The sequence below is a fragment of the Vanellus vanellus genome (assembly GCF_965231255.1).
Source record: "Vanellus vanellus genome assembly, chromosome: 5".
Lineage (NCBI taxonomy): Eukaryota > Metazoa > Chordata > Aves > Charadriiformes > Charadriidae > Vanellus > Vanellus vanellus.
Window position 1 is genome coordinate 62,013,685 of NC_138910.1, and position 288,358 is coordinate 62,302,042.

The 288,358-nt window shown below is 41.9% G+C and overlaps 2 protein-coding genes across 2 annotated transcripts in view; both read right to left on the reverse strand.

Moving 5' to 3' along the window:
• Positions 1-267,354: 267,354 nt before the first annotated feature.
• Positions 267,355-275,500, reverse strand: RWDD3 (RWD domain containing 3; the record flags this gene model as incomplete). The annotated part of the gene is made up of 4 exons (XM_082483518.1): positions 267,355-268,196; positions 268,295-268,410; positions 269,120-269,604; positions 275,416-275,500. The coding sequence occupies 4 exons, from the start codon at positions 275,498-275,500 to the stop codon at positions 268,082-268,084; spliced, it is 801 nt and encodes a 266-aa protein (XP_082339644.1). The 3' UTR covers positions 267,355-268,081.
• A 5,904-nt stretch (positions 275,501-281,404) lies between these two features.
• HCCS (holocytochrome c synthase) overlaps positions 281,405-288,358 on the reverse strand; it is a 7,104-nt gene continuing 150 nt past the window's right edge. The window contains exons 2-7 of the mRNA XM_082483533.1: positions 287,771-287,921; positions 286,899-287,047; positions 286,183-286,331; positions 284,917-285,036; positions 284,021-284,107; positions 281,405-283,764 (exon numbers count right to left, since the gene is read on the reverse strand). Coding sequence (XP_082339659.1) covers positions 283,566-283,764; positions 284,021-284,107; positions 284,917-285,036; positions 286,183-286,331; positions 286,899-287,047; positions 287,771-287,885 — 819 coding nt within the window. The 5' untranslated portion in view covers positions 287,886-287,921 and the 3' untranslated portion in view covers positions 281,405-283,565. The remainder of the gene's footprint in view (positions 283,765-284,020; positions 284,108-284,916; positions 285,037-286,182; positions 286,332-286,898; positions 287,048-287,770; positions 287,922-288,358) is intronic.

Consider the following 288,358-nt stretch of genomic DNA (forward strand, 5'->3'; position numbering starts at 1 on the left):
TGAAAATTGGCTTACTTACGTCACACATGTTCAGAATGGAAACTGAGAAAATGCTGGTACAGAAGTCTGGAACACATGGTAAGGAAATGTCAGCAGGTTGCAGAAGTTCTGTTCAAAAGTGCCTTTAGAAGTGTCTGAAGCACCTGCAAGGAACATCACTGTACTGGTCTTTTCTAGTTGTACATGCAATACAATATTAGTTGTGTCAAACACAGCAGACAACAGATGGAGCAATGACCCTAACCTTGAATATTATTATTTTGTTATCTTGTCTTAAAGTCTTCATTTCAGAACATCACAAATGGCAATCAGGGTATTTGTACTTCCAGCGATGGAAGGGTGGAAGGGTGGAAGGATGGAAGGAAAATAACGACCAGGAAAAGCGTATATTCAAAATGCACACATAAAATCAATTTTTAATTTCTTCTTTTTAGGCTAGCCAGTGCAATTCATATAGCACTATTTAAGGCTTGTTAAATATTGCACGTTCCCACCACTGTCCCGTGATATCTGCGCTATCTGAGGCAACACGAAGCTACGCAGTTTGCTGTAACTGCTTTCTTGTGTTTGTCGGTTAAATCCCAGAGTCTGAAAAACTTCCCCAAAGTGAAAATTTAGATGTGGTTTATGCACAGGAGATCCCATCCTCAACTTATCGACATCAAGTTTGCATATACCATAGGGAATAAAAGTAGTGTGTTACATGAGAATCATGCCTGGACTTACCCAAGAAATGCATTTGACTAACAAGGTGAGCCAATTCAGAATTAAATAGTTTTTCAGGCTGAACAAAATCAATATTACTTATAGGATGTAATAGTAGGCCTAAAAAAAACATTTCTAGCTTTTTAAAAATAGATAAAGTTATATCGATTTACAAAATGCAAGGCATTAGGCTGCTCAGATACACAGAACTGTCATGTAAAAGATCTAGCTTGAGAAACACCAATAAAACTCCCATTCATCTAATTAGTCGAAGAGCACAGTGAAAGGTCAAGCAAGGTTAAAGTGCTCTGTCTAGCGTCTGGTATTCCTGCAGGATGACAAGTTATTCTTTATGCCCAGCTTTAACGATAGTCTCCGACAGCCCAGAGAAGGCTCTGCGCTTTCTGGGCAGAGGGGCTGCAGCAGGGAGGCACCCAGAGCCTCCCGCCTCCATCACGCCCCGTCCCCAACCACAGCTCACCCTCTGCTGAGCCTGGACTAATGGCAGTGCCATCGTTTACACCCTCATAGCAAGAGAACTGGATCTGTAGGATGTTTTGATCCAAAACACGCATGGATACGTAACTAGGAGGGAAGGTAAGCCCGGCTTCCTCAGCCCGTCCCTTCTGCTGAGGATCTCCATGAGGAGGAGGAGTGCAAGTGTGCTGCTGAAGGGCAGATGTGGTGGGATGCAGCCAGGAGTTATAAATGGGAATGTACGTGACCCAGAGGTGCTGCAGGGAAGCTTTCCATGCATACCAAGAGATACAGCAAAGATCCATCTAATATGGAGAAAATGCCAAAATTAAACTACAGTAGCTTCAACAGAAAAGAAGAATACAGGATTTGGATTCTATTCTGGCAAATTATGAGGATTATATTTATTGAACCTGACTGTGATGCATTTCCTTCACAAGAACTGATAATAGCAAAACCATCTTCAAATTAAAACATTAGTGCATTTTTATGTGATACTGATTAAAGTGGGTGGACTTTGGATAGTGCACTATGAAGGATGACAGTAATCAACATGGATGAAGTATGGCAGAAACACAGCAGAAATTCAACAAAGATCAAGTGCCAGAGTAAGAGAAAGTGAAGGAAAGAGGAAGAGACTAGAAAACATTTCTTGAGGGCAAAAATAAGGTTAAAGGATGATCATTAACGTGCTACTGACACTCCACAGTTATAATGAGGACTGTGCAAATGAATACATAGTAAAGAATAATAATAGTTGGGTAGCGCCAGCTAGATGGGAAGAGGCAGAGGACAATAGGAAGATCAGTCTAATAACAGAGACATTCTGCCCTGACTGTAGCAAAGGCCTTGGAAGATGCTCAGAGAGAGAAAGTCTCCATGGAGATTGGTGAAAGCTGTTCCTTATTATTATTTTGCAGAGATATTTCTACTCCTGCTCAAGCCCTGAGGCCCATTCAGATTTCCTGAAGGTCCTAGAAGATGAAACCTAACTTTGAATGGGAAGAGCTTAAGTGTAAGCGGTGCCTCACAACCTTCTGAAGGAGGTGGTGAGCTATCTACAGGTCTATCTGCGGAGAGGCTCCGCAGGGCTGCTACCACACCGTGGCCTCAGCTCTGACAGCCCACCTTTCCCAAGAATCCCCTCTGCATCTAAAAATAGCACTTATGTTTCAACACATCGTGTTTCAGGTTTTGGTTTCAAAGTAGCTTCATGTTAAATTATTGACCAAACATAGGTTTCTGGATCAGTATCTTTATAGAGCACAAAGGAACAGAGTGACGAGGGGAGGCGAAAATACGGAAATGTTGTGTTTTACTCCATGCTAACATATGCACCTCTTATTTTCTGAAGCAGAGTTCAGTTAGTCAGGATATAAACCTTTGCCACTACTTGCAAAACCTGAGCTGCCTCATTCACTAATTTCTATAGCTGCAGAATTAATAGGATTGATTACGGCTAGCATTTAACTGGATTATATTTTAATTGAAAATGTTCGGACGTATTAAAGATTTTCTGCTATCAGCCTTTCAGATGACAAGAGATGATGAGGCTGATGGAGCTACCAATGCAGCCAGCTTTTCCGTGGGGTTTTGACTGTGAGGGTTATCGTACCAGGAACCTCTCAGGTTCCAGCACATATTTCACAGTCAGGAAGTAAAAAGTACTATTGTGTTATATATTCCGTTCAAGTTTCTCACTTGGAAATAGTTCTGATTGTCATCCCTGGCCAGGTTTAAATTGACATTTTTATCACAACATTCCTGGCATGGTACTGCAAGTTACTTGCTTGTGAGTAGTTATCAGCTGGCAAAAAATTTAAAAGGAGGTTGGCTGATTAAAATTATACGCCAAGAGCTATACAGAGACAACAAAATAACCAAAAGCAGCCAAAGGCAGCAAAGATTCTTAACAAAAAAAAAAAAAAGTATCTTTTCAGAGAAAGGAAACTCATACATGCAAAAAAGTCATAAATCACACATCTTCATTTAATATTTGATCATCAAAAAGCTAATAATTAAAACTGGGAAGGTTAGGTTGGTCAAGTTTTACAGCTGAGCGCACGCCCTGAGCATGCTCAAATCAGCACTTATGAGATTAATTTATAAACTCTTCAAATTCCGAATCTCCAAGGTTTATGCTGTCTGTGCATTGTTTGCATAATGCAGCGCTAAAGCACTACCTATAAAGGGATTATTTTCATATTCAGCACATTAAAGATACAGCACAATTCATAGATATCGTACTGTGTTTATGCCTGAGATAGCAGGTAAAGTGTCTCTCGTTCTGATTATCCGTGAAGCAAACGTAGGAACGTGGATGTTTTGGGAGAGAGCGTACCCTTAGTGAAATTAATTCCCCAATGGTTTTATTAAAGTCTGCAAATTGCATTATTTTCCCATCATATTTGAAATATTGCACTTCCTTAATGCTCGCTCTAACCCATGGCGTGCCATCTTCCCTGGGGTGTCTAGACATGGTGTCTTAGATTTATGTGTATGATCTCAGTGTGTTACAACATCATTCCTGACTAATGCATTATTACAATACTTACATATATTCCCAAGTGTCACTGTATTGATTAGAAAATCACCAATCTGCATATGCACACCATCTGTGCTTCAGAGAAGCAAAACACGCAGGATAACATTTGCCTTACTCAAAGGGAAATTCAGATACTACTAAAAGAACAAATGGCAACCCTTTTTTACGTTTTGTTTTGTAAAATAACAAAGAAAACGAGTACCGTTTCTGCGAAACAACAGTCTGTGCCTCCGACGGTTTAAAACAGAAGCCTTTTCCTCTCTACGCAGCGAGGAGGTTTACCTTTACTTACAACATGCAAACAATCTGCCCTTTTAGAGATAGCAAATAACATGGAAGGGAAGCATACTGCTGCGATGAATTTTAAAAACCTCAGCTCAGATGCAAGACTAGGGGGCTTTTCAGCAGAAGGGGCCACAGTCAGCAGCGAGTCCTTTCTCAGCTGAAAGCTGCAAGAGTGGTTGTAAAAGATGAATGAGGCCCTTGCTTACTGGGGTGAAATGCTTTTAAAGGACAAGAATCTGCTTATCTTTGATTGATTGCTCAGTCTGATACTTTCCTTTATAAAGTTTATTGACTACAAGCCCATAAATCAAAGAAAAACAAATCACGGGTTCAATTTTGGGGGCATTGACGTCCTGCCATCTTGCAGCAATAGCTTAGAAGTCACAGGGCAGGGAAGAGGAGGGATATGGGGGACGCACGGAGACAAAAGCATCTATTTCAGGTAAACCGTTACTTCAGTTTTTTGCAAATGATTGTTCGTTCGTGCCCTATAACGTTTTTACGTCAAGAGAAAAATGCAGACAACCAAGCTACCCAGACGATTCTTTTGAAGTCCTTAAACGCAGCATTTACAATGAGCAGACATACTTTTCATTGTGTTGCCGCGTGCCTCTCCGGTTCTGCGAGATTACAGTCACATTCCCACGCATCCCTCCCCCTGCAAGGACGTTGCATTTGCGATTTAAACTATCAAAGCAAGAATCAGATTTCTTTCAGGGCGATTTGAGGGTTTGGGAAGCTCAAAATCTCTATACTGAAACACCCCTTACAGTTGCACGTAAGGAAAGCACCAGCCATAGATCTTGCTCATATGGGGCATACGGTATAATATGACAGCACGATAATACAGATTAATTTGTGCTGTTGACCTTGACACACTGTTCTATTGTGTCTTCTTTTAAAGTCAGCACTCGGGTCACTAGAACATCTGGTGTTTAACAAAAAAATCCCATTCTGAAGCGCTAAATGTGTTGAAACAAATGGCACTGTACTATCATTACCCAGTGCAACCTCTCTGCTAGGGGTCTAATTTCAAGACTACCCTGACTGAACTACATTATTATTAGTGGCTTTATAATTCACATCTTGCCACAGTACACAAACCGCCTAATTATCAAAAGTAGCTTTTTAAAAGCTGGATTGTGTTCCATGCAACCGGCTCTGACTGTCGCTTCCTTTTCATTTCCTCTTGGGAGACATCTGGAAGGGCTCAGCCCGCGCACCGCTGAACGTCCTGGCCTCCACCCAGCACGGCACTTTAGCACGCACCTGTAGTTAAACACATAAGTAGACCCCTATATTTTAGCAGGACATTCTTTTAGGTTATGTCCACACCAGACTACCTGGCTGAATGTATGAACTGGGTTCGCCACGTGGGCTAGAAATTGCCCAGCGCTCAGTATTGCGTCCTCCACGTCTCACACCCTGTCATTTCCAGCTTGTGCTCAAATCTCACCCAGTGCTCAGCGCTGGGGAAAAGCTGATGTAGACTTTTAGGAGGAGACCGAAGATCGGGGAGATGATTAGTAGCAAAGAGTAAGCAGCTTTGCTTCACAGGAGTATATCCGTGCTGTTTAATATGAAAAAGAAAAAGCAAAGGGTGATGGCTCTGCCCTAGAAGGTATCCCAGCACCTTACCACCCCTCTGACACCACTGCGTCCCCACGTCTCTCTCCCACCACTCTGCCAGCTCCGTTTCCCGGCAGAGGTTCTCCGTGTAACCAAACACACGGGGGGCCTCTGCAGGATCCTATGGAATCTCGCAAAGATTCCGCGGGAAGGACTAACAGTTTCCAGCGGTCTGATGACCTTAACCTGTCCAGATCGCAAAGCCTATTAGCATTCCAGCTTTCCCAATCAGCTTGGAGGCGCACCACACCAGGGCTTTTCCAACTGCGTTGTGCTTGTGCGGTGAGTCACGGTGGGCTGATTCTCCCCCGCTTCACAAATCTGTCAGTCATTTATGCCCCAGCAAAGCAAGTATGAAATGTTACTGTGCTGCTTCTTTACCTGATTTGCCCTCACTCGGCAAGCGCAGGCAGAAAGGAATTAGCCTTGAGAAATACACCAGCAGCTAAGTACTACTTATCTGGCGTATCAACGTTTTCTTTTATTAGTTGGAAAAAATCCCTACAGTCAAGAGCATGGAAAATTGCTATAGGCATCTACGAACAAAAACGTGCGAGTCCCAATGCCCGAGAAGGGACCAGTGCCTCCGGCCCTTGAGAAAAGGGAACACAGCTGAGGTGAGCGTGCAGGTGTATTCACGAAGAGCAAAGGATGCGCGTGAGGAGCCATGCAAAGAAGGGGCCACGGGAAGAGGCTCGAGGTCGTTCGGCACCAGAAAGTAACGGCCCAGAAAATGCCTTTGACTCACAGCAGGGCTGGAGGAGGAGGAGGCAGCTGTTACGCTGTGACTTGGGCCAAGGCGAAGGTATGTCCAGTTGTTTTAAACGCGATTTCTGCCACGAGGTCCCAGCTGATCTCCATGAGAAGTTTATATCCGGCTACTGAAAGGAAGAAAAAAGAAAAAAAGGCTGACACCACTGAACGAGAAGACAGCATCGAGCAATCAGCCACCAAAGACCTAATCTCATTAACTCCTCCTAAGATTTCGGTCGTCAGTCTGCAGTTGGCAGCTAGTGCAGAACTGAGTACAATGAGACATCTTTTAAACATTATTTTTTCAGGCCATCTTCCTGATCTTTTATACTTGTTTGTTCTGCAGTTTCTTAGAAGTTACAACTGCTGAAGGAAGTAGAGAAAATCCAGAAAAAAAATAAAATAACCTGCTCTCCTATGCAGCTTCATGCCGCTGGGTCAGTGATTAACAAAGACAAGGTCCTACTGCAGGGAAGCTAAATGGAGTTCATTATGGACATGAAAGTTAGCAGGGCCAAAAAGGTGAGACTATAGGAAAGAGGATGAAATAAGAGCCTAACAAGTGTGGATTTTACTTTCTGAGTGCAATAAGGACAGCTTTTAACTACCAACTACTCTAAAAAATATATATCTAGATAATAGCGCCTTTAAGATAGGGACCGTCCTATATACTATACTATACTGTTTTGTATGCAGTCAGGAAAATTAAAATTATAATGTATAGTAAAATTCTGTGTTGTGCTGCAATGCATAATCTTTGTCTGAAAATTTGGTTTTGCACTTTTTCCTGGAAAAATTAGGAAAAAGGAAAAAAGATGAATAGCATTTAAGTGGATTCGAATGACGTCTTTAAACCTGGATGGAGACATCTACCTCAAAACCCCACAAAACTATGAGTTTGTCACCGGTGCTCATTGCTCGTTGCTTGAGTGCCTTGGGAATGCCAGTGCTTCCTGGGGGCGCTTCCCAGCAGCAAACCTCTCGGAGAAGGAGACTAGAGACAGCTTGCTCCTAAACACACTGGCAGAGCCTGGAGCTACAGCCAGCAGACACTGAGATACGAGAGGATTTTCTTGGCCCTGAAGCCTGCAAGCGATAGCCTGTGCCTCACTCGCAGATAATTTGGGCCACACGCCGCAGTACCAGATACCTGGGCAACACAAAGAGGGTAAAATCTTACAGTGTGTCGTATTTTCTCGCCAAAATTGACGGTGAGTAATCGCTCTTTTAGGAATCCTCCTGGTTTAGGCCATTTCCACTTTGATTTTACACTGGCACTACTACAAGCTGTTCCTGTCGTTTGTCAGAGAAGCTGAAGTTTTTCTGTTACAGCTGCCAACGTCCTGTATTACCAAAGAGCCTGGGTGGCTTCATCACAACCCTCCCAGGGTGATGTTTGGGTAGATACAAGACAATCAGTGACCATGAGATGCCGGCCACTGTAGAAGTTGCTTAGAAGTGGAGTTCACCTGAAAAAAGAGTATGTGATGGCAAGGCTAGAAAATCAAGTACTTTTCAGAACAACTTATTTGCTTAGCCTGGAAAAAACAGGCCCAAAGGAGTTATGAAAAATAGCAAACCAAAGTCTCAATGAAGCTTCAGTTTACAAGAGATCAAAGGCTCCTAAGAAGTGTGTAGGCAAATGCCTTTGTCAGAACATACATCAACCAGTAATGTAAACATGTAAATAAATGTGTTCAGGGAAAACTAGAGGATGAAACGTGACCTGAGGTTCCCGATTCCAGGGTTGCTTGACACCTAGAAAGCTGGGAAGAAAAGGGAGAGTGGATAAGTAGCTGACGAATAGTAATATTATACTTGGTCCTTTTCAGTAACAACTTCAAGGATCTCTGTACAGATTAGCGTTCTCGATAATTTTAACGATATATAGTATACCAACAATGTCTTTTACTTTATTTCTTTTGTTTCCAATATTTTAGTGTTACACAACTTTTTCTTCTGAATTAATAATCATAGTTACACTTTTCTGGGGAAGGGGACTTCAGACCTTTTATGAGATACCATTTAGGAGAGCATCTGTTGTCTAAGCAACCCTTAGAATAGGCAGGAAGAATCAGATGTTAGAGTATATTAAAGTGGCATTAACTTGCTTGTTAATGGAAGTGAATTCAACAAGATGCACATCCTAAAAGGAAGAAACTGTCCTCGTTTGCACTGTTGTGCAAAGCAAACCTCAAAATGAAGCAAGAGGATGGACACAAAGAGCTACTCGCCATGAGCATCCCTGAACAACTGCAGTCTCAGCAGAGAAGACAGGGATGGAACAATGCAAGTCCGAGTAAACTAAGCAAGGAGATAAAGGAACCAATGGACAAAAATGTAAACTTTCGGTAATGGTTAACATCAGAATTTTGACGAAACTTCCGAGGACCCTACAGCCCCATTGTTCTTCACAAGGTGAAGGGCACTTTGAAACAGGGCTCCGTGATTTAAAATTCCAAAGTATTTGGGTGAAAATCTGGCTTGTAATAGCAAAAACCACCCCAAAAATAATATTGAAACAATAGCAAAAAAACTACTATACAGGCAGATGATGATAATTATTATAAGTATACTGCTAAACCATGTAAGATCTTGAAAATATCATTCTTTTAACATTGCTCCCACTGTTACATGTTCTTAGACTTGAAGAGAAAATGAAGAACCTAGTTTGTTATTTCGCTCAGATAATAACAGTTATAAAAATAGATTAACTGTCAGTATCATGAATTAATATCACAGAAGCGCAGAGGCTCAAACAACGGGCTTAGGCCGTAAGGAAAGAAGCAAGAACACGAAGCTTATGCTTTGACCTGGGAAAGGATAGCCGCATGGCTACTGCGGAAAAATGTTTACATAAAATGAGATTTGTCTTTAATAATTCCGTGTGCTTTTAAAATCTACGTTTTGTTTTGTTCTACATACAGAGACAGACTTTGACGGTAAAGGATTACTCACTAGCTACAAAAGCTGATGCTCAAGTTAAAAATCAGCAGCTTTTAGTTCATGCTTTCAATCTTTTTTCTGCCTCCCCCCCCCCCCCTTTTTTTTTTAAAGAATCTCTGAATGTCTAAATGATAACATGTTTCAAGTAGCTGTTCCTTCCCTGGAGTTGAACAAAATTGAAAAGATCAAAGTTAGTGCAATCTTGTTCAAAGGTGAAGAGGTGAAATCTTATGTGTGCTGGAGGATCAGAGCAAATAGAAATGTACAATGCTTAGTGTGCGACACCTGAAGCCCACTTTCATCAAGGTACCTCATTTTCATCTGAATTCAGAACGTATCTCATTTTATGGTAACGTAAGGAACAGCACAGGATTAGCTTGGTTGCAAAGAAAAGAAGCCCTTGCCCAACACTGAAAAGTAAACATCAGTAAAAGGTGAAAATGGTCAATTTTTTTTTTAGAATGACTAAATTCACCACATTAAATTGTATATTCCTTCTTTAAGCAGCATTTATATAATTGAGTAAGATGAAGCCATTACACCCACGATGTTTCAAGTATCATAATGCTGTTGATAGTTGAAGAGTTTCTTGAAAAAAACAGTGTTTTGAAGGGGGCTGCAGAGAGGGACATCTAAAAAGAGGATGGTTTTTTCCATAAAATCTTCATGTGACTGATGTGCCCTGACATAATGTATCACGATGAAATACAGCTGCCAAAAAAGAACTTCAAATGATGCCCTTTTTCTGGAGAGAAAAAAAAAAAAAGTGATAAGAAAATAGGTACCTTTTCAGCAAAAGCTTTTAAAGCTTTAAAAGCACGGCAACCAGTAAAAAGGTTCTCAGGTAAAGGCTTCTTTACTCAATTTTGTCTAAGTACCTAGAAGCTAAATGGGGGGGAAAGGGTATGGAAAATAATGCTCTCTTCTGTGAGAACTGGAGACATCCTGAACACAAGACACCGTGGCACAGGAAGACAAGAGGATTTTAATGTCCTCGTCCTGCCATGGCATTTTCAAACACATGGGAAGATCCCTTTCCAAATTATTGGGAATTGTGCTACATTACGCTAATAATGCTGATCTTGGAATGTTTTAGCATAAACCTGAACTTAAAAAGGGCAAAGTGGTCACAAACATGCGAACGTTCAGAAGCTGCATAGAGATCCACCTTTTAATTTTCCCTTTTTGAATATGTAGAGTTTCTTTTGCATGTTGCCCTGTCCTAGGGCTATTGCTATAGCGCTCTCAAGTTCCAACCTGTGCTTCGCTGCCTGAAAGCTGTAAGTATTATTATACACATTGTCTATTATGGGTCAAACCTTGACCTGAAAATCAGGTCTGCTCGGGAGTACTATAGAAGTCTCTTATATACAGCCTTCCTAGGAGCAATCCCACGCTGCTACCTGCCAAAGCCTGTTTCTCAAGGACTCACCCAGCACATCCGCACCCAAAATTCCCACTTTTGTTCTCTTTCAAACCTCAAACCTTGACAGAAAATCTGCTAGGAAAAAGAAGCGTTTAGTCTTCCAGTGGTAGGTCCAGAAAATGAACCGCTGGAAGCAGAGCATGCGGAGATGCTGGGGTCTGCAAGCTGGGCATGAACTGGGATTCAGGGACAGGGCAGAGACAAAGGTGACAAGACACCCAAAGAAGAGAGATCCAAAGATTAAGAAAGCACATGCAGAAAGTGGCTATGTCCAGCTGAATACATGTGCATGATTAGGCTGGATGCAACTGAATCTTTCGCCAAACTACTACCAGAAATTATGTTGTTCAAACTTCAACACCTTCTGGATTGTCAATTGGCACACATTTCTACTAGTTTTCCTCTTGGCTACATAAACATCCACCTCCATCAATCACAAAGTATGGTCCAAAATGCACATAAGCAGTTCCCAAAGGGGTGACACACTCTGCTGGTGCACACACGTTAGCACAGGGCTTACAGTAGAGAAATCAAGCTCTCATCATTTCCTCTTTATCTGCATTTCAGGTCAACATCTCTTATTTAACCTTTGGGGTAGAGAAAGAACTGATGTATTGTCCTCCATCCATGGCCAGCCTCCTGTGATTAATCTGAGCAGAAAGTGAAAGTGCTGCAGGTAGACCAAATCTCTCGATGACGGGAAATCTCTATGTGTTTCGTAAGAAACGTTAAATTGACATTAAAATATCTAAGGATCAGTTATATTGTGCAGCACAGAGCGGCTGACTTGCAAACAGAGGTTGTGCCGCCTGTGTGTCGTTACGCTCGAGTTCGCTCTTGCATTTTGGTGGCGCGTAGGCAGCCGCATTTGCTGCTTTGAAAGGAGTGACCTGCTGAGATTTCAGGCTTCTTCTGAAGTGCTCTGCGGAACTGACTTCAGGTATTTCTTTAACCAAAAAATTTCTGCAGTGTTCAGACACTCCCAGCGAACCCCCTAAGCTCCCCTACACGCCGGTGTTTTACATAAATCATGAACGACGTGTTGTAAGCATACAGATGGTTTTAGTCACTGAAGACCACACCAACGGCAGCGTTTTGCGGCACGGCTTCTCTTTCCCGCGTGACCGTCCCATTCGTCTGCACAACAGGAAACATGCAGCCGGTCACTGTACTGGTACTCGTGACGCAGTCTCACAAGGTGGGATAATAGGTCAGATGTATCATACTGTTATTGTTCCTTTCTGCATTTGTATTTGTTATGGACTATAAACCCTGATGAACCCATGAAGGGCTGTGACCATGAATCCCAATTGGCTGAGCAGCGCTATTTCATGGTGGGGCGAGTCCGGCGGTAACGAATTCCGTCAACATAATGATTTCGGTTTCACTGCGCTGCTCTGCTTCCTGGGAACCTGCAGAAGATGAGTGATTGTGTCACGATCATCAATTCAGACACATACAATGATGAAATTTCTTACAGAGCTCTAAGTCCCTGTGAAACGTCAGGCTAATAAATATGGTGATCGTATTTGCTATTTGGCAAAAATATTAATTAACCAGGAAAAGTTAATAAAAATATATTCCCCAAAATTATGCAACAGAAAAAAAAATATCTCTTATTCATGGTTATACGAATGCAAAATGCCATGGATTCTTCATCTTTAATACCTAAGGGATTTATAAGCATATTGCATCCATAAAACTTGGTTCATCAGTACAGTACGCAGCCCAGATATGCATATTTAATTACTCTGAAAGTAATTTACTTGTACAGATGGTGGTATTAGAAGGTCTTACTTCAATTTAAATTACTTCTATCTGAAAAATAATGTTATTTTGCTATGAATCCTGAGTGAAGGATTTACTCTTATTACAGATGAATAATACTTGACAATTGTAATTAATCTGTGACTAATCTAATACTTCCTCAATAAACATATTGTTTCAAATTTTACAAACCGGAGTGTCCTCTTTCCAGGAGGTTGATCTAATAGCATTTCACACCCAAACCTGCTCACTGCGAGGGACCCCAACGTGCTCTTGGGGTGAGCGAATAAAAAGCCACAGAGGATTTTGTTGAACATCCCCGAGACTTCCCAAGGCACAGAGGCATTGCGAAATTGTTTGCACCTTTCTGTAGATTAAGCGGGGATTAAAGCGAAAGGGTGCGTTTCAGGAAAACACCTGCCAGGCAGAAGATTTCAGTGACTTGACGTGCACGTGGGGAGTTTGGGAACAAGCTTTAATGGGAAAGAATTCAAAATACCCTGTCCTGGCCGCGGGCTGCGAGCTCTCCCAGCAGCGCGGGCAGCGGGGCTGTTGCTGCATGTCCCCCCCGCCGCTGTCCCCCCGCTCGCACCACTCCAATAACAGCAATTTCCAGGAGCGAGCGCGCAGCAGAGGCGGGGAAAGCTGGCAGCGTATTGCGTTAGCTCTTGCACCTTTCCTGGGAAAACACGACCGCTTCTTCAAGTGAGATTGTTTTCTTGTACAGCACCGTAAAAGGTCTACATGTGTTTGTTAGACTTTCTTCAGTGAACATCCGTCTTTATTAAAGCACCGGCTATCTCCGAGGTGGCTGCCGTGGTTGCTATGGTAAGCATTCATGTTTTATTGAAGACTTAATGGCCACAACCCACATAAAGGGCTCCCGAGTGGCCCTAAAATGTGCTCTGCCTTCCCCTTCCTCCACCCCTCTCCCCAGGACAAAAACAATTTTGTGACAGTTGATCTGATTTTGAGGGCCCACCTGGAATAAGGGGCTTTGTCCCTTCTATCTATGTAATTTTAACCTTGTGGCCTGGATTTACTACAAAAAACAAACCTCTGTGGACCTGATTCAGAGAGCCAGAAAGTGCCTGAAACTCCCAGAGAGTTCTGGCGGAGCTGGAGATGTTGGGGGAGCTGCACCTCTGGGCGACCGTAGGAGATGTTGGGGGAGCTGCACCTCTGGTGCCACACGCCTTTGTCAAATTAAAATTGGGGGGCGAGAATATCTTATCACACTGGCTGGACCAGCAACGCCATGTATGAAGGTCTGTACAGCCCAAGCCGGGTTGTGCAGCCTGGAGCGCAGACATTTCACCCAGGCAGGACAACCTGGGTGCCAGAGTAGAGAAAAGGGACGGGACACATCACCCCATTAGCATACGCGCTCCTGCTATAGCAAAGGAGCCGTGATGCTCTGGCTGTGTCTGGCATTCGAGTTCCAGGCTGCTTTTCTTTTTAATCATCCTAATTAAGAGAAAACTTTACCTCCTTTGGCTTTCATGCATTTACACTTACACAGAATTTCCAATAACATCTTTCCCAGGAAATTTAAGCACATTCGCTTCCACTGAATTTAAAAAGGATCAAGGTCACTCCTTTTCAATTTTCAACTTTTTTTTTTTTTTTTTTTTTTTTTTTTGCAAACTGTCTGTGGTTGCCGCATCTCCAAGTAGCCGCCTGGTGTTCACAATATCATACCTCCAACTTCAGTCTTCTGGCTGTCTGAGTTGCAGAGCCGTGCCCATGGCCACCCCTCGCATGGCTGCGCAAGGGTCGATTGGAGCACATCAGTGCTTCTGAGCTCCTCACACCTAACCCTTCAGCAATGGTTTTCCCCAGGGCATTTCTCACCAAGACTCCCCTCTCCAAGAGAATGGGATCCCTGCTTGTTCTCATCCCCACGGAACCAGGGTGACGCCACAAACTCCCCAACAGTGCTCCCATTCCCACTGCTCCAACCATGCCAGCGCACTGGCTTTAATCCTTGGAAGACCTGTGATGGCCATAGGCAAGAGAGAGGCTGAGCACAGGATGAAAACGTGTGTGTCCCGGCGCGGGGTGCCTGGTTAGGAGGCTGCCGTCCGGGGTGCATCGCGGTTGGTGGGGAGGGCGAGTGTTGCACGTGTCTGCAGCAGCGGGGCGGGTGGGTGGGTGGGGAGGCAGAGGGATGCAAGTAAGGGTCCTGTAGAATCGTAGGGATGAGAGGAGGTCAGTCAGGAATCTGGAGGAGAGAGGGAGTAAATAGATGCAGACTGTGGGAGGCTGTAGCTGAGCTGCTCTCAGTTACAAAACTTCCCTTTTTAAGTATGCCATTTTAAAGCACGGAAATTCAAGGCTACAGTTCGTATTTTCCAATGCAGAGTAAAAAGCCCAAAACAGAAGCGTCTTAACAGTTCTGTCCCTTATTTTCATACAAATTCACACACACATGCTCATACGCGTATAAAGTCAGCCTTAAACACAAGATCCATAGTAAGTTTTAAAACAAAATAATCCTTTAGACACTGATAAATCAAGCACCAGTGACACGGAGATATCCTAGCATCACTAAAAATGTCACCACAGTTAACAAGTCCGCTTGCCTCAGCAAAAAATATTGGTGAATAATCATCCATCAGTTAGCATGTTAAAAAAACCTCATGCCTGGTATTCCTTGTCTAAAAAACGATGGGAGTGGAAACAGTGTTTTCTTGCCAGGTTATTTTCATTTCAGGAAGAGAAATAACCGAGGGAAACATGGAGAGAGGAATAAATAACAAGAAGCAGTAAGAGGGGAAATAATCCTTCATAATTATGCCGTTGCCTCTGCCTTTCTCACTATCAGATTCCTCTCCTGTGCCATACTGTGCCAAACCACTCACACGCAGGGCATCCTCCAGATGAATCAGCACAGTGGCACGCGGACTCGAACATACATCAGAGGCACAGAGGAGGTGTTTGATATTGTATTTATGAACAAATCAGAGACAAGAGCTTGGTGGGTTGTTGGTTTTTTGGTGTGGGTTTTTTTTTTTTTGGAGGAGGAGGAGTAAGGGAAATAAAATTGTATGTCAGCTTAGGAGAAAAAAACACTTCATCATCTTTTTAAAGTTTATATTAACCACAGACTCTGTTCAGCCTCATCCTCTAAGTGATAAATTAAAATGGCACATACACAATCTGTAGATTTTTTTTTCTTTGTCCATCACTTAGAAAATACAATATGTAAAGCTGTGTGTACAAATCAGGGCTGTCGCATCCATCCTAACGCTAGACACCGGTAGAGAGGGGCCACGCTGGGGCACGGCACGCTGGCTGCAACGCAGGGAGGTAGCCCCAGGTGCCACCAGCCACGCACAGCCAAGCACCACAGTACTAGCCAAGCACACACACGACTTCTCCATAACATGAGAAAAATTCCTTTTTGGGCAATTTCGCCATAGCAATTCCTTATTTCACTTCACTGAAGCAAACCAGACTGATTATGTCGACAGGTCATGAGAGACACAAGCCCCCACAGCCTCCCAGTTGCTAGGTGACTTCTCTGAAACGGGCCAGTAAAGACTTTACTTTTTTCAAAACTAGTGCTGATGAAACACAAAAACTTTTTTCGAAACTAAGCTGATGAAACCCTTAAGATAAGTTTTTCCACCAATAAATATCTGCTCCACGGGCAGTGACGGTGACAGGACCTCTAGAAAGCCTAGCAAAAGAGAGAGAAGTCAAAGAGCTGAAAGGGTCCACTCCTAGTGCTAAGAAGGTATTTCATCTACTGCATGTTCAGCCCCTTCTCACAAAAGTTATCAGCATATAAGTATGCTACCTGTGAGAAGAGGATGTCATGCCAGAAACTTGACCATGTCCCATATCCTTTAAAACGCGGAAGTAATACCCATTCATAGGGAGGGCCTCACACTTGGCTTACTCCTGTCTGCAAAGTGTCTCCTGTAAACCTTTTTTTTTTCCTCTTTTGTTTTTTTTCCTCTCCAAAATAGGAAAACCAGATATGGCAACCATTAATCAAGCAAGTAATAAACTTAATGTCAGCCGAGGGGGAAGACAGAAGCTGAGGAGAGGCAGACAAGACACTCCAGCACATCTCCTGAGGAACAAATGAAACTACTTCTGCGACTGAACTGTAGATCATACAAGATCATCACAAAGAACGAAAATTGTTATGTTTCAAATATTTCATTGGTAAACCAGTTTAGCCAATAGGTCGTCAGGCACATAAAATATTAATATTTGCATATATGCTGTTGCGTACATCAGTGACAGAAGTTTTTATGCTAAGGTGGGTGTGGGGGGGGAGCTCCAGAGGTGGAATGAATATCTCCAGCCTGCCCTTCGTAACTCTTGTTTCCCAGCCTACAACCTTGAAGCAACTGAGCTGAAATCAAAACTAGAGCCTCCTGCATAGGTAAAGAGTATCTGAAATGCAAACCACTTTCTTATCCTAGACTCTGAAGAACGTGACTAATGTTCTAACATGACGCTTACATGAAAAAGTCTTCCAGTCCGCCAAATGCACCTTTTTCCTGCTAAAGGCTGGTCAAAGGCTTCAGAGGTTGGCTGTGTGGTTTCAGAGGGTTTAAGGCCTAGATGGACATAAACATGGAGAATGAAACAGAACTGATTGACCTCCAGCATCAGACACTGAGTTGAGCGGGTCACCTCCTTTGGAAAGCCATGGAGTTTTGTCAGGTAACCCACCAATCTCAACAGGAATCCCAGTGTCTAATTAGTTCTACTCTCAAAAATGTGCGACTTACTCAAATTTTAATTTTCTTGGCTTTAATCGCAATTATTTGGTCTTTTTATACATATTTTTGTCACATCCTTGGCTGTGTTACAAGTCTGCAAGTAGCAGGCATCTTCACTATGCCCAGGTACTTAAGTATCCAAGTATTTGATGAGTTAATAGACTGACCCGGCTCTCATTGTAAAAAACACATTTCCCAGACCTCGGATCATTCCTTCAATTCTTTTGAACCTACTTGAATTTTTCACCATCCATTCACTGTCTATTCACTAGACAGGGTCCTCTAGCAGAAGGCTCACCAAGAAAATACAGGGAGGTCATTCCAATTCCTTGCTGTTAGTTTGTCACACTTTTTATTAAAGATTCAAGCGTGTTCTGTCGAGCCTCCTCAGAGGAACAAAATGCTTTTTTGTTTTATTTTGGTTTTAATTAAACAAAACGCTCAAACTCCAACGCTGTTGGTGATATGAAAATGAATCATTAGATAAAAGATATTTTTTTCCCCCTTGTGCTGCTCAAGTGAGTAAAAATGCTTACAGCAAGAGAGGGATGTACACTTCAGGGGGAGTGAATGAATGCATGATTCAGAGAATGGATGTGGGGGGGGTATGCGTGCACAGGGGGAGGCACCCGGGGGTGTATTTGCCTTGTCTGTGCATGTATGGACTTATTGAATATCAGAGTACTATGGACAAACTATACAAGCCCTTGAGCATTCCCCCAAACAAACTTTGCAAACTTAAACTGCATTAAAATGTGGGGTTTGTAAAAACAGAAAATAATCAGTAATGGTAACTGAGATTGATTTTATATTTGGATTCAGCACTCTATCCAAACCCAAATTTTTACTAAAACTAATCACCTGTTGTTTTATTAGATTATTTATTGTGCCTCTATTTATATTACAGATGCCAGGATGAGAAATCAGCTATTGCTTTTAGGTGTTATAAATATATAAATTAAATAGGGTATTATATATAGCTCTGTACACAACACATCTCTGTGATGCTCACTATTTTTCTTGCACAAGATGTCTGTAAAATGCCTAGCCTGAAACTACTTTCGCTGGCTAAAAACTAAACAGTTGCAGAAAGCTGAAACTTCTGTCAGCTCTATGAAATGAGAAGGCAGAAGGCTGTGCCCCTCAGTATTACGATTACGTAGATCAGGGGGAAAAAAAAAAATCAAGAATTAACAGTGCAAATTTTTAAATATGCCAGATGCATGGTAATTGTAAGTGCTGTTACAAGTTATTGCAAGGGAAAGGTGTTGCTTTCAGATTTGGAAATGCCTACTGCAGCCTAACCTTTTTGTCAACGCGTTTGCAGCTTTGCAACATCCATTTCTAAATGAATTACCTTATGGAGGAAACCAAAAGGCAGAAAACTAAAGAAATAGGGGTCAAATTCCTCCTGTGAGATCTACCTTGTAAAATTATCCAGAATGTAATAATACCATGTTATTGACTTAAGCACAGTTCCCCGTGACATGCTGCAGCTGACCTGTAATTTTTATCCTACATGTTGCCAGCACTATTAAAATGACACTTGTGAATGTAAATTAAGCTCACAAAGGGGACAGATTGTATGATTCTGGTTTCTCTCAGATGCCTGTAGGCTATCACAGGTTCCATATGTGAAGTAATTATGTTCACTGAAGGAAAGAATAAATGCTGTCAAATTGTGTACTGAGAGAGAAAGCAGCTATTATATTGCAGTAGTCACTGGAGCATTGCCTTAGAAAGTGGAAAGATGTATAAGAAAATAATAATAAAAAAGAAAAACTGGAGCAGAGCTATATTAAATATAACCTTTAAATGAGTATCTGCTTTTGAATATATATTACACAAAGTTAATATTTCACAAATAAAAGCATTTCAACTCCTTAATCGTATTTTCTTCCTCGCATCTGGAGGGGACAGGGCAGAATATTTATCAGAGGGGTAAAGGGCAGATGGAGCATCTTTCAGCTTTGTGTGTTTCCCCAGTGAGAGGAGCCCTCCGCAGCCCCACAGATGATGTCCCCACCTTCTTCCCCACCGCAAACCTCCTCCTGAAGGAGCTGTACAGCAGCCAGCCTCCCTCCCTGGCGGCTGGAGGTGTCCCAGCCCTCAGCCCTGCCTTCCCCACCGTACCCATCCCTTACAGCCAGCTCCAACCCGACACCTCCTGCAGACCCTGGGTGAGGGCAATAAGGCCGGGCAAGGGCACTACGGAAGACTTAAAGAAGGTAAGCGGCCCCCACGCAGCTGTCGGTGAGCAGCAGCCCTGCGCTGCCCAATGGCTGCAGCGACATGGCGGAAGACGCGGCTTCAATCGTGGAAGTCGACACAGCTGCTAAGAGGAAAGGCAACACTCCCATCACCTCCGCAGCTGCAGCGCGGTCCTGCTCTCCTGCGCCTGGAGGAGGTGAACCTATATTTAGACCAGCGGGGTCATCAGAGAGCCAGCGTGAGAGGGGAGAGAACGCTGAGCTGGGAAAGTGGCGCTTTTAAAACCTTTCGCTTAGAGGGAGCCAAGGACACCAGAAGCAGAGAAATATACCTATGCTGAGCCTCAGCTCTTGCATGGTTTTGCATTTTCATCCAGAAATGAAACAAAGAAAGAAAGTTAGGACGCTGTGGAAACTACCCTAAAAAACACAGACAAGAAGGCACGTTTTCCGACATGGTGTAACCATAGATATAGAGCGCGTGAAGAAGCCAACAGCACCGAAAAAGAGAAGGCTGAACACTTCTGTGTGTTTTTACTGTTTACTACAGTAGCATCACCGGGCTGGGCGCTCGGGAGCTTCCCATCTCGATGGAAAGGGGAAGTTTCTGCAGCGTCCCCATTAGTTCTGCATCTCTCCAACCTCAGCCTTAATAGGTTGCAAAAATAACCGAGGGCGAGCAACTTTCCAACACATCTCCCCTCCCTTCCAGCCGCCTGCACTGCCGTTACTTGAAGAGCTGTTGTTAACCTGACCTCCTTAACAGCAGCACGCGCTTGGGCCAGGAGAACCGACCGTTGGGAAGCGCAGAGAGAGCAGGTGGGGCGGGCTGGAGAGACGGCACAACGCGTTTAGTACCTACCTGGGCACTGAACTCCTCGTGTGGCCTACATCCTCGTCTGCGTCTCTGAGCTCTGCCTGTGCTCACCTAATACTCAAAAGGTAACATCTACAGGAGACCAAGTCCTTCAGACTGCTCTAAGACGAAGTGAAGGCAGCTCTCCGGGAACTGAAGCAACTGCTAAAGCAGAGGCTATGACTGGAAGATCCCGGTCCTCCTCCCTCTCCCAAAACCATGACCAGCTGCCAGGCGACGCTGTGTGGAAGCAGCCACGTTAGGTCTGCAGGGTCTTCTCCAAGCGGGTGATTTTCCTGACTGGCACCAGCGGGTAATTTGGATAATTAACTCGCATCCAAGGGTCTGGCCTGATTCTGGGCAAACACGGTGTACAGGAAAAGTGTTGTTCTGCTTCAGCCAACAGCTCTCCCTGGAGTCCATGCTCATGGGAGCGCTACCCACCAAATCCTCGTGTCCATGTTAGCAGTAACAAGAGATTAAGCACTGGCACTGGTATGTTCCATCAAAGCCAAAGCTTGTAGAAAACCATTCCATTTGCATAACATTACATTTCTGGTTTTGTGAAAATAGAAACAATGACTTTTTTTTTTTTTTGGTAAGGTTTCTCAGGATAAAAAAACCTGCCAGTCAGCTTTTACAGTCTTTCCGTGGAAGCCATTTTACCAGCTGCACATTGCGTTTGGTGGACTCATTCAGCACAGAGAAGCACTTATTGCACTGAACACCAGGAAATTTTCCTTCATTTCTGGGCACGCTGACTGTATTTCCACTACTAAAGAAAAGAGCCCCCAGGCTGCACCTGGCACCAGTGCCATCAGACACAGCACAGCTCACATCTGTTTACCTAAACTCTCTCTATATGTTAAAATAAGGTGATTACATCTGAATTGTCCATCAGGAACAGGGCCTGGCACACGCCATCCCTGCTCGTCCTCTGGGTGTCCGGGAGCAGGGTACCAGCCTGCTCCAGCCCTGCTGTATACCCACCTTGACTGAAAGGGCTCCCCAATCACTTTGGTTTCTCCACACTCAGCACTGCGGAGAAAGTGAAGCATCACCCCATCTCCTTATTTCGGTCATTGCTTTTCCACCTCCACTCTCAAGGTAGAAGCAAACAGCACCTGGATCCCAGCAGGGATGCACGGGGTATGTGGTCCCCATTCCCCTCCCACCGCAGCCCCGCTCGCTCCCCAGCCACCCACCCCGCTCCTGCCAACACCTTCCTCCTGCGCCAAACCCTGGCAGCAAATTCCCGTCAGGGACCCTCAGCAAAAACAACTAATCACCTCTTTGTTCGAGGCTGGCCTGATAACAAGAGGACTGTGAGCACAGCGCAGAGCAGACACGAAGGCAGAGCAAACCCTTCCACCCCATGCACCAGACCTCCCATACCGCTCCCACCGGCTCCTGCAGGCTTCAGCGGTAGATTGTGGCTAGCTGCTCTTTAATTGCCACTCCTTTCCATCTGGGAGTAGGTGGCTAAGAGACAAGGGACAAACCTACCCCAGCAGAGCACCACTCAAGCACTGGGCCAGGCACAAGTTAGCTGCAGAGGGCTACGGGGAGGAATCCTTCTCTGAACCCCACAGCCGTGCCCCCCCTCCCGGCATCACCGTGCGGTGCAGAGGAGCACGGCGTGGGGCGCAGCCCCCTCACCTCGCCTGCCTGCAACACGCCACCCCAAATTCCCCCCCGGGGACGCACGCACCCTGCTAGAGAGAGAGCCCTTCCCGGGTGGAGGTTTTGGGGGGTGGGAGGGGTGCCCGTGCGTAAACGGATCATTACGTTGCGCAGACTATTAATACCAATTGGCCACGGATGGGCGGGCAGTCGGACGGGCAGACAGCCTGCCCCTTTGCAATTAAACGCAGTAGCGGTTGTACACCACACTGCTGCAACTGCTTCTTTAAATAAAAAATTGAAATCAACTACCACTTCCTAAGCTGCTCAAAACTATTAAACAACTGTTTGCAGGGTAGCTCATGTCATACGTGGGAGGCTGAAATGTGGTGTAGAAATGAGAGGGTTTTTTTCTAGTTGGCAGCATTGACAGCAACTATAATGTATGACTCTCTTGGATGCAGCGTGGCAGAAGCAGGGTGAGGATCATCCAGTGCTATTCACTAGAGAAATTGTTATACATAAAAAAGAGAAGGCAGAACCACAGATCTCAGGATTGTGGCAGGAAGAAGGGAGGGAGGAAGAGAGGGAAAAACATGGTTTGCTCTTGCAGTTTTAATAAGGATTTGTGGGGTAATGTTGTGTAAAGGTAATACAGCTGGATCTTTAATAATAATGACTAGAACCAACTCTCCATGTTAACTGACCTTTAAATATTATTGTCCCTTTCAGTTTACCAAAAAGACATTTACTTCATGAAAGATGTTATTCAACTCTGTTTAAAGATCCAATAGGCTAAAATATGCTAAACTGACATTTAGAATTATCTCGTAACACTTTTTTTATGATCACACATATTATTTCCACGTGATTTGAATATGAGATTTTTATTTTTTTTTTAAATATATTTTGAAACCATTTCAAATAAAAGGCAGATATTGCCTGGACATTCAGGTTATCTGTAATGATATTAGGGCCTTTCTCAACAGCTGAGTAATTACTTCCTTATTACGCTCAAGGCAAGTTGAAATCACATGCCCTGCTCAAGATTTAAACCTACATCGCACAGGCAAAGGAAGCATTCAGACTGACATTTTACATACCTAACTGCATTTTTTATAATAAGGAAAGCATCTGTGGTATATTGCCTTGATAATCTGTGAAATTAAGACAACTGGGAGCACCAGAAAAAAAGAAAATAATCCATTGTGTTAGGGGGGGGAAAGGCAGCGGGACTCGAGTGAAGGTAGACGTATCGATTCTGCATCTATTCAATCATTTCCCAGGGCCCATTTTAGGCACAGCCAGGCACAAGCAGGCCACGGCTTCGGGCAGTGGATGGAGGCGGGCAGCCACGTGCGATAGCGTGCCGGAGCCCCGGCTGCTGCCCCACGGGCTGGGTGTGCGGCATCGCACCTTGACGTCCCACTTCCCGCCCCAGCGCCTGCAGCAGATACATCAGCCCAGCGCTCCTCCCCTCCACGGCCACATCACCTGTCCTCCCCTCCGATCCCGATTTTCCAAAACCACTGAGACAGCTCCAGCCTCCAGGTCCTCCCTCACCTGCTAAATACTGTAAGCCCACCTCCAGATGTGTTGGGCATCACAAACCATACTTAAGAAAACAAGAAAAAAACATTTCTCACTCCTTCTCGCTCCTGTCCTCCATAAGAAAGAGAAGAGAGGTTCAAGTTCTTATGCCTTTAAACTGGACAGAAAGCAGGAGCGAAGGAAACGGCGAACAGCAACAGCGAAGGCAAAGCCATCCTTCATTTTTTAATTTCTACATTTTCTTACTCTGCAGCATCACTTTCCACCCTGGGGACCTGCCTGCCCACGGCTAATGCACGTTATAGCCCAGCTACCCTCAGCCTCTGGTGAGAGAAAGGTCCCTTTCCCTGGGCATCCTTCAGCTCCAAGAGGAGGGAAAAATCAGCACAGATTGCTGACGTGCCAAGAACGTGGATAAGTGAAGACACGGTAAAGTAACGCACAATAATAAACGCCATCCAGCAGTCCGCTTCAGCACTTCTGGTTATAGTCTTTCATAATGAAAGAGAAAGGAATGGAATGGTCATCTACGTGACAAAACGCCGCCAAATGATTAAAAGCAGCACACACAATCAGCAAAGACCTGAAGGGGAAGCTACAAAGAAAACCAACCTCTTGTGAGAATTTTAGTATTCTGTGATTTCAGCAAAAAACTAAAGCAGCAAAGATAGAAGGGACGAATTAAGTAATAAGAGGAAGAAGGATCATTTCTTAAATAAAATCTGTAATATTTTCTAAAAACAAATGCTAGTTAAAATGCGGTCATAGGGTATGTTTTTATTCAGGTCAGCTCTTATTTCATCCACAATATTTTTAACATTAGTAATCTAAAGCAGACAAACCTAATTTTTAATTGGATATTACGGTTCTTTTCAATTGAGCTAGCAGCAAAGTATATGCAAAATCTAAACAGAAGACTTCAATAAAATGCTCAAGATAATCATAGCATATCTAAAACTGATGTATAGCCCCACTGTGGAAACACACGCTATTTATCTGTTTTGCATCTTCCAATGAATTAAAAAAAAAAAAGTATTATCGCTTTTCGGATTTCAACATTTGTGTAGTGAGTTCTGGTAAATTCTAGGTCAGATATTATACACTTGACAACAGAAACAACTAATTACGTTAGAAAATCACAGCGATAAGAAAACTGCACAGTAAATATGTTATATCCAGGCAACAGCAGAAGGTACTTTTGTATTTCATTTGCTGTGGATTGCATAAGTTGGTAAATGTTTTCTGGCAAGTGTCCTTCAGATTCCAAAAATAATGCATCTATTTTATGGCATTATCTCATTTTCTATTATATTTGTTTATATCTCTTCAGTGAAACCATATTGTTATTAAGGGTATCGTTATAATAGAAAATTGCATTAGCTTTTAAAACCCTGTTCTTCTTTATGTGTATATAAATAGGAGCATTATGATCATGCGAGATTCCCATTTGTCCTTGTTATACTCTTGACACTGCTGTAAACGCAAGGAGAGCATCAAGCCCTTACCGGGCCTTAAAATATTGCCCCTTTGATTAGCTGCACAGGCATCTTTTTTTTGCTTTTAGCATACAAAATCTCACCCTGCTGGTCGTGCACTTGAAGAAGTGCAAACACTGTGTTTCTCTCTACCTTTGACCACCAAGATGGGTCTCCATGCATCTGTATTTGTGTAGTATGGGGATAGCAAATAATCCAACAACTACCAGAGGAGTGTTTTTTGAAGTATTTAGGCGGCCAACGGCAGCGAGGTGGCTAATCCCAGGTGCCTACTGGGGAAAGGTGAGGAGTGCTGTAACTCTAGGGCAGGTTTCTGAAGGGATGCGGGACACCCAGTGCTCCCCCAGGGCACAGGTTGTGCAATTATTTCTGAAAGCACAATGCAGAAACCCGCTGCGGGCACCGAAGTGCCTGCTCAGAGAAAGGACAAGCCTGGATTTCCACCTCTAAATTCAGCCCGGCCCGCAGCCCTCTAACCCAGAGGTCAGGCGCAGCCAGCTGGGTTGAGGACGGGCGCGTGGATCAAGCCAGGGCTGGGCGAGGGGACCAGACGCGGTGCAGTAAGGGGCACCGCTGCGGCAGTGTCTGCGTGCCCAAAAGGAGACGGGGGTGCCCTGTGTCCTGGCAGTAGAGTGCCACGTCCCGTGGCCACATGCATGCGACACCGTGATGCTCTGACTACACCCTGAAACTGAAACAGGACATTTATTTGTCAGGCGTAACAAAAAATGCTTCAAAAATTATAAGCAAGGCTTTGCATTAATGACAGTAATTAACGTTGTGGCTGCCGAGAAATCAAACAAGTTTGAGTGATTCCATGTCACCTGCTGACCAATTGAAAGCTGTGACTTTTGAGAACAACCCTTTTTTTTTTTTTTTTTTTTTTTCCTGGATAAGATGGAATTTAATTTCAGTGTCTTGAAATGTATTACAGAGTGCCGTTGCGTCTCTTTCTCACTGCCGTAACACCCAGTAGTTCAAGGAACGCAAGGGCGCGTGACTACAGAGCAGTTCCCAATCGGATACACCATGTAATCAGGGCTGATGTATAGTGCTACACTCTGAGAACACCCAGAAGAGCTTGGTCTAAAAAGTTCTCTGAATCAGGGTAATTACAATATTAATCACAATCCATTGAACTAAAGTGGAATTAAATACAAATTTTCTGTTTATCTAGTAAGCGCTGAATGACAGTAAGTTAGCAACAGCCATTTTGGTCTGGTTTAACTGCCTAACATCTGGAGAACATTATTACAGAGTCATCAGCCATTTGGCCGGTGCCCAATATGGAAGCAGTTTTACCCTCTTTTCTCTAAACATCGGCACAGCCTCGCCGAAACACACGTCTTTCTCTTTTCTCTTCTTGAAACATTCTCTTAAGTAGTTTCAATATTGTAGAATTTAGACGGGATAAGCCACTTGTTTCTGTTTAGAAAGCAAACGAAATTGGATCAAAATAAGAGGCCAATTTTAAACATTTAATTTTAAGCAAAGATAGCGCTACTTATGAGAGTGTGTGGTAAAGGCGGTTGGTTCCAGCTATTTAAACAATATAATTACACGGCATTTCACAGTATAGAAGAGACAGATTACTAGCAAGTTGAAAACTGTATGCCCTTATTCCCATATAAATATGTACACATAACCTATCACTGGTTACTACCAAATTTATATGAAGTGTAATTTGGTATTTATTACAGTTGCTGTGCTTGAAAAGAACCTCTTTACTTATGAAGAATCCTTTTTTTTTTTCTTTTTTTTTCTTTTTCTTTTTTTTTTTTCCTATAGTAATGAAAAAACACAGTTGTCAGCATAATATCCTGACATTCGGGATGCCAGCCTGTCTCTACTGGAGTCAGATGTGAAAATAAATAGATATTAAACTGTCAGTCAATGAAATTACAAAGTCAAGAGCAGCTCTAGCTGCGATCCTGTGTGTTCTGTTTGATGGACACAGGTGTTTAAGTGTTATGAAATCCGGCAGAGCCTCAGAGTGAATAATGCACCTTCCAGCGGTCCTGCCTTAGCCAAAAGAGCTGCAGTGAGCTCCCCTCTCACCCCGAGGCCCCCAAGCAATCGATGTGCCCTAAGAAAGGGGCAAGAAAGGCCTTCCAGGTTTAACGGAGCTAAAACCTGAGAAGTCTTAAAGCCTGAGTTATGGCATACGTTGAGGAATCGAAGCTACGCTCCTCTGAAACTGTGAAGGTTAGTCCCACTGGCTTTGCATACAAATCTAAGGCAGATGCCCAAAATCCACATCATTTATTTATTATTCATAAGGCACTTAAAGTCAATCATCTGTCACTAATAAACATTAACACTATTAAAAATTAATGATCATCCTACAGCATGCTGAGACAGATTCTTCTTTCTGTTTGATGAGTATTGGAGCAAAGTACATCGCTTTCATTTACTGACTCTTAAAGTGTTTATGCTTTGTAAAATGCCGCTACTTCAGCTCCTCCTCCAAACCCCAGTGACCCCCTTCTCTTGGGATGCCAAGAAATGATCAGTCTCGTGAGAAGAGCTCGAAAGGATGGATTTAGATACAAATACGTATCCGCAGAGAAGAAAAATAAATCACAGACTCAAGGTTATCGCACAGCGCAAGCCTTTGTGACTGCAGGGCTTTTTGTCTCCCTTTCCACTCTCTGCTAAAAAGTACGGTGTCTATGATGGGGGACAAGTGTCCCTGTGCTCGCCGCTGTACAGGAGGGTCCCGGCAGAGGTACAGTACCACAAGTGGACAATGAGGCTGGAAATAACAGCTCTGACAAGACTACCCGAGAGTCTCACAAGCTGGAACAAGAAAAGGCTTCCTGAAGAGCAACTCAAAAAGGGAACTTCACCAAAGGTCCGCACAGTGTCGCAGGGCACTTTCTTCTCTTAGCGGGTGGGAGGCAAAGCCCACTGATAGAGATGAAGAGACAGCTTGCACCTTAACCCTCAAAAGGACGTTCCCTCTAAAAGTAAAAATCATCCTAGACCCTTCATCTTTTGTGTTCACGTTTTCAAATACAAATCTCGGGGAATACATTTTCCCCTTACCTTTATGACATTTCTGTCTTGCGAAGGCAGAACTCGTAATTCAGAGCTGTCTCCTAACGCACACGCATCATGTTTTGCCCTGCTCCTCATTTTAGCAACTACTTAATTGTGGGAGTGCTGTAAGTGTATTAGAAATAATCGCTTGATACACAATTGAGTCTGCTAAAACACAGATAAATAAATCTAACGAAACCTGCATTAAAGACCAGTTTAGTAGTAGAAGAAAAGAGCCACTACGATTGTGTGTATCAAATCAAATTAACCTCAAATTTCTTTGAGTTATATCAACCCTCTAAAACCAAGCTAAACTTAATGTCTCGGTACTAATGATATAGTGGGAAAACTTGCCAAGATGGGAGACATATTAATCTTCCTCTTGCAATTTACATTCTAATACTTCAGTGCCAAACCATTTTTCATAGAAAAACAGTGACTTAAGAAATAGGAAGATCTGTAAGTGACCGCTGTTTTCTTTCCTTACTCATGTTTCACATGAAATAACTGATGAGGATTTGCAAAGAGCAGCTATCAGAGCTAGAAATGTACAGACCAACTGGAAAAACATGATGCCACAGGACCACACTCGCTCTAGTGAGGACGGGGGAGGGTTTGTGTTACATACGTACTATCAGCTACTACTATCAGCTGTTGCCATTACGAATGAAACTTGGGACCATTAGAAAAAACACTGTCATCCAACACTAATTCTGCCTTCTAGGGTACAGCAAGTCAAGAATTAGTGAGAACTCCCTGCAATGTCGTCAGCAAGACCTGAAGAAAACTTCTTTCAGATACTGCAGAGCATCAGGGACCAGTTCAGTGCCTGGTACACCATTTTTACATTTGCGCATCTCCCTGATTTCTGTAGAGCCACACAATGTTTGGCAGCTCCATGAGTCATGAGTAGGGAATGGACACTTGATCCTGCAGTCACACACACACCAATAAGCCCCACAGAAACTGTAATGAAACTGGTTTGAACAGAATTAAGGGACACAAACTTCTAAATCTCAGGCTGAACACTGTTCTGAACCATACTTTTTAGTCATAGCACCTTGTCCTGCTGCCTGTTCTCCACTGCCAATAGACTTTTTCCTAATTTGTCTCATTTTTAGCTTAGAATTCACGCACTGTCAAGCCATGTTACTCTTATAAGGAGAGTGGGAATTACAGTCAAGAAAAAGATATATTAAAGCATCATTATTCAAACATAAAAATGCAATGAAAATGTTAACCAGCTTTCCCTAAGGTGAAGGTGTTTATTGCTAAATTTTTGCAGCACAATTACATTCAAACAGACAAATGCTAGCTTAAAATAGGGCATTTATTTTTCTGAATCTACCTAGGAGAAATGGAAAAACACCTTGAAAGTAAGCTGCCTCATATCAAATACTTACCCTAAAAGCTTTTCTATTAAAAACATTAGATTTTTAAGAAAAAATCTGAGAAAATCAGGCAGCTAAAATACAGTGGCTTATTTTCCCTTCTTACCTATGAATAACTTGCACTGACTTTCTGCACTGGCTGCGTTTGGAATTTATATCCACTTTTAAAACAAAATCTGATGCTTTTTTACATTATGCTGTGCAAGCCACATTTCCAGAGATTTATTGCAGTTAGCAGAGCACTGACACAGCACAGGCAGCACAGAGGCGTTCACACTCCCGACTGCCACCCCGGAGCAGCTCCCAGGACCACAGGGGCTGGGAACCGACAAGCGCTTCACGTGAAGCCGAACGGTGTTTCAGATAGGGCAATGGTAGGCACGGCACAGGCTTTTGTGATACTGTCAGCAGAGGTGCTGGATGAGGTGAGGTGTCCATGGGACACCAAGCCTGAAACGTTGCCCATAGGCACAACCCTTCCGTTTCCCAGCCTGGCCCCACTGCAGGGCTTCAGCCCCCCAGACGGGGTCTCTCGGCTGTCCTGGCTCTTCCCCACCTCTCCATTCTTAGGTGAGTCACTCAGGTATCACCTTCCTCCCACCCGAAAAGACACAGACCCCCTTTGCCTCCCCAGACAAAGGCGAGGTGGTGCTGCTCCCAAGGCCCATCTGGAGGCTCATCAGAGGCCATACAGATTATATACAGCTAAGGACCTTGTGCAGGCTTCTGGCACAAATGACTCAGTGAAAAACCTAGATCACAACAGCAGGAGGTGATGTGGCCCATACTGGGCCACAAGAAACAGCAACTCTGAGGCACCAGTATTTATAAACACAACCGAGGGCTGCTATCTGTCTCTTTCATACGATTGCTGGACCACAGACGATGGACCATCTGCCCGCAGTCTATTATCACAATCTGTGAACAATTATAGGCAGGATATTTCATCTTAGAAAATGACAAAGTTAACAAAAAAAAGGCACTGAAAAAAGCCAGAAAACAATCAAAAAGCAAGCAACAAAACTGCAGTCAACCATTGCACAGAGCCCCATTTGCCAGCCCTTGAACCCAGCACCACTTCACTCCCGGACCTACCACCACGACATCAGCTGCTGCAGAATAGAGATGATTTCTGCTGCTGCTGAGGCCACAGCAAGTGCCAGCCTCAGCCCTTCTCCTGCAAATGCAAGCAGCTGACTGCATTCTCCGAGACCTGAGACCACCATTACCTGGCCTGTGTGACCAGCTCACTGGGTGCAGGAGGCGCGAGGGCAGTTATAGTCAACATAGAATCATAGAATTCTGCTGGTTGGAAGAGACCTTTAAGATCATCAAGTCCAAGCATTAACCTAACACTGCCAACTCCACCACTAAACCAAGTTCCTCAGCACTACATCTACACGTGTTTTAAATACCTCCAGGGATGGTGACTCAACCATTTCCCTGGGCAGCCTGTTCCAATGCTTGATAACCCTTTCAGTGAAGAAATTTTTCCTAATACCCAATCTAAACCTCCCCTGGTGCAACTTGAGGCCATTTCCTCTTGCCCTAGCGCCTGTTACTTGGGAGAAGAGACCAACCCAACCCTCACCTCACTACAGCCTCCTTTCGGGTAGCTGTGGAGAGTGATAAGGTCTCCTCTCAGCCTCCTTTTCTCCAGGCTAAACCACCCCAGTTCCCTCAACCGCTCCTTTTAAGACTTGTTCTTCTTCAGACCCTTCACCAGCTTTGTTGCTCTCCTCCGGACACACTCCAGCACCTCTATGTCTCTTGTAGTGAGGGGCCCAAAACTGAACACAGTACTTGAGGTGGGGCCTCACCAGTGCCCAGTACAGAGGTACAAGCACTTCCTTCCAGAGCTGCCAGCCCTTCCTCAGGCTGCCCTGTCTCTTCCCACTCCATCACCATCGTCCACTCCCTTGTGTCATGCTGGAGCTGCTGCTGGCCAAGGGCCTCCTGCACCCCTGGCCAGCTGCACCCCACAGGGGTCACACAGGGCTGCAGCAGGAGACAGAGTGCTCCAGAGGCATGGCACAGACGATGCACTGGGCCTCATCTAGAAAGGCAGGGGGAGAGGACAAAAACTTACCACTTTAGGCCTTTGGTCTATGATGCTGCACAGACAACGCTGGGGAGATGGTTGCTGCTTCTGGCATGGTTGGCTTGCTGTTGCTGAGTGGACAGTGATAATGCGTGGTCAGCAGGAGACATGGTTTGTCAGGGCTGCCTGTTCCCCACCTGCAGACCATGGATGCAGTGAGGGAGAATCCCTCTCAGAGGAGCCTGCTGAATCCCTAAGAAAAACTCCCTTCTGAGATGAGGCTGTTACCAAGGGGCCAGGGAAACGCTAGGTCTTGGGATTTTACCCTCTCCTCATCCTTGCCTCCATTACATGACAATCGTCTTGGAGCTGAGCCTCTCTACCCACAGCCCACCCTTTGAACTCGGGACAGCTCAGACCCAGACCAAGCAGTGTCTGCTCCTCAGCACCCCTGGGATGTCCCCTTTGGTCAGCCAATGGCCGCCTCCAGGAGAAGGCTACCTGGAAATGCCATGCTCCTTTCCACTCACTGATGGCTAGGGTGGGAACGGGCAGGAGTCCTGCGTACTGAACGGCCCAAGGAGAGCAAAAGGCAACTGACAGCTGCCCAGCACTGAGTACTGCAAGGGTGAGATGTGAAGCTGCCACTTCCACCAGGGGATAATCCCAGTCCAACTGCTGCTGTGGTCCTGGCTGGGACTGGGGACCTGCGTGCTCTGGCTGGGAGGTGAGCCTGTAAAGCCCTGACACCATTGAAGTCCTGCTTTCCCCAGGTTTCTGTGTAACGGTCCGGGTGGGAGTCTCCAAGGATGCCCCAGCAGACACTGCTGGATGGGACGGGGTAGCAGTACAGCTGCCGGGGAGGCATCGTGGGACGGCATCGCCGGGCTGAGCCAGCACAATCCAGCTGAAAACGCTTAAAGAGGGACAAAAACTATGCACATGCAAAAACCCTGCATCAGTCTTCAGTGTAGCCTGAGTAATTAGTGGTTTCTTACAACAGGGAAACAGTACAGAAAATAAAAATCCAACTGCCTTAAAACAACAGATCCTCTCAATTCATTTCTAATTTATGCATTCTTGTCATATGAAAGCCACTTGCTTAAGCTGCTTTTCTATCTATTTGCAGTCTGTTCAGACACACAATGCTCAGTGGGGGTCTGTCTCCATGATTCATTGGCTCAGATTTCCTATAGAGTTTACATGATGTCTACTAAGCCCCATACAGTTTTGTATCCATTATAACCAGGGACAAGCAAGCAGGGCTCAGGAGGCTGAGCATCCATCTAAGAATAGCTTCCTGTCTTCCAGCTCTCTTCACAACAAATGAACAATGGTTACATTTTACCGGCTAGCACCGCACGGTGAGGGGAAATTATAGGAACTTGTCTGAGTTAAATAAGGGAAGAAGCATTTAGAGTGAAGCTCCTTAAATGAGCAGGTCAATAACTAGTTTACTGAGACCAAGGCACATAGCTAATGAGAGAATAAAGAATTATTCTTGTCAAGAGAAAAAAAGATGCTGCCCTGGTTTTGTGCTAAATAATTACATTCATTATGTTTAGGACAGCCCTGCAAGTGGTCTTTTGCACTAGTAAATTCATTAGCAAAGCTAATACGCAAACTACTATTGGGGCAAATTTAAACGATCGCAATAGGATGGATGGCGAAGATGGGGAAAGGTAGTATGAGAGCTAAGAGCCAAAGTCAGCTTTAAGTATAATTGAATTTATCTTCTCATCAACTTTAAGGCCTCCTTCTGGGCTTGAAACAAGGAGAGGAAAAGCCATTGAAACGAAAGGATATTCACTTGATTGGATTTGTTGCTAGCTTTTCCAGCTTACCAAGCTGTCTAAACTGACCTCTTGACACATGACAACAATTATAAACCCAACAAAAATTAAAACGTTAACTAAATTGGCTCAAAGTTTCCAAATGACAAGGGGTCTCAAATGTGTCAGGAAGCCATCTCCCCGGCAGAAATACTGAAAAAGTAACCAGACTTTGAATTTACCCAGAAGTTCATGAAACTCGCCTGGGCCACAGGAAAGTAGGATGCAAGGCGTCTAAGCAAGAGTCACAGTCGCACGGGGGCTGTGAAAGAAGGCCAGCAGCATCACCACCCGTGGCTTAGGAGAGCAGTAGCGTGTGGCCAAGTGCTAGGCACTGCAGCGTGGTGGTGGTCCTGCCCGGAGGGCAGCGGTGGTGGTGGTAGTCCTTCCTGCACGCTCCGGTTGCAGTCCTCCGGTCAGCGCAGCCTTAAGTTCAACACGCCACAAACACACATGGGGCCACCAGCCCTCTCTGGTACTCTGATTCAGGCTAGCTATGTATTTATGCAGACACCACCGTGTCAGGCATGCTTAACTAAGTTTTTCTTTACGGATACATTTTTAAATAAAGAGGCTAGAGCCTGATAAAATCACTGGAGGAGCTGTGGGCATAAGTACCTCTTCTTTAATCACGCCCTGCCTAGACCGTAATCACAGACGCTTTGTAGATACAAATGCAGCACATTGAGGCGAGCCTAGAAAATGATTGAAATCAATTTAGCGAGTCTGTGGAGCACAGCAGTAACATGTGTAGGACAGAGCAGACCGCCGATGGCGCTTACGGCAGTGTCTGGCACTGACCACCGTCTCCAGGCAGGGCTACGCAGCCCCCCCACCCCGCGGCGCTGCCTTCGCTGACAAACTGTGTTACAGGGGAATGGAAATAATTCCTGTTATTGGGCCGAGTATAGGACATAGAAGCAGAAGGGATTTTTTTTTTTTTATGTGAAACATTTTTTAGCTTTTTAAAAGAAAGAAAGTGAGGTTTCTTTTCTAAAAATAACTTTACCACTATGACATGAAAATGTATTATGATTGTAAAAAAATAATTACTAAAAAAAAAAAAGATTAAAAAAATCGTCAAATATTTAAGCTTTTTGCTTTGGTTGTGGAATAAAAACACCTTTTTTCCTTTTTTTTGTTAACTTTTTAAAAACTTATTAAACTGTGTGATTCGGGTTCAGCTGGGTTGGGTTCAATTTTGCCTCTGAACCAAAAAGCTGTTACACATAATGTCGGTGTCTAGCTGTTTTAAATGGACACTTGGTATTAGCTAAAGGCATCCAAAAAGTAGCTTTTCAGTAACTGAATTTGGGAAAGACAGAAAAAAAGTTACTGCGATGAAGCCCATATCTGAAAGAAAAAGAGAAAAAGAAAGAAAAAGAAAATTCTTTGCCAAGTGGAAATGGGAATAAATGTTCTGGGTTACTGCTGCAGCCTGAAAAGCGAGAAGGAGCCTGAGGGTCCCCAGTGAAACTAGTTTAGAAACCTCCTCAGCTGATCTCTCATCTCTTCTGGCTAGTTGCCTTAGCCAGTCAAGCTGGAAATTCAGGATCTAACTCTTGGTGATAAATTGGAAAGACAGATATATTGTACATCTGAAGGAAGATATCCAGAGAATTAAGTGTTTTTACCCAAACTAAACCCTGGGGAAACGCTTGCCACCTTTGTCCTTTCAGCGAGAGCTGATCCCTTCCCTCCGGCCATCGCTGACCACCTCCTCTGGCAGCAGGTTCAGACTGCATGGGCTGTGACACGAAAGGCTGCTGGAGATCCCAGAGAGTCTCAACACCTCTGTCCGTTGCAGAAAGAAAACGAGCGATCATCATCCTCCTCCCTCCCACCTTCTTTCATGCGTCTACAGCCTTCAAAAACAGACTGAAAAGGCGCAAAAGATTGTGAGGTCTCTAGATAGTGACAAAGCTTCCTGCTTAATGAATTTTTAACTAATCATTTCCACAGGGAAGATGAAAACTGGAAGATAACTGTTAAGAGCGTGGGAAGGGTGTCAAGAGGTGTTTTACTGAGGACAGGCCTAACAAGCGCGGAAGTGGGGAGAAGTTGGCACCTCGTTCTCTCAAAAGTCAAGAGCAGACCTGTTCTTCCTCGCTAGGTTTTTGCCAGCTATTAAGTAATAAAAACACATTATGCAATCTTTATATTTAGAGAGCTGAAAAGTTCAATGATATGGCCGTTCAAGACTTGGTACAGCCAGAAAAGTGACTATAATAACGTCACCTTGTTCCTGCATTTACTTGCTTCACCAAGTATCTGCTCTCTTGTCAATGTATGTCCATTTTGCTCATTAATGGCTGATGGGAACCAGGTATGCCAATCAGAGAAGACTGACCCCTCGAGCTATACCTATTTTGCCTGCTAACAAAGCAAATTTTCATCACAATAAGCAAGAGAAAGCCAGCACAGGTGTGCCACAGTACATGCATTGTACTTTGCCTCATGCTGTGTTTCCACCGGTGATGCTTTATTCTCATTCCAAAACCTGTACACTTGTTGAAGGTTAGTGATGAAGTACAGTGCAGGTCATAAACAAGTGAGCTTCATTTTCCACAACTAGACACAGCAGCAGGCACTTAGAAAAAGAATTATACTGGCTTGTAAATGGAACAATTTAATATGGAAGTAACTGATGGCAAATAAACATAGAAAGCCAAGGCAACCTCTCTGTCACTAGCTGTACTGTACTCTGTTCCTTCCATTTCTTTAAAAATCAAAGCTAGTGAACTAGAATTTATTCAATCTTACCAAAGAAATCGATTTAGAATGTGAAATATACCCTTAAGAAGGGAGAACACTGTGCTCCTTCCTGACAAAAAGCTTTTCTGCAGACGGTGCATTGGGACGGTCTAAATACATGCAGCTATGGCTAAAATTTTCCAGCCACATTGCTGGAAACACTCTACACTGCCATCCTTTGACAAAGTCATTTGTGGAGTAAAACCTCCTCAAAACAGCAGAGCCTAAATAATACAAATGGCAAAACACCCCTTTGTCTCATTTCTTCAGCTACCTTCCAAGTTCACAGGTTGTTTCTCCAAAGATGTGAAGCTTTCACACATGCTCTGACCAACCATCAGATCACAACATGATCATTCTTGTTATCTGCTGCAGCTAGCGGTGCTTGATCCTGGCCCCTTCTAGGAACTAAGACTTTATTTTCTGACTTCCTACAGCAAAAAAGATTCATTGCTTATGGACTCCCATTGACAGGTGAATGCAGTCTCAGCGCTGCGTCAGCAGCAGATTTGAGTCTTTTATCGATAGGTTTAGCCATAGCAATCTCTGTGTAGCTCTGAGAAGCACTGCCTCCAGACACAATCATGTTGGAACTGAAGAAACTGGTGAAAAGACACATTTATGCTTTAAGCGTGATTTCTGGGCAGGAGAACAGCAGTGGAGCAGGGTCCAGGGAGGATGTGCCATGTCCATCCTTGGAGGTTTGCAAGAGCAGACAGGATGGAACTCTGAGCAACCTGGTCTGGCCTCGCAGCTGACCCTGCTTTCAGCAGGAGGTCGGACCTAAGCCTTCCTGCAGTCCCTTCCCAACCAAGCTGGGATTGTGTGACGTGAGGTCTCACTCAAAATCATATCACCATCTTCACCCAGCCACAATTCAGAGAAGGCATTCTTACCCTGCCCCTTCCCCGAGCGCATGGCGTTTCGTTACACCCACAGACCTCTTGCTAATGCCTTCCTGCACATTGATCTGCCCTACCAGACAAACCCTACCTTACTTTTCATAGTCCTCCTTTCCTTGGAACCTGCAGGCTTTTTGGCGGTACGAACCTACAGGCCTTAGAGAGCCTCGTTGGTCTTTCTCAGCAATTTGTCAAAACGGAGCGATCTGAAGAGAACAGCAACAGACACCTCTGATCTTCGTTTCCAACCATTCAGATTAGTGTTCTGCGTTCACTGCTATTCATACCCTCTAACTTCTTGATACCTACAGCTGAGCGAACTTGTCCAAAGTCTCTCCCTGGTTTATGAGCATGGATTTAGTTGTTACGTTCACTGGCTGTTAATGAGGCATCTTCTTGCATTAATCCTGCATAAAATTAGGTGCCTACTTTAAAACACTCCTCCCTACTGCTTTGCTTTGATTGCACAAGGAATTCGGATCTGGCAACCATCAATAACAAGCATGAAGAGATGCTCGCTGCTCTCTTGGTCTTATAAACTTAATGTAGTTACAGCAAGTAGTCAAAACATGGCTCAGCATAAGGAAGAAACCCTTCTCAGTGAAATTGTACCAGTAAGGATCCTTGAGATCAGCATGGAGCTGGACTGCATCTTCAGATAGATCTGAGCAAATTTCCAGGTCACACCAGTACCCAGATACACCGTGACACTGCTACCACTCACTGTCCCCTACCCACTGTTTCCAGTTTCTGAAAGCAACTTGTGAAAGGACAGCGAGCATAGGAACTCATGCTGGTTTATGGCATACACTGGGGAACTGTTTTATTTTAGCCTGGAGAAAAGGAGGCTCAATGAAGACCTTATCGCTCTCCACAACTACCTGAAAGGAGGTTGCACTGAGGTGGGGGTTGATCTCTTCTCCCAAGTAACAGGCGCTAGGGCAAGAGGAAATGGCCTCAAGTTGCACCAGGGGAGGTTTAGATTGGATATTAGGAAAAATTTCTTCACTGAAAGGGTTATCAAGCATTGGAACAGGCTGCCCAGGGAAGTGGTTGAGTCACCATCCCTGGAGGTATTTAAAAGATGTGTAGATGTAGTGCTGAGGAACTTGGTTCAGTGGTGGAGTTGGCAGTGTTAGGTTAACGGTTGGACTTGATGATCTTAAAGGTCTCTTCCGACCAAAACAATTCTGTACTTCCATACATGTTACAGTGCCTCCAGCTTAAGCTTTGCCATGTAGCCAATGCAAAATAGACTGAGCAGCTCCCCCAGACATGTCTCAGTTGACTCGATCCATCTGCTTTGGAACGGGAGGAGGCAGAACTACAGCACCCACACATTTTCCAATGTGCAAAGCCTGGCGATGGGCTCAGAGGAGGTACAGGACCTAGGGAAGGAGCTTTTGCACCTTCTTACTCTGTCCTGCATGCGAAAAGACCAAACTATAGTTCAGCTTTCCACTCTTGCAGGTCTATGGGAAGAGCAAAACACAGCAAATGAAATTTGACATAACCATCCTAAATTGGTGATGGAAAAGCCGGCTGGCACATCCGTGGCTGTATTTAGTTATTTTGTTTAATCTAACAAATTATATTACAATTGTATATGATCTATATTCTTGGCCTTTAAAACCAAGGATAATCTATGGCTTCTAAGGTTTTGGTTTACCCTCAAACAATATTAATGGTAGTCCATAGCAGACACAGCTTTATCAGAGGGGACAATATTGGAAATTTGAGGAAGAACACCTCCATCTAACTGCCTACCTGAGAAATTAGCATTCAACCCAAGAGAAAAAAGGCTGAGGTTAATTAGGTGATCATTGAACAATGCATGCAAAGTTTCTATTGTGAAACTTGTTTTTATAAAGAAATAAACGTACATCCTCACCTTGCCACAGTCTGATAAAAATGAAGGAGAGTAGGGTACATACCACCAAATGGATGACGACTTCATATAACTTGTTCTGAAAGAAAGCAGCCTGTTGTTTACTGCATTTATCGACAATCTGTGAAAGTAGACCAGAAATCAGTCTAATTACCAGAGTGCCAGTTGTGCTTGTTAACACCAGCTTTGTGACCAAATGTTATTCCACAGTTGTCACATCACAAGAAGGTTTCATTACTAACATAATAGTGAACAAGATCACATGCCTGGCTATTGATTGATCTGCCACACAAAGGAAGGACATTGTTGTCTCTATTATAACCAGTTACATCTTTGTCTGCCTGTATAATATGCACAGGAATGTACCATGAGCGGTGGCCGCAGTGTTTCCTAATTTCTGCCTGTTAGCCCATTAACAGCCCATTAGGATTTGCAGACTTTACCGCTGGAGAAGAAATGACCTTGCCATAATTCTGCCTCGTACAATCTTCAAAAAATTGTTTTCATCAGCCTTCCTGCAATGCAAAGGATCCTGCAATGGATCCTACAAGGACTGAGACTTACTCAACTTTTGCTTTATAAATATATCACTTCTGCCAAATCAAAAGATATTTTAATTCTTTCCAGACACAATTAGGAAACACTGCAGGAACAGTAGAAATATCCATCATTACTGCAGTTGAATGGCCCTGAAAGAACTATGTCTTAGACCAGAGAAATATTCTGCTAACAAGCACCTCAGACAAAATGACCTAACGTTGACCCTCAGATCATCAAGATATTGCTTTCCATTCACTGACCAGTCATAAACGCAAACAACAGCTTTCAGGCCTGTTGTTAATATTAAAAGTGAACAGTCTTGTTTATTTTTCTATGAACTCAATAAATATTATAATATAAAAGTGGATTTGTTTATCATTGTGAGCCTACAGAAAAACAAGCATGCCTCATCATCTTATCTGATGATGAATGATTTATCAGGCAGAACGTGAATCTGCTTCTGAGCCTATTTTCCTGTTTATGCTTGTTGAACAGATACAATTTAATGAAGAATATAAAGTACTTAAAAATCCGTCTACCATTAATAGTTTAATTAAACTGACGTGTACTTCAAAAACGGAGAGACAGAAAACATTAATTTTGGTTATAAAGGGCATGGCATTATTAAAGTGCAATTAAAAACATTCACTTACAATTAATAGCTAAAACAATTTAATTATTTAAAATTTGATCGTCAGTTCTGGCTACCTGAGCCACCCCTAGCTAGGTATGTTCTTTGGTCCTCTTGCAGAGTATATCGCATAGCTGCCGTCACGCTGCAAAGGCCCCACCACGAGCTAACAAGTTGCTCCTGAGCAATACCTCCCTGTAAATCCCCTGATAAACACCGAGCTGTGCTATTGTCCCCTGGTCCCTCCCATGTCCTTGAGGTGCCAGTTCCCCAAAGGATCTCTCCCTGACCTCTCTGCCGGGGCAGGTAACAGCCTCTGGGGGCTGATCCTGGCTTTTGGATCACAGTTCCCCAGTAATGCGATCATTTGGGTCCCTCGGACATACTCAAGCACCATTTTTCTTCCTAAACTTCATGTCTCTTACAGGTCCTTCTCTTTCCGTCAAACTTGATTGAAATTGGTCAACTGGCTCAGCAGTTACTTGAGAGAAGTCACTGGAAAAGAGAAACAAAGAAAAGCAGCTCACCCGCACTGGTCTCATTTCACTTGGAAATGGGACAAAAACACCCTCTTCTGCCAGAAGTTAAAACCCGAAGATGAAAAGGTGAGACACTGCCAAAGAATTGTTGCAGGAGCGCTTCCCAGAAGCACAGGTCCTTCCTGAACAAAGTAGCAATGGAAATTTCCTTGAAATTCAGCCTACATTTTTTTAAGAACATAGCAACAAACACATTGAGAAATTTCATCAGAATTTCAGGGTCTGAAGAAAATCCAGTCTGGACTAGTGTGAAAACAGGAGTTCTGTTCCATAGGATATTTCAACACTTTCAGAGCTATACTGAGAAGAAAAGTCACTTTTGGTGCAAAATTTCAATAAGCTGAGACCCCTGTTCCTCAGTAGCCAGGAATCCTGCTGCAAAGCCATCCATTTGTGATTGAAGTAACCACGTCTGGATTACACCATTAGCCAATACACTGGCCACCAGGCAGCTGGCCGTCCTGGGATACACATAAGAGGAACTTTGGTTTCAACGATTTTCTTTTGAAAAACTATTTTGTTGGACAATTCTGAAGTAACATTGCTGTAATCGTAATTAAAGAAAACCGCATGCTACAGTTTTCCCTACATGGGCAGAATGTCATGGCAGGTTCCACGGCTCTTGACAGGACTTCAGAGATCTCAGAAGTTTGCTTTTAAAAGGAAATTGCCAGATTAATATTCTACTAACCGAGCACGCTTACTCCTGAACACAGCCTGGAGCAAAAGTTGTTTCAGGACTATTTAATTAGCTCCTATAAATTTGGGTTCCTTCTTAGGTGAGGTGTGTGGAGTGGTTGCAACTGCTCTCATAGATCATAAGCTACAGTCCTCTATCTCCAGGAGGAAAGGAGAGAAAAATCAAATGATAAAATCAGGGCGAAAAACCGCAGTGGCACAGCAAAATGTTCACAAAAGCTTTCTTTTGTGCCTTTTTACCCATCTGGAGAATGCCATAACCCTGGCCATACCGCCCGAAGGGTGCCCACTGACTTCTTAAGTCCAGGAGGAGAAGTCCTTCTGTCCATACTGCAGGTGGTAGACAAATTTACCAGAAAACTGCATGGGGAAAAACCAGCTTTATTCATATTTTCATAGAGAGCGTTTTAATGACAACATATTTTCTACACTGCACCTGTGAATAATATAGAAAAAATTAGAATAAAAGTAATCAGTACAAAGCAATGTATTTCTGCACTTAAATTTCTCCATGGAGAAAATTTAAATTTCCCTTAATTTTAATCTCTGTTGAATTTAACACTTAAGTTTCTCTGTGGAGGAATTTAAAGGAAAAGGGAAATGGTAAAGGGTGGGAGTTAGTAGGATTCACAAAAAAAAAAAAAAAAAAACAAACCATAAACTATGTCTATCTTGAGCTTTTTTCCTCTAAAGAGTATTATAATAATAGATTTGTTTTCAATACAGTCATTGAGCCTGCCACCTTCACATAAAAACACCTGCACTGACACAGCTTAGGCTTTGAATTCAGATAAGTTATCCCCCAAAGAGTAAATATATTCAAAACCAGTCAGGACTTAAGCACTTCAGCCCACCAGAAGAAATTGTGAAGAGAACGGATGCTCATTTGAAGATCTTGTAGGAAATTCAGCCACTGAGCCTGTTGAGGAGAACCGGATATCTCTGGAGAGATGCCAGACACCCTCACCTTAAAGTTAAGAGGTGGTTTTGCACCCGGCCAAGCAGGGAGTGGTGGCTCTTAAGGGTTTTAAGGCTTTTAAGGGTTTTGGCTCTGCAGTCTCTAACCACATTAAAACTTTGTTCGCACTCTTTTCAAGATCTGTAACTGCAGCCCAGTATAGACCACCGCAGTAGGTAGGATAAAGAATGAAGTCCGGAAAGACATTTGAAAGTAAACCAAGAGGTATGGACTGCCTATACGCTGTTGGATTTAAGCTAGAATAAAATCACTTGTGCCTGAACCACGCTTCTTTGTTTGCAGGAGAATTTCTACCCGATTGCCAGCCACACCAGTAATCAGATGTTTGCACATATAGAACAAAACACCAGGCAATTACTGAGCTTCCTTTTCTTCATGGTTTATTCACTGTTATGTGACCAATGCAGCCTAGAAAGTCAAACATCTTATGAAACACTGTGTTAATTGACCACGAGTTTCAATCTTTAAAGACAGAATATTGCGTATCACTTAATATCTTGTGTACATATATATATCTTTCTCAAACCTTATCCATTAAGAATTTTTTTTTCAGATTTTTTAAAATCTTTTCTTACAAGTTTACAGATCTTCAGCAATATATTTTAAACTGCCATTTATGAAATTATAGTTCGATCTCTTTGTTTTTTTGTTTTTTTTTTTCAAAATCACATTAAAATACTATGACCTTATTCAAAGGCTTTGCCCCATATAAGACTCTGGCAAAGCAAGTCTGAAGCATTTCCTGACATAGAACCTTTAAGAAAAAACCTCCCAAAGTGTGTGGTAGTCTAGGTGGCTTTACAAATGAAATCAAGGCATTAGATGTAGATTTTGTTATTATTGTGTTTAAATTAAGCTTGAAATGCCATGCAACTGAAGTAAAAAACAGAAGCAGGGCAGGGTACTGTTTGGTTTCTGAATATTAAATGCAATCAAAAGGTAATAGTACTTATAGATTTTTCATATACAAACAGATTTATGGAACTGATAAAAACCATTTGCTCACTGAGCTTCAAAAATCTGGATGGTTTCCTCCGTGAATAATCAAATAAGTTAACTCAGGCAGTTTCTTTGGTTCAGTGCTACAGATATACAGGATTTAGATTTAAAGGGCTACTATTAGTTAGAAGTTCTACTTTTTACAAACCAAGTAACTTTACCGTGAGTGTCATTTAAGATAGTGAGACAAAATATAGTGTAAAAAATAAGCCAAGTTCACAGAGTTCACAGCTGATAAAAGTGAAAAGTCAGCAAGTTTCATTTCTGTTGCTAATCAATTTTACTTTCAGGTTTGCATACATGAGAATAAAGTTCCAACACCTGAAGGCAATTGTCGTTTACTTTTACAAATTTGTTTCTTTATATATTTCATTTCTACAATTTTATGAAAATGCTTCTGTTAAGTTGAAGGTCCTGGAGAGCTTTTTTCCGTTCAGAAAAATGTCTTAGTCATTTTTCAGCATCTCTGATTAATTACTGTTAGTAACCTGCTTTCTCGGTAAGAGAGGGCAGTTTATTGATCCAGAATTTTCTTGTGACGGCTTTTCAAAAATTAGCGTCTGTGGGGTTCTATATATTAAGAAAATAGGCAAAATTGCACTGCAAACTTGAAGGACCCTAGTGCCTTCTCGAGATGCGTGATGTGTCTTCCCTGCTTCAGTGTCACAAGAATGCTAAATAAGGAGAGAGAAATCCCTTCCTTCGGGAAAAAAACAACCACCACCCTTGAAACACTAGATCATGCCAAAACTGTGGAAAGAGGTTTCAGGTACTATCAGTTGTGGTTTCATATTCATGTTCTGCTTGCCAGTGTTTTGGGTAGTATTCTGAAGCTGAGTTTTGATCCTTTAAGGACCCCCTATGCCCCGGGCTCGGGTTTGACTCAGTATTGGAAACGCCAGGACAGCAGCTGCTCTGAGAGAAATCTGGATGAAATTTCACTGGAGCAGCTTTTCCTGCAATAGTTTAAACTAATCTGAATTGAGAAAAGCGGGGAGAAAATAAAGAAGATAAACACAGAAGTCAGACAGAGTAAAACCTAGAAGGGGAACGTGGAAAGCAGAGCAGGAGCGAGGAAATACACGTGTGTGGAAGGACTAAGGAGCCAAGTGGGGAAACTGAGAGAAACATTTGGAAAAAAATCTGAGGAGCAGAAGGCTGACAGAGGAGGCAAAATCTGTGAGAGGGAAAAGCGGAGGGGGACAACGCACAAACACAGAAAGGAAGCTAAAAAATAGTGGTGAAAGGAGGCAGTGCAAGGACAAAGGGCAGAGAGACAGGAACTGGCAGCGTGAAACAAAAATAGCAGGGGGGAGACGTGGTGAAGAAGGTAAATTGAAAACAGGGATCCAAAACAAAGGCAAAAATTTTACAGAGCGAAAGCCCAACTTATAAAGCTTCGCAAAATTTACAGGAAATTAGTTTGGGGGAAAGCCCGGGCAGCACAAGGGTGGAAGCGCACACATTTCTTTACCTTCTCAATCGGGGTTCAGGTTAACGGAGCCTCTCCTTAGAGCAACCCCAAAAAATGAACACCCGGCCTATCGGAACTGGAACGGGGGACTTGGTGCAGCTCCTGCCTTGTCTCCACGAGCAATGCGATCTCCTCCTTTTGTGCCCTGCCTTTTGGAACAGGAGGAACAAACAGGCAAAACATAATTTACAGTCTCGGTTTATCTGTATCCGCAGCCCATCTGCTAACTCGAACCGCAGCAGAATGTGTATGTGTGCATTCAGAGAGATGGCTGTCATTAGACCAATGAAGTTAACCAACGTATAAAAGCCAGGATCAGATCAGTAATAAAGTTTACACTTCATTACGGATGTCAAAATCCTTGCTGATTTTTTTTTTTTTTTCCACGAGTATTTAGCTTATTGAATTTCACAAGCAAAACCATCTCCAGTGAGCATCCAGGAATCAGTTACTTGGAAGCTCGAGCGTTCGGGATTGAAACCTGAAAACAGATATTTCCTTAATAAATTTACAGAATTAGAAAAACTGGACATATTAACATACGTTTCTGTATTCACGGCTGTAAACTGATTACATTCTTGTCTCATCAAATTTACATTGTGGAATCTGAATATAGTATGATTAGGCATTATTTTAACAACTACATTACAATACAATTTAAAATAAAATGGCCCTTCATATCGCACTAATATCAGTGTTTTAAATAACAAAGGGGATTTTTTTTTTTTAAATAAAGGAAAGGATTAGCATTTAGTTTCAATCAGTATAAGCAATGCTGTACCAGTTGGTGTCTCAAAGATTCAGGATTTTATTAATATTCCAGAGATGCATTTGTGTTGCCTCTGGGTACACTGAAAAGCCACTTAAACTGCACTTAAAGCAGCACTACAGGATCAAATTGATGTGCATCAACCATTTACAATAAAACTTGATTATTATAAAGGCATACATATTTGCATAATTACATGTTTGATTTTTTGATAATGCAGCATACACTACAAAATGTTGCTTCATGTAGAAAGGCATCGTCAAAAAGCACCATCTGCTGTAGTGTTTAATGCACTGCAATGTTTGAAAAATTCTGACGGTAGATTTGTGTGAATCAGAGGGGAAAGCAAAGGAGTTTTGCTAGAACAAGAGACTCAGGGCTGGAGGAGGGGACATGGTAGAGTGTGGACATTTTTTTTAGGCGGTTGTCTGTTTCTCTCTGGCTATTTTTAAATAAAATTGTCAGGGGGAGAAAGGTAAAAGACACCAGAGCAGCACATCCTATGGTCTGCAGAACGTAGGATTCAGAACTTGAGAGCATTTGGCATAAACACAGTTTTGATGTTTTCACTCCAAAAAAAAATTTCAGTATCTAATATATGCAACGAAGGAATCATATTGGGAAAGAAGGCAAACAGCACAGATAATGGATTCTTACACTTATTACTTTGACAAGAATGAATTTTTTTAAATGAGTCGCTATTAAGCATCACAATAGCTTAAAAGACATAGAACTTGAAAGTAAAAATATCTCCATATTTTCTCAGTTCAAAAGGAGAAGCCGTCTGTTCTTCAGCAGTATCTGACCATAAACCTTAATGAGAGCTCGATGTGTTCAGGAAGTCCAATGATAAGATTGCAGAAGTAAAAGTGTATTTTGGAGCACAAGAAAAAGCAAGAGCAGTTAGCCCAGAGTTCTTGTATCCCAAAAATATGCATCATTTTGATTAGCACTACGTGTCTATCATTTTAATACCTGAGGCTGTTTTTCAAAGTGGATTTTCAGAAAGACATTAATCAAATTTAGTTGTAGCTGTTTCTGCCGTCCCAAGGAGTTTGTGTGCAGGCATCCAGAACACACACACACACACGCGCGCGCGCGCACACACACACACACACACGTCTTCTGTGGCTTTTTCCGAGTCTGTCGCTACCCCTGAGATACGCCGTGAACACTTTTGGACATTGTGCTGAGTGACAAAGCGCAGCACAGAGCCAAGACAGGGAAGATCTGGCAGGGAAGTCAGTAGGCATGTACTAGCCTGTTGCTTCCCAGTAGGAGCTCATTCCTTCACAAATTGGCCTTTGGTAAGCAGTGTGATTCATTGCTCAGGGACTGGATTACAAGCTGGAAACCAGCTGCCAGAATTTGGGAAACTCATTTCACTTCCCCGTGCTTTCCATTTTCCTTCCTCCTGTTTTTCACATCACATTAGTTGAAAATATAAAACACTTCGGGGCAAGGACTTTTTCATAATACAAGTTTCCAGCGTAATGGGCATTGAACAAGCTTTTATCTCCACGGGCACCTCAAGGTACACCAGGATACAACCAACAGTTGGATTATATGCTGTATGTGGGACAAATACCAAGTCAATTAAAAAGCATCTTTAACAACACAGTCTGACTATGAAGTCCAGCAGTTAAGAATAACGTCTGGCTCCGAGACATATTCTACAGTCCAGTGATATTCAAGAGCTCCAGAAACAGCCAAAATTTTGTCCAGACACCTGAAGGAAGAACATGGCGGTGTACGTGCGAGCGCAAATATCTCAAACCTTCTGTGCCCAAACCGCAACAGCTTGTACGTATATTCATTGAAACCAAAGTGATGGCTACAGAGCTTCGAGCCCTAACGCGGCGCTGCCGGCCTGTTAGCTCATGCTGCATCTGGACCATAATACATTTACATTCCCACCAAGAAAACAGCCACCGTTGTATAGTTATGAGATAAATTTTGTTTTGCGTTATGAGGCAGGGTGTGCTTGAGTCCTCCATTATGCACAAGATTTTTCAACATCTATGTTCCTCACCCTGGCTTATCAAGTACAATTATAGCTTGGCATCAGAGATGCCGAACACCCACACTGTCATTGACTTAGATTAGCACTGTGAAATCCAGTGCTTCTGAAAAATCAAATCTTTTATGTCTCATGCAGAAGAGTAGGAAACATTTGTTAAATAACCAGCATATTGCTGCGTGTACATAGTTCACAAAACCTCAGAAATATTTATCTCTTGGTATTTTCCCACACCCACCATTTACTGAGTTGAACTGTATTTCAGTACGACGCAGTGCCGTTCCCTCTGCCTTTGCCTGCACCCGAAACAGAACCCGGATGGTTTCTTGCTCTTCAGGTACTCGTGCAGAAAAGACAATGGTGTATTTATAACACAATATTGAAAATAACCCCAAACAATAACACAGCCTCAAAGACATCTGCATTTCTTTCTCACGGAAGGCTCTCAGTGCATTTGGTCATAGCGCTGAAAGAGGAAACAAAACCAGCCAGGCAGACGTAAATCTTTAGAAACAATGAGTTTCCCTTTTGTGCCTTAATATTCTGCTCTTGGTGAGCTTCCCTAACAAAGTCTGCGCTAATCGGTGCTAGAATCAGCACAGCAGCGACTGCTAAGCACGGTCTTTTTCTCCACCCTCTCTGCACTAGGCAGACAGGGTTTTTCATTACATATATCATTTTCAACTTGCTGCAGTGAGTCTACAAAGACAGGAGGATTTAGAAAGCTAATGAATGGGGGTGGGGAGCGGGCTAGGATTGGAGTTTCAGTGCTAATGTCTAAGGCTAGATACCATGAGTGGCTTCACACACGGGGCACTGCCACCGATTTTATTTTCATTGCATGGCACAGACAGACTTTGACAGCCAAATCATTCATCTCAAGTTAATAAATCAAAATAAGGAGAGGGGGTGGGGGGATTTGTTTGTTTGAACATTTAGTGCTATAGGATTTAGGGCAAGGCTCACTGGGCATTGCCTTGCCCTGATTGTTATTGTGCTGCAATGACAGCAAAATTATTTCTCTTTTAGTTGCTAATTAAGAACAGAAGTGAAGAATACGTTTTGTCTGAATATACTATAGTATCTAGGGACCATTTGCTACATCATAATGAGATGCCATAGATGCTGTAACTCAGTACGTCTACAAGTCTCTTGCCGCTTTATTATTAGGAAAAAATTTCATCTTGCCAGTTAGCTGACATAAAGTTAATAGTTTATAAATAAGATTAACCTGAAAGAGGAAAACAACATTCCCCCCGCCAAGTGAAAAGATTGCATCCCTTCCCAAGCTCCCTCCTAGCACAGAATGCTCCGTTTCACTGACATCAGAACCCTTGCTACTATACAGCAGTTTGGTACATCTACCCCTGCTTTTGCAGGCATGTCATCAATATTGCCTGCCACTTGGGAGAGCAGGCTATACTGATTACAAAACACTGGTTCTATAAATCTGTTAATTTTAATGATAAACCAGGATATTTTAGGCTTCCTTCTCCCTGAAGAACCAAGAACAATTGCAGATTGATTGTGAACCAATTAAGGACCTTAGAGCTATAAGTTGTGAATATAATTTCTTTCTCTTAGGGGAAAAAAGAAGAAAAAAAAAAAAAAGAAAAGAATTTTCTGTTTTCTGGTTCCCACCTCTCTACATAATAACTTAAGATGTGGGTGAAGCTGATAATTCGAATCTGAGTGATGAATTATGACTTTAACTTTCTCAAGCCGTAGTTATCACCAGATCCTACTCAGCTTCCTCTTTGGTGGCCCCTGCCATCAGCATGTCAGGCAGGAGGCGGAGAAAGTGCTACCTCAGTGGACATCAGCTTACAGCCAAGCACAAGCAGCTTTGGTCCTTGGCGGGCGTTCTCTGCAGTACCTTAACACAAGTTAATAAACGCGAGTTACAGTCAGTGGCTCCACTTCAGTCCTAATTGTAGTAATTCCCCCCTTAAATGCAAAATTTGGGCAGTGGAGAGAAGCCCCAAGGTCTGGTAGAGACTCGGAGAAAGAGTTCTCCAGACTGAGCACAGCAATCTACTCCCGTCGTGGCAGGTGGACACTGTCCCAAGAGCTGAATGGAAACTACACGGGTTAGTCCATGCCTTTTGCTTCACGGTTGAGGACAGGCTATTCCCTGCAACTGTTATCCTGCTGCCAACGCTCCGTTAATAGGCTCCTGTAGCGAATAACATCATGTGCTCTGTCAATTATTAATAATGAGACAAGCGTTTTCACATCAGAATGCCGCCTTGTAATGTGATGAGCCTGTATCATATTAGTGTATCAAAGCTGAGGCTCATAACATTACTAGTTTACTAAGCGAACTTTGAACAAGATTTATTCCCCAAACAGTCTGCTGAGTCCTAATTTTCATGAATTTTGTAAATAGAAAATGTCTCTTTATTGGCAAGATTTTTAGAATATGGTTTGTATTTTAGGTGGTTGATTTACTGCTACATTGCGTTTATTCTAACACATCATTGATCCCCTGTCTCATACATCAGATTTAGTTACTTTTTTATTGTATAATTTCTAGGCGACAGTGGCTATCCAGGACAGAAACAGCTGATGGATCTAATTTGATTTTGCCCTTATACCAGCAGAAGTTCACTTACTAGTTCACTTACTCAGAATTCATTGATCACTCGAAGGTCTTCTGGGATTGTGAAATCTCATTCTCGGTGTCTTTTCCAATTGTCAAAGCACAGACTCAATACCGCATCTGACATCCTTGCAGCCTGCCTCGTTCTGCATAACACAGCAGTCAACCATGGGGTTACAGTCAATGATGGGGCTCTCATAAAGGATGACAAGGCTAACTCTTCCTGACTTCAGACATGGCAAAAAGGTAGATCTTTCCGAAAGGTGGGTTCGCTGATGATAAGCGAGAGGCAGCTCAGTGACAGCCGTGTCTTTACACAAGGGAAAGGAAGAACTGGGAAAGGAGGATGGGAGACGAAAGAAAGAGGCGGTAGTAAAGGAGGAAGAAATCGCAGGAGGAGTTTTACACAAAGATCCATAGGTCTAAAATCAAAGAAATTGTACTACTTAGCATAGCGAGATGATTGAATTCCTTTATCTGTGGCTTACTGTTCCTAGCTAAAACACAAGATAACGTCCTGTGCACAGCCCATTCAGTTCAATGGCAAGACAGCAAGCCTCGCGGAGGATGCTGTCAGAACAATAATCACTTTTAAAGTGGTTGTAAAGATCTTCTAGTCACTAAGCGCACACAAAGAGGCAAGAGGAGGTTAATGAAACTTCAAGAACTGTTTGTGTTCAGTAAGGTTACTTCGTCTTGAGTTTTTGAGAGCAGATAAGGTGGAAAAGAAAGATATTGGGAAGGCGGATGACATTTAAAAGAAGCAGTATTAAAGTTCTCCATTACAAGAATGAAGACGACTATTTTGTCAACAGTAAACACATTCATCTTCATCTGGGAGAAACAACTGATAGTTCCCATTACCCGAGGGAATTCTAAACCTTGAGCTAATCCACGCGCCTACAGCACAATTTTGCAAACATGCATCAATACTTAGGTTACCGGTTTTGGAAAAAACACATTACCAAATACGAGTTTCTTTCACAGAAACAAACATTAGAATCGGAACAGACCCGCTTTAATCACAAATTGTTTTCTGAACACATTCACCAGTCTAATTTCAAAAGGGTTTGAGCACCTGGGCTTCTATTTCCCCCCTCTGGAAAGTATTCACCAACCTAAATGCAGCCAGCTATGCTGGGTAACTTTTCTCTGATATGCATTGTTCGTTTTCTCCTTTTTTTGCTCATCCTTTGGATGACATGAAAATATTTTTCGTTCTACGTGCTTGAAACCCATCCACAATCATCAGCTGCTACATCTCCTTTTCATAAACTTGTTTATATTCAAATAGGCACTAATGTTGCTGTGCTCCATCAAGAGACTTGGTCAATAGTTCTAAAAAAGCAAAAGTACCAGGGGAAAATGATGGGGAATTACATACCCAGTAACATGGTATTTAAAATCCCTCGGTTGGCTTGCAGACTACAACACTTGCATTTATAACTACTGGTTTGTTTCAACTGGAATTTTATGTAACCAAAGTGAAAGCGCAGCTTCTGAGGCAAGAGCTGAAGCCTTGGAACAGAGGGTGAGTGATCCCATACTTAACATCACTACTCAGAGCTGTGATCATTCAACATTTTGCTACAAACACTCTGTGCAGCCCTAGTCAAGTTGCTTAGGGTTTTTTGTTGCTTAATCCCCCATCTTTGAGATAAGTATGACTTAGCCTCCCTATCTCACAGGCACACAGTAAGGATAAATACATTAAAAAAGAATTAATATATCACAATACAGTGATAGGAGTTCAATACCTCGCGTACAGACTAATTTATCTTTTTGTCTCCTGGATCAAGTACAGTTTCTAGGTGCGTGCAACAGTAAAAGCCTAATCTATTCATATATAAAGAAAGCAAACAATCTCCAGCCCTACATTCCTGTATATGAAACCATGAACAGAAACACAAACCTGTAGGTGCAGACTGGAAACACTGAAGGAGAAGAGAACAGAATTTTTTCCTTTGTTACAACGGACTTAAGACAAGGGTAGGAACCACAGGCTAGACAAAGAAATCTATTAATTCCAACAAAATAAACCAGAAAACACAACAAAACCAGACAAATGTACATCAAATTCATATATAAACTAGATATATAAGTATTTAGACACACACATTTTTAAAAACCCCCTTAAAGTTATCTTGTGTAAGGAATACACTATAATTTACTAGCATGAGTTATATACTGTTCCCAGGCTGAAACCTCCATATTTCTTGCTCCAGACTACCCTCCCCATAAAATAGCTTTATTAGAGTTTAGTAATGTTAGGAAAAAAAGTGAAAGTAATGTCTATAGCTCCCATTAAAAAGCCGATCATATGTTTCATAGTGATTATAGAGTAATGTACTATAAAAAATGAGTTTTCACTAAATATTCAAAAATATAGATTTATCCAGACTCCCAGAGAAAAATCAAACTTGTAAATTGTGAAGATTATATATACAATAAAATATTTATAGTTGCACAATGTATATTGTTAACTGTGTTGACTACTTTTCACCAAGGTGCCAGAGAAATGAAAAATTAACCGGTGTAGAATATAAAATAGGGTTTGTTTTTTTTTCAAGTCCTAGAGCTAGTTCACGAGCATACAAAACAGATTGTATTCTGGGCTGTAATATAGAAATTCTTCAGTGAAGAAGACACTAGACCTGAATACCTGACAGCAGAACAAAACAGAGAACAGCATTAAAGCCATGTAGCTGAGGTGCTGCATGCAAATGCAGGAAGACCTGAATTAGTAATGTTGAAGGTCTGGCTAAAGTAGACAGCGGCTGTGTCAACGAATGTTTTAATGACGTCTTACTAGTTTAAGGACTAACAAGTGCACGCATGCAGCCTGATGGAATTCTGGAAGTTCAGAGAATATGTGGTCTAAAATCTCTTTTTTCCAAAACGAGTAAATACCTCTTTTTTTCCAAAAACGAGTAAATATTTCATTATCCTCCTTCTCTGCAACTTCATAAACCGGCCTGTGAAAATCACTCGTGTGGTTTGAGGTGCACGTTCGTGTTCTCTGCGTTAATCGTAATCCCAACCAACCAACCCCCCATTGTCTATCATTTATTCTTTTTCAAAATTTACATGAATATTCATTTAAACTGCAACTACAGAGCACCAAACGGTGGTCATGCTGTAAAAGGGAAAATGTTGTGAAAAATAAAAATTAAAAAACCCTCTAGTTACTTTGCACCTTAATATTGTAACTTCAGGCGCACCTCTTTGTCGCTATACTTCTCGTCCTCTTCATTTTGAGATGACCTTTAAAACTTTCTAACACAGGACAAGGACAGCAGGCGGGCTGGCAGCGCCAAGCCAGGGTGGGACTCCGGCTGTCGCTCCGGCTGCGCACGGCTCCGCACAGAAGGGCTTTTCTGCCCTGTCCATTCACAAAATACAATGGTTAAAAAAAAAAAAAAAAAAAAAAAAACACAAACAAAAAAACCCCACCAACCAATCATCTGGAGTGAAAGGTTTCATCCTTGCCCTCGCTTTCTCTGTTTGAAGCTTTTTCGCTTCCAGCCCTGAACACAGACCACACCAGGCGTGGGAGTGCAATGACACGCTCCGAGTGTGTGCCAGCCTGACAAAAGCACTGGAAAACCCACATTTGAGCTCAACCCCACTCTGTAGCCGTGGCCCAGCTGGACCCGCACTCCCTCCCATCCTCTTCCACAGGAGCAGGTTACTCGAGCTGGGGGCAGGGAAGCCCCCTCCTTTGCGGGAGGAACGCCCAAGCTGCCGAAAGAGCCAACATATGGTCTGCCTCACTCTCCATAGCCGCCCTCCTCTAAGCACCACAGTGCTGAAGACTGGGCAGGAAAAGCAGCCACTTCATGGGGTTTGGGATTGAACAGATAGCCACCTTCGCAGAATCATAGAATGGTTTAGGTTGGAAAGGACCTTGAAGATCATTGAGTTCCAACGACCCCCCTGCCGTAGGCAGGGACACCTCCCACTAGACCAGGTTGCCCAAGGCAAATCTTTCTCCTCTTGCTCTAACTGATCGCACTACTTCCTATAAAATGCAACGTATTTGACAGTGAAAAACATGCTGAATATTTCAGAATCAGCCATCCTAAAGAAACGGGTCCCTAGCTTACACTACTTCATGTTAAAAGAATAATTACACCAGGTAATGATTTCGGAAAGCCCTCAGAGAAACGGGAGTGCTTTCTTACCCCAGCCAGGCGGCAGCCGCAGCTTGCGCATCCCTCGGCCACGGGTCCCACTTTTTGAAGGAGACGACAAAACTGGCTGGACTAACTGAAAAATTCAGGTTAGATGTTCTCGCAGGATCTTACAGTTGCTGTATTTTTAAATGCTTGTTCTGTCAGCACTTGATACCTGCACATTTTCAAAATCTTTTTTGATTTACACTGAAACAGCTGGATTGTGCCATCAGCCAGCATGAACTCGATGCAAAACACTGCTATTGCCTGCGCCTTCCTGGTGTGTGAGGCAGAAGAGCCTCACACACACACACACACACGCAAAAAGCCCTATTCCAACATCTTTCTGCTTAGAGACACCACTGTTTAGAGTCCCACTGTGTACCTATAGGACCGCAGGGCCAAAAGACTGGATCTCTAAAACTAGGTTCATAAATCAATGCTTGAGAGGCCTAAAAAATAACCATCTTGCAAAATTTACACCGTAAGGGAGGGTTTTCGTGGCCAGTCAAGACTTCAATGCATTCAGTAATTTTGGATGCACTTTGGTACCTAAACTCCAGGTTCCCGTTTTTAGAAATCCTGGACTAGAACCAAATCCATCTTGATATTTGAGTGCACTACGGAGCAGAAGGTGGTGAACAGGCCTGGACTGCTGCACAAACGGGCAGGCTGCAGCCAGGCAGAAGGGGCCATCCCACCGCGCTGACTTACTGCTGTGGAAGGAGCTTCACCGCTGAGGATAAGGGTGGGCAAAGCACGGGAAATATGCAGCTTTTTATACACACAAAGCAAAAGGATTAAAAATACCACACAGAACAAAGGTTTACAATGGATCAGCCACGCATCTCTATGAAAAGAACAAAGGTTTTATAAAAGACTAAATGGAAAACTATATATATTTCCTGAGACTACAGGCAGCCCTGGAGACTTCTAAGTATTATTAGTCAGACCAAAGGCTGCCAGATGCTGCCGGAGCCCTGGCTGCTCACCGGGGAGATCAAGCCTTTCCAACGGGGCAAGGTAGGACAGCTGGAGCCTAAAGGGTACAGAGCTCCCCAGAGAAAGACTTTTTGTTGTTGTCTTTGGTTTTGAACATGTTTCCTTCATAAGACTTGGTCTGAGGCTCCATTATGTTTTCCACTTACAGAGCTTATTACAGGGAAATTTGTGATATTTTTCTTTCTTTTGATTACTTCCCTGACTTGAAGAGTTTTGCAAAAACCTGATGTTCAGTTAACTGTGGCTAGCCCTGTGTTGGCAAACAACACTCCACAAATTTTGTTTTTAACAAATTGACTCAAGCCATCAGCTGGAAGGGCTTTCATTCCCATCCTCTAAAAAGTCTTTCTTTCACCCCGCTCATTTCCCAAAAGAAAGGAAAAAGCTGAATTATTCTTTTTTCACCTTGCTTCTAAATTCTTTCTAGCTTAGATTTTACAAACTGAAGATCAATGCTTACTCCCCACTTCCATACGAAAGTACGGTGAGGTGGAACTTTTGTAGAATAGATTCCTATTGACAAGAAACAATTCACCATCAATAAATGCCTTTACCAAGACGTTTCCATCCTCACCTCTAGCACAGTCCCCCTTCTCAGCCCCAAACAGTACCTAAGGTGTGGCATCTGCTCTTCTCATCCACACGACACTGATGCAGCCATGTGAGCTGAGCTGGTCTTGGTAAGAAGTGTTTTAGGCACATTATATGATTTTACTTGTCTACTTTCTTCACTCTCTCATTAAGTGATAACAGACAAAAGTTCCCTGAGTAATAAATAATCTAAACAACATTTGGAGTCAAATTCTTGTACTTACTCATTTTGGGCTGCTTGTTTGAAGCTACAGGAATGGTTGCATGGGCAGTGAATGGACTCAAGTGTCAGATGCTATATGCAACCCAGAAACAAAGTTCACTTTTGTGACCATCTGTTCTCCAGGGAGCACTAGCAGTAGATGACAGAGGTCTGTGGAAAAGAGAAGCTCGTTATTTTAAAGCCTAAGAAAAGAACTCATACAGGAACGTGTAAGGAAATGCAAAATGAGAAGGTAAGGATGCCTTTCATTAGGAAAAGAGACAACCCACCACTGTAAAAACATCCTTTCTCTTCATGGGAATGCAGCCATGAAGCGCTCTGCTACGACTCCCAGTGAGGTTCAGGGCTCAGTGTTGGAGGCAGCGCTACCAGAAGCAACAGTTCGTTCCTCTTGGTTTATTTAGTCAATTCAGCAAAAACGTGTGGGTTTGGTTTTTTTTTTTCATTACTCCTTTTGCTCTTTAAAGTGATATAAATGTGCATAGATTAGCATGAAATTTAGTTAAAATATTGTATAAAATACTCGTCTTTTGAAAAAAAAGTATCGGGCCTCATGAAAGGCCTGAGTGAGAAACGATGAAAACACATGCCTACCAGACTTGCACACAGCTTTCTTTAAAGATCTATCTAAATAACTCTAAGAATCTACTTTAAATTACTACTGAATACTGCAGAATTGCTTGTATTCTAAAATAACTACTTTTCATTATATTAACAGTAACAGTACAATAACCTGAATAATTCTTGCCCTTCTATGTTTAATTGATAAGATGATGGTATATAATTTACTCTTAAGAACATAAACTGTTGGTTTTACAAGCTCCAGTTTTCCAGTTAAGCCCAGCACGTCAGCTCAGGATACCATAGTCTTCATTCATTTCATTTCATTTCATGTGAAGACAACACAGCCAATAGGACAGATTTTACATGGTGAACAGCAACATGTTTGTTATATTTAAGAACTTGTTGATATTGAGAAGGTTTTCATAGTGCTATGTATTAACGTACATATTTTGCTCTTTTTTTCCAGACAGGGATGGAGATACACACATATATACATATATATATATAAACATAATTGTATATTTCTATATAAAAAATATGCCCTCCATTTAGGGCAGTGATTCCTTCACACCTCAAGGGTCTAACAAACATCCCACTACAACTCAGGACAGGGCAGAGAATGAAAATGAAGAATGAATGATTTACCAGAACTGAAAAATGCGTTAGTGAGAGGTAGATGATTCTCACTTTTTATGAAAGATATGGTGCTTCTCTTTTCATATCACTGACTCAGAAAAGGTGACTTCAGGTATCTGGTTAAACGCAGAAGAGAAAAAGAAAATTGTACGTTCTTGACAGATGCAGCTAAGGTTCAGATACAAAATACTGAATCTAATTCAAGCAGGTGGTGATACTCTAAGAGGGTAAATTACCACAAGGATTTATTTTCCTATAATTTAAAGAAACTCTGTGGTTTCTTGCTAAATTTTTCATTAAATATATACAAATGTGAATGCATATGCCAACACTGTCTGAAGCGATCAGTTCCATCCCCTTTCCCTACAGCCTCCTCCACACTGGCCGGCCTGAGTCCCCTCTCACCACGACGTGTCCTCGCACCTTCCCTTTCCCCGAGGGCACCTGTCACTTCCCAGCCGTGCTGTGAAAGCAGAGGCTCAGCGTACGGGTCCAAGGACAGCTTCCCAACGTAAGGGCAGCCCAGGTTGGAATGGGTGCTGCCGGCCACTCCATGGTGCCGCGCTCCCCTGCCACGTTACACCCATCCACAGCCAGCAGTGCTCATGCAGATATTTGGGGTTTTTTCTGCCACGCTACAAGAGCGTACAGCAAGTTTCAAACTGGATGACCTGATATTTGCAGCTGTTGTTTAATATTCTAATAATAATTTACAGCATGTGAATAAATAAAACCATATGTTATCACTCCTCTGTGCAGATCCTGATCACGCATGTGCAAACTCCGCAGTACCAAATGAAAAGGACCCGGGGTTTACCTTCAATTCTAAGACCAAGTTCTGACTTTGCCAAGTACAGTTTCATGCAATTGCTCTGAGACACAAGACAGATGGGGTAGAGAGATCTGAAGTGCTACAAATAAAATCTAAACCCGAACTTTTAAATATTCATTCTGAACTATAAAGAGAGCTGTGGCTTTTGTGTGCTACAGATGGCTTGGAAATTCAGTGCAAACAAAGGACCAATTTTTGAATACTCATAGCTGCTCTACCATAATAGCTGGAGGCCCAAAACTCCAGGGGTTTGAGATGATTCAACTAGATCCTCTTACCTGCCAAATTTCATCAAAGCAACATTGCTTTTACCATCTTATAGGGATGAAAGAAGTATGAATAGTGTGGGGTTTTTTTAATGAAATGTGGACTGCTTAAGCTTGAACAAAAAATTACAATATGAATGGAAAGTGCAAGGTAAAGGGAAAACCATCTTTTTATCATACATACTAAAGCATCATATAAGATGAAATCTGTACTTTTTATAGATTGAAAGATTAAACAGAAATATTTGGCAGATTTAGATAAATGAAGGAAATAAAACAAAAAACTAAGCATAATAAAAATCCCTGCCAGTCATAATCAATGAGGGACCGTTGACTGATTGCGAGTATGGCCTTAGGTTGAAATCTAGGAGACACACATGTGTTTCTTTGTAAGGTAGCGGGGCACGACCTCATCAGTCAGAGATTATCCTCTGCATAATAGTTTATGGAAAGAAACCAACGTGAACTCCTCATCTGCCTCCCAGGCAGAGGCAGGCTGATACAAATACAGCTGGAAAGGGACTGAGCCCAAGTAACGCTGCTGCTAAGGCCGTACGCTGCCGCATTTACACAGCAGTACAATGAGCGTTTTCTGATGCTATTAGCCACTAGCAGTCTAACCTAGACTTTAAAGTCTTCGGCTTTGGAGAGGATACTTTCCCACCTCTTATATGTATTTGAGCTTCTACAAGAACCAAACAGGGCAGCAAAATCCAGAAGAGAGGTGGAGTGTCCACGGGGGAGCAGGGACCACCCGAGAGGCAGAGAGGACCCCTGAACTGCCAATAGTCCTCCAAACATACAAGCCGCGGCATCAAACATGCAGTGCTGAATCACAGCTAGAAGCCAGGCTTATGGATATTTATGAGGCACCGCTGCCAACCAAAGGGAGAGAAAGCGCAGGAACAGGAGGAGAAGGCATGAAGGGCTTGATAGAAAATCAACCATCCTGTAATGATAGCGAGTGCCAAGAGACGGTTGCAGGCTGATACCGAGCGATGGGTGGAAGAGGCCCGATGACAAGCAGGTTACGCTATCTGCGAAATCAAGGAAATTAGCAGGGAGGGATGCATACAGAGAGGCAGCCTGGCCAGAGCGAGCCATTAGGGAAAGGGTGGTTGCCACGACGTTCCGGATGGGTAGTGGTAACTAGTGCTGCCTTTGTCAAGATTAGAGAAAAGGATGTTGTGAAAAATCAAGATAAGAAGATGGGAGCTGGGGCAAGCATTTTAATGGCTTCCAGCCAGTACAGGAAAAGTGGCAGCTTACGGCAGGCAACCAGCCTGCTGGTTTGGGGAACGGCCCAGGTAAGAGGTGCGAACTGAGGAGCAGACCTGCAGCCTTGCTGGAGAGAGGCAGGATGCTGCCCCCCTGGCGGGGAGCGAGGATGGAGGTCTTGGCAAGGCTTGTTGAAGCCAGCAGGAGGACCAGGGCCTCCCTTTCAGCTGTGTGCGGCTGCCGAACCCAGACCTGTCAGAGGGCAAGCAGGGATTGCCCTCTGAAAGTGCGCATCGGCCTCTGTTTGCAGCTAAAGCAAAAGAGCAGGAGAAGAGCAGAGGGGAAAGGGCAGGATCCTGCGGCAGTCCGGCAGAAAGGAGAGTCTTTCCAATGACCTCACTCTCCTTTTGAGAGTAACTGCTTTCCAGGACAGAGCGTCCCAACAGGATACTTAAACGCCTTCAGCGTAGTACAATATTCAGAGATAAAACTGAACAACTTTTCATGAAATTTGCCTCCAATAACAACATCTTTATTGCCCTGGGCTAATGTGTAAGTTAGTGAGAGATTATGGTTCAGCTTCTATAGTCATTTTATGTAATATGAAAAAAAATCCACAGGGACCTCCTCTGTTAGCCCTCTAAACCATAAAATGTAGTTTTAAGCCACACTTCATCATGGTAATAGGCTATCAGCTATTTTCCTAAACCCTCAGACTCACTGCTGTCACCCTAGGCAGAGCCAGACAACCTGACTTAATCACCTCCTTGCGACTTGCTGCACTGTGCCCCCTCCTTTTGAACATATATAAATCCTAATTATTTTTTAATCCTTTACTAGAACACTGGCAAAGCGACTGTTACCCTCGTGGCATACAGATGTGGACGTTTGTAGGCACAGGAGCTGCAGTGCCACGGGGGCTCTTGCCTCAGGGGCTGCGTGTCACCGGCAGGGCTCGGCAGAAGGTACCACCACCTCTCCAGGACAGGTTCTTTCCTGCCTTCTCCTTCTCCTCTTCTGGAGGGGCAGCAAACGTTATAGCGAGGTTATATTGTCATGATACAAGGCTACAGTGGCTGGTGTTATAACAGCTTAATCCTAGCCCTGAGGTGAGTTTGGTTTGTACAAACGTGCATTAGAACGCTTACCCAAACTGCCAGCCCCCCTCCAGGACACGGTTTCCTCCGGGACACTCTGATCTGTTCACCTACCACCCATGCTCTCTTCTGGGCTGCTTCTGCCCAGATCTGATGGAAATAGGGTTTCCCCGTGTCTCCCTTCCCTCCAGGGTACTGCCACCCCCAGCCTAAACGTGCATCCCCAGGCTTGCCCATGCTGTGCATTACTAAGAGAAAAGTCCCCAAAATCAGAAGACTAGCTTTAAAATGATAAGCTGATTTCAGTGACCTCAAATACTGTTCAGCCTGCAGTTTCGGCTCTGTTCTCTCTGCTGCGGAGAGGGGAAGCCTAGCTCATCATAAAGCGCAAAGCATTCAGCGTGAACCAGGGTGAAGGAGGAGTTATTTTTGTTGGTCTGTTGCCTTCTCTGAAATCTGTAATATAACGATTCATGCATTCAAATGACAAGAGGCGGCGGGACTGTCACCAGTCTGCTGCCTAATGCCTCATGTTCACAGTAACAAAGACCTGTCTCCCGCCAGCTCCTGCAGAGAGACAGGCTGGGACCGGGGATCCCACAGAGACAGGTGCTGTCCCGTGTCTCCATATCTTCATCTGGAGACAGACGTGGAACACGCACCGTGCGCTGTTATGGCTTCAGGAGCACTGCCTCTGCCCCAGTCTTTCACCTTCTGTTGATAAACTGTGAACTGTCACAGTGTGCCACAAGCGGCAGATACACACACACGGAGGTTGTGTTCATACTGCATTCATGGAGCATCCTATATGCCCTGAAGAAAAGGACAGTCCAATTCCTAGAGTTCTCCTGCGGAGGGTGACTGAGCAGGAGCCGAGATTATAAAGAGCTTTGGGGGTGTCTGGAAGCCAAATCACTATATAAAGTGTAAACTCAGGCGTTATCATTCCTTTATTTTCCCATCCAGAAGCTGGGACCACCAGCATCTCACCGCTCTTCCTTCCCAGCTCTGCTCCACATGCAGTTTTCATTCCTGTCATGAAAATAAACAAACCAGAGGCAACTTGTGCTGCCTGCTTTAATGTCCCAATTCCCAGGCCTATGAAAGACTATCTACATTGCAGTATATTTCTGTCCAAGCCTTAACAGTTAACTCTCCCCCAGGAATCGCACGTTATTGGGGAAAGAAGCAGTACAAAAGCAGGCGCCTCGCTGTGGTCGTCTATAGACCGGATCACCGATTGAGGGAGACCAATGGGATAAACATAGCCCAAGCTGTTTCCTGTATCATCATAGTAAACTTAAAAAAATGCTTTTATAAAACGTACTTTAATCGGAGGAACTTACTTTTTAATTTGCAATTTTAAATGTGAGCATGTTATAACTTGTAGCTGAACATTTCTATAAAGATAATTACATATGGCAAGACAGAAAAACTTTTTAAAACATTTTCTCTTGAATGTGTGCCTGAATTCATTTACAACTGTTGCTGCTTTAAACACTTCAGGCAGAATAAGTGGATGGCACTAAACAGCTTAGCTGCAATTATTATGGAATGTCTGAGGTATAATTTCCCCTGCGGTTTTGTTAGGCGTACAAAATTCATAATTCTGATTTGTGGCAGGTACTTATTACCCATCGCAGGTGGAGATATGCAAATATTATTCTAGCAGGGGTGAACAGTCTTTATTTCAGTATTCAGCTATTAACGAGATTTGTGAGTCTGGTACTCTGGGGCCATTTAATTAATTAGATGGTACAGATAAAATATAAATTGTTTTGTAGGCTACACAATTCCAGTTCTCGAAGATGTAAAATATGGCTAAATGAACTTAGTATGGACTGATTTGTTGTTTCACGTATGGCACAGGGTACGGGCAAATCCTGCTTGTTATTTTTGCCTATAATAATCCTGCACAGAATCCTTGCATTGTCAAGCATTGTGGGAAAGAGATGTTATTTATTTGTCGTTATTATTAAGAATGTCTACCAGTTATCCTCTTTATAAAAATTGCTGGCATGCATCAAATGAAAAAAAGAGGCATGTTCTTTTATGAAAGCCAATATGTGCATGTTTCAGAATAAGCACATATTTTGAAGACATGCAGATTTGGTAGGATATTATTGTCTCAAGGTCTGACGCTTCTATTTTAAATAAATCATTTCCATGGGATAGATAAGCTGAACTTGCTAGGGGGAAATGGAGGGGGAATCTACGGCAGCATGTCAGAATCTAGATTTTCAAATAATTCTATCAATTCTATTAATTGGTTAATTCATACAATTCTTCTCCTAAGTATGATCTCTCTACTCCTCCAGAAGGTTTCTAGCAAACCTTGAATATAGGAATACAGAAATTGGGGTGAAAAAAATCCAACACGCCTTTGTTCCCCAACGTGATGGCTATAACGGTCACAATAAAAGAATCAGCGTTTATCAGGAGTTACAGCAAACTACATAGTGAGACATTCACCCTACCCTTATATGGAGGAAATAAAATGCATGAGGCACAAGATTGGAAATTGTTAGCAAACTGTCAGCATTTAAAGGCAGGCATTGACCATTATATTAGATTTAAATTGTGGGTAAAATACTACACTACACAATTACAGTACTCTAAACATTGAATGAAAACCAGTTACTTTTACTAAAGTAGGAGTATAATCAGCAGTCACTCTTATTGGTTTATTGAACATATTTTAGGGTCCATTCCAGCTGTCTTTATTAGCTCTAATGTAAATGATTTTTACACTGCTATTTTGCCAAGCCCTGGTTGCTGTAGCGCTGCAAACACACCCCACTGCTTTGTGTCTGCTGGGGATTTACTGAAAAATATGATAAAGGGTACATAAAACGAATAACAATACAGAACTAGCGCCATACTAGAAAATGAAAACTAACAGGGGGAAATTATACTGTAAGCGCTGGGAGCTGTTGTATGGTTTCGTACAGTGTAACTCAAAAGCACACAAGTTCAAAATGAGATACAAACCAGGAGTCGCGCAGGTCACTTCCCCGCAGGGTGGGCAGAGCCGGGCAGGGAGGCGCTTCGCAGTCGGAACCAGCCCTGCGCCTGGATCCCCCTGGGACCTGCCCACCTGCCTGAGAAGGCTGGAAGGAGATTCAGGATGACAGAGCCCACCAAGGGCTGGGGCTTGGCAAGAGCGGAAAGAATCTGATGGAGATGGGAACAGGCTGGACCAAGCCAAGAGTGCCTGAGTGGGGTGAGCTTCTGGCACGGGAAAGGGCCTGCAAAGACATAAGGACTGAATTTTATCCAAAGAAAATGCTTCTGACTTTGGAGACATCCTGAGCAGTAGAGATGCAAACCTGATGTCTTTGAATAGGGCGAGGAATGACCTGGGAATCTGGCTACATAAATAAATAAGTGTAAGGTAGAAAGTGGAAGCGAGTCAGAGGGACAAGGCATTGATCGGGGTCCGAGGAAAAGAGCCGGTCATATCTTGTGGGTGAACAGAATTGATCATGTAAGAAATTTGCTGTGGCTCAATTTGCAATAAGAAAAGTCAGTTGTGTTTGTGATGAGAGATTCCCTGAAGCAGAGGAGACTGCAAAACCGTGATGATGTATAGGGTAAAAGAGCTGTGGGTAACCAAGTCTGACAAGGGGATTTCCAGTGCAGGAGAGCGGTGGGTGGTTTTGTCACAGCACTGGCACAGGTAACTTCATGGGTTGACTGAATTGTCAGCTGTGGTTTGCGCACTGATAAACTTGGGGAATCTGAGGGCTGGTGCAATGGCAATGCGAGAGATGTGCCCTCATATTACACTCGTGGCAACACCTGGGAACGTTACAATATTCAATTTCTAAGCAAGCCCCGCAAGCAAGTAAGCAATAGACATTGAGTGAATAGCTTGTGTGGACAAACTAAGTAAAAGTACAGTGACAAAAACTGGAGAAAGTTCAAGGAGAAGAATGTATTTGGTTAAATACAGAATAAGATAAATGACAGTGATGTATATGGAAGTGGTTTAATAGAACTGTAAGAAACACTTACGACGTTCAGACCCAGCAAGGCCAAGTTACCTGCAGGCTTTTGAAAAAATGCAGAAGACAACCAAACTCACTTCAATCTTGTCTCTCGTAGCAGTTGCGGGATGTGTACTGCATCTGTTCCACATAATGGCAAACTGCTTGTGAAAAAAATTAAGTCTAGATTGCCACAGAATAAATACACCAGAATAACACTCTGCATTTAAATACCTTAAATTGGATAAACAATACCCCATGGGTAGAATCTATAAAAGGCTGTTCCTACAGAAGATGAAATCCAGAAAAGTTTTAATTAAATCTTTCCAAGGATTTCATAAAAATCTAGGCACAGCAGCGGTGCTACATGCAGTACCTCCATGACAGCCCTGAGCTATACAATCCGAAACGGAGGAGCGACTCTAGCACATACTTTTTTTTTTTTTTTTTCCCTAGGAATGCACACACAAACACATCATTAGTTCAAAATCAATGCACAAATGAGAGATGCGATCAGAGAATTACATTTATTCACGGTAGCACAGAGAGCACCGCCATGGACCTAAGGCAGTTCCTGAGCCGTCGACGATAGCGGTGCTGCAGCGGGCAATTGATGCCTCTGAACACAGAGGGAACCGCTGCCTGCTGCTAGGTGATTATTACTAGCATTTTTTCAGAATAATGTAAGTAAGCAACATTTTAGGTGGCACTATAATATCCACCAGGCATAATAGTTGCAAAGAGATAAAGGAGCAAAACGCATATCTGAGGAACCTCTGCACCACTCGAGGACGACGCCGGACCCGCATCACTCCCCTCTCACAGCGAGTGCTCCTCGGTGCCAGGCACCTGCTGGGTGAGCCCAAACCCACATGCAGAGAGCCAGGCAGCCAGCTGGAAGGAGTCACAGGCACTAGAGACCTTGTCCCCACGTTGGGCAGCCTGGCAGGAGCAGGAAGAGACCAGGACCCACCGGCTGCTGGGAGAGTCAGAGCCACAAAGTGCCTCAGGCACTTCAGGGCTGCTGCAGCAAGGCGCCCAGGACAAGCAGGAACACTTGCTCCAGGTTCATCTGAAAACGTACCCCACCAGAACATTAAGCATGGCATTTCTGCACCGCTCTTATTTACAGGAAGCATTGGCAATCACACAAAGCTGGGTAGGGGCTGACCGGCCTTTTAGAGAGCACTGGAAATCACCCTAACGCTCTGTGCTGTATGTATAGGTGATGAATTAAATCAAGAGCAGAGGGTGCATTTGAGAAGAAAAACAACAACAACAAAAGCCCTCATTAACTTGGGTGAAAATTCCGATCCAATGAGCAGCCTAAACCAAAACAGCGCCCAGCCCCATTGAACTACTAGTTTGTTGATGATTCTGCCTCTTCCCTGCCTCCTGTTAGAACAGCAAAGTTTATTCACGTATAGTGCTTTATAAGCCATACATTCAGCAGCTCAGCGTAGCTCCCCTGCCAACAACACATGGCAGGGCTGCACACAGGACTTCAGCAAGGTAAGATCAACTTACACACACTATGCAAGCATTCAAAAATTAATGCAACTAATCCTCCGGTTTTACCTGACAGGAGGAAAATTATTGATCTTTGCAATATGAAAGCGCCAAAAAGAACAAAATCAGAACTGTGCACTTTCATGTGCACCCTCGCCTCCCCTTGTCAAACTTAGAACACAGTCATATCCAAAAGGCTGCAGGGAGATTTGAGAAACACATGTTTTCCCTGTATGATTTAATCATGGTGCGAGCAAAAGGCGGATGCTCCAAGAAGCTGAGGGTAGTGTTGAACAAGAAACAGCAACACCCAAACCTGTAGCATAAGCTGATGCTCACAAGAATACACGCAGGGAGACTGGCAGTTTAGGCTATCAGTGCCTTTCCTTAATCTTTAACATGCGATTGAGGATGTACAGCCCTCCAGCCAAATCTTGTGTACCTGAAAGCCTGGTACAGTCACCGATACATCACCGATGCTCCTCGTTCAAGGGGGGAGCCTGCTTTATAAACCAAACCTTGTTTTCCCCCATTTACCCCCCTGTCCTGGCAACTGCCTCCACTGCGACATAAAGCAGAGCTCCTGTAAAGCCGCTGCAGAGGCCGACACTCTACGGGGTAAGAGCCATGCTGTACAGTGGCTGCTCCCCCCACCCCCCAAATCCTGCCTGCTCCCCTCCACATACCACCACAGAAGTGCAGTGTGGGGACTTCCATCCCCAATAGGCAATCTATGAGAGGAACAGAAAATAAAGCTTCCAATAGCGACCAATATTTTTCCTAATTTCTTCGCTGTGTTCATTGTGGAAAAAGCAATTCCTCCAGGACAGGTCCTTGTTCTATGACCCTAAACACAGAGCATCACACCAGGTTACAGAAAGTCACGTGATGAGGGTGAGCATCTGCTGATATTAGCTAAAAAAAAATATTTTTTTATTCTTAGATGTCTCTTCCACTCTGCACACCATGTGCATCACCACTAATTTGTTGTATGAAAGAAAGAGCTTGAATGATTTTAGCCCAGGAAAGGATTTCTCTGAAGACACTGAAACAGGTTAGAAGGAAAAGAAAGATTATAGTTCACCGTCTACTCATTTTGCCTATCTTTTAAGCCTATGAATTCCAGGTTACACTTAACCTTTTTATCTAACACAACACCGTGTCTTTCCAGTGCATTTCAGTAGAAGTCTCGCAGCCTCCACCAGGTGCATCACACCCTCCACAAAGCCCATCACCGCAGGAGGAGTGTTCCCCAAACTCTGCATAAAAACCACCTTATTCCAAACTTGAGCCGTGTATTCAATATGCCATACTCAATCGCATCTCCCAAAAATGATCCTGCTCTTCAACTGGAAAGGCATAAGCTTTCTGCCCTACCCTGTAAGGAGAAATGTTATCCTACAGAGTTATCCTGCAGAAACGTCTCTGAGAAGAGTTTGGGCAAAGGATGACAGAGAACCTCAGTGTATTGCTGTGACGTGATCTTTTTTCCAAATGCATTCAAGACTGACTCTTGCATTTTATCAAAACATCGCACATTACAGAGCACAGCCACAATTTCAGGAGCAAACCATAATATTGAGAACTTTGCTTAATATTTATCCTAAACTTTTTCTGCTTTTGCCTCAGGCCCTCTTTCTTGTCTCCATCTCAGATGGTGAATAACTCCTTTGTCTTTTGCACTGTTTGTATCTTGAAGATGTTATTGATTAGGCATAGGCAGTTTAGGTCTTTCCAGGTTCCATACATCTCTTGGTATCACTTTCATCAAGTTATTTCTTCTGTTGTTTTCTGTAGTACTGCTTTCTCCTCCTGCCATTCTGCCTTCCTTCCAAAAGCTGGAAACAGGGGAGGTGAAACTGTTAATGCTCCTCTACTTACCCTGGTATTTCTGCTAGCACTAAGCTTGAATATTGGTAGTAATTCACATCTAACTGCTACACCATGATTGTTAATTCTGCCTTCAACATGCTCACGTTAACCTCCAGTGATTGTTCTAAAACAACAGTTCTGCTCAAAACTTCCTTAGTAATGTCATGCTAGTAAAATTCCCCTTAAAAACAAAACAAAAAAAAATCCTCTTTGTTTTAGAAGAATTTATAGCCACGGTCTTCATTATTATTCTAGCAGCTCATCCCTTAGCAACAGTCTTACTGCAGTCCCACTGGAAAGACTAACACATTTTATTTATTTTATATTCATATTATATGTATATAATTCCAGGAGGAATACTATTGACTAACAATTATTTATTCTTCTCTTGTTTTGCAACGTACCAAGTTCTTCCCCTTTAAGCTTTCTATAAAGTATTCTTTCTTCTTTAATCTTGATTATTATCTTACTTGATCATATCCCCTATTCTCAGTATAATCACAATCCTTCCCACCTCAATCCCCCTTTACCCTCTGCTGCGTGCTCCTGCACCGCATTCACTTCTTTGAACTAAAGAGATGGAAGCAGATGAAAGATAGGCTTGTGTTTTCTTCTGGTTTTCTTATTATTTTATCAGAAGTTTATCAGTTTCTCCAAGAATTGAAGTGGCACAGAGTATTGTCAAAGGCTAAGAGTAGTTTATCGCATTTTCACCTCAACACATCACAACTCACTTGCATGCCGTCTACTTTTAGCACATTTTAAATAATATTTTCTATGCCCTGAACAACATCCTGGAATGACAGCAGCATCTTCAGCAGACAAGTCTACCTCAGCACCCAGTGGTTTGCACTCTGTACAACTCTCTGTCCATAATATCCTGTGTTGTACATCCCATCGCAACACAAACACGCCTCACTGACAGCCTCAACGTAGCATTTCTCCCGGAGCAACTCTCACGAAAGGCACTTGAATTGCATTAAGTCCTGGAGAAGGGTATTTCTTTCTGGACAACCTCAGCCTTGTTTCCCTGCAGTCAGCAAGTACAGCACCTCGAGGGTGCAGCTTTTCGGCCACTGGGCACCCCTGTCACAGAAGTCACAGAGGTTGTATCTTGCTTCTCCCGGGAATAAAAAAAAAAAAAAGGGCGTCTTTTTTGCCTTTGATATTATGTAGGATTTGCCAACAAGTTACTTGGAGGGGAAGTAAAAGAAAAAAAATCCTGAGGCTTAATAGCTGGAGTTTCCTCCACTTGCTCTGGCCAATACGTCCTCATATGCACAGCTCCATCAACACACACTTGTTTTGAGACTTCGGCGTGTCTATGCTCATAAGTAAAACAAAGACTGCCTTTCCCCTTATTCTTGGAACAGCAAAGACTGGTACAAAAGATTTGACTTCTGTACAAATCACTATCCTGCACATTAATGCATAACATTTTGTTACCTTTAGCATCCCAAATAGTTACAATAATATTGTCATGCACCATAAGGTGTCTTTTTGACTATCATACTATAAAATACTTTTGTCCTTTTTCATGCATGTTTTAAGTGGCTTGTGTTGGCAGGAGCTAATACTTGTATGTGGACTAACTGTGCTACCTTTGGCAGTTATCACATTATACCTAGAATATTCTACCAGAGATGCTAAGAGTACAACCGTGGTTTTGCATTGTTTAAATTAAAACTGGAGCCTTTCATTGTTTTCCCCTAGGTTCTCACTGGGATCGTCACTAACATGTGTTATTAATAATTATTAATTGCACCAAGATATCACAAAGAACATCACACAAAGTTGTTATAAAAAAAGTCACCGTGGAGTCACTCTTCTTGCTGACCACTGGCTCTCCAGAAATAAAGGACAGTAAAAAAAGTTTGAAAGTAAAAATTTTACATATGAGTTGGAGAAAAACCTATAACATCTTGCCTATGCTAAAAACACATTTGATCAATAATTCAAGTATTTGTTTGTCTATAGAGATATAAAGATAGATACAATTGTTTTTACAACGACAGTATTAAATGCTGAGGACATAACTCTCTGTAATTATTCAATGTATGCTTACCTGCAGCTGAATTAAATCTGTCAAAAATTCCCAGCCAGTACTTACAGCAAGTCTGTAACTGCGTGTGGAGTCAGATGTGTCAGTCCAGCATTTGTAAAGTGTCATTTTGAGTTCAAACATGCTATTCCCTATAGGAGTGGTATACTGGAAAGAAGTTTCCGTTTGTAATCTTAAGGAACAGGAGGACCCTCATGCTTTCAGTTACATACTTGCTGTCCCATCAGAAGGCACTGTTTTAAACCAAAGTATAAGGCAAATGGAGAATAAAGTGGTTATTTAAAAGAAATATATTTTTCACAATCAGACTCACAAATCAAACCGCATGAGGGAATGGTGCAAAAGCAACAGAGAAACCCAATCTCGCGGCTGCCTGCAGGGTGATGGCCCTGTGCCCCACGGGGCAGGTGGCCCTCCAGGACTGCCCAGCCCCACACAGTGCCAGGGCAGCCGCCTCTGCCCACCCACCATGATGCCATCCTACCCAGCACCGGTCTGCCAAAGTGTTTAACATGACCTTGTTATAATCTTCAGATGAATTATTTACTCTTTCCTCATCTTAAAACTGTACCAACAAGCTTGTAGCATAATACTCCAGTTTGTGAGTTACTGGAGGTCAGTAAGAGACGCTGCAGAAGCTGTAAAGCCTGTCTTACCCTACTACAGCCTGTAAATGTGTCTACTTTGGTGTGTTCATCCCAGCAAGGTGGACAGGCACACAGAGAGTCTGGTTACCAAACAGATTCCATCTCTCTCTGCCCAGATTCATCAGGTCATTCAAACCCCACACAACTGCTTTTAAGTGCGAACTCGGTGCGATGTGCTGTACTGCGAGCACAGGGTGGGAAAATCCACCTCGACCAAGGGCCCAGCAGGGATTTGTTCAATTGGTGTTTTTAGCAGAAAGTAGTGATTTCCTTCAGCACCCAGCCACAAAATAACATGGTCTCATCATACGCAAACAATTGCTTACCCAGAGGTGCTGTATCCATGTTAAAGCTTTCAGAAAGGGAAATGGATACACCCATGGCATTTTTCCTGCTGCCTCCTGAACAGCCTTTAGACTACATTTCATTTTAGCAGAAGTGTCATCTTCTGTTGGCAAGAACCACTATGGAAAGAATTAACAACAAGATCCTATAACTTTGTCTAATGATTTAGGGTTGATATTAAAAAACCTCTGCAGCATTAAAATCCCTGTAGTTTTCACTGTAGCTTCTGCAGTACATGTATGTATGTGGTTTAGAACAAGCCAGTTTGTAAACAGTACCTCTACCTAATGCATGAGTTTGATATAAAATTTTCTGTTAGTCTTAATTTAGGTTAAACCTTAAAAAGTTCAGAACTTGCTCTACAGGAATTTTATGAAAACTCAGGTAACCCAATCACACATCTGTAAAATAATTCAGTGCTAAATGGAAGATTTCACAACTGTTTTCTATTATCCATAAGAGATCCCAGCAGAAGACAGAACTATGGGGAAGGCTCTCTGTGTGCTTCCGTTAGAGACCTCAGAAAAATTCATTTTGATGTCAGTGGTGGAAGGTTTGGCTTTAGAGGCCTTCTATGAAGAAATGTACATTTTGCTTGCCGCACCACTAGAGAGAAGTAGAAAATTAATAAAGTAAATACATATGTGCAATTATACAAAGCAGTTTCCATTGGTGTCTTCCGCATGGTAAAAGGAAACACTTCCAATATACTAATTGCTTGCAGATCAAATACTAAAAGGAAACCTTTGGTGGTTGACTAGGGGCAGCAGGGAAGAACAGACCTGCCAAGGCAGCTGCATGCAGGGAGATGCCGTGTCCTGCAGAGGGGCTGGAAGAATGCACTGTGGGGCTCCTTCTGATGGAAACCCTAATGGGATGCGTTTAAAATCTTCGTACAGAAAGGCAAGTAGGTAATAGGTGTAGCTTAGTTTATGCACAACTCAAGGGTTTGCACCACTGATTTGTAGGACAGAGGTTTTACTGCATGCAAAGATTACTGTTTGGTGGCAGGAATATCCATATGAAAGCAGGTCAACCAGCACTTAGAGCACAGCTTGATGAATTACAGAAGATTTTATGACATCTTTTAAATTTGACTTTTACTTCTAAGGAAGAACTTGCTGGTGTGTCAAGTACAAGCAAAATATTATCTATTAAACAAAAGGGGGAATATTTTGGCTAACAGTCTTTTACTCTCTTTTTGAATGTCAGCACATGTCCCCCTGGCAAATTCCATAAATTCAAGAGCTACCAGATGGTTGTGTAACAGCAATGCCCAAAATACACTCTAGAAGTTAAAGAATCACAGCAGAAGACGAGTGGGTAGCTAAGAATCATAGAATAGGTTGGGTTGAAGGTACCTTTAAAGGTCATCTAGTCCAACCCCCCTGCAATGAGCAGGGTTATCTTCAACCAGATCAGGTTGCTCAGAGCCCTGCCCAACCTGATCTTGAATGTTTCCGGGAACGGTGCATCAACCACGTCTCTGGAGCATCCTGTCCCAGAATTTTTTAACCACCCTCAATTGTAAAAAATTTCTTCCTCGTATGTAGTTTAAATCCACCTTCTTCTAGTTTGAAGCCATTACCCCTTGTCCTATTGCAACAGACCCTGCTAAGAAGTTTGTCCCCATCTTTCCTGCAGGCCCCCTTTAAGTACTGAAAGGCTACAATAAGGTCTTGTATGGGAGCACCCGCCCAAACCGGTTTCAGAGCGCAATGGGTGAGATGCAGGGAGTTGTCATCCGACTCAGCTTCATCTCTGCCTTGTCTTGTCTGTGCAGAGATAACTTGGGGGCAGCTGCAAAACAGCTCAGCCCAGGGTTATCTCAAGATTGAGTATAAGAACCGAAACCAAATGGCCCTTAACAAACAAAATGCCCTGAGTCCCATCCCACCACTATTCCTGTGACTTTGAGCACCAGACATCACAAATTGGCAACAGAGACTTAGCTGTCACACCACCAGAGGTAAATATCCCAGATAGTGTAATCCACTCAGGCATAATCCTGCACCCTCATAGAATCAGGAAATATAAACTGCAGGGTTTGAGGATAAAAATGGGGAAACCTCCAACAATACAGCTGGTCTGTAGGAGATCCGTGCCCCCCCGTCCAGGACGCTGTACAGGGTAACTTCCCAGGGATTGAGCGACCTTACCTGAGAGAGGGTAAGTGACTAAGAAACGTATGTATGGTATATGGCATGCTATTAAGTTTGTGAATGGTGCACTCTTTTAAGGTATTAATATCTAGCACGCTTGTGGTTTGTGTTGTTACTTGTCGGGATCATTTGTAGCTTGCAATAGTGTATCCCGCTAATTTCTTTTAAACTGCAATACTGTAATCACCATTGTACACCTAGAACTTACAATAGTGACGTATTGGACCTGTGAGTGAAGTCCAAATAAACTGTTAATTTGAACCTCTCAGTGAAGTCCTTTTTCCCCGTTTTGTCACAGGTCTCCCCAGAGCCTTTTCTTCTCCAAGTTGAACAACCCCAACTCTCTCAGCCTGTCCTCATAGGAGAGGTGCTCCAGCCCTCTGATCATTTTTATGGCCCTGCTCTGACCCGCTCCAACAGGTCTATGTCCTTCTTACCTTGAGGGCTCCAGAGCTGGATGCAATATTCCACATGTGGTCTCATGAGAGTGGAGTACAGGGGCAGAATCGTCTCCCTCGACCTGCTGGCCATGTTGCTTTTGATGCAGCCCAGGCTACCATTGACTTTCTGGGCTGCAAGTACATATTGTTGGCTCATGTCCAGCTTTTCATCCATCAGTACCCCCAAGTCCTTCTTGGCAGGGCAGCTCTCAATCCCTTCATCCCCCAGCCCGTATTGATACCAGGGGTTGCCCTGACCCAGTCGCAGGACCCTGCACTCGGCCTTGTTGAACCTCATGAGGTTCACATGGACCCACTTTTTGAGCTAGTCCAGATCCCTCTGGATGGCATCCTGTCCCTCAGGTGTGTCAACTGCACCACTCAGCTTGGTGTCATCCGCAAACTTTCTGAGGGTGCACTCAATCCCACTGTCTATGTCATTGATGAAGATATTGAACAGTACTAGTCCCAATACGGACCCCTGAGGGACACCACTTGTCACCAATCTCCACCTGGACATTGAGGTGTTGACCACTACCCTCTGGACGTGACCATCCAACCAATTCCTCATCTGCCAAACAGTCCACCCATCAAATCCATACCTCTCCAATTTGGAGAGCAAGATGTTGGGGGGGACTATGTCAATGGTCTTACAGAAGTCCAGATAGATGACATTCGTAGCTCTTCCCTTGTCCACTGATATAGTCACTCCATCATAACAGGAAACTGTTGGTCAGGCAGGACTTGCCCTTGGTGAAGCCATGCTGGCTATTTCAAATCACCTCCCTGACCTACATGTGTCAGGGAGAGCTATGAACAACATCTACTCTGAGTCATCACTTCTATTAGGTGGACAGAACAATGTAAAATGGCACCAAGAATGTCACCTGGAAGAGAATACAGTATGGCCTGCCCTGTTTTGATTGTGACACTACACATAGAGGCATACTGCAGATACTGCTTGAAATGTATGTATTTTAGAAGACCTGTTTTTAAAATCAAGGTAATGGAAATGAATAGAAAATGACAAGAATAATTTTCTTGCAGCATTTGCCTTTGGGAATGCTTTATCTCCACACATAATGCTCATTCGGGTTTTGAAACTTCAACACAGGGTTTTTCTTTATTCTTAATTAGGCATTTTACATATCCCTCTTCCAAATCTATACTCAAATTCTTTTATGGTTGGGGTTTTTTGGGTTTGTTTTTTTTTTTTTTATTATTTTTGCTATATTCAGTAAGTTTCCCACTTAGAAGCAGTGTTACAAGAAGTGTTCTCAGTTACAGGTACGCAATTCAGTCATCAGGGATATGTAGATAACAAATTATCCACAGTTTCAAATTTTTCCCCATCTAGTTCATAGCTGCTTTACAAAACCTTGCCTGACAATGGTATTTTTATGAAAGTTTAACTCCCATCGACAGTACGTCATTGATTTAGGAGATGTGCTACGAGTGAATATTTATATTCTGAATTTGTGATGGAAGAAAACATTATCCAGGAAAACCATATACAACAACATAAAGCATTCTTTGGGAGATGGCAGCAGTACATGTGTTACAGTCAGACACCACAACTTTAACATAAAAATATGGAATTTACTTTAAGAGGTGCGAACAGCAGGGCACTGAGTGCTGAGAGAGGCAAGGATATAATACTGGTGGTTTTGAATAGGACAGTGCTAATACTGCTGAAGCCGTTCAAGGGCACGGTGCAGAAGCACGTGTTTACAAGAGGATCTCAGGCTCGTAAACAGCAAGGCTTTATGCAAGCAGAGAAGAGTTCAAGTTCCTGAGAAGGGAATGCAGCACAGAATGTCCTGCTTCTTCACATAAAGTCACCCCGCTTGCAGCTGCGTAAAATAAGAGACACAGCCATTGTTCCAATGGATAACCAGGGCTAAGAGCATTTTTTAGGACATCTCTCGACTGCACGAGGGCTGGAGTACAATTTGGTATGTCAGTTTACCCACACTGAAAATCTGAAAGGGCCAAATTACAGTTTTATTTTTCTTTATGTTTCATTACAAAGATACTAACAGTATCAACGGGATTAATTTGATGATAGGACTAAAGAGGTGTTAACAACTTTTAATGACATCAATCACATTCTGAAAAAAATATGGAACTTTATCAGGAGGGAGTCAGGAGAGTAATTTGAGAACAATTTTAATGTGAGTGCAAAATTTGGTGTCTGTAAAAGCTTTCTTGCAGAATTTTTTAATTCACTTTAATCTCCACATAGTAGAGTCTGGAAGTCCATGAAGGAGAAAACTATAGTATTCCAATTTTGAAATTAGAAGGCACTACAGTAATTAATGTCCCTGCATCAGCGTCTGAGAGGAGAGCATTTAGTCATCCCGCATTTCTGAGGAAACAGGATGATGATAGAGCAACAGCAGAAATGAGCTCGCTGAAGTAGAGCCCTGATAACAGCAGATACCTGCTGAAGGCCTCGAAATATGGGCCCAGCGCTGCTACACAGCAGAGTTTCCGCTTGCTTGAATTCACGAGAAATGACTCTGCTTCCACTTTGCTATCCAAGACACTGTCTCCAGCAAGTCAAACGGATGATCGAGTAGGAGACACCCCTGTAAAGTGGCTGCAAACTGATATGTAATCCGTATCATACAGGATATGGCAACGATAAACATCATATGAAGATTAACACAGAAATCCCAAAACTGTGCAACCCAGGATCAACAAATAACAAAGATGGAAAATACTAGTTGGCAAGTATGCCTGATAAACCATAAATTAATTATTAAACGTTACAAATTATTCAACAACTTTCTATATTTAAGTACATAAGGTATTCCTACAAAAATCCATGCCTTTGCAGTCATTTGAATATGATGTGAATAAAGCATTCTGTTAATGCAGCAACTAACAAAAAAATTACACTAGTGCAAAAAAAAGTAATTATAGATGAGAGCCATTTTTGTGCTCTAGAGCAGTAATTTCTACTTTCTAAGCACTGCATGGGTTTGCCGTCCATGTTATCATGAACACACTGATTCAAAGTTTCACAAATGTTGACTCAAACGTCAAGCAAGCATCCAGTTCCCTACAATTTCAGAAGATTATAACATTCAGAGTTTATTTTTCCCCAAATTCACTGACTGCCCCCTCCACTTTGAGGAAGCTCAGAGGACTCTCCAGTCGAGATAACAGGTCGCCCAGCACACCTCTCTCTCCCTCTGCAAACAGATGAGTATGATTTATGCAGACTGCTCTTTTTTACTGCTATGACAAGTTTATTTTTTGAACGTTGACTTCTAAATTTGCCGTTCGACTGAGAATTGCCATTTTCAGTAGGAGCCTACACCATTCTTGATTGCGTATCCCACTCACCAAGCGTCTGCTCACGTGTCCTACAGACAACAGAGCCTGGTGCACCATGTCCCGGATACGCTGTCTGAATATACTGACTCAACTGCACTGCAGCCGTCCTACTCTTACTTGCAGACACCATCTCTAAAAGTCTGATTGCTATAAACAAATGCCATGGGAGATACTGCAGCAACTTCTCTCTCTACTTACAACAATAGGAATAAACCCAAGGAAGCTACATAGTTAAATGGGAATGCGCCCTGTAGCAAATATATTTTTCTGAACAGCACCACCGGAGCCAGCGTAGCTCCTCACTCCTCCAGTCCCTGCTTGCTGCACCCTCCCCATCCGCCCACCACTTTCTACTAGTTATCACAGTACCCAGAAGTATACATGGCACACAATGAGCAATCATGCCAAAAGCACAGTCAGTCACGTTGCTTCCTTTCTGCACCAACACAAAATGCCTGTGCGCATGCAGAGGAATAGACATTTACCCCCTTAAGTCCCAGGGCAGGGAGGGGACATTATTCTGTGGCCACAGCTCTCCATCTTGCAGCTGCTTCAAATTATGCTCTTTTAGGTGGTCTTCTCCATTTCTACCAAAGAAAACCCGCTCAACTTTTTTCAAGCCGTGCTCCTTTTTTCTCCAGTCCCATAGCATTCGCCAACCTAGCTGCAACTGGACCTCTCTGTTTCTTTGCATCGTTTTGATGCCCTATTCCTTTCTAACTTTCTTGGGTGACACCTTCTTACTGATTAGGCCTGCTCGAGCCTCATCAAGGCAAACAGGATTATTCAAGATAATTAACATTTCTATAGGGCACTGACAATTACACACAGATTTGAAACCCAGAATACAAAAGAGCGACACCAATTACAATTCTAGGAGGATTCTCATTCATTATCATGTTTACTTCCAAACACAAAATTAGTGATGCCTGGATTAAGATTAGAAACAACATGAATTGCTATCACAAATAAAAGCCTTTCAAGTGTATTTCACACACAGTACACGCAGCATCTCTTAAAATATGAAAAATGATAGTATCGAAGATACTGTAATGGAGGGCATTTTTTTCTTAAGAGTAGAAAAACAGCTATATAGAACAGAGAAAATGGCTTATGATAATTTATTTGGATTTCTTGCTAACAATATGATTTTTTTAAAAAAGGCAAAACAAGCTGCAAAACAAGGTATAATACTCCAATTAAACTTCAAAGTTCAACTATATAATTTAGAATCTTTTTTTTTTGACAAGATATGACAAAAGGGCCACAAAGAGACTTCATCTTGTTTCATAAAACTATATTTGAATGACAAAATTGATCTTAATTGTTAGAAGTCAATTTAAAACATAATTTTGCTGTATGCCAGAAGTTACAGGAAGAATCCAGTGTACCAAAGACACCAAAGTTGTATTTCACCCCTACAAAGACAGTACTTTTTCCCTGGTCAAAACCAGAAGGTGATTATAAGAGGAAAAAAAACTAGCAATAATTAGCATCATTTAGTAAGTCAGAAACAACAAACAGGAGCCAAGTCAAGCGGGGGTTTCCAGAAGGCGCATATGGCGCACTTTCCTCTAACAAAAGACCCCACAAGCAGAAGAGAGTAACTGTGAGCAGTTAAAAACCCTCCACCCTCAGCCTTACAACCTAACAGTGGAACAGATCACAGGGACCTAATTAACGCACATGGTAGGAAATACATTTGAAAATAGGAGGTTTAATTGAAATCTGTTCATTCAACTCGTATTTTTCTTTAAACACAGTTCAACAACCTCCCAAGTCATGACCACCCAACTCATAGTCCCCAGGAGGACCCACTCACACGCTCTGAAATGGGGCTCACACCCCTGGATAAACTCCCGGACTGCTGCAGCCTCCTGTCCTGCCTGGCTTGGCTTCACCTGCGGCCAAGCCCGAAAACAAATACACCCATTTTTACCTTTTGTAAGTCTTTCTTCATTTGATAAAGTTGATCCAAGGTACAGCTCTTTTGATGACTGGGACTGGGACATCCTTGGGTTTCCAGTACTGGGGGTGGGTGGGAGGGCATTATTTCCTTTTTCCCAGGCGTGTTTTTTTGTCTCTGCAGATGGAAAGCTGCTTGCCTCCTGCTCCGAGTCCCTGCAAAACCAACAACGCTGGGTCTCAAGCCTTTGCTAAGGGTCTTGGATTTTCCTACCGTCATCATGTTAGCAATCATACCTACCTTGCTGTATTACACCAAACATCATAGCAGTGTGACAGACACAGTAAAGGCAATAAATACAAGAAACACAGTAAAGGGCCTCTGCCTGTAAACTGCACTTTGGTTTGTCAGGCTCACGGGGACCTTCCCAGAACCCAGGGAGAGTGGCTGCCCCAGGGCTGCAGCCCCCCAAATGCTGGTGAGGAGGCTGCAGAAGATTTTGAGAGGTGTGGTGTTTAGAATTTTTTATTGTAAATTAATTCTTGTCCCAAATTTAGGACAGCCATGGAAGAGTAACAGAAGCCATACGCCAGACTCATTTTTGAAGAGGAAGTGAAAAAAACGACTTAATATTTTGATTCCAGACCTAAATTTAGATCGTAACAATTTTTAAGTGAATTCTCAAAGTAACGAACTGAGTTCTTTCTCACCTCTTCTTGTTTACAGTCTCATAAACTGGGATCCCACACTACCAGTGTCACACAGGATGTCATTTTTTCTCTTGGCAAGTAAACACATGTGAAAGAAAAGGCATTGCATCTATAATGATAGCAACAGAACTTGCTAACATAGTTTTTACCAGGTTTCAAAGGGACAGCTTCAGCTTTCCGATGTACAGTGCAATGTCTCTTAGATTCACATGTATTTTTTTTTCTACCCTGCTGAGCACAGTTTAAAATGCAGAAGCAGCATAATTCAATATTAGACTGTTTCACAGTACCACATGAGTTCAAAACAGAAGAAATAACATTAAAAGCAGTGAAATCAATCAAACGAATTATCTGAAAATAAAATTAGAGCATAAATAAAACAAAAGTAGGCCCAGGAATAGACAGACTGTCTCCTCTTTTCCTCTTGGGACAGATTTCTTTTAGTATGGCTTCAGTCGCTCGCCCTGACATTTCCTCGGACTCCCCAGAGCCCCTCGTGAGCCTGGGTCAGGAGTGAGCACTGAAGTTGGAAGATGCTTCTTAGCATTTACTTAGCAGGAAACAAGGGAAAACAGCCACAGTCTTAAAGCACAGGGTACCTGTGCATTTTGTGAGGATTTTATTAATCTTTGCTTTAATACGTAATTAATTTTCAAGCACTTTTTTGATTTTTTTAATCTCAAAAAACACATTCCATCAGGACTTTCACATATTAGCTCCCACCCTTGATTCTCCCAGACTTCAGTCTTTCTCCTCTCCAGCACGCTGCCAGCACCAGACTGCTGTTCGCCTCCTGCCCCTAACTCCCTTGATTTGAAATAATTTCTCCCTTTCTCCTCAGATATTATCTATAATGATTGATGGTCAGTAGCCGCTCTGCTCCTGCGGCAGCAGCGAGGGAGAGGCAGGGCTGCTGCGGAGCGCCTGAGCTGTGGTTCCACTCGAAACCCAGCACCAGGAACAGCTAAAGCCAGACCTTGAAGACAAGCAGCGAGGGCTCTCTGTTGGCAGATCGCCGTGCTTTAAAAGCGAGAGCCTACAGCATGTGTTTGGCAAGTTCCTCCCGGCACAAAAGGGAAGTTTAGGGCTTTCTGCCCTTTGTCGGGGTGCGCACCCTGGTTTGAGGGGGAATGAATCAGCAATGCATTAGCACCGCGCAGTAGTAAAAGATGGAGTTTGTCAAAAGAGGAAAGAAAAATGAGAAAAGGAGTTACGCTTAAAGACAGCCCTACAGGGAGCAAATTTCTGTTTCTTCTAAGAGGAATGAAAGGTTGTTGCTCTTACATGAAAACAATAGCATTTTTGACATTCCCCTTTTCAATAATAGCAGCTAAATTCTCACAGGATTCAATGTTTACGCTCAAAAAATCAATTTTTCCCTTTTATTAAAAAATTATGTACAGTAAATTGCCGCTACAACACAATCTACATTGTTTAACATACCCTGCTTTGATTTACTGTTCCATTCATAATCTGCTGATGATTAAGCTTCTCAAAAACAATCCACCAGCCTTTCTAAGTGATATCAAGTTGTTTGTTTTTAATCTGCTGAAAATCATCCTGTAGACAGATGCATTATTGAAGAATTACATTTTAATTTATTTTCATGCAGTGCCCGTGATGGGCATTTGGATTAACAGAGTACGATAATGCTTCTTTATGCCTGTATCTATTCAAATCAGAAATTACCTGCATACACTGTCTCTGATGGTGGTCAAAAATTGTACAAAGAACTGAGAATAGTGCTTCTTAATATCACACAGCCCTGCTGCTCATCAATGAGTCTTTTTCTGTTCTAATGCTTTTGTCATGTATATGAAAGTCATTATGTAGTTTAGAAAACAGGAGATGAAGTGAAAGAGGAAGATCAGGGACCTGGGATGCATTAATATTCTACCAGCGTCAAAGATATTTCCCTCGAGGGGCTCCTACAGGCCACACTGTTATTACAGTGCCTATCCATTATCTTGTGCTGTACTTGGTATTAAGACAATAATGGAGAGAATAGGATTATGTGCAGATGATAGGAAATGCGAAGGCAATTCAGCAAGATAGGAAATGAATGGAGACATGATTCTTTCATCGAAGCTGGGGATGGTTTAGCATAGGGTAAGGGAGAAGATAAATGAAGCAAAATGAAATCTTTACAGGTTAGCTGGGGTAAAATGAGTGTTTACATAGAATCCGATGAGTTTAACCTTTTTGATACAGAATATCGCAGCATCTTTTTTTAATGCACCACTGTATATCTCTTCAGAGGTCTGGTTTGATCTGAAAACTTACTCAACACACACGGGGAAATGACCAGTGTTAATTTGATAGAGACGGCCTTATGTAGCGGATAACCCTTTCATTCACTCCAAGAAAGGGAAAATTCTGATCGCCGCTCCAGATTTCTGCATTTCAACTGCAGGCCAGAAAAATTGTGTCCTGCCCTCTAAACAGACAGACAGAAAATGAATCAAAAAAAAGCAATAAAGAAGGATCGAGCATAACTAAGTGAAATGCTGATCCCACATTGAAAAGCTCTCATTCTGTTTTGCTATTGCACACCCTGTAATTCCACAGAACAACCCTGTGGCTTATAGCAAGTAGCAAAGGCTAAGAATTTTAGGAGGCCAGCAATGCATTATGACAGTGATAAACAAAGACAGGACCAGATTGTGTCATTTACAGACATTTCTCTGGCTTATGTCTGTCATATTTTTGTAATTAGGATAAATCACACACGCGCATTTGCTATAACAGCACAATGCCAAAAGAGATCATTTTTGTTCCCTAAAGTACAACTATAATTTTATTCTTTCTAAGCGGCGCTTGAAGGCTTTCCTTCAGTTAGGTTAAAACCCAAGAAGGTAGACCAGCAGCACCATGCATCCAAACAAAAGCAGACATCAAAGAGGTAGGAGGCAGCTCTATCATAAACGTTGTGACACACACGCTGCCCTTGTCCTGGATGGTGGGAACAACAAGTTCACAGTGCAGCAATTAACAAACTTCACAGAAATGAAACGCCACCCTGCACGCCCCAAATCAAAACGAGGATCCTCACTAACGGGCTGCCAAGTGATGAAACGTGCCCCTGTGCCTAGCAGAGCTCCCAGCACAGAAAAAACATACTGCTATGGCTATTGCCTGCCGCAGGTGCTTCCTCGCAGGCCTGACCCTGCCTCGGGCACCCGCCGGCCGCGCCAGCGCAGCTCCATGCTGCTCTCTGCTGCTGTCTCCCTCTCACCGCCTCCCCATCGCCGAGCCTTCCTACTCCTCCCTTTGTCTCGGGCCCTGCTGTTTGTCCATCATGGCTTAAATATTGGCTTGCCTTGGCCGATGCTGCTGGCTAAGCCACGTGACGTATTGATCCCGGCTGCTATTTCTGCTCCATACCTGATCTCCCTTCCAGCTCTGCGGCTGTCCCTACCAGCAACCGCTGCCTGCCAGCCACCGGCTTTTACACCCAGCCTGATCACGTAGCAAGGTTTTCCTCAGCTCCACACACACACACCCCCTTCTGGGGACTGTGTCACGATGAGGTCTTTCTTCATCTGAAAGGTTTCCTATATTTCAGGTTTGCAGGCCAGACCCCGAGCAGATGAAAATTAGCATTACGTCCCAGAAAGCACATGTGCTACGTTAGCCACAGCCTAGGCAACGGCAGAATGCTTAGCTTTAAAAAAGCTGATTTCTGACCTTTTGGTCACATTCTGCACTACTTGGTAGCACATCCTCCCAGGGGTCCAAGCCATGCGTACAGTGATGGTTGGACCAGGTGTTGTGACAGCCCCTGTGGAGGCAGCGGTAGGGCTCGGGGAGAAGAGCAAAGTGCATCTCAGAGCAGAAACTCCAGCAGCCCAGTAAAATTGGAGCACACTTGATGCAAGACCCTTCTCCCCAGTTCAGCCAGACTGGGGCAGGGGCCTGGCTGTGTCCCCCTGCCCCTGCCAGCTGCACCCAGACCTGGCACAGAACCCGCTTGGCCCTTGCGACCCAAAGCAAGCACAGAAAGCTGGGCAGGGGGCTCTTGTGCTGGGAGGAGGAAGGCTGGAAAGTGCTAAGTTTCAATACTGATACGCAGAGGACTGGTAACCCAGATGCATCCCAGAAACACCAAATAGCTCAGGACCCCCCATACCAAGGGGCTGAGACAGAAAAACTGCCCAGCTCCGAGCTAGGGGGTCATCTTGCACCAATGACAACTTCCTGTACATTTTTTTTCTCATTCCCTGTGATCAATAGGTGTGAAATTCAGCCCCTCCATACCTGTGTTTCGCCCCACCATTCAACGGGGCCAACGTGAGCAAAGGCACACAGCAGCAGCTGAATGCAGAGCATCCTCACTGCAGCTGGGGAAAAGGACAGGATTTCCCCTGTGCCCTAAATCAGCTTTTCTCATCAGCTTCAGGTGACAAGAAGCATTTCTGTGAGAAGTGCAGATCAGCAAACTTGGGGAATTAGGAACATACTCATGAATTTTACATGACAGACATAAATATGGAGAGACGTTAAATAACAACAGCAGAGCTAGGTGTCAGGATTGCCTCTTGCACAAGGAGGTGGGGACTGTGCTGCACTGCTGGGGGCTGGCTGCTTGTCCCCTCGCATCAGGCAACACCACTTACTCCAAAGATATTGCTAGAAAACCTAGAAAGAAAACTATCCGCAGAAGACTAACTGTCCAAACTACATTGTGCAGCTGGGTGGTGACTTGGAGAAGAATGTTTGTGAATGTGTGTTAACGTTTCTTAACATAATGGACACTTATTTATATAAATGTCTAATCATGTTTTGAATTACCTGTGTACCAGTCTAGAGTGTCCCATAACAATACATGGGGGCAATGAGAGATAATGATGCATTATATCCTTTTATCTTGTTGCCTTTTAAACTTACGCAATGTTACTAGTTTTTATATTACCAGAAAGAGTTAAGAAGAACGTCCAGTTTAATTAATCTGCTCTGCTTACTTTGTACACTGCCATTTCTTCCTCAGCTGAGTGCAGGCTGAATTACTCATTTGCACTAGAAATTACAAGTGAGTGAAACAAGTACCTCCATGAGTCATAAACTTTTCCAATCTCTTACATCAATCTCTTGTCAGAAGTTAAAAGCACCCAGTTGATGAAGCCACTTCCAAAAAATACGGACGGATTAAGCACTTTCCAAACCACCAGTTTCAGTATGATAAGGTCTGACTGCTTTGAATGACCCGGAAGGTTGCCCTAGCATGTGGTCAGACCCACTGTTTTGGTTTGCTGTATCATATTTTATTGTCTGGTTTAAGAAACACCTTCGGGATTTTTCACCTGGCAGGGCTGACTAGTTGGAAATAGTGAATGCAACTTATGCAAGGGGAAAACCCCCACAAGTATTTGCACCCAAAGACCACGAGCTGCGCAAATGATACCACAGCCAACTTCCCATGAGCAAACGGTGCCCACAAACGCAGGTATGACGGGTCCCTCATGCCTCGCAATAAACTCAGGTGACACACTGGGGCAAGAACTGGGCACCAGTAGTGCACAAACTGTACCTGTCCCACCATATGCCTCCAGCCTCTCTGCGGCATAGCTGGCACCGCCACAATGGGACTCCTACCCCAGCGGGTGTTGGGGTTCCTGCCTCTGGACAGGACTCCTATGCCCCTCATAGCCTCCCACTAAAATATGGCACAAGCTCTCAAGTCCTTCCCTGTTGGGACTTCTGGATGTACAGGCAGGACGGAGTCCTGAACAAGCAACAGACTGGAAAATTTGGGGAATTCTTCTGCTTCCATTCTCAAGTCCAATGCATATTCAAAATGGGTGGAAAAGGGTCAGAGAAGTAGTTTAATGATTAAATCTATAATTCAATGGCTACCATTTGCTCCTATAAGGAAGCTCCAGGCTTGAGGAGGTTGTTTTCCTGCTTGCTGCCCCCAAGGAACACATATGCAGGCTAGAGAGCCAAGGTTTATGGAGAGAGGTAATATCTTTTATGACACCAACTATTAGAGTTGGAGAAAAAAATACACAAGCAAATAAGACAGACCCAAAGAATGGTCTGAAGACTGCCATAAAAGCACGTTGGGAAGATATGCTCTGGGATGAAGTTATTCTATTATCAATTAGACAACACGACAAGATAGGACAACTAGCACCCGTGGAGCAGCAAGTGGCCCCAGCATGGGGAGCCATGCAGAGGTCACTTGATCCCATGGGACAGCAATCAGAGAAACAAAGATAGTTGGACAGGAGTGAAGAGTTAGCAAGAGGAGAATGAAAATTGCAAAACGTCATAAACCAGGCCCTCTCTTTTGGGTCACTGTTCTTTATCTCCTAGAATGAGGAATTTTCATTTGCAGGTTTTCTCTTCAGTTTTTTTCTGTAAATCTGCTTTGAAAATCAGAATGTCAGACAGACAGTTTTTCAGAAATAAAAATATTCATCCTGTGATAATGGTGTTTCTGTACCTCTTCGATTGCCTGAAGAAATAATTTTGGTGTATAGAGCTCATTGAGTCTCACTCATACTATTTCCACAGACTCCTCTGGTGCAGTGAGTAAAGCCTACCACAGTTCTAGTACCTGTGTGCAGGATGCCCATGATGTGGAAAAGTAAACTGGACTACCACTACATAAATTAAAATTGTCCGCTTATCACAAAAATATCTTTTTTTTTTTTGCGCTTAGCATTCACGGATTGAATCAGTGAAAAATAATTCATTTGTGATCTGTAGATTAGTTTTTTTATCTTTTCTGCTTCGCCTAATACATTCCAAATCATTGTGGACACCATCATTAAGAAGTCCAAAATATCTTTCAGCCTGTAATCCTATTTATGGAATATGAATGTCCCATTTTACTCTCTTGTATTCCAAAGCAGAAATACATTAAGTACACTCCTTGCCATTTCTAAACAGAAATGGCCCAGAACACCCTTGTGAACATGAAATAATTGCCAAAATACTAACCACCACGTATCTCAGCAGACTGCACCTACCCTGGCTATCAGTTTTCTGCATCTCGACCTGTGGAGGAAGAATAAAACTGTTTGGAAACACATAGAGCAGGCAAGAAAATTATTACCTTGGATTACAGGAACTTTACCAAGTCTAACCTAAGGTAAGGATTCAACCTTGTTTTGTTTGTTCCAGTAGATATTAAATGCCACCTTTCCGCTGACCCCAGCAACTTCCAGCTCAGATCCATCACCTCATTAAGACAATTCCAGCATTTCTGTGCATCCAGCTGCTATGGGTAGAGCTGTCCAGAATGAATGACTACTACCTGCACAAACTCCCTTAGCTATAAGATAGATTCAAAGAAAATTACAGACTGCATTTATTAAAACATCTAACAAGAACAACAAAGAAAGCATAACTTGAAGACGAAACACACTTTACCAAAAATATTTTGCCTCTGCTAACATGCATCTGGTGCACACATAGCAAACTATTAGTCTGATACACCTGAACTGACACTCCCACTAATTTTAATTTGTCCTCTAAATGTAAGGAGTTGCTGGGTGCAACGTGCTCCATCCAGCTGCACCCTGAGAGCCTCTTTCAATGAGAGCCATCTCCTTTCACAGCAAGCGCCAAGGATGCTGGTGGCTTTCAGACCTGCCCCAGGCTTTGGGCTGAAGATAGTCGGGGCACTAGTACCTGTTCTCCACTCTCTTAGTTGCTTAAGGCCCATTCACCTCTGCCCATCAAAAAAACTTTAAAGGGAATGTTACTGAAGATCTAAAATCAGGCTGTATTTTGGTTGACATCGCTTACCCTCTTTTGAAAGACAACATTTTCCTTGGCAGGTGACAAGCACCACCTCCCACATTCTACAGTAGATGCTGCTAATTAAACCACAATGAAATGCAGATAATTAGCAGCCTTTTCTAACACGGCAGGTTACTTATTCTAAACCTTTTTCCAGATGAAATGGTATTTAAGACTTTTTAAAAAATCGACTATTTCCATGCTCTCAAAATTACTTTCTATTCTAATAGGAAGAAAAAAAAAAAAAAAAAACAAACAATGAAACAGAACAAATCATATAGGATCCTGAAAGCAGGAGAAGCATTCATCACCAGCATTTGTTTGCATTTGCACCGTTTGACCATGTGAATACTGCAAAGAATAAGTTCAGTCTCTCTAACAAAGACAGTCTCTCAGATTATAACAATATAGCATTTTTATTCCATTTTAAAAACAAAAGTAAATTTGTAAAACCAATTCAGTGCCTGTATACCTTTGGTGGATGCTCTTTTTAACTTTCAGCAATGTATTACATTACCAACATTTGGTACGTGATGAATTATCTAATACTTAAGCACACGTTGCGATGTTTGTGTAAAAGGAGATTTGTTTATATTTAGGGTTAATATAGTCATGGCATAATTACTGGGATGGAGAGATGCCTATGCCATAGGAAACACTGCACATCCACCAAATCCTTCCCTTGTTCTGCTGGCTGAAACCTCTGCCCACACACACATGTAAGCAGCCTGTCCCACCTGCCCACTCACTCCAAAATATTTATTGCTATTGTTCAAAACAGAGGCCACAGAGAATATAAAACCCGCATTCCCTTTTTCTCCTGACTTGCAGCCAAAACTGTCACCTCCAGCCCCTTCCCGTCACTCTCTGCCACGATCAGCAGGGTTGCTGAAAAGCATGCAAGCGGGGCTGGGTTGGCAAAGCTGCTCTGCTGAGGGACCAGAGCTGACCCTCACTCATTACACTGCAATCCATCTGGCAACTGGGGAGCACAGTTGCAACTTTTGCCCTCTGCTGCCTGCAGCCTTTGAGCACCCCTCATTACTATTAGTCAGCTGTTCTCCCCTTTCTACCCACCTCTAATCACACTTCTCCCTCATCAAGCTGGGAGCTCTGCAGGGGTTAACCCTGAAAAATTTTACAGTAAAGGCAGCTTTTATTGTAGTGGCAATTACAGAAAGAGAAAAAGCAATTTAGTCTTTTATGTGGCTCACAGTTTCATTAATGCCATACACTTTTAGCCGACTTGAGTTGTTATGCATTACCTCAAAGAGGCACGGTACACAAACATTGGTAAAATAAAAAATAACCTAAGACAGGGCAAACTTTAACTCCTCAAATACAGGTCTAATTCTTCAAATACCAACAATGCTTTTATATAACAGCTTTATTAGCGTCCTCAGCTTCAGGCCAAAGTCACTACGAAGTAAGCCGCTCAAACAAGGCTGCAGAAACAAGAAAGGTTTAAACAATCTGCAAAGAATTCCCTACTCTTCTTGTGGTGTACTGGGGAAATCTGCTCCTAGCGCTTGCCGCACCTCCTGTTGCGTGACGACAAGAGGAACTTAGATAAAAGGCAATGTGCTGCAGCAGTAGCAGTTACATAGCAGTGTAAATCTGTCAATGCTACCTACACAGCCCATGCTTCCTCTCTGCTGGGAACAGTGACCAGGAAAAGAGCAGCCACTTCGGCATTTCTCACGCACCCGTTATGCTTCTGAATATCGTCACCCTCCTTCCCAGCTTCCTAGTAAGAGATTTCTTTAGCCACAGAGAGGGAAAAAAACACAGTACTCAGCCTTTCTGGAGCACCCCAGACTAACAGCCCGTGGACACTCACCAACCTAACTAACATCATCTAAGCGTAACGCTGCTTTCTTATGCAGAACATTAAGACCTGTTATGGAAGGCAAATAAGTGGCTGCTGGGCTTGCTGATCACAGCAGCTTCACAAAGCTATCGATGGTGTCCTGAGACAGCTGGTACTTACCATTCAGGAGGTGATGGTCAGGGTGATGACATCTTCCATTCCATTTGCCTTCGTGGCCAGCTGAATCAACTGAGCAGCAGCAAGGATTCTTATTGCCGTGAAACACCCCTGGTGGTCAGTGGTATTCTAATCTGTTCAGGAGTAGAATTCCATAATGTTGCTTTCTGCTGACATTGTGCAGCATTTCACGCCTCCTGTTAATCATTACCATTTGTCTGGCATTAAAAACATCATTCCCTCAAAGAAAACTGTTTCGAAGACAGGCTGGAAGAAGGTTTAGTCAGTGTTTCTTCTGCCCTTCCATCCCATCGGGTATGGATCGAAGCTCTCCACACACATTGAGAGATGTTTCCGGCATTCTGCTGATGATATAACCATGTTGGCAAAGTTCCTACAAAGAGATTAGTATCATTTTATCTTTGGCCTGCAAAAAAGCACAGAGGATAGACTGAAATAAGACTCACCACAGGAATTATTTTTATTGAGCCTCAACCCCAAAAGTCCAGAATTTGGAACTGTGTGTGAAGAGTCGCTGGTGTTTGTCCTGGTTCCAGCAGGGATGAGGTTAATTTTCACAAGAACCTGGGATGGGACACAGCCAGAAAAGCTGACCCAAACTAACCAAAGGGGTATTCAATACCCTGTTCGCTATACAGCTGGGAGAGCTGGCTGGGGGGACAGGAATAGCTGCTCAGGAATGGGCTGGACATTTGGGATTCCAGTCAGCGAGCGGTTGTGAATTAATCATTTCTGTATATTCATTTATCGGTATTACTGTTGTTGTTTTTCTCTTCCTTTGCTGTTCTGTTAAACTGTCTTTACCCCAACCCATGAGTTTTACCTTTTTCTTCTGATTCTCCTCCTCGTCCCACGGGGAGGGGGAGGAGTGAGAGAGCTGCCACATGGGTCTTTTTTGCCAGCTGGGGCTAAACCAGGACAGCGTGCCAGTGCCCAGCATGCAAGCAGATGCCAGGCACTTATACTGAGACTTTCCAAATATCTCTGGTCTATGCAGGCACAAAGAAAGCATTAACTTTGTTACCCTGCGGCATCAGGATGTATATGGACAACTTACAAAGCAGGTCTCACCTATCACTTAACGTGATTACATAAAACCTATATCGGATTAAGGGCATGACTACATGACTATGTTTTAAATAAAGCTTGTACCATATATCTATGTCTATGGGTTTTTCTACAAAAGATCATTCAGGAAAGTTAAGATAAATCAACTAAACCCACGATGATAATGTACATAAGTTAAAATGCATTAAATTCCTGCATGGATATTCTCACTGAGAGTTAAAGTGGTCTGACTTTACTGTAAAAGAGGATTAAACTACCATGAACTAAGGCCATTTTCCTTTTGAATGAGATCATCCACAGAGGAGCTTAAAGCAGTCTAGGTTTGGTGCACTTACTTCACACCTTTCCTTCATTTGTCTGAATTTTCCCGCAATTGGAACAAGCCTTGGTTAAATAAAAATCTCCCTTACTGTAATTTTGGCTGATATGAACCACATTACCAGTTTACCTGATTTAGAAATGTCTCATAAACAACAGCTAAAGCTGTTTTGCAAATAGCAGAAACAGAGCCATCCCTCTGTATTGCGGAGGAAAATGACAGCAGCAGGGCAGAACCTGGGACAGCCGATGGGATCACAGACTTCAGTGCTCATACTAAGCTGTTGCTAATCTTGAAAAGCAAACAAACAAAGAAACAAAACTTGAATTCAGCATTACATCCCATCTCGAGACATCTCCTTGCACATGAAAAGACAGAAAAACAAGGCAATCTGATAGGACAAGACGGTGATGGAAAGCATCTGGAAATTTTGTTCTCTAGAAGCCAAAGCTGGGCAGGCACAGCCCTGGGGTACCCCTTGTCACTGAACAGAGGATACGTTTTTAGAGGTTAAATAAGATGCACTCTGAAATTTACCCATCCTAAGCTCACAGATGAAATGCTAACTAATAAGCAAGGAAGAGCAAACACTTTCTTGGTCTGATACTGTCTCAGGTGTTAGTTTAACCAAATGATAAATTTTACACTTGACTAAAAGGAAACTAATACAATTCACATGCCTGAGTATTGACAGATAATTGCGATGTGGCAACAGAAATGTAAAGAAAATAAAGCAAAAACATATTAAACAAACATTCCCCTTGATTGCTAAAAAGAAGTTTGACTTCAAATGTGTCAGGGAACAGAGAGCACTAACTACGACACAAAAAAAAAAAAACCAACAACAAAAAAAAGAAATACAGCTTTTAAATATTGCCTTTATCCAGTTTTCTCCCCAGCAGATATAAGCATATATCTGTAATGCATATTTTGTGCTAATCTGTCTATTGCTATTCCCTACAGATCTGAGCTACTAACATTGACAGCACTGACAGTGGGAAAGTTTAAGAGAAATCTAACATAAACAGATGTTGAGCTTCTGTACTTCATTTTTTATTATTTCTTTGTTATTCCTCGACCTTCCCAAAACAAACAAGAAAAGCTGCCTACCCAAACAGGGCGGTAGCTGCCAGGCCCACTGCTGGCCTCACACCTGCAATCCAGATGTCAGCTACTGCAGCAGCTCTGAGCCCCTGGTGCAGAGGTGGCAGCTCTGCTGCCAGTGGTCCCGCAGGAGAGCACTAAAAACTGTTGTTGCTTTGACTCCAGGGGGGTTATGATTTCCTCCTTCATGCATCTCCAAATAACCAGTGTCAAGACTAGATTCAAGTAGACTAGACTTTTACACCACTTCACCAATGAAAACTTGGGATAGTTTCTCTGATCTCTGTGACGTGACTGTACGCTGATCTACATTCAGGTTAAATGAGTCTGGCACGTATTCAGCAAAAAGAATTAAACTGGAACCAAAAGAGTGTGTATTGTTCGTGAACTAGGGAATATGTTACACTCACATATGCAAGTAGAATGTTTTAAAATTGCTCAATCATCCCCTACAAGAAAACAGAAGATGCAAATCATTTTCTTACAGGCCTGTCCTTCATCAATGCACAAGCCACCCCTGAAAGATCACTCCTACAGCTCCCAGAAAGGTAGGATGTTTCATACTAGCCTATAACACAGATTTTTACTTGCTTTCTACGCCCAACATGCTGGAATTGCAGTTTGCACTGCATTGTGTTAAAGCATTACTTTATTATTTATAACTTAAAGATTTATTTAATCCCTAGCTGAAAAATTCCCTGCGCAAGGACTTTGGAGAGCAAACTGTCACCCTGAAACTCCCAGCTCTGTCACCGTGCACCTCTATCTGACCTGGCTTGAACCTTCTTCCATGCCCACCGAACCCCTCTGTCTCACCACCCCACAGCCAGTGATCTCAAGGGACAGTGCAAGAGTTCTGCCTGTAAGGGGGTGGCTCCTTCTCTAGGCTGTCCCTGCTGCTGAGGACACTGCAAGCCACAAGAGCTCCTGTCCCCTCAATCCATCTGTCTCACTGCTTGCTGGGATATGCTATCGACAGGGCTTGAAATGGGGCCAAGCTAAGATGTCCAGCCTGAACCGCCAAATGTACACATGCCAGGTACTTCTGTCTGGCACAGTGTGAATCTTCTGCATCACAGAGAAATGTTACTTGAGGGCATGTTGTAGCTGCAAGGGACCAGTCATTCAATGCATATTTCTCCCGCAAAACTTTCTTCAGCATCTACGCTTCTCTATGATCATCTGAATGCCATTCAATCTACCTCTAACTTGAGTTGCCCAAGTATATTTGCATGTATATTGTAAGCATTATACTAAATGAGATGGGACTGCCTGTGTAATCATGCCATGACTTTCCCTTAGGGAAACCTGGTAAAATTATGTTCCATTACATTTGTAAAACACTACCCATTAAAAGCAGGAATAAAACTTTTATGTTCAGGTGAAACAAAGCAGAAAAGATTCTCCACCCTTTAACTTGTATCAGTTTTGATATGAAAGAAGCATTTTCCACGCAAGCAGGGATTCTGAATTTGACTTCAGTATTAGGTGCTTTTGGCTTTGATTGTTTGAAAGTTAATCCTCTTTCCAAAGTTTTCTTTTTTCTTAATTTAATATTATGAAACAACACAGAACAAAGCCAGTTCATCTGCCTTGAAGAGGATAGACAGCAGCTTTGGAAAAATCCTTCTTGGTGAATTTTTCCGATTTGTTTTTGTCCATGTCATGAAAGAGAAATACTGTTTCTACTGTACTATTCAGTGTCCTTTACTCTTGCTGCTGGTCAATTCGTTGTTTTAGTTCCTTGATACTCTGGCAAACTTTCAAGTACGTCATGGGAAAATTTAAAAAATGAAGCATTCATTTAGAAGTCACACAGTGGTGATATATATACAGAGCTTCAATTTAAACCATTATTGCATACCATCCTTTTCCTTTTATAATAATCCATTAAATGCTTTCAAGTATGGAGAAGGAATAGCAACCTGTAGATCTGAATGGAGCCCAGATGACCTATAAAATACACCCTGCCTCACTGCCTGACTAGTTCCAGCTCTCATCTCTAATGGTTGCTATTGTTATTCTACCATCCAGACAACCACACGCATCAATTATACATTCTTCTGGGTCACGAATCCATTTTCTTAGGCAACATTTTTGTCTTAATGCATGATGCTTTTTCTTCAACCTGTGAACAAAGTTGAAGGTCTCAATATTAAAAAAATAGTACTTTTTCTTAAACTGTGTTGATAATTGGAAAACAGCTTCATGAAAATCAGAAGACATAGCTTTTTGAACTGTTTAGAAGCGTGTGTTTAGACCATATATTGTCTCTTTATTACACCAAATGTATTAGGCAGTACTTTGTGTTGTAGGTGAACATTTTCTCTTTTGTTATATTGGTGCCTGGCAGCACAGCTATAATTAAATGTCCTTTGCCTTCTCTATTTTATGACACTTACAATTCAGTCATCTTAATTGGACTTTCCTCAGCATATAAGTGGCTGGTTCAAGAAGCAAAACTTTTTTCCTGTGAAACAAACTCAAAACATACACTATGGACTATCTCAGTGACTTTTTTTACTCTTTGACTTATGTTTGCCTTTTTTAAAATTATCATGATGACAAAAGCTTCAGATAACTCTATTTGAACTAAGTCTAAGACAGCTCACCAAATTAAATTCTTTGCAGGTACTATTCTCACAAACAAAGCGTTTATAATAACATTTCCAAAGGGCTAAAGTCATTTCACTTTCCTGGTTGACAAAATAAGTTAAATAGTTTGGGGAACATAACACATCACTGCCAATGGATTCTCACACATCACACATATCCTTAAAATATTTCTGTGGTTGAAAAGTTGAAGTGCAGGTTTTAAAACTGAAGAAAGTGAGAAAACTCAGGACAACGCTCCTGAAGCCTCCTCAGCAGGACATGATGCCCAGGCCTCAGCTTTGCCCACCTTCAGGAATTCATGGCACCCCAGCAGCAGCCAGCATCGTTGGCACGGCCTCACCAGTACTTCCCGGGGCTGGAGGAACATACCCAACACAGGATCACTCACTGGAGTGCAGACAACCTGCCTCAAGGAGATTTCTTCCAGTCACAGGAAGCTCACACCAGAGATGCCATCTGAACAACCCAACACAAGGTTCAAGACCAAGTCAGTGGAGCAACCCCTGGCAACAAAACTTGTGTTTTCATTGTTAGCAAGCTCTAGTCTCAGCAACCTTCCCAACACAGAGGAAGTTTTGCTGGCTACAAGACTGGGCTACTCTCCTACAGGCATGTACAGCACCACAACAAAATCATGGTATATTTAAGTGATGCAAACTGACCTACTGAAAATGGATATTTGAGATTGCCAGTGAGTCTTGTAGCTGTCTAAGTAAATCCACAACCAAAAGCACTGTGAAAACATCCATTCATTGGCAAACACAGGCACCTGCCAAACCAGAAGAAATCCACAGATGACTACAGACAACCAGAAATGGCTCTGTGTGTGTATATGGACATACATGAATGCTCACATTCAAATACACACACACACACAAGTGGGCAGAAACCTGAACGAAGACCTGCTGGCTTTTCTTCTTCTGTTTCCTCCATCCATAGGCAGCTTTCTCAGAATGGTGGTGTGGTCAGAGGCTTGCCCACGCTCGTCGGGGTAGGCTCTGCTCTGTCCCACTGTGGTCCAGTCACATCATCCTCCTATGCCCAGTCCCTGCTGCCATCCTCATCAGTCAGGTCCAGCTGAATTGCCATGCACAAACCAGTTTTCCCTTTGGAGACCTATGACCAGGGATGTAGCATCAGCAGCAAATGTTTTAAAAAATATTTTTGTGTTCTCTTCTTTCCTTTCAGAGGGGAGGGAGGGGAGGAAACACTTCTGAAGTTGGCTTGAAAAAGACAGGGTTTTCTAAGCCAAGACAGGCATGGGATGCATTATCTTGACTCACTTGTCTTCTTGTCCTGGTTACTCCTTCCCCTGATAGGATCAGCCAAAGCAGTCACATCTCTCTAAGGACACCAACATACAGAGCTTGCAAAGGGTTTTACACCATGTTCCAACATGTACAGTTTCCAGGACAAGCCAATATTCAACATTCAGCACCTGCACTTTCCATGCTGCAAACTTCAAGCAAGGGTCTTCACATGTTGGGGGGAGACAAGAGAGGATGGTATCAGAGAAGATTCAGGTACTTCGTCACCATGCCATGAGTACCACATTAATTCCCAGTCTCCCACCCCTTCTACCCAATCCGTGCCTTCACTCAACACTCATCAACCACATTTTTAAAGAAAACTCTGGTTTTATCCACGTGAGGACAGAGGTAGCCTTACAGGAGAGCTGGAGTTGGAGGGGTGGCCATAGCTCTGCTCTCCTGCATTTCACCTGGTCACCAGTTTCTGGCCTTTAAAGATGCCAGTGGGAACCATTTAGCTGAATCCTATTCAGATCTACAAAAACTGAGGGATAAATATGATTTTAACATTGAGGTTTCTGGTTGGCTGGTTGGTGTGTTTGTTTGCAGAGGCAAGGGGGTGTGTTAGGTTTAAGTTTATTATAACTGAGCCTATATAAATGCAAATACTGTTTCTGTAGATATAATTTCATAAAGCAAAACTACCCACAATCTTTAGCAGTGAAATTCAAGTGGCAACTGTGACAAGCAAAGAAAAATGAATGCAGTTAACTTCAGCCATCCCTGCTCATCTGAAAGCTTGTGTCAGTTCCTAAATAAGCTTTTCATTTTCCTATTCAGTCTGCTGATCTTTGTTGATTTACAGCATGAATGAGCATGGCACATTGCAACTTGTAGAGTATATTTTTCCTAAATAATAAAACATTTATTGCAGACCCATCAAGCCTGCTAGTAGCTTTGAATTATTATTGCAATGAAGTGCCATGTTAACAACTCATTTACATTGTTGCAGAAGACTTTGCATTAACACTATGTGTAATTTAATCCCATTCAGGAGAGAGGACTCCTCAAAATATATCTAGAGCTGATAAACTGCAACTCGATGTTACTTTTCTAATCAATTGTTTCCCAAGACAGGGCTGCCTTCATCAAGTCCATCCCACCCCTCACCTTCCACAGCATGCTGATGGCAACTGAGCAAACCATTTCCACACGGTCTTCTCCTCAGCAAACCCCAGCCTCAGGTCATTCCTCTGGCGAAACAAGAAGGAGAAAGCATACTTAGTGGAGAACTCCAAAGATTTTGCTGCTTTGGCTAGGAAATAATTTGCTGGGCAGAGACAGAGGTCAGTATTTTGGTGGCTGTTTGAGGGATCTGACCTATGGCTTCAGCGCTGGCCTGGGATGGATAGCAGCTGCTCAGCTGAGGCAGCACAAGCTGCACGAGCTCCCTGCAGAAGCATCAGTGTTGGGGCTCAGGGTTTTTGGCAGCTGCCGTACTTGGAAAGAGCCCCCCAACAGCAAGGCAGCGCCTAACATTGCCACTCACCACTGCCGCAAGGTCCCAGAGAGAAGGGAAATACCACAGGAAGAGGCTTCTGCTGGAGCATTCACATGTTTTGGGTGGTAAAATAATAATAAATAATTATTAACAAATGAGGAAAAAAAAATATCACCCAGGAAGCACATAATTCTCCAAGTACCTGGCAGAAATGATCTTGTCCTTGCATACGTTCCTAAAATTCGTTGGATAGTACTGCAAAGCCTGTATTAGGTGGCCATAAATAAAAATAAATCAGCAAAACTCTCCTGCTCATAAAGTGAGATTAACTATGTGGATTTGAAAATGATATATAATGCTTGAGTGATCCAAAATACCAGTGGTTTAATGGTGAGGATAATTCTGACTTCGTATACAGAGAAGCCTACCTGGAGCAGAGGGACTTGATTTTTAATTGGGTAAAACAAACTTGTATGGAAACAAAAAGCACTGTTTATAAACGCACTGTAAGAGAGTACCAAAGTGATCTCCTGCTTTCTTTCTCTCAAAATATGGGTTCGGGTTTACAATCCAAACCTATGGCATTAACGTACAGAGGCAAGAGGTTTCTTCTCAATCATGCTCTTCCTTTATAGGTCTGGCAACCCACACAGGTTTGGTGTCAACTTTAACACCAGAGGTCCTCAGCTCCTTCAAAATCTTAAGGGTGAATGTTTTTAAGCACTCACTACCAGATTTGCGTCTCGTTGGTCAGAGACCATAGTCAGTGTAACTGTTCTTTCTAACAGGATCCCCTTGGCATGGACAATAATCTGCAAAACCCATCTTTGCATGAGCATCCTGCCCTTTGCAGTGATTGCCTCAAAGCTGCAGTGAGGTCAGAGCTGATGCAGCAGAGGGAAGGAGAGGCTGTCCAGCCCAGAGGGGACACACTGTAATTGCCTTCAGAGATGATGGTATGTTGTCAGAGGAGGCACAAGACACACCACCTCCACGACAAGCAGTGGGGTTGCTGCCACGCTACCCTGCTGCTCTTCCATAGCTAGCTGTGTACAAGTGCTGCTGCACAGCCGCAGCGCCATGCCAAGACTACCACAGTGCCCTCAAACCAGGCTTAGCCACCCCAAATATTATGTGGATGGACCCCTGGGGACATGCTCATGTACATAGGATACCCAAGTTATGACCTTTTTTGCATTGTGATACCCAGGTATTGCTAGACACCCAATGAGCCAAAGCACAAGTTATTGCTCCTGGAGCCTTGTGGGCTTGTGATTTATTTATATAAGACCAAGAATTCAATGTTTCAACAGTATTGGTTTTAGTTCTTAACATTTAGTTCTGCTATTTATGAGAAATACGTCCTTTCCTGAATGTCATTTAATTTAAATTGCATCTGATGAGTCCAAATTCTTCCCGAATAATCTTCCATTTCTATCTAATAAGTTGTGAGAGGCAACATGTTGCTAACTTCTTAAGCTCTCTTAGGTACTGTCAATTCTCCAAATTTCAACCAAGTCTTGCCGAACAAATGCTTTGTACCACATCATCAAACACCCAGTCCTTCGCTGAGATTATTCATTAATAATTTGATCTCATCAGTCTTGTTTTACAACATTTCAGGGTAGGTGAATTTCTTAGCATGCTAAAGTGTTACTGTCATTTTCTGAGCCCCTGAGACTGCTTATAGTAGAGGGCAGAATTTTACTTCTTATCCACTAGTTTCACTTGCAAAAACATTGGGGTTCGTTTGGGTTGTTTTCCTCCGTGAAGAGAAAACATTTGTTTCCTCTGTAGTGCTCCAGGATGAATACTGACTTTATTCACTTGAAAAAGCTTCCTACTTCAGCTCCATTTCAATCTGCTTCCAGGGGCTGACTCTAAACCAGCAACATGGCCATTTTCACCTTCAACTAAACAAGCCAGAGCCTCTAACCTACCACCAGTTGCCTCATTCAGTCCAGTAACAGGAGCATCACAGGCACTTCCAACACGCACTTACCTGCTCTCGTAACAAGCATCCACGAGAGAGAACAGAGGGGCCATGAGAAAGCAGTAGCCATGCGGTAAGAACTGCTAAATCTGTCTCATTAATTAGAGAAATAATCCTGCATGCAAAATCACATCACTGTTATTCAGCTAAAGTTGTACGGCTGAAAAATACAACCATAAAACCCCTATCCTACCAACAAATGGCACTTAATAAGTTAATCTAACATGATTTCAATGTTCCTTCCACATGAATACGCTTATTCTGTTTTATTTCAAATAAATTACCCAGTTAGAAAAATTATTTGAACAGTAAGGCACAAATAAGTGAGTATTATTGTTTGCTGGTTGACTAGATAAGGAGTTAAACATCTAGAGGTGAAGTGGAGGACAATTAATGTACTAGCCTGTTCAATTATCATACAATGCCCACTTCTCAGGGAATTAGAGCTATTATGATCTACTCCTATGAATAAATGAGAATTTCAGCTCTCAGAGGGTAATGCAATAGTTTTGGAAATAATCTTTTTATGAGATTGTGGCTTTATCAGTTATGTTTTAGAGTCAGTATAAACACTTGTGTGTCACAGGATAAGAACTTCAGACAGGCTTGTCATTTTAATTTTTGCTCTCATATTGTTTTAGTTCACTTTTCCTATGTTCTTATTCTAGAAACCAAAGGAAAAATCATTTTGCTTTTTCAGGTCTTCTCCTTTCATAAAATGTTACCAGAAAAGTAATACCCAAATATAAATACAAATAATGATTTGAGCAATACAACTTTCTGCATAAATTGTTTTCCAATGCAGCTGAACAGCCACTGAAAGTAGTTCTGATGACACTCAATGGTGCTGAAACACCGGAGGGTAACTCAATCAGAGCTTCAAAGACAAGGAAAGATGAAAGGACATTTCTTTTAAAATTTCACGTGATCTACTAGGCATTTGTTTGTATTCAATTTTATATAAAAATATTCTTTCTTGGACATTTTGACCCAAATTCTTTGACTCTATCAACAGAATTGCTGATTTTCTCTACAGCTGCCAAGTTTCAGAGTTTCATATTCATCTTCCCAGCAGACAGAAAAAAACCTAAAAATATGAGAGTTTTAAAGCAGCCTGACCACAAAAGAAAGCTTTAGGAGACCCAAATAGTGGACCATATGTGATATCAAATGGGCAAGCCATTAGCATCAGCTGTGAACATATTGTACCAACTGGGAATGAAAATAAAACATTCAACTACCAACTGTTATATTCTGTAAATAGTCAAACCAATTCCTCTGGGTTCCAAAAATATATGAATAGGGTGACTCATTGGGGCCCCATTGTCCTGTTGATAGGTAATGCAGCAGATTTGCTTGTAGGAGAATAAAACCCACGAAACTGTGGTTAGTGAGATCTGATATCAGAGACAGTCCTTGTATGTTAAAAGACTCCTGGGCTTTTTGAAACTGTATCTAAAGATTGCACATTAAGGATAACAAAAGAGAGAATTCTTTTGAAGCAACTTTTCTCTGTATGATATGCAGCACCAAAAAAAAAAAAATCCAAAAAAAAAACCCCATTGCAAATTATGTTGAGAAACTGGCAGAATACTAGAAAATTTATAGAGGGCACCAAACTGCTGAGAATTCATTGTACAGCTGGCAAGTGCACTCCTACCTACTAGTTGCTTCACATTTAATAATGCATGTTATGAACAGATGGATAGAATGTCAATAAGGCTCTCCGTATCATCAGTGGTAATGAAATACTGGACTTTGAATGCTTAATAGCACAGAAAACAAAAAGCCTGGAGGAAATTTGTCAATGTCATGCATGCAATACTTTAGCAGTGCTTTAACACTGTTAGTGTGAGGCCATATGTTTCTTCTAACAGGATCTACTGTAGCTGGGTGCCAAAAAAAGTTTGACACTTTTTTTTTTTTTTTTTTTAACTCTTACAACATGTTAAGAGCAAATACCCTGTGAATCAGTCAGGCAGAGTAGTCAGCAGAAGTGCAATATCATTACTCTTTTTATTCCGTTTCCCAATGAAAAGAAGCTAAGGGAATCTTGCTAGTAAACACTGTTCTTTATACCTGTTTTAGAAATAGAGTTGAAAGTAATCTCTTTAAGATTAAATATAGAAATAAAGGCACTGTATTGTCTGTATTAGGCAGTAAATCTCATTGTCAAGAACTGTGGAAGATGTGAATCTGGAAAATATTGCAAACATAAGTAAAGCTTACTTACATAACAGTGTCTAGAAAGTAGACACAATAAAAGGACTAAAATAAAAATTCTTTTAGGCAAATGTCAGCTAAGAGACATAGGGAAAATGCTTTGGGATAGTCAAAAGGAAGGGGATAGAAGAAAGCTGCCATTCTGAGACACGCAGACCTGGGAATAAGCACACCAGGCACAGGCTTTCGCTGTGAAACAGATGGAGAAACAGCAGCCTGGTGGGTAACAGCACCTACAAGGGCTACAAGGGTACCTGGAATGGCGTTTCCACCCTGCACACTTCTTGTGGAAACTCTGTGCTCAAAACTTCACAAGGTGGCGGACAGCTGGGGCAGGTAAGCCTCTGTGAAACATGAAGATCTCAAGTGCAGTTATACAATCAGAATCCTAAGCATTGCATGTCAGCAGAAATCAGTGCAAGTTTAACTATTAATTCTGGAATACCAATTAGACAAGTGCTGGGTGTCTAACAGTCTGAAAAATCCTTGGGAAAGGTTCAAGTTCTTTGAGCATAAAAGCACTACTTTTGGCCTTGTGACTTACCCACAAGTGCCTGAACTCCCTACCTTGCCCTCCTTCTCCACACTGTCTCTCCAAAACCTTCCTGGGCTGCTCCAGTGCTACCCAGCCACGATTCCCTCAGGTCCACACCACACTTGCCAGCCAGGACACCTGAAAGCGCCCTGGTTGATTCCAAAGCCACCACACAGGGTCATTGTGGGATGATGGTATCTTTAGGACCTCTACCACCACTAGACTCAGCTGTGAAAACGTGCATTGTATTCAAAAGTAATTAGAGAATCTGACAAACAGGCAGCATTTCCTTAGAAAACCAAGCTAACAATGACAACTGAAAACCTTGTAAGCCATTTCAGTTTCTTTCCCTTTTCTGCAAGCCAGAACTAATACTCATCAGTAATAACAATCTAAATTGCATTAAAAAGAAAACTTTTTTTTTTTCCAGCTGCCTGCAGTAGATGGTCTATATATCACCAGTATCCACCAGCATGCAGCAGGAGACAGCTACTGCTTCCCTTCTGTGGCAGGGGAAGGATGCGGAGAGCAGCAGAGCCTGTCTCTCAGTGCCAGTAATGCACTGGCTTGCCAGCGCTTGGAGCTGGCACAGGCTGGCCCCCCTTCCGCAACCCTGAGCTACGCAAACACGGGACTGGTCCGTGCTAATAAGTCCACCTGAGAACAAGCTACAGGTTTCTGCATTTGCCTGCATGGACATGTTTTATTTTCTCCTAAACAAGAAGCTAAAATCCAACCCAGGACTTCCAAACCAGACCTCGAACTACAGTAGAGCATCAGCCTCCTTCTCCTGCCTTCTGTTTCCCTGAAAATATCCTGAGCCTTGACCACAGCAGCTGCACTTAACAAGAATGAAGTGAATTTTGTGTGAGCTGCAGGACTACAAAGGCTAAGAAGGACATAGGCTTTCTGTGGAGCAGAGCACCAAGAGGTGGGAGATTAAAAACAAATTAGCAGCCAAAGGTCCTTATTCACAATGGCCATAAGAGCTGTGCACTGAGAAGAAGAAAGAAAGGAAAAGGACCTTTCTCAAATCACTGATGAAATTATTCTACTTATCAGATTTCTCTTAGCTAGAATCTCCTATGTTTGTTGGACCCTGAAAAAAAGGACCTGAAGAAAATGCTGTGGTTGAGCATCTGACTGTAGCACGGTTTGATAGTAAGTGTAGTTTGCAGCCTACAATGTCTTAGGTGGGTTTTTCAAAACCAAAAAGATATTGATAAACTGAAGAAAGTTTCAAGAACAACTTCTTAAGGGGAAAATATAATAATCTATAAGTATTTGAAGTGTGAAAAGCCATCAAGGGAAAAGGATATAACTAGAAATAATGGAAAGAAAAAGCTTAAGTTCAATAGAGTATCGGGAAAATCTTCCTGACAGCGAGATGTATTAGCCTGTGAAATAGTCTCCCAAGGAGAGATACGGAAGCTTTCACTTGGGATTTTAAAAACTAAAGTTGACATAACACTAAAAAATGTTCTCTATGAAATAATCCTACATTGGCAGAAAAATGGACTGAATGATCTATTATGTCTTTTCTCTTTCTAAGATTCTTCAGCCTTTGATGCTTTGGGAACATCCTGAACAGCCAAAGGTTATCAGAAAGGAGCTTCTTCAATTAATATGATGAACAACAAGATTACAGAGGTGATCATTGCGAAAGCCTATTACGAAGCATCTCTTTAAATGCTCAAAAGCTGATGCTTTTCAGACAACGGAAATTTTTCCCAAGACCTGCCAAATATGACCTCAATCCACCATTTTTCAAGCACATGCTTAATTTTATGTCCTTATTTCCCATTAATTTAAAGACAACTCAAACCTATGGTCTGAAATAAACTGATAAGAACAGGGCTTCCCAAGAGTCTCTGAAAATTTCCACACTCAACACAAACCTGGCAAATGTCACGTATAATAAAATTTAAACAAACAATAGCATTTGTTACGCATGTATTAGCACCTTTCAAGCCTCCATTGACAAGCACAGGCTACATTAGTTCAGAGCTACTATCTTGATTGCTGGTCAAAACCACACACCTTCCTGCACTAACTCCTGTTTAGTTTAACCCACCTGACACTGTGAACAGTGTTAATGAATATTATAGTCTGTCATATTGACTTGTATACAATAAAAAAAGATGCTGAACTTACTTTGTGAAGTATACTCTGAATTATGTTCTGCATGTCCTTCTTGAAATCGTCCTGTCTTATCATACATTAATACCACTTCCAACATTAATGTTTAGTGCGTAGAGTATTTCATTCACTGCTCCAGATCACTGGTGGATAGTTAAATATTAGGGCCATGGAAATAATTGATTTTCTGGGTCAGTGGCTGAAAGTGAATATAAAAGTAATCAGTAAATATAACCCAAAATAATTTTCTTTCAACTTTTCTTGCTAAAACAAAACTTCAGGACTATTCCATTTGGGATGAAAAGGGCTGTTTCTCTTTTTTTTTTTTTTTTTTTTTTTGGGTGTGTACTGCTGAAGGGCTGCTACAACAGCAACAGATATAAAAAGATATGGTAAAGAGCCTCTCTCAATCCAGCAGCTTGAGACCCTCAGTAGGGTTTTCATTTTGTGCAGCAGCAAGGCATTAAGGAGGGCTGGATGAGCTTCTGTCCTGCACAGGAGGGGAGATTCCCACTGCAGTGACGCTGTCAGTGTGCAGCCCGATGTCACCCAGCAGCACCGGTGGAGGGCACAGACCTCGTGCTGTGCAGGTGTGCTACATCAGCGCACCACCGTGGCCATGCTGGCATCTCTCATGACATGGTCTCTGCCACACAACACATGAGTGAATTAAAATACCTGAGGAACTTAGCAAGAATAAATCAATAGAGATGAACGGACATTACTCCAAGCACTGGGAGACTGCATTAGAAAATGATAGCCCATCAGAAGCTTTAACGGATCCTATCAGTTTTACGGCAGAAATACAACTTATTATTAAATACTTTGACACCAATAAGTTGTAAGCTATTTCCTCTAGGAATATTACTGAGGGTAAATCAGGGCTGGTTTAGAAGGAACTCTCCACTGATGTGCTTTAAATAACAACACACGATTTGTATATTTCTAAAAAATTCAGCCTGTACACCCATGGACCATACAATACATAACTTAAAAATGAAAATATCAAATATCTTGTTGTCCAAAAGTTGCATTTGCAAATATTAAGTAACTCCAGAGCACAGGTGCCCCTCACTCCCTTAGTCATGTTTTAAATCCTCCACCCCCTGCCACCAGGATTTTATCCCAAAACAACTCCAGTTTGGTAGAAACACAAAACCTCAGCGTGGTGAGGCAGTACTACTCTGCCCTGTCAGTCACAGGAATTTCTCGTAAGCAGCAAGAGTGGGGAGGAGGAGAAGCATTTGCTCATGGGCCACTCCACCACCCGTCCCACTGCCCCTTGGGCAGCCGGGTATCCCACTGCCCCGCAGGGACCTCTGCTCCCCTTCCTCCCCCTGCCTGGTTCCTTCCTACCCTTCCTCTCCTTCCCACCTTTTCTCCCCACCCCCCTTTATTTTTCCCGCTTATTAAAAGACTTTTCATAGGGTGGTTTTATTATTATTATTTTTTCCTGAGTTTTACAGCTGGTACATCATCCCCTGCTGCACTAAATCAACACTTGTGAAAGCAGCAGCCTTCGAGTGACTGACTAGAGCCGCTGCTCGCAGAAGTGTCAATTTGGTACAGCAGGGGATGGGTCGCAGCTGCAGAAGGAGAAGAGAGGCCCTATTTTATGCTTTAAAATGGTAAAAATGTCAGAGGGGAGGGAAATCTATACAAAATATAAAAAGGGTGTAGAACAAAGAAAAGAAAGAGGACGAAGAGGGGAAAAGGGGGTCGGAAAGGAGGAAGAAAGAGGAAAATGACACTGCATAATGGAACAAAATCACTAGTGAATAAGATACAGGATTTTTGTCAGTGGGCACTTTCAAGTTAAAAACAAATCATGCGAATATCAAAATATAAACCTGCTAGTGGTATTCTTCCTTCTTTGGGGGGGAAAGTCTGGCTCATTAAACTTAAATTGTCTCAACTATGTCTGCGATAGGTTGCAATATGCTTCTGAGCACCAATAATGGGCATAAAAAGGAGATTATTTCACGGAGGACTTGATTTTAGAGGAGATTTCAAGTAGAAAACTGAGAATCCCACATTCAGAAATTCAAATCAGCAAAAGTGAGCAGAAATTCCATATTCTGGAGTAAGCTTCAACACTCCCAAATCTGGCACTGGTTAGAGCCCCCCATTTGAAAGTAGGTACCTGTTATTTTGAAAGTTAAAAGGAAAATAAACCAAAGGAAAGCATAGACCAAAAAGAAGAATTCACAAAGAAAAACCCTTTGTTTTCCACATTACATAAATATGCAAATTCATCTAATGCATATTTCAAATACTATTAGCATTAATGTTTTGCTTTAAAGGATGCCCTTTTTCTCTTCTAATCTTTTTCTGGGAGCTGCTGCTTTACTTGCTCTCTATTAATTTTCCAAAGCGTACTTGCAGTAAGGGAAAATGAATGGGCTATATAGCTCTAACACATATTCACACAGCCAATGTACTGCTCAAAAAGAAAATAATCAAATAAGTACATCATTTATTTATCTATTTCCACAGAAAGTGAAATAACCTCCCCTGCACTGCCATTAAGCTTTGGCAGCCCACGGCATCCCAGGCAGAGTAGAAACAGGTTTCCTGAAAAAGCAGCGCTCTCCTGCAGAATTGCCTCCCTCACGTTTCTCCACAGTCCTGTCAGCTGCACGTGTGCCATGTGCAGAATTTTTTCCACCCATTACTTTTAGTGAAAATATAGCAAGCTGCTGCTGGGTCAGCTCTGGGTACAGAGAAGGCCTGGGAGAGCAGAGATCCCACCTTTTCCTCAGCAGTTTATCAAGAACAACGAACAGCTCAGCTTAGTCAAAACCCTGCGTTCAGGAATCCATCCCGTTCCCTTTTAAGCCAAGAGCAATGCTCTCACTGTGCGATATGAGATATTTAGGTAATATTTCAGGAATAGAAGTCCAATATAAGTGCCTCTCTAGGTCACCTTATAAATGCCTAAGCAATCTCATTTTCTGTCTCCGCTGCTTTTCCTTACCAATGTCACCAATTCAAATATTAGATGAAAAGAATAACAAAAGTCAATAAACAAGTAGACAGACCTAAAACTCAGAAGCCAAACAAAGAGCCTCTGAAAGGAAAACATTCAAACTAGATATTCCCTAACAAGACAATTCAGCTGTGCATCACTGTTGAAGAGACAAGGCAAGCCGGCCTCACGTGCTTTACTGAAAAGTTTCAACAATTTCTCTTTAAAACATTTACTGAGAATTAATCAATTCATCTGACCCAATATTTAACCCACTTTGACAATGGCGGGGCTTAGTTTATAAGTCTCACTGTAGCTGTTTGAGATGCAGATTGTACATACCCATGGAGCTGCAATCCCTCCTTGCATTTCAGTTTTTGGTAAGGTGGGTCTCAGCTGTCCTGCTGTCCATTGCTTGCTCTGCTAGGGTGGACAGGTAACCACCATGTGCCTTTCTCCATCTTCTGAGCTCCTGGTCCCTAACAGGTAGAAAACAATGAATTTGTGCCTGGCCAGAGCCAGGGGAGCCCAGCCAGCAGGTGACTCCCAGTACAGCCATCTCCCACCAAACCGCCTCCTGCAAGCGGCTTCTGGCAAGACTGGCCTGGGCGCACCCTGCAGGGTGCACTTGCATCCTACAAGGTACACTTGGCTATACCAGCAGATGGACAGCGAGTCCCTGTGCTCCCCAAGAGAAGTTAAACACAGCTATGCGGCCTTGAGAGACGCCGGTGCAGCTCAACGCCTGGCCCCTGTTCAGATTCCCGGTATTTACCATACCTGTGGCTCCAGTGGTTCCCCTGAGTGATCCTCCAGTCCTTCTTCAACTAGGTGGCCTTTAACCAGCTGAAGTTCTTCAGATTTGCTGTGAGGATTTTAAGGCACCTCTGCATCACCAGCAATACACATGGCAGGGCCCAGGTGTGCTGCAGGTGTGCATTTTAGGGCTCATGGGAGAGTGGGGTAGAGGGTTCCCCAGCTCTCCCAGCCCAAGATGCTGTGTGACCCAGGTGCATGTGGATGACAAACCCAAAGGGACCCTTCCTCAAAACTATGCTCCTACATTTTAGGGCTTATTTTCTTTCTCCATGCATTGTGTGGCTCGATTCAGTATGCACCTTACTGTAATAGATTTCTCCTCCTGTTCTGACCTTATCCAGCCCCTACACTATTCCTAATGTGAACTTTCAACACACTCCATCAAAAGGCAGATAAAGAGAAAGACACAGATTCTGCCCCAGGGAAAAATCCAGCATGGATACATGTTAAGAACGGTGAGTGTGATGTCTGCGACTGGTCTAGGAATATAACATTAATCATTTTTCAAAGACTTTTTGGAAGGAGCATATTCGCAGGACAGATTTTAAATATGGTGTCAAAACTCAGACGCTTTACCACAAGAATTCATTACTTCTTTTACGTCCACTTCATTTTGCAAAGTAAATTGTACTGCCCTTCAGCTGCCATCACTATTCTGGGTGCCCATCCAGCAGTCATCGCTCTTTATTTATACTCCAATTTGATTCCATACTTCATGTTCATAATAAGTCCTGAAAGGATGTAAACAGTCTTTTCCTCCTAATTTGTTAAATTAAAACACAAATATAAAAAATGGCCACAAAAAACCCTCGAACCTTGAACTACATCAATATTGAAGTCAATATTCAACAACATCCACTAGCTTAGGGTATGTGGCCTTGTTTCTCTCTAGCGGTTAGACTAGCAATCCAAATCGGCTAACTATTAAATAAAGAACTTTGGTTGATAGAGCCACTGGGTGCTAAAGAAGCCATGTTTAGGTTCCAACAAGATTAACGTTACATTATCTCACTATATAATATCAACATATTGATTCACCAGTCTGATTGTATAGCAATCTTCAGGCTTGTCCTAACTGTATAAGACAAGACCACCTGGATCAAGCACAGTTTAAGTTTTTTACAGTCTGAGCCTATAAAAAACATACAATATGCAGAAACAAGAGCAAAAGATGGCCCCACTCATGTTAGGCAGTTCATCAATTCGAATAAATCTTCTCTAATCCTGCTTCTTGCAGCAATCCTAATGCAATTGAAAAATTCTCTATGAACAAATTTAAAAGCACAAGATTGACATTAAGCAAATTAATCATTATCAGATTGATCTGTGCCCTTTTCATTCACCTTCCTCAGTTGGTCAGTATTCACTTAGCTCACTGTGTATATCAAATTACAAGAATGTCTCAGACCATCTTCAGAAAGTATTTGCACAGTATGAACAATGAGACTCCCAAAGACAAAGGTCCATTTTCCTTCAGCCAAATTCCTCCAACTTTTGCAAGATCTACAGAGTTTCAATTAAAAGTCCAGCAGTAAAAACAGACACTCCTGAGCATTAAATGTGCTTCCAGGATGGAGGGAGGAAAGAGAAAGAAAATCTTTTCCTTTCATCTTTACATAAATGTCCTATTCAATGTAAACACACATAGGCTATAAAATCTAAAATGGTTTAAAATGGGCCTATTTTTCTTTTGTCCCTAATCCTTTCTCCAGTTTACACATTTTTCTTCCCTTAAACCCATGGCGAAATACTACTGCCTGTTTAGCAGCAAGGGTCAGCTCAACTATTGCTGGTCCCCTGGGGCTGACGTTTTGCTCTAGAGCTGCTCTTATACTGTGTCACTCTGGATTAACAGTTGACAGATAAGAGACTTTTCATAATGCTGAAAGATGAACCACAGTTAAACAAGGACTCAAACACTTCAGTAATCCCTGCTTTGAATGGGATGCAATAAACAACTGCAACAGCACTCAGCTCTGTCAAAAAGTCTTCTGTTGGCAATTGTGTCGTGTTCGGTCCCTCATTTACATCGGTGACAAACATCGGTTTCGCTTATCGTGACAAATGACAGATGCTAGTCATGGTGTTTATGGCACACAGTTGCCATACTGGTGGGCACAATATAAAAGAATCCAAAGAGAGCAGGAAAACACATTTTGGCTTTGCGTGATATCAGTGTGTCACGCTAGCAGAATAGATCAAGACAAGAAAATACGGCTGAGCTAATAATATGCTGAGTGACAGTAGTTATGGCAGTTGTTAATGCTGCCATGGCTGAACTTCTGGCCTGCTTTCTACAAGTCTTTATTCACACAGGTTTACACCTCAGATAGAAAACCAGTAGCAAGTAGCGAAAAATTTTCTACCACAAGAAAACTTTCCTCTGTTAAAAAACTAATTACATATACTCCAAAAAAAAATTACAAATCTGAATGATCACTGGTTGAATTCCAGGAATTTTGAAGAAACCAATTTCTAAGAAATTGGAATTCACTTTTTTTTAAACACTGAAATGAGCAGGTACTACAAGAAATATTAAGAAATAACCATCCTTTACACATTTATCCATGATTAGCCTTTCCAAAATAGTCCAAAATTACAAAAATAAACACAAGCATACACTCACTTGTACAGGACTACCACAGTACATTTCCCACTCTTGGGGCTTAACTTGTGAGGATTGATATGTATCACTGTGCTATTTGGGATGGCAGTAAGAGTTTGGAGGACACTTGAGAGCCAGGTTTGGTGGCAGATGAAGCCAGCAAAGGGCCACCTGAAGCTGTGCTCATCCCACAGCCCCTTCCCACCCCACTCTCCATACGGCTCACTGCTCCCAGACCCATCAACACAGCTGTTCACCAGACTGCTCTACAGAGCAGATCAGGATCCGGTCCACTTTTAATAAAAACCAGAGCGCTTTTTATCATCAGCTCCTGCTCTTCACCAGCCCGAAGCCGTGGTAGGGCACAGAGAGCTGCAATGGTCTCAGATGCTGCATTGCCCCATAAACACTTCCAGGTTATTTCTAAAAGGCTGTCAAACACAAAGAGGGGAAAAACACTAATATCAATTAATTCTTAGCAAAATGACAATTGTAAAAGTGGAGCAAATATTTATTTTCCAACAAGCATGTTGTTATGGAAACAGCTGCAAGACACTGTTCTGATGCGCTGTGCCAAGGTCTAGGCACCGCGAGGCACCCCGCACTTTGGCAGCACGGCCCCGCAACGGTGGGCTCAAGCTGGGAAGCCCTCGGCACCCGGTGAGAGCAGCACCCAACAGGAGGTTTGCACGCACTGAAACAGGCTCTCAGTGAAGAGAATGGGGAAAGGAGTGCTAATTCCCAGAAAGCTGCTGCAATTTACGCTAGAGCAGTTCTGACCTACTTTACTTGTAAGTAGCAAGTTCTCTTGTTAATTTGCTGAAAATAGCAGATCATTCTGTAGAAAGAGATGAAAAACAAAATCCATCATTTCCGCTGAGGAGAGAAACACCCCAAACAAAAGAATTCAGTGGTTGTCACTGCAGCTGTATGTTCTTCTCCTGGGCAATAAACAGATGACCAGTAGCTATTCAGTTACATGTGCATGCGATGATAATACCTGAAGCCAGCGTCCCTCCACAAGCTGCACGTGGGAGAGGCTGGTGCCTGCAAAGACCCCCATCCCGCATTAGAGCTGTCAAAGCCGAGCTGAGCGGTCTTCATCCATGTACGGCCACAGGATCCTCCCTCTTTGGAGGGCTGAACAGCAACATTTGGTGACTTCTAAAAGGACCGTTATCCAGGTTTCGGTAACTAGCTGGTCTAAAAGCATTTTCCCCTCAAAGCTGATTTGTCCTTAGAAAACAGCCCTGGTAAAAAGCAAACAAGGAGACCCAATAAACTCTAACCCTGTAACTTTCTCATTTTCCTCATAGCAAATCATTCCTTGATCTTTTCTGTATTATAAAAAAATTGTTTTGTCTCTGTAATTACAATTAATTTTGGTTTCTGGTTTTATATTATTATTGTATCCATATATTAAACACACAGTGCATACATACATGCATGTTCAGCCAATATTCAGATGGAGGAGTGGGAATATTCCTTTAAAAAATAAAAAATTTTTAAAATCAATATTTCATTCCAATTATAAAAGAAACCAAATCTTCAAACATTGGAGTACAATGTAGCTACCCTAGAGAATAGATATTTGGGTTTCTGACCAGCAGTAACTGTTCGTAATTGAACAGCTGCAGAAAGAGAGGAAACAAACATACCAACAAATTAGTTTTCAAGCCTATGTTCACAGAAAATTTTCTACTCTATTGTGCTTTTGATCACGACGTGATAAAGAGTTCCTCACTTCTGTGATCTTCTACAAAACAGATTAGAATGGTCCATAGAAGTTTAGTCTATTATATTGCGTAATCCCTCATTCATAGGGGCAAATTAAGCACATAGTCCAAGTATTTGAAGAATTGAAGTCTATTCACAACTGTTAGGAGTGTTAGAGTCCATGTATTAATTCATTTATTAAGCAGATACAATCCTTTCTACTGTGTTCTGATTAAAGAATGGTACCTTTTCTCTTGTTTTTTTAAGTCCCTTGCTCCTTATTATTATTATAAACAAGGTATCAGTCAAAAGGAAAAGGCAAAATCTTAATCATACCTATTTTAAAAGTAGAAACACTATTTGTATATTTTCAGAGAGAGTGAAGGAATACATTATAAAATATGAATTTAATTTATACACATGTATGTGCATCTATGTATATTGGTATAGTCTTATACTGCTGAAGTCATAAATGTTTTAATGCGTCGCCTGTGTTTGTTCATTTCACATTTTCAGGGAAGGAAGAAAAAGAAGGTTCTTTACTGCAGTACAAAGAAAGATGTTCTAATACCAAAAGATCCAATTAAAATAATAGGGCCATTTATTTTAGTAGGATTTCACATGTACAAGAGAAATGCTAACCCTTGGGAGAATGTTCTCAGCTCATTTAACAATATATGTTTCCTCCAATATGAAAACTTTAGCTTTTGCATTATAACATCATTGCTAACAAGGCACACGTATATATCTCATAAGTAGATGGAAACACGAATGTGGGAAGAATAATAATAGTTCTTTATCCATAATGCACTCATCTCAGGATATACATGCATCTGTTTTGTACTCATGCTGGGTAGCTTTTTCCTTTCCACACATTTAATAGACACACTCAAGAAAGGCTCTGTACTCTGAAAGACAATAAAAAGATTAGTAAAGAACTAAGAGACACCAGTCAGGAAAAAAGCTATGAAGGGAAACAAAAAGGAAGAATTTGTATTCCACATCCATGACTGCCAAAACGTTTTAAAGGGTAGCTGGCATGCAGCTTTTTTCCACCAGCCAAAAAAACCCAATCTGCTCCCAGAGTGAAGCGTAGCCTGGGCCATCCTTGGGAGCCCGGGACAGTGAGCAGCAGCAGCAGGGAGGTGGGTCAGGGCTGCGCAGCCGCCAGTAGGCTCCCTGGCCTCTGTCACCAGCCCAAGGCACACTACCACACCCGAAATCTGCAACTCAGGAGATGCTGTCTTCGTGGTGGGAGTCCGGGCAGAGGCGTCTGGATGGCTGTGAAATAGAAAGGCTAAAATTATTGAGTCATTCGAGGTATACTTTACACTTTTGAGTACCTGAAAAAAAAAAAAAAAAAATCTCTAACTGGAGACGAGGTTTTTCAGCGTACAACTGGTTTTATGGGTCAGTTAAAAGACACTCAGGTCTGGGATCTGATGTCAGTGAACAATTTCTAACACCTGGGCATTTTAACATTACAATTAGCTCATATTATAAATTTCCCTGTTTATACCAGCATTTAATTTTCTCTCTTTGTAACAGAAAGCTCAAAATCGACCAGTCAAGCCACTAATGAGGGAAGATTTATTTTTCTAGATCGCTTTCCGCTGACTGTCAGCACACAAATATTTCTACCTAACCATGAGGACAAATGTAACACTAAGATTTGAAAGACCGAATCCCTAAATGAATTAAGGCAACAATCTCAAATTACAGATACAGTCCTACAGACAAAATGCCAAAATTATGTCCATCCAATTCAGGATGGAAACATGAATGATGTGATTAGGCATTTCATAAAGCATCCATAAGGGACAGACCTCTAGGAAAAAGTTGGTCTCTGAATACTTTTTTTCTGCAATACAGTGCTTGTGAGCCTAGAACTAAAACTTACACATGCCTTGTACATTTGATTGACTCCATAAGGTTTTCATCTAAATTCAAAATATAACTGTGTTTAGATTTATTTGAACATTTTATTGCATTTAGTTATGAGATATGAATTTTTCCAGGGAAGACCTGGGGCACACAACATTGCCAGATCATTCCAAACAAGTTAATTCTGAAATGGGCTTGAATCAATAACACAAAAGAAGCAGTAAAGCCAATTTTTACGGTAGTCACGGTTGCATAAAATAATATCAAGACGGTCAGATTGAAAGCTCTCTGCATCACAAATATAATTTGCAACCAACTCTAAGCACAAAGAGGAAATAGATAGATAGGTGGAAGATATAGATAAAAACAAATGATAGTTACATAGGACAAAAGGAACTGGTGGTAAGAAAGAATGCAAAGTAATTGCCATCCAATACAGTGTGAAAAAACCAAACAAGTACGCCATGTGAGTAATTCAAGGTAAATAAAATGCTTTTCTTTCATTTAGGCTTTAAAGCCGTTATGAAAAGGCTCTCTTTTCACTCTATCTGTAAGGCATAGACAGACAGGGGATGAATGTATAAATAAGTATGTCACTGCAATACTTGGCTTTTAATGAAAATGGATTTTTAATGATCCAAAAAGCTACATTTCTCTCTGACTTGCTCCATTTCCAGACTATCAGCAGGAAGTAGGTATAGCAAATGCACTCGTTTTCCATGTCCTTCACTAAATCCCAGGACAACCGAGCGTCCAAGTGCTGTAAAAAACAGTCACCATTATGCAGAACAGATACAGAGGAGCTGCATGTCTTTCATTGTTTTTAATTGAACTTTCAGAGCTCCGTGACACTGCTGCGCCTTCTCCCACGGCAGACCCCTGTGCGAGTTACCTTGGACTCCATATGCATAAATAAAGGAGGATGCACGACAATGTGCCTTCCTGTTGTTCTCTGCCTCAAGGACACTTGTTAAAAGTGTGCCATTCCTCCCACTCCCCAAAGCAGGCACATTGTGTTGAAGTGCTCCATGTGAAACTCTGAGCACACAAATACCGGAGGATTTAGTCCGCAAACGAAGAACAGTCACGAGGGGGAAAGAGGCTGATGCAATCCATATCCTTCTTGCTGTCTGGACACAAAGAGTTCTTTCCAAAGTCAATATTCCTATTTCAGTCAGTAATAAATAAAAATCACACTGAAAAACGTGTAATAATGTACCAGCTATTGTAAATAGCATTTTTTGCTGAGTGTTCATGCAGGCAATAATATTTTTTAGACTTCAGCATCATCAGAGAATAAAGGAACGTTTTCCTTACTTTACCTCTGTCCATGAAATTTCATCTACAAATATTTCTTGTAAGGTAGATTGGGAAACTCTAATATTGTTTTCATAAAACCAAGATAGCATTTAAAATGGGCTGGGACTCCTGTATTCACTTCATGTTCAATACTTCTCAGGTAAGCTTTCTGCCAAGTATGTTACTTGGAGAAAAAAAAAAAAAAAGGCTCCATATTTATTTCCTGTGTTAGCATTCTTACTATTTCTTTCAAATGTTAGAAGACATAGAAGGAATTAAAAACAAGAACAACACTGATGAAAACAATGACGACTGTGAGGTGCCACACAATTAGTAACAAATGCTCCCATCCACTCAGTGCGTCAAAAGGATATAGCCTCAGGAAGGGCTTCACAAAACCAGAATCAAATGATATCTGCATCCCTTTTCCTTTTTCTTAAAAAAAAAAAAAAAAACAAAAACCCAAAACAAAATATTTAAGGAAAAAAAAAAAAAGAAATCCCATTTGTGAGGCACTCCCAAACTTATGTTTTTCCCATTTTGTCTGCTGTCCTTACTCAGAGTGCCTGCCAATTAATATTTACCAAATGTCTCTCCCTTCTTCATTTAAATCAGTTCAAAAACTGCACCTGTTTCATGAGACCTATGTGTACTTCTGACAGCTGGTATTTGAGAAAAAACAAGTCAAAGTACTTAAAAATCCTAACTAACTGCATTAAACTGGAATCAAGAAAGACATTGCTAAGATTAGCTCTGCTAGTACAAGACACCAGCAAAGCACATGGAGGTACCCCAGGGACACAGGAGACAGGCGTGTGGTGCTCAGCCTGGGAAGGATACCACACATACGGACAGGAGCACAGAGGTGTGTCAGACAAATGAGAAGTTTCCAGATCCTGGGTGGCCCTAAGGCCGGGCCAGCGCGTGCCCTAGAGCAGTGAGTGCCATCTTCCCAGCTGCATTCGGGAAGGATGCACAGGATGGGCACTGACGGCTGCCCAAGACACCGGACCACAGTGCAGATGCTGCACTAGGCTGCAGCAGCAAGGTGGAGGCAAGTGAGGGGCACCAGTCTGACCTGCAGCCCAGCCAAGGGCAAGCACCAGTGGCACGGGGGCAGCCAGCAGCTCCTCAGCAACACCACTAACACCTGGGCTGCCTACGACTCCATGTCTCTCTCCTCTTTGAGTTTTTCTGGTGTCTTAAAGATTCCCGCATTGGGCATGTGTAACATCTCTCTAATGTTGAGTTAAAGGTGAGCAGTTATGCAGATTTACATAGCTGCACTCCAAAAAACTTAGTATCTTTGAAACTTTCCCATTGTCATCAAAGGTAGTTGAAACACAGCAATGCATTCAACAGCTAGGGAGTGCCTTGGGGGGGACACACGTGGCCGTATCCACCTCATTCTTCCAGAAAACCAGGCAAGAAAAAAAAAAAAAAAACCAACCAAAACAAAATCAAACCCGCAAGACTGCCACAAAAGATCAAGCTTCAGAAAGACACAGTATTCAAAGCCAGAGTTTGTTTTAAACAGCAAAACATAACAGGCCTCTTCATTTAATAAAAAAAAAAAAAAAAAAAGAAAAGAGCTTCAAAACACAGCAACAGTGGACAACAGCCACTGTGGACAACAGCCAAAGCCAAGGCACAGACAGCTAGAGCCACTTGCCAAAGTACAGATTCACCCCAAGCTTCACATAAAATAAAGTTGTTATCAGTGCTTCTATACACTACAGGGGGAAAACCAGATTTTTCCTAAAAGGCTGGATCATTGTCTTTTACATTCATTTGCTAATACACAACTTAAAGTATTTTACACAGCACTTGTGTTGTTTCATTTTATATAGCAGTTCTTCCATATTGCACAAGGGCGGGTAAGTCTTGTTAGAAAACACCCCAAATAAGGGGGAAGATAATATCCAACTTGTCTAAAATACACAGAAAACATCACAAGTCTGTGTGTTGTGTACACTGAGGTACTCTGCCTGGGATTCTTTAAATAGAATTTGTGGAGGAAGAGACTGAAGCTTTTCCAGCTCTTTGAAGTAGGTTCCTTCAATACCACAATTCCCACATTTCCAATAGCTTCCCCCCCCCCCCCCCCCCCCCCCCGGCCTCACATGATCCGCATAAATGGAATACAGAATCCTGCACTCTGCAGGCATTATGAAACTGGTTACTGGAGGAGATGAACAGCCATAGGGTTGTCCTCTATGGCAGTCAGCAGAGTCCCATCGCACAGGTGCTTGGTGGATGTGGCCAGCTGCTGGTCCAAATCCAGGAACTGTGATGTGACCCTCAGAGTAAGAGCTTCATGGTCATTTCTGCATTACTTCAAAGATCCCTCTGTGCCAGAGCACCCTTAAATAGGGTCCAGGTCACTTCTGTACTATAGCTCACACAAACTAACTTCTAACATACCGCTATGGAGCTAATGGACACAAGTCAAAGAATTTATAGCATTAAAGACATTTTAATGTGTTATTTTCAAGTACCTTATTTAAATTATATAATTTCTCTAAAGCAATACCTCCTACCCTTGAGTCACGTTTGTTAATTCTGCATTAAAATACACCCCTTTCTCACTAATACAGCATTTTAATAGTTATGCCCACACATTTTTAAATCTCTATTCAGTATTAATCAAAAACATAAGTTTGTGATAAACTAAAGTGCGGGATTAATTGTAGATGCAGAGAGTTGACATGTTCTATATATTTTACACATATTTCAGAGAATGCAAGTTAAGCAATGTTTAATCAGTCTAAGTTCAAACTTTATTTTCACTGACCTAAACTACTTTTGGATGTGAAAGACAAGTCAACCAAACTAAGAGAAACAAGAGCAACCGTCCACCATGGACAACACTGTCTAACGATACCTAATAACTGCCAAAAGTCTAAAGATTTTCTTCATCCACCACTCATGAGGAGGAATCACTTAAGGTAAGGAACATCACCGTTTCTGCCGTTTCTGCCTCTATCGCACACACTGTCTTTTTCATCCTTTCTATTTACTCTTTCAATCTGCCCATCTTCCTCACCCTTCACATTCCCTCTGATCTCTGCTTCTCTTATCTCTTTCCAAACCCTCCTGCAACGGGTGCGTTCCTGCAGCACGGATACACAGAGGGCAGCTCAGCCCTTGCACCAGCCACTCACCCAGCTAGCTGCGTATTCCTCCCCGCGAAACCAGGGTAAGCCCAGCGTCACTCATGTGTCACCACAGGCAAAACTCATTCTCATTCTGCTTTTGAAGTACACACAAATAATTTTCAGCCCAAAACTCAGCCTTTCTTTCCACCCTCAGAAATTAATTCTTTCTAAACTTTTTAATGAGTTTCTCAAATGAATTTGTCAGCTGAGAGTGATTTTCCTCTGCTTTATTTTCCAGTATACGGATTGTTGGAGAGAGAATTATCGTCAAATACCTGCAGTTTTTAGTCCCCAGCAATTAGCTCAGTGGTGACTATTTCAGTCATTTTGCAGTCTCTTCTCTGATTATATTAAGCACAGGCAGATATGCTACTGACACCCACATGATGTAAATGTAAAGGAATGCCAGCAATTTGAAATTAAATCAGTTTTCTTTTTTACTAGTTAGATGTTATTACCAGTGTTAATGCAGCCTCTAAATGCCTGATCCCATTTTTAAAAATTCTAGTCTCCTTTTTATTTTCAAAATGCTTTTTATTCCCCTGTTGCTGCAAAAACCTCTCTGTGTATATTAACTCTCTTATTAAATGCTTTAAAAGCTGAACAAGGTAGCAAAAAAGAAAATATTTCCTCCTACCTTTCATCTATACTTGTCTTCAAAAATACATTAATATATTGGGTATAGGTTTGGGTATTGTTGAAAAAGACTATTTAGACAGCAATATGACTTAAAATTTTTTGCAACTTTTAAAACACTGCTTTCATAAATACCTGTAAAATCAACCCTATTTAAGTCCTGAAAACACACCTTAGTACAACCTGCCTAAACAACACTTTCAGGAAAGTACAGATGAAGTTCTAGATTTCCAGCTTCAGTAAGGCAAAAGACCTCATAAGCCAAAGAATCCTTACTAGGATTTTTTTTAATACTTCTTTCAGAGGTTGATACAATAGTAGTCATATCCATAAATAAGATATTTTTATTACAATCTAACAAAATCAAGACGGTAACAGTGATTAATTTTTTTTAATAATTTCAGTGCTTCAAGACTTCCGATCCTAATGGAGCAATCATGCATCACTGTTGTGTTCCAACAGAACTATTAGTCTCTGTTCTGCGTTAGTGTAATTGCAGTCTAATGGTTTACACTATCATAATAGCACTAAATATTTTACTAAATGGAGTACAGTATCTAAAAAGTGATTTAAATTGTTCCAAGCTTTAAGATCATACATTCAAAGATGAAAAAAATCTGTTCCTTGTTCTCTGAATTGAGGGTAACAAAGCTGTCAAAATTAGTTTCTTGTTTGTCTTCTTAATAAATTTGCTAAAAACTAATATTATAAGCAGAGATTAAAAATTACAGCATAAAAGGACCTAGTAAAATATGAAAAACATTTTGTGATGTTTTGATGCTCCGATTTAGCAGGCTGGCATGATTCAAATTGTCAGATTATCAAAAGATATAGAATGACTCTAACGAGAATCTAATTTATTTTTTAATCATTTCAGAATTTCTGATTATTTACTTTAATAAAACTTTAAATAAAAAAAAACACCATGCAAGCATAGCATATCATAAAAAATTATCTATGCAGCTCTACATTTGTGATAAACAACATTAGCAAAGCTGCTAAGATACCAGCAAGCCACAGCAGCGCATCTTTCCCAAGAAGGCACTGCCCAGCTTGGCTGGGCTTTGCGATGACCACGAATAGCGAGGTCACATGCCAGTAAACCGGTTGAGGACCTACATACATACATTCTTTGCATGTTCAGAACATTCTTACTCACAAAAATAACGCAATGAACTAAGTCAGACTGCTTACATAAGGAAGCACTATTAATCCAAGTAAGGATTTGCTAAATCTTGCCATTAACATACAACAGTAGCCCTAAATGCACCCCATAATGCATGCTGCCTTACTCTCTTGGACTAAGCCAAAAACTTCTGTAACCCCAGAAGAGGCCCTGAAGTTAACATTAGAGGTGCTCAAAGTTCCAAAGTCTGCCTACAGAAATCCTGAAATTTGTTTTAAAAAATCCACTTCGTCTAAAGCTAACTTATGCTTCATTCTATTCACTGTATTGATACAACAATCCTATTTGTCTAATTTCTAGCTGAAGCATTAATTTACAGTGGTTTCAAACACAGTTTTATCTTGGAAAATGAACTTTTTTTTTTCTCTAAAAATCAGCACATTTTGTTCAGAAAGGGTCTTTTGAATTTGGACTAGAACACCAGTATTTTTCCAAAATCTTGTTTACTACCAGTATTTTCTACAACAAAAAAGATCAAAAATACAGGTGAAAAGATTATGTCTGTACCATTTAGAGAACTTTTTGCATAGCTTATAGCTCCTTGATTTAGGGACTGCCAAGATCTAGGGTCACTTCTTACCTGGAGAGTAAATTTGTTCTTTTAAAAGAGAATGAAACAAAGCTTGTCTTTTAACTCTCATGAGAACAATTTAAAAAATTAAAATGTGAAATATATAAATTAATTAATTGATTAGGTACTAAATAATCTTTGAGGATGCACAAAGGTGCCACTAACAAGAACTGTTTATTGCTCACACAGCAAGTGAGAAGCTGTGAAGATCCCACTTTCTCTTTCTGACACTGAACAGGTCCATAACCCAGCCCTGCTCAGGCATACAAGCATCTCCCTGGCAGCAAACACTCCCACAGAGTTCAATAGCTCTGCTACATTTAAAAAAAAAAAAAAAAAAAAAAAAAAAAAAAGTTTGCTAAGGGAAAATGTTACCTACACCAAACTTCTCCCATAAAATATCAATTTTGCCAAAGAACATTCAAAACTTACTTTGCACTTTTGTTCCCATTTGGATTAGGAAATATTTTTTTGAGAACACAGACACAAAACCACAGGGTAGAAAATCTGTTTTAGAGAGATCTCAGAAAAGGATTTATTGATGCAGTATACAGACCTAACCTATTACTCTTAGATAATTACCTTACATAATATTCTAATTTCATGGGGAAGTTTAATTTTAATTTACAGTTTAATTGTCCTACTTAAGGTAAGCCTGTCACCTGTGTCACTGTGGCTCATAATTGTAATGCTCATTTAATTATTTATTTCAAGGGAACATTTTAATTATGGATATTATTATGTGTCTAAAGTAACTTATACTTGAGGGTAGAGAAAATTTATACAGTACACTGCTTGCCTAAATTTCCACTAGCCATAACTCTCTGTGAGTGCGCGTCAGCTGCAGATGCTACTTTTAAGACTGCAGAGTAATGTTATTTACCCTGTCTGGAGGAGGACCACATCTGGAGTGCCTGAAAACAAGCAGGATCATCAGCGCACACCTGGCTTGGATTAACATTAGCAATAACTGCAAGGCTCCCAGCTGAAATATAAACGAGAAGATAACAACTTCTCACCTCTACATTTGACCCTGTAAATAACCTTTGGACACAGGAGCAGACACACTACATTGGCTCTGGGGCGAGGCCAACACTACGCCCTGTCTCTGTGGTGGTCAGTAACAGAGGTCCAGGGACCAGGAGAGAGGCACGGAGCATGAGACTTTCTCTGGTTTATGTCTCCAAATTTAAGCAACCAGTGATTTATGAGTTTCCGAAGACGGAGGCTGCATGTCAACTGTCATTTTTAATAGCCATCAGTTGACCAATCTTCCATGAATTTATCTAATATCTTTGCAATCTGTTTATATTTTTAGCTTCCCAAGTATTGCATGGCAGCGAGCTCCACCATTTAATCTATTGCATTAAAAACGTCATAAAAATATATTGCTTTGTGTTTGCTCCAAATCTGCCAAATTTGTGGGTTTGTCTGCTATCGCTGGTCATCTTTCCAGCAATTTTAACTTCCAAAGCAGACATTTCATCATGTTGCGTAGTGGCACTACGCAACTTTCCTGAACCACACCAAACAATATTTTTCATCGCCTGAAGTCCTAATCAGCAACTTTAAAAAGCTGAAAACATTTTAATTTTTAACATACTGGGCACAATAGGAACCATTTCTACACAGACATGCCCAACCAGAAGTGAGGGTAAGAGATGCCCTGTCCCCAGGCTAGCCCACAGGTGAGTAGGGCTCTCTTCCTGGGGCAAATGTGGCCAAGGGACTGCCCGGCCTCCCATTCGAAACACAGAAAAATACGTGCCAGAAAGAATGAAAACCAGGAACCTGGGTGCTGCAGAGATCTTTTTTTCAGCACTAAAGCACTTCCAGTATTTTCTATCCCCCCGATTTACTGTTCAATACTCCTCACCTGCATGTCTTCTTTAATGCCCAGAGAGCCGGACAGCCCCAAGGGCAGTTAGGGATGTTTCAAATTTGGATCCTTCCCCAAGCCTTCTTGGAGAAGCAGCTTCTGCAAGCTCCCTCCTACACAGGAGGAGACACCCAAGCACTTGCCTCCGCACCAGCAGACACAATGAGTGCTGGTGGAATTTCTGAGCGACACAGCTTTCCAGCACATTTGACAGTGCAGGAAGGGGGATGTCAGGGATGCGGGAACCACAGGCCACCTGTTTCTGAGGTAAGAGCCTCTCACACTCACCACTTCATTATTAATGGCTTCCAGATCTTCATAAGATGTTTATCTTTTTTAATAAACAGAAACAGTTACTGAAGTTGGCTTTTTGACTTTTTTTTTTTTAAATATTGGGGTAAAATTCAAAGAACTGTAGATGTATTTAGTGGCTATCTTTCTGCAGTGATTGATATTTGTTCAGGAGCTGTGTCATCACATAAAATTTTTATCATCTAGTTTGTTCTATTTTATCAAACAACCCAGCAAAAGCTTCCTTTTTCTCTTCCCCCTTCCTAAAGAAGCAGCCATGGTAGCATTTAACCTACAATTTGCCTGCTGCCTCTCACAGTATCCTGAGTGTAGCTACGGCCCATAACAACTGAGGGCATTCAGCACCTTCCAGCACTGAGGATATCACATTTCCCATCTGAAATTGCTTACCTCATCAGTCACTAAGGGCTCAGTTTGGAAGTCATTAAAAATAATGAGAACGCTGGCACTTCTCCCAGCAGTAATGGCATTGGAGTCTGTGTTACTTTTCTACTTTAAGACGTTTGTGTATGTCCACAAATCATTTAACTCTTATCTTCATAGTAGCTTTAATGAAACTAATGGCTGCTGAAACTGTGGGCTTTTTATTCTACTTTTTATTTAAATAAGCTTCTGCCCACTCCATCATAAAATGACACAAACACTTACACAGCATATTGCATCACGGAGGCCCCAAAGTGTTTACCAGGATCACCATATCCATCACTAAAATGCAAGCACTTTTCAGTCAATAAACACTTCAGCTGACAATAAAGTCACAAGAGAGTTTTCAGAAGGAAAACTGAAGAGCAACAAATCAAATTTGTCCAAAACAAATTTAGAACCAGTACGGTGGGTAGAGTCTCACAGGGTCTCGCATTTTCATCTCCATCTGTATCTACTGTAGCATTTTTCCTCCTAGCACCATTCAAAAAGACTAACTCCATATTAACTCACTGAGTAACAACATCACTCCTGCAGGGTCCGTATTTTACAAGCTTTGACAAGATAATGAGCCCTCAGTAATATGCTGCGGGCCATCACAAAATACAGCTTTAAAGAGTTTCATTAATCGGTTCAAAAGAGAAAATACTGATTGTTGGGAAATGTATATTTAAGCTTAAAAACCCTTACCCTTAATTTTCAAGGTCTGGCTTAGGGCTAATGTAAAATTTCTCACTGCTATACTTTTCCGGATAAGAACATGCATGATTTACATATTTTGAAATAAGTAACAGTAATGTAAATCTGGGAAAAAAATTCTTTAGAAGTATGTGTTTAATTACTGTAGGCATACATTTGAACTGTACATTAAAAACAGATCTTTTCATGTGGACAGACTCAAAAGTCATAGATCCAACACTTCTGCACAGCAAGCGTGATATTTCAGGCTTCTAGAAATTAATCACAGTATTTAACGTGACACATACATTTTGACATCATTTGCTCCCAGATGAGGTATCTGTAAGATGCAAAGGACTTGCACGCCAGGAACCCTGGAAGTCCACCCACATTGTGAAAGGTCCAGAAACCCTGGACTACTGCTGAAAGCTGTATCCTCTTGGCAAAAACAGTAGGGCTTAGTATGACTAAATTGACTGATATATTTAGGTGGGAGCATAAAACTAAAAGGCAGATACAAGTCAAACAGTAATTCAACCAATAATAAAACTGCAAGTACCAGGTTAAATAAAAAAGTTCCCCAAATGCTTCATAAGGTGAATTTTAAAGGTGTTTTGATGTTATTTATCAGCGTATGTGAAAATCTGAAGAGGCATATTACTATTGCATAAAAAATAGCATCTTCCAAAAATTAAACCAAAAGCCTATTTTGTTATGGGAATGAACCACTCAGTTATTAAAAATATATGTTTAAGGCTGTTAAACATTTACTGCCTTTGCAAAGTATTTTCTTTGAATTTTTTTTTTAAGTGGTAGATAAAGTCTGGTTTAGGACCACACATTGCTTGATGTTCCCATTAGTTGGTGTCACAACTTTTATCTCAAAATGTTTCAGGCGATGTTACAAATGGTTTACAAAGCCACAAAAAAGAAATCACCCAGCCACCCCTAGCAGTAAACAGAATATCATGAATTTGACTGCTCTTATCTATTAGATCAAGGAATAAAATGACAGCAAACCAGCTTCATGATTAACCTTTAAAATATCTACCAAATAAGCGCCCACATAACTACTGGTGCAAGCTACATATTTTAAGTAATAGCTACAAATGTTCAGGCATCATGAGTGGTCTCGCCATTTTAATATATGAGAATGTCCTTACACGGTTCAAATAAGTAGTGAAGAACAACATAAAAATTAATTTGAGGATAATATAGAATGGTGAGGACAAATAAAGTTGTGGTAATTTCAGTGTATTAAAATAGACATGTTTTTAGAATGTTTGGGGAAATTTCATATTCTATTTTCTCTTGCAGTAAATGATGAAGTGAGGATAATAGTTTTAAGATACCTAAAGCTTGCCTGTGGCTCATTATCCAATTAATTGATACGAGTAAATTGGCTAAATCAAGCTAAATGACAGCTAGTTGCTCCACAAAAGGTAGAAGTATATCAGAATAGAGGCTTTCAGATAATTAAATCAGTGCAGAGGTCTTTCCTTTTGAACTTTAGAAACACATTAAAAGACATTTATGTTTTCACCTTCAGAAAAAAAGGATGACAAAAAAGGATGACAAGTAATTCGTAGTTAGAAATTCATTGAGAAGATTACAGGTGTTGCAGTAGCAGTGGAGAGTTCCATTGCAAGGGCAAGCCAGCGTTTTTTCATATAGACTCTCTTCCACGAAGGAGATGAAATAAGTTCTCTCATGCCTATTATCTTACATGCCCCTCTCCTATCATCCCCAAAGAAAAAGACGACAGCTCGGTGCCTCTGTTCTCCATCCCCTCTTACCACTGCACCTGCTCCACCAATTTAAAGGCATCCTGCCCTCCAAGGTGTTTCTTTTTACACTAAGACAGGAATGACATACAGGAGAGACCTCAAGGAAGCTTGTTAGTGTCTTATGAAATTACATGGGATAACCGCTTTTAAGGTGTTGTAAGAATCCTGTCTTGACTTTGTGCAAATATATGATAGCACAGGGGATGGCACAGGACTGTTAATTTTAAGAGTTAAACAAGCCAGGGAGAACCGAATCCAGGGTCGTCGCATTGGGGATGAAGTTAGAAATTTACTGCCAGATAATGCAGGAAAAAAAATATAAACAAGCTCCCTTCTGTTTTGATGTAAGCGTCAATGCTGACTAAACTGCAGGCTTAAAATCTGCCCTTAGGAACAATAATCACGTAAAAGCTCTAACTATACTCCTAAGCCTGAACTCTGCTGCACTGGGGAATACGCACTCTCAGGCTGCACAGAAGTTTGCGTCACCGGGGGGGGGGGGGGGGGGGAGCACACAGCTTTTCTTACTGTTGAGGTACTTCTCACCCTTTTTCATTTTAGTCATGGTTTGGTTTTCGTCCTGCCACCTCAGACAGTGGCAGCCCAGGCGGACAATACAAACAGGTGGGATGCTGCTATTCATCTCATTCCTCTCTCTTGTTTGTTTGTTTGTTTGTTTTTGTTGTTTTACAGGCATCAAAATGAGAATTCTGCTCAAGACATTGCCTGTATCAAACAGCCTATGTCACTCAGTGAATCTGAGCACTGGGCATTCACTGACACCTTTCATCAAACCAATCCTGAACTGTGGCAGCCAAGAAGGTACAGCTAATGCTCAGTATTGAAACAAGGACAAGGCGCGTGGAGAAGGCTGGTGTGTCCCCAAAATACATAGGTGCAAAGGCTATCCTGGGAACAGATAAAGAGAAGAAAATGACCTCAAAAACATATGAGGTATTATTATGATCAAATTCTTATTCATGCCTACATTAACCAAAAGACAAAAACTAGTATTTAAACTCAAAACAGAACCTTCCTCTCTCCTGTCAAATGCTTTCAAACACTTCATTTATACAAATTAAATTTCTAACAGCCAAACACTTCTAAAAATATAGATACTCAAGCACAGCAACGATGTTATTATTCTTTTCATTTCCCAAAGCCACTCATTCACGCAGGTCAAGCTACCTTCCCAAAGTATCGCACGCCAGTAGAAGAGCCAAGCCTTTGATTTTCACATCCAAATGTTAGCTAAGAAAGTGCTCAACCCTGAAGACATTTTCAGACAATTAGTTCAGAGGCTCTGCACAATTTAATCAGAAGAAGTTTTAAACTCTGATTGTGCAATTAAACACAGTATACTCTTGCAGTTGTCACTTATCACACTGCTACCGTGTCAAGTAATCTGGCCGACAAAACTGCCTGGTACCTAGGAGTGAAGAAATGAGAAGGATAATGTTCTGTAGGAAAGCAGGTCTATCTAACATTTTACCATGCTAAAAATACCCTTGGGACTTGTTCTGATATCTTGTAATTATGCACACATATCCTGATTTATGGTGCATGTCTCCCAGCTCAAAGAAGTGTGCACTCTGCTTCATATCTTGCCCTATTTATGTGTAAAATACTTGAGTCCGTAATGTCATAAAAGAGAGGACAGGCTCATTGCACATGTTACTATCGATTTCATATGAGCATGGGGCATAATCTAATGATCCTTTTCAGCTAAGGATAAATATGCACAATTTAGCCTTAAACAGAGTCAGTGTCAGATCATTTCAACTGCTGCCTTTGAGAAATGCGCCTGCAATGCTAAAGATCTCTGTTGTCCGGCCTCCTTCTTAAGGCTGTGAAGAGTATGGCAGAGGAGACAAGGACAAGCAAGATAGAAAAGGGGCAAATAAAAACAGCAGCTGTGTATCAACGAATATAACTTCTTCAGGCTAAACTTCCAAATTCATGTCCCACATCCCCACCGCCATCTCCACATTGCCCTGCTCTCTCTTTGGGCAGCTACCATAGGTAATAAAGAAGAGAGAATCCACCTTGTCCAAACGAGCACTAGCAGAGGGCAAGGGGGTTGATAGCAAAATAGTTGTATATTTTAATGACGAAGATTACTGAAAGTATCTTAACTAATAGGTATATACAGCTCCTTTTCAGTTACATACCATTTCAAAAGAAGAAAGGACAACCTGGCTTAGACCAAGAGACTTGATCTCAATTACACAAGTCTGCTCTGCAACCCTCACACAACCACGGGCATGTGGCCAAAATCCTCTCTTTGCCTGGAGAACGAAAGCAAAAGTGACCAAACATTCGTTTGTTAGTGGGTTGTTTGTTGGTTGTTTGGGCTTTTTTTTAAACTTTTCCACCAGTTTCCAAATAAAACAGCACATGAAGGTTTAACATTGGAACATGTTTCTCTCTACCTATTACATGCTAATCATTACAAGAGGAAATGTGGGAAGTGCAGCAGGGTGGCCTTAGCTGCTGCCTGTACAAGGAAGAGCTGGAATATGCATGTGTTAACAAGAGATGCAAAGACTATACAGGGGAAAAGGGTCTTCAATTAATTTCAGCTGCAATGATGCCAAATACTGTCACCATTAAACATTTGACTTTTTTTTTTTTTTTACATACATCTTAAATTTGTTTTATAGTTGTATACATATTTACTCACACAGCACAAAAGAAAAAGTTACTGCAGTGTTTTTAAAATTATTTTGAACAGGAATGTATCAAGGTAAGGTCCCATTTATCCAGTAAATAAGTCCATGTTTTGACTGATTACCATACTACTTTTTCAAAAGCAATTTAACTTGCAAACTGAATCCAAGCCTTATTTAATTCTACAATACGGCCTCAGGTTTCTGTTCTTTAGCTCTTACTTCTCTGTACTCCTTTCCTTATTGTTCGGGTACAATTAAAAATGTACTAATAAAAAAGTTGCAATGTTACCAATAACTGCAACATAATTACCAATTCACAGAAAAGGCCACAACCAAAACACGAAACATACATAACAACATTCTTTTCATTTATGTATTTTCATATTTTCCTACAGCCATTACACATCATTTATACATTTACACTCTTTCTAGTGTGGTCCCACTGAATTTTCCTGCATTATGATAGAGCTATTTTTTTCTATTCAGATACAAGTCAATTTTTCTTCTTCGTTCTGAAATTGGTATATGAAGTGAGATGTGGCTCAAATTAATATTTTCCCTTACATACGCAGAAGGCACAAAATTTATGGAAAAGCAGCAACCTGGGGAAGAGTTTACTGAGTCCTCACGCTTTTTCAGCAGAGTTCACATAGATAGACACTTAATCAATTTTATGAATAACCTAACCAAATAAAAATAAGTGACACTTGTATTTAAAACCCCTTTTGGGAACAATTTCATTTGCATACTTCTCACTTTTTATGTTTTAAACAATTTTGAAAAAAAATGAAATCAGTAGGTTTCCTTGACCTGACCTCTTTTTATGAACGGTTCCAGGATCCATGTTTCTTAGCTTTTGGGGTTTTGGTTTGGCATTCCTGCCAAAATAAGATCATTTTCTTGGCACCCCACTAACTTTTTTTAATGTTCCCTATTTCAGAGGGCTTATCTACTCAAACAGGTAAGGACTCTGTTACACCGACATGCACCACATGTAGCCTAGAAATAATTTTATTCATCCAAAGTCAATTAAATGCTGTGATGGTGAGGAGCAAAACTAGACTTCTTAAGACACAATCCAACATTTTAATGACAATCAATACCTTCCTTCCTCTTTAAGTGAGCTCTCTGATTAATCTTGATGAACGGGAAGCTGAACACTGGACAGGGTGAAGCTCTAGACTGTGCCTCTCCTGCCAGTGTGATGCCGAACAGGATGCAGAGAAAAGGGTTTAATTCTTTGGGTTTGGTGCAATTGTCTTACAAGATTCTCATCAGAAGAGGAGAAATGAACAAAAAAAAAAATAATCTTGAACTACATGCTTACACAGAAGCAAGGAGATATCACAGAAATGATTGTTAACGTAGATGACTTAGGAATTGCCTTTTGTGCATTTGAAACCCACCTACAGAAAAAGAAAGACAGAAGGAATCTTAAGCAACCTGAGGTTATAGCATGCATATTAACAACTTAAAAATAAGTGATGGAAGCTTCTATCACAAATTGAAGACACAAAATAAGCTATCACCATGTTAAGAACTATTACTCCTACAGTGATATTTATAGGCAAAGTCAAAATAACAAGAGCCCTGATTCAGAAAATAGAGAATATAATGGCATTACTGTTTTCTAGCCATCTGGATCAACAGGGAGATTTAACACCACGAAGAACTAGGGCCTAACACAGAAACCATATGGACAAAAGAGAGAAGGATGGACATAAGAGAGTCGTTTAGCCCCAAAACTGTCAGGAGACTACCATTTTTAGCTGGCAAGATATAGCGCATATTTAGCATCTGAAAAGTCTGGATTTTGTAATAAGCACCAGACTCAAACTTAATGTGCAGAGGATAAAGTCTCTTTGTAATGCATTCAATAACATGGTACTTGATCGAATAAGAAGAGCCATTTAGACTTTACATATTGAGCAATTGCTCATCTACAAAATATCAGCATATAGAAAAAGCAAAAGAACATGTCACAAAAGGATATCCAGTCCTTCAGATAAGACTTAAAAGCAATACATAATATATCCTGGTTTAATAACATATTAATAGCTGTGGCAAACTCATACCATTCCCATTTCAATAGCCTGAGCCAAATAGGGAATGCATCTGACTTTATCTTTTCAGTAATTCTACTTTTTAACAATTACATTGAATCAGGTCAAGCAGAACCCAAGATACTTTATTTCAAGCCTATTCCAATGGTTAGAGCAGCAATTTGAATAGAAAGCGAGTGGTACTGCTCTCTGTATTTTAAACTATTTTAATAGTTTAAATAAATGAAAGTTATTGAAACTGGTTTCCAGAAACTAACTTGGATCATGCACAAATGTGCTGTTTCAATAAAGAATAAGATCAGCAGTGCAGAAATGAATTACATTAAAAAGCAAAAATATGCCAAATCAGACAAAGATTTAAAACTCCAATACATCACAGGTGATTCTCCAGTAGCATGTTTCCACCTATTGCACAGACTACACCTATTGCACAGAGAAAGTAGAAAATGAAAAGAAATGCTAATCCATGCAACAATGCAGCTTCATGGAAGCAGTGAAGGGACACGAGGACTTCAGTCAGGTCTTTAAAAGCAGGCTTTGGGCCAAAACGAGATATAGCAGGATGCAAAAGGACTAGCTAAGTGACTCGGACAGGGAAGGGCTCCCACCTCCCTCTCTACCCTGCTGTCAGTGCTCCATGAAGCAGCTGCCTGCAGCACCGCTGGAGTACATGTAGGAAAAATATCTTCAAGAAATTCAGGCACTAAAGGTTACGTGGTGGTGCTTCAAAGCGTGATGTTTCTAAGATGAATCTCTCATTATGTTTCTTTTTATAGACACAAACCCATGAAGGAAAGACCTTGCTGACTGAAGCAGTTTCTCTGCTGCGATGTGCTATTGGCATAGAGCTGGCAAAATTATACTAAATTAAAATAGAAAGCTTAGCAGTTATCTTCACTTAAATACAAAAGCATACACATACTCCACTCAGTGAAAGAGCGAATAAACAGAAAATAAAACTGTACATAACAGCAACTTCTTCTTTAGCGGCAATAACAGTAACGTTCATGCAGTTATTGTCTAGTGCTCCCAGGCCAACAAACTAGTTCATCATTACACGGGAGTAATGGAAAGAGCTGAATAAACCAAGTACCCTTCTGCCATGCTCGAGCACTGCTTGCTTAAAGCCAGCCTGAAGACCTGCAGCATCCCTGGGCAGTGCCCACCACCCAGCACCATGCAGCAGAGCCATGCTGGCAGGACCTGGAGAGCACATGCCCGCAGATCTATCACAGATTTAGGTATTAGGTACCCATATTTTATATTTCAAACTAGAACTGTAATCCTTAAAACCCACATGCCCTAACCCTGGAGACGCTAAGATTTTCGTCACAAAAGATAGGTACGCCCCAAAATTTCCACATCCAGAGGGGATGCCCAGAAACACCTCAATCCCACCAGGTCTGAGAAATTCACATCTTTGAGGTCTGAGTTTCATTAGTAACTGCAAATAGAGTTTCTGCCCCCAACATCTTGCCTGAGGACATCAGTCCCACAGGCAGGCAATATTCTACATAGACAGGTCCCCCACAAAAAAAAACAGCAGTAAAGGCTTGCGTCAAAATCAGTTATCATCATCACTGTGACAGAGGTGGTGTATCTTGCACTCTCCAAACATCTCTTCTCAGGTACTATATACAGAAATCAGTTGCCTATTTCAGCAAAGTGGAATAAACCTACAAGGTGGGGTGAGAACCCAACAACCAGACATTGAAATCGCTCACGTTCCGGCTGTAAAGTTCCCTTATGAAACTATGCCTTACTTGACTGGCAGCTCATTCTGTGTCTGGAGTGAAGGAAAGGGGAACAATTATACTATCTCAAATCATCGTTATTGTTTCAATGATTGCATTAGCATTCTCCAAGCATAAACGGTCCACAAAACATTCGAGGCAGACATCTAATGATGGATTTTCCCAACAGAGAAAGCAATTCCTCTAAGCAATAAAGCAGTCTGTGAGAAATCCTGCAGTCATAAATCTAGTATTTCTCATTACAAAATTTACATCAGCCACAAAGTGATTACTTCTAAAATTACAAACCCTTGTGGGCAGCAATATTAGTGGGTTACCAATTGCCATTCTCATGAGTCATGAGAAAAGCAGTCCAAGTCATAATAGTCTTGTAAAAAACCAAAATATCAGAAGAATTAATTGCCTTATTATAGACAGAAAGTTTAGGGCATCCACATAACAGGCATCTAGGTATCAAAGTACAAAAACCAGCAGGAAGTCCCTGTGGAAACTCTCAAAGGTTACACAGGAAAGTCCAAACAACGCAGCTTTGTCACAACTTTTCAACACATCCTCCACAAAAGACCAGTGCCCAGACCTCTCGGCCCTCCTCAATGCTTCCCACACGGGGGCAAGGAGCATGCAGGAAGGGAACAGAAGAGAGGAAAGAGAGGATGCATCCACAGACTCACACTCCTGCAGAAAGTGTGCAGTAATTTCAGTCGCCAAAAGGGAAGGGCAGCAGCTAACCCAACTGGCCCCCACCCTGTGTCAGGGTGCTGGAGGGCTACAGGATGTTTGGCACCTGTGGAGGCAGGTCCCATCCGAAGGCAGTGAAGGGGGGGGGGGGGGGGGGGGGGGGGGGGTGGATGTGGGGCCATGCATGCAGAAGTTTTGCCCAGCTACCTTGATGCTGGAACAGACTTATCCCAGGACTTGTCAGGGAGCAGGCACATCCTTCGGTTTGAGGATCATTGTCCCGCAAAGCCAGTTTCTTCTTGCAGCCTTCTCTTCCCCGGACACTGCAACCTAGCAGCAACCTGAAGCACAAGGATCAGCGGGCTCGAAGGACCACTGGGGTTAAACCAAACATTTTAGTAAGAAAAGCACATCCCCCAACTCCTCATTTGGGAAGAGATGTGTGTTACAGATTCCTTGAGGAAAGGTAAGATATTGCAACAAGCACCTTAAACACAAGATTGATCACACAGTGAATATAACAGGAATAAAACAAAATCTGTTTAACTCATCTAGATTCATGCTTCACATCCATTAAGAAACTTTTCTAGCGTAACTGCAGAGAAAGCAGAGGAGAGCCCTTTGCAAGCACATATACTCAACTGTAAAATTCATTTCTGCACGACTAGTTAAACATCGTGTGTTACCTTGGTTTTGAGTGCTTGCGGAAATGGAGTTCCACTCAGGGGAAAAAAAAAAAAAAAAAAAGAAAAAGAAAAACAAAACACGAAAACCAACTAAAGGCAAAGTAAGAATTTGTAAGACTTTATGATCACAAGGTATATCTTCATACATGAATTAACCTTACTGTGGCTTGCTCCCTTTAATTTGTGCTGTCATCAGTCCTCTTGAGTGCAACCTGCAAGATCCCACAGCTGAATTGTGCATCAGATTTGTTTATTTTACACATGCATCTAAGCTCTGATCAGTTTTTCCATCACACCAACGTATAAATTCAACTGGCCCTGAAGCTGCTCATTTGCAAGATCACAATTAGTACTGGTAAGATAGGCAACAGGAAACCTAGGAAACAGGGCTGTCCCACTCACCTGCAACCCACAGGGAGGCTGAATTCAGGGCAATGCACGTACATATACACGTGCTGCGTGTAGCTGCTCCGTATACACAGAAGGCAGGAGCTTGCATCTTCTGTCACTTTCTGCTTCCTAACAGGAAAAGGATCCACCAAACCCGTGAACACACCACCACCCATACAGGTAACAGTTCAACACCAGCTCTGGCTCCTTGACTAACTTAAAATTTAAGTATTATAGAAGGCATCTCCCAAAAAGATGACCACTGCTCTAAGAGCTTTAACAGGAAGGAAAAGAAGGTAGTTTCACGTTTTCTGCTGCAAACAGATGGGAATATTCATGCAGAAAGAAACAGGATCCAACTAAATCCAGGTACTTCACTAAACCAAGAGACACTGTGACAGCATTTTCCCTCCCCTCACCAAAGTGTCTGCTCCGGTGACAGGTACATAGGCAGAAGACTAACCTTGACTCAGTACCATAGCAGATGAAACTTTGCTGTGGAGCACTGGCACCATCGATCGCTGTTAAGCTGGGCTTTTTAGTTGGTAAGAGGTAACCCAGGGAAAAGCAAAGAGGCCACGTCGCTTCCTGACGGCAGAGCGGTGACACTGATTCACGGGCACAGGCAAGGAACAGGGGAGGCAGGATGGCATTGAAGGCAACAGTTGAAGGCAAGTTAGGTCCCAGACACAGCACAAGCCACTTTCAACCAACCTGAGCAATTAGGAGGTTGTTCCTCAGCATGCTGAATAATCAGGCTTTGGAACTGGCTACTCTGCCTGGAACCTCCTGGAGCTTGATTGAGACAAGTCTGAACTCAGACAGGGATAGCCCTGGCTCGTCGCAGTTATACGCAGAGTTATTAGTTGTTTGTTTTTTCTTTACTGCAAGTTTGATCATTGGCTGTTGTGTTACTTGCTTCGCCCAGCATGGTGCAAAATTTATTACAAGCAACGTAACAGTAGCAAAAAAATCCTGTAAATACATGCTTGCAAAAGAAATTAAGTTTTATTACACACAAAAATATACTAAAAGAATACATTCCCACAATTTATTACCTCATCTTTGCCATACCCTGTGCCTTCATTTTAACTATTCAGGGAGTAGCCTGGTCACATACTCCATGTTTACGAGAAAACTATTTCTCAACTCTTTCTATTCCTTAACACCAAATGAAAAAATATTCAACATGCTTATGCTTTCTGCCCTAATAATATATTTGAAATTTATAGGGTTGTAAAATGATATCCCGGCATGGTGTTAGCTATTTCGATCTTTGATCTATCGGTGCCATTTGAGTAGATGATAATGGTTTACCAGCTCAAAATACTGGCCTAGTAAAAAACACTTCACTGCTCCCATAGTACATTTTACAGCCAGAGGGTAAATATTTATTTCCTGTGGGTAAATTTTCTATTTTAATAAATGTTCACATGCTGTATTGCTCTTGTGTATATGGTTTTACATCCACCACAACCTATGATGTCAGTTGTCCACAATTTATTACAAAAAAAAAAAATTCTTGAGAAAGAGAGCTCAAAACACCTTTACTTAGAGATGGATAAAAATTAATATGCACATTATGCATATATCATCTTCAGGTCTCATATTTGAAAACCATCAGCAGGTGGATTTGCTCTAATCTGGGGCTGCCCAAGATCTACTGACAAGCACAGAATGAGTAGCAAGTCCTCCCATCCCTCCTGCTGGGAGGGAAGCTCCACTTAGGTGGTCAGCAACTTTCAGGATAGTTAATTTGGATACTGTTGAGCACTGCATAAAGTTTTTCCTGTCATGTCATTGCTACTATTAGGTGGTTATGTAAAGTATTTCATTAGACCCAAAGCTTTCTATTTTTGTATAGAGCAAATACATCTTCAGCAGTAGCCGAGCTACTTTCCCTGCACTGATAATCCAACAGGGCATCACCCATGATCAAGACCAGTCATCTCCGCAAGAGATTGTTTTTTTGCCTCTTTTAAAAAGATGTTTCAAGTTGAAAAATTAGTTTTGATATGAAAGTTAAAACACTTCATCTTGAAACTGTCAAAATGAAAACTTCCAATTTCCTGGATTGTTTATTAAAATCTCAAAATAATTTCAGTATTTTTCAAATCCTACCCCAGCAGGGAAAGAACAGAGGAGAAGCAAAACTTTTCACTATATCAGACTATAGTTCTTGTGCATTCCCTCTCCTTCCCCACTCAATTAAAAAAAAAAAAAAAAAGAAAACCACACCACCTTTTTTTTGTCCTTAGCATATGTAGTCTTCAACAGAGAATACCTTCACCCTTTATTGGGAACATACTTGCAAACATGCAGACAAAATGTCACTCAACTCCAAATCTTCCACATTCCTTTTGAAATATTATCACTACAGTTTTTAACAAAGAATTGGGACTGATATTAAACTATTAAATTAATTAGGGCAATTAATTATGTTAGGGAAATTCAAATTAGCATATTTTTCCAGAGAACAAAGATCTAGTTTCATACAATGAATTCCTAAAGTAATAGAGGCTGAACTAATGGCAACAGCACCTGGCCCAGTGCACAACTGGTCACTCTTCAGACTGTAGTCATGAGATCAAGTTGTGAAATTAATCTTTTACACCTGATTAAACCATATCCTTCAGCTGAGAAACTTCTTGCCATATTACCAAAGCATGAATCCTGTCCCTACAGCATCTTTCAGTGTGGGAAACTTATCCTCCAACTGCCTTCCTGCAGGGTCCTGTCCTCACACTGCAGGGCTTATTTAAACCTGTCATTCCAGTGAAATTTAAATAAACGCTTTCTCCAAATTCTGCTAATGTTGCAAACAACTTGCTTTACAAGCCAACTTTTTAGGAGGCACGTGGCAGAGGTGAACATGTGAAAAGCTGCTGCTTTTGCTTCAAGGATGAAGCACAACTAACAGGTTGATCTCCAGTGGGGTTTTACTGGCATGTGTGTTCATGCTTGTGAAACAAAATTTTCATAAACAGTTTGGAAAGATGGTGAATAGGGATGCAAATATGGAAATGTTCCTTTCCTTACAACCCCAAATAACTTAGAAACAATGAAACACTGCAAAAGAAACTTATGATGCAAAGTGACTGGGTGCTAAATACAAAACCAGATTCAATTCAAAATAAGAAAAACGTGAAGCGATACTCATGGGGCAGGAGGGTTGGGAGGAGGAAAAGAACTTTCCACATACAATAATGGGGTCTGAGCTGACCATCACCAATCAGGATAGAGACTTCCGGGTTATACTGAATAACACTGTCAAAATTTCAGGAGTATTCCAAAATTTCTGTGGCAGTCAAAAAGCCATGTTAGAGATTATCAGGAAAGGAACGGAGAACAGAAAAGAGACTATCATAATGCATCTGTACAAAAATATAACACTGACACTACTTGAATACTTTTATGCAGTTTCAGTTAGCCATATACTTCAGCTAGAAGGGGTAACAGGGAAGACAAAAGGTATGAAACAAATCCTGCCTGCAAGATCAGATAGATCACGATGCCTCAGCATGGGTGAAGACAACAGAGGTTGTGATAGACGTATACAACGGCAGGTGACAGAGACAGCGAGTGCGAAATCATTGCTCACCATCTGTTCCAACACAAGAATGAGGGTCAAAACCAGAAACTGGTAATATCAAAAGACGTGACATTCACCCATTGAATAATTAAACTGTGTGAACCAAATGCTACAGGAATTAGGTAATAAAGATTTATCTAGGCTGGGAAGTGTCTGAAGAAAAGTTAACAAAAGCTGTTACATGTAAAGATGTCCTTCCGGCTAAGAAAGTCCTGAGCTACAAAACTTTGGTGAGGGTGTTGTAACGTGTGCCAGGGAACTACTCCTATACTCTTGAACAGTTCTTTGCAGTTTCTTAGGTATCATCCATTCCCAGACAGAGAGCTGGTATGAGGCCAGATAGACTTTTTTTTGTTGTTGTTACTAGTGTTTTGGGTTTTTTGATACATACACTTTTATGTCATTAGAAAAATACATTTCAAAAACAATCAGTCTACATTACTTTTCCTCTGCATACGAGAATAAAGAACAACTTCCATTAGAAAACCCACTGCTGCCACACGCTATGACTTTGGGAAGTTCAACCTACTTTGGAAAGGGAAGGCAAAAGACATCAAACAGAAAAGACTGAATCAGGAATGGAGCTGACAAGTTAGCAGAGCCCTAATATTGCTCAGCATTCACAAACTGCAGACAAGGAGGCCTCAGATCATCACAGCATGGTGTCTCACCACAGCTGTTGGAGTGGCTGTATAGAGGTAGGTTTTAGGTTTTTTAGAAGTTCTCTTCAGAGGTGTCCTTTGAGCAGTTTTGCAGGACTAATTTTGATGGTAACATCCACCAACAGAAAGCTAGAAGTAGCCTAGTTTTTTTTTTTTCCTGAAAGGAAGAGATGGGCTATGAAATGGGCTATTTGTGAACCGACTGTATATGAAATATCAATGGCATCATTTGGAAGTGGGGTTTTGTTGTTTTGTTTTTACCTCAGATAATATTTTTCCTACTTTTCTTGAGTGTATTGCACACTAAAAATGAGGTACAGATATAAATTTTACTTATCTGACAGTGAAAGCTTGAAATGTAACTTCCCATTTTGGAACATGAGGGTATTTACACATACGTTGATTTCTTTAAAGAATTTTATATATTTATATTGGCTAGAGAGTGTGACAAAATAGACACATTAGTTGAAAACAATTTTCAGTCTTCCCAGCTAAGACTGCTCTTACAAAATTTTCCTAGTAAGAGGTTTCAAAAACTGACATGGCTTGGTTGGATTTCATTGCTAGTGAAATATATGTTGTTGTGTCACGTCATAAACAGAAAACTGAAGCACCCTTTTTAAATTCTCGGTACTGCTGACACTTCCAACAAGTACTTCGGTATTGGTTTTGGCCTTATCTGTTTCTAACAGACAGCCTTATGCCTTGGAAGTCTGACCTGGAAGAAAAATTCAGCCCCAAGTATCTGCTGTCAATTGTGCAGAAAATAGAAGATGACAGCAAAGTCACTTCTGCATGCTGAATTAGATCTCTTCCCAACATCTTCTAATGTCATTATTAGCACTCAAATACACTGTGTCAAAATGTGTCTGTATAGGGAGATGGACCAGGCAACATCAAATTTATCTCTTAGTCAATATGACAAGCTGGTTTTGATTCAGATGCTTGAATAGGGACAGACTCTTAAGAAAAACTATCTGCTCCATCATGAAGGTTTGTTTATGAATGTGGATATTATAATGGATGGAAGCAGTCAGGAAAAAAAAAAAAAATGTATTATGCAGTTTCATTGAGTTTCCAGAATCAATAGTGCAACATGAGTTGCTAAAATCATCAGTATGAGCCTGAGTGCCTATACTTCAGGTAGTCAATGGTGCAATGTGAAGAATTTCAACAAGAAGGTCATCTGCAGGAAGCTATCTGGTATCTACTATCTGCTTCAGAGCTAGCCTTAGCAGCAAATACTAATTCTAAAACCACCACATAAGTGTGGATTTAAGTGTATCAGATGATTTTAGAACAATATTCAAAGGATGGGAGAAGGGAACCACATCTGCAAAGATTAAATTCAAGTAAGTTGTTCACAGTTTTCTTTCTTTCTGACAAAATGTATCCAAATAAAAGTGAGTAACCAGACACAAAAAGCACTTAACTACTCACAGAAAGCTATTCCTGGAAAGTCAGCAGTCTATTGCTGTAGCACTGAGAAGAAAAAAAGCATATCGTCGAAATACAATGCCAATGCCTAGTAAATAGCAAGAACAGCAGTCGTTATAGCTCTACACCCTGCTTCTGTATGGCAAAGTTCAGAAGGTTAATAGAAGAAATGAAATAAACTACAATGAAAAAGGTTTGGATTCTCATATACATGAGACTATTAACTAACCTGAAGAGAAGAAAAGACTATTTAATTCCATTAATAAATGGATATCAATAAACTACTATTCCAAGTAGCAAGATTCTTTCTGTTATTTCATCTTTTTATGAAAAAAAAAAAAAAAACCTTCCAAACGATGCCATTGGTATTTCATATATAGTTGGTTCACAAACAGCCCATTTCATATCCCATGTCTTCCTTTCAGGAAAAAAAAAAAAAAAAAGCCTCTTAATATCCATTTCATTCAACTAAAGGCCAGGCAGTGACAATAGAGTTTTGTCCCATCTTATTAAAATTGGATGACCACCAAAAAAACGTTTATGAATGTTTTGAGTTTGGTTCTTACTGACCGTATGAAGTGGCTATAAGACATTTGCACTAACCGTCCACAATGGAGGTGGTCATGCTCTGCCTTCTGTTCTGGACTCATAGATTTGTAACTAGCACATGCTGCGTCCTGAAAATGCTTAGGAAAAAACTAATAACGATCAAAATAGTACAAGCCCTTCCACTCCTATGATTTTACTATGATTACTATGATTTAATCCTGTGCAACAACAGCAAGTTTGTGCAAATCTTAACATTCTAATTTCTTAAATCCTAATAACAGAGGAAGTTAACCATGACGAATGCATATTTTAGTGCAAAAACTGCGTTTCTCACTATGTTACCAAAAGTGAATTTTACTTTTTCCTATGTTAATTGTAAATACTTTTAAAGTGGACTTCAGTATACAACTTTAATTTTAATCATCTCATTGGGATAAAATACATACAGACACAGTGTCTCATACCATATAATGGTACACCTTAACAGAGAAGTATACTATCATTTCAGCTTTGTATATATAAGACACACCAACTTTTGCCAGCTATAGCCGAGTGAACTCTCATCTCCTCAGCTCATTGCCAAAGTAAGACTGAGCAAAAGACTAAAGGGCAACAAGCAAGAGACCAGCAGGAGAAAAGCCATACACAGGTGTTATCTCATAACCTTTCCCCTCTCTCTTCCTTTTCTCAGTGGCCTGCATATAAACAACAGTTTACTCAAATGTTGCTTCCAATGTTTAAAGTTTTGTCTGTTTGTCCATTTCTATGAAAAGAACGAACCCCCTGCTGGATTATATGAAGGTACAGGGAGAGAGAGGCATACTCCATCTCCCCTGCTCCTCCGCCTCCCCTCTAAAGTCAGGCTGGGAAAGTTGGCACTATTTTTAATTTAATCACAGAAGAATAAATCCAACCAAGGCTGTCTCAACCCCAACAGTCTAGAAAAGATAAGTCTTAATATCTCAAGCATAATTTGGAGGAGGGAGCAGGGGCAGAAGGCATAAGGACAAACACTGACTACAGTTACTGCTACTCAGCTAAGCCTTTCCAGGCTGTAAACTCTTCAGGATAATCAATTAACCCTGAGTTAAAAGAATGAGCTAGCACTAGTCTTGCTTCATATCTTCATCTGTCAATTGATACATCTTACAAAATGTGAGTCTGCAGACTGACATTCCTCCAACAAACACAAAGAAGATCAAAGGTTTTGAAAATAAACTGTAAGACGATGGGGGTATAAGCAAGGCCACCAGTGCTGTGGTGAAAGATGAACACAACGAACAGGTATATTTTTTAAAGTAGCCCTTTTCAAAGACCGAGCAGGGGCCGGGTACCGTTCACAAATACAATGGCACGGGATCATTGTTCAAAAGGAAGCGATAAATGGCTTCTTGAAGGGCAGCCTTGCATTTGGGAAGGAGAAATAGCAGAAATTACTGAGGGGATGTGTAAGTTACAGTGTTTCTTGTAAGCTCCTGTGCCTCTCTCCTGGGAGGGAGAACACGAGCACCTTCTTGCCTAGGTCAGCAGCTGCCTCCCTGCAATCACAACAGAGCAGAGCTGGGGTTTGGATTGCTCTGCTTTGATCTCCTGTGAGGGAGCGGAAGAGATTGTTATAACAGATGGGCAAGTACAGGGAAACCAATGGTGGGGAAATACACAGGAATTCAGTTCTAACCAGGATGGTGTAATAGAAGCACATATCCAGCATACGAAATCATTTGGTAGATGCCTGACCTGAAAGAACCCAAGCTGCAAATTGGAGAAACCTTTGTCAAATACTTCTCAAACGCACTAATGAATAGGCAACCAAATTAACCTATATTCCCCAAAGACAGAGAGGAAGTAGAAAAACCTAGAAGTCTAAACTACGTGATTTTAAGCATGTTGATCATTCCTTGAAAGGGACATATCATTGTCAGGGCCATACAGTTAACCCAAGAAACCAACTGCGTATTGTTTCTGAGAATGAGTTTTTAAGTGATGAAGTAGACGAAACAGTCACCTTCCCCCCCATCCCTGCCAAGTAAATGGCAATAACAGTAGGAACCAGGGAAAAAATGTGAAAGCAAAGAATCAGGTAACTAAAATTGATGAAACGATGTATTAATTCAGATTTACAGAGGGTTATGCGAGAAATCCCAACCAATGGTAACAGTGCTCAGAAAAACATAGTGTTTAAGATCAGAATGCAACCTCCAGCATCTTCCTGCACAGGAAGGAACAAAAATCTCAAGATGGTGACATGGCATAAAGTAAAAGGTGACAAACAGGCACATGATGAATCACTAAGCTACCACATATGAAGTAATGGATCCACCATTTACTAAACATGTCTCCACACAAACATATTGTTGCTTAGGTCTGGCCTACAAATAGCTCCTGTAGCTTTAGTCACAATTATCCTACAAGCAACTTCACAATCCTGTGCACAAGACAACAAACAACCTTGCCAGTAGTCTGTGGACCAGAAGTCATGAACTGGATACATTTCAGTCACCAAGGCTGTTGCTTTTGCCTGTCTCCAAACTCAGCAACACAGCTAACCAAGCACAAGAAGCAGCCACCCCACGTCCTCCCCTTTCCTCTACCCAAAACCACTTTGTGATTGGATCACCTAAAAAGTGAGAAAAAGGAAAGAGAAGTGGGGCAAAAGGATGGGAATTACCCAATATCTCTAAAAGAAAGGTAAAGTCTGGCAAGTAAATAATGAAGTTGAAATAACCCATATGGGTACTAAGTACATATAATACAGTACTTTATCGTCAGCTCACACAGATCTCTAATTTAATAAACTCAGCAATTAAAAACTGATTGTAATGGTACACAAGATGTGTGCATTCTTCCCTCAGCTGAGCAGTATCAGAAAGTTTCTAGCTCAAGGAATAATTAAATTTCCCTAAAATGGTCTCATAAGGCTTTCCTGCACAGAGGAACCAGGCCCACTCATGCTATACTACATGAGCAAACAGGTTCATGGGGAAGATAAAACTTTCTTTTTTTTTTTTTTAAACACTCTTCACACTATAGATGGGTGTCCTGGTTTGAGGTAAAACAGAACCAATTTTCTTTTCAGTAATTTTAATTCTCAGTTAAGCCTCTTCTAACTCCAAAATTAACAGCCTATCTTTCAGGCAGTGTCTGCTTCTAGCAGATAAGGTATGATGTTTATAGTTAATACCAAGGAATGGTATGCAGAGAGGCTCTTGCTTATTGTTATAATAACCAAGGTCAGCTAACTTTGTTATGTCCCACCTTGGAGGACTGGAAGAGGAAAAGTGTAAAGGGGTGGCACCTATGGGGAGGAGCAGACAGGGCAGGTGATGCAAAACTGACCAGCAGGATATTCCACCCCATCTGCATCATGCTCAGTATAAAAGCTGAAGGATCAAATGGATCAGTCTCTTTCTTCAATGGCCGGTGTCCAAGGAGGACCCTCTGTCTGTTCATCTGCCTTTGATCCCAATCCGTGTGTTCCTGAACCCAGATCCCATCCACCACCAAGTCCAGTCTGGGACTTTCCCAGTGCGTGCTGGTGACATGTTTGTCATCCTAGAAGCTCAATACTGGTTTTGTACATATTTCATTATTTTTTTATATTATATTTTCATTTTATTATTAATATTTCATTAAAGTAGTTTTAGTTTGCTTTTAAATACATAAACTTTTCTATCTCATCCTTCTGTCCCTTGAGAGAGAAGTTAAAGAGAGCATCTGTTATTTGTATTAGTGGCCAACCCAGCCCAAACCATGGCAACGGACATGAAATAGTCACCAAAGAAAATTAGACAAGTCACTTTTTTCCTTTCTTTTTTTTTTTGTGTGTGTTTAGATAAAACATCAAAACAATCGATAACACTTTTCAGACCAATAAGTTTAACAGATGAAGACAACCATTAACAGAGTAATTTCTGAACCTGTAGATATTCATTATTTTCTTTCAAAACGTATTACTTATTTTGATGATTGTAAGCCTATTGGATACCCAGGAAAAAGGCTGTACTAACTCTCAATACTGTCTGTTTTATGAAGTGTCTTGCAAGGATTCTCAAAGGTACCAGACAGATCTAATGGCAATGCAACCATCGCACACATCACCCTGGCACTGCCTGCCCTCAGCGGTCCTGAATTACATATGCTTTTGACCTCTCACCAACCATGATCAAAGCACAGTTTTAGTTATATTTCACATAAGTTACCTGGAACACCAGAGATAATATAAAGGTCCTATAAGCATTCAAAATCTATCTAGCCTAATTTTCCACACGTTGCACCTTTTTACACAAACTCTTAAGAGAAAGACAATTGGCATACTTTTAGGGAAAGATAACTTTTTTTGACACATTCCAGAGGATGCTGTGTTTGGTTTTGGGTTGTTTGGGGGTTGTTTTGGGGTGGGTTTTTTTAGAAAAAAAAAAATGTTTCACTTTAGTAGAGCCAAGATTTTGACTTGTACCTTATAACAGGAAGACCTCATGCAAGACAAAAAGAGGTATACAGCCACAGTCATAAAGAAACCAGGTCCACAGGTATCCTCACATTTCAAAAACAGGTAAATCAGTCAAACCCAGGCTCTGGGAAAAAAAAAAAAAAAAAAAAAAAAACACCAAACCACACACAACACAAACCATTTATGTTTTATTTTGTCAGAAAAAAGGCCTATTCTAACAGCCAAGGAAGGTTATAGACTTACTGTTGCTGATTTTCTTAGGAGCTGTACAAATACTCACATTAATAAAAGAAACAGCATTCTCTGTATTGAACTCATAACTAGTAAATGTAAATTTTGCTTTAACTATTTGCTTGATCATGTGGTTTTGAGACCCACACATAATGTTACAAATAAACCACATAACTGCCTGAGGGAGAAAATTAATTCAACAAAAGAAGTGAATGAAAAGCACTCTTTCCAGCTATAAACCTATATATTGTGGTCAATATTTAATGGTATTTCTGTAGCAATATTTCTGCAATTAAGTTTATGCACCCTGTGTACCGTAGCCCCAATGAAACAAATAGCTACTTTCACTTGCAACAGTTTGATTTCTGAAAATAACATAAAATTAACCATAATAAAGGTTTTTTTTAAGACACCCTGCTGCTCAAGAAATCATTCTAGGAAGACACCAGCAGGAAGTGTACTTCTTTAAGTTTGCAGGTACAGCACTAAAAATTTGTATTTTGTGTCTCCATGTGTTAGTTGATTAACATATGCACAGAGGACAAAAAGACAAACTAGAGGCCTACTTTGATATTCCCATTCCCACTTTATGTTTCAACTGAGGGACCAGATACTCCATCCCCGTCCCAAACTTCAAAAGCCTCAAAAACAAATGGTGGTAATGACATTGTGGTGTTTGCAATTAAAATCCTCTGTGGACCTCTTCGGTACAGACAGGTTCGGCCACTCAAGAGCAAGGGCTGCAACACTGAGGGAGCATTTCACATGTGGTGCAGAGGAAAAGAAGCTCAGAGAAAAAAACTTCCATATGTTCCCACAAGAAAGCATTTAACAGGAAATGGAGGAATTTGAGCAGAAGAATAGTCCTTATCTGGGCTGAGTGAAAGCGAACTAAATAAAGTTAGCCAGGGCTCAAGGAGTTCTGTGAAGGAACTGTACTTCACAAACAGAAAGGTCATAGATAAAGGACAAATATTTGCAAGTCATAAGACCAATTCTGTTCTGGATTCAGGTGATGCTCAGAAGGCAGCAGAGGCCAAGTAAGAGAAAGCTACAACAAATCTCTTCCTTGCATAAAGATTTCAATACTATTGTGTCTGAGAAACAAACTTCTCAGTAACATTGCTACAAACACTAGGAAAAAGCCATTCCTTACTTCCCTCTCAGCACTACTGATAACCTGGTCAAACAGCTCAATAAGTATGAAAACACATTGCACTGGAACAGAAAGCCCTTCCCCAGCAACTGCCGACAAAACACTGGATTTCAAACCTGTGATCAAAGTTACCAAGTGACTGTGTGTCAGCTGATCCCTCACAGGAGGGCTCTATGGTTAGACTTCCCTTCTCCACAGTGGCACTGGCTTTTCCCCAACAGATCATAGAATCCTAGAATCCTGGCTCATGTCCAGTTTTTCATCCACCAGCACTCCCAAATCCTTCTCTGCAGGGTTGCTCTCAATCCCTTCATCCCCCAATCTGTACTGATACTGGGAATTGCCCCGACCCAGCTGCAGGGCCTTGGATTTATGTTTAGCCATGCGTTGAATAGTGTTATTCTTTAAAAGGAAGCTACCATATCACCAAGAATGGAGGCCAGACACTGGTCTGTAGCTCCCAGGTTCCCCTCTAGAGCCTTTTTTATGGACAGGACTCACACTGACAACCCACCAGTTCCTGGACTTGCAGACCCCAGCAATGCACGAGTAGGGCAGCAGCAGCACAGCTCCTGGATAATCACTTCAAACTGATTTAGCTCCTTTGACCCACCTGCTACAAAAAAAAAAAAAAAAAAAAATAGAAAATACAATCCACACCAAAAAAACCCCACACCACCATCACACACAGCAAACTGATGTGAACCATCTCCCCAACATCTTCAGCAGTAAAGACCGACACAGAGAATTCATTGAGCATCTCTGCCCCGGATGTTTCTCCGAGTGTCCCCAGTTATGCTGCTGTTGTCAAGTGGTCCCACCGATTTCCTGGGTTTGATATACTTAGGAACTTTCTGCCAACAGCTCAAACAACCTTTGTAAGGCACTTTTCTAATTCTTTATGACATTTTTAATTTCCTGTTTGTGTTTGACCTGACACGTTTTAAGAACTTTCCTCTTCTGATCATTTGAGCAGGCTTTCCCTTTTCCAGCAGCTAGCCACCTTGCTACAGTACCCTCCCCTGATGTTTCTGTCAAGTGAGGTAGGCTTGTGGGGATGATTTTGTTTTTTATTGTGGGACATATTTGGGGGCTTCTAATATCTTTATTAGAATAACTATTTTTAATAGCCTGCAGGCTGCTTATAGGCTTTTTGGACTAATTCTTTAAGGGGTTTTTGTCCATTTGCCTTATTGTTCTGCAGACCCTGTACTTGAAATCAAATGACCACATGCTGCATGTATTTATTCTGCTCTCATCAGCTATAGAGTTCAACCTAATCTTATGATGGTCATTAATTACCAAGCATCTCCAGTGCACCACTCCAGAGCACATCCAGCATCTTTCTGGATGCACCAGGTGTTCTGGGAAGCTGCCACTTCACACGTCTGGATGCATCCTCTCTGTCTCCCATACTGATGGGGCACCAATACAGTTTCTACAGGGTCCCTGTTGAAACCTCCCACTGTTGCTGCCTGTCCTGAATTTGCAGCTTCTCTACTCTCATTTCACATTTCCTGAGCACTATTATGGGTCTGAGCAGGGGGCTGGTAACACAATCTTAGCAGTACATTTTTATTAGCGCACAGGATTTTTGCCCACAGGGATTCCACAGGCCTGCTCTTCTCCCATAATATTTTTACGCTGTTGCACTTTATGAAATGCTTCATGTACAGCACCACTCCCCTGACTGTACGTCCGTCTTATCTTTCCTGTAAAGTTGATACAGCCTGGCAGCATTGATTACCCGCCTTCCACCAGGCCTGTTTTTCAGGTTATCGTTTCACACCAAACAGTCCAATTCCCTCATTTTACATTTTAGACCTTAAAGCCAGTGGGGCAACATTTGTAAGTTTTTCCTTTCCTCCATCTCTTCATACTGCTTATTAACTGGCATTGCAGATGCTCTGAGAGGACCCCCTTTCTTGTTACACTGTGTTTTTCTCTGCCCCTTACAGCCTTGTTTGGTGTACCTCTAAAAATCAGCCATGCTCCCACTGCAGCCCCTGATTTTACTACCGCCGAAGATTCCCCTGCTACAGGAGCGCCTCATTGGAAGAAGACACTGTGGCATCAGCAGACAACAGTCACATCCTAGAGGATCAGGTCACTTTTTTCTAACAGCTGCTTCCTTCCCCAAAACTCGCATCCTCATCAGCAGCACAGGGGCTACTGCCATGGTGGAGGCTTCATCTGCAGCCCTGCTAGAGTCCCACTGCCTTGTTCACAGCTAATCAGAAGACACACATACAGAGCAGCTCTATGAGGCTGTATCGCTTACTGGTGAAAACAGGGGATTAAAATGAAGCAGCCCAGAAAAACAAAGAAGAGAAAGCACTGAATGGACAAGGTCAGGCTATATGAAACCAGTCCTGATCACACTCTTTCAATTTATCTAATATTCATCACCTCATCAACACAACCCTGCCTGCATCCTGCACTCCCTCCTCAGCAACATCCATCTGTCAAATTACACACTCCTTGCTGAGACCAGAATATTATGGCTGCAAGAAAGCATTTAGCCCATCAGGATTGCTACTGCAAAGTAATAAATAATACTTAGGAAAAAAAAAGTGGGAGTTTTTTTTTAATTGCATTTGACTGGGTTGATGGCCTTCACCTCTTAATGCTATGTTATTATTGCTACAGTAGGAAGACATTTAGCTTCTAATTGTGTTTGAGACGTCTGTGAATGACTCATTATTGCTTTCTCTTCTTACAAAAGATTGGCTTCGGGTTCAACTCAAGAACAAAAACCCACCAAAACACCTGGGCATCAGAACCATGCCGTTCTGACTGCTGATCCACCTGCAGAACAAGCTGGCTACCTGCTTGATCCAAGATAGTTGAACAGGGAGAAACTCTTCAATCTTTCTCTATAGCTATACATCCCTCACCCAGAGACAGGGTGTAATTTGTTTGTTAGCTGCTAACTGGGTCCGTTTGTTTCCATCAAAGCATTTTAGATATCAACTAACTCGTAAGAGTTGACTCGGGTGCAAGCCAGCTGTTGCAATGTACCAGAAGAGGAACGAGAAACAGAGGTTTTAGCAAATGAACAGGTACTTTGACAGTAGCAATTTTGTTTCAGTGGGAGAGATTTGCTTATCAGTTTGGTTTATTGGTTCATTACACTACTTATTGAAGATTGCAAGACAGGCACCTGAACAAATTTTAAAAATGTTTTAAAATTGTTCTATATGACATAATTGATAACCATCATTTTTCTAGAAAGACAAATTGCCTTTTGATTGGCTGTCTGCTATAATAATTACAACCTGAATAAACAAATTCTTTCAAAACAGCTTTCTCTTGTCAAAAAAATAAAAATATAGAATGAAAACAGACATTACATGCAGCTTCTAATGTTTTTCTCTTTTCCCCCTATAATTAAAGGGCTTGATATTCCAATAGCTGTTTTGCTATTGCTGCTAGTAAAACGATCTAAAATTGTTCTAAGTTCTCTCCATACTATATCACTACCATTTTTAAAAGATTATTCTCACTACAGTCAGCAATTCATTTTTTCTTCTCACAATGGAACAAAAATATTCCACACTGGTATCATCTCATTCCCCCCAGCTGAGATCAACTAATGCCACAAGTATTCTTCTGTAAAAAGAAGAATTTATAGGAAACGTTTCCTTTGGATTGAGAAGTATTCTCCTGCTCTGCTTGTATTAATAGTCTTAAGTTAAACATTTTAAACAACTTCATTATTTCTGACTTCTACAGCAAAATAGGTCATAACTTGAGAACCTCCTCTGCAGTATTTGGCTCCAGGACTAGATTTAAAAATTCAGCTTACTGAGTTAATAGGGAAATCCCAATTCTCAGTCCTACATGTCATCAGAAGTACGGGGGAAAAAAATAGAGAAAAAATACAATTAATCGTCCATACCCATAACTATTAGATGATCAGCACAAGCCAGTTGTACACTTGACTCAAGTTAAATTCTGCACTTTGCAATGACGTGTTTGAAGTGATAATGGGAAGAGGGAAAGGATTGTTATTATGAGCACAAAGTGCTAATCTGCTGTCTAGGTCTTACTGAACCTCTCCCCTAACATTTAATCTAAAATGCTTTCAGCTCTTAAATTCACCTTCCAAAACCAATAGGAGGTTAAAGCAGGACCCAATGGGAGGTTACATTTATTTAATATTCAGTCCTTTCTCAGATGAAATATTGCAGTCTATCCTCATAGGTATTTGTCAAACCATTAGAGTAATGGTTTATAGCTATTACGTGAAATTGTAGTTCTATTTGTAACTACCATTGACAAAGGATAAGCAAAGTGCATTCATTTTCTTTGAAAAATACCCAAAACCTCTGCTGCAGAGCACTAAGGGAATGTGCCCCGTTAACTAGTTCAGAGCTGTAAGCCAAGGCAATGCTAGTAAACATTGTTTAGCAAACAGGAACCTGCTTCTCTGTAGTGCTCCAGCACTACTGTTCACACTTCACAGCTCTATAGTTCCACTGTAGATGCATCCTAAGAGCCCTCTGGCACAACTCCATTTCCTGTACCTTCACATATTAACAGCACCTGTAAAATAATATTCATAACTAGATCTAGAAATCAGTTATGTTTATAAAAGCCAGCACATTTGGCACATATTATTGTACTTATATTTTTCCAGTATCTGTAAGAAAAATAAGATCATCAGAAAGAGCAGCCCTGAGGAGAAAAACTTGGGGGTGTTGGTTGATGAGAAGCTCAACATGAGCAGGCAATGTGTGCTCTCAGTGCAGAGAGCCAGCCACATCCTTATCTGCATCAAACGAAGCGTGGCCAGCAAGTTGACAGAGGTGACCCTCCCCCTTTAGTCCGCTCTCATGAGACCCCCACCTGGAGTACTGCATCCAGCTCTGGAGCCCCAACATAAGAAGGACATGGAGCTGTTGGAGCGCGTCCAGAGGAGGGCCACAAAAACGATCAGAGGGCTGGAGCACCTCTCCTATGAGGACAGGCTGAGAGAGTTGAGATTCTTCAGCCTGGAGAAGAGAAGGCTCTGGGGACACCTTTTAGCAGCCTTCCAGTATTTAAAGGGGGCCTACAGAAAAGATGGGGAGGGACTCTTTATCAGGGAATGTAGTGATAGCACAAGGGGTAATGGTTTTAAAATGAAAGAGGGTAAATTTAGACTATCAGGAAGTAATTCTTCTCTGTGAGGGTGGTGGGACACTGGAACAGGCTGCCCAGAGAGGTTGTGGATGCCTCATGCCTGGAAGTGTTCAAAGGCAGGCTGGATGGGGCTTTGAGCAACCTGGTCTAGTGGAAGGTGTCCCTGCCCAAGACAGAAGGGTTGAAACTATATGATCTTTAAGGTCCCTTCCAACTTTAACTGTTTTATGATTCTATGAAAGAAGAAGTAATAACATAATGAAACACATAGAACCATCAAACTGAACCTGTCACAGAAATCTCATGTGCAACTTGAAATGCAATGTGCACAGCTTCCATTTACTCTGTGGATCTCAATTTCAAATTTGCTCTTATGTGCTGAGATTTATTTCTAGGAGTTTAATTTTTACTTTTGTCTCTGTATTTTTCAAAATCCTATGAAGAATTTTGAGAAGGAAATATAAAACAATGTATTTTTTCTCCTAGAAAAACAGGCTAAAAACAAATTAAACACTCTTTGCATAGATAAAACTCCACTTACTCAACAGCCCAGAATAAGATAAACTTGAGTTTAGACTACTCTGTAAAGTGGATGTACAAAGAAGTGTGATTCTCATATTTGCCAGCTCTAACTGAACACTGATCATCCCTGCAGAAATAAAAGTATTTTTTCAAACTTTATCTTCAAAGAGGAATCTGAAGTGTGATTGAGGCGACCGATTTCAAGAGATTAATACCTTAGTGTGGTTGGGCAGCTTTGACTTGCATTACAATTTTTTATTTACACGGCATTCTTACTGACAGTGTATAAAAAAGCAACGAGTAGTACTTGTTGTTACCACTTTGAAAGCTATCCATTAATTAAAAGGGAATCTGATGTGAAACACTACCCTTTATTGAGAACACCCAGTTCATGAGACGTTTGGTTTTTTCCAATCCTGTTAAAAAGAAGTCCACAAATCTAGTGTGCTTTAAATTTTTGTAATTTTGCAGTCAAGAAATAACTACTGATAAGAATAATATAAACTTTGGGAAATGTTGTTGCAGAATCAAGATAAAGTGACAAAGAAAATGTGTTTTGTTTTTTTTTTAATTTTGGCTTTTGTTTAAAATTTGAAGCCAGCAATGTCCCTTCACTGTCACAATGGTCACAACCAGGGCACAGTTTCTGCCCCTGCCAGCTGCCAGGCTTCACCTACCCTCATAGCCTTCAAAACACCCACAGCTGCAGTCCACATACAAAGGACAGATAGAAAATTCTCTGGTTCCTGAGCAAGACATACCTTCCTTTGCTTCCGACCACTGCTGGGGTGAAGCTACACTGCTGATAATTATGTTATTTTCTTTCTCAGATTAGTCCCTCTTAAAAAGCCTTTCTTGTTATTGCAGCCACTGCAATACTCACTATGAACATCTGCATATCCAGCTGCTACTTTTATTATTTCCTCAATTCCAGGATTCTTGACATCATGCATTTTTTCTATTTTTTTTTTTAATAAAAAGTAACACCTAAGGTATGAAACACCTATAATTACATTTTATGTATAGTCAGTTAATAATGATAGTCAATGACAGCCTTCTCAGAAGGAAGATGCTACTAAAGCCCATGGCTGAGTTACACCACCGTGAACACAGAGACACACAGCCAGGCAGACAAACTGACTCTCAACCACTGCTTCCCATGTAACCTTTTAATTCTTTTTTTCACATCTCCCAAAACTATGAAATCAACAGCACTAAAATGCTGCAGGCATAAATACAACATCTGTGCCAAATCCAGACACGTTCATTTTCCCTAGTTACCAGTGACTTTCCACGCAGGTTTATGATGCTGCATAAATAACAGCAACAACTGACAACTCCTCTGTTCCTGTCCCAGAACCGGACAGCTGTAGGAGATGCTAGCAGAGGAGAGCTACCACAGCTCTCTCGAGAGACCGACCTCAAAACAAGCAGATCACAGCAGGGTGCCCAGCACTAGCCTGAACCACACTGCTCTGCCCCAAGAGGCACAGTGGCTCCTAGATATCCCCTCCGTTTCTCTTAATTATTTTTTTTTCCCCCAGCAAAAACCAAGTGGGAAACACTAATACTGAGGAACATGTCCCAAAACACTTCCAAGGATGCCAAGAGTCACCCCAACACCACAGCAGCTTGCTCAGCTAGACAACGGCCACCCAGTCAAGCGCAGGGCCCTGGAAGCAGAGCCAAAACCAGATCTCCTCGAAGGTGCAGGGCAGACTGGCAACATAAGGATAATAAATATTGCACATTCAATTGCTAGATTGCTTCTTGCCCTTTGATAACCAGAAACCAAATTGCTTTTCTGTTGCATAAAGTATCTTTCAAATTCAATTGCTTATCTCCTCATTCATTCAAGAAAGAGAGACCTCAGATTTACAGGAATGAGAGCCCACAATACAAATATACTATATCAAACATACAACAGACATCTGAAAAATAACTAAAACACACTCTATTGATTTTAACCTTCAATATCAAGGTATCCTCCAGCAGTCTCAACAGGATCCAGGCTATAAGAATTTCCAATTATTTGAATTCCTATATACGGATAAGCATTTAGTTATCAACATCCACCATAAAACATATTTTCAGTTGTTATTAGGGCACTATTGCTCTGTGGAATAAAATGTGCTGCTGCAGCTGAAGCGAGAGAGGCCGCTTCCCCGTAGGCGGTTCCCCAGCATCGTGGTGGGCAGTCATAGCAGGGCAGACCAGGGCAGAGACCCCAGCCAGTCCTGGCTCCTGCTGGGCTGAATGGGTCACCTGCCCACATGCAGGTGCTGCACTTATAACGAGCTGCTTGAACGGGGTTTATCACATTAATTACACTATATGAGGATTTAGTTACAGTCCTGAGGAATTCTGTGTCTACTCGTGGAAAGGTTACCTTGAAGTGAGATGTGTAACCATGCTTTATGTTCCTCGGGAACCTACAGTACCAGCAAGAGGTCCTCTGTTCCTTACTTCCAAGCTCTGCGATGTTTAAAAATCACTATGAGTGAAGAGGGAAACAAGGGGGCGGAGGTGGTCCTGGATTGAACGCAGGGCCCAACGTGGCCTCCGCAGGGTGTCACAGGCCCCCAACCCGGCCACCTCCTGGGGCTCGGCCCTCAGGGAGCCTGGCCTGGAGCCGGCCACAAGCCCACTGCACAGGGCTGTCCCGCGTTTCGGAAGCAGGTCCCGACCTTGTCAGGCTCTCCATCCCCCTGCGGGCACAGAGGAGTCCCCAGAGACCAGTGAGCAAGTGATGGCTTCTTTATGCCATTCAAGCTCTTTGCGGGAGGCCAGCCACCTTGGCGCAGGGAGCTGGTCAGTGTGCCTCAGGCAGGAGGCAGGCCTGGGTTACTGACCTGCACAGCCCTCTGAACAGGAGCAGCCACAGTGGTGGTGTGCAATTTTACTAAGCTGTCCTGCCACTCTTTTACAGCAAGATCCTGAGGAATGGATGGTATTGCCGTCTCCCAGCCTGGCTGCTGCTCGACAGCTCTCTCCTGCACCTTGCCCTGAATCGCCGAGGCAGTGACCCTCTGGTTATCAACAAACACGTTGCTTTGGTGTCACTGGATCCACCCCGTCAGGCAAATACTTCATTCACAAGAGAGGGCTGTACAGCACTAAGAAAATGAAAAAGAGAGAAGCAAAATAATTTTTGTTCTTCTGAGGAGCTGGGTAAGAACATTTCTTGTTATGCATCTGACCCTAACGTTACCAGCAGTGAGGACTATTAGTACGATCTACTCTCCTTTGATCACTTGGGACAGTCAGCCTAGATTTCACAAAACCAAAAATGAAATTTAACATGTCATAATGGTTAAGGGCATTATCAGTCTTCCATGCCTCATCTACGTGCCGTACTGCTACAAAGTCATACTGCAAAGAGTACAACTACAGATGTATTCAGTGCTTAAAAAAAAATTTAAAAAATCTTGTCTTAATCCTTCCTTCTTTCTCCAGCATTTTCACAAACACCAACCCAGAGTTTTACAGACATACTGTAAAAGGGAGTAAATTGTTCTTTAAAATGGCACTTTTCATTGTATTGAAAAAAAAAAAAAAAGAAAAAAAGTAGTTTAAAATTAAAGCACAATTCTCACCAAGAGCTGTTAATGAAACCTGTGCTAAGGGACTCTGTTCCTGATGAAAGGACAGTCACCACATCTGAAAGCAAAATAAAAGCCTCTAATTTGTATATAAGCTCTCAGGCTACTGACTAATAAACTAAACTTTAAAGGTAGCATGTAGGTCCTCAAAATAAGGTCCTGACATGTTTCATCACCTTACTTCAACTTCCCCGGCCTCACCATCAGAGGTACTATTAGCTGCATTCCTTCACTCCTGTGGTGAATCCTTAAGACTCTCTCCGAGCTTTTTGATGTATTTTTTTCCCCATATCAACTCAAATATTACTTTCCTAATTGTAACTTCAGTGACGAAATGAGGGAAACAAACACCAGGGCAGGTGTCTGAAAAGGACTATGCTGCCTTTGCAAACTCAGGCCACAGACAACGTTCCTTTTGCATAGAGGACTCGCTCTTTCTTGCAAGAATTTTATCAGGGTTATCTTTGACATTAACAGCTTCTGATATGATGCAGAAATCTTGTTTGAAAATAGGTATGCTTTTAGGTTCACTCCACTTTCAGTGCATCTTCTAATCAAGGTTTGGAATGGAATTGTTGAAAAGCGTGCACTAAACAGATTCAAAAACGTAGCTGCAGAGCCTGGCCAGACTGCAGTCCCAGACAACTACAGTACGTGGAGCAGCTCTCCAAAACACAGAGAAGTTTTGGTACATTGCTGTATATGTCACATTAACACATACTTCCAAGATGCATTAGCCTATCTGGAGAAAGACTGATATCACACTTCGTATAAAAGACCTTTACAGCTCATAATAACAGTAGGTAGAAGAGTCTAAAAGGGTGATTATAATGAGCCTTCTCAAGGTAAAGGTAATGATACAACTTTTAGTAGTTTTACAGCTGCAACTTTAGGATCAAAAAAATGAAGGTACAGTTTCTTGCTTTTGTAAATTTACCTAATTTTAAACACTCAAAGTAGTTTCTAATAGGTGTCGTTATGGAGAAGAAGCCACAGATTTCTCTGGGTTCACTTTATAATTTTAGAATGGAAGATAAGCTTTTGAATTTGCGAACACCTCTTGTTTCCCATGCTGAACCTAAGAGTAGAAAACCTTTATCATATATTTATTTTTAAAGTTACAAAAGGAGTTTGATAACTTTGTATGCCAACTTACACCCAAAGAGAGTTTAGAAAACAATGATCTTAATGTACTGGTAAATACAGCGGTTTGAAGAATATCCTTCTAACAATGGTAGAAAGAACCATGTTTTATTGCATTCCCATGACACTGCCAAGCAGTGGCAGCAATAATCCTTCATCACATTGTATAATGAAAAAGCACTACAACTTAAAAAAAAAAGAAGAGTGACATTTTACTTTAGTCTTCCTTTGGAGTGCTATAAAATGCAACCACATTCACATGACAGCACGTGTGTGTATATGTGTCTCTTAATAAAGCTTCTCTGAAGAGCAATACAGCACGTACCATGGAAACAGGGGTTGCCATGGAAAGAATGCTTTTTAGTGGATAGCGAAAGAAATGAGGGCTTGATTCCCCCCTTATTCACTTTTCCTAAAAAAAAAAAAAATTAAAAAAAAAAAAAATCAGTGTAACTACTGACATCAGCAGAGTTATTCCTGAAAAAACATGAGTATGAATGAACAATCAGACCCAATATGTGCATAGCAGAGAATTTTCGGCATTAGGGCTGTAGTGATCTGTATAGCCCTGTGTTTTCAGGGCAGCTCTCCAGCTATCCCTCACACCACACGGCTCTGCAGCCAACACCCCTCAGGCGCGCTCGTGACATGTGTCCTTCGAAACACAGCAGGGGCCAGAGCCACAACGAGCTGCAGGAGAGCGGATTCACAAAGTCATTCCTCACTGGCTCAATCCTCATGCAGAAAGTGCCAGAATCTTCTACCTGCCAGATCGTTTCTTTGCTTAAGTATGAAACGTTTTCGGTTAAAATGCATGTGGTGTTACAAACGAATGAAAAGCATGAATCAAATTAACTTAAAGCATATTGGTTTCCAGACATGCTTAAAATGAAGTCCAAATTGATGTTTCTCATCTACCTTATTCATTAAAATGGCATTCTTGATGTCCTCATGTTACCGTAATCTCCAAAGCACTGGACAAACAAGTACATTTGTTTATCTTTATCACTCTTTCCTTACTAAAGAACAGGGTTTTATTAAAGAGATCAATCACCTGTGTACAGTTTAATAGCCTGAGCTGTGCATGTAAGACAGAACTTGCTTCAATAGCCCACAACTCCCAAAGTATAGAGGGGCACGTAAAACCATTTGTTGCTTTAATAAAACTAAATTTTTCTCAGAGCTAGCAAGTACCCTATTAGAATTAGTAATTTGAGACAGAAAAGCAGTGCTTAAAAGAAACCAATTCTAATAAAAGGAGCAGAATCAATCCTGTTTGCTTACCTCCATGAGAGCCCTATGCTTCTAACCAGAGACACAAAAACACTTTACATGCTTAATGCACTGCCTTTCTCTTATTGAATCGCACTTACTGTGAAAGCAGTCTTTTGAGGCTTCTAGCTGTGTTGAAGTAATTGGAGGATTGCTGCTTCTAATGAATGGTCTCCTTATAATGGAGGCAAAAGTGTTAAAAAACTTAATGTCAGAGGCAAAATGAGAAGGAAAAGCTTTTTGGAAACACTGATGAACAATCTGAAATACACTGTTTTACTAAGACATTATATTTCTTACTAGGTTACTGCTATAGCATAATGAAGTTGTATCAGCAGAGGAAATAACGTTACATACCAACGCTGTTGGATGTTACACAAACTGCAAGAGCCGTGCCTTTAATGATAAAAAGATGAAAAAAACCCCTAACCTTAATTAAGATCACATCTTTGAAGACCTTTCACTTTTTCGCAATCAAAAGAGTTAGTAAACAGCTCAGCCCCAAAATTGTCCTTATACCTGTGTTACAGTGAAGAACAGAAACTTTCTCATTAGATGGAAACTTGTAGTTCATTAACTGTTTAGCTTTTGAGAGTTCTTATTAATTTTTGAACTACTTATCTTTATAAAAAAAAAAATCTGTTTAATTTGGGGAAAAAACCTCCCTTTAACCGCATGCTTTGATTAAGTAGTAGTTTTGGCAAATGGATGTGGTATGCAAAGAAACTGCTAGCAGCTGAACATGAAAAGATAAAAGTTATTGAAATAACATTTTAGAAGAAAATAGCCCACTATAAGTAGCAGCAACTAAAAAACCACTAAGGTGATCAGGAAGCGCTTTGCAGATTTTGAAAGTAAAGCCGAAAAAAGAAGAAGAGAACCAATCCTTCATCTCCTATCAGCTGTTCCTGTTGCCAGTGATTATGGCAATATTTCACAAAGAACATATGGCAATGTTTATAGCCATCAGGCAGTATTTCACAGAAGCTGCGACACCATGTGTCCACCAACTAGCCTTTCTGATTGCAATTAATTAGAGAAGAAGCAGGAGGCACTTTTTAAATAACATTAAGTCTCAGAGATTCCTGAAGTTCCATGGCCCATGTACAAGACTAAGTGACAGGAAAGTCTATTAAAATTGTAACAAGCCTAGTACAGTGAGTCTGTCCTTGAGGAACAAGACCTAATAAAAAAAATACACTCTTTAAGGAGCGTAAGAAAGAGCAGAAGTATAATAAGCCATTCAGGGTGGTATCTTGGAAGCCTGCAACAATAGGGAAATATTTGAAGACCTTTAACGGGCCATTTTATGAAACAGATTCTGCAGAAAAGCTGCCACAGTGAAAGCTATAGCAGTTGTTTTATAGTTGCCAGACCCGAGAGGATGTGTATCAAAATTACACTGGGATCTATTAAGGAGCCGAGACTTATGAAATACACTGTAGTAGTCATTTCATGATTCCTATTTTAATAAAAGCAAGCGAGAGAGGAAAATTAAGGATAATAAACTACCTGATAGGTTTTCATACAGAAGTACAAAGCTGAACTTTCCCAGACAGCCCCTGCTGTTGAAGCTGGCGCTTTGAGGTAGCACCACTGAGGGATGAAAGGGCAGCAGGGTAGGCAGCACAGCCCCGCTCCGTAGCACCTTCAGCAGCACCGTAGAAAGCACTGCAGACTGTAGCACAATGATTCCTGTAAAAAGGGGTTTCCATCACAGAGGCATTTTCCCAACTCAGTCCAATCTGACCCACTGGGAATGAGCCAGGAGAATCACATAATCATACCAGAATTGATGCAATAGGTGAGCCATCAGTCAAAACTGATGCTAAAAAGTTCAGCAACATGTTCCTGAATTTGGGACTGGCTCATAGCATCCTCTCCCCCTTACTGGACGTCTTTGCCCCACACAACCTGCTTCCCTGCTGCTTGTCTCGGGTTGGGATATTCCCTGGAGACATCAAATAAGAGAGCAAGATCAGGGGAAAACTTGTCCAGCTGTAGTCTTAGGGTGGCTCCTTTCTGCCAATTCTCTGAGCTCTAAACATATAACTGAGCTCACCCTGCAGCTCTCCCCACGGCTGGGGTACAAGCGCATGTCTCTGTTTTCTCTCTACACTCTCATTCTTACAAAACTTCTAGAAACTCAATACCTTTGAGATCTCTCTCCACCTGTCAAATTTTGCCAAGTGGGCCAGCAACCTCAAAAGTTATTAAGACATGTTAACAGCGCAGTCGTACAAGCCTCATTTCCTTGAGAAAGAAGGCTTTTAAACTCCTTTACCATTATATTGTTGTTATTTTAGCATTTCCTTCATTTCCCCAAACCTCCAACCTCTAATTTTTATTACAGAATTCTCATCTTGAGACTTTTTGAGACACAGAAAATGCAAATGGTGTTGGTAATAATGGAAGCATTGATTTTTATTAGTCTTAAGAGCAAAATTCCACGTTACACCCATGGTAGATCTCAAAAAGGTAATCTAATGGCCACAATACACCTGCCTAATTGTGATACAATAACGTAGGATCTGTTCTCACAGATGTGACATGACAAAAAATACAAGCCATGTTTAAAAGTATGTCAGATTGTTGTGATGGGTAAAAATCTTTCCATCAGCACTGGGCAGACTATTTTAAAACTCCAGATGCAGCCCTGACACCAATCAGTGGCTAAAAATGAGCCACCATTCCCCCCACTGCTACACTTGCATGATGACAACAGGGTAACTTTTAAAAGAAATAAATAAATAAATACCGAATACTGAAATAAAATGACAGCTGGCAACTTCACCATCTTTGTCTACACTTTCCTAAGAGCAGAGTTAATATTTTGAGCTGTGCATGCAGAACGCTTTCAAGGTTTGTACTCCATCAAAAAAGTTCCAAACTGTGAGGCTGACAGCTGCCACCAACTTAACAGCTATACTGAAGTTCTCGACACAACTTACAGCGGCTTCTCTAGAATTTAAGAAAATCTTCAATGCTGAAAGAAAATTGTAATATATTCCTTAATAAAGCACATTTCAATGTAAAGACGAACAATAGATTTCAGAGAGAAACTCCTGTCCAATATGTACCCACCAGCTGTGGTGCCATCGCTACAGCACCATCCTATTACTCATTATTTTTAAGCCAATAGCACAATGGTCACTGATAATCAAGAGCTGTAGCAGGGATCACCCTCCCCAATTAAATCCTTACTTTCTCCTTGTTCAAAAGGCTCCTGCAGGTGCTGCTTCCCACGTGGGCTGGAAGCTGGACAGAGAGGCACCCAACCCATGCCCAGGGGATGGTCAGAGGTGCCCACCCCTGCAGGCATTCCTTTCCTAAATTCAAGGGCACTACAAGTGGTATTTTACACCCAGGAGCTAATCCAGGAGCTGGATGGATGCCTGGGCAGGGGCAGCCCTCTGCCTCAGCCTGAGCCTTTTCCCAACGTTGGCTCAGCCTTGGAGATGACCCACTGCATAGAGCTAGTCTTTTTTTTTTAAAAAAAAAAAAAAAAAAAAAAAAAAAAAAAGCCTAAAACCATTAAGGATTTCAGCAGGAAGGAGACACCATACATAGAGATACTCTACCTCTCACACTGGCTGCTCTGGAAAGATAAGCAGATGAAAAGTAGAAGAGTAATTTGTACCCCCACTAGCTAAAGTACTAAAACTATAATTTGTCCCCAAAAAACACTAGTATAGCTTTCTTTTGGTAAAAAAAAATAAATAAATCCTTGACTCAGCTATACGCATAGTTATCCTTGGAACAGTTGTTTCAGCAGAAACGGTCACAACAATAAAAAAAAAAAAATTATGTGTGAAAAAAACACAATTTGAGCAGAGCTCATCTGAATCCCAGCACACTGTACTAGCCAGGCTCCTCGTGCCAGAGACCCATCCTCAACGCCACACACACGTCACTCTTTCAGTCGGGAATTTTTTCTATTTAAATCTACACTTCACTCTGAAAAACAGGAAATCCAAACACTGACGTCTACAACATGATATGCAAAACGTTAACCTGTGGGAGATTATTGATTCCAGTCCATCACGTGATATGCTGTCAGTCCACTGAGTGATCAGGTAACCAGATGAGAACAAAATGGAAAAAACAACGTGGTTCTGGTAATCACACCTCACGCGGGTCTACAACACTGAAACCACCGCAAGGAGCTAACAGAGCAGCTGATGATCAGTGCCAGCACACGTGGCCTGTCCATACTGTGTCAGGACCTGGGCTCTTTCACTAGTTCACACTGCATAAGTGAAAAATAATTAAGAGCTGTAAAGGGTCATCTTAAAAAATAATTGACTTTTACCATAAACATTAGAGGTCTGTAAAACACGAAACACAGACACTCCACAAAGCGTTTGCTGATCACTCCAGAATTTACTTGTACCAACTACAAGTGCCACAGCACCAAGACTAAATTTAATTTTCTTTTAGGCTAACACAGGAACTAGAGATAAAGCTGGGTTGAAAGAAAAAGTTTTCCTGATTTTACAGCAAAGCTGTGAAAAACTGAACTTGATATGCCCTTCCTACACACACCTTGAAAAAGTCAAGTTGACAAGGAACAAGTCTGAATTTGCAGTTCTTGTTTAACTGGGCAAGTTATGCTTAAATAGTTCAAGTAATTCTTGTACAGCTCTTCTACTAGTTGCAACTAGAAGAACACACGAGTCACCCTGAATCCACAGAGGACTGCATCTTCAATATAGTTCACTTAAAGACATACCTAGACATAACATGCTATTATCTGGATTACCTTTAACAAGAATAAATGGATAATATGAAATACATTTTGACAAATATGCCCTTTTTATGCTTATGGAATTTGACAATATTCTAATTTCCTTGCACAGGCTGTTTGGAAGGGAGTGCTCTTATCAGATGTCACAGGCTGCTCTGTCACCTATGCACGTATCACACAGAGGAACAACTGAGGGCATTAGAAATCTTAGCCGGGGCCATCCTAAACACAACACTCCAGGTTCTTTTGGCCAGAATACTGATATTACACACACACACACACACACACACACAAAATCTAAGCTAGGTTGAAAGCACTATTTCCTGTAAAAACAGTTACAGAAATTGCACTGGAAATACGACTTTGGAAAAGTTTTGAAATAGTCTTTCTCAATTCTTACTTCATTTTTCTGATGTTTTTTAATGATGTATTAGTCCTAGCAGCCATGTAGTATGCTATTACTAAAAGCAATAGAATCTTCCAGGTCAAACTGTCACCTGGTTGAGTTACACCAGGAGAGATTATGGTTTATATGACACTGTTATGTTAAATAAAAACAAAAAAAAATATTCTAAAGAAGTAAAAGTATAGCAGTCAAGCACTTGAATACGAGGGAAATAGTAACAGAATATTGGTAGTGCAAGATCGTAATTGAATAACATACAAATAAAAGGCAAAACAAGAACCAAAATGAAGTTTGCTTATCTTTACTCATAAAGAATTTTCATTTAGTATTTTCTCCTAAAGCAATTGTCACTTAGATAGCATTTCTAAGGAATTTTTTTCTCCCTTTTTAATAGCTGCTTCAATTAAAACTATTGTAATGGATTCTTCTTGTTGTAACCCTAAAGACGCTTTGGTCAAGACTGACACAGAATCAAGATCACTAATGACTGCAGAAATCCAACATTAAGAAAAAAGGAAGGAAAACCCCACTTTCTAATAGACAATGAAGCATTAGGAGGAAGAAATTTGCATTCTGTATTATTCAGCTTAACCAAGTTTAAAAGCTAATCTAATAATACAAAAAATATTATGAAGCAGCTAAACTTTTTGTTCAGGGCGAACTATATCTTCATTATTTATTTCTAAATTGTTTTTTCCCCACCTCAATAGACAACCAAAAAATTTAGTTAGATTACAGTTCAGGACTTTAAAGAAAGAGAACATTATCTTAAGCCCTCAACAGAAACCTTTCTTCAAAGGAAGATTTAAGACCATTATACACCTTTTACAAAACAGTATTTACTCAAACGTTGGAAAGCACCAAATGGGACACTTACAACTTTTACTAAAAATGATAGTTTTAAAAATGATAGTTTGTCAAGCATTTTGAGGGCAGATCTTTCACAATTATAGCCAGGCTATGACGGGCAGACCAAAATGTTGAAACTTCTGATTTCGGCAGTTTGGAGACCTACAGGGTCATAGTTGTACTGTACCCAAGCAAAGGGCACAAGTAATTCTTTAAGGCACTTCTGAAAGAGCAGCGGGGTTGTGCCAAACTCCTGAGCTGTAAAACAAACATGAAAGGGTTGGAGGAGAAGGGAAAGGTCTGTTTTGATTTTTTTTTTTTTTTCCACTGTACAATATTTGAGGAAAAAAGAGAATCCCCACACTTGTTTGCACACTGTGTGCCCAGGGTCTTCCATAGGCTTCAACCACAAAATCCCACAACCCCAAAGCTCCACACTGAGGAACAGAAGCTGCATCCTGATAGCAGGTGCTCATCCAATTTGGGAGGGGTTAAGCACCTACAGCTCATTGGATGAGATCTCCGGCTCACTTTTAGAAAGAAATGAGTTTGAGCATCTTTAAAAGAAACATTAGAAACATCCAACCTTGAGCAAAGCCTTTTTGTTTGACACCAGTGTTCAGATTCTCTTTTTTTGCCATTCTCTTTTTTTGCCACTGTGAAATAAAACACAAGCTTGTATCATGGCCATCATACTAACAGAAAGGAAGACTAAGTTCTTCATTGGGGTGTTTTGGCTTTACCAAAGGGCACACTGCATGGCAAATTAGCCTAAGCTGATCTACTATTAGAACAGCACAGAATAACTTTCTCATGCTTGTGCTTCCCGTGGTTTGGTTTTTTTAATCTATTTCCCATAAGATCAGAATTAACAAGGCATCATTTGTGTTTGGAAGAATGCTAACAATTACCTTATTTATACTTTGTTCACATTTTCTACAACTGAAAATTACTGATGTTAGAGTGATATTTGCAAACTAATTTGTATTTACATTTTACACTTTGAAGGCAGTGATAATTCTCCACTAATGCAGAATTCTCCCTATCATTTTGTTCTGAGCAAATGCGACAATAAACTAGTAACTCTCAGCTTTTGATTACACTCCAACATAGCTGTAAGTCTCAAAAAAAAAAAAAAAAAAAAAAAAGGAGGGGTGTGGGGGGGTGAGAAACAACACAACACAGAAAAAAACACCCAACTACAGCCCCACAGGGGATCCATGCTTGTAGTCTACATCAGTGCTAAAAACTGAGCCACCAAACCTTTAGGCATGTCAAAGACCTTGAAAGCTCACCTACATTATGTTTCTTCATTACCATAGGATTTATCTGTTCTGGACATGAGACTAGCTTCATTACCATGGACTTGCCTGGCAATCACTGCTGTGTGACTGCAGTCACTGTCCTGAGCTGGGCCCATGCACTGTGTGAGGGCACTGCAGGACGGGTACCATTCCGGGCATCCCTACCATGCTCATCCTCAACTCTTGGCTTGCCAGCCCTTACGGATCAGCCAAGCCCATTGCTGCCCCCAACATGCCTTTCCCAGCTTTTTGGCTTCTAGTGCAACCATGCATTAGCATTCTCAAGAACCAAGGGTTTAGCATTCAACTCATGCGTGCTGTCAGTGTCCAGTCCTGATGCAATTTTTTGGATATCAGAAGAGTTTTACACCAATCCCAAATGATCACTGCATACAGACTGCTTAAGTTCACCCATATTTCTTTTAATCTTGAGACAGCCCTCAGTCAACAGCTGACATCCCAGGTAAGGACAGTATTAGATGGCTGAAAGGAGCTTTCATCAGCTCCCACAATCCTGGTCCTCAATACTAAAGACACAACCAGCCACCCCCCTTGGTTTGGCCAACAGTCCCTGACAGGCAATGTTATGCCACGCAGCTTGTGCAGATGCATGGCGAGTTCTGCAGCATGGACAATGACACGCATCCTTCAGAAATGCTCCCTACTGAGGATCAGCAACAATAAATAATGAAAAACAGAGCAGCTGCTGCATGGCTTGGCTTGTTCTCTGGACAGACAGGCAGCCTAGCCAACCGTGCTGTGTACAGTACCAACATCTTAATTTTTAGGTCTTTTTGAGCCCTGACTTTTTTTTTTTTTTAAGTCATTGTCATGGTTCTCAAATTGAAAGTTTGAGTTTACAAATTGATTTCTTAGTCATTTCTTACAAACCTAGAGCAGTTTAGATCACTGAGGGCTTATGAAGTGGACATCTTCCTTGAAGTCACAAAAATGTCAAACTGAAAGCAGCACAACACACAGAGGGAAAGGCATATATGTTTTCCCCTTTTCTCTGCATCATAGATTTATTTTGTCTCCATAATCTCTCCAAAGATTGCAATACCATTGCTGCTTCCTTCGGCACAACATGTTTTCAAACTCCACTGATCTGAGCACACACTGATTTTCAGAGTATACTTTGAGATGGTCCTTCCTACCTTCTCATGTCTCCTCCTCATTGATTTATTGCATTAAACAGCCTGTAACTATTATCTCTTTTAGTAAAAATTGAAGCACAGTAGCGATTAAGCATTTCATCATTTTCCTTGTCAAGCATTATTTGTTCTCTGTCCCATTAGGTAGCAGAATTGAAATTTTTTTTTTAACCATTTTCTCATTTCCTGTGTACTCATAAACCTTTATCTTGTTCCCTTTTACACCTGTTACTAGCAGCACCTTTCTTTGTCATTCTTTAGTTCATGCCAGACATCCTTGCTCTTACCCTTTCTGCTAATTTTCACTCTTCCTGATATCCTGTTTCCAATATCCTAAAAATTTCTGCTCCTTCACACCTTTTCTTACTGGAGCAAACTGTAGGAAAGATTAAGAAATGACAGCCAGCTGTGTTGCTCGTAATCCAGAATCCGCCTCAGTTTTGATAAACAAGCTTTCGCACTTACCTGAAGTTAGAGCCAGAACAAAGCCACCTCTAAAATTTAAAATTTGAAATGAAATCGGGCACAGCGCCCTGTAAATGTCCCCTCCCGAAGATGGCAGGGACCCTCTGCTGCCCCGGCCTCTGGCCAGAAGAGAGCAGGACCTCTTGCCCAGGCTGGTTCCCCACGCTGCCCACCCCAGGCAGCCTGCACGCCGGAGCTGTGGATCCTCAGCCGGGAACCGCAGCCAGCGGGGGAACAGCTCGGGAGCTCTGAGCGTGTCTCTAAGACAGTACACCCCAAGAGCGACATCACACAGGAGCAAAGCACAATGGGAGTACGCCTCATCGTGAGTACGCATCATCGTGAGCCTGAAAGAAGGATTGTCCTTGTGTCTTTAAAGCAAGCAGAAAGCCAGCTCCCACTGCTGTTCTGGGCAATAAACTACAACCACACAGCTCTGTAGCAAGTCAAAATGCAGATTTTGGAGCAAGGCTGATCGGAAGTCTACAAACCATCCCCCCTCCAGCCTGCCCACTCTGTCCCTGCCTCCTGGCTTGGTCTTAGGCCAAGAAGCTTCCAATCACTTCCCAGTTTGCAGCAAGTTCTGCCCAGTCGCCACTGAATCCCTGGGAAACAGTGTCCTTCACGTTATCTACCAAGACGTCATATGACATCCTGGTCTCTCTTTAGATTACCCCTGCTGCTCTCCTGCCCTACACTTGTTCCCATCCCATCACCACAGGGGCTACTTCCAGCCCACCCCACCAACTGGCCATAGGGAAGGGTATCTCCTCCAGCAATAGCAAAGAATTTCTCCATTTTCAGGGCTCCATTCAAGACCGAATCATAGAATCAGAGAATCGTTGAGGTTGGAAGGGACCTTTAAGATCATCAAGTCCAACCATTAACCTACCCTGACAAAACCACTTCTAAACCATGTCCTCAAGTACCACGTCTACCCTTTTTTTAAACACCTCCAGGGATGACGAATCCACCACCTCCCTGGGCAACCTATTCCAATGTTCGATAACCCTTTCAGAGAACAAATTTTTCCTAATGTCCAATCGAAAACTCGCCTGGCATAACTTGAACCCATTTCCTCTTGTCCTATCGCTTGTTACTTGGGAGAAGAGACCAACCCCACCTTGCTACAACCTCCTTTCAGGCAGTTGTAGAGAGTGAGGACATCTCCCCTCAGCCTCCTCTTCTCCAGGCTAAACAACCCCAGTTCCCTCAGTCGTTCCTCATAAGACTTCTCCTCCAGACCCCTCACCAGCTTTGTTGCTCTTCTCTGGACACGCTCCAATGGTCTCTGTTTGAGTGTGGATCAGAGCCTCAAAAAAGCCACTAACCCCAAAGTCATGTGGGATGACTGAGTTGGGTAGAAACAGCACAGAAGTCCCCAAACACCAGCTGGCTCACCTCTGGTCAGACCCTAATTTGAATCTTCTCTAACCTTTTCAACCATTTTCTGCCTTGGCAGTTGGTTGGCACGTGGAACTGAGCAGGTCAATGCTGCTCTTCTGAGAACAAATCCAACAGGTTCTCAAAGCAAATAAGTAAGAGCAAATTTTTAAAGGGTAGCCACTTCTACACTGAATAGTAAATATAATGGTGATGAAGCAAATCAATCCAAACACAGCTGAACTTAAGGACAGAACAAGACGGGGACATATGTATCCTAACAGTTGTTTATTTCCTGGTCATCTAGTTGAAAGCGGGCTCTTCTCCTTTTTGGTTTCCACGATGTAATGTCAGATTGTCCTTTCTTTTCGCCCGTTTTTCTCTTTGCATGTATTTGATAGTTTTGTTTTTAATAAAAGTGGAGGTGTTCTTGGCATTTCTGCTGCAACAGCAGGGCTTGAACTTAAGGTCAAATGAAAGGAACAGTGTGTTCAGTTACCATGGCAACCATACCAGGCTAATATCAGGTACTAAGATACCAAGAATGAAGTGATAAAATCACTACATTAGTTTAATAAACAAGTTCCATTGTCATCATTTTTCTACATATATGGTTCTTTGAAAAAAAAATAAAAAATTTCAGAATTTGCTCTGCTTGGCCTCTTATTCATTATCTAACAAAAATGAAAAATTGTTCCCTTTCTCAAAAGCTTCAGAAGCACAGGTATATTGAGAACTCATTAAGGCTGCTATACATTTTAAAGCTGTATTCTAGGCACACCAAATTTGGCAGACCCTAAAGCAAACCCTAATTTGACATTTAATTTCAATTCTCATTTTACATTTTCATAGTCTGCCTCAACATTTTAATAAATGTATAATTAAATTTTAAATATAAATCTTACCCTGTCAAACAACAAAATCAAGAGCACACCTTAAAAATCATTTATACCAAGGAAACGAATGTAAATGAAAGCCCTTCTCAGCACACATCCAAAAGCTGGTGCAGAGAGCTACTACTGGGGCACGTCTCCACCGTCCCTTACCTGACACCCCGGTCCAAAGCCGGTTCCCGAGCCAGCAAGATTAAATACCCACAGAGCTTGTTGGACCTGGCTCCAGCTACCCTTGCAGCTGGTGAAGGGGACAGAATCTGCCAGGCCTGGATGTGAAATAATTAATGCCATATGGTTTGAGGCAAGCACCTTGAGAAGCCCCTGGAAGCCCAGGCAGATGCCAGCCAGCGAGAGCGTGTTCCTGCATCTAACACCAGAGTGAGAATATCCCACCCAGCTCTGCCTTCCCACTGACCTTCTGGGCAGCCTGGAGTGAGACGGGCAGTGAAGGTGCCAGAGACACGGATCACAGCCCCACGCTGAACAAGTGACTCTCTATCAGAATCGCTAATAAGACAGAGATTTAAAATGTCAATTTTGGCTAGCGATAACAATGGTGGCTAGAGAAATAATTAACGCTGATTTCCATACTACAGATAACTCTGCAAATGAAAATTAATGGGCCCAAATGTTTCTGAGAATTCAAGATAACTCCAGAAAGTCGGGAAGTTCAACAGAGTCTGAGCAATTTATTTGTGAAATAATTTGAAATTACTTTGCATAGTAATAGGATTCTGGAGCTATGTTGTTAACCATGCAGAACAGCCACGTTGATTGAGAGCTGCGGTAGAGGAAAATAAAACTTTCTTCCACAACAGAGGATTGTGACACATCTCTGTGTCCTCTTTAACCAGACAAAAAATAAAAAGTCACCCCAACTCACCTACCACAAATCACCAGCACAACGTCACTCAAAAGACAGAAATAGCTCACCAGGCGCCAACCAAAAGAGACACTGCTTGTTTCCATTAGCCAAACCAAAGCAGTAAAACCAGTCAAAATTTCTGTAGCACATGCTTGATTTCCTTGTGTGCCCCTCAGACTTGTTTATAACAAGCCACATCATCACTGCAAAAAATTAATCTTTTCGGCATATGAGATATTTAGAAAACATTCTCATAATTTGGTCTTATTTACCTTTTAACAAATACATACAGCTAATATTTACCTTCCAAATAATTTCAGACCAAAACCAAATTGCTGAGTTACAGAAACATGCTCATAAGCTGCTATCAAAGTGCTGCGGAAACACTTCCAACTCATGCATTCATCTGCTTCTCAGAACACGCGGTTTTCTATCGATTTTATGCAATTGTGTCAGCCTGACACCGGTGAAGTAAACACTACACAGGAGTAGCCTATGGTCTTCCAATCACATATCTATACACAGCCTCGAGTACTGTAAGGATTATAGCTGTAACTGCCAGTTTCTACCAAAGAATCTCAGGGCAGAAGGACAAGCTGACCTAATCGGTAGGTTGTTTGAATAGGTTTTGCAGTTGGGGCACAGCTAATCCTTGGCTGACAGTCCAGCCTGGAGATTTCTATTTTTTTTTATCCGTGATTAATGGACTTGACATCCGTGTTCCCACAGCTTCTGCTAAACATGCAGTTCAGACCTTATTGTTAAATACCACTGAGATCACAGAAAACTAAACTCTGATGACAGTGGAACGACTATGCCAGAGGGCAGACTTTTCCGAGACGAGTATAGGATTACACCAGAGATATAACACGGAATAATAGGGCACTACAAAAAGGTTCACAATCTTGGGCCCCTGAATACCTTGCATCCTTAAAACTAAACTGACCTTTCTGAATGAAAAATAGATTGTGTGAGTTGAGAGACCTAACAAGATAACACGTTATCCAAAATTATACTGGCAGATCGCACGAACATACAATGTGTTTATCCTATTTAAGTCAGAGGCACGTGCAATCAACTTGACCTTTCATTTTGTATTTACTCACTAATCAAAATCTTAAAGCAATTTGACTGAAGCACTGAAGCGCTGATGGAGATCTCTCTCCTCCAGAACTCGCAGGTTTGGATGTGAGCCGAGATGCAAGATTTGGAAATAAATTTTAAATCCTTAAATTCTGAAGATGTTTGGATCCAATTAACATCAATAGAACCACATGTTCACAGGCAGAAAAGAACAAAAGCTCCAGACAGATAACCTTTTTTCCTAACTACTCTGAGGTACAAAATTTAATTTTCTACTTTCTGTACTACCTCCACACAGAATGTTCTGGCTACTCCGTATAATTGTTTTCTAGCCTCTCAGCTTCTATAAAAAGTGTTGAGTATTTCCTGATTTTTCTGTACATTTTGCACAGAAGCCAACAGGAAAAAAAAAAAAAAAAAAAAAAAAAACCAAACCAAAACCCACAAAACAACACACAATGGAAAACACGTCAGTCTGAAATAGAAGAGCAGTGTCAGTTCATAAGGTACATTTTTTAAACAGTTAGCTCTGTCTGAACTATCCTTGTTTTAGACTGGGAAGTATTTTAAACCTTAATTACTGCAGTCTGCAAGACTGTGACAGATCTATCTTTTCCTTATGGGCATCTTGCCAAGATGAAGCATGAATTCTTCTTTTAAGACGACCATACTTAATTAGCGCTTTAGCTAACTTTATGGTGCTTGTATGATTCAATAGACTACTTCTGGCTCTGGCAAGTACATCTGTCTGCTGCAGTTTGGGGGCTTCTAGGGTCAAAGCTATTTTGCATGTATTTTCACAATTTGTCATTATGCCTATGTATCCCTATGGATTTTGATTTTTAAGTGTAACGTACAGAGAACAAGAAACTGAAATTTCCAAACTTGGCCAAAAAAAACCTTACTCCGAATGTTCCTTACTATATCAGTATTCACTGCCTGATTGCTGCTTCAGTATGTTATTACAGAATACAGATAAGTATTTACAGCAACATATGGAAAGAGAAATAATAGAGATGGAAGAGCTGAACTCAATAAGGATAAAAACATAACCACATTACCCATTTTGACACCAACCCTAAGCCAGTGTTTCATCCAGAGCTGATATCCAGTACCGGCCTGTTGCATGCTGCTTCTGCTGAGAGAAAAACCTAAGGCCCCTATTTCATTGCTGCGGCTGTTTTTCTCTGAGCACAGCCCTTGCCCTGCTTTCGGAGCACAGAAGGCATCAGACAGAGCCCGTTTCTTTACTTTGCTTGTCATTTTGAGCATCTCCCAAGCCAACTTTCTACCACCAACTGTTCTTTTGCTAGACACTCGGTGAGAGCTGCTCTGCCTGTTTCTAGGGTTGTGGCCTTTCTCTCAATTATCAAACAGACGTGAGTATCTAAAGTAACTTTCTGGTTTCTCACGTTTGCATTCAGCACAATGAAGCCTGACACTGCACAGCTCAACAGCTGGGCAACCTTTCGCGTGGCTGGTGTTTCACCTGGGGATCCACCCCAAGCAGAAGAATTGTCTTTTATGCTTAAGCACGATGCAAGGTAGTTGTTATCTTCACCATCACACCCACCACCTTCAATGAAGTTTAACTCCAGTATTAACTGTATAAAACATGTATCAGCTCTACATCCAGCTGAGGGTCTAAAATGACATCATCCCTATGTGAAATTGCAAACAGAATTTTCAGATGTCAAACAATATGGGTGTAAATATGTATATGTATATATTTGCATAGCCTTTTGTTTGTCAGGATGTTTTCACTTCTCCTGTCCGAACTGAATTTCTTCCCACCCAGCCATCAATTCCCACCATCCCTCCCTTTGCTCAAGTCCTCTCTGGCAATTCCGTATCATTGATAGCTCTCAAGGAACGCCCATTGCTGCGGTGAAATCTGCTATATGTGACCTTCTACTTCATTCTGTTACAACGGTCAACTCACTGTAGAGAGACTGTAGCCTCAGCTCTCGGGCAGAGTCACTCACATTCCTGCCCTATTCATCCCCACGCTGCATTCCTTACTGCAAACCTTGAGCCCACACCTACAGCCAGCCATACTTCTCACCCATCCCAGAGCCAGCAAACACATCCCCCTGAGCTACTGCTGCACCATGTTGCTTCAGAAGCACAAGTCCCAGTTTTTACCTGGATGCTGTCCTGGGTTTCTGCTCTTCCTCTCATCATTTACACCTGCTTAGATAACTTGCTGCCAACCAAATCTGACTGCCACTTGGTTCAAGTCACTGAAGACTCCCCTCAGCTGAATTTATAGCATGGCTTTCATTGCCACTGAAATCTGAACCAACAAGCGCATCCTTTACTGTCACTCTCTAGGATCTTTAAAATCCCAGAGACCTGATGTGGCAACGGGCACATGCTCCTTGCCAGCACTGTTCAGGCGATGGGAGAAACCAGCAGCAGTATTTTGTACCCAGCAAAGCCTCTGCATGGATACAAGGAATTGTAGCAATTCAAAGTGAAAAGGACAACATATGGGTCATACTGGCCATACCTTGGCCTCAGGATGCGTTGCCCAACAAGATGGGAAGCACAGCCTAGTGTGCTGGAGCTGAACAGTATTTTGTACCAGAACAGTACGAGTCGGTCAAGCTTCACAGGGAACGGATGAGTACCAAAGTTTATCACAACCCTGAGGTAAACAGGACCTTTGTGCCTTATGCAAGAGAGGCAGAGAAGATGCTGGCAGGGCTGGCGTTTCAGAGTATTTCCTCCTTTCAGTTCTTGTCTACATCTGAATTTCCCAAGAGCTCCCCCATCCCAGGCAGTACAGCCCATTAGCTGTAGCTGTGCTAATACCGGTGGAGAACAAGACACAATACAGAGTCGCCAAAAAAGTTTTTCCAGCCTCGTCCAGCTGCCAGGAAAGGGCACGAACAGAAGCCCTTCAAGGGGGAGCAGCCATAGATACTGCTAAGAAGTGGTGCAAACAATTTACTTCTGTTTACTTCTGCCCTTCCTCCTCCTCCTCCACTCCCTGATCTAACTGCTCCTTTGCCTGCTCGATCCCAGTGGTCAGTTTTCTGGAAGGAGGAGCAGCTGCCCATCAGCATACCCTCAATGCTCCCAGAAAGCAAGCTTTGCAGCACTTACCAATTTATCCCCATGACATCCTGGGGACAAGAGGACCCCGTGCTCTGTGAAGTTCACCTAAGAAGCCAAGCAGCGTCATAGTGCTGCGTCCATGACCAAGCACCAGCTATATTTTGTGGCATTGGGTCAATGTCCTTTTTCCTTTTTATTTTTTTTCTCTTTTTCTGTTTCTGCTGTTGCCTTGGCCTTTGATATCTTGGTGAAATAAGCATGGCATCTTACACATTCCTGTAAAAATAAAATTAAGTTTATTCAAGATGAAATAAAGCACTACTGATGTCATCTGCCTTCCTCTAAGCAGAGAGGGTACATTGTTCATGGCACCAAGCCAGGCAGCAGCACCCTGCCATCAGGGGTCAAGTTCTGGCTAATGGCACACAAGATTCAACACGCAACGTCTCCACTGTAAGTCTGCTGTCTTGAGAATTTTTTGGACTTATTTTTGGTGAAGAGAAAGAATCCTGATAAGATACCTGACTACATCTTTAACATCAGGACAGGTCCGTAGCCTCTGTAGCCCATGTCTTCTTGTCCAGGAGACTGTTCTGTCTCCTGGAAAAGCACAGTCAGGATGCAAGAATGATGCTGGATTAAAAACACAGGAGAAGGCGTGGATCACCTGGAAAAAACAGTCTTGCTTTAGCACTACCTATCACCTCTTGGACCACATCTGGGCTGTGAAGCACCCCCAGTGCAGTACCGTGACACTGCCTCTGCACACCGGAGCCCTGTGGGCAGCAGGGACGCCACCCCGCGCTGGCCCCGCCATCACCCTGTGCCATCCCTCCGCGGCATCTCCTGCGCCGCTCCAGCCTCTCCGCTCACTGCGTCTGACGGGGAAGATGACTGATTAAAGTGACAGACGGGGTTTCAATCGAGAGAGGAGCTTGTTTTAGCGCAGGCCTGTCTACTTCAGTAAATCTCTGGTTTTATCAGCTCTGTGCAACTGGCTCATTTAGACCCGATCGGTGGCAGTCCGTCTCCTCCCAGCCCCTTGTCAGTGACAGCCCTCAGGTGCCTGAGCACGCCAGGCTTGATACGACTCAAACCCTGCTGAGAACAGAGATTAACCCGCAAAATCGCATGGGGCTCTTTTTAAGCATATTCTAGCCAGGCACAAGGAAACTACAGAGGGCATCAGACTTGGTAAACTTTCTTTTGCTTCTCCGTGTCCCACATCTCATTTGCATTCACTTTAGAGGCTGAATAAAAATAACCAACAACCCGGGCAGCCCGGCTACTGCGCGGGAACCACGTGAGCAAAAAGATTTCTAAATAGTCTTTGTATAACTGAGTAGTTTGTCAGAAAACACTGGAATGGCTTTCAAAAAAATCTGCATAGCCACGTAGAAGATGAAATATTCATAGATTTCATATTAAAATATTTGATTAAATTAATATTAATTCACCATTAAATTTTAAAGAGTTTCATATTTCATGAGAAAATCACAGTGAAACTACCAATAGGGATTTAACGCGTGAAACCAATTATACAAGATCATTCAGCAATGCTTTGAAAAGCAATCCAAAAAGTTTTCAGTGATAAAGATGAATTAAGTGAATTCTGTTTACAAACAGCACTGTTTGTGCAAGTTCTCACTGGAAAGGAGATTTGCCCTCACTCACAAATGTTTCATATATGTTACCAGAACACTAATATATTAGCCGTCTTCAGTTCTTTAATATACACTTATAGTCCCACATTTTTTTTTTCCTTCTTTCTTTCCCTTTATATATACTTTGTAGTATCAAAACTGTTCGTTAAGTTTGGGTTAGTTTTATTTTGCCCCCCCCAAAAAATAAATACACCAGCAAAGGAGAGTAAAGTCTCTGAATTCTTTCCGTGATTATTGGATAAAGCTCTCTTAGAGAAGCTGACTTACTGACATCTGAAGACAAAAGCTTTGATTGCACTCAATTATCTTCTGACAAAGCAATGGGGAGAACGGCAGAGGGTTGTTTGTTTTTTTTCAAGTGGATCCACTGAATTTTTACTACTGCTTCCAAACCAGAAAGTTAACTTCTTCCTGAGCATCCAATTTTCCTTTCCATAGTTACACCTGTATTTCTTTTATCAGTGTTATTTTTAAGAGGTTTTTTTTATAACATCAGATTCATTTAAAGCATAAGCAACAGATTTTGTTCAGTTTTCCCATCTCCTTTATATGTTCTTATAAAACAGTTCCGTCTTTTGTCCTTTCTTAGGTATTCACAGTGCCCAACAAACCAGTCAAAACATTATAGTTGGTTCACTTCAGATGTAGACTGGTAGCTCACAAAGTTACAATGCAGAATATCTTTCACTATAGTACAGTGTACTCAGACTTAAATTAATTTTTCAATAACATTAAAATCTTGTTTGTATAACCAATAACACTGGATTAAAATGATGCATGGGGTTTCATAATTAGATAAAGCCATTGTTTAGAGTCAGACAGTGCCCGTTTACAGTTCAATAAACAACTTGTCACAGTTGCTTGGTCAGAGCAGACCTGGATGTCAATGGAAACAGTTAGCACTGAGGTACCGAAATAAATTGGTCTCCTGAGTAAATAAATTGAGCAGCAATGTGAATATGCCTCATCAGTAAAGCCTGTAATTTATAAAGGCTTTGTAAATAGTGCTTTATATACACTGACATTTAAGGAAATGCTTTACCTTCTCTTATGTTTAAAAAAAAAAAAAAAAAAACAAACAAACATTTAACAATGGTCTTTGATCCGTAAGTTTTATATGTATTAGTGTAGACAATACAAATAACGCCAGCACTTACAGCAAAACGGTATTTTGAATATTTTTCTCAATAAATAAGTACAAGTAATTATAAGATATTATGGTGTGTTTGACATTTCTCATGTTGGTTTTGCCATTTGGAAGTACCCAAGAGAATCAGGCAGAATCATACTGAACACTAACATCCATCTAGCCAAGATGTAGTATACTTTCTCAGCTCTACCAGCACTACCAGCATGCATCCACCAGTGAAAGCTAGTCTGTGTGTGCACACCACTATGGAAATAGAACACAAATGTTATCTTCTGAGCGTGATGCTACTTTATCCTTAACTCTCCAAATGTTTAAATTTATTTAGAGTTTTGCTTGTGAATAATCTCAAGAAAGCCATTAGTTTCATGCAAGACCATACACATTTCTATAGTCAGTGCTTCTTACTTTTTACTGGAGCAGAGCTAGGACTACAAGTGATGCTGAGCAGTTTGAAGACTTAAAGCTGTTACAAGGAAGTTTCAGGCTTGATGAACATTTACTGTCTTTTAAGAAAAACTGAAGTGGTAAAAAAAAAATGAATTAAGAAATTGGTATCCATGTGTGTGCATATATAGATATACACATAGACACACACACACACACTGCAGCTGCTCAAAATCATGAAAATCTAAGCACAAAGGTTGCTATTAATACTGCACTCATTTGCAAAAATAATTATTTTTTCTGTCCTGTGTCTAGAATGATGAAAAATTGATGGATTGTATTTTCTAGAACACTTCCTAAACCAAAGGACATCAACAATGCTATTATTTCCACAGAAATAGTTTCCTTAGCCCTAAATTAAGTTTCCATTTTAGCACATTAATCCACATACATCTATAAAAAGAGGGGGTGGGCGGGTCGAGAACAATAACATTAGTAAAATTATATATAATTCTGGAAAGAATTAGAGAAACACAGTCTGTCTTGCTATTTCCTTTACTGTTCGTAATATGTCTCCCTTTGACATTTCAAAAAAGGAAGGAAAAAAATATCTATTAGGTTTCAAGTCCAAAGCAATTAATCATGTGAAAACTATTGAACTATTTTAAAAGTTACCTCTTCAAAATGCATAACATGTTTGTTCCTAAAATATCATTATTTTATTTCAATGCTATTTATAAATGACTTATTGAACCAAAAGGCCTTTTACTTTCAACTCTCAGGGTAAATTCTAATGCTTCTGAACTCAGTATGTGTTACCATATTTTTCTGCTCTTTCCAACAGAAATTTAAACCACTCCCTTTTGTAGGAACTGCAGTACTTCTATTCACCAGCCCAGGGAAACACCAAGTTAGTTTGCTCCCATTTCTTCAGAGTTGAGTCTTATGCTATTTTTTTTTCCCCAAAAATCTCAAATCAGTGGACTTTTATTCCAATTCAGCCCCTTCTGCAGTCAAATATCAAATTTGTTTTACTTGACAACAGCTAGTTCTATTTTTCTTCCTAAATTGAATTTCAGAAACCAACTCAGGTCCAACTAATTGCAAGCAGGTTTATTAGAATAGAATAGATATGGATAATTTCAATAGAAATCTCTGCAGGAAGAGAAGAACTGCAGATTACCGTGGAATACAAGCGACAAGATCATTACAAGCTCCCTGTGCCTCCCTTAGCACCTCAGTACTGTTCTCCCTCAATTTCTGTGTCCTTTTTAAATGCAAAGACAAGTGTCATAGTTTCAGTTCCTCTCTTTCTGTCCATACTACGTTAGAAAATTAATTCTTTACTGTATCTGAAGGTTGGCTTTAATGACCGCGATACATGGTGCCCAGGACAACTTTGATCAGCTCATCTGTATTTCTTCACAGCCCTTGATCTGACACGATCATTTCAGGGCAACTTGATTTTACCTCCTCAGCAGTGTATTCCCATTAAATTCTCGCTCCTTTTTTCCACGTAAATACCTAATAATTTATCTTTACAAAAATTTCTTAGATCATTTCTCTAGCTGCCATCCCACTTTTTTGTATTGGACCACAAGTAGAAATTCTCTACACCAAAATTATGTAAAGCTTGAAAATCCAGGGCAAAATTGCAGGTCATTTTTGCAGACATCACCATTTCACCCTGGTTTTTGGTTGTTTCCTCCTCAAGTATACATAGAGATCTGTGCAACTCAGCAGCACCGTGCTGTCCATACCCAATACAAAGGAAACCCACTGCAGGAGGGAGTCAAACTACAGTTCAGGTAACAGAGGAAGAGGAAACAAACAGTCGGGGGGAACCTGTGAGCATGCAGCCTCTGCTGAAAATGTGGTCTTCTATTTACGTGCATAATCAAAGACTTTGACAGCCAGTCATAGGTATAGTTTTAGTATGATTGTTTCAGTCAGTTAATAAAAAAGAACAATAACATTGTTGGCACAACAATAAAATTGTAATCTATAAAACTCAGAGACATCCTCAGCCTAAAATCACTGAATACCATAGTGAAATATATGAAGAACGATTCAAGCTAAAAGAGCTTGAGTAAAGGTCAATCACTTTGTTGCTCTTTTTCCAAGTTGGACAATAATGCCATGCAGCTGTTTAATGTATTTTCCAATTTTTAATCACTTCACAGTGGAGGATGTGCCATGAAGTGACCTCACTCCAAGTTTTTAGCTCTGGGATGTAAGTAATGTCATACCACCAAAAAAAACACCATCTTCTTCCAAATGAATACCACCCCTATTGTTTTCCTTCAATCGTTCCACCCTCTCTGGCTCAGGAAATATAAAAATCATATTTCTGTCTTTAGTATCCCCTGAAAGAATTACCTTTCTCGCAGTTTAAAAGTATTTTAAACTGAAATAACATTACTGGAATTACTGTCCGACTGAAGTAATGCATAAATTGTAACAAAAGGCAGTATCGTAATGCACGAATATGAGAATCTCCTAAACTGTGTGGGACCAAGAATGTTAATCCTGGGATCTCCTCCCCCCGCTGAAAGCATGCCTTTGCAAACTTCATGTTCCCTTAACATAACTTTATTTTAACATAGCAAATAAAGGAAAACGCTCTTTTTCTTCTTGATTTGGGCTGGTTTTCCTTCAGGTAGATGAAGACGGAAATGGAGAGAAATTGTCAATGTCACTGCCTGAATGAAGTCACCACGCCTCTTATCACAGAGCAGAACCAAGAAATACACCAATAAAGAAAGATGTATTATTCTAGACTGTCATTTTGGTTATTAGGCTAACGTATTCCAGAAGCAAGTGAGGAAGAATAGAGTGCTCTTCCAATACGTATGTGGTTCTGCAGGTATTAACAGAAATGCTGTAGCAGAGCTCTAATTTGCAGGAGCCTGCAGCAAGGTTGCATTCACAATAAGGTCAGTACAAAATGGCAAACACATTAGCAAGTAAGCTACTCCCATAAGTGTATAACACTTTTTCCATCAACGTTTCGTGGGAATATGAACCACAATGATTTTATTATTTTATAAATCTAGGTTAGCATGTGTATAATGACATGTCAGTTCATGCGCACTGTCAATATAAAATGCCAGTTTTGAATCCAACCAGGCATGTTATTAAAATGAAAAGTCCCGACTGACATTTCCAAGGAACATTAGTTCTTCCATAAGTAACTCAGACCTCAGAGTAGCCCATAAATAGAGTGAAGTATGTGCATTTCAGTGTCCAGCAGTCTTCCTACGCAGGGTACGAAGCAGTCAGTCATTTCCCTGCAGACCAAGGATTTAATCTAATACCATTCTGTCCTTTTCAACACAGGGGTATGCAACACCACTGAGGTACTGACCACCACCAGTGGAAAGTTCCAGCGACAGTTTGGCTGTGAAGCACATAGCAGCCAATCATAGCTGCAGAGTAACAGCTTTACCAAGCTGGCCTGAGTAACATAGAGCTTTAGCAACATGTAGGAGAGTAACCTGTCAACGATCTGATCATTTAACTGCTTTTTTTTTTTTTTAATCTGATTCATAGGGTAGTGGTTGAATTCTGGTCTTACTGAATTCAACTAGGTTTGTGTCACTGACTTCAATGGGCTGAATATTTCCCACTGCAGAGACCTTTCCCGAAACTGTATGCAACAGGAATGCTTTTAGCTGTGGAAAAAAAGAAAAAAAAAGCGTTATAATATCCACCAGTCAGTACATAATACAACAAATCATACTTCACTCAATTTCCTGTAATTAAAAAGAAGGATGGGTACTTCTTTGAATAGCTGGATCATTTAATGAAGTGAGGCAGCATTCCCTTTCACACTGCACAAGCACCGCCTGGCTAAAGGACTTGAAAAAAAAGACCATTACCTACTGCGACCATGACAATCGCGAAGTTGAGCAAGAGAGGCCAAAGCGAGTGGAAGTGGTTAAAGGGCTGTCAAAGCATGGCTGGGCTCCACCGAGTTCCTAAGGACTACCTCTGAGCCAGCTCAAGGCTTTTGACCAGGGAAGGGACAATCTGGTTTTGCTGGGGCTGTAGAATAAGTTGCGAGCAGCAGGAAGGAGCAACAGAGGCTTATAAGAGGTCAGTGGGTAGTCAGGTGTGAGTGCAGCTGAAAGAAGTTTAAGAAATCTTGGAGGCTGTGAGTGGGAAAGGGATGACAGGTAATAGGTTTTCAGGGGGAGGGGTTGGATGGGAGCTAAAGGGGCCAGTGTGGCTCCAAAGACCGCAATTCAAGGCTCTTGTTCCAAGTCCCCCCTTAAGCAATAAAATTCAATTAAAATATTTCTTAAGTTTATTTTGATTAAATATTTTTGGCTAGCTCTCATCTAAAGCCATCACCAGATGTCTCTGGTTCGTTCTCAAGGGATTTAAACATGAAGGCAAGATCTTTTTGCATGATCCAGAAGATACTTCTCTTCCTTACACATGCGTTTCCCAAAGGTAAACAGCCTTGAAACCAGCCATCACCTGCATACTTCTTGCAGAGCTGAAAAGACATTTACATAACAAAGTATTGACAGAAGTACTTGAACCAATCCATCAAGAACTGTCAAAACAAGGCCGTGGTTAGTAACGCTACTGTCTAAGCAACTAATATTATGAGCAGCAGAGCGCTCCACTAATTTCAGCTTTCAGGTAGAGTTTAGGGCAGTGCTAAGTAGAAGAAGGTGCAAAATACATGTCTGAAGTTTACAGGAAACGTGACTCCTTATGACTAGCTGTGACAAGGAGAAAAATTAATACCGTCATTTAACAGAGTCGGAGAGTAGCGGTTTTGGTGGTGCATCTCCAGTTCTGTATCCAGAATGGGTGGCAACAGAGCTGGGAGGTGGTGTGTGCTGAAGGACAGATGTCCTTAATCAAAGGGGAAGGTGACCGGCTGCCTGCCCTTCAAAGCGCTTTCCACTGCTGACCAACAGTATTTCCACTTTTCAGAGTGAGCCAGGTATTTTTCAGCCCGCTCCCGTTTCAGGCGACCACATCAGCCCTGCCTATCTTTATTGATCCTATCCCACTGAAAGCACAGCTGCCCATTTGGGGGGGACAGGGCTTTTCTTCTTCATAACTGGACTGGTACCATTATGCATACAACTTCAGAAATCACATTTCTATTTAGAGGCTCCTACAGAGGCTGCCTCCCCACCTCACCTTCAATTTATCCTGCCCTCAGACCCGCATCCCACCTGTCCCCCATGCTGTAGCGCGGGTGACCATCCAAGTCTGCAGCAGCAAGGATGGGGCTTCCCCAGAGCTACGCTATTGACCACCTTCAGCAATGACTCTCTAGTCAAAAAAAAAAAAAAAAAAAAAAAAAGGTTACAGCACTACAATAAAGAGTTCTGGTTTACATTAGGAAGCTATTTTTCAGCGCTCTTGTAACACCCAGGTCTCAGGTTTCATTGTTTCCTCTTGTCTCCATTCACTACACTTCAGGAATTTCTAGAGCTTTATGTGGAGCGTGGCTCCGTCCTGCCATGGGACAGAGTACCACAAACTCCTTTAGCTCCTTTACAGTCCAACTTGAGACACTGCAAGGGCAGAGGGATTTTTTCGTAAGCTTATAACTAGATACTGAAAACAAATTTGCCAATAAGTGATTAAACAGATGTCTCGTTCTGGAGCGTGTAGATTTTTTTGGTTTTGTTTTTGATGAAGAGGACTATCTTCACCAGCAAACAAATAATTATCCATTTCAAATCTAAGATGTAGGTGCAAAAACTTTAAGTCACACTTACTGCAGTTGGAAATTACTGATCAGTAGTGTTGATTACCACTGCAGTTTTTCAAAAAGCTTTAAGATTAAGAGACATTCACTGCTCTTCTTCTGTCAGGTGCCTCAAAAGGAAACCATGAGAAGAGACACACAATGAAAAACAGCAGGTAATACCATATGAGACTCCTTATTAAAAACATAAAATGCCTTTCACTCTTGCTTTTATTAAGTCTACTTTTCAAGCCAAATGAAAGTTAGGTGAGCCGATTATAATACAAGTCACGTCTAACTATTTCATTATCCGCGTCCTGCAGCACGATAGCCCACAGAATACCTTTTGAAAGCTCCAGAGTGACGGCAGCGGGTTGAATATAATGAACAGTGTTACAAATGGGGACACGAGACGACAGGTCTGGTGAAGAAGGAGTCTCCTGGAAACTGTGCGGCTGTAATTACTGAGTGCTGGTGCTGTCTCAGTTGGCTTCGAACAAAGGTAACCGCCTTCAGCAAGTTATATTTTCTCAGCCAGCTAAAATGAAACCGGTCAGAGACACAAATATTTATGATACACAATACATAACCAAAGTCATTGTCTGCTTTTATTACCTTATTTTTGTTGTAGCTTTGAAGTCTCCCAGATCAACTGCACAGGAGAATAAAACAGTAAAGCACTGAATTATTTTTTAAATTAGACTTCCAAACCCCAAAATGTTGAAGTCATATTTATAGGAAGATAAAACGCTCTTATTTTGGGCTCTTCACTTGCGTGTCACAATTGTTTCCTCAATAATTCATTGAGCTTGATGACCAAGAATACATCAAGCAGAAGTCAGCGAGAGATGAGACCTCTGCTGCCTTGCATGGGAGCTCCCCTCAACAAACACTGAGCAGGAATAGTTTTGGTGATAAAGAGAGTGTCAGGTGCAGACCACATGGTGCCATAAGAGACAGCGAGACTGAGAAGAAAGCCCAGGCTAATCCACGTCTTCTCACTTGCGACCTCCTAAATCTCAGAAATGGACTCACTTGGACTTGTATTAGCCATGCAGCAAAAAATCATAAGGAATAGCAGACAGGCATGTAATAATTAGATAAAGAGACAGCAAGGTGAGAAAGAATATTATCTCTGTGGAAGTTACTCTGTTAGCATCTGCGTGCCTCAACTCTTGCTTCCTTTTCTCTTACCTCTTTTTCCTGGAGAAATCACAAATTCTGAAGATGCATTTCCTAACGTTAGTGAGCACCATTAGGTTGTATAAGAGAAAAGAAGGCTGGAGCTATTATATCATTATTCCTCATCTAGATATCATACTCTTTAATGGTCAATTATTTAAGGAAAAAAAACACAAAGCAAAAATAGAATAGGTTCACAGAGGTGCAACAAAAAGTACCACAAGTTTGGAAAAACCTCTTTATAATGAGCAATTAAAAAGGAGGGAAAAGTTAACTAGTGAAGAGACGAATAAAAGATGACACAATATGACATAAAATATAATGAATGGAATGAAAGAGGTCAGCCAGGTGCACCTGTGCAGCTGTCTTTTCAATCTTTTCGAAGATTTTCTATCACACAGTGCTCCAAATGATATAAGAAAGCAACATATTTTTAAGTGGACAAAGTGACATATAAAATGAGCCTGCAGAAGTTACTGCACTAGCGTTTGGGTTGTGTCTGGTAAATCCAGAATTTCATCTTATTTGGTGGTTACCAGTTGTGGTTTACCTTTTACTGTAGAGGAGCAGAGACTCATCCACAGCACCATTCTTGATCAACTCTCAGACAGTTATGGCTCAGTCACCATCACAGTACAAACACATCAGGAAACGGTACATGAAAATTGCCCTGCAGAAGCGAAACAGCAACAAATGAAACAGGAATTGTTTTACATGCACACATTGTGAAAGAGAAGACATTTTACCACTGTCGTCACAATAGGAAAGCTGGAATAAATACACCAAACTAAGGACTCACAAGAAGGTAGAAACAGAGCAGAGCTCGCACCGTCGATCACATTTCCACAAACCTGCAAGTCCCCCATTCTCATTTAAGCTTTGTGAATGAGAAATTCATTTGATAAAGGGGTTTTCTATCCTTTATTGCTCTCTTCTCCCTTAAGAGGTGTAACCAAAACTATAAGGCAAGCATGCCTTTGTCAGATCAAGCAGCAAAGCTGCAGAAAGTCTAGGGCTATTTTGAGAGTCAAAGTGATAGAATTTCTGAGTCCCATCCTAACGGAGTGGCTTCTGTGGAGTCCTTCTTAGGAGACCCCAGATGAGAAAAAGTGGCTACTGGATCCCAAGTAAATGCGAGATAAGGAAACAGGAACCAATCTGAACAGCTAAGTATTTCAAAAGGAAAGCAGGATGAGAACTGGCCAGATGTGGATGAGGTCACATGTCAGAAGCCAAACATGTCAGCGAGGATCAAGTTCATAGGCACAAGAGGGTCACCTAACCATGAATAAACCATTACTCTAACCATAGACTACAAAAGACAAAAGTTGGTGGACCACATTGTGTGTGCAGCTGCTGGATTGTAAGCAGCCATCGTACACAGCCCTGCACGCAAAAAGAGTCTCCTACGCAACCAATATATATCCCTTCCCAAGAAGTACCCACACTTTTACCCTGCCTACCACCCAACCAAAGCACTGCAAGACAAAAAAAATAAATAAATAAAAAATAAAAAAAAAAAAATCGAAATAAGGCAAAGAAAACATAAAAGCAAAGAGCAGCAAGTCTAACCCTCAGTACATATTCTCTCCTTCTTCCCCAGAGGCTCGCATCTTACCATTACTGTAACTACTGCGCCCTAAAGGCCTCTGCACCGCGACCAGAATTCTGCCTTTTTTAACAGATGCCTGCCCTCCATCACACTTAGTACCACATTACATCCTCCCACTGCTACTTCAAACGCTTTCTATTCATAGTATTGAGAACGGGCCATTTGACAAGGAGGGCGCAAGTAAGGCAGCCATGCTCAGTCTGGAACACACAAATTAACTGTACTGTAAATTACGTTCGTACGATTAGCATTACTAGTGCAACATTTTCCACTGAAGTGTTCAGTACTGCCAGTGACCTAAGATGCTGAAAACCAATCCTGATCGAGACCTGGAATTCCAGTTTCCTTTCCCTCCTCTGCAAGGTGTCAGCATCCTGCAGGTCACAAAAAGTAGATATGCCTGAAATAGCAACCCTTTTTTTTTTTTTTTTTTAAGCTCCCAAATGCTCCATCTTAGCTAGGTGGCATAGTGCATAAGAAACTGATGAGACATGCTTCGATATTCGACACGGGAAGAAGCACATGCCCCCAGTCACACAGTGCACCGGAATGGAGACCTGTGGAGCTGCTACCCGGCCCAGGGCCCCTTTCAGCAAAGGCCACCTTGCCACGAATTGTGTTGCTTGGTCAGAAGTGATTTACCCCAAAGCTCAGTGTACTGGGAAGGTGGGACGGGCAAGGACTGCCTGCGTCATCAAGTCCTACTCTCCTGTCACCAGGCAGCCATACTATATATGCCTTTTTCTAAAACCTATCAATCAACCTCTCGAACTACATCTTAAAATTAGTTGAGGAGGTAGATGAAGGCAAGGTAAGATACTGCTATTAGACTGAAATCATTGCCTCTACAATTGAGAAATGTTTTTAACCTGTGCTACTAACAGGACATCTGAATTTGCCTTGGGGGGGGGGGAGGGGAGGGGGAAATAAATCTGTCTTTCTGCAGAGACTGTTGAGCTCAACTACAGATAAGCTGTAAGGTGTAGTACAGCTTTATTCCGAACAGAGAAACACCAGCTGATTTCAATCACTGACTCTGAGATAAAATATTCAAATAAGTGACAAAGAAGATGATTGAAATTTTTTTGCATTCTGATAACAGTGTGTGTCACACATGGTTATTGAGGGCATTATTAACATACACACAGCGATGAAGATTTGAGGGTTTTCTATATATGATACGTGAGTTTGTAAATTTTTTCATAAAAGAAAGTCAAAGACATTTGCTACGGATTTTTGCTGACTATAATATTTTATATGACTGCCTTATGTGGAGGCTGAAGGGTTTCTGCCAAATTGGTTCCTAATTGTACCTTATCAAATACAATAAAACCATCTATCAGTGAAACTATGTTTGCTCCCATGTGATTTTCATTGCACAAACCATTTTATGTCAGACTTATGGATATTTTGACTGAAAGCAAGAATTCAAGTTCCTGGTTTGGGGCTTCTGGAGTTGTCCTACATGTAAGAAGACACTGAAAGAGCTATACAAATAAGCAAATCTCAGCCTGCAAGGTGTTTTTTCGGTAAAGTTGAAAGCCTTCACAATTGTGTTTATCACAAGAAAGAACAGAGTTCAGAGGCACTGCCTAAACATGTTAAACAATTCCTGCACTGTACTACTAGTGGTACATACCCGCTAGCTGACATTTAAGAGCCCTGGATGACCAAGAAAGATTGTTTTTAAAATAATGTCTCCAAATTCACTCAGATAAAAGTTTATATCTCTATATTTCTAATCAAAAACTTAGGATGCAATTGGGAATACACAGCACAGTAGATCTGTCCTACAAAAACTTACACCAGGAAAGCAATTGCAATCATATTTTGAGCAGAGATTTTGAAAGGGGATAAAACAAAGAGCAAAATATAGACAATAATCGCTAATGTCAGTCCATTCAGACAGTATTATCTTTTATCTGCAGACTGCCTGTAACGCTCACAGTAATGACTTGGTAGGCAAGGCAACGAGCAATATCCTTTCCATCTTGCTTCTTAGTTAAAGAGTATCCCTTCCTATATGCTACATCGCTTACTTTGTTCATACTTCTGTTGATACCAAGTGCGGTACGCTACCAAGTGTGCTAAAGAATTCAGCATCTGTTACGTATCTTTTTCCCTATTTAGGGTAAACAGTATGTATTTATCAAGAACCCCGTCTCTGTTGATTAACCACCCTGTTTGTCCCTCCCTTCCCCATTTGCAGGCCTCTTCCATAAAATTTCTGCCTGGACTAAATGTCTGCCTGCACATACACCATATGGTCCAACGATATAAATGAGATGAGACTAAGTTAATTGGTCCTATTAGACCCCATGAAACAGATTTTTAAGTTCAATTAGGAGCATTTTTTGCACCTATGCAGAACACAGAGGTGTTGCCTGAGCCGTGGAGCAACAGGCTCTTGCACATGTAAGTCATCTGTGCACAGAAATGATGAATTCTTCCTTCACGAGTTCCCCCATCCAACTCGCCAGTTCCCTTCATAAACTGGAGGTGAAAGAAGGGCAGACTTTACTTATCTGTTTACTTTATGAAAATATTTGTATCACTGGAGCGTGCATACCTAAGAGCAGACACAGCCATATCTAGAGCTCAAAATACACCTGGAAAGCCTTTGCCAAGCAAAGCAACGTAAATCTTGAGAGTCCAGCAATCACATTGCAGGAACTTTTCTTGCAGAGATGATAGAACCAGGCTGAGAGAGACTACAAACAAGTGCCTTTCTCTGCTTTTCCTGCTGTTTTTTTGAACCATTTGAGTATCTTGGGATGGAGGGATATACACAAGCCGCACAAGCATCAATCCTGTGGTTTTACTATGTTAAGTTTACGCCCCTGCCCAGATTTGGTTGGACATTACCCGTAACAAAATCCAAGAAAAAAAAGAAATCTTCACTTTAATACAGCTTCCAAATCACAGTAGTGTTAACAAGGTATTTTAGGAGAGAAGATTTCATATCTATTCAAAGCAGAGAGCAAATATGAAGTAATTTTCTAGACAAAGAAACCAAAAAAATCATAACAAAACCCCTAATGATACAGAAATAAATAAGAGAAATACAATGCTGCTCTTGAGCATGGACATAAATCAGATGCTGGTGTGCTCCCTGCTGCTTGTGTGTGGTGTTGCTCATCACTACCATAACTTATACCTGAAAAAAAAAGTCCCCTTTAAAACAAAAATTAGGGTATAACCAATTTCAGTGCAAACGCAGAAAGTTGAATGCTGCTAATCACAAACAAAATCTTTTCCACTGAGGTCACTGAGCAACTGGGAATTCTCAGAAAACATGACCAAATCCACTATAGGGGAAAACATCCATTTCATGATTTATTAACTTCTGGTAATTCATACAGTAGGCACATGAGTCTTCAGTTTCTGTTTACAGAATACAAAGCATATTATTTGTACAGGAAGACATTCACCATTTTTTTAGCAGAACTTCACATGACCTGTCGCTATTTCTTTTTGTATGGTTTCAGTTCTCAAAGTGTGAAGACTTCCAGATGGAACTGCCTTCACTTTCCCAAATATGTCTAGACTCCTTTGTACTAAAGCTTGCAAAGCAGTTTGTACTCAATATTTTTGCCTTTCCCCTTGCCTCACCACTAGAGCAGGAACCACAAGAGATACGGGTTGCAGGAGTTGTCTCCATGCCAGTGCGTCACCTGCCCTAGGCGAGTACAGAATCACAGACTGGTCAGGGTTGGAAGGGACCTCTGGAGATCACCTAGTCCGACACCCCTAACAGAGCAGGTTCACCTACAGCAGGTTACACAGGACGGCAGCCAGGCGGGTTTTGAACGTATCCTGAATGGGAGACTCTACAACCTCTCTGGGCAGCCTGTTCCAGTGCTCTGCCTCCCTCAAAGTAAAGAAGTTCCTCCTCAGGGTGGAGGGTGACCTCCCTCCACGTGCTGGCCACACTCTTCTTGATGCACCCCAGGATGCCATTGGCCTTCTTGGCCACCAGGGCACACTGCTGGCTCATGGTCATCCTGTCATCCACCAAGACTCCCAGGTCCCTTTCCACAGAGCTGCTCTCCAGGACGTCAGCCCCCAACCTGTACTGATGCATGGGGTTATTCCTCCCCAGATGCAGTACCCTACACTTGCCCTTGTTGAATTTCATAAGGTTTCTCTCTGCCCAACTCTCCAGCCTGTCCAGGTCACGCTGTAAGGCTGCACAGCCTTCTGGCGTGTCAGCCACTCCTCCCAGTTTAGTGTCATCAGCAAACTTGCTGATGGTACACTCTATCCCTTCATCCAGGTCATTGATGAATGTATTGAACAGGCCTGGACCCAGTACTGACCCCTGAGGGACACCACTCATTACTGACCTCCAACTAGACTCTGCAACAAGCTGCAACCAGACTCAGCTTACAAGCTGTTTGTGGCTCCACCAGCTGGCTCCGGCCCCTGGAAGGGCCAAGAGATCCTGGGACCCAGTCCGAGAGCCACAGGTCTCCCTGGCTCCATGAAGTGGGTCATTACGAAGCAGAGAGCATCCATGCATGCTCCAGAGAAACATGGTCTGCTGTCGGCTCAGTTTTTTTCTTGGCAAGAAGGATTAAGACTCTCCCAGCCAGGAAACCAGAACAAGTAAGATAAGACTGCTGACAATCCTGAGGGGGGGCAGGGGGGGGAGGGGGCAGGAAATAAGTCAGAACAAAAGAAATAAACACAGTTTGCCATGTCAAGTCATTACCAAGAGGAAGATTTTGGAGTAAAGTGCTGCCTGAACAGGCAAGCTTGGGACTGCAAGGCAAGACAGTGTCTCCTTACTGGGTGAGAGGAGAGAGGCTCTACACGCGCTCTGGGTAAACACAGAGCATCACATCAAAGACACACCTGACTCCACCGGCCATTTTTCTGCCTAATGGGAATAACCCGGAGGACCCCAAATAGCGCCTAACAGCTTGGATCAAAGAGGACAAGGAAATATTTGCTGTACTCCAGCCGAATTGGAGTTTGCACTACAACAAAGATAAAAGAATATTTGTTTTTCCTCATTATATGAAGCTTTTTCAACAAAATAATTAACTGTAGCATAACAGAAAGCTTCGCTGGATAAGAATTTTTAAACCATGTGTTGAAACCCAACTATTCCACTGAAAATGAATTTGAAAGACCATGTAGGAATAAAAAAAAAAAAAAAAAAAAAAAAAAAAAGATGTGAAGCTTTTTTTAGAACTTTTTTTAATATTTTCTACCCTCTTAAAAGCACAACCATCAAAGCAAATAAAAGTTTAATAAGTAAAAAAAAAAACATTTTAAATGAAAAACCATGATTAACTTATTAAGACCCATTAAGTGTATAATTACAAGGATTCTATTACATTAAGATACCAATTTCTTTAAAGCCAGAAATAATACCTGCTGAAACTTTAATTATTTAAATGAGAAGAGAAAGAGGCATGTTATCTTCTCTGACAAAGATTAAAATCAATTTAATTGCTTCTCTGCTGCATTGACACGATTCTTGCTGTGAGTCAAGCAACCAAAAAGGGAAATTAATACTGCAGCTGTTAATCAAGTGATATTTGTGTGCTCCATCTTATTATAGCAGGAGAAAGAATAACTTCTACTTTGGAGAGTTTGTCCACACTATATTTCATAGAATTTTTTTGCTTCAAAGAGCACCTTTACTTAATTTGAGTTGCAGGCATCTCCAGGTGATGTGCAGCCTGAGAAAATTGTATGTTACATTGTTTGATCCCCTCGTAAAAATTGTTCCGCCAAGAGTAAGGTTTGTTTCAAATTAAATTCACCCTCGGGTATCTGACTCTCTAGTATGAAATTACAAAGTCACACCAAAAAGGGATAAAAATACAGCTGGAGGAGGGGGTTGCCTATGAATCATAATATATTTTCAAGGAAGAAAGCAGGTCAAAAAAAATCAACAATTTCAGTAAAATTAGAACATGCATTTGAAAACATGTAACAGCTGAGCACACAGCACAACCCATGGCTTCTATCTGCTGATTTAAAAATGTTTATCCTTGCAGTGCCTTTGTTAAACCTCTGCACCAAGTGAATATTCAGCAACATCTACAGTCGACAAATTAATGTATCTGATTGTAAGAAAAATGGTATTGTGAAATATTTATGAGTTCTGAAATACAAACCCGTGTGGTGCCTCATCATCTCTTATCAGCCCTTGTTAACTTTACAGATGATGAGAAGCACCAGAATAACTGAGGTTGTCAAAACTAATAGATCTCAGAGGCTCGGCACCGGCACAGTTCAGTTCCATCTACAGTCCATTTTTGAGAAGTTTTAACTCCTTCACTCCTCTTCTTTGAGCAGGAATCAATTCCATTACCTGGGTTGTTATTTACTGTTCGCAGCACCAGGTGCCCCAGAACACTGTCCTAGATATTTCAGGATGCCCAGGCGGCACTTTGGGGGAAGAACTTGCGTTAAGAAAAAGACAGACAAATACCGATAGACAAATACCAAGTAGCTCGATTTAAACGAGACCTGAAGTACTGTCTGGATCTTACCAGAAACTCTAGGATCCAGAAAGAGCAAAATAAAGTTAAAATTCTTGCAGAAGGGGCTTGCTTGGGAGGATACGTGCGTATTTGCTAACAGAATCATTTCCAACGTTATCTGTGCACTTAATGCACTAGCAAGCATTAAACGACTAGGTAGAGAGTTAAATGAGCGTTTTTAAACTGCAAGACTGGCTTGAGTTGGGTTTATTTCAAAGAATCAGTGACCGCAAGGAGTCAAATCTCTTTTCCTTCTAAATTACTTCAGCGGTTTCATTTTTATCTAGTGCTTTAACCAGGTACCTGGACACTTCGCAGTCCACTCCCTCCCCCCGGCTGTGCCAGGCCACCAGCACACCTTCACTTCGGCCAAAAGGGGCTGAGACAGATCCCAAAGGCTGGGTTTTGAGAAAGGAAAGCTTCAATGGGTTTTGATATCAGACTGCAGTAACCAGCTCGGGTTTGTGTTGTGACAGACTCCCAGATGTTCTTTAAATTGGAAGGCAGGGAGTCCCGGTTAGAAGGGATTTTGGCTCCATTTTAAGACCTTGTGCATAAGCATTCGAAAGCAGACCTAGTCCTAAGCCTACTTTTTGGTTCACTGGGGACAAAAACAAGCCACTGCCTGTAAGACAACCCAATTAACCAGCCATCATTAACGCCTCACTTTCCTTTTATCTCCCTTTCCAGCAAGCGCCTAGGTTCCCCCCATCACTCTGGGATAACCTTGGAAAAAACATCCCAGCAAGACCCACAGCCAGAGAATTTCACCAAGTAAATACAACATGTTTGCTTCATGGCGTCTCCTGCCACCTCCAGGGTGGGGGCCAGGTAGGACCCACTCTGAAGAGAGACCAGAAACATTTTGGACACCACAGCAGGGAGGATAGAAAACATCAGGCAAGCCACTAAGACTGCCACGAACACAGCAGCATTTCATGGAGTGTTTTATTACTTTCTCATAAATACATAGACCTAGCACACGAGAAACTGAACTTGCAAGTCTTCTGGAGGCCTTGCATGTCACACAGCTCGCCAGGGAGCTGCGGGGAGCAGAGGAGCAGCAGAGCAAGGCGCAAGGCACCCACGTGCTGGGCGACGCACCTATGGCTGCGGGAGATGCTGCAACCCGGACGACAAGGCCGGCATGCTCTGGAGCAGCAAAGCGGGGCCTCAGAGAAGAGGTCAAGAAATTCGAGCCGCTATTCGGCAGGGGAACAAAGCCAAGGAATCCAACATCAGCCTCTGACCAGCATCAAAGAAGATTTTCCTGGCCCGTTTTGTAACCTGATGAGCAGGGCACCACCGGTGTTAGACCAGCCCTCAGAGGGGGAGGTTAGTGCCACCAAAGGACAGAACATTAGCAAGAGTCACCATAACTGTACAGAGGAAAATAAATCTGTCATGGAGATGAGACAGGAATAACAGTGAGCTTTCACTGTGCCTGGCAACCACGGGCATTTTCTGCACGTGTGCACACACGCACACACCCGCGGGCTCAGAAGGAAGGCTCAGCTGAACGACACACTACCAGGGGCTCGAAACAAGCCACAGCATCAGAGTAAAACTTTTCACTCGATTGACATGGCAAACAAGTGTATCCAATAACAATCACATCCTCTGGGGTGTGCAGCAGAAAAAAAAAAAAAAAAAAAAAAACAACCACACACACACCAACAAAAAAACCCAAAGAGGGTTAGAGAAGGAGATTGATAGGATGAGTCCAATTTTATTTCCACAAAGTGTGACACAGCAAGCTTCACTTGCTTTGATATCTGTCAGAGGGTCTTTGTCACCAAGAGACAGTCTGTCCATTTTCTAAGCGAAAGTGGGATTGACTTTAGCAGTTGCTTCTCATGAGTCCTAAATGTAATCCTACATATCTCTAGAAATAAACAGAAGTGTTCCATCTTGTTTGACAAGGATAATGTTATGTTCCCTCTCTTGTTTCCCTCACATCTTGTCCACTCTACCTCTAGCCGTAGGATGCTGCAGAAGTAAAAGTTCTCGGCACGTGCTGTGAAAGCCACATGTGTTTGGCAGCAACATTTTTCTGTCTATATGGTTATACCTCAGTCAGTCAGGCTACCGTTACCATTTATATTGATCAGTATGAGGGGTTTGTGGCCAACCACCTTGCTAGACTGAGCAACTGACTAGAAATACAAGAAAAAACGAAGGGGGAAAAAAAGTAAGAAAAACAGCCCAGGCGCACAAAATAATTTTAGATAACCCAGTAATATCCTTTGTCATGCAACATTAAAGCCCAGGATTGTCAGGTGCATGCAATTCGGCGCTTTCCAGTCAGTCTGGTGCTCACCTTTGGAACAGTTGCAGTGCCAGAAGTACCAGTAGCACCCAGGAGACACAACTGAAGCAGGACTGAATGATGCTGTGGCCCAGCCAATGTTGCCCATAAGTCACAGATCCCTTGCAAATGCCAAGCATAGTGCTTCACGTTGCTTAGGTCCAGTGCAGACCCAAATGTATTCAAAATATCTGGAGAAAGAGAGAAACGGTTCTGGAGTTTCAAGGGATGTCAGTACTCTTTCACGGGAACGTGTCAGGCAAAACCAGTTTTTGTTATTGATTTGAAATAAAAGAAAGCATAAAGTTGAATCGGGCCATTCTTCTGGATATAAAAATGTTTTCAACGTGTATTTTCATACATTATTGTGGAAACTCTTCCAATGGCCATCTTTCTTTTCCAAGTACCTCACTTTCACATATGGCAGATGAACATAGCTTGCTGTTATTAAGTATGTCTTAAACCCTTCCACTCCTCTCAATGACAACACTGATTCCCATTGGATTTTTTTTTTATTTTTTTTTTACTTTTTTCCTCTCTGTGTAGAGATGGAGAGAAATGTTTTGTAACCGCTCAGCGTGGTGCCAAGCTGCACTTTTATCACACTTGCAACGCTCCATAGCCAAGATCCCACTCCTGCTAGAAGTTGCAGTGTTTGCAGTAGGGGCAGGGAGGCTTTATAAAGGGAAATAAAACCTAATTCAGTTTTTCTTGTAAGCATAATTTCACTTAATGAAAATGGGTCAGAACCCAAGGTCAACAGGATTTATTTTTCTTAAGCCAGGCATATTCAGGGAAGGTTTCCTTATGTTCTCATGTCCTTGTGGCCAAGAAGGCCAACAGCATCCTGGGGGGCATCAAGAAGAACGTGGCCAGCAGATCAAGGGAGGTTATCCTCCCCCTTTACTCTACCCTGGTGAGGCCGCATCTGGAATATTGAGTCCAGTTCAAGACAGACAGCGATCTGCTGGAGAGGGTCCAGCAAAGGGCTACAAAGATGATTAGGGCATCAGAACATCTTTCTTATGGGGAAAGGCTGAGGGACTTGGGTCTTTTTAGTCTGGAGAAAAGACGACTGAGGGAGGATCTTATCAACCCTTATAAGCACTTAAAGGTAGAGTGCCAGGGGGATGGGAACAGTCTTTTTTCAGTGGTGCTCAGTGATAGGACAAGAGGTAATGGGCTCAAACTTGAACACAGGAAGTTCCATCTAAACATGAGAAGGGACTTCTTTACTTTGAGGGTGGCAGAGCACTGGAACAGACTGCCCAGACTGTGGAGACTCCTTCTCTGGAGACATTGAAAACCCACCCGGATGCCGTCCTGTGCAACTTGCTCTAGGTGACCCTGCTCTGGCAGGGGAGTCGGACTAGATGATCTCCAGAGGTCCCTTCCCACCCTGACCATTCTGTGAGTCTTCCCTCCCAGGTATTAGTTCTGACATGGAAAGCATTATTAGAGAGCACGTCAATCTGCTGGTACAGAAAGGGCCCAATCTGTGATGACAAGCGTGTGAGAGAACTCCCGCTTGCTGTTCTGGTGTGCTGAGGATGGAGTTGCTTTTCTCTATAATTCTGCACACAGCACCGACGATCCGTGCGAGACAGTCACTTTTTCTGGACACTACCAGCCAGCACAAAAATAGAGATAAGGCATATTTTATAACCGATATTTTGGCCTCAACAGCCTTTTTCTCCGCCAACAGCATTTTGTAAAATTAGAAATAGTGTGTTCAAAACAGGTTTCTGGTCCCGTACAGCCTGCCAGGAAGCAAAAGGACATTAGAAGCTTATCAGGTCTCTAGCATCTGAAGTTTTCTTCAGTCATGCATTCTTCCTTCTTTCCTCATGACTTCTTTTAACACTGATAATTTGCAACTGGGCTAGCAGAAACAGGAAGAAGGGAGGGAGCAAAAGACATCCCCACATCTTTCAACATCAGTAGTTTTTCTATTCTGACAGGACGGGAACATAACTAACAGCTTAGCATACATCACTCTTGATGAACAGTCATCACCGGGGACACGGGAAAAAACACAGAGGGAGAGATATGAAGATTAGTGGTGTAACTTAGAGATTTGGGAGCTGGGAAGCCCCACATGTCAAATGCCTAACAGGATTCTGCACTAGTGGTTCTACAAGGATGCTTGCAATGATTAATTCATGTTTTACTGTTATATCACTGACATCTGCAGCAAGTTAACCTCTCTGCCTCAATTTTAACTTCTGCAAATTACAGATTATAGTTACCTACAAATTATGGGCTAGGGATTAGTTAATATTTTAAAGGGACCTAAGGCTTGAAAATGCACACAATTGCGACCAAATATTGGGGAAATAAATGTTTTGTATGACGCCTGTGGATGTGTAATTCAATACTGTATGAAAAGAATGCACCCTGGTTTGTATGTGAGACACACTGGGAAAAAAAAAGAAAGAAAAGAAACAGAAACCTTTAAAAGATAGATAGCAATTGTGTAAAAAAGCATATAGCAAGCTCAGAGCCCTACAAACGCTGTGGATTTATGAAAAGAACAACTATAACTAATATTATTCTAACTCCTGACAACCCTTAGTTATGGCTTCACAAACAGGTTCCACCTGGGAGGTTAAGTGTGGATTTACAGCACATTTACTACTCTACAGTATCTACCTACACATACGCTTTTACTGTCCAGTAAATGGAAGACAGCTTATATCACATTCATTGTCCAGTTCATGTAAATTCAACTACGTCTGAATCTCAGAACACTATCGTTAAAAACACATGCATCTGAGGTGATAACAACAGCAGGTCCTGTATGACACCAGCAAACAAAACCCACAATGAAATTCAATACAACATAATGTAAGCCAATACAAGATGATGTGAAAATGGCCTTACTGCAGGTCTATGCGTTGAACAGGCATTTAAATCTTATTATGCCTGATTATATTGCACTATTTGGGCACATTTCTAGATAGCTATAAAGAAACATTATGCCTACTACTGCTAATTCCCCACACGTAGCAGATGGTTTCACTGCAGTGAAAACGTGCGTTTCAAAGTCAGACCTTAAATAGGGAAGATAATGATGGAAACAGTGGCATCCCATTTCAAAGATTCAGAGGTTACAGGGAGAGGGGGGGGAAAAAAAAAAAGGGAAAAAAGAAAAAAGTCAAATGCAATACACACAGTTTATAGCACTGATTTAATGGAATTTTTGCAACAAGTGGGGGAGCCAGAAGTGAGATGCTGGTGCTCTCCTTACGTTTGTCGTGTAGGAGAGCAGCTGCAAAGAGCACAGCTAAGACATGGGGATCCTAATAACTAAGTACTAAATACTAATAACTAAATAACTAAAAGTTATTTTATGTGCCTGGGGTATCAGAAAAGTGGAACTGCCGGCTCCAGTCCTAAAGCAAAGCTCAGCAAGCATGAAAAGCAGAAACGCCACCTCCATAATCCAGGGAAGGAAACAAATACCTCTCTGAACACCTCAGACGGCCCAACCACATCAAGTTCCGGCTCTGACCCCACTGCAGAAACACTTTGTCTTGGAGGACACAGGGCAAGCTTATTTCTAAGAGATTTCTCTATGGGGAAAGAATTTGCCAACTTTTTGTGTTAGAAAATAAAGAAGGTAAATATATGCACTCAAGGCAAATTAGACTATCTCTGTCATAACTCCCTGCAAGCACGAGTTTGTTTTACTTGATTTACAGGTGTGCATTTTAGCTCACAGGCATCCTTGTGAGTCTGTGCCACTCTCCTCTGAACACAACCCATCCTTGGGACCGGCCCGCAATCAGCAGAGGCAGTCGCCTTTTACAGATCATGAGCTGGGGAGCACAAAAAGAGGTTTTTGCACCCCTTTATGCGATAACCCTCTAGGTAGAGAAACGGGCTTGGCAAACTTCTCGCCGGCTCCTGGGAATTTATGCTCTTTGAGACCAGTGCGAGCGAGGACAACTAGGCCCAACATTTTACGTTTGATATCCAAAGTTCAAAAGGAATTAAATGAGCATGAGGTTTTGGGGGGGAGGAGGGGCTTTTTTTTTTTCCCCCAGGTATCTTCAAAGAGACTGGCAAAAGAAAGCATTGTTTATTCCACCCCCGACTCCTGGCCTGGAGGAAGCCCTCTCATACAGAATTATCCCTGTGCCGTCCTGGCAGGGAGCAGGTCTGTATGGAGGCTGGGTCTGGTTTCTAAAGCAGAGCTGAGCTGAAGGAGGAGCCAGGACCTCCCAGTGCAGTCAGAGACAGGTTGCAAGTGCTCAGCACTGCCCATGAGCTGCAGTATTCGGTGCCATCTATCCCACAAAACCAGCAACAGTCCAAAAAAGGTTTTTACTGCTTGCAGAAGCTTAATAAATATTTGCTGTGATTAGACCCACAGGGGATCTGTTTGAGGCTTAAGATTTCCACATTCCCTATTGGGATGTAACTGAGCCAAAGAGCTGAGATTCACCAGGACGGACTCCCTGCTCTGCCAGACGGGGCACACCCCATATCAGTGCTCTCAGCTTCCCACAGCCCAGGGTAGCAGTCTCCTTCTTCCTTAGACCAGAAACCACACAGAAGACATGTCAAAGCTTCTCTGGAAAAAAGTTTTTCATAGAAAATGCCACAAGAAAGTTTTGGTTTCAATAAATTGCCATTTTCTGACATTTGTGGGTTTGGTTTTTTTTAAAATTACCAACCAGTTCTGTGAATATAATATTAGGTCTGCTGTACAAAAATAAACATTTACAGAAAGCTAGATAATATAAATTGGGAAAAGTGTTAATTACAGCTAAACACATAAAACATATGTCTGTTACTAATGTATATTAAAAATACAGTTAAATATAGCAGTTTGTTTTCCATCACTACAGCTATGTACCGGCTCGTGCAAAATGAGATGTGAGAGGGCAACATCTTGAGACAGCACATTAGTATTTACTCTGGTCACTTTCCTGGTGTCCTATGGATGTCATATGTACTGAAGACAAACCATTATTGCTTTTCATGGATATTTGCCATGTAAAATGCAACTATCAACTCTGCCTCCTTTAAGAAGGGCAGCAAATCCTGAATCTAAGGTATTTCCTCTTAGAGCTGCTGTGGCTCAACAATGAGCAAACCTGAAAAGTCTTTGGTAGCAACTTATGGCTGGATTTGATTATACATACAGCATCTGTCATCTTGAAATAATTTATTAGTGTCTACAGAGTCTACTGCTGGTAGTTCACCAGAAGTTATGGAAACTGTCCTCCAGACTTAAGAGAGGAAAATAAGTATGTAATAAAAATATATAAGTATATAATACAAATAGAGTGGTTGGTATCAGTTTTAAAGTGAAGGACACGATGTGTCAATCACAGAAATAAGCCAAACAACCTTTTCCTGTAAGCGTCATTCATCGTTGGGCAGTAGCCAAACTCCTTGTGCAGATGGGGAAAAGATGATCAATCATCTACGCTCTAATCTGGAGTCTGTTCCCAAAAAGCAGACTGGCCCATGGCACCATTAGCTTTGCCACAACCAGGGAGCAGGTCTGTCTGGAGCCAGCCACCACAAGCCCATGCCTGGCTACTTCATTGCAGATTCCCCCCGCCCAGGCTGAATGCAGTCCAGGCAAACACATACTTTTTTTTTTTTTTTTTTTTTTTTACACTGGTGACCAAATATATTGGATCCAATCACAAGAGTATGGCTGCCAGCAGGAATCAAGCCCGGGACTTTCAGTTACAGCCGCACAAGTCACTACTACCAAAAACAAAATAAGAACCCACGAACAACAACGAAAGAAAAACACACACCCACAAAAAAAACACACACGCACAACCCACAGATACGCCTGATCTAGTTTCCAGCAAAACACAAATGACTACGCCAAAAACCTTGAGTGAATGACAGAATAAAGACGCTAAAGCCACGGACATTCTTGTCACATTCGCACTAACCTGAGCATCTCATTGGTATCCTCCAAGGTAGAGTTTGCCCTTTCCCCATCAAAGGCTTAGTGAAAATTTAGAAGCAATCAATAAGCCTTCCAGAGCAGATACCGTTTTCTGCATGTGCCAAGAGTTTCCTAAATCATTTGTATACTACACTAGGGTTTTCTCCACCCCCTGCCCAGAGGCTAAGCCTCATTACACTAAAAGGAATTAAGAAATTCTGAAAGCGTTCAGAACATGGGGTGGGCTGTTTCTATCATAATAATGACTTTCATGTATTTAGGTTTTACAAAGCTGGTTATATATCTAGAATGTATACACATACAAGGAAGTCAAGTGCAATAAAAGGAATTTGACATTCTTAACTTGTGGCTACTGAATTTCTTTGATTATACGACGGACAAAAGTTGAGAATAGCAGTAGAATAATATTTGTTCCTGTACAGAAAAATTAAACCTTAATATTGCAGAAGAAAACCTCATTGAAGTTTTAGCACATTTTGCCCTTGCTGAATAGACTTGGCTTCAGCAGCTGCTACATGAAATGTAACTGTCACTACAGTGAATAAATAAGTAAGTAGTGCTATAATGCAGCTGCCCCCAATAACAGCATTAGTATAAAGCCTTTAGTGGTAACCACAGACCAAACTAGAAATGCATTCTGACTTCATAAAGCTGTGCTGTCATGTCATCAAACATCTCAGTCCGTAGGCTATAAAGCGTACGGACCAGAGCTCAGCATTGATTTTTCCTCCTCCTTCAGAGAGGACGGAAAAGAGCAGGTACCTCACCCACTGCTGATCTTGGCTTCCCCCCCAATAAGACACTTCTAACAAAAAACATAAAATGTTCAGGTCCTCTCCACCTCTGGCACACTTCTCCAGCACTAAAGAGTTCCTCTCCTCTCTCCCCATAGCCGGCGCTGCCGCAAACCCTCTTTCCCCTTTCAAGCGTTTTAACACAACCCCCCCCACACACACACAGTGCAAGGAAACACGGGTGCTGGAACAACACCTGTGGGAAAAGGGACAAGGTAAGATCAAGCCCCTCATCTATGCCGGTCTGCAGATTTCATCATACTGATTTCAGGGGGAAAAAACATCCTGTTCATTTTACGAGGAAACTTCAAGAGCAACAGACCTACACAGATGGACAACAGTGTAACGAACAGATATTTGGCAGCACGAAAAAACACCAGTTGCTGATAAACCATTTTATTAGTTTTAAGTTGAATAGCTTGTATCTATTTTAATTTTATTTTTAATTCTCCTATAGAATCGCAGTTAAATATAATCTTACTTAAATATAATCACAACTCTTCAAGCCAAGTGATTTCCTTAGTAGAGAAGCTCTTTTCATGGAAATGAAAGACGATTCTTTTATAAGGTCACCCTTGGTGAGCTCGCCCAGATAGAGATGAAAACATTAATAAGGATCTGCTCTGCATTCTAGAGAAAAATAATATTGAAAAGAGAACAAAAATAAAAAGAAAATCAGACAAGCAAGAGCCAGGTGGGAAGTCTTGCTATCTACCCATTCAGCACTTCTGAAAACAAATCAATTTAGTCATCTGCAAGCCTGGCCATAAGCTCCCTGCAGGAATTATAGCTCATGCATACACAAGCCCCAAAGAGTTTTGTTCAAAGTTTAATCATACGGCAGAAAAATATCACCAGTTTTATTGTATACGCCAGCTCAAGTTACGAGATAACATCACATTTTTGAAAAGGTGAAAGAACCTGGTAGCACTGGCAAGGTGACAGAAATTATTTAAAATGTTCAATTCAGCAGGTATTCAAGATATTCACACAAAGAGCAAGAAAAAAACCTAAGGCGGTTATGAAGGAAGGTGTGTGAGTGTACAGAAGTTTAAGTGTTAAAGACAGCAGTAGGACTGTAGTATCAAATACTAAGTTCAAATGAACCCATTAGGATTTCCTCATTCTGCCACGGCAAGGATGTTGACAGAAAAAACAGTCTAGAATAAATAATTACCTCTGTTTTCTGAAAGGAATTGTTTCATTTTATTGTTTTGGGTTTTTTGACATTGCCGGTTTCTGTCCCTCCCTCTCATGTTGTGATTTCAGTTTTATGCAGGAGTGTGGCGAGCACATCTGTTTAAGTACTTGATTTGCTTGTAACCTCATGCTACTTCTGTTTCAGTGTTTCCTTTGTCTTACTTTGTAGTCGACAAAGATGACGAGAAACCTAAAGAGACACAGTCAGCTACCTCAAAAGCTTTAGAATGGGTGGAAGCAGTTCATTTGTCTCACAAAGCATCTTTTTCCTCAGCAACTCCACTTCAATTTCACCTACCCCTGGTGAGACCTTTTTTTTTTTAAAGAACATTTGTTAATTATTAAATGTAGAATAAGCTGCTGATAATGTCCATATGCGATCATTTAATCTGGGCTCAAGCTAGGTAAGTCAGTAAATGGTTTATACACCACAGCTATAAACTAACAAGGTGGTCAGAACTACCCGAGACTCCAGGAGCCAGCTCTCTCGGAGGATGGTCCGTCATCACGCAGTGGTGCTCTTCAAAAGGATAAACACAAAATGAGCGTGTTCCCCAAAAACACCACCCACCGGTGAGGCCAGGAAACAGAATGGAAGGAAATAAAGGCAGGGTATGACTGCTGAATGGCATCTTCCTCCTCAGCTGACAGAAAATCAAGAGGGAAGCTTTTTGCTGCACGTCACTACAGGACTTTGCAGCGCTACAGGAGGCGTTAACACTAGCAGGGCTTTCCCATCGCACACGCTTGTTGACCAGCACGCGCCAGAGAAGCAGCCCAAACCGCTGTAAGCGAATACAATAATTAGCCAGGGAAATACCTGCATCCCTAGTAGCACATAGGCTTGAGTGGCGACCAAAGCCTCTCGCTAGAAGTTGCAAGACAGAGAGCACTATTGATTTTCTTGCTGTATCTGTTGGCTATGCAAGACAGAATAGTTTCCTCCTCCACTTTTAATGTGCATTTTATAGGCATTTCACACATCCACCAGTCACCAAAGTCTGTGCAAATTAGTGCATTTATGTCAACTTCTGACCAATTCATAAGTGACATTACATAATTAAAATAATTGTGAAACCCTGTGCTACCAATGCATAGTTTACAGTCTATAGGTGAACCATGACCATAAGGACATGCCACCTTGCTATAATCTCTTGCGCGTATGCATTACAATACTGCTGCAAACAACAGGCACCTTTTACACGCAGGTTTGGATTGACAGGTGTCTGTCAAGCGGAGAGACACTGTGGTGATGACCACTGAGGAAGACCCAGTGGCAAAACAGACCCTCTGGGCCAGCTGGGAGGGCACACAGGCAACAAAGCACACACCCACATATACTGCATGCTTAGAGCAGAAATATATAATTAATTATTTTAATTCAGCAGCTACCGTCTAACCGGGGCACTGAACGTGGCCAAAAGAAGAAACAGCTCAGCATGCAGCTGGTGGTTCTCCAGCCCAGGAGCTGAGCCCTGGCACAGCTCTCAGGACACACTCTTGTTAACCCTGAGAGGTTTTGGAGGTACAACAAGGCCTCCAACTCAAAGTTCTCTGCCGGATTTTAAGTGTCCTTTTTAAGGGATGAAAACACTGGGTTTTCTCCTCAATGAAATGACTCTACGTACTCTTCCCTTTAAAAGAAACTTGCCCCCACCCCTTCCAAAAAAACCCACACCAAAAAAAGACCCACAGGAGAGCTAGAGCTCATGAGAGAAGAAAACAGAGGCAAACAGCATTTTTTCCACTTAGGCACACCCTGGAAATGGCTGAATTACATTCAAACTTTTTTTAAAGTGAACAAAAAGAGCCCAGCTCAAGCCAGACACCAGGTTGAAAACTTCAGACCCAACAGTTAAAAATCAGACGCTGTAAGAAATAAGAGTCACGACGTAAGTTATAAGTTTGCCCTTTACACCTATGTAATGCAATTTGCATATTTTATATCATCATATGACACACTTGTAATAGTAGGCAACCATGCCACAGACAGATCTTGGACTGTGACTCTGATCCACAACTGTATGAAACACATCCCCTCCTCTCTGCTTATCTTTAAAGAGTATAGTACCACGGCTGAAGACAGAAGAAAACCAGTACCTACCAGTCCACCATCATTAACCACCACTCGGGAAAGCCTCACCTGGTCGAGGAATGCTGCGTTTCAACCACATTTTCCTTTTCTCTCAGCCATTTTTCCCTCCTCAGTCTCTGCTCCACTGGTTGAAAGCCAACAGTACCTCAACTAGAATTCAATTTGAATTTTAAACCCATTAGGTTTTCAATCTGTCCTCTCCTAAATGGGTCTTAAATTGGAAAGAAGAAAGCAAGAGCAAATCACTGCCACGCTACCCTGCGTGGTAAGCAAGCCAGCGGTACACAGAAGGTACTTCGCCAGCTCTGCTGTTAGAAGGCTGAAGGAGGAAGATTAAAAGTTCCAAATATCAGGGAAAAAGACAATCTCTTACATCCGTTTTTAAGCAAACGACCTGATTTTCCAGAACAACTGAGCTTGCAGCTCTTATGGTTGTGAAGAGGCAGTATTATACACTCAGGCCACATGCCCAGGCGCCAGGTTCCACGCTACTATTTTGGAAAGTTGTACTATAGATATTTTGACTCTTTATTTGGCTTTTACCACTGTCCTCATTACCAGGTTTCAAGAACTTCCAGATGTACGTATTAACAGCACTGGCAGGCTTCCTAGAGAGAAACAAATCTCATCCTTGGGTTGTGCTTGGCAACATCTAACTTTTGTGAGTGTACATCTACACCGCCTGTCACAAAGACAGAAAACCATCTTGGGCCCAAACTCTCCGTTCCCCCAGAGAGAATTACAGATATGAAAAAAGAAAATCAAAAGGCTTTGCGATTCCTCTGTGGCACTCTGAGCCTGTAAAACTAAACCCATTTTATTTCATCATATTCAAATCCCCACAGTTCCAGTGAAATTTAATTATACCTTCACTTTGCATAATTAAACAGTCATTGCATGGCTTTCTAAAGCATATAAAATGACTGATGAGTGTAGTGGTAAAACTTTCAGAAGTACTAAGTGGTTTAGGAGGCTACAGGTATGTCTAGACGGCAGCTAACTTGCATAAAAGAAGCACTATTTTGTTTGCCCAGCGGGATTAAGTAGCTCTCCACACATGCCACGTTTTTACAGCTCAACTATTTCTGGTATTTTATCAACCCAATTTACAGCTAGCTCAAGTAATTGCATCATGTAGAACAGATATAGCCAAAATCCTACTGATTATCAGATGGGACTCAATATCTTAGCCACAAAGGAGCTTTCGAAAGGTTCGTAGTTCGGTAGAGCAGTACCTACAGTACCATCAACAGAACCCTTAGCGATGGTTCATTCCAGTACATTAATTGAGTGAGAAACAACAATTTTTCCTCCCTCTGCACTAGAAATACTCACATTACATGAAGCTTTCTATCTCATTTTGTGTATGCCCTGAAGGACTTCTTAGACCAAGTTCACCATGTTCTGGTAGGTTTCTTCTTCCCTGGTCTTCTATGCCACGTTCATCATTGTGGTATGCAAGTCAGCTGTCCTTAATTCATTCCTCTTTGAGAAGGAAGCTAGTGAGCTGTGGTGTCTCCAATAGCAGAGCATGAAAGCTTTTCCTAACTTTTTTTCCTTTTGGAAAGCTGGTATTTTGTAAGCAGCTAGAATAGGATCCAAATATATCATCTGAAGTAGTATCTCTCATTCCCTTGTCTTTTCAAAGGGATTGCCTTTGCTGATAGAATGCTTTCTGAAGCTAAAGGACGCGTCTTACAGAATCCTTTCTTTATACAGCAGCATAGGTGATAGGGGCTTTTCAGTCAATACATTGAGCACAGAACGTAATTAACAATAGCCTGCTCTAAGAACGTATTTTATGTTTCACATGCTAGGTGAAGAGTAATGTTTTTTACCCTTCTTCTCAGAAATTCTACAGAAACCCCTCACTAAGCCTACAGAGTGCTACCACTTTGTATACAGTATGACTCAGATAAAGTGACCAAGGATAACGCAAGTTGGTTTGATTATAGCAAACATTTTGCTTTTCTGTTTAATTCGGTCTTGTTTTAACAGGCCAGTAAATCATAACTTAAGATAGCCTTTCTATGCACAACGCATAACCTGTGAATACCTTGTAAGAAAACCTGAAAATAGGTTTGCTAAGAGTCCTCTCTGAAAAATCCATCCTGCTGTATTTCAAGAAGTGAAACAGGTGTTTTAACTTATTTTACAGGTTTGTATTCAAGTACAATCCTAATGCAGAATGGTAAAGACTAAGAGGGGAAAAAACACAGATGGAGTAATATATACATACCAAGACGCGAAAGTATAAATAATGTAAGCGTATGAGATATATGTGAAAGCGCTTAGATGGTCATGCAGAAGTCAAATAAGAGCAACATCCCCTGGTTTAGTCTCCAGTCACAAGATGGACGGTCTTCTCATATTTTTTAGAAAGGTTAGAATAGTCCTTTTTCTTGACAGACTATTACCACACTCCCTAGATGAAACATTTTTTACTCAACTTCTATTACTCGGTTTCTAAAAACGCACCTTAGCCCGGCTCAATCGCTGGCGACTGTGCGGAGCACACAGACCTGATTACAGCAGTTCTGTGATTTAGCATTTCCAGAGATCCACATGTAGCTGATAGATGTGCTTAGGGAAAGGCCACCTAAAGTTTATAGCATACACACGGATGGAATAACAATACAGGAGAGATCTTGACTGAGGGAAAACAACCTTGAAAGCCCACCAGACTGCATAAACTAAAAATGAAATAGGTAAGGCTAATGAGAGACTCATGGAGAAGCAGGAGGGGGGGGGAAGAGCTTTGGACAGGGAGGAATGGAAAGCAGAAACAACACATTATGAAAAACTGAAAGTCAGACACTCAGGTTTGGACCACAGCACAGTAGCAGAGATTGTTTCTGTTCTGACTGTGGTCCTAGCTGCATTTTGGTAAGGGGACACCAGAAGCCAACACAGGCAGAAGTGGAAATTACTGGAAAACAGTCATCTAACAGGCAGCTGACATACACAAATATAAAATTGAATTCACAAATATAAAACTGAATTAAGAAAAAGAAGCAACCTACTTTTTCTTAGATGATCCAGCCTGAGGAGCTGCAGCACTACAAACACCCTATGACCCACTCAACTGAGGGATCCCTAAATTGGTCTTCTGACACCTGGATCCAATAGGACCTTCAGCTGGGACTGGTTCCCCAAGCACACAGCTGCAGTGGCCTAACAGGATTGCCATCTCCATCTCCTTGCTGCCACCACTCTGCAACAGAGTCAGAGGAAAGTTCATATGCCAACATCTTAGCTGCCCCACCTCAAACTCAGTGTTTTAATGCAAATCTGCCTTTGACATCAATTTGAGCTACACCAGACCTCACTGGACTGGCTGAGGCACAAGTGTTATTTTTTGTCTTTGCAGGGAGCAAACCACCAGAGACACGAATGTCTTAAACTGCTGCTGGAAAACTTGCCACCACCAAAGTGTCAGAAGCATTACGTGCATGGAAATAGACCAAGTGTCCTGAGGAGGACAGCCAAGCACCAAGGTTCTTCTCACCCTTCTGCTTTACATTGTCCTCCACAAGGACAATACTCCACCGGGCATGGGGAGGTGATTGACAGCCATGCCCACTGAATGATGTCCTACTTGCATACACTAACTTGTCTATAGCATAGGCAATATTGTAAACTACAAAAGCATTTCCCATGCAGCTTCCTTTTCCTGAAGCATGATGGCAGCTTGGGCGGGTGGAAAAAGAAAATGGTGACAGGAGGCTCAGTTACCTCCTCTAGCACTTTAAGACTAACTCTTGGAAACAAAGCTGTAGCACCACTGCAAGTGTCATTGCTATAAAACCAGCAATGAACACAAAGGATTTAAAAAACAATCCTCACTTACAAATGCACATTGATTTTCAATAAAGCCATTTGCACATTTTTTTGCTTGGACTCTGGGTTGACTGTCACCACTGATTTACAGACAAGATATCTCTATATAATATTATTACTATTACTATTCTGTAAGCGTTAAATATTTTTTAAGCACTTGTACCTCCAACAGTGAGGAAAATAATATGAAAGCAAAAAAAAAAAAAAAAAAGAGAAGAATGCCGTTTGATTTTCTTTTCTTTCCTGGCAGAATTGCCTGGAAAGCTGAAAGAACACATAACCTTACCGGATAAAGAGGCATTTGTTTTGAAACAGCAACACGGATCATATTGGCTTTTCACCAGCAATGCTGCTAACAGACCGACCACAGGAAATTAAGAATGGACAGCTCTGGGAAAGCTTTTCATGATTCACATTCTAGGTGAGCATCAATTTTTTCCTTTCTCCCTCGGCACCTTTCCACTACAAAGCATCCACATACCAGAAGGCTGTCATGCAAGAGCAAGAGGTCATGTGAAGAAATTAAAGTAATACAACTGGCTGATATAGGTCAACCTGGTGATAGCAGACCTTCCGATTCAGGATTGCCTTAATTCAGCTAACAAGTAGGATAGCCCCTGAAAGAGCAATCGGAGTAAAAAACGTACAAATAGAAACAGGGCAAGGAAGTAAAGAGCACCTGTTTGGTGATGCTGGACACTTCACACACACACCCTGGGAAATACAAAAGGAGGAAACCTTAGAACAAACCCCTTGTCTATTTTTCATCCACATATAGTACCTATGGGATCTGATTTCACTTCCCAAATAGATGTAACTACAGCTGCTTCACTTGCGAGATGTCTCCTAACGCCGTTGATGAATAGCCCTACATTTATCACCCAGGGACGCTGATCAGAAGGGAGTCTGATTTCAGTAAAAGCGCCTGAAACCGCGAAACAACCACAGTCTCACCTGGGAGTAATGATGCCATTGTTATGACTCCTAAATAGTTTTCAGACCCTGTCAAAGCAAAAAAAAAAAAAAAAAAAAGTGAGCGTGTGGTTGGAATGGGGGTTTGGACTGGAGGCAGACCCTCTTTCAGGCCCGTCCCCTTCTTCAGCCGCGCGGGTCCCCGGCTCTTTGCCAGGAGCCCCCCAGCGAGGGCTGCGAGCCCACCTGGCCCGCTGTGGGGCCAGGAGTCTGGTACGGTCATCAATTCTACATTTCACCCATTAGTATCAGCATTTAATACTAAATATTTAGCATCAATATTTAACAGGGATGAATGAGGTGACCCAGATAATTATAGACATCTCAGCCCGACATGAAACCAGGGGAAAATAATGAAGCAGCTGATACAGGATGCGGCTACAAAAAAGCGATTAAAGGTGGTGTGATGTCAAACAACTGGGTTTTGATGAAAAACAAAAAAGATCTTTTCAAGCAGCTGTTACCTTTCTGAAGAAAAATGCAAGTTTCAGTGAGAAGGGCCCTGTGTGGGGTACTTGACTTGGTAGTCCTGATAAAGGAGATCAAATGATACAAGATCAACACGGTAAACATTTAGTGTATTAAAAACAGGCCATTGCGTTTCAGCTTACTAATTTGAAGTAACTAATTGCAGTTGAAAAATCATCACAAATCAGATGTAGAGAGGATCCCAAGGATTTGCCTCTTGGACCTATGCGGCTGCTATTTCTCCTAGGGACATGAAATGTCCCAGAGAGGACACAAAATAGGGACTCCTCACTGAAGAAGGCTGTAGAGCAAAAAATTAGGGAGGAGGTCAGTAACAAAAACACTTCCCTCATACAGTGCACTTAAGAAGTCACATGCATTTCAGGACAGTCAAATGTAGCATCAAAAACCACAGACAGGCTAAAAACAAAGAGCGAAAATCACAGTTAAGAAATTATTTTTTAAAAAAAAATATTAAAACCCCATTTGTGCAGGTATGGGTTCCTGCACTCTCTGTGTTGGAGCTAGGGATCATGCAGCATGGGGCTGACTAGGTGTCTTTGCAGAGTTAGTTTTCTGTCCGTAAATTGTGAAGATTTTAAATAAAAACCACAGAAAAAAAAGTCTCCAGACATTATGTGGAGGTCCCAAGGCTCCAGCTAGCTAACTTAAGGGGAGGGGAAACAAGAGAAATCCCCCAGAGCAGACAAAAGGGAATGTTACTTGTTCCAGAAAGTGTCTCGCTGATGACCCTGGATTTCTCATTGTTCCCGAGGAAAAGTTGGGGATGTTCCCACGTGTTGTCTCATCATTTTGGAAAGGTGAGCTCTAAGTAAGAAATGACAGGTAGCAACCTGGACCCAGAAAGTATCCTTTCTCAGGACAGCCCCTCAGCACATGTTTGAAGTACACTTCTGCACGTAAAGTGTAGCTAAGTATATGTTACCTGCTGCTGATTTTTGGGCTTAAGAATGATGGCTTCAAGCACGGGCTTAAATTAGTCAGAATCCTTCACTTCTTGGCTGAGCAATTAATCTCAAGTCAGGGAAGGGGAGCGCATTTTCGTTGTGTGAACGTGTGCCCGGAGAGAGGAGGACTCAGCCCGAAAATCGTCAAATACGGTCCTGAATGTTGCCTGAGGGTAACTTTCGAGTTGTGTCAGCTTGGCCCAGATTCAAAGGAGTAACTTTGGGCAGACAGGCAGGAGTAACCTGCCAGCCCTGAGAGCCATCCGTTACGTCCTCCCTGACACAGAAGGAAGCAGGTTAATTTCGGTTCAGACAGCCCAGCAAAATCCTACTCCCTACTCATACAAAGTGAGCCATTATTCAAGGCTTGTTTTGAAAGGCTTTTTTTTTTTTTTTTAATGGTTAAATAACTATTTGTTTTTGCGTTGTTATCAATCATCGAGGCGAACAGCCAGTGATAACTGAAAAAATTGGATGTGCTCAGGAAGGAAGTATACCTGGGGAGTGGGCTATAAACATTCTTCAAAAAAAGCATCCTCTATGGAAAGCTGGTTTTTATTCTTTCCAAACGCGTGTCGCGGGCACACTGGCACTTTGTGAATAAACATTTTAACTGCTTTAATTAAGGCTAAGCCATCACATCCAGCTAAGCCAATGTGACTTCTGCTGGACAATAATGGTAAAAGTATTATTCCCTGAAACTCGAGGGAGGGAGAGTTTTGCAAACTATTTATTTTCTAGTCTGTCCATCATGACTCTTGTGCAAGACCAAGTTTGTGGTCCCTTCCATACCGAAACTCACTGAGCTAGAAAATTTAAGACTAGAAATACCCAGTCATCAATCCCTGCTAGAGCATCACTTTAGAAGACATCCGATAAAAATTTTATTGGTTTTAAAATCTGAAGTCTGATATCACTATTCTCTCCTCTCTCCCCTCCTTTCCAAGCATACAGTAAGTTTCAATGGTTTCAGAAGGAACTGCTCCTACCACAACAGCTGAAACTCTGGCAAAAATACCTAATTATGGAGAAGGAAATGACAGTGCCCTAGGCTTTAGTGTTTGCAGGCAGAGAGCAATGCCTCGTGTTTTAAGAAAAACAACATAATACTCTGCATCTTGTACATGGCAATTTTAATCAAAGGATCTGAAAATATTTATGAACATAAAGGACAAAATCCACAAGAGCGTGAGCAGAATTGTCCAACGTAGGCAAAAACACCACTGCAAAAACATCCCTGACAGGCAAGGGCAGCGTGTCCTGGAGCCTTCCAACAAAATAACTGCTTCCTTTAGTGAGAAACCAGCCTGGAGGCCCTCTCACCTGCGGTGGGCCCCAGCACTGCAAAGCTGAGGGGCCAGAAGCAAACCTGGAGTTTGGGCACTAAATAAAAGCAAATTTTTAAGTGTAATGAAAATAGTTTCCAGAAAGATTCAAACATGACTTCATGGTGCCTTCTTCCCAGCATCCGCAGAGTGCTGGAGCGTGAGGAGCACATCAGCCTAGTAGCTCTAGACTAATTCCAAGACTATAGAACAGACGCGAGATTATATTCATATGAGGGTCCTGACCAGAAGGTTAATTCTGAATTCCAGTAGCCTGCAAAGAGAGACAAGGAAGAAAGAAGACACAGAACGACTTCCATTTCCTTCAGAGATGCATTCAATGAAGCCCTGGATTTCATAGCTGACTTTATTTTACACACATGTACCTTCTTAATGCTAATTTTTATGCTTAAACTAATTATACTTTAATTATACTTCTTTAGTATCTGCCTTTGTCACAGAGACATACAATCTGCCTTCTCCATTCAATACTGGGAATTTTTTGTAGGTAATTCCCATTAATGATATTTTGTACCCCGAGCCCTTAAAAGTACCAAAAACTTTGAAACAATAAATTCCCCAGATATCCTCTGGAGGCAATACCTTTGTCCTCAAAACAAAAATAACCAGAAAAATTATCTCTCTTTTAAACTGATCTTAAGATGGAGAAAATGTGAAACCTGGAGAAAATGAAATGATAAATCTCAGCATCTTCTAAGGGACATACCATTGACGGGGGATTCTCTTGACCCAAGGCACCATGATGGGCAAGGCTGGAGACCCCTTGGACAGGTCTGTGCTGGCTCAAGGCACTCTGTGTGCACACTAAATCTCATTTTATGCCCTGTGGCTGCAGAGCTGGGGCCTGGCGTGCCTGCCGTGGGGGGGGAGGGGCGGGAAGAGGACTGGAGATTGAGAGAGAGGGGACAACCTTGGAAACCGGGCTTACTGCTCTCGCACCACAGAGCGATGAAAGGGCCTGGGGGCAGCCACCAGGGTGTCCCTGCCCTCAGCCACCCCTGGGCACAGGCAAAGGAGGCACAAGGCCGCAGCTGTTCTGCCACAGCAGGGAAACAGCTGCCCAAGGCAATGGCTTTTTTTGTCTACGTTGAGGATGAACGTCTGGACAGACACCCCTGCACGCGCATGCTGCAAGAGGAGCGGGGTCCTGTAGAGTCGCTGGCTGCGCAAGGCTGTGCATGGCTGTGGCCCTACCCACACCCCCGGCGAGCCCCTACCCTTGGGTCTACTTCAGCATGCAGCACCCACCCCAACGCCTGCGCTTTCCCCCTCCGCACCACCACGCCGTTCGAGCGGATTCAAATCTTCATGCAGCTAGCCCAGCCGTGCCCCACCAGCCTCCAGCACCAGCGTTGTTTGTGCTCAGGTGCCCTGCTCTCGGGTTAGCTCAGACGAGTTTCCATGAACTGCAGCTGCACCTTTGAACTTCAGCGAGGGCATAAGAAATTAGCTGAGGTGACCTGCCCGGCCAACGCACCCTGGTGCTGCTGGCGACGTTGCTGGGACATCTGTCCTCTACACGTCCCCGGAGAGATGCCTTCGTCCCCCCGCTTTCTGACCTGAATCTCTCATGTCACACCTCCTGGGGCACAGCAGAGAAACCTGGCCAGATGTTTCAATTTCCTCCTATTCACAGCTTTGATTGCATTAGACTAGACAGGATTTCTCCACTGGCACCACCCGGGGGTAATGTGAAATGAGTTATGAACATTATCCACTCTGCGGTGTACATATCTGATGCTGAGAAAGCCTTAATAGGGTCAAGTGGAATTTCACGCTTGAAGAATCTCATATGCTTGGACACGACCCAACTTTGGAAAATGAGTCGGTTGTGTCCCTGTACAAAGGCTTTGGAGAAGTAGTTCCTGGTAGAAAGCGACCGCCGGCTGAGGAAGCCCGGCATGATCTGTCCTGAAGCGGAGTCCTGCGTGGGGAGGCAGCTTTCTGTCATTTAGATTATAAACCCTTCAGTGTGTTAAACGGCCCATTCTTTTCAAAAGAGCGGCTCTAGCAGCCTAGCATAAGTGTTTGGTTCTGTTTATTGAAACGGATAACCTGATCTACAAAGGAAAGAAAAAAATATGAAGTTTAGTTTTTGAGCAAGCGGTAACCATGACTCAGGTCTTCGCATGATCTCGACATTTCAGAGACTTAATGGAGAGCGGAGGACACAGCATCTCTTCCTAAATCAAAAGCTGAAGGTTTTGATAAAATCCTCTAAATAGTTCAGTGAGTAACAGCATCAGTGAAGCCTCGCTCCTGCGCACGTCTCTTCCCAAGGTGAGTGCCTGCAGGCGGCTCCGGTGTCTAATCTGGTTTAACAGAGCACTGCCCTCACTGGTGTAGCAAGAGGATTTTCAGATGCCCTATTTTAAACACATAAGGACTCGAAGCCTTTGAAATCTCCACCCTCAGTCAAACCAGACCGTCACCGACTGAACCCAAGAGGTCCAGAAGTGACAGGGACAGGGGAGAGGGAGAACAGTCAGACAGAAAGAGCAATTGCATAATGTCTCATATTATTGAGAAATCAGGCTAAAAATCATTAGCTAATTAAGATGATCATTTTTGCAGTCGAAACACAATATGTTTGTATTGACTGCCATGTACATAATCAATAACAATATTTAGCATTGCTCTGGTGCTTTTCACGTGCAGCATGCGCTGATTTAATCACTGACCAAGCAGTAAGTACCGAGGATGAAAATCTGATGCCCACACAGTTTTTACATAACAACAAGGGAGACTTGTCTGGCGAAGCCTGGATCGAGAGGAATTAACACATACCACACACTTATCGCAAAAAGAATGGGTAATTGCCTCAAGATAAAATGTATTTAGTTTCTTCTAGGCACAATAGCTCACCCAATATGCACTCCATCACATCTGCGTGCCAAAGATTTGATCCGAGTCCGCTCAATCAGCTACACTTATTAACTTTGCTTTGTGTAAATTTGTGGATTTAATAACAGAGAACTTTGGGAGCAGAGTGCCCAGCAATCCATTTACTGCTGGCAGAGGCCGGTTGCCACATGCTTCAAAGGAAAGTACAAGAAACCCTTCGTAGACTTATAGGCAATAGCCTGTTCAGAGAAAAAGCCCTAATTAGTCAGAAGATAGCTTGTACCCTGAAGCACAGGAGACATTCGAAGGTAATTAAATATAAAGAAAATTAGCATGTAGTTCATGAACCACACAAGCAAGATGAAACGGTGCCTGGTAGCACTGAAGCGAACTACTCTGGTCGCACAGAAATTAATACTTTTGTTATTAATGTGACCTTTTCCTCAGCTCCAATTTAAGATTGCAGGAAAAGGAGAAGCAAGGATGAGAACCCAGGAGCAACTGCAAGAGACACTGAGACTCGCCAGCAACAAACACGGTGCGAGGAGGAGACAGAAACGGCAAGGGCTGCTCAGCCCCGACCAGGCAGCCGGCGGGGCTGGATGCGGGGGACACTGCCACTGTGCCTGCTCCTGCCCAAATCCCGTGGGAAACACACCAAACAGAGCACCAGATGGTTTCCGCTTTGAAGAAAAAGGTGGAAAGGACTCCAAACAGCAGCTGAAGTTACGTGGCGGGGGGGGGGGGGGAATAAATGAATGCATTCTGAAGGAGGGCATCATCTAGGAAACGTGCCAGACAGGCTGGATGGGTGCAAGGAGAGATGTAGAGAAAAGTAGTTGAAATATGAATTTCCTACTGTACTCCAGTAACGTCCTACTCAGAAGTCAGGATGAAGAGACTTAGAAAGAGCCAAAGACCTGCAGGAGCCTGACAAGCAAGTTAAAAGTAAGCACTGAAAGGATGAGAGACAGGTAAACTGGTCTTGACAGTATAATACGAGAAGTAAAGCGTGTGTGATACAGATCATGAGAATAACAATGGCATCTCGAGTGCAAATACGTACCTCTCCCCACCAGACCACACGTATGAGGAATTTAGAGAGGAGCACCAGCACATATAAAAAGGATGTGGACAGTAAATTCAAAACTGTGTTAAAGACTGCAATGTTTGCCAACAGCTTCCACCAGCAGTGCACGTCAAGTTGCTGTTTTTTCCCAAGCCATGCTACGTTTCACAAGGATGGGACGTTTGTTTGGGGACGGGGAGGGCGGTGTCTTCCCCCCTCCCTCTAAGCTGCAGGTATCTTTCTCTTGAGCGGTAATATCTCGTCACAAATGTCCCTGGGCAGAGGTTTCTTCTCTCTTCTCCCTATCAGGCCTTCGCCAGAGGACGTTGTGCTTCATGCTGTGAAACGCATCCCACTTTTATACTTCTCTGTGCACGGTGACCTATTTCTGCCCAAATAAAAGTCTAATCTTGCCTCTCTTGAGAGTGTCTCCTAATTTTTATCATTATATCTGCCCAAGAACATTGATTCTTTCAGCCCTGCTATTATTTTTCAAACTGTAAATCAGTTCTCCTTTGGGAGTCCGCGTGAAACACATCCTCCTACTCTCACCTCTCCTGTTTTTCTTTGCTATTAAACTTTTATGTTTGAATTCCTTGGCATTGCTTACAGCCCTGATGCATGATTGCCGACCCTTCTTCCACTTGAGCATTTCTCCGGCATTTCGACTCCACAAGGCATGGGCCCAATCTCCCCAACAAGCCCCGTCGCCCCTGGGCGCAGCACTGTCTGCTGGGTGACCATCCTCCCCGCTTCAGTGGAAAGCCTTGAGCCTTTTGGGGAGGACCGGAGGGGAATTTCAAAATCTCAGTATTTTTCACAGGAACACAGTCCCTACGTCGTTTCCATTTTCATAATTTATAAACGGAGCAACGAAACCCGGGGAGCGCAGGGGAGGCAGAGGGGGGTGATTACCTCGCCAGACCTGGCAGACGGCTGCGTTCCCGCTCCGGGTATCTGATACGACAAAAGCACACTCGGCTAATTCCCGCTGGCAGCTACCATTTCAGCTTCTGGTTCCACTGGCAACACAAGGCAGCTAACACCCCTGTAAATGCCTGGGAGATTCATGTGAAAAGAAATATGGGCACCTAACTGGAAAAAGGAACTACAGAGCTATAAATCCCGAGTTAAATTAGGAAAGACCTTCTCACACAGTACTGCAGGCAGAGGGAAAGGTGAATATATGTACAAATGGTGACAAGTTGCATGTTTACAGCCGCTCGTCTTTGAGCACGACACCTTTTGTCTTTAATAAATATACACGGCTTTTTATATATGTCAATGCAGACATACAAAGTGATCAGTAATACTGCTCAAACGGTAGAGAGCAAGCCTGAATGAGCAATTTTATCAGGAGTTTATCAAACTATAAAAGTGAAAGCCACAATGTTGTCTTAAAAAGCTGTTCATAGCCAGTATAAATTAGGAATGACATGGCTAGCCGAGGCTTTACAAATGTACAAAAAAGCAGAACCCACCTTAGGTATTAAAAGGCCACCACAATTATTTGCCTGTTATGCAGACTAACTGTTATAGATGCTTATGTGTCCGCACTGCCTGCAGGACACCAAGCTCTGGCAGCTTTGGGTTACAGCTCGTCTCAGTTCCTCACTGTAGGTTTGGATGCAGACCTCATGGTCAGTTCCTACATCGGCAGGCACCAAAGTCTGAAGTAGGTGGTTCAAAGCCAGCGTAGTCCAGAACCCTACCAAGACCTGACTTCAGCTGGTGCTCATCCCATCCCTCTCCCACCACGGCCAGTCCTTGGTATTTTCAATCACAAGCTGGAGTCCCCAGGATCATAAGATTTTCAAAAATCTCATTTATGTAGAGCCACAAGACTGGTGAGAATGGGGTTATCTTATGTGTAGACCCTATGCTCACTCTGTCATGCCTCTTCCTGCAGCTCCACCCTGGAGCAAGCCTGTTCCTCTCCTTCCCGCTCTCGGGGCAGAGCATCGGCTCTCCAGGCCGTGGCTTTGTCCCGGTGGCTGAGCCAGGCTGGGGGAGCGGTGGAAAGCCATCATCAAGCCTTACGGCTGCCTTCACCAACCGCTCGTTGGGCAAAGCAGAACTCTGCTTCTACTTCCTTCCTAACCCAAAAAACAGTTTATATCAGTTTACATTTCCAAGGCTATCATGGCAAGGAAAAGTGCCAGAAAGTTACTTTTTTTTAAAACGAAAGCCTATTTTACATGTTTAGCTTCTCCAAACAAACGCAGCTTACACCATGTTTTGAGAGGCCCAAAGTCTAGCTCTGCGCAAGTGAGAGAAAAACTCAGGGCCTAGATCTTCTTGGAATACATGTTGAGTGTCTGTGATTACCAGTGGAAATGTGCCATAACACGCGTCAATCTAATTTTGGAAGCAAAATGTCCAACCGGATGGCGTATTGCTAATTTTTCCTCCTTCCCCGCGATTCTCGGCAAACCCTGTCATTCCCTCCATCTCGCCATGTCTGCAGCCATCAGAAGCGCTGACTCCTGTACATTTAGCATTCGGGGGAGCTTGACAAGAGCCAGCACCTCTGATCGATGCCAGCGCTGCCGAAGGAGATCTTGACGAGATTTACACACTACAGGAGTTTGCGCCTTTCTTTTCTCTCTCTCTCTCTCCCCCTAACCACGTCTCTGCAGAATGTCCCAAGCCACTGTTTTTTTTTGTTTCTGTCACTATGCCATTAAACTAATTAGCCACAGGAAACAAAGAAATCGAGACAGTATTTAATATGCTGAATTTCCAGAATGACTCGCTGCAGCTTTTGTCTGTACGCAACAAGAGGATGACGCGAGAAGAGAAAAACTGCAAGTTTATCTAAATTAATCTCTGGGAATCAGAAAGAAGAAACAAAGATAAACAACTCATTTTTAAAAAGCCTGATTAATTTCCTCGTTATCCTTGATTTTGGGGGGGAAAAAAGCGTTTCCAATGTGTTAAAGATTCAAGATTTAAAATTTCAGCATTATGGAAACCTATAGTTACATAGCAGAGATATTAAAATATTAACACCTTGTCGTTTATTTAATTTTTTTAAGGAGCTGGCCATCACTCTTTTAGCATGTATTTGTCTGGTTTATCAAGTTTAACAATTGTGGTGTGTCTCTGGACTATGGGGCTGATATAATTAAATCCTATTAACACATCAGGAATAAAATCCTTTAATAGGCACATGAGGCTTTGAGAGGCAGCTCATTCCTGAGCAGATTTAATATCCTTAAATTAAGCAAGTGTGAATGGGAGGATGAATCTTATTAAAAACTTAAATCTGATTATATTTGAAAATTATTGGTTTCTTAATGTAATAAATTATCCAATACAGACTAGAACAAATAATATATCCTAGCTTCACATAACTCCACTCTATAACAAGTGACAAACGAAATTAAGAATGACTGTGGGGCAAAAAGGAAGGTCTTTTTATAAAAGTCATTTTGCATAATGAAATACTTAAATCATTTTAACAAACACTGGGGGAGGGGATGGAAGATATATGTGCAGATGAGGGCATTAGAACAGGACTCATTTTTCCTCTTCAAAAAGGAAACGCAAAGACAGTCGGACTGGGTTTTTTTCCTCTAAAAATGCCACTCTGACGAATTTGTTGTAAATTTTGAAAAGAAAAGCTGAAGCTTATGTTGGTGGGAGCTGATTCCTTTTCCAGAAGGCTAATGCAAATGTAAACCATCTGCCACACATTCTGCTGATAAAGCTGTACTTCCGAACAATGGACCAACAGCACTGGAATACTAAAACATTAGCTCAACATTAGGAAAAAGTTTTGAAAGAGATTATAACTTCCAGAAAATAGAGGTATTTTACTGTCCTTTCACACAAAGAGAAATTTTATAGTATATATACTTATATATGTATATACTCACATTTTCTTATGTGACATATACAGAGCATAAATCAGGAATACTGAGGAAGAGGGAAGGGTGGCTGTTAACAGGATCCTCTGCTAAGGTAGAAATTGCATGGTATCACTTAAGTAAACAGAAATAGCTCAAAACTTATAAACAGTATTGCTACTTTAATTGAAAACTGGAGATCACCATTAATCGTTGACTACTGAATACATTTAGGTCTCTTCCTTTTAGCATTGGGTCATTGCAAAGCGTTTGCAAGGAACAGCCAAGCGAGCGGTAGTTTGACAATCAGTAGCCTGAGGTCTTTAATCAGGACAGTGGACACCATCCAACTCCTAATGAATCAAATGGAAAGCCCCAGTGGATTTTTAGTCTGGTCATATGTGACACGTTTATGAATGGAAGAACCGGGGACTAGAAAGCTTTGCTTGCAAATCAGGTTAACCAAAATAATTTTCCATGAATGCATGCAAACAAAAATAATTAACCTGAAGAAAACACCACAAAAAATGTTTTTATGGAGATAAAAAAATTACACAACTGATTACAAAAGATTATAAAACTACACGACTGATTAAATAACATGCCCCAAAATGGTTTCTTAAACTACTTTGGTGATGGTAGGCACCAAGAGAAGTATCTGCATGATATTTCTGTCACATAATGCAGCAGCTTAAAAGTGTTCACCGCTGTAAAATATTCAAGTGCGTTGCAGGCTTAACATAGGTCACTGTGTATGTATCCACCACAACAGATTTGGATATAACATAACATGATCTTAAAATGCTAATGGTTTAACCAGAAGACTTCAATATCCACTAGTTCCCCCAACTGTGTTAATTACTCAGGCATCAAGCAGGGGGTGGAAGAACAAAACTGTATAATCACAAATTAAAATATCTTTAAAATACGACAGCAGTAATGTGAGAAATGTTTTTGGTTTGGTTTTTTTTATGTACCTGCCTACCAGAGCTGACGTTGTTTCAAAGCAGGCGGCAGTAAGAGGAAGCCTCAATAACCCCAATCTCAGAGATATTTACATGGTTTGGCAAGTCCACCTCCACGTGCACTTCCATAATCCGAATGTCTCTTTAGGTAGAAAGCGTCATTTAATTGCAGAAAACAGATATAATTGTGACTTCTTTAACAGTAGTTGTCTTGCGCTTCCTAAAAGTTCAGGTTAAAACAAAACCAAAAATAGTCTTTCTGCAATTACTGCTTCAAGTTGTACGCGTATTTTAGATTACCAGCAATTTCCCCCTCCCCCCCGCCCTGTTCGCTTTTACTTATTTAAGTGAAATAGCAGATACATACGTGTTCAATAAACAAAGTAGTTTATTCTAGAATAAACAAAGTAACTCTCCCCCACCTCCTCACCCCCCCGCACCACCTTTGGTTGCCAGTACTCATTTCTTTTTAAATCCAAGGAAAAAAAAAAAAAAAAAAAAAAAAAAAAGAGTTCGGGTTGTTTCTTAGATGGATGACAGATTTTGTTCTAATTAATCTAGAGCACTGTGTATAGAAACGACTGCAAAAGCAAACATGTCTATTAACAAAAAGCAGTGATTACTGCTTGGCATTTAGCCAGTAACTCTACATAAGCAATGAATTGATGCCTGCAACTGTCTCAGTGCCATATGGGTTCTGCTGTAGCAATGAATTGGATCCAACGCAAGGTTAAGATGTGTCAAATTTAACTGGGGTTTAATTGATACTGGTAAAGAGGCTCTAAATAAAGAAACAGTGTGTGTGCTATTAGAAACAGGATGCATGTCAGCCTACATCCCCCAGCTTGTTGGCAACAAAACTATGCTGAGATATCCAAAGGAGTTTCCAAACTCCTCTTTTTATTTTCTTTTTTTTTTCTTTTTTCTTTTTCTTTTTTTTTTTTTTGGAAAAGGAAAAGAAAGAGACAGAGACAACAAAAACTTTAGGTTAACAGGTTTACTAGCACTAAATTGGAACTGAAAGACAGGACACTAATCAGGTATACGGTGTAACTATCCTCATATGCTTCTGGTTTTTGCATCCTAACAAATCTCTTTTCACATCAATGCCAGCCATTTTGCCTGACTGAAAATCCAAGTTAATGTTTCTATTCACTTATGAAGAAAATATCCCTAAATTACACGAGTAGCGAGATTGCACAGCTTAATATTCGAGAGCCAGAAATGGTAAGGTTACCTCCAAGAAGGATTACCTTCTCTTGAACTGCAACAAAATCCTGCCTGACCCCTAGCCAGCCTCAGAAGTTATTCATTGGGTACGATCATTATTCTTGTTCCTCTGACAGCTTTGGTGCAATGTGCCTTCTGTACAAAGCGACACGTACTTCAAGTGTGAAGGCCTCAATTGCTCGGTGGGAGTGGATTAGCGCCTGGCCGGGGAACCAGGGAGCTACAGAGAGTTATCCCCATCCTTTTTGTGTTTGGAGTCACCCAGTGAGAACGGGATGCTGCAAATGTCGGTGCCAGCATCTCAGCCCGGGACCACGAGCCTGGCTGGCTCCCACGCTCTAAAGGACCCACCAAATCTCACCCCGGGTGGCAGCAGCCTCCAAAAGAAACCCAGCACCAGTCACCTGCCAAGCCCCTTCCAGCCGTCTCCGAAAACGCCGCGGCATCCAGACGTCCTCCTCTCCTGTCCAGGCTCAAACCACGCCAGGCCTGAGCTTCTAAAGTGTCACTGTCCTCAGTGGCAAATGCTGATATTCAAAACAACAGCCCCCCTCTGCAGACCTCAGGTGAGGAAATGGGGATAAAGTGAGGCAGAAAGAGGAAGGGAAACCACCCTCGGTTTGCAGCTTTCCCCGGTGAGGAAGAAGGCAGCAACAGGAACAGCTCTCTTGAGTTTTTCACAGTTTTCAGCATTAACTAAATTCTCTGAAAATAAAAATGATTGGCCCTTCCTCTTCAATTCTCACAGGATCAGTCCCAAAGATACTGCCTATAAATACCTGATGGGAGGGAGCAAAGACAACAGAGTGGGACCCTTCTTAGTGGTGCCCAGTGGAAGGATGAGCAGCAACAAGCACGAGCTCAAACACAGGGAATTTCACTTAAACATAAGAAATAAATATTTTCATGGTGGGAGTGACCAAAATTAGGAACAGTTTGACTAGAGCAGTTGTGGAGTCTCCATCCCTGGAGATCTTCAGAACCCAGCTGGCCACAGCCTGGAGCAACCTGCTGTAGCTGACCCTGCTCTGGGCGAGGGGTCGGACTGGATGGTCTCCAGACATCCCTTCCCATCTCAACCAATCTGTGATTTGGTGATTCTGTAAATTAGCGTCATTTTGACACTGAGCCAAGTCTCACCTTTCATGATATAAAAAAAAATAGTGATAAAGAAAGCAGATAAGTAAAAATACGGATCTGGGGTATTTTTTAAGACTCCCTGTCTTCCACTTGTTACATTTCCAAAGATATACTGCTTCCTTCTAACTGTTCCTCAAGCTCAAGTGGCAGCAGCCCATAAATATCTCTAGCTACCTTTCCTTAAAACTGCTTTGATTTACTTCCTTCAAAAAGAAAAAAGAAAGAAACCACCCATGCTGAGACCATGCTGAACCTGCGCTGGCTCAACTACATCTATCTTTCGTATTTTAAATTTTGTTTTGGAATTAGGTCACCTCTTTACCTCACATTTGAGCGATGCCTGGAGTAGTGAGGTCCATGTTAAAAGCCAGGATTTCTAGGCAAATCTATACTAGCAGTAATAATTACTTTATTCTAAGAACAACCTTGATATGGGAAATTCTTCAATAATATCTTTGCTTCTTCCTCCATGACCAGTATATTTCAAGTTAATGTTTATGACTAGTTTGGCATTTATACATCAAATGGTATCGAGCTTTTATTTGACAGCCTTCGGTCTTTTTACCTCGACATTGAGTTCTTGTGATATTCTATGGCTATTCTGACAGCTTTTTGTCATAACATTTTATTTTTGATCATCATTTTAACGTAATTTTGGTACCTTTTGCCAGCAGTGGAAAAATTTTTCTAGTAATTGTAATGATTTCTTTTCACTTTGCTTTGCTGGCAATGTTCTAATCCTGTAGGTAGCTTTCTGCATTGTTTTTAACCCTGCAGGGAGTAATGACTGCGTGACATATTCGGCAAAGAAACCATTTACAGTAAAAGGACATTGTTCCATTACTTATATTAAGAAACAAAGACAAAAAACAAGACGGGGAAATAGAGTAAAACCAACTGTATCTGTACAGCTAATGTTTGATATTTGTCAGAAAGACGTAACAGAGCTGTTGTTCTCTGTATGCAGACAGGGGAATCAATACCATTCTACAAATAAACCTATGACAAAGAAGAAAAAGTTGTTTGTCGCTTATTAATGCTCAGTAATATTACGTGCTCTATACATTTCAAGCAAAATGCAAACCCTGGTCTCGTGCATCCAGGAACACAAGGATGAAGTAATTATTTACTACTGTATCTTTAATGCCCCACTGACTGTCTTGCCTGAAAAGTAGGAGCTTGATTTTCTTCCTCTCCGTCCTTTCAAACGATGTGTGTGTCTGCAAGACAAGATTGCCATGTTACTGCCAATTCTCTAATACACAGTCTTGTACACTGGAAATCAGTATGGAACACTGCACTCACATCTCCCCTAACTTTTTACAGCCTTTAAATTGCCAGTCTTCTGCCTACATTTCTTCAAACAATATTGCCATCTGACTGATATCAATCAAACCTATTGCCCTTTGATGTCAGAACTCACAGAGTCATCCCACTTGACTGAATTTTGATTACCTCTGTATTCAGAAAAGTAATGTGTTGTTCTTCAAAAAATAAAAAAGCGTAGCCACTGTGCATATTTAATAAAAAGGACTATTGGCTCCTGTATTAGAAAAATAATACCAAAAACATTAACTTTGAAACTCCAACTTTGTGTGCATGTTTTGTTTCCTGAGCAGAGATAGGGGTTTTTTATAGTGTAGTATGCAATGGAGAATAAACATTTAGAGATTTAACCTCTAATACTAGGTTTTCATCTGTTGTGGCTCCCAGATTTCCCACGACTCACAAGTCCTACAGTACCAGTACAGAAGGGGTACTAACAGTAGCACCCCGTTATGATGTCCAGTGCTACTCCTTACGTATCACAGCAGGGGAGATGCTACCACCCATCTTTTTTTGTTGTTGTCGTCTTTTTTTTCTTTTAACTGGTTGTACTTTAAAGCACGATTGAAAGACAGAAGCCTTTGCTCAACAGGGAAGAAAAGAAAAAAAACAGAGATCAGATTCCCTGTTGTTTAAGTCAGATGCAAAAAACTGCACTAGCAGAGGCACAAAGGAAGGGAGTCCAACTAAAAGCCTGAGAAACACTGATCACTATAACTGCTGCATTCAGTCAGTCCACGTGGAAATGGAGACTGGAGAGCTTACAACGAAACATCAGATAAGAAATGGCTTATGAACCTGCGCTGAAAACTAGAGTCAAAACTTGGAGGTTGTCTGATGCTAGGAATTTGGGGGTTGGGGTGTTTTTTGCATTTATGTTTTTCCCGTGCTTTACTTTAACCCCTGCAGTGTTCTCTTTCTTGGTGATCTCCTCTCTGCTTCAATGAATACATACCTTTCCCTCAACAAAATTATAAACTGCAAAAATTACGTCCATTGCTACCGCACCCACCTCCATCCCTCCCCCCTGCCAGAATGAAGGCAAGAAGAGCAGACTTTTGTCTGTGAGTCAGAAAGAAGAAGAAATTTCAGTAGAATTACCTTTGCAAGCAGATATTTTAAAAGCTGTCCAAACAAAGAGAGCCATTGGCCATCTTTCAGTTTGAGACTGAGTTAAGTATGTTTGTTCTACTCCCGAACAGGAAAGAAAGACCAATTCCAGGACATGAGATCAAAGATAGCCTAAGCATATCAAAGATAACTGTTTGCAGAGTAGGTAGAGACTATCAAAACCCACTTTCTCCCTAAATGTTTAAAGTGCTCAGGAGATAGGGAAGATTTGCAACCTTAAGGAGGCAGCAACCCGAGTCAACACCAGGTGGAAATGGCTCACAAACCTGTGGATAACAGAACTAAAAAGATGAGTTTCAAAAGACCCCAAAAGAGATAGCACCTCAGGCAACTAAAATTCTCATCTTTCTAGAGGAAAACATCTTTTGATAATAAACTAAAAAAACTAAAAAAAAAATAAAAAAAATAAGAGAGAGAAAAAGGAGAACAACCAACAACCTTCTGTATCTTCCTAAGCTTCCCCTTTGGTTGTTTGTGTAACTGAGTGGGTTGTGACCATCCTTGACTTGGTTATTGGTACACCTGCGTTACAGTACATACCTCAGCATGCTTCTTAGACTCACTAAATTAGCAAAGTTTCTATGGTCTGTGTTTCAGACAGCGCTGACTGTCTTTTGCCATATCCCTCATGAGAATTCAGGTCTTTTACAATGCTTAGCTTTTGCTGCACTCTCACTCCATCACTGTTGCCAATACATAAAGTTCCTTGGCACATCAGGGCAGACAAACTGTTTCTCTGGATGGCTCATTTTTCCAGAAATGACATGTGTCACAAAGCACCTCAGACTCCTTAAACCCTGCATTCATTCCCAGCCAGTCAATATATTCTTGTGCCCTTGTACACAACCTTCAGTCCTTGAAAGGAAGAAGAATTAACTTTTATAAAATCAATCCTCAGTATTCCTAGCGTAACTGACTGTACTGTCACACCTAAAGCCTCTGCCTCTTCAAACAGCCTCCTCGTCCTTTGGGGGGGGAGGGAAAGAATAACACCTACTTTCTTAATTCTCACTCTCAGAATAAGCATAAGTATTTATGGAGGTAGCAAAACTCTGTGCCTTCAGAATTATGTCCTCCTTTTACCGGAGACAGACACTCTGAAGGCTCACAGCATCATTTTCCGCTTCTGGGCCGGGCAAACTGCCCCAGCCACTCTTCGCTGAGTCTGATCAGGCAATGAGACTTGCTCGAGGCTATACATAATTCTCAAAATTGTACTTTGAAGAATGATTTTAACTCAAAAGGGTGGTGGATTGATTTTTTTTCATTTCAGTCTAAATGGCTTATGGTGACACATATTTCTATTGGTCAGCTAAACGAAAAGATTGGGTCTGCCAGACTTTACAGTACGAGTAGTGCCGATCGGGAAAAAAAAAAAAAACAACAAGATTTACAACTGTGTGGGTAGTTTATATCTCTGTTAGTCTTCTTTCTTAGTCTGCCTTTTCTAAAGCCATTAAAAACTTCTTCTGAGTTGTACTTATGACACGATTTCTAATATATTGAGAGAGAAGTATCAGTCTGAGTTTTCGTTGCTTCGTCAAAGTGCTGTTCTTGCAAACACACGGGCTCCCGTCCCACAAGGAAACATTTCACGCATTCAGTATCCATCACAAACGCTCCACTTACCATCCCGGTTTTATTGCCTGGCTGAGCATGTTTAAGCAGAAACACCAGGGGACACGCCAGGCGCCGAGGTAAAGACCTGGGGAGCGCAGGCGAGGGGGGGTGCCCTCAGGCTCCTCACCGGGGGCCGATGTGAGAAGCCCCCACCACCCACCAGCCATCACCTCCTGCACCGGGGTACGGTCCAGGAGCACAGCAAGGGGGGTGCTCGCCCACACCAGGAAACCACAGTGCTCATTGCATTAGGAAATGGATCCCCGTTTGGAAGCAGAAAAGACTGTAGTGTTACAAGATCATCGTGTTCCCTATTTCCCCATCTCCTCAACGGCCCAGCCCCTCTCCTCTCTTCTTCCTTTTCTAATCTAGGAATGCATTTGCCTTTGACCATGAACAAAGAGTAATACATAGAGCTCAAGCACCAAAATCCTTCAATCTATAACCGCGTGTGTGAAGTGCTTAATAACTAGTGCAGAAGAGCTCCTGAATGACAGTAGGAAAAGCATAAATGTGACTGAAATGGCATCTGCAAAATTAAGACTCAAATCTCTGGCACTTCCTAGAAGCACTGGTTGCAAGAAAATTGCACTGACAGTGCACTAGCATGGGGAGCAACCCTGCTCCAAGTCAAAATAGCCCACTGGTAGATGACTGGTAGATTTTGCATCATTCAGAAAAAAAAAAAAAAAAAATTGAGGACCTGAGCATAATATATAATAACATGGAATGGTTATTATGTTCTGGTCATCTGTTAGAAAACTATTAGAAGATGACACCTGCTTTTTGGTAGAACACCATACTTAAATGGGGTTTATATTTCTTTAGTGTAAGTGATTAATTTTTTAAGGCATGCTCAGTCACAATTTTTTCATACATAATTCTTCTTTTTGCTTCTGGCAGCCTAACCATAAATCTGTTGTTGCAAATCTGATGGATACCACTCCATCCTCTGTAGGAGTCACGGTCTCCATACAGATAAGAAGGCACTTCCACCACAAGGTCCAAATCATGACTTGACTTTTCAACATTCCTAAAACACCAGAGTGTCCTACTCCCTTCTTCAGCCCAATCCCGACCTGTTAAATAATTGAGTCCAAGTTCCCACATCATGTGCAAATAGAGCCATTGCTATTTAAAAGAAGGCAGGGAAATTAAGGACAGTATATCATTTTGGAACAGGGCCGCTGCTCAGATATTAATGACAATTAGCAGACACAGAGATATGCAGGCTATGGACTGGTTTAATGAGGAGAAAATCCATAACCTCCCCCAGAAGATGCTCTAGCCAGTGCAGGAAAGGTACAAAATCCAAAAATTAAAAATCTACCTAAAAGCTGCCAATCCATACACAGAGTGGTTATTGTGGGGGTTAATGGAAAACCTAGGGAATAATTAGATAATATTTTGTTTGGCTGGGATGACCATTTCAGCAATTCAGAGGACAAAAGATTAACTTGAGAAGCTACTTGCAGGAGTTTCAAAAGTCAAGCGCAAAAGAGGTTAGCACCAGAGGATACAATAAAAAATTAGTTTAGCTGATGATCCAGAGTACTGCATTGTTCTTTAAATGCTTACACAGAGCTGGGAAACTGTATGCTGTGCTGCAGCAAACAGTTCCAATAATATGTTTTCGGAATGGCAGTTCTTTTTGTGCTCATTTAAAACTGACTCTTGTTTCTTTTGTACCACGGCTCATCGTGTTTTGCTGTTCTGGACCAGTTCTTTCCGCCTTGATTTGCTCTTTCTTGGATGCTCAATCTTCAAACAACTTATCTTTTAATCGTCACGTTAAACGCAGCACAGTAGTGCTACTTTTCAGTATTGTCCTTGAGCATTATTTTTTGAAGCCCTGCCAGAGGGATTGACCTTCCACTCTCTTGCCTTGAGTCAACCGGTTGTCACCGAAGTCTATGCTGAGCCTTTTCTCTTTACGTACTTTTCCATTTTGTCCCTGAAAGCTGCTAACTTCCCAAAAGTCAACAGAGCATCACCTCTTACTGACGGTGCTACAGGGCCAACACATCCAGGTACATACAGCATAATTACACTCCCATGCAAACGATAGGTGGTTTATCCCAGTGAGGGGTTTTAAAAACCGTGTAGTTACCAATACTTCATTTCAGTTCACAGCTGCTGTGACAATTGCTCCCAGGAAAACTAAACGTAAAGGCTCAATTTTACCCTTCACCAGTTCAGAACCAATTGTTTTATAAACTCCATTATGAAAGATTTGTTTATGGACAGTTCCTCCAGAGCAGAATATTTGTATTTCTCTCCTCTTGGTTAGGATTTCTCTTCTACCCTGGCCCAATATGCCCACCTCTGGACAGCTAACAGCACAGGCCAGGCACTATTACTTAATTGCAGCTACACAACACAATAATTTTGAGTCTATAATTCCCATTCTGCAAAGTTATGTAAAAATTAGCTTTTAAAACAGTGACATACTCAGGGAGTCTAAGTCCTGAAAAGATACACCTTGGCTGTTTTAATCAGGAAACAGAAAAGTTTTAGCTGCATAAAGTATTTTAAGTTAAAACAAATTCAAAGCACAAACCACTGTACAGTTGTCTTTGTGACCAATTCTGCACTGCCTTGGCCCGTTTCAGGGAAGCATCTCTGTTCAGGAAAGCAATCATGGTCAAGTTCAAAGCAAGCACTTGCTTAGGTGCTGTCCTGAACGCAAGCGATATTCAGGCAGCTTTCATAAACCAGCAGCCTCGTGGAGGATTGGACAACCTCTATTTTTGCCTTTCCATTTTTGAATGCAGAATACAAGCCCAGTAGTCATTACAAAACATTGCCAACTGTGCAGTAATGAGGGCAAATAGTGATAGAAGGACTTCACCTGCTTCTGGTTCTGCCGGCGTGATGCGCTCGCATCTCATACATACAAAGGAGGTGAATCACCCATTTCATTCATTATTACACCCCTGATCCGAAGACTTTCTAGATTCTTTGCTAGGACTACGCAAACAAAGCTTACTCCAAGCTATCCCTTTGCCAGCATAAGGACCACCACAGCACTTCTTGGAAGTCTTCGTTCCTTGCAGCAGGTTGAGCTGCAGTACTCCAGCACTCCTACGCAGGTACGTAACCGCTTGCAAGACAGGATGGTACACAGCACTGAATATATCTATGAAGAGGGGCGTATTCTCTCTCCCACATGCATGTGCAATAACGTGCTGAGATCGCCAACGGTCCTTTCTCTTTAAAATTTTACTCCCTTCTCATATCACCTCCAAGGACCGGTGGAATAATAGAGATATCTGCAAAGGGGAGGAAGAGATCTTTACAGATCCTCTTGCCCCACCGTAATTTACTGCCTTTACATCCCATCCTGATGGCTGGTTGCTCCCTTCATCACCGCTGTGCTTTTTCCATTATGACAGAAAACGACGAGGCAAGAGGAAAAGACGTGCAGTCACGAAGCAACCCAGCGATAGCCCAGCTAATAACATGAAAAAAAAAAAAAACGCATTGTGCTTCCCTGCTCCTGTGAGAGAAAATGATGAAGCACAAACCCAGTTCTCATCATTCAGCAGTCTGGCTTAAGGAAAAAAAAAAAAAAAAAAGGAAGAAAAGAGACACCACATGACAGCTGAAGAAAAAAAATTTGGACCGTGTCACAGAAATTGTTCTATTTTCTGTATTACATAACCAATGTTTTTTAGGTCTGTCTTTCTACCCACACCTGTGAAGTTGTCAGACCTGATAGAAGCAAAGGGGTACAACAGTATTTGACAATAAATCACATTCTTGGCAAGTAGTAACAGCCGTCATGTTTCAGCGAGCACACGCATGTTCTGTTTTGCATGTAGACTGTTCCCTCCCATAACTCATGATCAAACTTCTCCTTGTTGCATTTCCTACGCTCCAAGAAATGCAATGACGATTGCAATGTGGAAGATAGTTGCTTTCTCCTGTTTACCAATTTGCTATAAGACTGCTCAAAACAGCGACAACTTTACTGTGTTTAGCCTTTTTCCCAAAAGCTAAATTGTCAGAAATATAACCCAATAAAATGAAGACTGTATTTGCAGTCCATTTCTTGATCTTTCAGTAAAAATTTTAATCATTTGAGTAGATTTTTACCACTTTTTCCAAAACCAAAAATAAGTATTTATCAATTTCCACAAAAACAACAAAGGTTTGAAAAGCTCTGACATTCAACTGTTTATTGCCCCTCATCATCTTTCCTGACAATGGCTGGATTTTGTAAGCCAAACTTTTATTTATTCCTTAAGCAGTCTGACTTCTTGGGGAAATATATGAGAGCGGCCAAAACCAGCCTGGAAAGCAGGAGAGGCCACCAGAGCCCCCAGGCACGACACTAACCAAGGCCGGGTCCAGCGTGGCACAGCCCCGAATGCCACCGTCAGCTGGGGCACACAGCACCCCGCAGGACCAGTCACCCAAAAAGCACTTTGCATGCAGAGCCTCCTGCAACAACACTGCTTTGAGCCAGCAATGTGCCCTGGTGGCCAAGAAGGCCAATGGTCTCCTGGGGTGCATTAAGAAGAGCGTGGCCAACAGCTCAAGAGAGGTCATCCTCCCCCTCTACTCTGCCCTGGGGAGGCCACATCTGGAGTATTGCATCCAGTTCTGGGCTCCCCAGTTCAAGAAAGACAGGGAACTGCTGGACAGAGTCCAGCAGAGGGCTAAGAAGATGATCAACAGTTCTGGAGCATCTCCCTTATGAGGAAAGGTTGAGAGACCTGCGTCTGTTTAGCCTGGAGAAGAGAAGACTGAGAGGGGATTTCATCAATGCTTATAAATATCTAAAGGGCAGGAGTCAAGAGGATGGGGCCAGACTCTTTTCAGTGGTGTCCAGTGACAGGACAAGAAGCAACAGGCACAAAGTGGAACACAGGAAATTCCATCTCAACATGAGGAGGAACTTCTTTACTTTGAGGGTGGCAGAGCACTGGAACAGACTGCCCAGAGATCCTGTGGAGACTCCTTCTCTGGAGACGTTCAAAACCCACCTGGATGTGTTGCTGTCCAACCTGCTCTAGGTGAAACTGCTTTGGCAGGGGGGTTGGACTAGATGACCTCTGAACTCCCTTCCAACCCCAACCATTCTGTGATTCTATGAAGAGGTGACACACAGTAGTATGCTGTGAGTCACACTTGATCCACAGAGTGATTTCAAATGGGAATGGCTGAGCCATCCTCCACCCAGCCTGCGCCACAGGATTTTCTGAGCTTTTAAAGAAAGTGAGGAGTTTCCAGTGTCCGCTACTCTGTCTCCAAGCACTCGAACCGAACACAAAGTGAGTACCCTTGGGATTAGAGAGGGAACAGATCTAAACCTCTTCTGCCAAAGACATTACCAGACTTTCCTGTTTTTCACTCCTATGATTTTATAATTAAGTAAACACCATTTTTTAAGAATATTGCAAAGCACTGGGTACATGCTGAGTAGGTATCTTACCAAACAAGGGTTTTTTTCTTCAAATTATTTACTTCCATCTTAAATACATAATATTACATTCAATTTGGTTTTGGTTTGTTTTTTTTTTTTTTTTGCTATTTGTGTTATCTCTGCCTTACTGTGCATACAGAGACTACATATTCTTTGCTATTTTATAGAGGAGCTCTTTGAAAATAAGCAAAGGCATAAGTCAATTTATGAGATACAGAAGTGTATTAGCCCCCGAAATTGTAGCTTCCCATATTACTGTAGGTCCACGTTTCTTTGCAGCATTTTCATTTTTATCAGTGTTTCGTCAGAGTACAATGATGAACGGCTGTTGCATACCCCCAGGCTCCCAAGCAGTTGAGAGAAGATCTGCCATTATAGGAATATACAAACGCTAGATTTTAATAAATGCACTGTGTCATGCAGCTGTATAGAGCAGAGATATATAACGTATCAGTATTAGAGGCACATGCATATTATATAACTTTGTTCTAATAATGCACTTATACCCTGACTTATTCAAACTCTGTGCAATGAGCTTAATTATAAATAGAGACAAATTAAGAAGTCCATAATAATCCTCAGCTCAGAGGCCAGCACCCACTGTGGTGGCCGTCTGCACGGGGATGCATTTTCCTTTTAAAAACCACTGTGCACCGTAATTTGGAAGGAAATAACCTCCTTTGTCATGTTTGCATGTATCCAGCAAAGGGAAGTTAGTGATTAACGCTTGAGATATTTTCCACAATGAAAGAATCCGCTTCCTCCATATACTTTGATTTACTCTCTCATATTATTGTGTTGTATTTTGATAAAGGACATTGTACCTGTCTATCCGGCCTGGTCTTAATCTTCGTAACTAACCCTGCTCCCGAAATACTCGGGCTTCACGCAAACCATTAGTATTTGTACACAACCCCATTACCAACTGCTGCAGAAATAAAGCAGCTCCTTGCAGCCAGGCTACCTTTTTAAAAAGCCTCAATATTTCCTCTTATAGGGAGAAATATAATCGAGACAAGGCACCAGAATTCATCCCGCAAAGTGATATTCATTGTATAACTTTATGGCAGCAACTTTATTTCCTGCCAGTTGCCAGGATATTGGATCACAAGCTGCTTGCTCTCAAAATCAGTACAACTGATTTTTTTTCCGCACGAGGTTTTCCAGTACCCCCAGTCAGGGGGAGAGTCCCCTCTTCGGTGTCGCACAGCGGGATAGTTTTTGCCAGGGAAGGGTGTGAGGGGGCAGCAGTGGAGGTGCGGGGGCCTGTCCTGCCACCGCCGCCGCCACCACCACCACCACGCCAGGCACCACCTCGTGCGGGCACAAGCACCCACCTGGCAGGGATCCAGCCCACCCTGACCACAAGTCCGCACCTCCATAAAAACACCGAGCACGCAAAGCGCTCCCTTCCCCATCCTGGGGCCTCAACGCACAATAGTCGAAATCCTAAACCTTCATGGTCCCCCTCCGTCTTCTTCCCATCTTCCCATCCTCTCTTGGCTATTTCTACCTGGAGCTGTCTCAGTGGGCAGCAGAGGCACCTCGTGTCTCCCATGCACTGCGGTCCACAGCCAAGCTCAGGACAGAAGCCACACCGGTGGCCACTGGCTGGGTGGCTCCTGCCTGCCAGGCAGAAAGCAGCCTGCGCAGGGACCCCGGCCAGGGCTCACAAGCCACTTTTAACAAGAATGCTACCATCTGCTTGGCTATGACATTTGCCTACATAAAAATTAAATTTAAAAAAAAAATTAAAAAATTAAACTCCAATTCGAATATTTTTACAAACACTCGTTGAACAGAGACGACAACTTGCCAGGAGCACGTAAAGCTCCAGGAGTCCCCGCATCACCCCTCGGTCTGACTAGCAGCCTTTATTCCCTGCAGCTTATTGCTCGAAAGGGGATAAATGCTGGAAAATCTCTCAGCTCAGAGCACTTAGGAGCCGCAGTACAAAGCAATGTTTGTTTTGGAAATAAGATTACAACATATACAGTGATTCATAAATATTTGCATTTTATAATTGTTTCTACAAATGAATTGGCAAGTCAATCCACACAGGGATGGGATTCTCCCCCCACAAAGGGAACGAGCTGCAGAATTTTAACGAGTTTCCTTCTTAGTGCCTGTGAGCCCTGGTCACTTTTCCTCTCTCGGAGCTCTTCCCTCATGATGTATGAGGGGAAAAATTACTAATTTTTCCTTTGCATGTCTTCTTACTTGGAGCTGTGTGGGAACGGCAGCCATTCCAAAAGGCAAAAAGACTGGTGGGAATAAAGCGATGGTCCGTTTCAAAATAGAGGTGACGTTTCATTCAGACCTCTGCAGTTCCTTCCCTGTATCCTACAAGAGAGTGTACATACTTAAGGCGATGCTGCCACAAAGAGGCAACGTGCTCCAGCTCTTGCAGCACACAGAAATCCACCCATCGGGTTCCAGACAGAAGGACAACTAGTCTTTACAATACTGGGGAAACCAGAAGAAGTTTAATTAGCCCATGACACCAGGACAATGCACACCCTCAAAGGTGCTTTTTCTGAAGTCCAGGTGTCTGGAGTGCTCTGAAGATGTTCTCTTCATCTTGCTTGACCTAAGGCTGGAGTTCCCTCCCCAGGCTGCTGAACGGCAAGTCAAGTGTACATGGAGAGGAATTACTGAGTCGCTTCTCTCTCCTTCCTCATACACCATGGAAAGAAAGGGAGGGAACCTCAAAAGGCTTAAAAAAAAATCCAAGTCACAAAACAACGATCACATGGCAGCCGAAAAGTGAGGTGGTCAACCTACCTACCAGGCAGTGACAGGATTACATGCAGACAAAAAAACACCTAAAAGTTGTAGCTTGTGGCCAAAACACCATGGCACAGCCCTCCACTGTGCCTTGTGGACATCCTACCCAGCAACAAGGTTGCTCTCCCGGGCCTCCAGCACAAGGGCTGCCTCTCCTAGGAGAAGGAGACAATGGCATGTGCAGGATTTCACTTGGGAATAATCACTCTCAAGCCCACCTCTCTCCCACTCCTTTCCACGTACTCCTCCACCCAGACAAACCGGTGTACACACTTTGTGGTTTTGCTCTTTTCCCACACTGAGTTGGACTCTCAAAGGGGAATTCGGGCAAGAAAACGTCAGGCAGATGTTGGTGCTGCAAACACATCACCTTGTGGGTCCTCCCGCCCTACCAGAGGGAAAGTGCTGTCTTCAGGACAAGCTTGCTTGTCGGGTAAACCAGGCTGAGGGCAGAGATGACAGGTATGCCTAAAAACGAAGGAAAACAAACACATTCACAAACATCACAAAGAAACTGCCCACATTCTCCTGCCACAAAACGAGTCCTCCACTACTGAAGCGATGGTCAGGGGCGTACAAGGAAGCCCAAATGCGCTTAACCTACACAACCAGCAGCGTTTTTCAAACCAAGTTGAATCGAGTGCACACGCTTAAACTGATCACAGCAGAGATTTCCTTCTCCATTTTGGACATTGGTTCCTTTCTCTCCTCAGCCCGTGTACCTGGCAAGCTCCCTGAGATGTCTCCCAAATTCCAGCAAGTATACCAATTTCTGATCATTTGAATGAGGCTGTTGCTAAGCAACACCTTTTCTCTCTCTCTTTCGCCTTTTCTATTTTTTTTTTTTAGTTCAATTACACTTTAAAAATCCAGGATGTGCTGGGTGTGAGCAGAGAGAGAAGACGTTGCTTAAAGTTTTACTAGTGCTATCAGAGATTCTCTAACAAAAACCAGCTAAGACTCAAAATTTTCAAGTTTTTTACCAAAACAATGCCTCAAAAGAAGCTCACTCCCGTGCGAGACGAATTGTGTTTCCCAGCTTCTTCTCAGTCTTCAAATGAAAAACAAGTTTCTTTGTTAATAACGTGGTGTCACTAATTCTTACCTACAGCCCATCTTATACTTCTGGGGGCTCCAGTGCTCATCAGCTTTCTTGCATCCATCCTTGCCTTCCCACCCCTATTTCTGCTCATGCGTGTGAAGGCTGAGGGACACTTTTCCCCTCCTGAGTTACTGTGAACACACAAAATAAAAAATCCACATAAGAGGTGACCCAAAGCATGCAATACCAGTGGGGGATTTTCTTTTAATTTCCACAGATTTTGGATCAGACCCTAAGAAAAGAGCCAGGCCGTTTATAAATTTCCTTGCAGACACTGCACATAAAATTATGAAGCCGTTTCTGTAAAGCGGCTCATTAATTTAAAAGGGTGGCTGATCCCTAAAGGGAAGACCCACTTCAACAGGAAGGTTCTGATGTCACACCGGGATTTCATTAGTGCACCAGCTAGAAAAGATGCCAAAATAAAATGTAAATAACTAACTAATTATGCATGCACTACAAAATGGAGCGCCTCCAAAGTAATTAGAAATGTCCATACATGGCAGTCGGAACTGTACGCCGAGCACAGAGGGTTCGTGCTCTCCAGCTACGACAACCGAGTGATCCCGGAGAGTTTCTAGGCTGCGGCGGGGCAAAAAGAGATGGTATTTCCTAAGCGCGCTGCCTGCGACTAGATTTAAATTAATAAAATTACAAGGGATTGAACCATCGCCAAACCCAGACGTTCTGGGTTCGTCCTCGCCTGTGGGAGAGCCACGTTAAGGAAGGCTGAAATCTTGCATGAGCAGAGAGAGAAAACTGGATTGTTTTTAACAGAGCTGAACCTCAGTAAAGACAAATCTAGTTCTGTATATTGCCAGTGGAAATGGTGGGAGCTACGAGAGAGGATGAACGTAGTGACAAGTCAGGAACTAAGATGTTTCCCCTTCCCTTCACCAATTAAAATTTTCTTTTATTTTCCTGTCATTATTCTACCTGTAAAACCAAAGGATTCAATGTAAATGCTTCATTATTTTTTTAGAACTCCTTGTTAGACCTTTTTAATCCTTGGCACAAAGACATGTCATTTTGAAATTATTTTGCTTCTAATGAAAGTACCATCTTTGCGAGGAGAAGTAGGAAACTTTCTTTGTAGAGAACACAATTATGCAGAATGGCACAAATTTTGCTGTCATTTGTAATCCTAAAACTCCCATGGAGCTATTGAAGCTACATGGGCATTTCAGAGAAGAATCTATTTTAACTTTTAGACACTCTCCACTTTCTTTACAGCGAGAGCTGTCACTTCCCACTCAATTCTCCTGCAAAGACATCACTTCTCCTCTGCTGCAATCTGAACGGAGCGCCGTTCTGTCACAGCGGTGCGATGCTCCGTACCTGAGCCGGAGGTTTTGTACCTTAAGTCGGGTCACACCTGTAGGAACATTACTAGCCGCCAGCACAAACGCCGGGCAAGGCTCCGAGGCCTAGTTGTTTCCCTTCTCAAGCCTTCCCTCCATTTTGATTTCAAGATGGGTACGCTGGGGAAGAGCCCCTCGCGCCTCTCGTTCTTAGCTGGGTGTCGTGGCCGCTACTGCTACACACTTTTTCTAATTTTTATTTTATTTTATTTTGGTCATATCATCGTAAAACAAGAAACACCCCGCAGTTTTACGGTTCGTTACAGTTCACAGTATTGGCACCCGAGCCACAGTGTTTCCTCCTATAGATCAACTTTCTGTGCTTCATGCAAACGTCTATTTTGCTGTTCCCTTTGTCATATCTATTCATAATTTCTACTCCTCCCAGCGCCGATCTGAAAACGCTCCTGTCTAGTAAAGCCGCATTCCTCCTCCTTTCTTCTTTTCAGAGTTATTTAAAGCTGAGTTACAAGAGGCGTTCCAGCTCAACCAGCTGTAACAATTTTACATATGTTTGTATAATTCCTTACATGCCACAGGTCTTTTCTGTTTAAACCGGCCTGGGTTAGAAACCCCAGACCACCACCTCCCCCAGGCTGGTCCGTATTTTACCTCTTTTGCCTCTTTCGGCAGCAAACGGAGCTCAGTGACACCCCGAGCCCAAGTCCTGCTCGGAAACAGCGTCGCGTCCACTTACCAGGTACCCCCTGCAAAACGGAAGCAGCGAACATCGCGCTTGTCATAGCCATGTACATTTTGCAACAGATCGAGCTAAAGTATGAGCTGCTTTTACTCTGTGGTTTTAATGTATTTCTCAAGTCAGGTTTGAGACGTGTGCTCCTGGAGAAAGCGCGGCGCGCTCCCCTCAGGCCAGCAAAGTCTGCTCCATTAATAACTACGGTTAAAAGACAAATAAATTTGAGGCAAATAAATACACTTTCCCAAACGAGGAAAGAGCTGACGGCCTGGAAGAACAGCGCCTTCTGCTAAGAAGATCCCAAGGTTACCGTGGGCTGGGTTGCAATTTCTCTGCAGCGTTTTTAACCCGCGATGTTTGTTTACCCGAGGCACTCGGGGTTTTCTGACACAGGGATGATTTTTAGCGTTTTTCCAGCGAGAGCCCCCGCGCGTGGGGATGAGCAGCGTGGGAGCCAGGCAGGGATGGAGGCGCGCGCCGGCCCACCCGGGCTGCGGCAGAAGGCACGGACCCCGCGGCGCAGGGGGGACCGGAGGAAGGCTGGCCTCGCGCGAAGCCCCAGCCCCGACAGTTAAACGTATGTTACATACGTAGCATGTGGCGGTTGCCATGGGAACCGCCTTTATTTTTCCCAGGCAGAGCACACAGATGTGTGCAACCCACCAACCTGCTCCTTGCACGTTATCCCTTTCTCAAGGGTTCGGTGACTTCGGAAGGCTCCTTTCCAGAAGTTGCTCAACTTTGTTATTAAGCAAACTCTTTTTTGGGGGGTATTGTGATTACACCTGTGGCAAGAAAGGCAGGTGTCTGCCCAGAGAGAACAGGGGGGGCCAAGGGGCAGGAGGTGGGGTGTGCAGGGGGGCAAAGGCCATTAGATGCTCCATCCTTCCGAGCTCCTGCACAGCCATGGAAATGACGGGAAGCAGATAGAGGAGGGTGTTCCTATGTATCACGAAAACCAGAAAAATGCGTAATGGAAACACAATTTCAGCTTAATTACCTTACGAATATTGTGAATTGATTGATCGATTATAGCAGGTTTCACTGGAGCCACTATTGTAAGTCTCTAAAACCCACAGGGGTGTTTTTTTTTTAATAGTGTGTAATTTTAAAAGCCACCTGCAAGTTTAAAAACATACATAGGTTGAAGCTGAGAATTGAAAGCAGAGCATGAACAAGGTGGGTTTATTTTGCTATGGTTATTAGATAAAAATAAATGCTCTTTTCAAAGTTTTATAAGTGAAAAATAAACAGTTTAATAATGCAGGTGTACACTGTATACTCTTCCAGAATTACAAAAAAAAAAAAAAAGCTATAAATCCTTTGTGCATAGCAGTTACCAAAATAAAATTAAAAAATAAACAACCAAACAAAAAAACAGGGCATTCACAGTCAATTACTTCTTTGCTTCAGTAAACTCTGCAGAAATAAACATACAATTATTAAACTAGAAATCTTCTGCTCTGTTGAAGTCGAGGGGTGGCCAGTGGATCCTGAAAAGACGACAGATCCAAAGGGCAAAACACACTCCAATTTCTCTGGGAAGCGTTTGCTGCGTGAGCAGAGCATTTACAACTCTCTATGTGCAGTCTTCGGCATTCTCTCTCTTTTTTTTTTTTTTTTTCTTTTTTTAGAAAATAAAGAATCAGGGAGAGCTGCTGCTGGTTTACAGGCTACAAGACAGGATTTGCAATATGCCATATTTTGTGTGGTCTAGCAAGCTACTGCTGGTTCAGGGAGCATACGATTTGCAACTGTTTTCCTGGATAATAACACCACGTGCAAGTGTTTTATACCCGAGTCATATAGAAGGTTTATAATCCAAATGTATAAATACTCAAATAACCTTGTGCTAAAGCAGGTAAGAAATGCCAGAGGGAAAACAAATAACAAGAAATCATGTTTTGGAAAGGGGGAAAAAAAGAAAAAAAAAAAAAAAAAAAGGAGAGTGAGGGAAGGTGCCGCTGTTGTTTTTCTAATGCGGTGAGGTTGTTTGTGAGGAGCTTTACATTCCTGGAAGATAACGTTAAATTATAACCACGCTTTATCCATTCAAATCATTAACAGGATGATTTAAGCTATCTCCTACTGGGGACTTGATCTGGGGGTAGGAATACACGGGAAAGAGGAAGGTGCTTCACTGCTCGCTATATTCTGGAAGTATTACTTAAATTACATTCAAGTCATCAGATAATTATGAACTTTCTTTTCCTTTATATTTATATGGAATATTTATTGAATTGCACAGTGTGCTTTTACAATAAAGTGCTTTTTACGTCGGTTTCTTTGTTCATCCAAAATAAAACTGACAGTTATCCTTTTATAAGCTATTCTGAGAACATTTTCTCTTCTTTGAAACTGATTGATGCACTACTTTAAATGTTCCTGCAAATATCGTTTCAATTCAAGTTTCTGCATAATGTAATAAGAAGATAAAAGAATTCTATACTTCAACAAGAGACATTACAAAGCAACTAGAGACATTATCAAGGGCATTAACAAGCTCCTAATAGCAATAAAACCTTTTAACTGTCTGATGTAGAACATGCTCCCACCAAACCACCACATATTATGGTAATTGGCTCCAATTTCTGAATCTTTCACTGTAAAGTTACAAAGAGTTAGGTAGAACTGAAAAGTGAACCTGGAATCCACAGTTTTAGTCGCTTATCCCTTTTTTATTATTATTATTATTGTTGTTATTGTGTTTCCTTTACAAGACACGGAATCAGCATGAGTCCCAGCTGCGGCAGCAGCATTCTCTATTCCGCTCTAAGGCTGCTGATTCTCATTCTTATTTCTCAATATTTAAACATATATGGTTTCAGTCCTTCTACCAGCTTACCATTTAAAGAGTACTGCAATGTGTGAATTAGTCATATTTCAGCCACTTCACGTGTTCATTCACTGCAACGCTGGAAGTTTAGAAAATGAAATACAACTTAACTTCAAGGCTCTAATTTACCTTAGGAAATAAGGTGGGGTATGCTGCTCACTTTTCTTTTTCGGGTTCCCGTCTCAGAAACCTAAAGCTCAGGCTTCATGCAGGGTCCCATGAAAATAAATAAAAAATTCAGTGAAGTCTAAAAATGAAACCAGAACCTGCAGCAGAAAAGTGAAGAAGTGACGTGAGGCTCTCTGGTGATTAACCTGCAGCGTAAACCCATATGTCCTGCTGACACGTCTGTCATACCACGCCATCCTTCACAGGCTGGCAACCTGTTTACTTGCGAAGGGCAATCCTATTGGTATCTAGAATCGTGCTCCGAAAAAGAAGCTGTCATTTCATGTCCCTGGAACACTCCTGGCTTAACGGACAAGACACCGAGAAACGAAGTCCAGCAAAAGAAACTCCAAGGGGAAAAAACTAACCAACCAACCAAACAAAAATAAAACCTGTGATGTTTCCAGCCCAAAGCTTGGTGTTCAGACACCCCAAAACCTGTCAGGCTCAATCAGCATTAAAACGATCGGGTTTTGGTGGGTACGTGCAAGGTTTGCAGAAGAAACACGGGCTGGAAACACCAAACAGGGCAACTGGATCGGACACATCCCTCTCTCAGAAGGGGGAGGAACCACCTCATTTCTGAAGTTCTTCCTGATGGGGTGAAAGAGGATCGCTTGGACTTCATTGAGATCGTAAAAGCCCAGCGTGCGACTGCTATCTGCTCGGGAAAAGTAGTTCCACTATTTCCTGTAATGTTTAATGGCACACTCCTTTCATTACAGTGTAAATTAAAGTAATCCTTTATTATTGCCATTATCAAAGGCTGCTTTAATTGGACTCACTTAAAGGTTTGTTAAGGTTTTTTGACAACAGAGTGCACAATTATTACACAGCTACAAACATGCTTTCAGCGCGGTTACTAACAAACCTCCTGAAGCCTCCTCAGAAGTAGAGGAAAACCAGGACAAACAAACTCCTTTTCCCCAAAACTCTGCGAGTGTGCTCTTCCCACTGCAGCTATCGTAAAAGTTTGTGTGGAAAAGAAAAAAAAAAAAAAAAAAAAAGACTTGAGGAGCAACAGGAGGAACCTGCAATGACACCAATTATGTAGGTGAAACATTTTATCAAAATGTTGTAACTACTGCGACTTCGCTTTGACAAAACACAAAATGGAGTTTTTGCTTGACACCAGATTTTCCTTATAAATTCCACTGCAATGTGGAGAGCTTACTCCGATCTACTGTATCTCTGCTGTTAACTCATTAAGTATTACAAGTGGGATATTAGCCTTGTGAAAACAAAAGCGGCATCACTCAATGCCATATTATCTTACATGTTTCTGCAGTGAATTAAAGCCTACTGCTAACGTCGCTTCCCGTCGCGCATCAACCCTTCTAAACGGCGGCATTGCGAAAGGCATTTTTGGGGCATTTTAGTAGAATTCCATTGTTAAAGCCGGACATTTTCAAGGCATTATTTTGCAGGACATAAGCAGAAAGAAGGCAGCGATCCTAGAGCACGGGAAGGGGAACAATCAGACACCACAACACCGTCTTTAGTATACGCAGCCGAGATAAAAACCCCACTGATAGTGCCTTAAAGAAGGGAGACACGTTGGTTATCCCCTGGGAACACGTTACCGTTAGATTATCGCTAAGGCTGAAGGGCGGGCGAGCCTGGCCGGTAAACACACCGGTTCGGACTGAAAGTTTAAATGGCCGTATTACTGCTTTAGAGCAAAAATAAATAACTATCTAAATAAATAAATAAATAAATTATCCCGAGCGGCATAGGGAATTAATTAAAACCCGCATGACACTTGCTGGCGGGGCGGGTGGGATGCTGGGGGGGGGGGGGGGGAAGGCGGCAGGGGCAGCCGGGGGCGCGGCGGCACCGGGCGGCGCTGGAGGGGAGTGGGGCGGACGGGGGGACGGGGACGGGGCCGGGGGGGTGCGGCAGCGGGAGCCCGTCCGCCGCCGCCGCGGTCCACGAGCAGCCCCTAGTGGAGCCCGGGGAAGACGGTGCCTAAACCCCTCTCTGCCGGCAAACGGGCAGCCCCCGCCGCCCGGCGGCACCGGCATCCCCGGGCGTGTTATTTGTAGGTATAGGTATAGGTATAGGTATAGGTATAGGTATAGGTATAGGTATAGGTATAGGTATAGGTATAGGTATAGGTATAGGTATAGGTATAGGTACGTATACATTTGAGCAACCTGGTCTAGTGGAAGGTGTCCCTGCCCATGGCAGAGAGGTTGGAACTAGATGATCTTTAAGGTCTCTTCCAACCTAAACCACTCTGTGATGTATATGTGTGTATGTATATGTGTACCTTTGAGCAACTTGGTCTAGCGGAAGGTGTCCCTGCCCATGGCAGGGGGGTTGGAACTAGGTGATCTTTAAGGTCCCTTCCAACCTAAACCATTCTGTGATTCTATGATGTATATGTATCTGTATACATTTGAGCAACCAGGTCTAGTGGGAGGTGTCCCTGCCCATGGCAGAGGGGTTGAAACTAGATGATCTCCAAAGTCTCTTCCAACCTAAACCATTTTATGACATATATGTATATGTATACATATATGTATACACTGCAGCCGCAAACTACCCTCATTGGCTCCACACGGTCTACCGTTTGGTGTCACCCTCCTGGGAATTCCAGCCCCGATTGGCTTCTCTTTCTATTCTCCACCCAATTTTCCTCCTTCTGACATTCAGGGAGAAGGGGGAAAAATAAAGGGGTAATGTTTTAAAAATGCTGGTTCACCTCATTAACATGTCGTTACCTTTAAAAGGAAGGTTAAGCCGGCAAGCAGCTGCCCATAAAGTGGGAATCCTATTAAAAACTTCCTCTTAAAAACTTCCTCAAATCGTGCCCCTTGCCATGTTTAAAAGGGCATCTATGATATTTGGGGTGCAATACAGCATTTCTAAGGCAATGAATGCCTTGTTCAATGAAGACACCAAGAGGAGCCCCGAAGTGCCAAGCTTCACGGTGGGGACCGGGGGGAGTGTGAAACACCCGTGCTAGTTGCCCCCAGCCGGGGCAGAGCCGCTGCCGGCCCCCTCAGGGCTACCCTGCGCCCACTCCGCACCGGGATGTGCCCACCCCGCCAGAAAGCTGCGGCGGCTCCACCGCCGGGGCCCACGCCGAGCCCTAACAAAGGCTGTTGAGCTCCGCAAGCCTGAACGGTTCCTCCAGTACACAGGAAAATGAAAGCGGTAAGATCAGACAGTTTCTGGTTACAAAAATCAGTTTGATTATGATTTAGGGAGATCAGTGAAATCAAATAAACCGCTGAAAGGGGGATAAAAAGCTCCTTTGTAAGTTTCTACTAAATGTCACTTTATTTGAACAAGAAAGGGAGGAAGGAATGTGGGGAAAGCAAACAGTGTGAATAAACTCAGCCCTAACTAATGATTAATAATTGCTACTTACCTGATATCAAAAGGCACCAGGAGAGCCCTGGGGGACGGAGCCCTCGCAGGCGCCGGGCTGCTGTAGAGGGACTCGAGGGGGTTCATGATAAACCCCAGTCAGGGGCCACGAGGCTCCTGCACGTGGTGTCTCTACACAGTCTCTCCCACATCCCTGTAATCCCCAAAACACAGAGATCTGGACACACTGAGCACGAAATACAGGAGCTGCTGCTCCGTGCCGGGTGGCCGTGCAAGCACGGCAGGTAGCCCAGGAGCTCAGGCCACCCCACCGCAGCCCCGTGGACCTCCATACCTTGCAATAACCTCTGCAGGAGGACACACCAAGCCACCACACACCACCTTCTCTCCTAATCCTGCCTCCTTCTTACAGGCGGAGCTGGATGCTGTTTCTAAGCGCTTAGACACGTCGCGGGGTTCGGACAGCACGAGCAGCTCGTGCGCTGGCGCTGAGCCGCAGGAACCGACGGCGGGAGCTGCCATAACCGCTAATAATGTGAGGCGAAGCACATCTGCCTAAATCACGAACCTTAACACAACGCATGACTCATTCCTGCACCTAGGAAAGGAGTTGCTTTCGCTCACTCACGGAGCTCAGGCGGCACCAGCAGCTGAATTTTACAACCCTCTTCCCAGCTTTGTTTGCTTCTTCCTATCAAAAAAAAAAAAAGCGTGACCCTGCATTTTGCAGTGTGTTCTTGAGAATCTAGTATTTCGGCATAGCTGCATACTATTTAAGATGTGCCCTGGCTTAGACTAACAATTTTTCAAAAATAAGTGGGCAAAATCAATCTTTTTAAAAAAAATAACAAAAATAAACCCCCTAAATAAAGAAAGAAAAAGAGACTCACCTTTGAAATCCCAACCTCAAGTCCGAAATCTCTCCAGGGTCATTCCAGCACTAGGAGAAGTGAGCAGGATTGGGCTCTCCAGAGTAAAAGCACCTAAAGGAGCCCCCAGTGTTATTCTCGGGAATTAGCCAACCAGAACAAATACAAATGGTTAAATACAATCTCAAAAGACCGCAGTGGGCAAACGGCTTCCTGGTCTCGGGAGTCCACAGAAAATCTAAAACCTAAATGTTTAAGCCTCAGCATTCAGGTGTCCACCATCGAATTTTTGAGCAACGTATTTTGATCAACTCTTCTTCCCCACCCCCCCTAATTCATAGGCCCCTCAGATAATTAAGGTTGGAAGGGACCGTGGGAGCCCATCCTGTCCCACCTCTGCTCAGGACAGGGTCAACCTGAGGCCAGGCTACTCGGGGCTTTGTCCAGTTTGGTCTTGAAAACCTCCAAGGACGGAGACTGCACAGCCTCCCTGGGCCCCCACCGCACTGCTGGACCACCCTCATGGGGAAAGTCCCTCCTTGCATTAGCCTGAGCCGCTCTTGTCTCAGTTTACCCCCACTGCCTCTCACCCTTCCACCACACACCAGCACGAAGGGCCTGGCTCTGTCTCCTCCATAACCTCCTTGCAGGCACTGGCAGGTTGCTGGTAGGTGCCCCCGAATCCATCCTCTCCCCAGCCTGAGCAAGCCCCCTTCCCCCAGCCTCTCCTCACACGGGGCTCCAGCCCCTGACCATCTTGGTGGCCCTTCACTGAACTCACTCCACTTTAAGGATGTCTTTCCTGTATCAGAGGTCCCAACTTGATGCAGTATCTAGATGTGGTCTATCTAGCAAGTCCTGAGAAGCAGGTGATCATCTCTTCCCTCCACTTCCTGGCTTTGTTCCTGTTAACAAAGCCCAGGATGCTGTCGGCCTTCGTTACTGCTGGGACACGCCATTGGGTCACGTCCAGCGTGCTGTTTGTGGCACCCCAGGCACTTTTCCGCACAGCTGCCCCCAGCCAGTCCATCCCACGGGTTTCTCCTTCCCCACAGCAGGACTTTGCATTTATCCCTACTGAATTTCATGAGGTCCCTGGCAGCCCCCTCCTCCGTCCCGGCTAGGGCTCTCTGAAGAGCAGCCCAGTCCTTGAGAGTGTTGATTGGCGTCCCTCCCCCAGTCTGGTGGCACCTGCAAATTTGATGAGAGTGCGGTCCACCACCTCCCCAGGTCACTGGCAGGGATGTCAAACAGGCAGATCCCAGGATAGACCCCTGGTCCTCCACTTGTGACAGGCAGAGTGCGACCCACCACCCGCAACCCTCTGAGACCCATCACCCAGCTGTGATGGTATCCACCCGGTCATCCCTCCATCCCAACAATGTCCTAATGTGGACACTCATTAGCCTCCTCCTTTCTAAAAGCTTTTTCTGCTGTACTGATGTAACATGGAAAGGAATGTCAGCGTACGAACCTGCTCAACGAGACGGAAAAAGCCATTTCTCCCAGGAAAGAGTGGAGAAGTAAGAAAACCACAGGAATGTCCTACATTTGACTTCAGAGACAAGCCTGTTTACAGTTTGCAGCATTGCCTTATACCGTTAAGTGCCTGAGCAGTTTAAGGCGCTATTACGGAGTGTAACAGATGTTTAAATACTTTACAGATCTAACGAGCAGCTAAGAGCCGCACCAAGTTGCTGTCACCTGCTTCAGTGCAGACAGGGAAAGAGGTGACCCCCCTCCCCCATTTTTCTTTCACAGCATTAACTTCCTTCTTCATCGCGGCCTCTCCCCCGAGTCCCCACTGCCTTCGCCTTTCTGTGTCCCTGTGTCAAGGCCCCCACCTCCCCGCTGTCCATAGGGTCCCTATTTCGGTTTCCCCTCTCCTTCCGCTCCTGAAGGACACAAGCAGCCGAAGCCAGAGAGGCCAAAACAGACTTTGTCCGTGGTCGGAGAGACCCAGGTGAGCCCCTCCTGACTCTCGCCTGTCTCCCGCTGGGTCTCTGCTGCTGGTTGCCTCCAACACTTCACGAGGAACATTTTCCATTACATTTTTCATTTCCAGCTCTCAACCTTTCTATCATATGATTTCAGGTTAAAACAGCAGGAATTTTGTACAGCTTATCTAGTTCAATATGATCTTTCTGTCAGCTGCTGGAAAAAGATTAGTAGACGGTAAAGCCAAAAGACAAAATCCAGCTGTGATTCGTCTCCAACCCCACCCTAGAAACTTAACCTCATCCCAAATACCAGAGTTTCTCTAACTGAAACCAGAGGCTTGTACACGTGAACCATCATTTGTAACCTCAACGCTCACTGCAACACACTTGCAACTATCATAACCAGATTTTCCTCGCTGTGCATGGTTTTTAGCGATTAACACAGTACAACAGCTAAAATAGAAAATGCTGTGTAGTTTCAGCTACTGAACCCGTATTTAACGGCTGCTCATCGCCCCGCGGGACTGCCAACGCTGCTTTTGCAACAGGCAAGTAAACGAAGAGTGTGAGAAGAGCCATGTTGGCTTCGGCCACCAGTGAGCGCATCCAGGAAAGGGCTCTAACCACGGCCAACGGGGAAAAGAAGGAGAACACCCCCCTACAGGGGTATTCCCTCTGGCCATCTCTGGCCTTAAAGATAATGCCTTTGTATTTAATAGGAAAACATACAAAGAAGAAAAATACCTCGCTGGTGTCTCCCATCACATTCCTAAAAGAAGAGGGAAAGCTTCTGATAACAGGAGTCCTTCCCTGAAGGGAAAGTGTACAGCGCTCCTGCCAGCACGGCTCTTCCAGGGCATCCCGAGCGAGCTCTTGCCCTAAACCTAATGCATAGCACCACTATAATGACACATGATTTCTGTGTATCATACTGGGTTAGCAAAGAGATAAATGTTTTTTCTGCCATTTTAAAACTATCCCCACATTCAGTAGACTTTATATATCATTTCACAGAAGGACACGTAATACGTGTGATGTTAGCTGTCACCTCTGCACCCTGTACCGGTTTCTTTCATATTTTCCATCTACCTTGTGTCAGGGCGGTGGTTCCTGAGTTGTGGTCCACCACGTCACAGCAACTGATCCACAGAAGGCGTCGCACAGCTCTGCATTGCCTTGGCGATGTTCAATAACGTTTCGGGAGGAGGACACTTTAATCCTCCCGTCAGCCCACCCTTCCAGCTTCATAGTTGCCTGTGGAAAGGAGGCAAAAAAGCTCGGGAGTCACTGTCTGCTTGCTGCTCTAAAGAATAACGGCTTTATAATGGAATTTTCCAACAAGAAAATTAATCTGGCCATACAACCGATTAGGATAACTAAGAACTTCACAAAAGTATGTCTCCGCAGCAAAGCACCCAGATTCCAGAACGTGGCAAATCCCAGCCACTAAGTGGCTTGATCTTCTAATTTACGCAGACATCACATTACAGTGACCTGCCTACATCTGACATTAAGCATAATTTAATGTTTGTTAATCAACAATGAGGGGAAGCGCAAGCCCTGCGTTCCTCATCTAATGCTTTCCCTCGTCTCTGCTGCGAGAGTTAGAGGATTTGCCTTGATCTGTCTATCATCTTCTTCGGTAAACACCAATCGCTGGAGTAAATCTGATTAAGGAGGTTGACTTCTGACCCCTTTGTTCATATTTGTGTCATATATAAATATGTTGCCGGCGATATTTTCTGGTGGCAAACTTCTTGAGGTTTTTTTAACCCACTAAACAGAGATGCTTTATAGAAGAGAACATAAGGGAATTTCAAAGTATTATAAATATAGGATTAGGAAACTTGCCAGCAATATCTATTGCTGACAGCCAACTTTAATAAAGTTCATCAGCATTAATTGCCTCATTGTTGAATGACTTTCGCATGTAATTATCACCAGTCTAAACACAGATTGCCTCAGGTACAGTATCTAATATGATCATGTGTTCTGAATCCTATTAAAATGGCCAAGATGCAGCAGAGATTGTTCTCTCCCAAAGAGCAAGGAAGTGAAAGCAGCAGCAGAAATAGGGGGAAATTATTTTGCTCAGCTTAAACACTGTTAATTTCCCTGTCTCATTCCAAGGTTTCCAGCAATGCTTTGGTGCCGTAGATGCTGAAGCAAGACTCAGAGATGCCAATTCCCTACCAGTGTCATTTATCTCAAGGACAAGTGAAAATTCCTGTGCCCCACTAGAAAGAAAATGCCTGAGGCGTGATTGCTAAAATGGGCTTTAAACGTCATGCTATATTTTAATAGACAGAAAGATGGATACATCAATGTCTAAAATAATAATTCTTAGATTATATTTATCAGGACAAGGCAAGGCTGGAATTGTAATTTGAAGAAGTCTGAGCTCCAGCATTGTGAGCTAATACCCAAGGAGAGAGGACACACAGCCCCTTCTTTGAACTTCTATGCTGTTTTAAGATGTTTTCAAGATCTAAGGGCTCAGCATCAAAGACAAAATTTCATACCTTTTTTACACCAACCTAAAATCTTCATACCATATTACTATCCCATTCCCAAACCCTACTTTCTCAATAAAAAATAAATAAATCGATTACTATTCGCTTTCCTCGATGTACCAGCTCTTTTGAGAATTAACAGAATACACTCTACTCTTCTGAATCATCACATGCAATAGACACATGAAGGGTTTTAAAAAAAGAATAAATAAAATACAATTTTGCAATTTTGCTTGTAGTTTTATTTAAAGTCTTCAAAAGGATCATCTCAGTATCATCTTAGGAATGAGTTGCTCGTCATAGCAAATTTTCTCAATGTCAAATACCCACCATTCTCATGTATGCGCCTCCTTATAGGCACACCTACCTATCACCTGCCTGGGATAGTCACAGGGCTCTGGAGTGACTTTTCAGAGAAATTCATATTCAAGATTGTGTTTCAGCCACAGATTTTTAACAGCAAAGGACTTCAAAACTATGTTACGCAGTCTTTAAAAATACAGCATGGAAAGCCATAGCGAATAAGGACTCTCAGCAGTGAAAAAGGATTTGACTGTGGAACAGAGACAGACAGCTTCGGGAACATTACAATATTTTTAAAGACTACTAAGCTGTTCTTGATTTGATGTTGTGTGTTGTCAAAGGCTTCTGCAGTTCTCTTGTAAGAAAAGTAGCTGCAGACATAAACGCATGTATATGGACAAGACTTGTCACATATTACCTTCCCTTACCCCTCCCCACATTGCTTTTTCTCTCAAGTTTATTAGCATTAATAACTGGAAGCACTGATGTAGCCTTTTAGGGTATTAGACCAAACCTGTAAATTAATGCATTGGTTCATCACAATTCATTAATCAAGCCTGTGCTGGATTTAACAGACAGCAGATTATTAAAGACACCAAATTACACAGACGAAAAAACCCAGCTCCCAGAGGGTCAGATGTAATGTGAATGGTTTTGCATAAAACCATAAACCTGCTATTAAATTAAAAACAGGCAAAAATTATGTCCGCTGCTTATCTAAAGTAATTTTTTTTAAAAGCGATGTTACGCTAATTTACTTCTTAACTGGTCCTGGTTACACAGCAAAGGACTAAAGGTTAACTGCAATGGCTCCTCCGATGCTTGGTTAAGCAACTTACACTAACATATCCTGACTGAGGTGAAGAAATTAATGAAATTACTACTGTAATTCACTACTAATGGAAAATCGTCAATGCTTTCGGCCAGCAGTTCACACAAATTTTCTGCAGACACGAAGACCTAGTACTGTGACTCATGCTCTTAGACTTGCTACTCTTATTTCAAGTCCTAGCACCATTCATCACGGCCAAACTTTATGCCATGCTATCCAGCAAAGTTTAGCAACCTTTGATCTCAATAGCTGAGGTCTTTCTACTTCTGTGACATGGGTTTACGAAGGAAGACAAAATAACATGTAATTTGCAGCATCAGTCTAAGGAACGCTAAAATAAAGAGAGGAGAGAGGCAGAATCACTGCAACCAGCACCCGAAGTATTACAAACATAGGAAGGGCAGTAATTTGCCAACTAATGATGCCAAAAGCAAACAGCGTAAATGAGTGTAAATTTTACATATCAATTACCGATTTAAAGGACAACATTTACAGCTAATAGTGAACACCTAACAGTTAGCGAAGAACCTGAGCAAGACTGCTCTGTGGTGCTCCATAGTCCTGGTTTCCCTTTACATTCTTCACCAAACCATAAAACAGAATATCAAACTGAGATAGGATGGCAAAGTTGTCCATCCCAGAAGAGAGATTTATCTGTGACTATTATAATAGTTGTCATACACAGATAGTCAGAATATGTTCTATTACTTGGACATAAATAAAGTATTTAACACTACTTGACTGCATATAACATGAAACTCCTAATAGAAGCGTTATTTTATGTTAATTTACAGGACAACATTGTTTTATGGCTGTGAGGTTATGCTGGGAGGAAGCTAATAATCTTTATGCTCTTCCATTGATTTGCTTTTTGTTTGTGAGCAAGAAAGACACTGTTTCTGGTGGCCATAAATACCCGGGAGACAAGAAGTGTGCAGCATGGCTCCCAAAGGAGCAGCAGGGTTCAATTACGCAAACAAAAATTAAAGTTTAAATAGCAGTACGGTTTTCCCCCCATGGGGAAGAGCAGAATTAAAAGAGGTAGGGAAACCCCTACCCGCGCAGGAACTCGACAACGCACACCCAAAGATGCTTCGACTCTGTTTTGTGCATCCCACCACGTAAAACGGAAAGATCTGGCACCACACGAGTAGCGCCAGCACAGGGAGAGCTTCTAACGGAAGACGACAGCAGATTTGTTGTCACATCCTCCCCCCACTGTGGGGATCGGGGTTCTGCAGAGTTTCACAAAGCATGGCCAGAAAGCCCCTGTACGTCACCTATTTTGACATGCGGTATCCTCAGGAGGAGCCAGCGCGAGTAAAAGCCACAGGGCTGTAGCCCAGGGAAGAGCCCCTCCGCAGAGGTTGCCCATTCCTTATACTCAGTCCGCAAGCATCCCGTCGGCCGCTTCCAGGGACCGAGTGCTGAGGCAGACAGCATCCCTGCGAACCCTGGACGGTATTTCTCAAGCTAAGCTTTTGCTGAGTGCAAAAATTAGCATTTCTCATAACTCGGTGAAGGGTATTACAAGAACTCTTACCCAAACTGCAGCTAACCCTGGCGTCACAGCGCACGCCCAGAGCAAAGCGGCACGCAAAAAGATGTCTGTCTGCTTCACTTTGCAGTTGTTACTCCCACGAATTAGTACAGTGGCAGAGCTCAAAAATTAGGCGGTGCAACCTAGAAACCAAAGGAATGATAAGGTCTTCATGGGCAAAGGATGCTAGGAGTGCATCTAATGTAAAAGCCTCTCATTATGCTTTTTAATGCACAAAAATTACTTACACTTCTAAGTTAATTCTCACCGAAATCAGCTGAGTATCGCCTTCGTGCACACATCTATACTGACAGACTGTAATGCACTGTATCAGGCACAGTCCTTTTGCCAGTATCCCAGGCCAAATCTCTGCTTCAAACATTGGACTCCAAACATCTCACGATGCCAATTAGTAACTCTTCTATCCAGTTGTTAAAGCATTGTTTTGTAAACCCCACTTCAGAGTTGAGTGGGATGGTGTAGACAGTCCCATTCTTTACACGAAGCATCCCAAAATACTTGGGGGGTTAGGGAGAAACTTAGCACACATACGTAACCGCTGTACTAGCTGGACTTCTCTGTATTACAAGCAGATGAACACAAGGACTAGTTTAACAGCAAAAACAAAGTACACCTCCCCAGCGCTACAAAAATTACAAAATTTTAATGTTGAATGTGTTCCTTAATTATATAAAACTCTGCGAAGGAAAGCACGGTTTAAATTTATTATGCAAATGCTCCTAATTTATGACAGATTGCTACTTCAAATACAAGTATTAAATCTCTATTAGATTCGTTGAGGTAATGCACTAATATGCATCACTAAGGTCTTAAATTTCTAAGCAGCAATAGTGTTTGTTAGATGCAAATAAGGATTACCTTAATTAAAACACTATCCTCAGCATCTCAGAAGATTTAATCCAAATCTTTATATAGGGCACGTTCATTATCTATCTCCAGCTAATAAAAATATGACCTACTTTGGTTACATTTTAGAATTTAACGTTGATTACCATTTTGTTAATAGAAATAAGATACTAAAGACTTTAAAGACAAGCCAAAAGCAATTTTGCCAGCCTAATTAAAATACTATCTAATGGCCTCAGAAGGAGCTTTATATTTATTCATAACTGTAGAGATAGACTTTTTAGAAATGTTTTTAAAATATCGAATTAGACAACAGACTCCTAAACATATACCTAAGGATAACAAGTGAGATTTATAACCAACGAGCTTAAAGCAGAGCCTGAGGAGATTCAGAGAAGAACTCCTAAACCCCAGAGGGACACTTTGGAACACGCGAGCTGTTCTGATAAGCTCAACAAGACTCCTCACTTCTGTAGGAGGAGGCCCATACCATGTGTCTTTGCAGAAGCAAGGCTTAAATTAATCATAACACTCCAAATGGAGCGTCAAGTTACTGCTAAGTAGTAGTTTCCAAGGAGACGTGATGCTTATCAAAATACTCGGATGCGCTGCAGCCTGCCAGATCTGAGACAGTATCTGAATGGGTTAGTGCATTTCTTAGCAAAATGCAGCTTATTCTGGATTAAATCAGGGACACAGCAGGCTCAGCCAGACGGCAATGTTTTGGGAGGGCGGGGGAATATACGTCCTCACCGTAAAGCTGCTCCTGTACCTACTACCACCGTATTAAATGGGATAAGGTGGTCCAGAGGGACCACAGCCAGCCCAAGAGAGGGGACAGAGACCCTGTGGGGCCACCGCTTCCCCAGAGCCATCCACTCACCTCCGTGGATTTCTCAAGCCCATCTGCAAAGTCCCCTTTTCACAGCTTTGCTCGGCAAACTGTAGCCTCCGTCTGCCTATCCTCTTCTCCATATAGAAAGGCTGGACAAAAACGTACGTCCTATAGGGACAGCATGTCAGGATTTGTCCTGCAAAACACCCACACAGCTGCCACTCACAACACCCTAAACCAAAATATTTCTTTTTAAAGGTAAGAATGTGAGGTGATGGCTGATTCCAAAGTCTTGTCCGCTTATCACCAAAAGAAACCCCTAGCATATAGAGTTTCTCTTACCAAAATTAATTCAGATTGGACACCTCTGGGTTATAAATAAACCAGTTATTGCTGGGTTTAGTTTACTGAAAGTTTTCGAGGGGCTGAAGAATCTTGCTGCTTTCAAAAGACACAATGTTTATTGCCTTCTTCTAAGAGTTATTATCAATTCCTACATTGTAAACCTGAAAGTATCATGGGTGAACAACGCCACAAATCTCTAACTAGAGTCCTCACCACAAGTGGAAATTCCCCGTTTAATTAAAGTCAATACATACTGTTTCCTCTTGACCCCCGTCATGTAGAAGCCACCAGCTCCGACAAGGGATCCAAGCAGCCAGTGGCTACCCCGGGGGTTTCCAAAGGCTGGGAGACCGAGCGGCAGGTTCAGGAGAAGCGACGTTGTTCAGAGAGGAGGCCACGGGAAGATGTCGGGACGCGTGCAGGGCTGTGACCAGCGCCGGGGGAAGCTCTCAGTGCAGATGATGCCTCTGGGTGGAAACAACAAGGAGTAGGACTGGGAACAGCAGTGGCACTCATCCTCTGCTTCTCCCCCCGGCACGGGGCCTGCAGCCGGCGGGGCAGCCTGCCGCTGAGCCCCCGGGCACCCTGTGGCCATCAGGACCGGCCACCTCGCCGGCAGCCGGCTCGCAAGTGGGGGCTGCTACCCACAGGGCAGGTGGGAGGCAGACACCCACAGCCCCCAGGCACGGGGCAGCCGGGGGGACCGGCACCCAGGAGAAGCCTCGCTGCAGCCGGTGGTCTCCATCCACACGCACTTCCTGCTTTCACACATCGCGCTCTGCCTGGCGCTCTCTGCTCCGGTCCCTCACGCTGGTTTTAGCAGCAATTTCTAGTCCGATGTCTTCTTCCTTCTCCCTCGTTCGGTATTTCCACTCTATTTCCTCTCTGCTCTGTGATGCTTTGCTGGCCTGATATCACTAAAAAGTGATACAAAAGCTGCTCCCCAGCTCCCAAATACACTTTCAGGATAAAACAAGGGCAACGACACATTTTCCCCTCCGTCTCTTTCGCCACGCTCAGTCCACCAGCAGCGGTTGTCGCAAACAGCCCTCTCGGCTGCCACCAGCCCGTGGCCAGCAGCGTCCCCCCTCGGGCCCCCAGCCCCGTGGCCTCCCGGTGCGCCCGCTGCCACACGCGCCCGCGGGGCTGTCCTCCGGCCACCCCCAAAAGCTGAACACCGAACAGGAGGAGTTCATTTTACGAGAGAAGGAATTTTCGGAGCCTAAAAAAACCTGACGACATTAGGAAGCTCATTGTAAATTTTACATAAAGAGGTCTTGTCTCTTTATCGTGTACATAAATGTCACCCACTGAAAGACTGTTGTCACAAATGCCTCCCGTGAGTGCCGGATCTGTCTGTAACACGGCATATAAGATGCTTGTTCTTCTAGTAATCTGCACTTTTCAGCAATTATTAATTCCTTAAACATTTAAAATAGACCTTTTTCAATTGTGCTTTCACCTCTCGAGGTCACTGCAGCAATCTCTGCCCGTGTGGCTCATGGTCTCCCTTTTAGCATTCATTTTCAAAGACATATAAAACACCCAGACAAACCAAGAGTCAAAAGCAGACTCCTGAGGCTAAGATCTGTTTTTCCCCCAAAACTCTTCCATATGTTAATAGAACTCCCTTTTACCAGGTTTCATGCATGAGACAAGGGACTCTGAAATATTCCTTATCTCAGGGAAAGCACAATAGTCAGGATTTTTCCCCTTTCAACCCTCAGCTACTCCCCTCCATGAGAGCATAGGCTGGAAAGACGATAAGGAGAGTATTCTAGCAGATCTATCCCTCTCTCTTCCTCTATTATTAAGAAAGTGAAAAAATAAAAAACCCATTACCTCCAAAACGGAGGCAGGCTTTTTGTGAGATAAGCCACTCCTCCACACCGTGTATTCCACCGAAGGGATTCATACTGGGCTCAGTATCTTCTAATGGTTTCATCAGTTAATATTAAATTGCTCTCAGATAGGAAAAAAAAAAAAAAAAGAATTTTCCTTGCACTGCACTAAATAATTTGCCTTTATATAGACTGCATAAACTACATTTCTGAAGAGGAACAAACAATTATTGCTCCATTTATATAAGTGACAGTGGATGGATCTTCACAGGCTGACAGCCTGTACCCCATACTGTTGGCTTTTTGCTGTGTAGTTGACTTTCGCTATTTGGTCATTTCCTTACACTTTACAAAAGGAAAGACATTTCATGGTAAAAACACAAAAGGATGGTGTTTTGTAGCACAGAGCTCTGGAGTTAAGGTCACCCCATCCTCAAGATGGCGAGACAGTCCCGAGTGTCAGGGCTAGAATTGCCCACAAATAAACACATGTAACAACTTGGACAGTTAATGGGACAAGGTGGCATATAAGGTACGGGGGGTGACAGTCAGGCGTCCTCAGAGGCACTGTTGGGATCAGTTCTCATGCAGCCTAAAACCAGCTCTGATGCCCACCTAACCCCTTGTGCCTGTCACAAGGTTGGCCGGGGACAGCCACTGCCCGGGGCAGCCTCTGCCCCCTTTGCCTGGATAGGAAGCACATCACCTTCCCATTTCTTCCAGCCCCAGCTGCCAGAGCTGCTTTCTCAGTTCTGGGGCCAGCCAGGCTAGAAATCAGGCCCGTTTGGGGCTCCTTCAGGCAGCGGCTGCACTTACACAAACCGTAAGAGAAAATGAGGAAGACCACTGCTTTCAGCACAAACCCGTTCCTTGAACAAGCAAAGCTCCGCTCTCCTCTTCAGGGCAGTATGGGCCAGTGGAGCAACTGAAGCGACACCCAGTCTATCTTGACCACAAGCATCCTCCACGGGAAGCTTTACCACTGCCGGATATTGTTTTCCAGGGAAATGACACTTCATCACTGAAAACCTTAGGATGCTGCCGTCATAGGCCAACCGCTACACAAGCCCTTTTAACCGCTCTCCTGCCTGCGTTCCGTACACCAGCGGTTGCCAAACAGAATGGCCCAAACGAAGAGCAGTCTGCTAACCACTGTGCATTTCTGATTTTTACCACGCCGCGCCATAATTTTCCAGAACTGCCAAAGCCCCCAACTTCTGGGGAGCCTCAGTTGTCTGTTCATCAGTGGAAAGCCCATCCTTTTTAATTTGTAAACTAAGGGAAATTACTATCTTTTGGAACAACTCACACCATGTTTGACCTTCACTGATGACCTGAGGTTTCCTGCAGGTTATTTGTTCACATACTAGTTCTTGTTCAAAGGTTTTAGCCTGTTCCAGCATCCCCTCTGGCTTTAATAGAAAAAAAAACAACAAAAACCCAAACCAAAACAGAAGTCACCCCTTACCCGTGCAGACAGTAGTCTCTCAAACACGTCCGAACACAACCTAAGAGCTGTCACTTCAGATTGCTTTGCCACGAAACTAATCTTTTCCCAGCCCTCTGCTTCCTCTCCTGCTTGCTGCTGGCCACTACAAAAATAAGTCCATTACACAAGTGAAAAAAATCTTCTTTTCAGGAGAAAGAACCAGAATCCTTTAGAAAGACTTTGATATTTGTGTGTATGTGTGTGTGTGTGTTCGGGGTTTTGTGGTGGTTTTTTCTTTAACTTTTGAATGAGACCTACAGATTTGCTAAAACTTCTCTTACCACGTCATGGTATGCTTCCAGAAGTACATCCCTTTTCTTTCTGCTACCGGAAAATGGCATAAATAGAATCTCTTGCGGCTGGCTCAGGAAAAAAAAAAAAAAAATCCTTATTTCTATCCAGAAAAATCTTAGACCCCCCTCGCTGCTATCTCTTATAGTCACTGCAAAATACCGAGTAACAGGAATTACACACCCCCACGTTTCTCTGTGGAAGTTTATTCCACAGCACCTGAATTTTTGTAATATTTGTTGCTCTACTTTTAATAATTTGCTGTTAATAAGCATTTCTCAGTGAGCATTTCTGTAACCCATTCCAACTTCAGATCCACAGGAAACCTAAGAGCTAAAACTTCTCTTAGGACTTTCAATCTCACATGCTACCTAGGGGCAGGAAAAGTTTATTTAGCTGCTACACAATCATCCACACCTCACCTGTTTCAACTTAGCAGTGAATTTATAGAAAAAATCCATAAACTACAATCATAAGAATCAATTATTTCCCTTTTTTACATAACTGCTAATAATAACTATGCAAAAAATCCCGGTGATTAGCTTCTCACGGTGCCAGCTACGGAGAGCATTCCAACTGTCCAGCTTTCAAAACCAGCGCTCTCCAGCGCTGAACATCTTCACTGTCTTCAGCCACCCTCTTCCTTTGGAACCGATTGCATCGTCTCAATTTAGTTACCTTTTCCAATAGATTTGATCAGTCAAATAAATATTTCTGAGCCAGTGCCAGCGTTACACATCGGGTAGCCCAGCTTCCAAGGCTGTTTTAAAAAGCCGAGACCTTAAAAATCATCAGTGTGCTGCCCGTACCTCCAAGCTCTGCCTTTGCCTTCAGCTGTCCCCAATTTCCCCCAACAAAGAGCACTTTAGTGCCAGCAACAGGCACTCGTGCGTACTGCTTCTTCTCTGCTGAGCACCACCGCCAGCCTCTGCCAGGAGCTCGGAGAGACGGCAACTCTGGACTGGTTTGGGGACACGTCTTTATTCCCACTCTGCTTTATGATTGTCCTTCTTTTTACGATAATTTTTTTTTTTTTTCACAGCAAGCAATATGTAAATGAACAGCTTCTCCTCGGGTTTTATCACTGTTCATTTCTTTGTTTTAAAAAGCATTCCCCCGATTCTTCAAAATTAGTCTGAAGGAAACCTGTAGGGTTTTTTAATAATTTGTATTGTAGGAAGTAAATAATAGAATTCATAGCAAGCAGCTTCCCGCTCCCTTTCTGCAGTTGCCTTTAAATAAAAACAATAAGACAGAAATCTGGTGCACAGCTGGCAGGAAAGACACGTGCCCTGTGCCAAGCTCCAGGCCCCCTCCAGGTACCGTACAGCCCCAAAACTCTGACTGACACCCTCACACCCAGCTGAGTTTCTAGCATTTATCTCCTTATCAAGGCAAACATAACCTTGAAGTCCGCCTTTGCCATACTGGTACCTCAGAAACATGATTTTCTGGAACTCTTGTAGCCATTCCAGTGGAGTATTTTCTTTCCTTCCTGTTTTTGGTCTTATTGTATGATGTGCCTTGTCTAACCCATCCTTAAAGGGAGGCTCTTAATCCCATAGCAAAACCTTGACCCAGAAGAAGTTTGCAGCACTTAAAATCTTAAATCTTGTAATGCCACTGACCACCATTATCATCCAAAGCGATCTTTGTAATTGATGTGGAACTGAAATACATCAGCCTCCCGAGACATTACGCACTATTTGAGCAAGGACCATCTAACATCTCCAAGCCAGGTCTGGGTAATATCAACGCAGAAAACGTCTCACAAAAATTAAACACTTACCTGTGTTCTCTGGTTCCACACATAAGTGGACAACTTCTTCCGAAAGTGATTTGTCAACCCTCTTAGTCCTTGCTTTCCACAACGCCCATATTTTGCAGATAATCTGCTCCTGGAAGCTGCTGGTCACCTCTTCCATCAGTCTTCCCAACCACCCGGAGGTATGACAGCCTGACTTCCCAATCTTACAGGACTTTTGGAGGTTGTTGCCTCAACAAAGCCTCTGTCATCCCTGGGCCATTGGAGGAAAATTTCTAAGAGTTGCTCTAATTTCTTTGCAGACAGCCTACAGCTCTTGAGCGAGGTTAGTCATCCCTACTCCCGTGAAAACCTCCATTACTTGTTCTCGATTCTACACGCTCTTTCTGCTAAAAAGAGAAAACGACAATGAAGCTGCATATTTATTTCAGGCATTTCTACTTGAAGCTTGGATACAGTAGCTATTTCTTTGCTCATATCCCCAAACCTCTTTCCAGGGAGTAATCAATTCCAAAAAAGTTTCTTTTGGCTGCTCCGAGAGCCACATCACCAGTGTTTTTATTGCCGTCTGTTCCTTTCTAACACCTCCACTTCTACCAAATAAAAATCAGCCTCTGGCATAGCTCTATCCATACAGCTCAGCTTCTGTTCAGCATCTCACGTGGACAGTGTTCCCACAAGTAACTCAGTTATTTTACTTTAAAAGAGAACTGCTTTTTATATTATCTTGACTGAAAGGTACTCATAGCATCAACTGCCATAAAAATGTACCCTGCCTCTGTATACTGCTACAGTTTAGTGATAGATCAGAGACCAACAAAATCATTTTGCATTGATTTTTTTTCCAAGTGCATCCCAAGAACGGTAAAGGTACATTGATTTTAGCACCTTCAGTCTTAAAATCGCGGCACTGATTTTGCTCTGCAGCGTTCCCTGTGACTAGCGCAAGTGTAAACTTTAGGATATTGGCCCCTGTGGCACTAACATAAAAGGAGTACCAGGCTGCTCTCCTGATGTAAAGCTCAGATCAGGCAGCAGTCAACCATCCGTTTTCTGCATAGGTGAAATTAACTCCCGCAATTCTCTACATAAAGCTCAAGAAATACCCAGGTAATGGCTTCAGCGGAGCACTTAGACGTGGGCGCACGAAGGCCTAGAGAGTACCTCGCCTCCACCCAGCAGGGGTCAGGATCTACTACAACACAGCTGAGTTGGCAGTTAAGAGACTGTTAAGAAAACTGCGATCATTTGACTGTTTCCCATAGAAATCAGTCTTCATTTCTTAGTCTCAGAAAGGTAAAAGTTGACAATAAGAAGCACAACGTAGCGCCACTCTTCTCATGCGGAGATCTTTTGTATCAAGTTTCATCCCAAAATGACTCTTTGCATTCAAGTTATAATAGATATGTGTATCTACATATGTATGTATACATATGATGAATGGTAGATATTTATCATGGGAAATACTAATAAAATATTGAACCCAATTCCATGACCAGCTATGTTCGAATGCAGGATACAAACAGCTTACTTATCTTACATTAAGAAACACAAAAAAAAAATCAAAAGTTTAATGGTTATTACCTTATTGGCATAAAATTAAAGCACCTGACTGCATAATTAACTGAAAATATTAAGGGGTTCATTTTTAGAGTCCAAAGAATTCCTTAAATTATTGTGTCTTTTAGGCAAATTTTTCTGTCACTCTGAAGAGTTCTCTTCACTGCAGGTTAGAAAACACAAACTAATATCGATATAAAAGCCAATATATGAAAATGGCACAGAACAATAACTGCAAAATCCTATTAGCATATTTACATTTCAAGTTCCATTTATGTTTATAATTAAGCCTATAAAAAAATCATAACTCTTGCATAAGATAACATAAAAATAAGTATAAATATAAAAAACAAAACCAGAACAGAGTGCTGCCAGCGTTGCATGTGTTATGCACAAAGAGTCGGGATGATAATGCTTAACACTACTATAAGACATGAAAGTTGATTCCAACAATTGCACTATTTCATAACACAAGCAATTTCAGTTTCAAACTCTGGCAGAAATACAGTGTGTGCAACATTTCATCCCCTTATTTCAAAAGAACTATAACATGGTTACGTCTGTATTTACACAGATAAAGCTGAACAAATGAAGGGACACTAGGTTTTAAATCATCCACATGTGGGGTTTATTAAACTATTTTTAAAAGAAATAATGTAAACAAAGTATTTTTCCACTACGAAGTTTCTTCGGGCTCATTACAACAATTCTGTGCATAATTCATACTAATGTCTGTGGGGTTTGTGGACCATTCACACAGAAATAAGAGACAAATACTCTTATCATAGGAAAATGAACTAGAACTACAAAAATTAGCCTTATTCACGAAACAAATCTACTTTCATTTTTTTTTAATTGATTATGTCACAGGTTTTCATCTACGAGTTCCAACAGTGACTCGTCCTCCCTGTAAAAGCAAACAACAAATGGGGAGGGGGGCAGGGTGCAAGAATTACAATCTTAATGAGATTGAGTAAGTAAAAAAGGCTGATTAATTCCCAATACTGACAATGTCCTCCATTAAAAGTATTTCCTTCCTCTGGACCTTTGCACTACTTCCACTGAAGTCATGCTATTCTCCTGAATGGTGGGCTACTTCAAAGTATGTGCTGCTCATAAAGCTTTCTTTCCAAGAGATGGTAATAAAACCCCTTAACTATAAATAGTACATATTAATGCTATAAATAACGCATTAAAAGATTAATACAGAGAAGAAGGGAGTTTTATTCTGGCTCCTCCTTCTGCCAAGACAGAGATGGTTTTATCTACAGACCTTAGTCACAATGGCGGTCAGTAACAATTCTAAAAAAAAAAAAAAAACGGAACTGTGGAAAGATTGATTTCTTTCAGAATCCAGTCATTTAATCTGTGAGCACGCTAATGTCCTTGTTTCCCCAGACATCACTACTCTGCGGGTAGGAGCATACATATGTAGCAAGACCTGATGTTACGTGCAATAATAAAAAATATCTGGATCTCATGCTGCCCTTTTGGTTACTTCAGTTTACGCTTGCCACACAAAGGGTAAGGAGAGCGAAGTCCTTCTCGTATGACCAGCCTATACTTTCTCATACCACAGAGAAAGCAGATAGAGGACACTCATAAATCACATGAAAGGAGCAGAAAAAGTGAGCGTGTGACATCCACCAACAAACCTGCCCAACACAGGCAGTGCTGTCTCTTCTAGAGACTGGCAGGTGCCCACCCAAGGCATTCATTCACCTGTGGTTTCACACAGCTTTCTGTGGATCGAGCACGCCTCTTCCAGATGAGAATGGATGCTTTGGATGTGATGTGTTCATGCAAAAACAACTGTGCAAATAGGGCTGATGTTGGTTTTGGAGTTTTGCTCCTGCTTCTACGTATCTTTCTTAATCCATTTTTTTGTTTTCTTCACACTTAATAAGCTGAGGGATTCAAAAAGACCAATCAAACCTCATTTTTTTCCTAAAAACTTGATTCTTTAAGTAGTCAGCCCTATTGCAAGAGCTTTCATTTCAGCCTGATTTTCAAAGGAAACTACGGTTATGCGGCTGTGCTGTCTGTATTTATACTCCATCGCATATTTATAGTATAAAATTCTTCTAGAACTTTTGAATTTAACTCATTTCAGTTAAAATGAGAGGTTAACAGCCTGAAAGAAACCAAGTTCCTATAACTATGATGAAAAGAAGTAGTAGACAGAGAAGAAAAACGCTATTGATACTTCTACGATTTATGCAGAGAGCGCAATCAGTATCAGGCATTGGAGAACCCACCTGGGAGAGCACTGTCATTAATATCTCTTCTGCAAGGAAGGCTTCATGTATGCAATTGTTTAGACACAAGAAATCCAAAGAAAACGAGGCTTTGCTAACCACGCCGTTCAGAGAACTATTTATAATACAGTATCCACAAGACAGCTAGCTGCTTACTTGTTAAACCATTTTTTCTTTGAGCATTTCTTTTTCCTTCCAATTGATTGTCTGATTCTGATAGCTATATGCACTTCACTAACTTTTTAGACATCAATATGCATTCTCTAACTATTCTCAGGAGTTTTGACTTCATTTCCCTGTATTTTCTTCTTCTGTGTCTACTTCAGTTCCCTTGGAGGGCGGAACATGCACCACAGTACGCATTTTGATGACTTTTGTGCCCCAGGGGCTCACAGGTTTGCCCATCTCTTTTTACAATAAATGCAAACAAACCATCAGTTAACAGACAGCTGCAATATCCTTCCAAAAGAACAACCTTTAAAAATATTGTTTACTTGTCTGAACACAAGATATCCTCCTACCCTTCAAAATAAGTGACTGATTGATGGGTAGGCAAAGCATTTGCTTTGACAGAATCAGACTGACATCAGTTTTCATGTTCTTTGCTGTCTGAACAGTATCAAGTTGATCAGATTTGTAATTCTTCTGAAGCACATCAAACCAAGCAAAAAAAAAACTGCAATCCTTTTCTACAGTGGACTTGTTGATTTGTCCAATATAAGTTTGTGACTAATAAATTCCACTATGATAAAAATCCATTGTATAAACTGCTTTCTAGAACTCCTGAAACACAGAAATTATCTAGCTTCTTACAACTTAATTTGGCAAGAAGATGAGCACAGATCAGAAGAGAGCTGCAACTCACCCAACTGTTATTTGTTCTTTACCTTTTTTTAGTTTTTAAAATTGGCTGTTGCAGAATGCTAACCAAATAGCAAACCAAGAAGGCATCAGACAATAATACTCAAGAAAATAGACAAGTTTATATCCAAGTGCAACTGGCAACCACTGACACCACAAATGGCCATTCTTATGCAGCTAATTACAGTAGCTTTCATAGTGGGGAGGAAAAAGTTGGACAGTCTGCATTAAGTCTCACCAGAAAGATGACCACAAATGTATGCCTCTATTTTTGCAGTCATGTGCAATTGAAATCACATGGTTAGGTACACTATTCAATCCAATTCCCAAAATCAATAGAAAGAATATACAATTGATTTACACACACATTGGATAAGGCCCCAGCCAGACTTTCATGGCCAAGATTGTGATACGGGTTGCACTGAAGTACCTTACTATTCTTGTTGCAGAAAAGTGGAGCCTTTTAAAGTAAAGATCTGGCTGAAGACATAAAATCCATCTGGCACCTTACAACATTTAGATTTGCAGAGAGCTACTGATCACATTTCCTTTTGCTGTACATGCATAGGCCTTTTCTTGGGTTTGATACTTGGCACATTTATCGCATAGAGTAAGGAGAGAGACTCTGCATCTTTTCAAGATTTTATACTCCACTGACACAAATTTTCAACACAGATATTTTAACTGGGAATAGCTCAAGTCTGAAAACTGTCATTTAAAATACATGTTATTTTAATATATTAAAAAGATACCTATGTTTTATTCTTCTTTATAAAAGTAAGAATTCATTTCCACATACACTTAAAAGAATAGAAAATTTTATTTCCTTTCTCTCAGGAAGCCATTTCAAAATAATATAGAACAGATTTGTAAAATCTGTTTAACCCAGTCTGTTTTCTACTGTGCCTGAAGTACTGTATGTGCTACACATGAAAGACTCATTAAGACAAGCTTCTGCTACTCTCTCATTAAATAAGCCTCAGGGCTCAAAATAACACATCAACATCCGTATTTGAGACACTCCATATTAGGAAAATTATCAAACTCCTTAAAAACTTAAGAAACTCTCAAATAGTCTACAACCCTTTATGCATCTGATATCTCAAATAGTAAAACCTAAAAATCTTAACAGTTTGCTCTAGTTGCTTTTCTAGTATGCATAAAGAAAGAGATTCATACTCAGACCACGCGATTGTAACTGGAAATCAAAATATCTTACATAATGATTCGCCAAACCACACTACAGGAACTAATCCAATTGTACCTGTATTCTCCCAGTACAATAGAGAGAATTTAATTTACACCAAATTGATCAAATCTATTCAGTTGAAAAAGAATACATGAGACATTTGGTTGCTGGGAGTGAGTTTTAGAGAGCAGTAAAGCACATGTTTAGCTATATACTAAAACCAATTGAAATGGCATTACTAGTTACTGAGAAACTCATGACTTCAAAATTTTTACTTCTGAACGACTGACCTAGTCTTGCTAGAGAATGGTATCAGGTAAAATAGAAACCAAAGGACATTTACTAATTACAAGAAATAAGTATCCAACTCTCCCTAGGCAAACAGAACTTGCACAATTTCATTTGTAAAAATGATGTATATAATTTGTAACTTTATATTGAAGGAAAACATAGACCAGTGACGAAAAAATTTACGAGCTGACCAAGGCCACTCACCAACCAAAAAAAAAAAGGAAAATTTCACTGGGAGTTGTAACTTACCAGCTTCTAAAATGACAGAAGACTTGACAGAAGCTTGAGAGACAGAAGACTGAAGTCTGTATATATACTGCTCTAACGGTTTAATTGAATCAAAATATCTAAAGAGGCACAGACAGTAAAACCAGATAAAGTGCAAAAAGGAATCTGTAAACTATCAAAGAAAATATTACAATTGGCTTTACCTTAGCTTTTTAATCAATTTAAATTCTCCATTTGGGTGTTTTTATACATTTTAGAACAAAAGCTAACATTCCAAAGGATGCTTTTAAGTTTTTTCAGGCCTCAAGTGACATGAACTTCTTTAAATCAACAGTCTAGCACTTATAGTCAAATAATGGAGAAGGAAAAGTTAGCAGATAAACACCTAAGGGATATTAAGTATATGCTGTTCTCACATATTCAAATCTGCGTTTGCTCTGCTTTTTATAGAAATATCTTCATATAAGCTTTCAAAGCAAAATTAATCATGCTTTCCAGCAGGCCATTATAAAAAAAACACTACCATGAGAGATAAAAAACCAAACACTGAAAGACAGGGACTGCAAAACAGAGTCTAACAAGACAACTATTATTTTAACGTGATTTCTTCTTTCTTCTTCATGATCTCTCATGCTTGCCATGCAATTATCACAATTAACTTCACATTCCTTGAAAAAAGTTATCAATACATAAATGTCAAAACATCATCAATTCTTAATGTATGAATTGCATTCTTGGTCTTGCAAGAGGATGGCTACTTCTGGCATTTTTTGCAGAAAAGCTCTAACGTTGTTTGCCAGATTCGTCCTTTGATCTTCCATCAGCATCTGCAGTCAACTACTGCTTTCTTTGGTCAAAGTGTCCAGTGTTTTCTTTTAATTTTATTTTAAGAGAGGAGGCACAAACTCAGAGAAAAGAGTTGTAAGTTCTGCAGTTTCAAATTCCTTTTGTAGCTCATCCAGCGTTGAATATTCTTTGACTTCAAATGTCTGAAACCTACATTGTAAAAGGGAAACTCATGAATATGCCTAGATTTGTCAGAATGTAATTATCGACTCTGTTACTTTTCTATCCACAACAGTACTAAATTATACCTTTTATGCTGCGACTGTACTTTTGTCTCACACAGTACACTAATCATTTTCTCTTTGCATTTCTTTCCGCTTGAGTCCACATCTACCTTAGAAGTTTTCTGAAGAATCAAGTACTCCTAAATGACAAAAGAGAACAAAATATTAAATATCACCTAGTATCTTTGAAGTTTAGTAAAATAAAAAAAAATCTATAACGAAACATACAGGTATTTTTCAGAATAGAGCAATCAAACTTTGAAAGTGCCAATCCTGAAAAGTGCATGACTGTTTCTATTCATCAGCTAGAAGTTAAGCAGTCTTAGGTGATCTAGAGAACATGAGTTTGAAAAGCCAAAACATTCTTCTCCAATATTACCACAAAAATCTACCTAATGCAGCAGGAGTTCCTAACTACGGACAAGAAGTTCAGAGCCTAGGTGTGCAGTAGGAGCACCACGTGGTCTAAGTCAAGGAAAGAGGTAGGAATGAGCTAGAAATATGCATTATTAATTTCTCATCACAAATTTTCTGTTTTCTGGGGTGTTTGGGAAATACAGGAGCCTGAACCTCAGCATATTCCAGTCAGGAAGCACAGGGAATACAGGGGTAGAATTACAGTGGGAAGCAAAGCAATACAGGCTACAGGTCTACCAGCATCACTGTTTCTTTCTCATAGAATAACCTCTTTTTCTTAAATACAGAATAAAGTTTTTGGGCCTTCCTGATCTCCTAATGATCAATCTGTTTCCAAAATTGTTAATCTTAGAAAAACACACACAAAATATTCAGACACATAGGTTTCAGTAGTAAATCAATAAAACCGGTCAACAGTCATTGTTCCTGCACCTTAATGTTGCTCCTGTCACCCTGAAGAAGAATCAATATTATCTTGCCCATGAACATCAGTCTTCCAGTCAGCCTTAGATCTGAAGTCCATTTTTCCACAGTTTTGACATATTTTGCCTTTGCTCTCATGTGATCTAAATGCAAAAGGAGCATCCAGATACCATCCTCTGCACTTGTTCCTTTTGACAAAGTAGGTTTTTCATTGCAAACTGTTGCTGATTGCCTAATGACATCCTTAAGATGCTGCTGTATCCAAAGAATCAGATCGTGTACCATGGGTTCAGAAAGATGCTTCTTTGCTTGTTCAAGTAATTTATCTTTCACATCCGTACATTGGGCCCTTGTAAGCTGGTCTGAGTTAATGGAAATATCTGGTAGAGCTGATGGATAATTGACTGGTAAATGAAATAACAGCTTTAAAAGTACATCTGTATCCAGCAGTTCTTTCACGATGATTTGAATTCTAAAGGTGATTCCATGCGTCTCTGGAAAGTATAAAAAAAAACATTAATAGTTTGCTTGAAGTTGAAATACATATATATTATTAAGTCATGTTATTTTCTTTAACAATTCAACTCAAATCACTGCCATTCCATATAAAATAAGGGGGGTGGGTTTTTTTGCGGGGTGGGCTCTGCAACCAAAGGCTCAAGCTATACTTGCAGGGGATCCTGAAATGTAACACTTCCGTATCATACTAGAAGGAAAGTTATTAACACATTCTAAAAAGCATTCACACCTTTTGGCTCTTTCAAAGTCTAGACAAGTCAGTAATAAAGAACTGTCTCTCAGAAACACGTAAGTCGACTTCTATAGCTCAATAGCAGCAGCAAGGACAGCCAAAAATAGAGACCTTTCTGGAGGACTCAGCACTGCCCTAACTTTGCTCCTAGAAAAACCTGTAGGATGTCTACAATCAATATCAGCACAAGGAAAATAGACTTGTACCAACTATTTTGAAGACAACCATTCAAAAGTAGTTCTATCCTAAAGAGAGATTTGGAAAGAAAAAAAGTCAGATTCTTTGTCCCCTATAACTTTCAGAGAAACTATGCTGAATTCTTTTCTGCCAACATCTTTACAACAGTTGGACTGTCTTAATTATAACATCTCTGTGGTACATCAGACCCTAGATACTACACGTGTACATATATATATGCACACTTATATAAAAATATGCGTATATATACCCACATATCTACTCAAAACTTGTTGTTGGTCTACTTCAGAACAGAATTATTTTCAGAGCAAAAAGAATACATACAGTACATAGCAAAAAGGGCAAAAGACCACATCCTCCTGCTAAATCACATAATCAAAGACACTGAATAAGAAAGTTATGTACGGTAATTCCTTCAATAAAGTGCTCTTGACTAAAACATATTTCACAGAAAAAACAATACAAAACTTCATAAAGTGAAAAGGGGGAACAAAGACCTAACCTACTTTTGCTCCTCTCCAATGAAGAAAGAGGGTACCAGATAAAAGATGATCTTCTTCAGATGTTCTCTGCTTCACCACTTTGATGCATTCTAAACACTTCACCCCATTTCTTTAAAAAATTGCTAAAATGTCAGGTTGATTCATTCTACAAGGGCAGGAGAAGCCAGATTTGAAAGGCAGATTAGAGCAGAGCTGAGTTTCAGAGGAGCCCTTTTGATGTGACTTGCCTTCTTCTCCCCCTACCTTATCTTACCTTCCTTTACATGACAGTCAGTTGAATTACGTTTGATTACTACCGCTGACACCGCTAACCAACCTCAGTGCTCTCTATGATTTTATATTTGAACCCCATTAAATAAGTGAAAGAACCTAAAAGTGGCTTGGACAGACAGATGCCCTTTAGAGAGCTTAGCCAAGGGCTTGTTTCCAAACCTCCTTCCCGGGTCACATGAAGAACTCTGCAGGTCAGAGCAGTCACAAAATAAAATACTCAAGCCCTACAAACCCAATAATCAAACTCTAGCATTACTATAAAGAAGTCTGCAAACATCTACAAACCACTGCTACCTAAACAGAATCAAACCCAGTGCCGAAAGTAGTGGACACAGATCCAGTGAATTAAATAAAATTACACCCAACTGTGCGCATAACTACAGGCACTACGTGTCAAAGCCTTGTTCCCTGTCAATGGGAGCTGGTCTCCAGTTTTTTAAGACCCCACAAAAGGTTCCAAACTATTTTTAAAACAAGTTTATTCCCCAACAATGCACCAGCCTTGGAAGAGACTCCAATCTCCACAGCATCCATCGGGCAGCGTGCAGCCCTCACTCATGGGCCATGGCTACACAGGAGGACCTCAAGCCTTCCCATTCCAATCTCTGTCTTCTGCCCTGACAAAACGTTTCTTACTGGGCACCAGCAATGATAGCTCCTCTGCCATTACGCTAGGCTTGGTACACATAACCACACACACCAGAAGAAAAGCCTGCACTGCACCTCCTGGGACCAGCAGCACCCTCTTGGCCACCACGGAGGGTCTCCGCACACACCTGAGCATCGCACCGCACACAGACAGTGCCTGCCGACCCACCTCCTTCCAGCTGCCCGTTACACAGGACAGCCATACCAGGAACGTGGCCCGCTGAAAGCAAGCAGCATTTGGCTGAACAGTATTAACATTACTATATTCCTGCTCATGAATCGCTTTATTTTAAACTATGCTGCCAATAAATTTTAAAATGCACAGCCTATAAGAACAGCTGAAGAACACTACTTTATTGCCAGCTTAATTACAGTGACAGAAAAACATGTTACCTTTCTGATAATCCTCCTAGGATTTTTTCACTAGCTTGTCGTAACAGATCTCACCAACTCAGAAGTAACTGAGGGATAAACAGACAGGCCAACCTTGCCCCTTCGGCAAGGGCCTCCTGCTGCAGTGATCATATGCTTAAGCCTCCAACAATCTCACACCTTTCCCTGTGATGATGAACTAATCCGAAGGAAGCAGCGCAGCCTCGCATCCCAAGGTGTATTACCCTGAGCCATCGCGAAAAGCCCAGCCGTGCTCATTTACATCTGCTTCAGACTTACTTTTAAAAAAGGAGAATTGGTTCAAAACGTTTGTGGGGCTACAGTGTCTAAAGTTTATTTAGACATTCCAGCGTCCATTTTATGTGCCAGCGCTGCAGCCGGCTGGCAGAACAAAGAGCAAACCACCGTCGCCCTGCGTAACAAGGCTCTAAAGAAATATTTCCTTTGTTTGCACACGCTACAAGGTCTGAGTTGTCTTCACAGCAAAATGGTGATTATTTCTGAAATAAAAGGTTGGGTATGACCATTCTGCTGGCATTTAATGTGCTAATAAGACTAAACTCAATACATTTTAACTCATTTTTGCCCCTAGCTGCATGCTTATCAGTATATTTAGCTCTAGCATACTTCAGATTTTTTCTTATGTTCCATGTCAACCAGACAGATATCCCCCTCCTCTCCTGCCCAAAGGCATTTTATGCAACACATGCAGTCTATTTTTAAATTCAGAAAATGGCACCTACTAACGTACAAGCTTAGAATATATAAATATATTTTTATAGCAAGCTTGGTGAGCAAACCAGAAGAGAACAGATTAACAAGTAAATTATGGATTTCTATCTGTAACGCTAATCTTTGTAAACAGATATGTAAGGTAAAAAAGATACGCCATAATTAGTTTATTCAAATTCATCAACACATTGGTTTTGAAAAAAATACATTTTACATTCTGAATACTTTATTGTTAAATTCCAGAAAGTCAAAGTTTTTAGCATGCCAAGAGACCTGCAAAAGCATTTTCTTACATTCCTCAAAACCATAAATCCCCCACGGCCTCCTTTTTGATCCTGTGGATCTACACGCAAATTACTCTTCATGTATTACAGATAGCATAATATAACAGCTTTGCTGGAAGTTACTTCAGTGGGCCATTTGTCAATGATCATTTATACGATTTGAAGAGATAAAGTAAATGTAAGCTAATGAATACAGCAAAACTTAATTGTATACAAACTAAAGGATCCTGTAGCTCCAATATAAAATAGAAGTAAATTCTCAAAGTAAGAAAATTACCAATAATCATTGTCGTAAATAATCTTTTTGATTCCAGCAGAAAACGATAGAAATCAATATGCATGATCCTAACATATCATGAACACAGCCTGGCTAAAGGCACTGCAATGTCACATAACATCAGTATAAATATCGATGTTCCCCTTGTGTACTTGTGGCACTTCACTTGATGTTCTGGGAAGGTTTCTAAGCTTTTTTTCATCCTGGTAACTTATAAACACAAAATCATTTTTCTGTCTATGAATCACAGAGAAGGATGTGTGTATATTTCTCTTATAGATTTGGAGGAACAGAGGTGCATATGCAATGTTCAGATACGTTCACATTTCTAAAAATAAACGTCTGTTAAGCCTGGATATTGTATTTTCAAACTATGCCTGAAATAACATTCCTGAACTTTTTGACTTTAAGAAAATAAAACTCAGTGGAAACATTTCATCAATCGTATTTTAAAAATACAACTCTAAGTACCAATCAAAAAAATAAAATGGCAGAATTACCTGCCTACACTGGAGCAAGAAGTTTGTCAAGCAGATCTAGACACAAAACAATTCTGCTTTTAGATTGCCCCAGTTAATGGTGCTCCATGCAGACACTAATGTCTTCATCCCTCTGAGGCTGTCTACACACAACATCCTCTTTTCAAATAACCACCTGCTGTTCTGTGCAAATCTATGTCAACAACTATTTTCAAATAAAAGTTTGAGGTTTATTCAATTAAGTTCTTAGTAACTTTTTAGTTAAAGTGAGTCGCTCAAGAGCAGCTACATGTAATTTCACACCAAAGCAGCACAAAGTTATTTTCACAGAATCACAGAATGGTTGAGGTTGGCAGGGACCTCTCTAGGTCATCTTGTCCAACCTCCCCACCCAAGCAGAGCCACATAGAGCAGGCTGCCCAAGGCAACATCCAGGTGGCTTTTGAGTATCTCCAAGGACAGACACCACAACCTCTTTGGGCAACCTGTTCCAGTGGTTGCTCATCCTCACAGTGAAAAAGCATTTCCTTAACAATCCCAATTCTCTTGGCCTGAATACACACGCTAATAAAAATCTGATGGCAGGCCACTGGATCCATTTTTAAGAGCATTCTCCAGGGCTTTACTGCAGTCCAACCAGCAGGAAGCTGCTTCCTGGCCATCACTCCGCGGGGGAGCTGGGCAGCACATTGCAATAGCTCCCAGGACACCAGGGAACAGTAAGTGATACAGAATATATGCATATTCTCTATGAGTGTGTGTATGTGTATATGTATGTCTCCAAAAAACATATAGGAGAGTTGTCACATCTGTGGTAGGCACTAAGCAAAATTTATTTATGCTCTGGGTCTGAAAAGACAGGCAACACCTGCGTATCTCACCTGGAACTTTCTTTAAGCCTGATAGTAACCGCTGTTGCACACTGGAACTACTGAGATTTACTCTCCCTTGCTGAAGGGGCACCTTCACAGCACTGCGATGGCACAGACCGATAAAAGTCAGCTCTTAAAATTACGTTCTGATCAGCGGCCACCACAGCTGGTGCGGGAAATGTGGAGTAAAGGTTTGTAGTACGCATCCTGCGTTCCCAGCCTATGCCTACAGCATCCGGCAGCTGATGGGAGCAAGCGCTACACATCTTCCCACCTTCCTACCTACAGCAAACATGAAAGATTAGTCTTAGTACCCTGTAAAACCTGCAGCCATATGCGTATTGTTGAGGCCAGAGAACACAAAGCACTTCCTAAGGCCCGGATTATGACCGTAACCCCAGAAAAAGGTGACCCAAGGCTTCTTAAGCACAGCAAGAGAGGCACCCCTATTAAATGCTACAGGATAAATACCTGGTCTTGTTACACCTGGGAGGTGCAACTGCTTATTCACCTAAACAGCAGCCGGCCCATTCCCACAGCTGCCCTTCAAGTTTCTGCACGTACAGCGAACGGCGGGAATGAAGAAAGTCGCTAATTACGAACGAGTAGGACCCGCCAGGCTTTATCCCGAACACAGGCCAGCAGCCAAGACACGGCAGGACAGGGGAAGAGGCCCCCATCTTCGGCGCTGCCGCTACCAGCAAGCGATTAAGCCGGTGCTGCCCGCCCGGGCAGAGCCCCCTCCTCCCCCCTCCCCGCGTCAGCCGGGGCCGGTGCGGGGAGGATCCCCGGCTGAGGCGGCGCCGCCGGCGGGTCTCGTTTGGGCAGCGCGGCGAGACCCTGCCGAGCGGGGCGACCCGCGGTTTTCTGGGCAGAGGATCCCGTCCGCCTTCACCTGAGACCGCCAGCACCTCGCAGGCGTCCGGCTCGCAGTAGATGGCGGAGAGAGCCGAGAGCTCTTCCAGCGCCAGCTCCGACATGGCGGCGGCTGAACGCGCGGGCCGGGGTGGCGGCGGCGACCCCTGCCGGCGGCGGGGCCGGGCCCCGCCGCCGGCAGGGATCGCCGCCGCCACCCCGGCCCGCGCTTCAGGGAGGAAGCCACTGGCGGCGGAGCCATTCCAGCCCGGCCTCGCCCGGCGCTGCCCCCTCGGTTGAGGCAGGCGCGGGGACGAACAGCCCGGCGGCCTCCGAGCGGCACCGGAGGGGGTTGGCGGGAGACTCTTCTCCCTCAGCGCCGAACAAAATGGCCGCCCTCCCCGCCTCTTGTGTACACAGCTTGGCGTGCCAGTCTCCGATCCACAGAAAGGAATAACCTCATCGTCCTGGGGGTGTAGACGATCAACTGAAGCGCAGCTACACTCACTCGTGAAGTTTTACTGGAATATAAATTTACGCTGCTCGTGTTCAGCTGTGCTGGCTTCACAGTCCCTCTGAGGTCTACAGCCCGTGGTCTCATTAACCCCCTGGGACAACCACCTCAAAAGTAATACTCGGTATCTTCCATTGTTACAAAATCGCTTTCAAGAGCAAGGGATGGGTGGTGGCTTACTTTTTCAGGGAAGCGTGTCGCACTACTTTTAATCCCCTAAATTCTGTTGAAATAGCAAGAAACTCAAGAGCGCTGCGCTGGGACGGAGGGAGGTGGCGTGGCGGGAAGGAGGAGGGAAGCCAACAGAAGTGCCGCCAGGTGAGCGGCCCGTGCAGCTGTCAGAAGGCTTCGGTGGAAATTAGCCTTAAAAGTGCTTCATTCTATTATGAAGAACTTTTGCCCCTGGTCTTTCCCCCCCTTCTCCTCATCCACTTTGCATATTCCATTTTACATGTTTAAATAAAAAAGTCGATGTAAATGTCTATTCAATTGACACTATCGCAAGACACCGAGGTCCCTATGAATAAGTTACTGCACTCTGACATTTGGAAGTCATCAAATGAGACAGTATAATGTCAGCTTGATATTTTTCACACTATGAAAATATCAGCTTCATGTCAAAGATCTAAATTCCATCTTAATGTAATAAATTTTCTTGTATTCGCAGACTAGCAAAAATGCTAAATATTTAAATTTGAAATGAACTTCTACAGTTACAATCTGGCCTTCATATTCCATTATTATTAAATTGGAAGTCAAGATCTTATTTTCCCTCTTTTTTTTTTTTTTAATTTCTTCAAACACTGGAGTGTTTGATGGAATAACATTAGCCATATTCATTTATTTAAATGGCTGCTTTCCCACCAACATGTGGCAAATAAAGTTTAAAAAAAAATCTTGCTTTTTAGAGTCAGCCTATATTAAACCAGCTCCGGCATCCTGTCATAAATCGATATGCCACTGACAATACCAGTATTTTCCACTTTGCCTGACAAGGCAAACAGAATGCAACCTTTCATACATAGGTAAGATTAATCTTCCCAGTCTTATTTCCAAAAGCAGTATCCTTTGCTTTCCACTCACTGTAATTATGGCCCCCATCAATTAGGTGTTGCGTCAACAACCACTAGTGATTATATATAAAACTGTGCATTTAGACCTGTTTCCCTCTAACCTGAGTGGCGAATAAGAGTAGTAGACAGGCATTTGGAAAGAAAATGTCAATTTGGAACATCCATCTACATCTTTTTACTGTCATTGCCATGCCAGCCACTCTGCCGTCCCAGCTACTGTAACTGTAAGCGGTCCTAAAAGCATGTACTCCAGGAAAGCATTAAAGGACCACCAAGAAGAGTCCAAACATCACTGCAGTTGCCCATTTTGGGGTCACAAGACAAACACTAACGAGGAACCCATAACCACAGCTAAACGTGATGGCTAACCTACGCAACACAAATCATGTCCATCTTTCAGCACTGCTGTAGGACAACTGTGGTTCCTCTGTTTTCTGCCATAACAATGTTGACAGCTCTAATGCAGCCAGAATGGTATTCTGACCAGCTAGAACTCTTCTTAACTGAGTTAAGTAACAGTGATTTTTTAGATAGCTAAGAAAGAAGCCATTATTTCTGTAGTAACAACTGGAAGTGTTATCGCAATGGCAGAAGTTTTCCCAAAAGTGCCTTGTACAAAAATGGCAGAGAGAAAGCAACATGAAAACATGTAAAAATCGCTCCAAACAAGCTAAAAGGCAAAAGTTTAAACAAAACAGAAGGAGAAGCCACCCTGTAATTGTGAAAAATTGTGATAAAACATGGAGATGTGTTTCCTCTGTATTCTCAAGTACAGCTAATAGAAGTTTTCATGGTTTTAGCCCAAAGCATGTCCTTTTTGAAGTTGGAATAAATTAATTTAACAAAAAATTTATGTTGCAAATTAAAGCTGCCAAAATTTGAATGGTTTGTTCTTAGGTTAAATTCAACATTTTCATGAGGTTTTGCTCTTTGGTTTTTGAAAATGAGCTAATGAATTCTCATTGATACATAAAGCAAGCCTTCTCTAATTTGAGGAAAAAACAAATCAGAGGAAAAATCTTTTCTATCACTTTTCCTTCTAAGTATTTTAGAAGCAAGTTTTTCAAGGACTTGTGCTCTAGCAGTGCTTTTTAAAGGCACTTGCATTTATCCTCCGTGCATCAAACTGCTCTAAGTCAATTCCCTAAGACACTTAATCTTTTGGCAGATGGAAACTCATTTTGAAAGTCTACTAATGATCAATTAAAGCATTAGCTATCTCTATAGACAGGAGGTTTATGGGGTCACAGTCTTCAGAAGCTGGAGGCAAGAGCAGCAGCGTGTTAGAAAAATAGCTAAAACTTTCTGTAGTTACCACAAAATTGGCAAAACATCAGAAGACAAATCGTGACTTCAAAGGCCTTTAAAGGTTTTTTTTTGCCATAATATGTTGAACACAAATGTGATGGTTTCTATTTTATAAGAGAGGTCATGGTCTAAACTGAATGTCAGCAAAAGAGACTACCTATTCTTTTACATTTTTTTTTTAATGAGTCCTAATAACAATCCCAATACTTCCAATAAATTTACATTATCCTTTGAAAATTGGATTCATTCAGACTCCAGTCAAAAAATAGGTACCCATGCTGCAAATACGCAGATATGTGCAATAATGCATCATTTCACACATGCTCAGGGCCACAAGGTTTGGAGTCAAGTACTCTGCCCACAAGTTTCTATACAATGTGACGTACAAGTAGTAAGACCAAATAGATGCAACTGTCACATTCCTCAAAGAATTTAAGATTCTTTCTCTAGGAGTTTGGCAAGCCATTTTTTCTTGAAGGAGACGTGCATAAAAGTGATTAACCATCTAATGCAAACTAAAACTGATGCTTTTTACAAAATTACGTATCTAGTATGACCATAAGTTCCTATTATTACTAACATTGCCAAGAGAATCAATGCTTACTTGATTTACTGCATATAGATCTTCGCCTGCAATTTACCTTGTACAAAGTAAGATAGAATAATATAAAGAACACATTCTTTTTTCAGTGAGAGTAAAAATGCATGAAGTTGCCTACTAAAAATTTGTACAAAACTAGCAATGCTGTGTATTTTTAAAAAGATACTTGTGGGTAGGGAAGGGTGTGATACTGAAGATGTAAGCACAGCTAACATTATGAGCAGTATATTCTATCCTCAAAGTAAGTTCAGCTTCCACACCAGGTACATCTGCTCATGGAACTTCACTATGTGGATTTTCCTCCAGGTAAAAGCAAAGGGAAACAAAGGATTAAAGCATCATTTAATTTAGTAAATGCTGGGGACAGATCTCTTTAAAAAGTAAAGGAGTGGCATTTTTGAAAGGGGCATTTCTACCCTCTATAAAAAAGACAACATCAGTAAGAGTCTAAAAATGAGGCAGTGCTCCTTAGTTTACCAGTTCTCTTCATTTTTAGCTGCTGAGCTACAGCAATCTTTGAGTCTGTGCCTCCGTCTTTTAAACTTCGGCACATTAGCTATTATTCCCCCACACTTTTGACACAAGAGTTGAATGAATAAAATGGGAACGCATAAGATGGCAGACTATTTATGATAATTTTCAGAGCACTGAGAGATCCTTTGCCACTCACACCTTTTGGAGGCAGAATAATATTCATCATCATATTTTAGACTTTAAACAATTATTTACGGAGCACACTGAAGTCCTAATAATAAATACATTATGTAAACACTAGACAGCATTGTTGTCCCACTTCACACTAAACTAGCATACCTTTTTCACATCATAATTCAAAAATGGTCATCCAGAACGCTTTGCTTTAGCAGTAAAAAATAGCAATAATAGCAATAATCAACAATGGGCACAAATACCTTCTTACCAGCAACAGTCTCTTTCTTCTACAGCAAAGCAGTGCAGAAATTCTAGGGCTTAGCTGAAAAATTGTTAAAAAGGTTGAAGCCAGGACCATTGGCATAATATGAAAGGGAGGGGCAAAGTTGTTTCTAGGGGAGAGGGGAATAAATAAATGAAAGAAAGAAAGAAAAGGTAACAGAAGAGCTACAGCTCCCCATTCCAAACTGCCTGCTAGTACAATGCAAAGGCACAATGTCATAGGGTAACTCAACACAGCCAGGATTGCCGGGCATCCTCGAAGGACAAGCCTGTGAATTAATCCTTAATTACAGGGCACTCATGTTGGCCAGATACTATTGGGGCGTACTGCAGAAGAGCAGGGAGATGGGACGTTACTGAGCAGGGAGGGTGTTGGAAGCACAGCAACCACGCGTTCGGTGCCCCGCTGGACTGGTAGTGTGGTGGCAGGCACCCTAACTGCAGGGTAGTCACTGGCTGCCTGAAGCGATGCAACAGCAAGAAGCCAAAACCAGATATTTGAATGCAGAATGGTCTCCTGCTCCAGGTAACAAAGATCAGTACCACTCCTGACTACTTATGCATGACCCAAGACCCGATTACCATCGAAGTGTTATGCCTTAGTCCTTTTCCATCAATCAGTCACAGAGATTGCAGTTTTTGAGCATCGTAATATCCTTGAAGAACACATCTTCAGCTGCAGATGAGGAGTTCTCTCCTAACTTGATTTAACTGCAAGAGTCAAACACAGTAGATCAAGCAGGGCTTTGATACGGTAGAGCAGAACATAGGTGAATTTTCGATACCTAAACACACGACTGATTTTAAAAATGGCCCTGCTTTAGTGAAAGTGTCCACATTTTCACTTGTGCATGTGCACAAGGTTAACCTGGTTTGAGATGCTGGGTTCCCAACTTCTGTTTCAGCCTGACTAGGACTGGGAACCTGATGTTGCTGAATTCCCTGGAGGGCCTGATCAGGATACTTCTTCACTTTTTGGAGCTTCCTGAACTCTCCATACCTTTCTATACTGACAAAGAAAGGATATAACTGTATTTATTTATGCATATGCACACACACACACACTTTAATCTAGCCTAAACAAGTTTTACAGTTAAAACATCCTCCCAGAGGGTAAAAAGTATCAATTTCAATTACTGTTTTTCAAGTTTACATTAGAATTCTAATCACTCTGGCACCCATCTTCTGAGAAACAGTGAACTGCCAACACCATGCATAAAGTAACCCAAACCTAGACGGGAAAACTCTGTGTTTACTTCCTTAAGTCTTACTCCTTCTAGAAGTGATTTTCATTTACACTTCAAGGATTATTTAAAAAGAAAAAAATATATCCTTGCATTCCTCTCTTCAGAAGTTTGCCAGACTCAGGATGAATATATCTGTTGTCATTTTGTTGTTATTCTGAGAGCTGCTGGTTTAGTTGGCAAGGACTTGAATTTAGTCCTTGGGTTTTGGTTCTGCATTCACCTAAATAAATGAGTAGTACATATGCAAAGATGTGATTAGTTGTAACAGACTGTAATCTCATATGACACATGCAAAAGCTCATCTTAATAATTTTTATAGCTAAAAATATGATCACCAAATACCAAAGTTAAGAAAAGTATATTTATTTGATTCTCCTTTTTGTTCGATGACAAAGTAGTACATTTCATTAACAGTAGCACAGAAAGGAACAATTTCGAATCTATGTGAGATGGAACATAACAGAAGACGGTAAACGCATGAAGTGGCATGTGACACCTTTCACCAGATTTAGCAGCAATTACTATTTCCATAATGCACTCAACATCACACTTCCGAAACCAACAACGCAAACTCGTTCTTTTGAAGCTTCTGAAGCACTCCTTACATTGGTGTACCCTTCCCATATTTAGATGTGAGAAATACAGAACTCTGCGTATATCAAGTTACCAAACATATATACATAAACCGACCAAAAAACCTCACTGGAAAAAGCAGTAAGCCTCAGTCTTTACTGATAAAACAGAGAGGAGCAAGCTCACACACTTCTCATAAATTTCATATATACATTGCCTACTCAGATGGAGATTTTCATTTTTATATATATATATATATATGAATCATTAAAAAGGTGAAAAAGGAATGAGAAAAGTGGATAGGGGTAAGAGAGTGGTTTTCTGTTAGGATTCTGGACTTCTGGGTAATATTTATTCCTACCATGCAGGACAGTTGCCTCCGAAGTGGGAACCATTTATCTCTACTAGTACCTTAAAGTATGGAAGCTTCCCTGAATAATTTTTTACTAAAGGGAAATTTACTTGACTGAAACATTGAGGGGCTTCACCCTCAGACAAAAAAAAAAGCTTCCAATGTCAGTTAAAAATAGCCACTTTCAAAAAATGAATGTACACAGCTGGCTCCCAGCTAAGGTTGTGAAGTTTCATGAAGCTTCTCCCATTTGAGAAGCTAGAATGTGATACTCTCTTAGTCCTTCCGTTCCCAAGTGTTTTGCATAGAGGACTTATTCTCAAGAGTAATATACGCTGAAAAGGAGGAATAATTTAAATTTAGGGGTATGCAGCACCTGAAATTTACCAAGCCATGCAAATTTAAAGCTATTACAGTGGATGACTTAAAAAAAAAAAAGTTAGTTTCCCTTATTAAGCACAAACATTAATTAAATCTTTAAGCCACACAGCATTAACATGCATAACTTGGAAAACACAACCACCTTATTTCTTGGCACTTTTGATACCCTTTTATCCAAGTTATATCACATCTGTAATATGCATCACTATGCAGAAATGTGTATGACTGTGTAGTCATACACCCTTGTGCGATTCTGTATTACAAAAACCAAAAACACCTGCTACCAGGTGTTGATAAAGCCAAGATGCAAAATACAGACACACTGCATGAGTTTCTTTAAATAAGGCTTAATTCTGTCCTGAATGCATTACTTGAGATACACATTAAGGACATAAAAATACTAAAAGAATATAGTTTTCTTACATCAGAAAACAAACCTTTTAAATACTCAAATAAATAGCCATTAAATATCAATTTTATCTCCTTTTAGAAATGTTCTAAAAGTAACTGACACTCATTTCCTGCTTCTAACAGATGTTCAAAGATAAACTGCAGATTAAGGCATGAGCGTGTTCTCTTCATTTTCACCTCAACATACCTGTAAAAATACTCATACTACGCTATACCTCCTTTAACAGAAAAAACTTGACTAAAGTTTTCTGGGGAAGCATGTATTTGAACAGGTAAAGTGCCCACATGAAAACAAATACATGCATTTATATAGTTAATAAAACATGCCATTTGAAGCAGTCCAGATCTTTTACCCTTTATTCATCATCTAAAGTATCCAAACACTGGAACTATATGAAAACGTTTATGAGATTTCCAGTTTTCACTATTTAAGTAATACTCAAAACTCCAGTCAGAATCAGAAACCTAATGTATTTGGTGCAGCTCTGGAGTCACGAAATTAAAAGAAGGCAAGCTTACGCAGAATCTGTGACAAAATAAGAAAAGATTTCCCAGCTCTTAAGAAAATTAAGATAAATGTTTTTGCTACTAAAACTTTATTATTTAATTCAAAACACCATAAAGCACCAGTGTACTTAACAATGGATTTCCCCATCCTCCCTTCCCACCCCCAAAGAACAGTGGTGATGATGAAAATAATGACAGTTGCACTGAACTTCTGTTTCAAGTCCTACTATTCACTATCCTTCGTCTAGGAGGAAAGTGGTTTACTTTTCAACTACACACCACAGGAGTAGTTACGAAGTCCACCGCCACCAAGCTACCTTCATTCTGTCCCATACAGCCGAGAGAGAATCAAATGCAGGGCGAACATCCAGGATAGTGAACTGGTAGTTCTTATCTACTGCTCCACCATCATAGTAATCAATAACATATCGCACTTCTTTTCCACATCGGTCAACAATCCAATCATGTCTGTCAAAGGGAAGTTCATATCTGGAAAGACAGATAACAGACCATAGATATATTTTAATGGATACTATGAACCTGGGAGAGGGAGCGGAAGTCTTATTTAAGAAGATTTATTTATCCAGATACTGGCATAAGATCCCCACTAGTAATTGTATCTTATGGTAATTATAGCTTGCAACTCCAGTTCTGAAACATCTTAAAATTAATTCTACACCATGTTTTCAGACACGTCTCCCTACCCTCCCATCTCAATGGAAGACCTTCTTTCCTGCCCACGTACCCCATCCACGAACGTATTCTGGCTCTTGGTGAATACTCCTTTGCTTTGCCTCCAAACCGCATCAGTGATGGTCCACATGGACATTCCCTGTGCAAACAATTAAAAAAAACACTAGTTTTTACCTTACAGTCTTATTTTAAGTGTTTAAACCACTATGGTAATTTGTTTTAGTAATAGAAAAAACGAGTAAGAGAAAGACCAACAGTAAAAAATTAACTACAATTGATCTAAACCAGCTTTTTTTTTTTTTTTTTTTCAAAGGTTTGAAAAGTTCCCCAGCTGCTGACAGCACTTGCTGGTATGACAAAGTACCTTTGATACGCTCCACAACATTGTTCTAACTTATCAACAGAGCAGTTCTCAGCAAATTTAATCCACATATTTAATGGATTAAAGAATGGAAAACTGTAATCCAAACTACTGTGTAACAAAGGTCATGGAATTTCAAAGAAAAATTTCTACATACAGAATGCTTAACTAGTTTGTCTCTTCTAGGAACAGGGACTATGCTGACCTAAAAAGTGACAGTTTGTTTTACACCAGTCAATTTTAGTCTAAGTTTACATCTCCTATCTTTTTCATAACATAAACATTTCAATTATATAATTCCCAAATAGATACAATAAGAAGTTAATTTCTCCAAATCCACATTATACACACACCACCAAAATGCTCATGAGTTTTATCAACACAGTAATTATACAGTACTAGTTAAGCTCTTCTGGATAAACTTCCTCCATATTAATCAAAATGCAGGTTCCTACAAGACTGTAACTTTTGGGACGTATCAGCACCAGAATATTTCTGCAAAAACTAAAGAGACATTCTATACTTTCAAAGAATTACAAAAGCAAGAGCTAACCAAAGGATCTGCTTTTCATTTCATATGTACGTACCCAGCATGAAGAGCTTCCCACTTCAAAATCTCCTTCCAAGCTTGCTCATTATTTTGGTTGTGAATCTTAATGATGTTGGTCATGTCTTCACCTGTTATGTCATCATCTTTCCACCTCCACCTAAAAAATAAGAATTTGAAAATGGTTTATAAGCATTACAGCATAACTACTCCACCTTCCTCAGTTTACCTGATGGTCTTTTGAATCAAGAGATCTAAGGTTTTATGCAAACACACAAAGCAAGCATGGAAACATCTGGCTCATCTGCTTAAGCATCTTGAGAACCACTTCATTTTCTGTGTAAAAGTGTAGTTATCAAAGTTATCATCAAAGAGATCCACAAATTCTAGTTGGCTAAATTAACAGCTTAACTGGATCAAAAAGTTATCCAAGTGTACAAACATCCGCATATCCACAGTATTCGTAATAATGTTTAGGAAAAATACCACTTGCATTCCTAATGCACAGAATTCCTGTATTTAACACATTTTCCATAGGCTTAGAAATGCCTTTAGTCTTTCTGACCCTGCGCTATGACTACGCGTGTGCTTCCTTTTCAACAGGCACAACATTGAACACATTTAAGCATTTACAGGATCAGAACTTATGTGTTCAATAGACTGCTTATGACATACTGTCTTAAGAACAATATTGATACGTAGAACAAATAATTACTGTTGTTTTAATAGTAACTGCCTTAAAGTTGATCTGTTTGAGAATGACAAATAAATAATTACAAAAGAATGAGGAAACAGCAGCACAGAAGGTTTTTTAGGCCACAGGACACATTTATCACTCACTTAGATCTTGCCTACACTGAATTTTTGTAGACTGAAAACACCTACTTGTCAAACAATTCTCACATTTTTAGACATTTTGCAAAGTCAAGTTAGATGTTCTGACAATCACAGAACTTTTACTATCAGTTTATAGAGTTAGCATGAAGCCAATTGAGTTTGAAAGCTGGCAATCATGCAATGTTTGTCTGTGCCTATGCACTGACTTTTAAGAAAATTTTCCGAGCTAGTGGCAGTTGCCTGACATTCCCTACCATCTTGCTGATTACTAGGAGACATGGCCTTTGACACCATCTCATCCTTTAAAATAAAGCTGTTTATAAAAATAGTAATTTTTTAAAGAGCTAGTTAATTATTTACTGCTTAGAGCCCACAAACTCTTAAATAATATTGATGAATAATAAATAATGATATTCATTTGTGAATTTCAGACCCTTAAGATTCCATGTGATAATTTAAATGTATTTACCCTTTTCTTAGCATAGCATTCCAGAACATTTGCTCTGACGGGTAGACCCATTTCTTGTCAGAATGCGCTCTAGGAATGGAAGATTCTTCTCTAACAGTTGACAATGGAAATGGTTGATCTGGGGATGGCTGCTGATTAGGAGGAGGCATCTAGAAAACAAGGAGAATCAACAACAAACTAGAGTACGAATTATTTTTATATAACAGCATTCGAGAAAAATCAAAGCCTAATTAATCAGCTGCTACACAGATCAAGAAATTCAGCCTTCAGTCCATCTTTCTCTTCTGCAGTAAAGCTCTTTGCACAACTTTATCATCTGAAGACTAACATCCCTTTTGCCTAAGCTTCAACTTTCAAAACAGCAGTGCTTTTTGTAAATCAGAAGAAATCTTGGAGAGATCTGAATCAGAACTTACCCATACTACTTTTGCACAGAACTTAGAAACCACTAACGTAGCATAAAAACCAAGCATATAACTAACAAAGAGAATTCCACAGCAAAAGATACTTACAAACTGAAAAACCATCTTCTGCCAAAAAGATGTAAATTTGAACAAAAGAATGTTAAATAAGATGTAATGTGGTTTTATACAAATATTTGCATACAAAATGAGAAAAAGAGTTTCCACCTTAGACAGTATCACTATTTACACTTTGGGGATACTATTTCAGGAGAAACAAGACTGAAGAAAACATCTGAACTAAGCAAAAGTTACCATATTGCTAGGATCTATGTCATCTTTCACTTGAGATGCACCAGACGTCACCGGACATGCTACAAATTCATATGCTCTTTCCTGATGTGCAGGAACATCATCTGTGTTCTCAGTTCTGTGATCAGGAGTCTTCACGTGCATTGGACAACCTGAAACACAGGAAAAAATAGTTTATCTTTTGCTATAAAATGATGACGTGACAGGAAGTGGGAAACAGTTCATTGAATGAGCAGTTCATGTAAATAGAAACCAATATTCCACTTTTTCTTCTGCACTTTGCAGCAGTTTTAACTATTATCTTTCCTGCCTATTTTAGGACCCAGCACCATGGTAAGACCTAAAATACTTATGTAGTCCTTGAACGTTCATTCCCCACCCCTACACTGAGCTGTCGGTAGCTAAGATTTCCACAGCAACGTTAATCCAACACGTGTTGAGTGTGTCAATGGAAGAGCTGATGTCCTCCTTCTCCAGACATTCATCTTATCCCACCCTTCTGCTGCCCTTTTCCGGATGTGTGTTCTCCAGTGACAACCACCTGTTCCCAGTTACCACTTTTGTAGGGGCCCCTGCACCTCCCTGACCCTTTGTGTATGTACCACTTGATGGGAACAGATTTGCAGGACCCCTGTGAAATGTGACAATTGGGAGCAACCCACAGGTTCTACAGCAAGCACCTACTGTCTCTATAGACAAAACAGCTTGCATGCTGTTCTGGTGAACATCTGACTCCTTTTCACGAAACCTATTTTTGCTAAAGGAGAAACTCAAATTTTTATTTGTAGAATCATGTTTGTTTATTTTTTTAAAATATTTGTCAATCTGTTTTCCATGTAAACAGTTTATTTCATTTAAGTTTTAAGAATAATTACCACTCATTTTTTCCTGGTGCATAGGACATTCTGAAGGCAGAGACGCCGTGTGATGTTGCTTGGGCGCATTCGGCGACTGACCTGCAGCAGCCGGGGAGGACGCTGACAGACCCATGGCTTCTGCCCACCGGGGTCTGTTTAGATCAAGTTTCTAAAGAAAAACAAGCAAGCATCTGTAATACAAAACTACACTGGCGAATACGAGTACTGATGTGTTCCTGCACCACACATTTAAAAATTACATAAAACATCGGTTTAATTAATAACCCCCCCCGCCTGAATAAAAATCTACAGCCCGAGCGTCTACCAGGGCTGACGCCTGAGGAGCTGCCCGGGCACAGGAGCTGCGGGGCCCCCGACACTACCGGCCCCCCGCTCAGCCTGCCTTCCTCACGCCCACCGCCGGCGGGACGAGGCCGAGGGGCGGGGGAAGAGCTCTATCCGCACCCCGAAACCCGCCTCGGCCCCGCAGCGGGCCGCGGGCAGGAAGCGCCTCACGTAACGCGAGGCCTCCGCACCGTTACACGCACCGTGACCGACGGCGGCCGCGGGCAAGGTCAGGCCCGCCCCCTGTGCGCAGCCCGTCCC